This window comes from Oryzias latipes, chromosome 17 (genome assembly GCF_002234675.1).
Source record: "Oryzias latipes chromosome 17, ASM223467v1".
Taxonomy (NCBI): domain Eukaryota; kingdom Metazoa; phylum Chordata; class Actinopteri; order Beloniformes; family Adrianichthyidae; genus Oryzias; species Oryzias latipes.
Window position 1 is genome coordinate 14,068,214 of NC_019875.2, and position 286,267 is coordinate 14,354,480.

Sequence of the window (286,267 nt, forward strand, 5' to 3'; positions counted from 1 at the left end):
TTTTGAAATAAAAAATTAAAGAGGATTGACTTTAACTGTCCACTTTTTTATTTAAAAAAGAACAATTTTGTGTTTTTGCGGTAGTTTACTCTGGCTATCCAAAAAGGTTTGGCTCAGAACGTGAAAGTATCTTGTGAAACAGGCCAGGTTTCACATAGGAAGAAGGAAACAGGTTTGTACATGGAGAAAAGGAACCAAATCTAGATTCACAGCTGTAAATTTATTCCTGCCTGGCCTTTTATTCCACAGAGATTTCATATATTTGAGGCAACATTCACAGGACAAGACTCAAACAGAATCCTAGTCCCTTTCACACTTTCCACACTTTCTCTGTTTTTGAAGTGATTTCCAAATTTGGGAGTTATAATTTGTAGAAATGCTAATTAAACTACAGTATTCTGTTATATTTTATTCTATTCTGTTATGCAAACTAAGGACATTTCATCCATCAACAGTTACATCAAAACCTGAGAGTGTACCTTAAAATCAGACATCAAAGCTCAATGCAAGCAGAGTCACTTGACTGTCATGTGACTGCCCTGACGCAGTTGCATCCCATAATACCCGGCTGAGAGGCGACCCCGAGGGAGCCGCTGGCCTGCAGAGTGCAGGCATAGGTCAGGATGTGGAGGAAGGAGCTGGTGTTACGTGGATGTGGGGAGACTTGTACACACAATGCCTGGGAGTGTCTAAAGTAACTCCTCTGCGGCTGCTTCACAGCAGCAGACACAAGGTGCTTTTTGTACAACCGGGCTCCACTGAGGGACATTTCTTTTTGGTCCTTTGTGTAAATTAGCTTTCATTCGATCGTACTTGTTTATATTGAAGCTCCACGACGGATGGAAAAGAAGGGAGTGAGAGCAGGTTGCACAAAAACCCTTATCTGTCTTTGACCAAAGAGCAGAAGCCAACCAAAGGGAGTAAATGACCTAGGGCAATGCATTATGGGTATGGAAAAAAACCCTCCAAATTACAAATCTGAAAATATTAGAAATACAAAAAATTATGTCTATGTTTTCCTCGTCTGAGCTGGTATCTGGCCCAAAACGGCTGGATAGCTCCAATATTGCACAGATAATGTGAGGTTTGTAGCAGGGACTAATGGGTCATCTGAAGTGGAGGAGGTCTTAGCCAATAGTCCCACCACAATTCAACGGCCAATTTCTAATGGCGCTCTGCAAAAACTTTGTCCAAGAAAACTGCATGATTTTTTTACATTTTTTATTTAGGCTAAAACAGCAAAATCACGATTAGAAAAACCACTGGGGACGCTTTCATAATAGATCAAAGGATGATCGGGGTGGGACATTACATTGTTGTAGCGACTTGCATCATGAAATTGTTGTTGTGTTCTGGGATTCTGTTGAGGTTTGTGGTTCACTTCTGTGCAGCTGCTGTTTCTGGCGTGGTTGTGGCCCACAGCAACCTTCAGAGACTTAAGAGTTAAAAAGTACAAAGCACAAACGGCCATCTCCAACTCCAATCACATCCATCAGAACTTAGCAACACGTTAATTTTAATAAAAAGGTTTTTTTTTTGTTCACTTCTAAGGGTTTGAACCACACTAGGGGTTGTTTGTGCTATCCATTCTGTATTGGAGCTTTGCTCTAAAATCAAAGCTCCTAAAGGCGACGGTTCTCGGTCTTGCAGATAAACTGGTAAGGTTTAAGGAGAATCCTTTTCAGAAAAAAATATTTCACCAGTGGCAACGCTCCATGGACTGTCCTGCAATTCAACAAACGGAAGCTAATCATATAAGTAAATATCAGATGTGTATTACAAATAAAAAGAAAACCCTACGACTCTTGATAAATGTGAATCACAAGAAAAGTAGGAAAATGTCTTTTGTAAGTCCCTTTCCAATCACCTATTGATCTGTTTTCAAAGCGTTTCTTGTGTTGTTTTCTAGGACATAGTTTCTGCAGAGGAGAAGGAGTTCTATAGAAATTCATTGCTTGATTTTTTGGCGTGACCATTGCCGCACAGCAACCTCGCCCCCCCTCCTATTCCCGTTGTGGAGCGGAGTAAGGAGCCCAGTTTATTTTCCCTGTCCAAGCTTGTTTAGGGAAACAACTACCACTTCAAAGAACACTGTGTGTAAAACGGAAACCAAATCAGGTGAAAATGAAAATGATAAGTGTTCCTCGTCCTCGTCCTCTACATACGTGAAAGGAAACGCTGCATTCCAGAGCAGCAACAGAAATGGTTTGACTAAAACTTCATTCAACGACAAACCAGCTTCAACTTCTTTAGTCGAGAGATCTGCAGGATTCAAGCACAAAAAGGCATCCCAACGGCTAAAATGTGGACACAAAACGTTATCAATAGGAGTTTCTAAGATGGCGGCTAGCAGCTCTTGGATTGTGGTGTTACTTTTGTGTTTTTTGTCCTCCTCTGCACATGTAATTATTGGTTACTTGCATATATTTTGATTTAAATTTATATTTTCACCACTCCAAGGCTGCTACAATTTCTTTCTAATATGTACAATGACAATAAAGGCTTCTGATTCTGGTTTTACCTTTTGAAACAGAGGTGGGAGCATTTTTTTTAAAATCTCTAACTGGATAATTTCTTGTAGAGCATCTGTGAAACCAAAGAGAAAAAAAAGGGAAAGATTGTTAATATTCAGTGCATCTCAAAGCTGCAGTCACAACACGTTCTGCTCTAAAACCCCTGCGCTTTTACCACACATCTACCTTTTTGATAAGTCACGTAAACGTGCTGCACACCAAACCATACTTTACATCACTACCAAAACCATATTAGCTTGGATTCTAGAAGTTTTTTCAGTTTCATTTTCTTCTACTTTTTCGGCTGTTCGGTGAGCAGACGTCAGACACACAGTCCCTCTTTCCCCCACTTTCAAAGCCGGTGCATGAAAGGTGCACAGAAAGGCCAGCACCTGCAGCTGGAAGAACACGTCCTGACCTTGCGTTCCCGAAAAGGCCGGAAAAAAATGAAAAGCAGCCGCCATTTGCTGCAGACGCTCACTGAGCCTTGTGGCTGTGGCTTTCTCCCCCACTGCACTGGGATCCCACTTATCAGCAGAACTCGGTGAGAAGTCTTGCAAAAAAAACTCAACCTGTTCCGTCGATAAAGGTTTCCAGCAAATTTTTTAGGTTTGTGGACAGAGGAAAGAACAGCTGAGTGGAAAGAAGAATCGTGGAGATTGTGAACTTTTGGGTAGAAAAATGTTGCATTGTTTGGTTTAAGGTTTATTGTCAGCTAACTTTTATATTTCCAGAATATAAAAGAGGCTAAAGAACAAAATAGCTTGAAATGTGCAAAAGGCAGGCAGGGAGGAGGACAACACTGCTGTTCTGAGGCACCAGCATGCGCATCTACACAAGATGCACTTTTGTGAAACCTGCAGAGAAACTGAACTGGAAACCACTGAGGTGATGATGAGGTGTCATCAGCAGGAAGTCATTAAAATAGATTCAAACCGACATGTTTCTCATTCCACATCAATGTCTAACAACAGGAAGCCATTCCTCCGCTTGAAAGAAATTGTGGACACTTTTTTTAAAACAAAGAATTTTTTTTTCTTTCAAATTTAGCCGCTTAGTGCCAGATCTCACAATTGAGGCAGACTGTAGAGCTGTGGCTGCACCCCAGTGTAGTGGTTTGCACTCTTGCATTGCAGCAAGAAGACTCAAATCCTGGTTGGGACCTTCCTGTGTGAAGTCTCTGCTTGTGCATGTGCGGTGATTGACAGGTTGATTTGTTGCCTCTAGGTTTGCATGTGAGTGTTTGGCTGCGTCAGCTCCAGCAACCCTGTGACCGTGAAAGAGGTTCAGTGGGTTTTTAAAAAGGATGGATGGGTAAAGAGCGTTAGAAATCCAAATTTTAAGCTTCTGGGGTCTTGGGTTTTTATTCTTTCTTGATGTTGATCTTTAGCCACCTTTGACGTTCATACGTCGCTCCATGATGGCCAACCTGCCTTTAACGGCCGACTCTCCTCCCGACCGCCATCTTCCACATCCACTCTATTCAGATGAGGTTTGTGCATCAAATGAGGTGAGGACAGACAGTTGTTTGCTTCCTGCAGCTGCACAAAAAATGTTTTCAATCAGTGACAAACACCCAAGTTTCAAGTCATCCTTCCTGCAGCTGCAATCCACCCACTCCACTATATGAAACCTGTAACTGAGAAGCAGTGCTACTAAAAAAAAAAAAAAAAAGAACAACCGGCAGGTAACATCCGGTTGTTGTCGCACAGCGTCTACAGACATTTTGCACATATTGCATGGATGAAAATTGGTCATAAGTGAATACATGTTGAAAACGTGAGAAAAGTTGTGGCCTTTGCATGAACTTTTCAAAGATGTATCACAAATGAACCTCGTTATAACCGCAGAAGAAGTACAACTTAACCACGCAAAGAACACGTATATCAACGTAGAACATGAACCAGGCCTCAAATACATAATTTACACGTGATATATTAGCAAAATAAAAGTTACACATCAGTGGTACATGCATGAAAATAGGAACAGCCGTGGAAAGCCACAAATTTTCCCATGCATATCACAATTATCAATTTGAATTTGCATAAGATTTACCTAATGTGTAAATGATGTAAAATACGCATAAAGTCTGTAATTCTCACCAGCTCAAAAACTCAAAACCCAAATTCACGTCAAGAGCCGTCAGCCAAAACCCTCGACGCACATCTGCCTACATGGATGAATATTGAACGCAAGAAACACTTATTATATCACGCATGTATCACGAAAGACTAAAGTTTCCTATATAGAAATCACGCAAAATGTACATAGTGTCTGTGTGGCACTCGAGCTCATATTTAGGCTAACCCTCCAAACACATAGTCACATCTAACCACTGTGGTAATAGAACCCCAAATGCGATGTCCGGTCCTAAGAAATTAATGTGTATTATTTTTTTAAAAATTCAAAATGTTTTGACAGCTTTATCAGTATCCGGCAGGGGTTTCACTGATTACAAAATTGTCATGCAAGTGGAAAATATTCAAAGTTGTTTTGTAATACTGAAACCAACCAAAGTGGTAAAATAAAATAAAAATTAGAGAGAAAGTGTCACTTTACCAGACCACATTAGCCTTAACCCTTGTGCTATCCTAGGCACTTTGACATTGGGAGTAGGGTCATCTAGACCCACTAGACAATGCTCTGAACCTTTTTTCTTCAATGATTTGTGATCTTCACTGGTGTCCATGGATTACATGAAATCTTTCCACCTTTATCCTCCTTTGTCATGGTAGGGAGAAAACGTCAATGTAAGGGTGGGGTCATCTAAGATAGCACAAGGGTTAAAGAACCTCAACACAACTTGGTACACAACCACTGTCATATCACAAGACGCATCTGCAAAGCCGCAAAACCTTCTACTTTATTATTATCATTATTATTGTTTTTGCTAAGTTTCTAGTTTAAACACTCAAAGCTTCAGAATGCATACAATCTCTGCATACAGTTTTTGAGCTGGGAGAAGCTATCGGAGCAGATGGTGAATGCAGATAGCATTTAAAAGGCTCCAAGATGTGGCGATGTCTCACAGGGGGAACATCGTTTGCAGCGAGACCAACACACATCCGGAAAACTGAACGTTTGCTCTGCCTTTAACCAACATTAAGGTCTTGCTTAATGTTCACCCTGTGGTGCTAAATTCAAAATTTTTAGAATGTACAACACGTGTTCACAGTACTTCTCTTATTTTAAGCACGTGGTCTTTGTTAGAACTTGCAGGGCATGATGTAATTCTGTAAAAGTTATTACTTGTCCATTGTCTTGGAAAGACTATATGCAGCTACTCAAACCCACAACTTTACCCTCAAACCAGTTATTTTCAAAGTCCAAAAATATTTTTTTCTTAAATAAAAACCATATGAACCATGTTTAAAGAGACAAATGTTAAACTTTTGTTCAATTTTAATAATGTCTTCTAGGCATAAAGCTTTGATGTTTCGGTAATGAAACCGGCATCCTTTTATGTCTGATCCATTTGTGTGATTTTTGTTTGTAAATAAAACTAAAAATCTTTTCATATTCTATGCTTTAGAAATTTTAAGGAAATTTCCCAACTTTTTAGATTTGTATAATTTATTGTGACTCCAAAGAGATTATTGCTAACTGTAGCTTCTCCAGTGCTTTCAAATATATAATGTGAAAAAGTTCAAAAGATGAACGGGGAAACAAAAAAATGCAAAAAAAAAATTTGCAGAAACAATAAAGTGTGATGATGATGCAGCAGCATGACAGGGTCACATCTCTCTGATCGATCAGGTCGCTAAACTAGAATCTATTGCTGGGAGGTTCTGCAGAACTTTGACCCGCTTAGCCGATGCTAAGTAGCCGCTGTGCAGCTGCAGTGCTTCACTCATTCTTATCAGAGACCCCTAAAAAAAAACATTGCAATCCGCGTTTTTATATATTGCTGGCAGCAACATGGCTTAGAGTTTCGGTTTGGTATCCATCCAAAGTAAAAACTAAGTAGTTCATGTCTTATAACAACTAAAAAAGCTGCCTCTGGCTGAGGTCTTCCTGTTCTTTTGTGTGGTGTAGAGCTGATCAAAGAGGCTCTGCGTGCTCTGCTGCCAACTAGTGGTCGGAGAGTGAAGTGGTAAAACAACAGTCCGAAGCAGTAGGACGCTGATAAATAATTAAACAGATATCGCTCTGACAGCATTTTGAATCGATAGAAGTATCGCCAAAAGAACTATCACGATATTTTGCAGAATCGAGTTCTTCCAACACCGCTACTCTAAACTGGAAAAAGGTCCTTCTTAAAACAAGTTTAAAAATAAAAAACACAAGATGTTTGGGCTTGTTAAAAGTGAAAAAATCTGCCAATGGAATAAATTTGTCTTGGTAATATTTTCCTTAAAACAAAAAGGGATATCTTGTTTTTCTAGGACTAAATTTAATCTTGAAATTAAACATTTTTTTCCTTCACAATTCTGCCTTCTTATTGCATGAGTTTGACCCCACCACATACTAAAAATAAATTGACCACCCTCCCCCCCCCCACAAAAAAAACAACCAAACGAAAAAAAAAAAAAACAGTTCAAAAAACGTGGGGGAAAAAAACTTTTGTTTGGCCAATCTTAAAATGGCACACATGCCACCAGGTTAAGTTTACAACCAGTCCAAAGTTTTGTTGACCTTTGACCTGGGGAAGAGGCTGTCATCTTGAACGAAATTTTTTTTTTTTTACCTTTTTTTCCTTCAAAATTTTTTTGCTCCTCCTTGGGATTTCAATCTATCACTTTTTACCTCCTTGAGCATTTTGGGAAGCTACTTAAAGAAAAATTTTGGAACTACAAGTTGTAGATTTTGAACAGCATTAGCGTGGCGTGCTCATAAAAGTTGCATTCCCCTGTTGCCTGTACATTTTTTACTGGAATAATGTGAAAATGTTATGTCAGAATCATTGGCTCAAGCTGAATGAAACATTATAACTTATAATATGACTATATAAAAAATGTTGGTGTGATGAACAAAAAAACCTTTGCTGCCAAGGAAATTCAAAATTTTACTTTTGACAATTCTAAAAATTACATAGACCTGTTCGTCACCTCCAAAGATTAAATAGTTGCTATGGAGATAAAAACCAACAGAAAAGCTGCCATTTTGAAAACAATTTTTTTTTTTTTGGAAGTGTTTTTAAAACTTTGCTCATCAAGTTGCTGCCTATGTTGTTCCAGAACATGAATTACACGAACCGATTCATTTTTTTTTTCTTAGCTGAAACTTTACTCACTTTACAAAGAGTGGACAGTTTTAAAGCCGTGGGCTAAAAAAAAAATATCCAGAGACGAGAACAGTAGTCACAAAAATATGAAAGCTGAAAACGGTGTCGGCTCACCTTATCCTACACAGATGCAAGCAACCTCGCCCTACCAGGAGGGGAATGGAAGTCGGACCTGAACACACAACATAAAGCTGCAAAAAGACGTGTCTATCAAACAATAAGTGCTTCTGCTGAAAGAGACATCCTCAACTCGCTTTCCATCCAAACGGGAACTTTTCCATTTAATAAATATAAAGATTTCTGAGGGTTTCTACAGGGTGAAGGAAAGGGCGTGGCAAAAACAGCTTTGCATAAGTTAATATTTACATAGAGAACAGAGGCATTATTGGCCCTTGGTACTGTAAGGCTGAGCCTTCCGATCCTATAACTTCTCAGCTGTTTAAAGCTCAGGGGGACGATCTCACTGACTGATAAAGAAACGGAGAGGTTGAACAAATACAATTGCAAGCAAAGCTCCATCCAAATGAATAACTTAGAAGAAAAGTCAGTTGATGAGGAAACCAACAACATTTTCCATCCAAACTTTAGCTTCTTTAGCTTGATGGCTTCTTCCTGAGAATTGGTAATTGATGAACTAAAGGGGAGAGAGCATGATGGAGTTCTATCAAAGTGTTTCACGCAGGAGTCATGATGAATCCCAGCCGTCGTTTTTCAAATGAGCAGCCTGAGAGGCCCTGGAAGAACAGGAGCTGCTTCCCGAGGAGTCTGCAGAAAACAAGCCCTGGAGCTCTTTGGAGCTGCTGGAGGAGTTGGCGGATGGGGATGACTTGAGGTTTTTTTTTTTATTCCATGATGGCTCTGTAGACGACAGGCTCGATGTAGTCCTCTCTGTATTTGGAGTTGATGACCCGCTGCCTCTTGGCGTTCTGCTTGACCTCCTTCTGGTTGAAGAGCTCAAAGCGCATGTCCGACGCCACCGACTGAAGACAAAACACAACAGAGTTCACGCTTTGCCAGAGCAACACCTCAGGCGTTCAGAAAAAGGAGAGTTCAACCTGTACACTTTAGAAACCAGTTGTGCCAGGTGTTTCAGCTTTCCACTCAAAAACAGGCTTTTATTTTGAAGGGATAACCTCAGAGGTTCTAAATCTCCAACATGTTTATGTGCATTAAGCGAGGTCACACAGTACTCCACACATCAACAAGTTACAACAACAGACAACTATTTTCGGATCAGTTCACAAACTGAACAAATGTATTACTAATTGTACCCGTAATACAAATATCAGCATGTAGTACCTTTTGCACCCGTACGGGGTGTTGACCCCCCCCTGTGGAGGCTCATGTACAGGAGTTTGAGGCCTCCGTGTTCAAAACTCTTGTGTTCACACGTTTTTAAGTAAGTTTTTGGGCTCTCTGTAGGTGGAGGACATGTGATGGTAAACAGTACTGCTTGTCCAGAGTGAACGCCATTAACGCCTAAATGTGTGTTCAAAAACGCCCCATCAGCACTTTCCTGAATGTGCATCCAATGCCCAGTGTGAACGTAGCGTGAGTTTTGCACTGCCACCTCAAGGGATGCCATGAAAATGGGATGTACCATTGTCATCAATCAATCAAACTTTATTTATAAAGCACTTTTCATATAAAAATATATAACACAAAGTGCTTTACACATTAAAACAAAACAAAATAATATAAAAACAAGCATGAAATTTAAATAAACAAGCACAAAAATAAATACATAAAAATAAAAACAGGGCCCCCCTCCCCGTACCTACACAACCCCCCAGTTCTTTCACATCTCCCACCCCCTAACTAATGGGGAAAGACGATGAGTAATAAGAAATAGGCTGAGCACGAAAACAGGATGTTGGAAACGCTAATAATTGGAACCTCCCTCTCTGTGAACAGCTGCATAACCAGCCAAATGCAGCATCACAGGCGGGGACCGCTCCACCACAGCTAAGAAGTGATGCAGGTTCCCATCTAGAGCCGCAGTGGCTGAACAGCAGCCGACCCAGAGGGAGAGGTCCCAACTGAGGAAGCACCGGAAAATAAATAAAAAATGAAAAAGAGAATGAAAAAATAAAACTTATTGATAAAAGCAACAAACAATGAAACACTGAAATAAGGTAAATTAAAATAACACATTAAAATCTAGTGTAAGTAAATAAAACAAATAAATAAATAGTGGTAGTAAACATTAGCTCAAAGCCAGGTTAAAAAGATGGGTCTTTAGCCTTTTCTTAAAAACTGCAATGCTCTCTGCGGCTCTCAGGTCCTCTGGCAGACTGTTCCATAAACAGGGGCCATAGTGTTGAAAAGAGGCTTCTCCGTAGGTTTTGGTTTTTACAGTTGGAATGGTTAACAGACCAGTACCAGAGGATCTCAGGGTCTGCGAGGGTTCATACCTTACTAAAAGATTGGATGAATAAGATGGCGCAAGACCGTTTAGACATTTAAAAACTGTTAAAGAAACTTAAAATCAATCCTGGAGCATCTGGGGAGCCAATGCAGGGATTTTAAAATTGGGGTGATGTGAGCCCGCCTCCTGGTCTTGGTGAGAACTCAAGCAGCAGAATTTTGGAGAAGCTGAAGGTTCCTAATGTTGGTTTTTGGAAGACCAGCAAGCAGGGCGTTACAGTAATCTATTTTACTCATGATAAAAGCATGCATTAGCATCTCCATATTAGCAAGAGAGAGTAGTGGGCAGACCTAACCAGATTTCTAAGATGATAAAAACCAGTTTTAACCACCTGTTTAATATGTGGGATAAAAGTCAGCTTAGAGTCGAAGATAACACCCAGGTTTCTGACTGTTTCTGAATGGCTTAATGAAAGTTCTTTTAACTCCAGAAACTGTTTTCTCTCTCTAAGCTTCAGGACCGATAACTAAAATTTCAGTTTTTCCTTTGTTGAGCTTCAGTAAATTATTTGCCATCCATAAGTTCACATCTAAAATACAGTTAAAAAGTGTTTCTATTGGTCTCGTGTCATCAGGAGACATACCTATGTGTAGCTGGGTATCATCAGCATAGCTATGAAAGCTGATGTTGTGGCTTCTGATGACATTCCTCAGAGGAAGCATGTAAATGTTAAAAAGCAAGGGGCCAAGGATGGAACCTTGAGGCACACCACAATTTATTTCATGGACCCCAGAAAAGCTTACCATAAAGCTTCTCTCCATGAGATAAGATTCGAACCACTTGAGAACAGTCCCTGAAAGGCCAAGACTTTTAAGTCTGTTTACAAGGATCAGGTGATCAACAGTATCAAAAGCTGCACTTAGATCTAACAGAACTAGTACTGAGATCTGACCTGAATCCAAGGCACACCTGACATCATTAATGATTTTCAACAAGGCTGTCTCTGTACTGTGGTTCGTTCTAAAGCCAGACTGGTTTATCTCAAAAATGTTGTTTTGTAAGAGAAACTCATTCAGCTGAATAAAAACAAGTTTTTCTAAAACCTTACTTAAAAATGGCAAGTTGGACACAGGTCTGTAGTTATTAAAAACTGAAGGGTCTAAATTAGTTTTCTTGAGTAACGGTTTCACCACTGCCGTTTTAAAGGCATCAGGAAAAATACCTGTCTGTTGAGGAGTTCACAATATTTTAAATCTCACTCTCAAAAGACCCGTAAAATGATATAAAAAGTGATGTAGGGATGGGATCTAAAAAACAGGTCGTTGGATTAACTTGGGAGAAAACTCAACCAAGTGTTGCAGCTTCAACCAGGTCAAAACTGTCCAGTGCTTCCTCAGGTAAGATCAAGCCATCATTTCCCAAAGAAATTTTTTTCTATTCATTTACGATGTTAGGTCTGACAGAATGGATCTTGCTCCTGAAGTGGTCTGCAAAGTCCTCACACAATGAGGCGGAGGCTGGCATTGTGTTTTTATTCACATTAGAGTTGATTAAAGATTCAATTGTGGTGAAGAGGACTCGGGTTATTTTTATTTTCAGAAATGATGTTTGCAAAGTAGGAATTTCTGGTCTGTTTTACTGTTTGACTATATAGTTTTAGTTGGTTCTGGTATAGTTGATAGTTTATTTCAAGTTTGTGTTTTCTCCAAAGTCTTTCGGCAGATCTACAACGTCTCTTCAATTGTTTCATTTCCTCAGTTCTCCAAGGGGGTGTAGGTTTAATTTTTATCTTTTTAGATTTTAGTGGAGGGAAGTGTATCGTGAAGTATTTGCAAAGATAATGAAAGTTACACATCCTGATGAATGGGTGATGGTGTCATACGATGCCCTTATGCCAAACTCTAGTTGTCAATAAGGTGCCCGTACTGGCTCCTTACTGACGGACGCCCAAAGGCTGCGTGCGCCCGCGGTGTACAGGTGAGACGCACCTAAGTAAGTCTCTAAGCACCTGTAAGATGTGTACATAAACCACACTCCGATTGTCTAATGTCCTCATTTTTAAAAGTCAGGCGGCACACAAGCGACGCCTTAGGGGTGAACAGCACAAATGGGGTGTCTGGTTCGGGGGGGAGGGGTTTAAAAAAGGAAAAAGAATCTGCATGACACGCCTGTGTCTCATCTACTTCACCCATACTTACCATTATGTGTTGTATAAGTGCTCGCTACGACCCGCCGTCTGCAGCAGGCTCGTAGAAAAAGACGTCAACGAACATTGTCTCTGTATGGGCTCACTGAGCGGCCTAGGATCTTAAAAACCCTGTGCGAGCCCCGTACAGGTCAGCCCATTTAACACCTGCAGAGAGCCCGTATCCACCTGTAGGGGCTGCTGTGACGAAGGCCTTTGCTTTCTATGTTTTCATGCTGATGTTGTTAAGGGACGTTGATGGCATTTCTCAGTTATCTATGTTGAGTTTCATGTCTCAACATCAAGGTAAAAAAAGGGAACTACATTAAAAATAAAAATGAAACAAAAAGATAAAAAACTGACCAGATAACTATAGGCTTCAAGTCACCTTGTCAAGAGAGAGCACCGCACCGGTAGATTAGTCATTCGATCTTTTTTTAATGACTAATCTCATCCCTTTTCTCCATTTTTAGGCCCAACAGTTTTGCAATAGTCAAAGTGAAAATTTTGTTTTACTTTGAAAAGCTAATTTTCGAAAAAGATAAATCAAAGAATTGCTAATCTACATTACATTTTTACAATTAAGTTTATGAAGAAAATAACCCAAGTTCTATATGTTTTCCAGACATATATGTGAAGAACATTCAAACCTAGAGGCCATAAACCATCCATCAGAAACTCTTTTCATACAAACCACTCCCATCACACCACAGCAGGAACATGTCTGAGCAGTTTTCTAACCGTTTAACAGTCTCTGCATGTTTTCAGTTTCATGTTTTATTGTTTTATGCTTGTAGTTTTTAAAGATAAGAGAGGCCGGGCTTCAGCTCACATTTTCCCCCCATCAAAAAAAAAAACCAAACAAAAAACGGCTGCGTGGTTTTATCGTTTGGTTTGATCAAAGGAGAATGCTCACCATGCGGGACTTGACTCTTTTGGGTAAATTCTCGTCTAGACTGTAGATGTCTTCTCTCTTCACTGTGATTTGGGATCCGTCCTCAAACTCCACCTGAGGGAAAACAGTCAGTGTTGAATCTCACACTGACGTCTGCAGACTCCTGCTAAAAGAGGCGAGTGGGGAGGAGGGGCGTTACCAGGTACATGGGGATGGAGTGTGACGCGACGAACTTGGCTCCGTAGATGAGTCCGTCGGTCCAGCGCACCTGGACGGCCTCGCCCTTATGAGGTGGGCCGAGGCGGATGCAGTCGCGGTTCTGTGGGCAAACAGAGACCTCAGCTGTGGTGAAAAACCGGAGCTCCTTCCGTTATCATTTTACAAGGATAAGTCGCAAGTGGGGCGCCGCGCGGCAGCCCTAATGACCTCGATGTCCTCGGGGAACAGGTTGTTGCTGTACGAGCCGTCGTCGAACACCACCTCGTAGAAGGTGGCCGTCGTCAGCTCCACCACGTCGCTGTGGTAGTAGCGGCCGTTTTTGTGCTTGCAGATCACCTTCTGGCCCGCGGTGACCTCCTTCAAGGAGGTTTTGTCACGCTGAGGGAAACAGAGAGTATTTTTCAAACTTTATCAAATCCACAGAGCAGGCCTCTGGGGAGATAACAGCATTGGGGGGAGGGGGGGACTGTGCTTCTGCACACGTGCAGGAGCATGCACAGACTTGACTATGACGGCGAGGCCTTCAGCATATGTGCAGCTGCTCTGATGTCATTGACATGTGGCTGCGCCGGCTCAGCACATGTGTTCCTCAACTGTTAAGTGGTGAAACTGGTGCTACAGGCTCACATGTCCACCAAATCTGAACTAAATCCAGGAGCAGTCTGGGCTCACAAAACACAGCTGTCAAGAAATAGGAACAAAAGGACTAATCTCTACGAGGGCCACAAAACCAGATAACAGCGGTTTACACCATTCTCTCTGAGATCGGACTGTTTGGACTGCAGCCCATCAAAAATGTGGGAGGAAGAGATCAGGAGCAAAGTTTACAACCGCTGTTTCCTTACTTCCATGACCCTATTCTAAAGAATTAATTATAAACAAATTTTGCTTTGGGTCAATACTGCAAGCAGTCATTTCAAAAAGTGACTATTCTCACCATAAAGTTGTGAAAATTAGCTAAACTTTTCGCCAAAAGTGTTTTTGAGACTTTTGAAATGAGCAGGAAAATCCCTTCTACTGCCTCTAATGGATAGAGGATGTACTACAGAGCAGAAAATATTCATACTTTAGTGATATTTCATTACATATTACTACCAGTACTGTCACTATTTTTTTCAGTGTTTGATGGCACCCGAAGTTTAATAAAAAAAACAAAAAAAAACACAAGAGAGTTGTGGCTATGTAGTGAAATAAATATTGTGTCATTTATTTAGTATAATGTTGAGTTGAAAATTCTCTAACCAGCTTTTCAGATGACTCTAAAGAGTTTGTTGGTCATGGAAATAAGGCGTCAGAATTCAAGTATATTCTAAGTACATTTGGCACGTTCCTCATCTTTAATAAGGTTTATGTGGGGCTTGAACGTTTTCAGGCTAAGCTAGTCACATGGCATTGCCTTATTCAGGAATATGGCTGCAGATCAAGCCATGCTCTGATTATTTAACAGGAAGACTCGATTCAAAGCTGAAATCCAGGTGATCACATGGAAGTCTTCGCTTGTTACTTCGATGTGAAATGTCTGGGGTGGCGGGGGGTGTACCTCGGGCATGACGGGCGCTCTGTGTCGGTGACAGGTGATGAAGACGACGAAGGGCCAGTCGTCCGGGTGCATGAGGACGCCGGCCGCCTGAGCGCAGGTAGGGTGGAAGGCTGTGGAGCATCGGCCGTGGGAGCACTGGACGCAGCAGCCCTTCACCTCCCTCCTCATCCGCTTCCTGCAGTATGCGCACTTCTGTGGAGAGGCGCCAATCAGGGGTCAAAAGGGTTTTAAAGGGGGGAAAAAATGGAGAAAGGAAAAAGAGGAGGGCCCAGATTTAAGGAAGAAAGAGTGTTATCACAGGATTTGACAGCACTTCCTGTCTCTTTGGAGAGAAAAATATATATTTGGAGAGAAAAATTAAAGAAATGAAAACGGCTGAAGACTGCAAGAAGTTTCCTTCACAGTGTTCTAAAAAGAACCTGCGATGGATGAAAACCACCAAATAGTAAACTTAATTTTTTCAATTATAGATCAATTATTTAGGGTGTAAAGCCCCTCACCACACTTTTTATCCACTTTTCTCAGGCAGACATGAACTTTGTCCCACTTTTTTCTCTTGTTTAAACTCTTAAAGTTCAAACCTTTGTAGAAATAGAAGTCAAGTATTACAGATTACAAAACAAAGATCTGATGAGGATTGAAGATTTCTGTCAACGTGGGAGGCTGAACCCGTCATGTCCAGGACACACGCCACTGGAGAAGGACAGCAGCCATTCAGGACGAGAAACACAATACGCAAAAAAAAAAAAAAAAAAAAAAAAAATAAGTATGCATCATTGCACACAAACAAAATAAATTGGCAAAAACGCAAGACTGAGAGAGGTGAACCGAGAAACCATGTCACAACCGACTCCTAGTCCCTGATTGGTCAAAGTTCCACCTGGTTTAACTACATAGAGCCCAAGAGCATAGACCGTAAAAATTTGCGTGGATTCACGTGAACGCGAGTTTTCAATGTTGAAGCTGGAAAACATGCGTTTACACAGACTTTTCATCTAAGTGGCCCAGGGCGGCGTGTTTGTAGCATAGCAAGGATGACCACATGACCATTCTAGCTCAGCAAAGTGCCAGAACCGCACAGTCTTACCAGCCTGAAGCGGGGCAGCGGGATGGCAGAGAGGTCGATGGGGGTTCGCCGGGTGATGTTGACAAAGCGAGCTTCCAGCACGGTGATGGCACACAGCACATGAACCCACCTGTGGGAAAGGCAAACACGGGGAGGATTCAGGGAAAGTGCAGAATGGTCAGAGTGCCATGCTTCTATTGATTTTTTGTTGAATTATTTAGCTTAAAACAAACCGATTTCTTGGAATCGGTTTGATGTTTGTATATATGTTTTTTTTTTATAAATGGACTGAATTGAATTAAAAGTGAGAACTTTATCAAAATGTATTCCGCCAAATGCTCAGCTGTAAATGTTTAGCCCTTTTAGCCCCACCCAGATTCAGGATGTTCTATTCTTAACCTTTGTATCAATGCCACTTTTAGAAATATATTCGTCCTGTGAGCAAAAGTGGCTGATTGCATAAGAGAGCTTAACTTTTAGAAACCCACCATATACGTAAGAGGGGAAAACCTGACCAACTTCAAGTGAAACCTACTTTCCTCACACTTCCTCCTTGTTGAACCACAGGAAGTTCAGCAAACCCACATGAATATGGGACTCCACAGAATCAATTTCAAGAATTGAAATGCATTTATGTCAAAAATGAGCGTTCTCATGTTAACTGCAGCCCCACTATAAAAAAAATTTGTGTCCTTCTTTATAAAAACGAAAAAAGAAACTCCAGGAACCCGAAGAGGCCTTCACTTCCTTTGCTGCAAACACTTACTTGTCGTTGTTCGCCCTCTGCAGAGCTCCGCCTCTCAGAGAACACAGGCAGCAGTCCTACAGAACAAAAATAATTGAAGGTCATCCTGACTTGAAAATGTGACGCTCTTTTTTTGTTTAAACTTTCACTAAACAACGAGCGCGTGCAGCTGCAGGCAGCGCCAATTCGTTGGTTTCAGGCCGTTCCAAACTCTGTGATATTACAGATAATAGAAAAACAATAGCGGCGCAGATTTTGTTGTTTTGTTTCCATGCACTGACCTGCCGCCCCCTATCAATTTGTGCTGCGGGTAATTGCCCGTGAGGCCTGTGCCTAAAACCGCTACTGTCTGTAGGTACTGTATGTCCTTTGACTTAAAAAGACATTTTGATGGACAGAGTCGTTCCGTGATCAAATACTCTTGTTGCTGCAGTAAATTCAGGCTATATTAATGGCGTTACATGGCTGCCATTAATCGAACGAGCGCAAAGACAACTGAGCGAGTGTATACAGGAACTGAGTGAGCGAACCTCACAACTGCGCAAGCGCAATTCTGACCGAGTGACCCCGTATTTTACAAGGGTACGGTTGTGAACTGAGCAACGCTCCTGGGTTTGCGCGCAGTGTTATGGGGATGTTTTTGCATCTTGTGGCCGGTAACCTTTCTGTTTGATCTGATTGGCCGAAATTTGCAAAATAAAGACACCTAATAAAGACACCAGCTGTAAAACGCGGTATTCCTCGGTTAGAATTGCGCTTGGCCAGTTGTAAGGTTCGCTCACTCAGTTCCTGAATACATTCTTTAAGTTGTCTTTGCGCTCGTTCGATTAACGCCATCTTAATTACCCAATTTGCACTAAAGGTCGTCAAATTCCAGTTGCTGGTGATGGCACCAGCAGACGTCCCATTCTGCAGCCACAGGGGAGATTCCACTCCAATGGCTGTGCGAAGCGAGCGATTTAAAAAACGCTGACAGGCATATAGACCGTTAGACTTTGTGAGAGATTTTCCAAAATAATAATATTTAGGATGCCAAATGATATGCAGAAATATTATTTCTAAATGAAAGAAGAACAAACGGACAGGAAGCAGAACAAGTAGAAAGCCTTCGACAGAGTGAAGGTTATTTGAGGTAAAGAGGAACTCCACTTCCTTGTGGTCAAAGGGGAATCTTTTTTATATACACTGTAAAAACCATAAAAGAAAAGAAAATGAAATTCTAAAGTAAACCAAAATAAAGGAAGAGAGTGTTCAAAAGGAAGAGCCAGAGTGGGGGTTGGGTTTTCCTCTACAACCTTTGTACTCGTTTATTCTATGTGCATTAAAAAAGTTCTCACTGATCACTTTTTTCAAGAACCTTTTCAATATTTTGTGTAAATCGGAGTTAAACGTATAGCCAAACAACCAAAGGTTCCACGTTCTGATGGATGTACAATCTAACTTATAAAGAAATTGCAGTACCTCGAGTGACCACTGGAGGCTGGTTTCAAAAGTAGCCATTTCCTTTTGACTCTCATGTTAACTTTATAACAATGTATTAATCATATTACTGACATTATTGCTTTATTCTTTACGAGGACACTCAACTCAACAAAACGTTCTTTTCTTTGTTCAGAATTCTCTGAACCCAAAACAATCGTCATTGATGTAACTCTTGATGCGCGTCCTGATAATGTGGTCCTCACAAACTGTACTATTCAAAACCAAATCCATGGAAGATGGCAGAAAAAAGGAAAGATTTTTGACACAATCCTTTTGAAACCTTTTTCCACATGTACACAGTGAGTATAATCTAGGCGGCCTCTGTATGCAATTTGTCAACCAAAGTGAAATAATGCAGACTCATGGACAATGTGGATTAGTAATAGTCACCAATTGTACTTCAGGAGCCTCTCCAGGGTTGGATTTAGAAAACAATCCCAGATTTTTAACAGCTTTTTTTTTCATCTTTAGAGTTTGTTCCACATCCCTTCTTTGACCTAAAACCACTGACTGTGTAAGAAAACTGGACTGACACGTTCTAATTAGGAAGAACCCACCGGTTCCAAGAAGCCAAAATCCAATAAACGTCTATAGAGATATAAACAGCTATTAATCAGTCCTTCTATTTGTTAGAATAACCAATCTTGCTCTGATACCTTATTTTAACATGTTTCTGTTAATCCTTTTTTTAAATTATACTTTCTCTCTATTGCATGTTATTCGAGTTATAAACTGACTAATCACATGTCTGGGGTGTCTGCTGGCCCCACGTTGAGCGTTAGAAACCCCTTGTGTAGCTTTTCAAGTGGTAGGGGTGTGGACTAAATCCCAACAAGCTCACTCCTGAAAGTGGTTGCTATAGAAATGACGACGCATACCGTTTTACACGAATCAAGACTTAACTGACATCGTCTGGCTCCAACATGCCGCCAAAAAATGAATTGACTTCATTTGGTTGGAGCTGCAAGTTAGTCTTTTTCTGTGAGTGACGTCACACTCCCTCGGTCCAGTTCCCAGATACAGTCAATTCAATTCAGACTATTTTCAAACTGCGCATCCTCGGTTGTCAAACATTATTTTCACTAATTTTCTTTTCTGACAACACCTGTGCCGGAGTCAAACACACTCGCCACCAGCTCCAAAATTTCCAGGACTTATCTGAAAACTAAAGTCTAAGAAAAAAGAAGAATTCATCTCTGAAAAAGCGTCACTTCTGCATCATTTTTAAAACTCAAACAAGAGCAAACAAACGCCTTTCAGACCAGTCACAGTCAGCTAAACATGTGAGTAAAATGACTTGTAGAAAAACCAGGAAGTCACAGTTTCATTAAGGAACCCAGTAAACATGACTGATAAAGTCAAAATAAACAGCTGTTACCTGATCTGTAAATGAGTCACTCCTGTGCTCATTATTATACCGAATAATCTTTATTACATGAGAAAGAACTGCATTTGAGCAAATCAGCTTCTATTATCATTAGAGCAGCTCTGCCACCAAACATGTGAGTTCATTGGCTGCAATAATGACGTGAAGCAGGCCGCTGATAGTGTCCTGAACTGACCTCAGTGAGGGCGTTGGCCTCACAGCGAGCACAGCGCCAATCATCCAAGTCCTCTTCATCAGCAGATACACCATAGCAACCTAAATGGAGACACAAACCCACGTCACATCTCCTGTCCGGCTAACAGCGCCGTTTAACCCCATCGAATTTTTTTATTAAAGCGTGGTCAACATTGATTGAGACAACATCCTGTTTAGACAAACATAAAAATGTATGCGCCAAAAGATGAACTGAATGTGCTTTTTGGCAGTGTTGTCTTGTGTTTTCAGAAAGTTCCTTGTGATTTTTTTTTTGTTTCATTCTAATTGCGGATTTCCTATTGCAGTGAATTTTTTAAACTAACTTTCTTTTGAGCACTTATGGGGACTTTGCCATGTCCCTAGCTCAGTGGTCTCCAACCTTTTCAAGGCCACAGACGGGTGTTTTTAAGGACCGAGGCCAAAGTTCACCTTTCAACTTTTTAACTTCCGGTTTCTAAAAAAAAAAAAAAAGATTTTTCAAATTAAAATGCCCGTCCATGAAATTCAGTTTCAGTATTAAATGTTTGCAGATGTTTTACAGATGATGAAGATTTGATGAGTTGTCAATGATTTATAGATATTCAATAAAAGAAACCTTACAGTTTTTTTCCCCTTTCTCATAAATGAACATTACAAAACTCAGAATTCAATTCAAGCTCAGGTTATCTTTCAGAAAAAGAAAAAAAATTATATTTTGTTTTTAAATAAATCTTGATTTATTCACACAGAAGTATTGTTGGTGCTAAAGTTTCTCACAGATGGATCCCAAATTTAGCCTTGCTGTAGGAAAATTCTTAAGGCCCTTTTACAAGTTCACACAAATCGAAAACAACTTCCACAAATCTAGACCTTTATTTTATTGAATCTTCGCTCTCTGTGAAATATTTGCAGCTGGTTTAAACTTGTGTGGGACTCCTTAAAATTTGATGTTTTAGCCTTAAATGTTAAAGTGGAGGCTAACAACAGGATGCTAACATCGCTGAAGAAACCTCCTAAAGAAGCTTGTTTTTGTTACCTTTGTTATCTTGGGGTTATTAATCTAGCAATTGGAGCAGCCGCTTTGAAAAGGTGAAAAGCGAATGTATTTAAGACACGTGAGTAAACAAGAGAGAGTAAAAGACGGATGTGGTGGACAGAATCCAGTAAACTTCTTTAGAAAGTAAACAAAACAGAAATATAGTGATCCCTCACTTTAACGCGGTTTACTTTTCACAGTTTCGCTACTTCACGGATTTACATCGTTGCATTGTGTTCTGCATTCTGATTGGCTAAAAAGTCACTCAACTTCTTCTCTACCTGTGCGTCAGTAACGGTGCAGTTTAATATGTACACGTACGTAAATCAGCTTGCCAAATTTACAACACGTACGTTCAAATTCTCTTGCAATTTCGGGTTTCTCTAGAACCCACAGAAAAAGAGCGACAACAACTGCCAATCACTATGTTCTTCTCCTGAACAAACACAGCTGCACCGCGGGCTTCAAAAGAAGAAAACACTGCAGAACGGAGTCGATGCAGCGGCTCAGTCTGAAGAGCAGTGAAATACACCTGGGTCACTATTTGTCCGACCACCAGTGTGTGAATGTGTGAGTGAATGTGTGTGTGACTGGGTCAGTGACTGTAAAGCGCTTTGTCCTTGTAGGAAGAAAGGCGCTATATATGTATACGCCATTTACCATTTTACTTTGTATTTTTTTCATAATAATTTCGAATTTTCTCCTGTTGAATCCAATTACTTGGGTCGCGGTGGGCGGGGCTAATCTCCGCAATTTGAAGCCTTCTGTTCACATTGATGATTAAAATTATTATTTGACAGTACAGTACAGAAGTTATTTGTTGAAAAAAACATTTTATAAAGTACTTTTATTTGTGAAACAAAGCTTGAGCCTGTAAAATGGTTTGCTCTTTCTTTTCAATGTATAATAGAGTATTTAATTTTATAATAATTATAAAAAAAAAAAAAAGGTTTCTACTTCATGGATTTTGCCTATCACGGGTTCTTTTTGGAAAGTAACCCCCGCGAAAAACAAGGGTTTACTGTAATCCAAATTACTGGGGGGTTTTTGGTCTATAGTTTGAGATGCTCCCCTCCCTTTTACAGTCTTTCCACTTACTTGTGTGCACGCGGACGCAGCACTGAGCACAGCTGACCAGCCGGCTGGTTCCATCCTCCTCTACGTTGGGGTTGGACAGCTGTCCCTGCCCGCCATCGCTGCATTTGTTGGAATGGGTGTTGAAGCACATCTCAGGAATAAGCGGCTTGGACCACTGACGCCCCCTTGACCGCTTCACAAGGACCGCACCGTTACCGGACTCCGACTTTGGAGAAGCAACATTCAAGACGATTAAGTTCCATTTAACTCATTTAGGGCTTGAAACATTAAAAATACAGCCATCAGATTCAGCTTCGACCCAAATGTAAAATAAATTTAAAAAATTAAACAATGTTAACTTTTCTGTTTTTTTTAAATATGTACAATCATGATTTTAAAAGATTATACAATCACAGCATGAGAAGACATCAACATGCGGCCTGTTATGCTACGTGCTTTTAGCACATTCTGCCTATGGTGTTCACACTGGACTATCGCTACCTCATACTAGCGCATGTACCTGCAGGTGGAAGAGATTTGGTGTGAAAGGTTAAGGCGGTGCAAATCTTAATCCAGGCTGTTCCTTTAACAGCTTTATTCCATTATATGAAAGATTCGGTGTCATAATTGCAGTCGGGCACAAACCCAGATGACTAATTTCTCCTTCATGAACTATTTACAGACGATTGAAACGATTGAAATCCAAGTTCCTGATTGGTCAAAGTTCAACTAGTGTACACTAGTTTTGTGTACACACCAAACAGCTGCGTACAGCCCATAAATGGTCGTAAAAATGGGTGTGGCTACACGTGAACGCAAGAGTTTTGAATGCAGAACCCTGAAAGTCGCAAATATGTGTCGATTAACCCTTGTGCTATCGTAGGCACTTAAACATTGGGAGTTGGGTCATCTAGACCCACTAAACAGTGCTGTGAACCTTTTTTCTGCAATGATTTGTGATCTTCACTGGTGTCCATGGATTACATGAAATCTTTCCACCTTTATCCTCCTTTGTCATGGTAGGGAGGACACGTCATTGTAAGGGTGGGGTCATCTAAGATAGCACAAGGGTTAACAGAGACATGAGTTGCCATGGCCGGAGTGAACGTAGTTTTGGCGGGACTCCAGCTTTAAGGAGAGAACACAACAGAAATGAGTTAAAAAACTTTTTAAAAAGTGCAACCCCCAGCATGAACTCCATATAGATTTCAAACTACAAAGCATAGAAATGTTTTACTCTCTTCCTTATTGAGTTCTGTTGCTGCATCATATTAATAGTTAACAATAATACTGTTCTTTAAAATGAAAATTCATGGTAGAACAAGGGAGCCCCCTTGTGTCAGGGTTTCTGAACTGCCGGTTTGGGGAGATTTTTATTTTTTACTTATCAATTTGAAAGTAAAATGTTGGAATAATAACTGTGTAGAGGGGGTGTTGGGTCTTACCTGATGGTATGTGTGAAACAGCAGGCAGATGGAACAGTACGGAGCCTGCAGACCGACTTGTTTGTTGTACTCCTTTTCTGCCTGGGGATTAAATAGTCGGCTTTGCCACAGCTGAACGAGAGGCTTGGCCCACTCCTCCTTCTCTTCTGGTTCAGCCACTAGATCCACATCCACTTCTGAGAGACGATAACCGAATTTAGCGCAACTGTGACCTTTTTTCTTTTTTGGTTGACTGACAGTGATAAATACAGTACTTTTCTAGTGATCTTCAAGAAATCTAAGAGTTTGCTGGACCAATAAAGAACATCGTGATGAACCAACAGGTGAGCTATAGTCGTACAGACCTTCATCGATGTCCTCTCTGAACAGAGGATGGTGCCGCGGCAGCTTACAGAGCAGAGTCCCCTCCTGCTGCTTCTTTGCCATGGACTTGCAGTAAGTCTGTTCCTCTGACACCTGCTGGAGAAGTAGGAGTACAGTACAGCATGAAAACGTCAACCAGTTCCATCTAACACGCAGATATGTCCACATTTCTATAGTTAAGTGCATTCTGGGACAGTCATACTCCATGCGCACATGAATACATGATGTACTTGACTGTTCTTGCGCTGCATTCATGTGCACATTTCCCACATCCCCACGGCACACGTGCAAACAGCAGATATACCTTTTTTAACTTTGATGTAATTCAGATTATTTACATCTAAATCCATTGTATGTCTCAATTAGTTCATTCAATTTTAACAATATTTTTGTACTCAAATTAAATAGTGAATTACTTATTTAATTGTTGCATATTCAATTTTTCGTTTAATTCAATATTATGTATTTACTTTCTTATAGAGCCAGTAGATAGTATTTTATTTGGAAGGTGCTTGTTTTGTTATTTATCTATTTTTTATACATTTTTGTCCCATTACCTGTCTTTAACAATGTCTACAGTCTTTCTTTACTGCTCATAATTATATAATATTTTGTATTTTCTAACAAAATGTGAATACTTTCCCATTTGCAACATTCCCTTTTTGTGCTATGTGTACTTATGTTTTTAAAAATGACCAAATGGGTGGGATTATGATCAGATTTTTTTTTTGAATTCTGTTTTGTGATGCTTTTATTTTGTAAAAAAAACTTTGCATTTAAACGTTCTGTATAACTTGCAAACATTATTGACTAGTTTTTTCTAAGACAGTAACAAAAATCTAAATGAATCAATGAATGTTTTGAGAAATTGCAAACAGGAATCTGTTGGTTGTGTTTCACCTGTTGTGAAGCCTCTGACTCAGGTGTGTTGGAGCCAAGACAGAGATTTCTGCTGTAATTCACTTGCTGCTGATGACAGGCCTGTTTCTCCAACATTGGCCTGATTCTAACAAGTGTCGCACAATTGTTTTCTGACCATTGACTGTTTATGAGAACTGGACTAAGCAACCCCCCCCCGGCTCCAAGAAGCCAAACTCCAATAATCTTCTACTAAGAAATAAACAGTTATTATCAGTCATTCTATTTGTCAGAATAACCATTTTTGCTATAATACCTTATTTTAACAAGTTCCTGCAAGACTTTTTTTAAATAATTTTTTTAAAGTAATTCAAGTTATAAACTGGCCACTCAGAGGCCTTAATCAAAGTATGTGGTTGAACGTTTGACATACTTCGGGAAGCCTTTTTGTGTCTGCTGATGTCACCCTCGCTCGGTCCAGTTCTTCTATACAGTCAATGTTTCTCGTTCAGTTTGACCAAAACTTCTTGCTTGTGCAAAAACAAAAAAAATAAAGGGGCCTTTTTGTGTCGGTGCAAGCTCTTTGAGACAAGGTGAGATCAAATGAATCCTTTTTAGCAAACTAGGTCTGCTGGAGACTGGGTTTTGGAATTCCAGTGATCTTCAAAGCCTCATTACTGTTTTTGAAAGTGAGTCATCAAAACCACTGACCTGCTGATTGTAAGCTTTGCAGACGGGTATTTTAGTAAGTTGTGTCTGCGTGGTTGGGGGTTCAGGTTTGCATGGGAGCTCAGCTGCAGGTATGTCCTCTTCAGCTGCTTCGCTCCATTTCTGCACCAAAGGACTCGGTGTCTCCGATTCATGTTGAGCTGCGGCTGCCGGCATCCTGGTGGCTTCTGGCTGCGCCTCCATCGCCTCAGCGCTGGGGGCTGCAGATACTTGCTGGACCTGTGCTTGTGTGCAGGCTTTATGCTGGAAGTGGCGCGGCTGGTGCTCCCTGGCGTAGCTGTGGACCTGCAGCTGCGTGGGAGGCCGTCGCTGGCCCTCCAAAGTGTAGCTGTGCACTTGAAGCGTGTCTTTTGGACTTAGTGTCCTGTGAAAGAGCAAGCTGGCCACGCCCATTTTCCGGACGGCTGGGGCGGCGCCGGTTGTCCTAGTTGGAGCCACTGAAACCGCCAAATGTCCGTTTCTGGAGTTTGACTGGCCCAATATTGTGGGCGCGCGGGTCTTGGAGTAATGGGGAGCACAGCAGCCCTCACAGGTACTCTGCGTTAAGGTTCTGTGAAACGGATCCATTAAAGTGAGCTTGGTCGGCGTGACGACCAACTTTGGCGGGCCTGAAAAAGCAAATGACAAATAACATTTCTATTGAATCTCAGAGGCTCACAATCCAAAGTGGCTACCAGGAAACCAGGAACACGGCAGAGCGCATGCCACACCTTTATTCTTCTTGCCGTCGTGAATGGCAGGTCGGGGGGGTATGAGGCTGAGCCGTGGCCGCTTTCCATACTGCTCAGGATCATCTTCATCCTTCAGAGCAACCTCACTGGGCACCTCCAGACACACCCGGTGTCGCTTCGTCTCGATCCTGTGAGTGCTGAGAAAAACGTTCCAAAAGCATAAGGAGGCTGTCCTATTAAAAATAAGACAACCTGACATTTACAGACATTGAAGCCACAAAAGCCAACTTCACGTTATCAGAGGCAAACTCCAATCACCTCATAACAAATGCGATTCATCAACAAAACAAAATAACTTCTGGTTATTTCGGTGTGGTTTCTGCTGGTTTAATTGATCTAGAGAACTGAAAAGATAAGAACAGCAGGCTGTATGCGATCTTCCTAAAAATAAATAAAGTAAAGAAGTGAAACTAAAACATCTGCAGCTGCAGCATCCGTCCATGTTTCAACCAGAAAGGCAGGAGCTGAAATGAGGAGTGAGGGGCTTCCTGACCTGATAAACAAGATTTGATATCTAACAAAGATGGAGTCAGAAGTCAGTCTGCGTCCTGACCCAGTAAAGAACAATTTACTCCAAAAAATAAAATAATCTGAATACCAGGGCACCCTCTGAGGACATACCTTCGCTTCTCTCCGTCCTCCCCATATCTGTTGCTGGAGCTACAGCTGCGGCTTTGACTGACGTCACAAAAAGACTCGCCCAGAAACTCCTGTGCCTCCGGCGTGGGCTGCGAGTGGTCGATCGAAGTCACATCTCGCCCTGCCAGCCACTGCTCATAGCGATCTGGCTGGAACTTCTTAACAAACACGTCCATGGAGATCTTCACCATGTCCTTACGGCAGGAGCACTGACGGATGAGAGGCTTTTAAATCAGACGGAGATTCTTCTGAATAATCAAACTTTTTCTTTTCACAGTTGCTCCTCACCAACACCGCCTGCTTGCCGTACTCAATCCATCTCTCTGTGGCGAAGTTGGTGGACTCGGCACAGTTGAAGCCATGGTTGAAGCCAGCGTGATAGGCATACGGGAAGGTGATCATGAACTCCCCGGCCTCCTGGGTAATCTGAAGGAGCAGCACCAGAATTACAAATGCCTCCATAAAAGCCCCACAGTTCACTTAAAAAAAAACAAAAAAACATTTCTTTTACCTTCTCAAATGGTATTCCATATTTCTTTAGTATTGAAGGGGAGATGAGAGTCATCTTATGCCGTAAGAAGGCCTCACAGTTCTGGGAGCTACCGGGGAAAAAACCTGAGATCACAGATGAAAACACCGTAAGGTGCGTGAATGCAATCAAACTCCAATGGAGTAAAAAACAAAAACAAATCAGAACATTCATTCTAAAATCATCAAAATATCCATCTGTTGACATAGTCTTCTGTTCTTTACCTTTAGCCAGGCGTTCTAATCTTTTGCCGTGTTCTGGAGAAACACAATACCTGCAAAAGTCAAGAGAAAAGCGAGTTCAGCAACGATATATCTGTTAGTTTTCTTTAGGATAACTTCTGAGGCCAAGACAGATGACAGAAATGCAAAACACTTTCAATTGATTTGTCTATACCAGGAGTCGGCAACCTGCGGCTCTTTCATCTCTATGGCTTTGTAAAGTAACTATTAATTTAAGATTGTCGTGGGGCCTTTAACACCGTCGGGATGTGCGAGAAAGCAGCACGAACGCGCGGCGGGGGCGTGTCTGCGGGTGTGAACGTGGACCAGAGTCTGTTTTGGGATGGAAATTCTTCTAAAATGACAGTACATGTTGAATGAGGTTGAATGAGAAGTGAATAAAAGCCTCTTCATGGAGAACCTCTCCAGGTCGTCTGTTGACCAGCTGTTGTATTTTTGTGAGCAGGTCTGAACCAGGAGCGGGTCGGAACCAGGCGAGCTGCTCATCCCTGGAGCGGCTCCGCTGTGCTGACGAATACGGCCAGCAAGCAGTAAACAGGAAAGGCTCTTAAAAATAAATAAATAACGGGTTGAGTATTAGGTTTAAAAAAAATCTAAATGTAGGCATTTTCTATGTTACTATCGACCTGCGTCACCGCCATGACTCCCGCCGGCGTGTAAACCCAACAATGTTCTGACCCAGGTAGGACAACGACGGAGAATTTTGAGAAAACAGTATGTTTAATGGGCAGATTTGTTTGCTTATTACAACTTTACCAGTATGATTCATATGTAATGAAGAATTAGCAAAGTCTCAAATGTGGCGAGACATTCCAGAAATAACACGCAGCTTTTGCCCAAAAAACATCCTGAGAAAAAAGTTGTTTCTTGACAAAAACCTATCAGAGAAGCGGATTAACTGCTAGTTAATTACAACATATTTGCTAGTTTTGTGGTCTTTCGGGATATAGTTCTCATCGGAACCCATTAAATGACAGGGGATACAAAAAAATGAACCTCTCTTACTTGGTTAAACTTGGTTTAACCCCTTCTCTGTTTCTAATTTAGATAACTGATCTGCATTTGCTATGTTGATTTCTAAAATAGTTGTTTCTATTTTTCCATAATAAGTAATTCATCTTGGTCGTGTGAATTATGATACTTCAGGATTCTTAATTCTGTCTGATAGAAGCTAGGAACCGGATAATGACAGATCATGTAATGAAAATGGTTACAGTATAACAGAGTGGGATTATAAAAGTTGGCTTCCTTTCACTCCCTTTCAAGCAGTCTTTGATTTATTGTCTAATTATCCTAAGTTTGATACATCTTTGTATGAATGAATAACTGCTGATTGTAATGTTTTGTGCATTTTTTTTTTGATTGCTTAAAATAAACTATTTCAAATCAAATTCACAACAAACCATTTACTCCACTTAATATGGCAACACTGATTTTTTTATATAATTGGAAATAAATGTAGGCATAAAGGGGTTAAATACAAGATTTGATTTTTTTTTTTTCATTAATTCCAGAGGACTTCAAAGGAGTTTAAGAGGTTTTAGTTCTCTTATCTTTTTAAGTTGGAAGAATTTGCACAATTGGAGGGTGACTAAATACTTTTTTGCCCCACTGCAAAGCATGAGGCAGAACCCGAGCTTTGTATTAATATCCTTACCATGACTTTGGCTCTCCAAAATGCAAGTAATTGATGCTGTAAAGGTCCATGTCCTCAGTGTGCCATGCAAAAGTGGTCTTCCACATCCCAAAATACAAATAGGGGGTATTGACACCCTCAATGGTGATGCCGCTCTCATGTTCTACAGTATCCAAGATGGTGCCCAAATGGCAAATATTCCATTCTTTGATATTCTGTAACAGAATAGAAAGAAAGATTGACAAAAAGGTTGGAAACGGCAAACCAAAGGTTGTCACAGGAACGACGCCATGGGCGGTCAACTCACAGGATCATATAGCGATCCATTCACATCCGCTCCGTATATGGGAGGGTTGAATGTAACATTCTTCCAGTATTTTCTTTCCAGTTCGTCAAAGTCATCGTAACGAGGACTGCAAAACCTGTGGAGGACATCGGTTAACGCCACGTTTCCATAAATAAATACATATATAAAAAGCAAAACTGTCTTAAATGTCCCGATTTCTGTCTCACTTGTCACTGTTGGCGATTTTTCGAAACTCTCGAACGGTCATGGACCTCTTCTGTATGTTGTATTGGGTGAAAAGACCCGATTGGCCTGTCACCACCTGCTGGATTGGTGCTGGGATCACCAGATCGTCAATGTCGTCATACGACCTGCGAGGCCTCCACTCCTTGGGTGGAACAATCTTGTTGGAAGGCAAAGATATTTTTTTTTAGGAAACGTTATGTATGAAAGCAGTTTATGGAAGTTTAAGTAGCAAATGGAAACAACTTGGTCTAAATTTGGAAAAAAAGGTTTAATTTAATGATTATTTCTTCAATAAGATTGATTTTATTTGTGCTTCATTTCTGGAAGAAATTCAATTCCCTTAAAAATAAAATACTAAAGGAGATCCTCATACTTACTTTGGCCAATCCTGCTTTGTGAGCTCCCTTGGACTCTATATAGGCAATGTAACGGTTGAAGTTCTTGAACTCCTCAGCAGTGGGGTAAAAAGTCATGATGCCCTTGGAACCATGGTTTGGAGAAACCACGTCGGACGCCATTCTTAAGCTGAGTGGGAGTTCCTGCACATTAAAGGAATATTGTGAGCTATGATATGCTTATAGAGTGGAAGAAATGTAGATGTATGCACAACATCAAACTAAAATCGTAAAATAACTGAAAATGGTAATAATTTATAGCTCCTTCTTTAACCTTGGTTGGCGTTTAAAAAAAGGTTCTGGGGCACTTTTTGAAAGGTAAAAAAATATATATAAAGATTTTTTTGTACATTTTTACGAACCAAAACATAAAATGGGTCCTGAGAGTTAATTATTACCCCCAGATTGTTAAATCCTCTTAAATTTAGCTTCAAAAGGTAACAATTTGATTCAATTCAGTTGTGACTCTTTTTCCAAAAACGATTAATAAATAAAAATTTCCAGCACTTTCACAAACAAATTAAATGTATTCAATCCTTTTTTGCACAAAACATTTAATAAAGGTCTTTTTTAAGACCTAAATTTTAAAAATCGACACTAATTAAATAAAACTAATTTGCCAATTTAATGAATTATCATTGCTTCTTGAAAGTAAAGAACAATTTCTATTGATACAATTTCCTTTTAAACACAGCCTTACTTTTACTGACTTAAGAATATCATTTAGAGACAAATGTTGCCAATCCACCAAAACCTCAAAGAACTAATGATCAGCAGTTATTAAAGTATGAATAACAATATTGAAGTTTTCTTGTGAAAGGTTCGTTTCCCAGGGGGGGTGGGGAGGTGGCGGGGGCAATGAGCTTCATCCAGTGTGGGCCCTTAGGCAAGACCCTTCGCACTTCTGCTAAACTATGCAGCCAGGAGGGGGCTCAAGTCTGGGTCCCCCTGTAGCAGTGTAAAAAAATCTCTGCCAAACCACCTGTGCCAATCAGTTCAAGGTGATTGACTGTGGCCACCCCAGAAGGGATACACCGAAAGGTGAAAAGCAACAGCTTGTGAAAGCATTCAGACATGTTTTAAGCATTGACTCTATATGAGAAAGAATATTTAATATAGGAAGTACCTGTTGGCTCCAAGAAGCCAAAATCCTATGGACTTCTATTGAGAAACAAACAGCTATTGCTTAGTTATTATATTTGTCAGAATCACTATTCTTGCTCAGTGACCTTTTTTTTTACGTGTTTTTGCTAATTCTATTTTTTCCTGATATTTGTTTCTGTAGTTTAAGTTATTTAAGTTATAAACTGACCAATGAGAAGACGGTGTCGCGAAAAAATGGCGACTGAATTGACTTTGTTTGGTTGGAGCCAGAAGCAAGTCATTTTCTATGGGTGATGTCACACTTGCTCAGTCCAGTTGTCATTGGCGTCAGTGGCGTTAACATGAAGTCACGAGTGAAAGACACCTGTGACCGACAACACTGCAACTAAAGCAGCACATCTAAAAGAATCCCAAGACTTTTGGACTTATGATTTGTGCACGGAGCAAAGTGGAGAATCGTTTTCGCTTTCTTCTCAGTGGTGCAAACAACCGCAACACCCTGAAAACCACAGACCAGAAACAAAGTCCAGACCGTCAGCCTAACAACTAAAATGTGGAAAGGCTGTTTATTTACAAGAAACATGCAAACTAACAAGAAACAGTGTCTTCACTGCCAGAACTAAACAGTTTTTGTTCAATTTTGGTTTAAGCTCCTTCTACCCCGTGCACACAATCCCTGCTACAGAGATCAGAAGGTATCAATAAATGTTCGTCAATAAAATGAATTCCACCAAACAAGAATTAATTGGCATAAAAAAGATGATCACAGAAAGAAAAATAAACACTTAGCTCCGAGTTAGTGACAGAAGAAGCTACCAACTTAGTCTGCTTGCTGGCTAACTTGTTAGCTAGAAAGGTCCCATGAAAAGTTAATTTACTAGCTAATTTGTCAAATAAAACGACCTTTTTATTTTTGCAATAAGACCATTAATAAGATTATTGGCGAGGGCAAGATTTGGGGAATTGAAGAGAAAGGCCAAAAAAATGCTTTGCGCTCAGGTGTACTTCTATGATGTAATTTCCGGTTTACAAACAACCGGCAATAAGTGAACGTCCCTGATTGGTTAATCCCGGTCTCTTTAAAATCTGCCCTCACGTGTACTTATTTTATATGCTAACCCCAAATTGACTAAACGACTGGTGGCAATTTGCTAAAGATACATAGTTCATTCTGAAACCAGACTCTCTGCGGAGCAGAATGTTAGCTAACCAGTTAGCATCGCTAGAGGTTTTGCTCCCATTAGCAGCTCTCGTTCTACACGACAATAAAATCAAATGCAGGCGGTTTGAGTCGACTCTGTCGAAACATTACACAATTCTGAGAAATGCTACTGAAAAAAATCGGTTCAATACGGCTTAACACTTGCACTGACTGTGGTGGGATACGTCTACACTCTAGAGCAGACTCCGGTACACTCATGCTAAGTAAATCCCGTTCAGCTCGTAGTGAACAAGGATTAGCATTCTTACCGTACAGGCACACAAATAAAATAAAATAAAATAAAACGCACGTCCTCCTACAGTATTCCTCGTGTTAACAGAGTCAACCGTTTTCAACGAAACTAATACATACCAGGAAATAGACTGTACCCAAACTGTAACATAACTAGCGTCAGCGCGGATCTTCCTGGTTATCGTACAACCTCTCGGGGTTAGCATTGCGAGTTCATGAGTTTCGATTCTCTGCTGCGTCAACACGAAGCTACTCACCACTTGCTCTCGATCGAACCGGAGTCCGTGGCCTGCGATACAAACAATCTACGATCAATCAAAACTACCGGATGGCAAATAACGGGGAAAAGGCTGCCTGCTAGCTAAGACTCGAGATAGTTTCTCGAGATCCTCCATTACAACCGCTATGCGCGCGCACGCACGCAGCTCATTATGTTTACCAAAACACTCACGGGGCACGCTCAGCCAATCACAGGCCGTTTGGGCTGTCCCGTGACCTTTTTTTTTCTATGTTCAGACCCAAATTAATTATATAATGAAAAATATACTTATGATATGTTTTAAAACATGTGTTTAAAAACGAACTTGATTTATTATTTATTACTGCTTATTTATTTTATTACTGCTATTATTATTTCATAATTTAGTACTCTGCCCCCCTTAAATCTTAGGTTTCTTCCAAACCTTTTCTTAACCAATAAAAACCTATTTTCACTTTATTATTATTATTATTATTATTATATAATATTAGCAATAAACAACAACAAAAAATCTAAAATTTCCTTTTTTACCATTGCCAAAAAGTGAGTAATAGGGGTGTAACAATTCAGTGACTTAATTCTATTTCTACGATCCAACGACATTGATCTGTCAAAGGTAAGTTGTTAATCAAATCGACAACATTATAAAATCTTTTCAAAAATGATATAAATTCAAACATATCAATATTGGAAAATATCATTTGGATTGAGACTCTGTATGGTTATTTTTTTATAACCTCAAAACAACCAAGTACATCACAGCAGACAACACACATGTGATGCAGCAAGAACTGAACAGTCCATCATTCCAGTCCAATGTGTGGAAACAGACATGTACATGCATACATACAGTGTGGTTGAATGTTCTAATAAGGTTCCCTTTGGATTATTTTGATGTGGAAAAACAACAGTGGGCTGAACTTTAGGAAACTAAAATGTGAAAGAATTTGCCATTAATTCTTGTTTACTTGTTTGTTTGTACACATATTTAATTTACACTTGATTCTCTTGCAAGAAATACAAAACATCTGGAAAACCTCACCTGCACTGTTCAGTACCAGGTATTTATCTCTGAGTCACACTGGTTGAGGTTTTGGCTAAAGATGTCCTGAATCGATGTTAGGTCAATGAATCAGAGCGATTAAAATGAATACTCACTATGAATCAACCACAAATTATGATATGAAATGAATCGTTACACCCATAGTGAGTAAAAATGACTAAAAACACTTCAGTTGGCTCATACTAAGCCTTGTGTAACATAATAAAATAATACATAATAAATCCTTCATTAATTTAGTTGGACAAATTTGACGTAAACATACTGTTATGTGGTAGGGACGCAGGATTCAGTACATAGGTGTAACATACGGTTCGGTTTTAAACCTAGAATTGTGGACTCCCTTTTGGCTTTGCTCTTTTCATGTTGCAGGAATTATTGTAAAATGTATTTTGGTTTCTGACAACAACATTTCTTAAAGAACAAAATAAAAGGAGAATAGTTTCAACGATTTTATATAGTTTAGAACCAAGATGCTCATTTGGACGTTTTAATAATATCAAATAATCAGAGATTAAAGTCAAAGTTGTTGAAGAAAGAAAAATACTTTTTTTTAAAGAATACATATCCAAAGAATATAAAAGATGTCATGGTAATAACTAATGGTATAATAAAATGGTTTTTTAACACCAAATAGTGTATTTCATAAAAATGTATGTGTAGTCTCATTTATAATGTGTAAATATGGGCCAAGCAGGGTTAGATAATGTCTATTTTTTATATATTTTTCACTACCCCAATATTAAAGTCCCATGTCCTCTGGACAATTGGGGAGAATTACTAGAAATAGACAAACATGGAAACAAGTCTCAGTGGTGAACATCTGCTTTATTTCAAGTCACTGATTGTTTTTACAGGTTAAATAATTTTATTTTATATGCATCTACATTCAGGCAGAGCATATATATTGTGATTCACATGAACAACTGTCACATCAAGACAATTTTTTAACCACAAAAAAAAGATTCGCCACTCACGACAATTTGTATATGCACACTTTTAGCATAAGAGGAAGTATGTGCACCCTGTAGTCCACACAGACTGACTCACCTTTTACACCAAAGGGTACATCAGCAGCACTTGTTGGTTGTCAAAAAGTCCTCAGAGAAAAATAAGATTTGGAGGGGCTCAACCAAGTCTTTAATTCCTTTCAGGTAAGTTCCAGTTGAGTAAAGTCCATTTTGCATCCATGTTCAAATAAATGCATATACAGACGACCATATATTTATATATAAATATATAGACGACCACCAATTAAATACACAAACTTTAGTCCGTATCCAATCTCCCACTAACCTATTTATGCGCTTTGCTCGATGAGCAGAGAGCGCAGCCTTGACTGTGCATTTGTTCAAACCACGCTGTCTCACTGTGAGACAAATCAGCATCCACAGATGAATTTCTTTCACCGAGAAAACCCCCTTCAGCCTGACACAAAGACTGATAGACACAGTGGACAAGAAGAGAAGAGGAGCACACCGTTGCTTTGTAGTTACACAGCAGAGACCCTTCTGGAAGTGCTTGTCAATTCCGGGTGGAACAAACAGAATAATACTTACAGACACGTAAAGAGGAACAGTCAGTTGATTAAAGCAGAAATCTTTGACACCAGTCCAGCTGTCTGCAACAACCACCATATATGTGTGTATTCTGAACTCATGCAGGGCCTTAGTACTGTTAGTATCCTTTAATAATAATCATCATCATCAAATATAATCAATATTTTTAATGTTGGTTTGTACGATTTTTTGCGGTGCATCCAGTCTTAGGAATGTTTTATGAATGCTCCATCATTTTCATGCAGCAATGATCTGAGTAATTTGTGCTTAACGCTGAAACATGGCTTATTTTAGATATGAAATTGAAGGGTTATAGATATAATAATTTTGGTTAACAGGAAAAGTACTTTGCAGTTTTTGTGAGTTGGTGTTAGTGTACTACACTGCAGGATTCAAGCTTGATTCTGCCTGAATCCTAAAAATTGTTTAGCGATATCTTCTATTCGAGTTGTGATTTTTTCCCCCATCTTTTAGCAGCATTCTTAATGTCTGATCAATTTCCTACAACCGCCCTGACTGATGAGTCATCTGGCGAACCTACTTATGAGCCGCACTTGACCACCTGAGCAAAACGCATCTTAAAGAATTCAGCACATTTGACATGGATCTACTGAGGACATCATCTGAAGAAGAGCCTGTATTTTGCATTATGTAGTAGTTCATCACAGACACAAGAGGGCAGTTTCTGAGCCCCAGGTGCTTCTGCAGCAACATGGAGCACAGACTGGTATTCAAATATGTAGCAGGAACTCAGCCTGCCACTGTTTCTCCTATCGCAGGTTTCCTCCTGTTTATAATCTTTCAGAAGCAGCGGTCATCTGTATCCTTAAGATGCGACCAAGCTCATCATCGCTCTTGACAACGCACGCCAAGCTGCTGAAAAAAGGCCTTCTGCCTGGTTCAGCCACCACAAAAAAAAAGAGCATCTTTGGAGGTTATTTGTCCACAGACTTGTGGTGCTTCAGTGTGGTCAGGGTCTCACAGGCGGAAACTGTCTTCTCCACGTCTGCCTTGCAGCTGCTCTTTTTGGACATGTCCGGCTCCCACAGAAAGAACTCGTGGAGGAGCGTGTTGACCGTGTCTGGACACTCCATCATGACCATGTGACTTCCTTCCTCTATGACTTTGAGGAATGCAAACAGAAGGATCTAGAAAAAGGACAAGAAAAAGAAAAGCAACATGTTTTCAGATTAAAAAAACAGACTAAACTGAAGCTAGACTAAAATGAAAGATGAAAATCCTGTTTTTTGGTGTTTTTATATATATATATATATATATATATATATATATATATATATATATGCTGTGCTGTTGCTGCGGTGCCCAGTCTTGCTGGTAATGACCCCTGTGCTCCGGATGGGCTTTGGAATGAATGGATCCCCATGATATCGTTTCCTCACAGCAGTCCCAAGCCAGACCTTCTTTAAGCTGCAGTTCTTTGTTTCTGTTCAGGGTTCTACAGGGGGAACTGGGTGGGGCGGGGGTGAAGGAGGGGTCCCATCTTTGTGTGATTGTCCTTTGTTTTCTGTTTTTAACAATTTTCATTTTTTATGACTGTTTTATCTGCTTTTATGTTAAGCGCTTTGTGTTTTTAACTGAAATGAAAGGCGTTATATAAATAAATAAAGTTTGAGTTTGAGTTTATATATATATATATGTGTGTGTGTGTGTATGTACACACGTATATATCAACAAACGCGAGAAACACGTATGATATTACGGATATTGTATCGCACATGTATCACCAAAGACCGAAATTTCATACATGGAAAATGGGCAAAATGTACGTAGTGGCTGTGCGACACGGGCGTTACATCCCTGCTCAAATAAAGTCGGTTTATTTCAGTTTCAAGAAGATTTATCTAAAATACTTGAAAAAGACGTCAAAATGGGACAAACGTGTGACATTACAAGAGGAAATGACACTTTCACCTGTAAACATGTAAGTCTGTCCATTTTTTTATTTTTTGAAGATCAGGCAGCATGATAAATTCTCACTGACTAATTTAGTGGCAGACTGGCATGTAGCAGCTGTCGCATAAAGAAATGAACAAAATGACGGTTTTCATTTAGAAACAAAAAGAAAAGGAAATGTTATGCAAACCGGCCTGAATCTATAACTGGGAGTGAATGGAGAGGATGACTGCTGTTTATGCAGGTAACATGCCCCATGAAGGCGTGTCCACCATAAACCCATGAAACAGCCGCATTATTCTTTGCCTACAAGAACGTTTATCAAAGAATTATTTATGTCAATCAGAAGGAGGTTTTTCAAGATCCAAGTCGTAAATATTGCTTGTTTTGATGATTAAGACACCATAAACTTTCATATCTGAAAAATCAAGATATTTTTTGGTTGCAGCGGCAGTGAAGTCTCCTCACAACATCAGAATTCGCAGATTCTTGGACAGCATTGAAACGCAGGGATTTTTGTGACAGCTGAGCTTTTAAGTTGTTTGTTTGGTGTCTATGTCCATCTCATCGTGTCGTCTAGCGCTTATGTTTCATCTGAGGTGTAATGTCTCGTCAAATTCCTGTCCGTCACTTGTGTTGTCTCGTGTGACACTTCCTGTTTTATTTTGAAGGTTTAACCCACCTCTCGTTTCAGACCTTCCTCTCCCTGCCCTTGTCTGTTTCCCCACAGCTGAGCCTGCCTCATCATCCCTGATCGTGTCCACCTGTGCTTCCCCTCCTCATGTATTTATAGCCTGAGTTTCCCTGTGTCCTGTGCCTGTTTGTCTTGTGACTTCCCTTGACAAATCTAAGCCTAACATTCTTGAATCTAAGAATTAAAACGACCTTAAACGCTGCATCTGAGTCCAGTCCTGTGTTCTGCCGTGTCATGAGGTGTGTGCGCAGACGGACCAGTACCTCAGCCATGCGCTGGTCCTCGTCCACAGGCACAAACTTGTCACACATGCCGTGAACCAGCAGGATGGGCGTCGTGAGCTCAGCGTGGTACACTTCATCCCCCTCTGGCCAGTACTGACCGCTCATCATGGCTCGCAGGACAAACGGTGACACGTTGAAGGCATTGCCCTGCTTCAGCAGCTGCTTCTCTTTGGCTCCTTGGCGAGCGAATCCAGCCCTGAAAGTAGGAAAGAGTGAGGGAGGCATAATGAAGGAAAAGTCAGGTCTGGAACTGAAAAGAATCCCCTATTTTTTGGAGGATTTAAAGCTTTTATTTTTTCCTACAAACTAGCATTATGTATTTTATTACTTCAACTAAAAATGTATGGAATTACTGTAAATTTGACTTTTCTTGTAAGTAAAGCAGTTTTTCTGAACCAAGTCAAAGTAAAACAGGAAAGTATCAAGACACATTTATGAACTATGTAGAACAAAGCATAAATAAGAAATGTCTAGATATTATATAGTAAATTATAAATCCTGTAATTATTACAAGAATGGTTTTCCTCTAAAATATATTTAAGACTATATTTTTTGTCAAAAATGTATATAAAAAATGGACAAGAGTAATACAGATTATTGTAGTGTCAAAATGAACATGTTCTTTCCTTCTATGTACATTAAGACAATAAAACTGCTTCACTATTTAAAAAAAATTCAAAAAATTTTTTTTGACTACATTTAAGGTCAATTTAAGGAAGGTTTATGGTGAGATTTGATGTAATAATTAGCACTTCGGAGAATATGCTGAACTGCGAATTTGGAAATACCAGCTGATCAGTAAGGAAAGTTAAACTTAAATGTCTTAAAAGAAAGCAAACGGCCATTTTTTGTGAACTATGTGCTGTAATGGCAGCTGATGGAGAGAGAAAAAAACTCAAATCCCAAAAAAAGGATCAAAGTTTGTAAAGAGTTGTGTAGACATTAGCATGCTCAAAGGGGTTTGTGTCTCACTGGACCACAACAATGTGCATCTAGTTGGAGACGCAAAAATGCAAGAAAATACACAAATGAACGTTCTTCAGTTTTCTTACTCTTGAGCTTGCAAGATATCACGTTCCCAGGGATTTTTTAAAGTACAGTTGTCCCTCGCTTTATTGTGGTTCACCTTTTGAGGTCTCGTTGCGTCACAAATTTTCTTCAGTAAGATTTTTCATGGTTTTTTGATGGAAGACTTGAGAAAACTTCCACAGGAGGACTATTGAACATCTCTGACTCTACTGCGGTTCACATATATGCTATACTACAATCACCCTGCATGTGGTGTTAACATACTTTTGTCAAAGTAAAAGAAACTTTTGAGTTTCAGTATTTGATGTTTTAGACTAAGTTAGTATAAGTATAGTGGTGTACATTTCTGTTGGCTCGTCTGTGGATCCTGCCTCCGCAGACAGTAACACCACGTTACTAATAAGTTACGTGATGTCTTCCTTATTTACTGTCTGTCACCTTTAGGCAGAACTTACTTTAGGAAACTCCAGGCCAGGCACGGAGACAAGCAGTGCAGGACGCAGGAAGGTAGCTGGAAAATGGAACAGAGGCTGGGCTCCAGAGCTGTGGGCCCCCCTCCGTTAATCATCACCACCTTGTGGACTAGGTCAGGATACTCGTGGGCCAGGAACGTGCAAAATGACACTCTGGAAAACAACATAAGGAATGTTTGTGCTTGGATTCTTTCTGATCACGGGTTGAACTTCTTCCGGTCCTCACCCATATGAGTGGCCGATGAGGATGTTGCGTTTCCGGGCGTATCTCTTAAAAATGGCCCGCAGGTCTTCAGCCAGAGCGTAAAAGGTGTAGGCAGCTGCAATCTGTGGAGCGGTGCTGGCTCCATGTCCTGCCAGGTCCGGTGCGATGACCTCATAGCCCAGGCGAGAGAAGAAGTCCAGCTGGCTGCTCCAGATGTCTAGAGAGCCTCCAACACCATGCACAAAGAACAGTGCCACGTCTGAATGTGTTCCTTTGCAGCTTGAGATCACCCTCTTTGAGTCGATTAGCACTGTGCGCTTGGGCTTGCGGCGACGGCGGCGGGGAGGTGGAGCCGGTTTCTGTTCCCCTGTATGTACCGGACCCGGAAGTGGAACAGGGTTAGGGTCGGGAGAGGAGGCTATTTCTCTGTAGTCAGCCAGCTCCACCTCCACGGTGCTGCAGGGCTCCAAGTCTCCATCCTGGCACTGCAAGATCTCAGAGTGCAAAACGTCCCCGAGATTTTCAATCACCAGCTGGCCGTCACGGTAAACGCTGATCTTCCTTTTGCAGTGGACGCTGGTACCGACGTCGGAGTCTTTGTTAGGTTCCTCGGTGGGGTCATTGTCGTTGTCATTGCAGTCCACATCTGTCCTCTGCTTGCCTGGAGCTTGCTTCTCTAGGGGCTGACGTTCAGGGACGATGTGCCGCACTCGCAGGACCCTCCCCGGCTTAACCTCCACAAATTCAAATCCATCCGAGGGCTTGGACGACTCCAGAGGCAAAACTAGATTGTCTGTCTTCCCCGTGAGGCAACACAGAATCCCATCGGTGATGCTGGTCAACATGGTTCCTCCCTGCATCAATAACACACACACACACATACATGCACTTTTCTAAAATGCTTCTGCTTTATTTTTTCTGACATCTTAAAAATCCAGCTCCGTTCAACTTTTCTTCCATAAAAGCGTTCCTAGTGGTCTTTTCATTGAGTCCAAAATCCTGTGTTGTTTTCTAGGACATAGCTTCTGCAGAACGGCATTAGTTAATTAGAAATTTGCCTCTGAGTTGCACAACTCAGAGGCAAACTTTCCGTCACGCATCTGTTTACACTCTCTCTCACTAGCTTACACACACACAACCTAACACTACCGGTTCAACAACAATGAGCTGGAGCTATCCAGTTGTACAGTTTTGAGCTAGATGCCAGCTCGGACAAGGAAAAGGAAGATGCACGATCTAGTCATCTACAAGCAGATGACTCGGAATCGAGCAGAGCGGGAAGCTTGTGGTTTGCCGATTGTAGCTTCTACGTCACGAATTCGCTCTTTTTCAAATAGCATTGTTTTACATCTGCTCTTGATTTTCGACTCGAACAAAGAAATACTCAGAAATACAATTTTAAGCTTAAAAGTTTTTATAAATGACCTCCACCATGAGAAAAATGCTACTAGAAATGTTAAGAACACCAAAAACACAATTTTCAGCAACGTGGGTCTTTGAGATTCCTCAAGTATTTTTAAAGGATGTGTAGCTGTGCTTACAATCTGCTCCACTGAAAGAAATCAGGCCAAACTCGAGCTGTTTCCTAGCAACAGAGTTACAATGAATGTGGTTTATGCATCACGTTTGGAGTCAAATATTCATGGTCAGGGAACTGAGAACGGCCCGAGAGCACAAACACTGAAAATCCTGAGAACGACGCTCACCTGGGAGGAGAAGCAGCTAGATGCGCAAAACATCCCACGGCCATCAACATACACTCAACAAAGCCTATCCTTCTGCCAATCAGGACTGACCAATATTTACCATCAGTAACCCTTCCATGTGACACGGTCAGAACCAATGCATAAGAAATATTCTACAGCAGTGGATGTCTCTTGACTGACTGACAGCAGCGTTTCAATTTCCGTTTCCATGGGAGATAAGGCAGAAGTGCAACAGTTGTTGTTTCCTGTGAGATTTGACTAGGATTTCACAGCTGAGGGAAGAAGACATGTTCAGGCATCCTTCTTTCTGCACAACCCCAGGCTGCCTATTATCTGGAAACAGCATGGAAAGAGACACCTAAGCACATGCTGAGGCTTACAGCTCTCTTGTCAGACAACCTGTGAAACGGCGCCAAGGAAGAACATAGCTGCACATCTCTGCTGATCACGTGATGAGTCAGTCACTTCAGACTCCATCACTGCATCACTCACTCTAGGTGCAATAGACCAGGTATTTTATCAGTCGTGTACAGCACACTATAATGCTTTCTATCTCTCTCGCTATATTTTATGTCAGAGTGACCTTGTCTTTGGCATTTTTTATGGTTCATGCTTTTAGTTTGTGATTTTTTTGTTTGTTTTAACACTAGCACGTTTGTTGGTCGTCTTCTTTTTTGGTTTCCGAAATAAGGGCACAATGCATCAGACTGAAATACAGAAAATAACTAAAGGAATAAATCAAATAAACCTCTTAACCCATAAAAATCGCATTATTGTGCTGGAGTTTGGCAGATATCACAATTTTGGATTTTGTTCATCCATTGAAAAGGTCTCAGGTCAGTAACTTCAGATGCCTTAGGTGTGAGCTGACCATCATCCTCTTCTTCAGACTTATTTTAGAAATTTGTAAGAAACAGAAGATCCGCGTGTTGCAAAAACAACCTGCTGGAAAAGACTACATTTCACTGAACATGTGGTACAAAAGCAAGAAGCTAAACAAACCCATTTGAGGAGCAGAGAACATTAAAAACATGCATTTAAGAGATGTTTTTGTTTTAATTATTTTCTTTCTTTTTTATTATTATTTTCCAGAAATTTTTGTTCAAGGTTTATGACTTTGTCAAAGTCCAAGGTAAGAGCTCGGATTGTCAATTTTCAAGAGATTCCAGGACTATGATGCAGCCATCACATATACTATATTTCTGAATTGTATGAAGACTGAGAAGTACAAAGATCCTCTTCCTTTTCAAAGATCTGAAGAAGGTTTTCAGTCATTTTGGTTAAAAAACACACACACAACATTCAGCTTCTTAGATAAAGTTTTTTTGTTGTTGTCAACTGTTGTCAAGCTGTCAACTGTCACACGTGTATGTTTCTCAGGATTTTTCTTTCTGTTTGGTCAGAATAAATGATTAAAAAAAAAGGTTTCAGCCTTTCTGATGATGACCCCTGAGTTATCACTTTCTGCTACAGATTTCAGCTATTTTAAGAGGCAATAGTGCAGCTCAGCACCCCAACCCAAACATTTCGCAACTCCTTGCTAGTTATACAACTTTGAGATTTACCATTTCTATGCCATAATGTGACATCGTGTGATCAAATCCAACGTTTTTCCAACAGCAATCCAAAGCTCTCTGATGAGGAGAGGAGAGAAATGAGTAACTCTGTTGCATTTCCTTTAGTTTTAGGGAAAATTCTAGTCTTGAGACTAGTTTGAAGCATCAACTTCATTGTATTTTTGTAATTTTAAGAGTAGATTTTTAATAATAATACTCTTTGCAACAATGAGATTTCTTTTGTCTTGATCCTTGTTTTGTTTTTGGCACATCTGTGGTAAGAATGAATAATCACATAATCGGCACATTTATCCGAGAGGACCAGAGGACCCGAGTCCAGTCATATCGCTAAAAAAAAAATAAACATCTTTATTTTGACTGGCAACCTAAACAGTTACGATTTTTTTTCCCCTTTTTAAGCTTTGATTTATTATGTCAGACACCACCTCTTCTAAAGCCAGGTTCCTTCCTAATTATTAGCAGATACTTGCATAAAAATGTAAATTTAAGCATCTAATTGCTCAGCTTCCACTATCCAACACTATCAAGATGTAACAAGCTTTAACCTGTAAGGAATGGGAAGATATTTTGACATCTCAGAGGAAGCCAGACTTGATTTCTGTGATGCTTTTTAATGCAGAAAGTGATTCAACAATGCTTATTTAACCCCATAAACAGATAACTGTAACCAAAATATGAGATTTACAGATTTATTTTCTTTCAAGAAAAAGAAATTAGGGTTATGGGGATGGCCAAACATCCCAATTTTTAATATTGGGAAATATCTGATAGAAAGAAAATCTAATTTATTAAATAAGTCAAAGAAAAATTTGTTGCCACTAAATAAGAGAGGTGTTCAGTTTTATTCGGGTAATATAAACTGCACTTTGATGTCAGAATTTGCACAATCATCTACATTTATAGTTTGCCTGATTCCATCCTCTTCTAAATCAGACACATTCAAGCAGGGATTCCCTTTTTTTTAATTTACTTGAATAATAGTACTCAAATACAATTTCGGGTTGTCCCACCCACGGCTCTTGATGACCACAGACCCTCAGACCAGACGATCTGCACTGCAGAGTGGACAGACTAACACATTTGGCTGCATCTCCATCACACTGCGGCGCAGAGCTCGTCCGCACGTGCACCGAGCGTAACCTATTTCTTTTTTTCTGTGCAAAAAAGGCCCTATTGTAACCTACTTTCTGATGAAGACGGCGCGCATCAGCTGTGGCGCAGCAGGTTCCAAACACTGAGTCACATGCCGCATCCTGCAGAAAATGTGCATAAATCCTACTGCCTCCCCCTCCCCGAAAAATATATTTAAAATAATCAAAGGCGTTTAACAAACTCATGCAGCTAAAATGGCAGTCAATACAATCTGCAATTTTGCTCATAAATAAGGCAACAAACATCGAATCCTTACCTGCAGAAATACGATGATGATTAAGGTGAGAAGCGCACTGCATTTGCCGCAACCATCATGTCTCTAAAAATGATGCCAGCGGAGAGCTTTTGGAGCGTTTCATCCATGCAAGAGTGTTGACTGCATGTCTGTCAGTGAGATGCCCTTCCCGCGCCCTCCCTCCTCAGCATCCACTGCGTATCTGGGCCGAACCCTGCCCAGCCTCGCTGTCCTTGACTCCGCAGCAGCCACAGCAATCTTCGCGCATTTTCGCTGCCGGATAGACAGCGCGGGTGGGGGGGACGCGAATGGAGCCGAGCAGAGAGAAGGAGGCCAATGGGAAAGGCTGCTTTTTCCTGTTGCTAAGGCTGGCTGGATAACGGGGCGCGCGTACCCGCGTTCACGCTGATGGTCAAGGTGTTGTTTTTTTATCTGAAGAGGAAGGAGCAGGATCATGCGTGTAATAAGCATGACTTTACGCTGCATTCATGCGTCATGACCACAGCCGCGCATCACTCCATCTCATCTCATTACAACACTTCTGAATTGATATTAGAATAACAGTTCATTTCTAGTTCAAATAATACCAGAATGGTCGATGTGTTAGAGTCCACACTTGGAATATTTACTGCTCAGCCTTTGCAATTCATCCTGGGGGGTAATTCAGAGGCCACATTTTCAAGTCCTCTGTAAAGTCTCACTCCAATCATCATTTGATCTATGTTAAAAGCGTTCCCAATGGTCTTTTTTGTAATAATTGGACTAAATCAAGAAACTGTGTGGTTTTCTAGGACATAGTTTATGCAAAGCGGCCAGAATTCATTAGATATTCATCTCTGAGTTGTGGGCTGGACTGTTGGTTTGTAGAGCAACCCCGCCGCTCTTCCCCTCTCCATTGCTGAGAACCTATGTCATTTATAAAGCTCACCGAACTATGAGGCCCATTAAGCAAGACAAAAGAGTCAGAGATCAGTCAGTCAGACTTTATTCACAGTAAATCTGAAACATGTTTGTAACACGCTACACAATAGCCACGTTGTTCACAATTCCTGTAACTCCAAACCATGTTTGCACCATGGGCAAACAAACTCGTACTGCTAAAAATAATGTTACCATGACTACGCCGACCCCCAACCTTGTTAGTATTCCGTAAAAAAAAGGACAGTCTGACACCGCTGCATGTTAGCGTACTGAGGGGCCCCCAGGGCTGCGGGGTGGATACAGGGTGGATGAAGGCTCCACCCTTAACAGTTTGCTAGTCCATCACAACATCACCCGGCCTTGTTTGTAACTCGTAAAAAAAAGAAAAAGGAAAATAACTGACATTTTGACAGAATGATGTCAACGTCTCAAAATTGGTTTCACATCAGTTAACACAACCAAAAATGTATCCATATATAATCAAGATTTACATCATCACTGAATTTATGGCAAAGCAGGCATTGAAATGGGGTGTGGAGATAGAAACTCCGTTAGGAAGAACAGAAGTTAGTTAGGACGGTTATTAGGAGGCGTATTATGGAAGACTGGCTGAAACAATGGGAGAGGGAGAGGAAAGGATGACATCTATTCAGTATACAAGACAAAGTAGGGAAAGATACGCATCTTAGATCAAACACCAGAGATCAAATCATAATATCACGATTGAGGATGGGCTTCAAATAATACACTACACTTACTGGGAAACATCCCACTGGTCTGTGTGATTGCGGGAAAGGGGAAGAATCAGTTTTTGTCACTGAATCGTATGTGGAAGAAAGACTGCAGCTGGAGGACAAAGTACGATTGGCAGAGGGAGAGCGGTTGAGTTTGAGGAGGTTTCTGGGAGGGGAGCAGAACCTCAACAGAGTTTTTATTGTTTTTTGAAGAGAAATGGACTGTTGAGGAGATTATAGTTCTTTCTTAGTTTTTTCAGACAAGCCTCCCACTCCGGTGCACTCTCCAACACAGTAGGTGGCGGTATTGCACCATGTCATTGCTCCTCCGGCCATTTAAACTACAAGAAGAAGAAGAAGACTGGACCAATCAGTGTTGGTCACATGGGAAGGTCGGCAGTGCTTTGACATTCAGCTATCGTCTGTCGATAAAAACGTATAAAGTTCTTCAAAATGAGCTTTTTAGCGTCTCATTTTTCCCGTCTAAGAGGAATAATCTCTCGGCCCAGGTAAGAAATATGATAAATATGAAACAATTACCTGGAGATCTTTGTATTGGGTGTCGTTCCTGGATTTCGGAGCTAGCTTGGCTGCATGTTTTCTCCCAGGAGGCTGACTTTGAGATGCCTGTTTAAAAATACAACCAGTCGCGTCTTCTACTGATTATCTGCATCTCTTAATATGGTGGGAAATCCCACACGAGCTGTTGATAAAATGCATTTTTATTCGATGGAAATATCACATTCGTATGAATCCATACGTAAAAGGTAGTGGACGAAGACGGTTGGAATAGTCAAAGAGACATGCGTTATGATGGTTTGGTAAATTTGCTTTTAATTTATTGGTGGGGAAAAATGTTAACGACACGTGAAGGTTTTAATGTGGATTCAAAATGATCAATAGTAGCAAATTAAATCGGGCCAAATTTATCCTTCAGAGGAGAAAGATCTTTTAAAATGTACCTTTAGATTTGTTAAAGTTCTGACTTGTGTAAGTCATTAAAAAGGCTTTATTGTTGTTTTATTTATCTTAACAAAGTGCAATCTGAGTTCAGGCAGAACCCTACACAGAGACGCCCAAACACAGTTTTGAATTTGTGGGAAATCAAAGGGATGTTGAACTGAATTAGACAAACAAAGGCTCATTAAGAAAATTCTCCTTTGTGTTTGGAATTAATGCATACAGAGTACAGAAATGTTTTTTTTTTTTGTAACATTGCCACATTTTCGTTCCTTAGATGTGTTTGGGTCATGCTGGGAAATCCAGCTACGTTTCATCTCTCTTACTCTCACTGATGGAAGGAGGAATTTGGCCCCAAATCTCACCAAACACAGTGGGATTCATCCTTTCAATACAGATCAGTTATCTTGTTGTAGAAAAGCAGTCCCAAAACTAAAATCAGACTAATCCAGAATTGTTTCGAGTATTTCTGTCCTGTAATATGTTTTACTCGAGACCTGATCTTACTACCACCAGCAGCTTCAGAAGAAGCTGCAGAGCAGAACTAGTGGGAAAAGAAGCAGAACATCACGTGAGGCTATCGTAGGTTTGGCATTTCTGCCCTGATTCTCATAGATTCTAAACTGGTTTATGTGGGAGTTTCAGTGAACGCAGAAGCGACGTGGACAAACATAAGCCGCCGTGTTGTGAAAACCTTTTAAATAGCCTATAGATCTACTAGTTTGAGATGCTGAAAGTGGTTGGGCTGCAGGGATGACAGCTTTTCTGTGGGCGAGAAGCAGAACATGTAGTGGTGGGAGCAGCTGAGGGAAGCTGATGCCGGCCTTCAGCCTGGTGGTTTTCTCACAACACTCCTTTGTGCATCTGATAACCCCTCGAAAGTGGCAAATATATGGAAAGTCAGAACAAGTGTATCTATTTTTGAACAATAGCAATAAATGGCATGAGACATTTTTTAATGTTTTGCCAACAACACATCTTGAAAATTGAGCTCTATAAAAAAAAAATCATATTATTTGGTTGATTAACAAATATTTCTTAATTGATAGGTCCCTTTTTTTTTCTTAGAGATCAGATATAAAGTTAAGCGAAGGTTGACCAACCAATAAAAATGTCTCTAAATAGTTCAACTTGTTTAGAACTAGATTTCTCTGAAATTTACATTTTTCACATTGTGGTCCCTTTTTTTATTTTTATTTTCTTTTTTAGAAAAATGGTTAGAAATCAGGGCAGAAAGAATCCCTAATGATGCGTTCACAGACCTAATACTGCAGTGAAATTCTCGCACAAGTTCAAACGAACTGAGAAGAACAGAATTTGGAAAGAAGGAACGTGAGCTGCTTCTGCTTCCTCTGGACCACAACGACATAGAAGTGGAGTTAGAAGATTCTTAAAGTGCTCATTTAGTTTTTAATTAAAAACAATGTTTTGAAGCCTGTTTATTTTCTGTCACGTTGGCAGAAAAGATGGTTATTGTGCCTAAATATTTAGACACCCTTGTCCCAAGAAACTACCAAAGTACGTGTTTCCAATAAATTTTGATGTTAAATATTTTTAGTTCATGAAAAAAAAAAGAGTATTTTCAAATATAAATGATCTTAATGTAAAGTTTGGACAGATGTGGTCGGTCCCTTCTCCTTTGAAACAGTTTCAAATGGCAGAAGGGGTTAAAAACCAGTTAACCATGTCAAAGTATGGGAATAATAAGTTGCTAATCGGCCTTTATCTGTGTTCTCTTTGCAGCATTACTGCAGTAACTGGTTTATCCTACCTGAGACCGTTCAGCAGCTGGATCGGGTCGACCTCCCCACCTTCCAGACTTTCGGGGCCGCTCACTTCCAGAGCAGAGGGTTCAGAAGTGCTTCAACGGTTCCCCTGGCAGTACCAGCAGATCCGGACCCGGAAAAGAGGCACCGAATATCAGCCCAAGAACATCAAGCGTAAACGGACCCACGGCTGGATCAAGAGGGTCAGCTCGCAGGGAGGCATCGAGGTGATCCTCCGGCGCATGCTGAAGGGACGGAAGTCCCTCACGCACTGAGGCTGCCCGAGCCCCAAGACTCTGAGGGACAGGTGGAGCTCAGGGTCCCACAAAGAACTGAACAAAAGATGGTCTGTCAGACCCAAAGTATTGAACTCAACTCGACTTCTGTCAAATCATTTTGTCTCAAAGTAGAACAGATCTAATAAAATATCCTTTTTATAAAGTTCCCTTTGCTGTCCTTTGATTCAAACTGTCTTCTGCAACATCCTGTCTTCTCCCCCAAAACATCATTTTTTCCACTTAGATGAACTTGTTTAATTTCAGATGAACTGATAGTTTTCTTCTAATATTTCATTTTGTAAATACTCTTTTTCTGTTTGGGAAATTGATAAATATAAGAAAAAAAATTATAATTCAGTCATCAGTGTCACCAAAATATGTCATAACAATTTGAAAAGTTGACTTCAACATTTGAATTGGTTTTTATTTTATATTTTTCTGGACTGAATGTTGATGTTCTGGCTTATTTTATAATGAAAACTAAACTTATATAAAAAAATATGCATAATCGTTGTTTTTGGTGATGTAATATTTCATTTGGAGTCTAGATTGGCTCACGTTTCTATCAAAGCTTCATGATAGCTTCCTGTCAGGGGCGGAGACGTCCCCGTCCATCCATCCATCAATCTATCCAAAGAGCATTGACTACTAAACCAATGAAAACAGCCACGACTAACCACCCCATCCTCCAGCATTCAAATATCCAAATGATCAATAATGGGTCACAAAATGAAATATAAATGAAAATGAGATTTCAAAGAAAAAATAGAATAAAATAAAAGAACTGTAGATAATACATAGATAAATACAACCAATAATAAATTCCTCCAGTAAAAAATTAAAAGTCCCTAAAGTGTACAGATATGTTTTTAAATAGCAAAAAGGGTTAATTTCTTTTTTTTCCATTTTAAATCTGCTAAATCCATTATTAATTTATTTATTTACTTCTTCTACAGTTTGTTTTGGGACAGTAACATTTTAGATTATACAGGAAATGAGTGACAGATTTGTTTGTTACTTCTGCCTGCAGTGAAATTTATTGTTTATAGATTGACAATAAAGGTTTTTGTAAAACCTTTTGAAAAAGTAGAATGTTAATAATATTTGTTCTGTCACATAGGATCATCTAAAGACCCTTAGATGTTAGCAGTGATTTAAAACAAATTATTTTACGGTTTGTGGTGCATCTCAGCCAGAAATGTGGAAATCAAACAAGCTGAACTAAGGGACCCTTACTGTTTTTTTTATAAACCATAAGACACACTAAAAATCCTTAAATTCATTAAAAAATATAGAAAATCTGCCCTAATTCTAGTTGTACTTAGTGACCCTATACTTATTTTCTGTGGTACATGGTGCACAAAAACCTGTTTGAATGTTTAGTTGGGATACGGACAAGTGTTTTAGAATGAGTTGAATAAAGTCTGAGTTCGTTTTCTTTAATTTCGTTACTTTTGAAAATGAAAACCTTTTCATTTTTCTTTCTCTAGAGAGCCACGGTGGAGGGGTAAAAGAGCCGTCCTGCAGGTTTCTGACCCCTGGTCTGAACTTATTAGGAAAAGGCCTCCTTGGTCTGAACAGAACAGAGCAGCACAGCTAAAGTGGGCAAACCTTTTATTAAGACAGTAAAACCAAATCAGATGAGACCAAACACAATATCAGCGTTTCCACTGGGAAGCACGGTGGTGGAGGGTTGATCATTTGAGAGAGCCCCTCAGTCGACTCAGAAATCCTCTGTTTTGCAGAATAATTTAGCAGCAAACTTGATCAATCTGTTTTCTTCGCTGTTGAGCGATTGTTGAAAGCACTGCTTCTGCATTTTGTCTCCAGGTGGTTTTTGTTTATCTCAGATTTACTAATTTCAGAAACTATAAATGAGATTTTTTAGTTTTTATTTTTGGTGGTAAAACCTCATAAACATCAGGGTGTTCCTTCTTTTTCACTATTTATTTATTTTTTCAAAGAGTAAACTGCTTTGAGGATTCCCAAAGGAAATGAGCTAAGTTGGACTTTATTTGACATGATACATCCAGAAGACTAAGAAAGCGAGCAGTTTGGTGTCTCATGTAGCATGTTTACTCATCTTGTGCATACCGGTGCATATATATATATATTTTTATACAGTTCAAGTGAGATTTATTAGTATTCTCTAGAGTGACAAACACTAGTAAAATAATGAATAAAAAAACCAAATTTAGGAAAAATAGAATCTTTTTCCAGGGTCACAGTGAATATTTCGGACCTATTGCAGGAGGAGACAGTGGCTCTAGAAGACTGCAAGCTCAGTAGGACGTGTGCATGCTCAAGAGGACATGCATTCAACACTAACATCAACAAGAGGAACGCCGGAAACCCGTGACAAAGTGTAGAAGACAGGTGGAGCTGTTTGTTTCAACCAGGTGGCCATGTAGCATTACAAACCGCGTGTTTCCCAAAGCCCCATTGGTGCCCTTGTCTTTACATGGAAGTTAGGTGCTAGTTTTGGCGAGAACAAAGTTGCATCAGTTCATTCTATTCCGTTTGATCCTTTTTTAGGAAGTTTTTGCATTTTCTGAATCTTTGTCGGAATCGTTGGAGGGAAGTTCATCTGGTGTTGTGTTGGGTTGAGGGTTAGATGCCTGGGTTGGTTGCTGTGTCCCATTTGCACACACCACAGAGCCCTCTGATTTGCTAAAGCTGAACAGTTTTCCAGGGCTGAATGTCCTGTTGGGGGACTGTGACCTCTCCTGGCTGCTTGCAGGAACTGCGGGCGTCGCCGTGGATGCCGGAGTTGTTCCACAAGCTGTTGCCGGCTCCTTTTTCCCCTCCGGAGATTTCAGGAACTTCAGAAATCCGGGGAGCTTTGCTTCACCTCCGGTTGGAGACTGGGCCGGCGATCGGGAGGCACCGCAGGAGAACTTCCCCTGCAGAGGGATGATCTGCTTCAGCTTCATTACATTGTTGTTTCCTAGAAGAGAGCTGGGTCTCTTGGGCTTGTCCCCCGGTTTGCTCCCCGCTTTGTCATGGTGGTGCTGGTGGGCGTCTGCTTTGTGGAATCCGCCGTCCTGACGGGCTTCAGCCTGCAGCTCAGCTTGACGATGGAGCTCCTCTTCTTCCCGCCGGCGTCTGAGCTGCTGTTGGAAGTGCTGCTGGGCCTGCAGCTCATGCTTCTGAAGGGAGACACATTTAAAACCAGAATGCAGAAAAGCACAGGGGAGAAAGACCAGAAGACCAGAAAACTATTTAAAAAGGAAGAAAGCTCAAAATTCAAGTCTGAGCAGCTCAAACTCACAGTAACAAGAGAGATAAACATTTATAAAAAAAAAACTTTTTGCTGCTGTGTAAAAGCAAATAAATTACCAAAACCTATTTAGAATCTTAGAAACCCCATTTTCCCTCAAGTTTTTTTTCACTCTTTCGAATATTTTACCTGTACTTAAACTGATAAGGACCCATTGAGATCAGGATCTCTTTTTCAGGGGTGATCTGGTCTTTTGTCTGATGATAGATTCGGGTTTGTTTTCTGTCCGCTCAGACCCCAAACTAACCTGTTGAGGTTTCCTCCTCTTCATCCATTCATAGGCGGTTGTTTCTCTCACCCAATCACGTGTACTGAGAATGTCAAGGAACTTTACCCACTTTAATGTGTCCTTTCTTTAAGCCAATTTTACACCTTAAAGTCCATTTTGGCCTCTTTGGACAATCTGGAACTTTAAAAATCACGAATAATCTTTGGAGATTGGATAGTGACATGTTAACGTTATGATTCTCATTTTTACTTTTAGTGGTTGTTTGAATTTTTCTTTTGTACAGATTTCAGTGAATCAACACTTTTCCTTTTTCGACTTTAATTTTTTAATGATACTAATGACGATGGAGTCATTACAGCACAGCCTTACAAATATTCCGTTGTGTTCTTCAAAGTACTTCAAAGTATTTTATGAAAACAGTTCCACTGGTGTCCAATTTATCATTATATGTAATGCGACTTGTGAAAAACCTGAGTCAAAAGTTCTTGTCTTGGTTAAAATCTTAAATATCCTGCTAGAAATCCCGGTTTTCTGTTTAGAGCTGCAGTAAAACCTAATAAACTCAGAGCTTCAAGAACAGAAAAAACCCACAAAGACTTCCTGTGAAATTTCCTGTTTTATAAATTTTGATAAAATTATTTAACTTTTCTAAACAAGAGCCTTGCAAAAACTTCCAAGACAAAAGAGTTGATTTAGGAAAGTTGACTTGGTTTTAAAAAGAAAATCAAATACTAGCACAAATGCAAAAGTAAGATTTTGAGCCTTCTAAAACAAAAAAGGCAATTATATTAAATATCTTTTTACTACTTTCACCTACAGTAATTTAGGTTTAAACCTAAATTGACTCCTTAAATATATGTTTGTTATTCATGTCTGTCCGAAATGATCAGATAATCATGGATACTGCTTGATTTTAACCCTTGTGCTATCTTATATGACCCCACCCTTACATTGACGTGTTCTCCCTACCATGAGAAAGGAGGATAAAGGTGGAAAGATTTCATGTAATCCATGGACACCAGTGAGGATCACAAATCATTGAAGAAAAAAGGTTCAGAGCACTGTCTAGTGGGTCTAGATGACCCAACTCGCAATGTTAAAGTGCCTAGGATAGCACAAGGAAAACATACAGCATCCAGTTGGACTTAAAATTTTTTGCTTTAAAAACATTTTTGGCTTCATAAAGACCATTAAAGACCCACTCTGATCATTTTTTCATCTATTATAAAAGTTGTCTTTTAATTATGAATATGCCGTTTTTAGCCAAAATGACAAAAATCTGTCTCGTTTTCTAAGATATAGTTTTTTGCAGATCAGCAGGAGTTCATTAGAAATTCACTGCTGAGTTGTGGATGCGGGACCATAGGTGTGGAGCGTCCATGCGTCTGTTTGTCTGAAAGTGGATGCATCAGAATGACGTGGAGCAGGGAGCTTGTGGCCCGCCCAGTGTATTTTCTGCGTCACAAATAGGATATTTTTAAAACGTTATGTTTTTATATATTCCTGTTTCACAAAAATTTGAATAAAGAAATACTCAGAAATGCAATTTTTAGCTAATTTTCTTTAAACATTACGTCCACCGTAAGCAAACTACCCAAAAAAACATGTTAAAAACACAGTTTTTATCGGAGTAAGTCTTTAAATGTGGGTTTTTACAACTTTTGTTTCCATTCTTGTTAAAATCGTTCTATTTTTTTTATTTACACAGCAGCAAAACCTTACCATAACAGGATGTTGTAGCAGACCATTAAAAACAACAGTATGTCCCTTAAATGTTGGCTGAGGACACAAAGAGCAGCAACGTGACTACACAAAAATCAGCCAACCACATGCCTCGCGTTGGCAGAAGGTCTTTCAAGCTATGAACCAGTTATACCTTGAAAGCTTCCCTTCGTCGGTACTCTAGCTTGGCCATCTCGTCTGCTACCCAGCCAGGGATATCAGGGATGGCAACATGGATGATGTACTTTAGCAGGATTGCAAAGTGCTGAAAACCATCGACCACAGAGGGACAAACTCAACACTCACATTACAAAGCACAAAACTCTACATTGTAGTCCACATTAAACTCGTTTGATAAAAGATCCTAGATATCATTCATGCACACAAACGAACGACTTGATTGGATCATACAAAATGGGAAGCTTGAACGTTAGTGTACCTCAAGTAAGACGATGGAAACGATGGTCATTTCAGGGCTCAACCAGGGGAAAAGACGCTGAAGCTGACCGCACTGACCAATCAGATAGCAGTTTACAATGATTGCTATCAGGCCCATGGCTTCCATTGCAGTCTGGTCGACAGGGAAGAGGGACAACAGACAAGGGGAGGATAACTAAATATCGTGCTGGCCCGAAAGGGCGTTTGGCAAAAAAGGCACCCACCTGCCACTGCCCAATGTTTTCCACCCTCTGTCCAAACGGCCTCTGCAGGCCGGTGCAGAGCTTCAGGCCGTCGCTGCGGATCTCCACGATGTTGTTGATGAGGGCGCACATGGCTGCCAGGGGGAACGCAGAGGAGAAGAGGATCACATAGCCGAACTGAATGAACATCTCCTGGTAGTCCTGAAGGGTTCCCTGTTCGGGTCAGACATCATGAAACTAGACTCATGTTCTTCGTAAAGCAGGGTTAGATAAATCAAGGAGGAGCAATACCTCATATGTTTGCATGCAGCTCTCAATCTCCGCCTGGGTCAGGCCCACTTTCTTAGGTTCTTCTGGTGGATCAATCCATGACTTCTTGTCATCTTTCGCCTCACTGTTCCTCCTTCTGTGACAGACTGAGTCAGTTTCTTTGGGAGGGGGTCTGCTGGGATTATCTCTGCTCTCCTGTGGTAAAAACTGAGACATCTCAAACTCTGTTGGTAGTGTTTTTTTAAACGTGGGAAAATATGTTTAACAGCAGGATCTAAAGAAACGATCAGAACCTACATGAGCCAACAGTTCACAATCACTGTCCTCATCACAGCTGTCAAAGATGCTGGACGGATCCATCCCTTCATCTACCATCGTGGGACTGTCCTCCAGGGAGCTCTCATCAGCTGGTCGTGCTGTGGCGGTCACATCCTGGTAGTGCACCTTCTCCGTGAAGCTGACCTTCCTGTGCTTCATGGCACTATCGCTCATGTCCCACTCCTCCTCCGTCAGCCTAAAACCTGCTTTCAGGTCTCCTCTTCTCCTCAGCTCTGGGTTGCCGTTGGCGGCGGCGTTGACAGAGAGTCTGGTCCCCAAAAAGGAGTAGGACGTCATTGATGCTTGGGCCTTCCCCAAAGCCAGACGGCCATACTTGAGCATGATGGCCTGGAGCAGTTCCCACAGCACCTTCGGCGTGAAAACCCCCAGCTTGTTTTGCTCATAGAGATACGGCTGGAGGACTTCTTTGATGTTCTGGAGGAACTGGCGGAAAATCAGTAAAGTAGCTAGCATCTGTGAGGAGAGGATACAGATAGATTTAGAGACATTACTTTATAAAATGCTTTTCAACAAGTTTTCATTTGCAACGAGAGAAACCCAAATTCCAGATGGTTAAAACAAACCCCCAAATTCTACATCCCCCCATTTCTTTCTTCGTTCTTTTAAAAGTGTGTTGGTTGAATCAAATGACATCAATTTGTAGGGGTGTAAAGATTATTCGATGACTCCATTTATATTCCTACGATCAAACCAGTTTGATCCGTCTGAGGCAATTTGGTAATCAAATAGATTTATACCATTATAAAATTGTGTAAAATGACATTTTGGTTGTCCAGTGGTATGAGAACGCTTCCTCCCACCGTCCAAAAACATGCTTCATAAGTTAATTGGTTAATCTAAATTATCCCTTAAGGCCCGTGCACACCGGGACGAATATTCGCCAGGCGTTATTCGCCAGCGTTTTTCGCCACGTTTTTTGTGTTCACACCCAGGCGATTTTTGCTGACGATGAGCCAAGCGAACATGCAATTTCATTCCCTGACATTAGATGGCGCTTAATGTAAAACAGAAATACTCCTGTACACAAGGTGGCGCTGCGCAACTTTACGCTTCTTAAAGTCGCTTTTCGCTCAGAAGAAGAGAGTAAGTATTTACGCGCTTGTCAGAATAATACAAAGAAAACATGAATATTTCAAGCACCAGTAGCTCCAACTGGTGATTGGTTCGGGGATATTTTAGAATGTCCGTCATTATTGCTTCGCGGCTGTGTAGACGCTACTTGGCGTCTATCTTCTTCGCTGGTATGTGTGCTCAGCAAGGCAGTTTTGTGTTTGAGCGCCCCCAAGTTGTGTTTTACTGCAACTTCAGAAGCTCCAGACACGTGTGCAAAAGCGGCATTCTCATTGGTTGAATAGATTTCGACGCAACGCGTCGAAAAAAAGAACCGAACCCGAGGCGTTTGTTTTTTTTGACGCTTTGACGCGTGGCGTTTTTTCGCGTCGGTGTGCACACTCTCATTGGTGCCCTTTGTTTAGTCACTAGGCGTTAAACGTCGGCGAAAATCGCCGGCGAAATTCGTCCCGGTGTGAACAGGCCTTAAGTGTGAATGTGATTGTGAATGGGTGAGTGGTTGCAGCCCTGCAACAGCCTGGCAAACTGTCCAGGGTGTCCCCTGCCTTCGCTCATAAACAGCCAGGATAGGCTCTGTTTATCTCTGAAAGGGATAAACGGAAGAAGATGAATAAATGATGATCTGAACAACCAATGATTAATGAAGAAAAATCTTGAAAATTTATCAGGGGTGCCCAAGCGTTCTCATACCAGTGTAAATGTGGCAGGCAGAGGGCCACTTCATTAATATCATCTGTGTGAACCAGCTTCTTTACCTGCAGAGGGCTGGTAAAAGCCCTTCCCCCTCTGTCAAAACTAAGATCAGCCTAAGATCTACTGCCTCCAGGGTTTAATGTGCAGCAGGTGTGCAGCATTGGACGATGTTTGGCTGCGTTTTTGCCCTAACAATAACCCGGACCACAGGCGTTTTTTTTGTTTTTTGTTTGCTGCTCATGTGACTTTGGTTGGTTGTCTTCTGTTTTGTTGCTTCACTGTTTCGCCCCGTTTCACTGATTTCTCGGTGCACCACTGTTGGGGCATCGCCACTGCAGAGACTCCGAGGGGATGAGTGTGGCTCCTGTTGTGGATTCAGCTGACTGCACGCCGGAGTGGCATGACGGGGTTGGATAAAGAGCCATCTATTCGGATCTCCCCTCTTGGCTCCCTGGCGCACCGGACACCGCCGAAACTCAGTGTCCCCACATCAGATTGGTGTCAGTAGCTGTGCTGGTTGAATTGGGCATGACATTTGGACTTCTGGGTCAGATGAAGCACCAGTTGATCCAGACAGACTTTGTGTGGGCTTTGGCGTGACCACAAATGTGGTGTTTTTGTTTTTTTGTTTTGTACTTTAGTTTTTTTTTTTGAGTTTCAGGAGCAGATCGCTTTACTGCTAACCCTTGGGTGCAGCTTGCAGGTAACCCTCTTTTCCTCTGCTGTCTTCGTGTCAATGGGTGCATTTTAGATTGGTAGAGGATATAGTTCAGGCACAGCTGTTGTGGCAAGAAGGGTAAGTATCTGTCTCCTTGTCCATTTTCCATTTTAACGTCTGCCTTTTACAGTTTTATTTTATATGAATAGACTTGTAGATGTTCTCAAAATACTGTTTCAGTTTCCTATGTGGAAGAGTCCTGCACTTATCTGTTTTTAGTTTTCTGGTGGGTTCACTTTGCAGCAAACTGGGGAAACCATAATGCAACATAAAGATGCCCTGGATCAATTTTAGGTGAGTGAATTGGATCGCTTAAAATAAACCAACATTGACTATGAATCTTTTCGTCAACCACAAATGATGATATGGATCGAATTGCTGTTCATATGTATCGCTACACCTCTGTTGTTTTGTAAAATACCTCCTTTAGCCGTTCCATATCCTTGAGGTAGAATCCAATGTAGAAAAGGCTAAGGTAAGAATTGATGAACTCAAACTGTAAAACAACCACAGGACATGGCAGGAGCTCAAAGACTTTGTCACGCTGAAGGAAAATCCAACACCAAGACGGAGAACGTGACTCACAAAGACCATCTTGATGATAAGATTGTTCTCGTAGGCACTCTGAAGCCTGTAGTTCTCTGCACAAAAAAGAAAATAAAAGCCCATCATGACCACAAATCTCTCACAGAGAAGATATATATACTGTATATAGGTCGATCTTTTGGACAATGTCTTCTAAAAGTAGCTCACATACCAAAAAAGCGTGGACATCCCTGCTCTAGAGTGAATAAAACATCAGTTTGAGTATTTCAAGGATTCAGTTATAGATTTCTTACCCATATTATTGAGCCAGTAAGCAATTTTCTTGTACACTTCATCACAGATGGTTACGGTAACAGCCAGAAGTATCTTAGGGATGAACCTTGTAATACCAGGCAGCTCTGGAATCTCCATCACCACTTCCTGCAAGAATCGTGCTTCATTTTTAAAAGTCACTGTGTCATTTTTAAGACCTACTATGGAATTTTAAATTACAGGAGGTATAGTTAAGCTGAAGTAAATTGCACCCTGCTGTCTGAAAACCTTTTAGAGATGGGTTAGGAGCTGTACTAAAATCACTTTTTGGGTTTGTCAATTTCAAAAATTATTCATGCAATTGGAGGAAATTACTGAAATATTGAAAGCTGATTATCCCTTCTGCATGGGATGTTCCACCCTTCTGCGCCTGACCCCCATCCTTCACATCTTCTCTCAAACTTGACCACATTTAAAGTAAAAAACACCTTTTTTTCAGACAAACTTGCTAATTTGTTGCAACAAGCTGTGATTGGAGGGAATCCAAAACTGTACTTTCAATTAAACCTGCTCAAATAATAAAAAGTTGCTTCTTTTTGGATAAAAGTGCTCATTTCCACTGCATGATATCCACATTTTTACTAACAGACATACCTGCAGTTCCAGACAGAGGAGCATAGCAAGGAAGACGAAACAAAGACAGAGGACGCAGACAGGCAGGCTGACCAACCACCTGAACACAGCTCTCTTCCAGGGAGGATAGTAAAACTCCTCACAGCCGGTGATGGGACTGCAGCGCTTTACTCCCTGCAAAGACAAGAAAAAGGAAAAACAAGTTGGACAATAGGTGGATTGGAATTGCCAATTCCTGCTTTCCTAATTTCCTAATAAACTAATTATCCCTAATTAACTACTTATTCTTAATTAGAATATAACTGCATATATTCTATCCAGGGTTACAATGCTTGAAATCATTTTATAAACCTGTCTATATTTTTGTTGATTTTTACAGATTCAAAATTCATCAATAAACACAATGGTAGTCTTTAATTTGGCCCACATTGGTAGATTTCAGGAAAAAGAACTGTATTTGGGGAAGTTTTTCCTGAAACTACATTTCACTTTTGACGGAGAGGAAAAAAAGTTCCGCCCAATTTCGCACTCGTAACCCCCAGGAGAGGTGCAAAAGAAAGTAGCGCCCAACGTGGGGCTCGAACCCACGACCCTGAGATTAAGAGTCTCATGCTCTACCGACTGAGCTAGCCGGGCTGATATACAACTAAAACAACTTCATCATATGTTTTCTCTTTTCTTTTTGTTGGTGTCTTTTCGAGTTTGTATTACTTTTCTGTCTTGAGTTTTCGTTTAAGCGTTACATCGCAAGTTTTCGAATAGACGCACACTGTTTATAGTAGTCAGCATTGCATCTATATACTGTTGAATCCGACGTTAACAAAGAAACATTACGAAAATTCTTAACTAAAAATACAAACCCAGTCCACACCGTAAAACGATTTATAAATTTTTCGTTTTTTTGTTTTTCTTTTTTGCAGTTGCACTCAGGGGGATACAATTACGGCAAATAAACCTTTCTGAATTAAAAAACAAAACTAAAGCTCTGCAAGAAGAATCAGAGCAGCGGTATTTTTTTTTCAGTACGCGAGTATGGTGATTGATTTAATTTGAAATAATTGTAATATTTTTATCTTTTTGACTTCGTTTTTAATATTGCTAAATTTAACTTTTCACAAAGGACAAAAGAGTAAAGAAAAAAATCTGCCACACATGGGGCTCGAACCCACAACTCGAGGAATAAACAGTTACGAACTACCAGTTACATGATACCTGACAGAAATTATATGATGGCCAAAGGAAATGAAATACAGACCACAGATGTTAAGACACGAAAGCTCCTTAGCATACATGTGGTATTCCATCCCAAATCCAGCACCCTGAGACTGTATTCTAGCTGCATGGAAGGAGGCTGATTACTAGTGAGCATGGAAGCCACTATCCAGGATGAAAACATCCAAGATGCATGAATACATAAAACTCAAGGGCCCAACTGACTGTGTGAATGAATGTCTCAGGCAATGGAGAGCAGAGGATGCAGTGCTGGAGGACAGATCCTCATGCGAGGACAAACCCCTGCATGGGATGTACCACCGGACCATAACTGAACTGGCTGATATGAAGAAGTCCTACCAATGGATAGAAAGGGCTGGCCTACAGGACAGCACTGAAACACTCATCCTGGAAGCTCAGGAACAAGCCCTGAGCACCAGAGCAATACAGGCTCAGATCTACCACACCAGACAAGACCCAAGGTGTAGGCTGTGTAGAGGCGCCTGAAACAATCCAGCACATGACTGCAGGATGTAAGATGCTGGCAGGGAAAGCATACATGGAGCGCCACAATCAAGTGGCTGGAATAATATACAGAAACATGTGTGCAGAATATGAACTGATTATGGGAAACACCTCCAAAGGTGGTAGAGAATGAGAGGGCAAAGATCCTGTGGGACTTCCAGATCCAGACTGGATGGTAATGGCAAACCAACCAGACATTGTAGTGGTGGATAAAGAACAGAGGAAAGCCGTTGTGGTGGATGTGGCAGTACCAAGCGATGGGAACATCAGGAAGAAGGAACATGAGAAACTGGAGAAATACCATGGACTCAGAGAAGAACTGGACAAAAAAGGAAAGTGAAGGTGACAGTGGTGCCTGTGGTAATTGGAGCACTCGTGGCAGTAACCCCCAAGCTGGAGGAGTGGCTACAACAGATACCTGGAAAGACCTCAGACCTCTCAGTCCAGAAAAGCGCAGTGCTAGGAACAGCTAAGATACTGCGCAGGACCCTCAAGCTCCCAGGCCTCTGGTAGAGGACCTGAGCTTGGAGGAGAAACCACCCGCGGAGGGTGAGAGGGGCATTTTAATTTTTTTTGTAGTTATAACTGTAAAACTAAATCTCCGTGAGGAGATAGCTTTGTCATGTGTAGTAATATTTCTTTTAGTAGTAGTACATAATCAGAACAGATATGGCTTTTTATTATGCAACCAGAATTTAGAGGATATTCGTTTGGCAGTTCTGCACGTCAGTTAAGTGACGTAATTCACGACGTGGGTGATAATTTGCTGACTGATTTTTTTTTGAAAACATATTTTTACTTTTTGATTTTTTTTTTAGCTTTGATGGCCCGTGTTCCACGGTCACATCCTTCACGATCGACTGGTCGATCGCAACCAATGGAATGAGCCCCCCCTCCGGATTAGAGTATCCAAAGCTTCACCCATGCTGAAGATCCCTACTTTAAATATATTACAGTTATCTAAAGGGGCATTTACTTTTATGTTTTTGTTTTATGTTTATGTTAAATCTTTTTTTTTCTCCTTTTAATGCAAATTTTCAGTCAAAAAGATTCATGATGAGTTTAAGTCAAGATAGAATTACTTCTCTTTTTTTAAAAACTTCTTTTTAGTTATATAAAAATTTCTAAAAAACTGAAATTTTCTGAAACAATCTCGTCTCTCTATTGTATGGCATTCATTACCAGCTATTTTGCATTATGGCATTGCAGCATTTAACTGTGTTACACTTGTGCACCTTTTGATTGGGGAGGAACCAAAGACCACACCAGGGCTCTTGTCGCCTTCAGCAGCATCTTGCAGTAAAAAGTGATCTCCTGTTTCATAAGGAATTGTCGCGATGGTTTGGAACCACAAAGATAGAAAACCCCAAATATTATTTTGGAATGACCTTGCAATGGACTGCTGACCTGTCCTGGGTGCCTTCACCCAACAGTAGCCGGGATAGGCTCCAGCAATCCTATGACCCCAAAAGGGATTAAGCGGGTTTGGAAAATGGATGGGGACCATAGAAATATTTATTTTAACCCGGTGGGAACACCTGACAAGTGTACACTCCTGGGTACTGCCTGCCGATCGTTAATTGATCTTAAACATGGCAACTCACCCTAAACTGAGGTCTGGGCTCCTCCAGGGACTCTGCAGGAGTGTCCAGAGTGCCCCACCTGAAAGCCAACTCAGCCTCCCGCCTCTTCCACCTCTCCAGGAACAAAGTTGCCCACACCACATTGAAGAGGGCAAAAACAACACAGCAGACATCCTGACTGGTCTGTGCAAACAAAAAAACACCAGACAATCATAGCTTCAGAGTCAAACATATAACCACTTTATAGAAGGGAATCAAAGGTTTCTGATACCTGGTCGGCCTCTGCTAGTATCCAGAGCAGAAAGCCAATGACAGCAGGATAAAGCATGGAGTTTGTGTAAAAACCCAACCAGGCAAAATACATGCCAATCTTCACCCCGAAGTAGTCACAAATATCATCTGCAAAAGAGGAATTTTAATAGATCTTGTAACCCTCTTTTGTATCTCCTTTGTAGATCCACATTTCCTACCAAGGGGCTGCTTCTCACATACAGCCTGAACCCAGGATGTCATCAGGTGGTTGAGTATCCTCTGCTCATGCAGGGGAAACATCTGTTGAATCACTCCACGAGCCACCAGCTCTGGAACTGCAGAAGATACAGCATCAGACATTCACACCTTTGCAGCTTATGACTTCTACGCTGAATGAACGACAGCATACTGATAGGCTGCCCCTCAAGGAAGTGGATGTTGTGAAGCACCTCCCCATGTTTGGCTCGCAGGTTGTCCAACCAATACTTAATGATACTCTGACGCTCCTAAACTCAGACGCATCGCCAGAAAAAAAAGAAGAAAATCGCGTTTATAGAGTACAGTTCCCAAAATGTCCTCAAGCAACAGAAAGCTCAAAGTTCTGACCTGTGAGGTGAAAAAGCAGAGCTCGCTTTCTATGTTTTCATAGATGTTGTCCTCCTCGCAGGAAAAGCGCTGCATCCCTCCACCAAACTGAGCTTTAACGGCCTTGTGCATTCCCATCTGCTCAGCTCCTCGCAGCAGGCTGTCAGAGAGAGGAAAGGGCAAGCCAACAGCATGGTCATACCAACCAGTGTCTGTCCAAAGCGTGGGTTCACAATTGAACTCAGTGCCTAGGACTGGTAAGGTAAACCTCTAACCCTTGTGCAATCATAGGCACTTTGACATTGGGAGTGAGGTCATTTAGACTCCACAAAACAGTGCGCTGAACTTTTTTCTTCAATGATTTGTGATCTTCACTGGTTTCCATGGCTTACATCACATGCTCTTCACCTTTAACCACCTTTGTCATGGTAGGGAGAACACGTCGATGGTCATCTCGACGCCGTAGGATAGCACAAGGGTTAAACAGATTCCAACAGATTTTAACATGTTCTTGTATTTCTGATGGTGGAGGATATTTATATAAAAAAAATTGCTTAGAATTGCATTTCTGAGTATTTCATTCTTCAAATTGTTGTGAATCAGGAGCAGATGGAAAAAATATGTTTGATAAAGAGCTTTTTAGTGAAGTAAAAAATATGCTGAGCATGCCACAAGCTCCTTGCTCCTCCATTCTATAGCATCCACTTGTGGACAAATAGATCCGTGTACGTCTTTGTTCTCCTTGTCTAAGCTGGTATCTGACTCAAAACTGTACGGAATAAGAATTGAGTGTTGTATTTGACAGAAATAAGCGAAACAAACGAAACAAACATGGCTATTCAGATGTGAGATTTGAATGAGCTTCTTTAAAGGTGCATTTGAATGTTGGAATAAATAGAACTTCCTTTCTAAAAGGGACTGTATAAGTTGTAAAATATTGCAAAAGAAATCTATGGCGTTTCATCTCTGCCATAAAGTGAACAGGGGTGTGTTTGTCACTTGGGGGCAGTAACCATTCTGGTCGATCTGATTGGCCAAAATTTTCATGTGTAATTTGGCGAGGCAGTGGGGGGGGGGGGGGGGGGGGGGGGGACTTTCAAATTTCAGCCAATCATATCAACCAGAAACACGTTAGGATCGCTCCGTACATTTTGGAGAAAATGTAAGACTTTTCTGTTCGCCTTATGGTTGTGAAAGTACTGTATATAGAAAATATGATAAAAGGCAGAGAGCCGCAGGCAGCTCAAGAGTTGCCCCCCCCGCTCTGAAAAATGAAAGTCCCGCCAATCAGATCAACCAGAACAGTTACTGCCCCCAAGTGACAAAAACACCCCTGAATAACGCCCCCCAAGTGACAAGAACACCCCCTTAACACTGAGCGTAAATCCTGGTGAGGGCGCAAAGGAGAATTGACCACGCAAGATCACAGCTCAGTTAGGATTGCAGGCCTGCAGTTGTAAAATGCGGGGTCGTTCGGTCAGAATTGCGCCTGCGCAGTTGTAAGGGTCGCTCTCTCAGTTCCTGAATACGCCTGCTCAGTTGTCTTTACGCCCTTTCACTTTATGGCAGCAATGAAACGCCATAAAAATCATTGTAGTTTGAAGCAAAAGTTAAAATAAAAGTAAAGTTCTGTAGTTTTAGGTTGAATTTGCCTGCTGGGAGCTTTCTGTGTGGAGTTGCATGTTCTCATCATGCATGGGTTCCTCCAACAGTCCAAAAAGGGGCTTCATAGATTAACTGATTACTCTCAATTGTCCCTAAGTGCGACTGTGAGTGTGCATGGTTGTGCGAATGTGTGGCTATGTCCAGGGCGTACCCCACCTTCACCCAACAGTAGCCAGGTTAGACTCTGGTAGCCCCGTGACTCCGAAAAGGGAGATAGAGGGTTAAGAAAATGGATGGATGGAGATTACATTTGTATCTGAAATGAAAAGTTAAATAAAAGCAAAACGAAATTGTACAAAAAATAAAGTGCCTTACTTCTCAAATGTAGTTGTGATGAAGAAGGCTTGTGCCTGGGTGTGTCCCAGCTGCCGAACCTGGATGCTGACTTGTGGGATTCCAACACGCACCTGATTCAGAAGCCACAGCAGAGTGTGGTCATCTATGGTTTCTAAGAGAAGCAACAAGACAAAACAACTAAAGCATCGATGGCATTTTGCACTCCCGTAACACCAAAAATGTCTCCATCTTTTTTAGTTCTGTAATTATCAACAAGTGTCAAAATTTTGACTTATCTGAGCATGAAAAAGCTTCCCGCCTTAAAACTGTTCATTTTATTAGTCTGGGCACACAAAACGCACAGACCATGGTCAATAATGGCTTCCTTTTAGCAGGACTGACCTTTATTGGACATCTGCAGATGACAGTGATTGAATTTACCAGTGTTTCATTGTAAAAATAAAAGAAATTGTCACGCAATGGCCACAAGAGTTCGGCCATATTTGGTCTTGTGCCAAACGATCAAACATCTTTTCCATATCTATTTATCTTTTGAAAAGGTTCTGCATGGTCTGTGAAAAAAAAGTTTGTAAAAAAAATGGTGATAACTCCGGGAAGGGTTTCTATTCTCTAAATTTGTTTCATTTATTTAAATAAACGCTCCTTGTCCACATGGTTTGCACAGTTCTAAAAACAGGTTAACAGGTAACATCGCCAGATGCCATTTTATGAAGTGGTTTGACGAATAAGCACCTGGCTAGCAAACAAAGATATGTTTAATGTGCAGTCCCCTCAGCAGAAAAGTCTTTCTCTGATTTTGGTGTTTTTAACATAATGGGAGACATCTATAAAGAAAGTTAATCTTAAAATTGCATTTCTGAATGTTTCCAATGAATTTCTGCAGCCATATGTCGACACAAGGTGTTTTTTATTTTGGCAAAAATGGCATAATCATAATGAAGAGACCACTGGGAACAATTTTACAAAAGAAATAAAGATAATGGGAATGGGGCTTTAACTCGAATAAGCATGAAGGAAACAGTACCAGGAAAAGTCATGAGGATGTCACAGTTTTCAGTGGGAACCATCTTTAACCAGGACTTGCGAGACATGATGTAGTGGCGTGCCAGCAGAAGCCGTTTCCCAAACAGTTTATCTGCAGACGAGAGAGGAAGCATAGACAAAGAAACAAGACTACAGAATAAACAGTGTGTGTGTCTTTGTCAAACAGCAAAGCACAGATGGTGATATTTACTCATCATGATGATTTTGATCACAACTAAAGATTAACTGCCTCTTCATAGCAACACTCCACAATGGTGTTAATTTATCACATTAAAAGTCTAGTTTTAGATTTCTCACTTAAAGACCCATTCCTATGAAAATTGTGTTTTTGACGCATTCTGGTAACATTTTTCTCATGATGGAGGACATATACTGACATAAAGGAGTTTAAGATTAAAACTCTGTTTCTGAGTATTTCTTTATTCAAATCGGAACAGATAAAAATAATTTAATAAATTTTAATAAAAGCAATATTTATTAATATGTCTAATTATCCTAAGTTTGATTAGTTACTGTTAATTGCTTGAAATAAACTTAATTCTTTCTGTCTGATAAAAGAACGCACTGTTTGAAAAAGCTCAAATTTTTGACGTAGCAAGTGAAATGGACGGGCCAATGTCTACCTTCTCCCGTCCATTCTGATTCATCCACTCACAGACAAGAAGATTCATGCTTCTGTGCTGGAATCTGGCTAAAAACTGTACGGTTGGATAGCTCCAATGTTGCTCATCATATTTTAAGGGCAGAGTATAAGGGCAGGGTTGCCCAGTTCAGTGTAGTCTGTTTAGTTTAGTTTAGTTTAGTTTAGTTTAGTTTAGTTTAGTTTAGTTTAGTTTAGTTTAGTTTAGTTTAGTTTAGTTTAGTTTAGTTTAGTTTAGTTTAGTTTAGTTTAGTTTAGTTTATTGCACAATTATCGGCATGAAGCCCATTGAGATGACTATTGTTGTAAATACTATTGAATTGAACTGAAATGTCCCGCCCTCAACTTTGAGGCAAATTTTTTTATGAGCCCCTGCTGCTCTGGAAAAAATATGTCTTAAAAAACAAACAAACAAAGTTTTGGCTAAAAACGGCATATTCGTAATTAAAAGACCCTGGGAACGATTTTGAAATAGATGAAAAATTCAGTTAGAGTGGGACTTCAAACAAAATGATGACTGATCAGGCAGCGTGAAAAGCTCTGCTTGCAGTGCTCGTATGACTGAGCAAATATGACCTGCAAACAGAAAGATATGCAAACAAGCAGACGCACAGTCACCAAGAAACTGCTCTGTCAAGTCCGACCAAAAAATTTTAAAAACGACAGACAGCAAAGCAGCAGATCTGAGTTCTGCTAACAGTCCTAGAGTCACTTTGTTAGCCCTGCCGTTTTCCCTGCTTTACTTTTCAGCATTCAACTGCTCCTGGTTTAAGTGACACTTACAGGAAAACACATTAAAACAAAGTTTGTTGCATATTAAAATATTCAGTTCAAAGCAAAACCTATCATAAATCTAACAAGGAATCAAGATAGAATCAGAGATCTGGTGGAGAAAAAACATTTTTTTTTGTTTTTTTTAATAACTACAACAATGACTAAAGTGAGATCAGAACTTTCCATTTTCTAACAATGTGTCAAAGCCAGTGAGGATTTTTAGAGCATGGTCCACTAATATAAATCTGGCGGATTCACTAAATATGCCAGGACCAGTTTATTAAAGCAGGTCTGTTATTCAACACTCTGTGTCTCCTGTAAACTGCCCAGAAATTAAATTAAAATAAACATTAATGTGCTCTACAAGATCCATCTAGCAGTACATTTATATTTTTTTAGCTATATGTGAAACAGACTATTTTTTTATGAATTGGAATTTCTCCTTCCGTTAAATAGTGGGTGGTAAACCGAAAAAAATAATGCCTCTGCCACCTACTGTTTGGGGTGTATAATCAGTGTCACTGACACTGGAGAAATTGAACAAGAAAATAGACAATCTGGCTTTATAAAGTTTGCCAAGTGTGAGAATGAAACCCTAAGAAACATTGATCCATTGCTATTTTTGTTTTCTGGATTTTTATTTCCAAACTACAAATGTCTTTTATTTGACATTATTATTTTGTTTTATTGTTAAAATTATGCTAATCTTTTTTTGGGGGAGCCGAGGTGCAGAGATGGAGCGGTTGACACTTGAATAGAATATCACAGGTTCAGTTCCCAACCTGCCCGTCCATGTGTCAAAGTGTCTTTGGGTAAGAAAGGGAACCCCACATTGCTCCTGGTGGTTAAAGAGGTTGGCACCAGTGTTCAGCAGCGGGGCCGCCATCAGCGTGTGTGCTGGGATGGGACTATGACTGTAAAGCTACATTCACATCGCACATGCAATCGGCCACTGCCAGTGAAAAGTCTATGTAAACACATGTAATGTGCATTTTGGGCTACCACGTTAAAAAAATCTCATGTTTAGCTATTCAGATGTCTGCAACCATTTTAGGGCTCTACAACCAAAACGCATGGCCATTGAACACGCGTTGAAAGTTAAACCAGTTCAACTTTGACCAAACAGGGACTAGAATTTGGAAGTGACGTGTGTCTGGTGTCCCTTTGAATTCAATTAATTACCAACAATTTGAACATTGGTCATGTTAATTTCCTCTACCTGGGAAAGTTGACACAAGGTGGTAATCACCTTTTTGTTTTAATAAGTCTAAGAATCACTTGAGGAGTCCGGGTGTCCACATAAACCTGATAATGACACTTGTGATATTTTGTAGAAGCTATTTCCTAATCATTTTTGGTATTCTGTCCTGTTTAGCAGCCAGGTTTTTTCCCCCCTTAAAGCTTTGAAACAATAATCAGTGCCTCCACATGTTTTTGAATGATTTATGAAGCTGAGGACACCCCCTCGGGTGTCCTGCAGGCACCTGTGGACCATAACAGCTGGCCTGTCCTGACTGCACACACACACTGGATGCCACAGAACATTTCAAATCCCAAATGATCGCCTTCAGTGTAATCACTGACGTCCTCCAGCCTGCCACACTGTGGCCTGTAATCTCCATCCTTCCATCCTCCAGATCATTTGTGTGGTTTTTTTTTTCATTTTAGATATTAGACAGAATTCAGATTAGACTCACCGAGCACCCCTGAAGATGTCTGCTTCTGCGGATGCTGCAGCAGCTGCTGCTGCTTGGTGCCGTCCTGCGTCCCTTCTATCCTCTCCCCGCCGTGCGCGCTGCTGCTGCTGCTGCTGCCGTCTGCAGCGTCGTCGGCAGCGCCCGCGGAGATGCCCGCCGCCTGCATGGCGGTGCTAGAACGCACCAGGTGAGGGAGGAAGACCGATCTTCCGTGACTGCATGGCCGCGCGGGTGGAGGAGGAATCCCGACGGAGTGAGGAGGCTGGGAGGAGCGGGGGGAGGTTCAGGCGCGATCATGGCATCTCCACGCATCTACGCGCACCAGTCGTGACTGCGTGACGACACCACACGAAGGAGGAACACGCGCGCGCTGCAGGTCTGTAAACAAACCTGCACGTGTGATTCAGGTAGACGCACGTGCTGCTCCTCACACAACAGCTCCACTGTAAAGAGTTTGCTGAGAAGCAGTAAAACAGTTTAGCATGACTTTGTCATGAACAGGGGCGCACTTGGTTATTTTAGGGGCTCGGGGGGGGGGGGGGGGCATGGGCTACTTTCAGCTTTTCCATGCTGCCTGGGACGCATCTTTGTTGCACCTCCTGCATGTTTGTCATATTTTCTTGCATCTCTGATCAAGACACCAAATAGGTGTTACTGAAAAAGTCTTAAATGGAATGGCATACCATCTAATGGTACATTCACACCAGGCATGTGAACCTTTCAAAACTGTGCTAAACGCACAATCTGGAATGGGCATTTAGCCTATGGTGTTGACACTAGACTGTCACTACCTGATTTAGTACTTCCCCCTTATCTGCAGGGGTTAGGGACCAGAGACACCTGCAAATCTGCAAATATGGAGAACCACCCCCCACCCACGGCTGAAGAATATCCATTACCCACCCTTACTCAGCAAAAACCCTTCTGGAACATTTCCGATGCTTTGTAAAACATTTATTAAAGAACATCAGATTATTGCTCAACATAAAGAGTATTTTTTTATTATTTACTTGGGGCAATAAACCAGTGACGAACGGTCAGGTGAGGCAAGTGAGGCAGAGCCTCACCTGTCATAATCGTGATAAAATAGAAAAAGGTAAATTAAGTAAATATAATTTTCCACTGATCTGTGTTAAATATACATTTTCAGTCAACTCAACACATTTTCCACAGTTTCTGAGGTTAAAATCGCAGAATTTGAGTGTTGCGTGATCCCAGATGGAGCCGAATCTCCGAGTGAGGCTCTTAAGTGCTGTGCCTCATGTCTGACGGCAGCGCTCAATGTTAACAGAGACGTGCGCTGAAAACACTGCTGTAGGCCCGCAGAAAAGGCTTCAGGTGAGGCATGCCTCACCAGCAGGGGGCAGACGTGAGCTGACAAACTGCTTTGTAGCTACACTGCTGCCGTAGAAACAGACTAAGGACGTCTTTCTCCATTGAGAGGGAGAAACTCATATAAACTAAAGGAAAATAAGGAAGACTTTGAAACCGATCATTGAGCTTTTTGTGGAGAAGGATTGGCGCATGGACTCAAAAAGTAAGGCAAAAACGTGTTTTTCAATGTTTGTTTTTTTTAATTAAATGGGAGTAAGTGGAAAAAAAGTGAGTAAAAACATTAATTTTATTTTTATGATCATGTCCACAGACAACATTTGATAACTGACTAAAGCACCAGAAATTGAAGTTGGAAAAATACCAGGAATAGTTACTGAGGGTCAAATGTGTGCTGAACACATCTGTATACTTTAATTTGTTTATAGTACATACTTTATACAGCAGAAGAGTGTTCTATCCATGTCGATAAGAAATATTCTCTGTTGAACAAATACTTTCTTGTGTGTATTTTATAAGCTGTTAGCTGCTGTTGGATGAAGGTGAAATATTTAGTTCTTTCATTGTAAATCTGACTCCAGAGGATTCAGTGCCTCACCAGCCATCAACCTCATCGCACGTCACTGCAATAAACGGTACTGTAGCGTCCTTTATAACACATTAAGAGTGTCACTCTGTTTCTCTGTGTCTTAAACCCAGGAGCCCATACGTTCTCCTTCATCAGCTAAGTGCAAGAGGGCATATTCTTACAGAAGATGGGGGATCCCATATTCTTCTGATTTTCAACAATTTCAATGAAGAAATACTCAGAAATGCAATTTTTTGCTTAATTTTCTTCGTCTATGTTCTGCATCATCAGAGAAATGCCATAAAAACATTTCAAAAATACCAAAAAATCAATTAGCTGCATAGGGTGGACAGACTACAGAGCTCCTATAATTCATAAGGATAATTTGAATTAATTTAATTACGGTAATGCTATTTTAAATATTATATAATTCATTAACATTTTTGGAGTGAAGTTTTGCGTTGATGTGCTACTGACCTCTCTATGAAATAGAGTTTAAAATAGATTGATATTTTTCTTTTCCAGCTTATTCGTGAGAAGTACATATTTCTATGATTTTAATTAAATGATATATCTGTTTGGCATAGAATTGGTCATAGCTTGTGGTTTAGGAACTGAGATGCAGGAGAGGTTTGTGGGAGAAACTAAATTAATAAATGAACTTAAACACAGATGAACTAAGAAAACAACAAGGGGGACAAAACAAATGATCTTACCAGGATAAACTAAAACCGTGAAAACATTGAGGATAATGAACTAAACAAAGACGGCTGTGGACGATTATGAACAGGTAACTGAGGAAGTGGACAAACACAAAACCTGGAAACAGGAACTAGGAGAAGAACTAAAATACCAAACTAAAGGGCACAATCCTCACTAACTTGACTTTCCTCTTTTTGCAAAAACCCAAAAAGCTTATTAAAACGACTAACATTTGTCTATTTTCAAAATCCTCCAATTCAGTCCCCCCCCCCCCTCTTTGTTAAAGTATATCCAACATCCTGCTGCTATTTTAATATTCCTAGCAAATGTGCTCTTCATCCTTAGCGCCATGACAAAATGACAATTTTAGTTGGAATCTGCTCTTTGATAAAAAGCCTGTGGTTGTAAAACATGAGAAGTAACTGGAGGAGTAACTGCATAGAAGAAAAAAATAGATAGACATTTCTAAATAAATGTAAACATGGAAATGCTTTCATGGTTAATTTTAAAACACAGAAAATGACTCTGAAATTAACAATTCCTTACATTAAACAGGGCTAACTAACTATAGCCTTTTAATTAAATCTTTGCTACATTTGTGTGAAGTGTATAAAAATGATTAAATTAAAGACTAGATAAAATTGAATTAGAATATTAAAAACTGTATTTCATTTTTTTAACTTACATGTTTGTATTTATTTGAACTTTTGGAAAAATGTGATGTCTGACAACTTGAAAAATTTTGAATATAAAAAAAATAAAGGCTTTTATTGATATCTACTCACATGTATTTACATGCATGTATTAGTAGAATTAGCATTTGTTTCATTTTTTTATTTAATCATTTGATATATTGTTCTACATGTGTTCAGGCTGCTGGATGTTTGCATGTAGTACCATACTGATCTAATTGAACTTTTTTCCATGTTGCTGTTGAAAGTTTTACAACTTAAGTTAGTCCCTAAACAACACAATCTTAGTAATTTCAGTGTGATAGCATCCCACGCTTTCACCCCATCGAGGCAGTAACCTCTTGCACCACACCCTACATGTCATGTCTCACTTTACATGGTGCACACACCTTTAGCTGTTTTTCTTTTCAAATATAACACATTCAAAAACACACTTTTGTTTGGTTTGAATATACCAGATATAACACATATTTTAAGCATTATTTCACTGTATTTCTATTAATTTAATGTTGTGTTTTCTTGAGTTAACAGTGTTGAGGGGACCATTGTTGTTGTTGCTGCTGCTGGAATAACCAAGTTAGGCTCTGGCACAAGAAAGCCTGCCAGTCAGCAGAAGCCTTATATTCAGCAGGCAGCTAATTGGACTGAACCATCGACCGGGGGAAAAGAAACTCTTTATGTGTTTCTACTTTAGTTTCTATTTGATGTTCATTAGCTTAATTCTTTTGTTAATTAATGTTAATTTACCATAAGATGTACATTAATTTGCTGTATTTTGTAGCTTGTCTGGGTCTTTTTCCGTTCCCCCTTCTGTATCTAGTTGGTCTGAACAGCCAATAAATAAGTTCCCTTGTGTTTCCAATTTGTGAGATTAGTTAAGGTAAGTTTGTTTGTCAGTATGTTCAGTTGGTAAAGTTGTCCTCCTCTGTTAAATTTAAAGCTTCAGATATTGTTGTTACTTTAAGCATCTAGATGTTTTTTAAAATTAAAGCTTCAGATATTTTTGATATCATTTTTGTTAATAGTGCTCAGTCCACCACATTCAGAAAGCTTCTTCAATCCTAAAACCCCATCTTGCACACTAGATGGAAGCAGTGAACAGACACGATGAGGCTACTGCACTGTTCAGGTGTGAATGGTGGAGGTTAAAACGCTGGGAAGCTGCACACACATGGTTTTTACATACTGTTTCCGTCATGGTCAAAATAGAAAAATAAAAAACAGTCCCAAATGTCTTCTTGCAACATGCATATATTTAGTTTTTACTCTTCGAACACTTGATTAAGATAAATGACAGAATATTGAAGCATAGAAAATGGTGAAGAGCTTTCAGTTAGACATTTATGGGATTCAGTTTGAAAAAGAGGAACAATTATTTTGACAGACTAATGCTGAAATATTACAAAAAAACAAGTCTGATCAATGTTGCCCACATTTAATTTGTTTTTAAAAACTCAAAGAAAAGACTATCTAGATTTTTCATTGGTGGGATTCAGGAGATAAAACCTTGTCAAAATGTTTTCTTTACATATTGTAATAGTACTACATCATTGTAATATTCCTATTGTCATCGGTTCTATTTTTGAGTCTTTTTGCTGTGGTAAGTGCATTTTCTTCTATGCCTTTCTTTAAAAAAAAACAACTTTCCCATTAAATTTTATGATTTTATTTTTGTTTCATTTTTGCAATCAGAATTTACCTTTTAAGTTTAGATCAGTTGGTGTTCCCCACAGCTGTTTGATTGTAGTTTTAGTTTGTCCTGTTCAGATAATCTACTCTAAACATTAATATTTAAGTCTCCCGAGTTTAATTTATTTAATTTAATTTATCACTTAGGTGTTTTGCAGATGAATAATTTAATGGATTTTTAGTTTCTGTCCACCAGTCTTTATGCTTCTGCATCTTAACTAAAAGCATTTATGACTGCATGCAGCTGGATTTGCACATAAAGCTTTTACTGACCAGGAATCTTTTTATGGATAAAAAGAAACACGTCGTCGGAGTAATGAATGCTAAATAAATAAACGTAAACATGATCAAACTGTAAAACAAAGGAAAAATTAAAAAGTGTGACAAAGCAGAGGACCTGAAAAGAAACTGAATAGCAGACACTTAAACACATAGAGAAAGATTAGTTTAAATTAGGAAAGCTATGGATTATTAACAACTTGAACCTGAAGTGACTGTGTCAAAATATACACTAAACCTTAAAACAGATTATGACAAAAAGAGCTCAAATTAAAGCAAAGGGGTCCTGTTGTCACACAAAGGTAAAGTGTGTTTCACATTTATGTTTGAGACAAGCAGTTCAGTAACATAGAGCATACATTTATTTTTCATTTAATTAAAATAATATTGCATCTGATAAAATACATAAATTGCAAAAAGGTTGCTATTTCTCATCTAGCAAATAGTAGCAAAATTCCCCAGTTATCCTAGCTTTGGATGTTTTTGTTGATTCATTTGTTTGGTTGATTCAGTGCAGCCATAAAAACAAGGAAGTATTTTTTACTTATCTGACATTTATTAGGCACACCTGTCCAACAGCTCCTTAAATGCTTTGTTGATGCCAGAGGTCAGAGGAAAAGAGCCAGACTGGTTCCAGCTGATAGAAAGACAACATTATCTTAAATAACCACTAGTTCCAACCACCTCTGTATGCACAAGATGTCCAACCTTGAGGCAGATGGGCTACAGCAGCTGCAGACCTCACCCTGTCAGCTAAGAACAGGAAACTAAGGCAACAATTCACACAGGCTCACCAAAACTGGAAAAATTGGTGCAATCGCAGCATCGAAGGGATCGAAAAGTCAGAAAATAGGGCCAAACACACAGAGATAAATCAGATATCCATACATCAAGGGTCATGAGTTGCTGGAGCCTATCCAAACTACTGTTGGGGAAGGTGGGATACACCTTGGACAATATTCCAGTCTGTCACAGCGCCAGACAGAGACAAACAACCACACACTCACATTCCCACCTAAGGAACAACTTAGTCATCAGTCAACCTATATAACATGTTTTTGGACTGTGGGAGGAAGCTGGAGTGGGTGGAGAAAACCCACACATGCACAAGGAGAGCATGCAAAGAAAGAACTCATCTGGATTTAAACCAGACTCTGGTTGTTATGAATCAGCCTCACAGATAAGCTGCATGGCTTTCACCAACATTGTACTTTGATTCATTTGTGCTCTCAGTTGTGTTAAAAGCATTTTACATCTCACTAAACTCATATTTACAACAAATCTTCTGTGCTACAAGTGTGTTTGTGAACCTTTGGCGCTGTATCTGGACCCCTTTAATCCACTTGAAGCAATTAAAACGATCCGTGTTTTGCCTCTGACAAACATTTCCCCCAGCAGGGGTCAAGGTGGAGGCAAGGGGTCAAGCCCCTCCTAGAAAGCTTAGTGTTAAATGTGCCGCTAAAGAAAGCCAGGAAGACAGGAAACACAATTAGAGGTTACACTTAAGGGGGAACATTAGCCGCCACCGGCCACACAGGCGACAGTCCTTTAGCCCCAGATGAGGAAGGAGGTCGTAACCATAACTACCTGCTTCCTGCTCACAGAAGAAGAGGGAAGCAGCCACGCAGACGGCAGCACAATGGCTACAACTCTTCATCGTCACAGTGCCGAGGGTCAAGATCCACCACTGTCATAAGGAAGTCACCCACCCTCCCTCTTACTGTAAAGGCTTTTTTTCCAAACTGGCACTGTCAAGAATGTGTCCATGACCCCCGGATATTAAGAATGCAATTTTTTCAAAATAAAAGTTTGACAAAAAGGCTCTACTTTTCTTCTTCCTGGCCACATTTACATTTTCTTTCAGAATAGTAGTTTTCATGAACATGTTCATTCATTTTCTTCTAATGTTTCTTTTTAACCTCTCTGTGCTTTTTCCTGTGTCTGGGCTGTCGCTAAATGCCTGTGTGTCGACACAAAAACAAAGATGCCCAAAGTTGAACCAAAAGATACACAAATGAATAACAGCACTGTTTTTTCTTTTCTTAACATGTTCCCACTGCTGCTTCCCTATTTGTTGTTTGGCCATTTTTTCTGTTTATATGTGATATATTTTATCTAAGCTCCTGCAATAAGATCTTCAGAGGCAGAAATGGCTGACAGGAGTCTGCGATCATAATTTCCCTGGCCAGCCTAGAGACGTAGTCTCTCCAGCGTGTCCTGGGTCTTCCCTGGGGCCTCCGTCCAGTGGGACATGCCTGGACCACCTCCCCAGGGAGGTGTCCAGGAGGCATCTGGAATTGATGCCAGAGCCACCTCAACTGGCTACTCTCAATGTGGAGGAGAAGCGATTCAACTCCGAGCTCTCTGCAGTTGACCGAGCTTCTCACCCTATCTCCAAGGGAGCACCCAGCCACCCTACAGAGGAAGCTCATTTCAGCCGCTTGTATTCAGGACCTCGTTCTTTCGGTCATGACCCAGATCTCATGACCATAGGTGAGTCTTGGAACAAAGATCAACCACTAAATTGAGAGCTTTTCTTAGCTCTCTCTTCACCACATTGGACCGGTACAGCGACAGTGAAGAGAAAACTTTATTTATATTAATTATATTTGTATACATTTCTTGTTGGACCGGATGGAAAGAAGGAGCGATGGGGATGTTAGAGATGGGGGAAAGGGCACCATTGACAGGGTAAAAAAAAGGGGGCTTAAGGAGATGGCAGGATGATTAAGAAGTGGGAGGGGGGTAGAATCACAAAGCAACACGTATCTGGAGGTTTACCATCATTACCGTCAAGTATAGATGTTAGTCAAAAGAGGTTGGGCCTGTCCACAAGACTGAACTTGCAGGTGAAAGGGCGTGACCGGAAAACCAACCAACTGGCAGGTTTACTTTTTTTTCTTTCACTTTGTTCTTTTGGTTAAGAGCTTCTTGTTGTTCGCCTTTCAGCATATCCGTTCAGGTGTCGCCACAGCAACCAGCTTTCACTGATTTGCACAGGTAGTTTAGAAGAAATTTATATTCAGGATGTTTTTATTTCTCAATCTTTGTTTTCCTCAGTCACCATCACACCAGCCTAAGTTGGTAATCCCTACAACAAAATGTTACACATTAACATCATATTTGTTGATTTAAAACTGCAAATGAAAAACAATGACTGACTTTATTGAATGGATGTCAAACATAAGCTGTGCCGCTGTTACGACTTGTTCCAGCAGCGCGGAGACGTTAAAATACATGAGAAGTTATAAAATTAGAGGAAAAAAATAGGATACACACTTTGAACGACTTAAAAAAAATGCAATAAAAGAAGCATCAGAACCAGTTCAGTGGCCTTGTGGAAGAGTGTCCCCTCGGAGACTAGAAAGTTATGAGTTTGAATCCGTGGTTGAGTCGTACCAAAGCCTCTAAAAATGGGTCCCAGTGCCTCTCTGCATTAAGGGGTTGGATAGGGGGGGTTGAACCACCAAATGGTTCCCGAGCGTGGCTGTGTCTGCAGCTCATCACTTCAACAGGGGATGGGTCAAATGCAAAGAAACACATTTCACACCCCTAGATGTTTGTCCAAACAAATGGGACTTTATTTTTTGACTTTAACCTCGACTGTGATTAACTAAGAACATTGATGTCTGGAATCAGAAAAGCGTGAATGCCAAAATAAGAGTATTGATTAAGGATTTGTGCCAATGAACTACGTTTAAATGCTTATAGACTGATGGCCTTTAATATTCCTGTGTAGTTTTCAATGAAAAATACAAAAGAGTTTTGGGTCTACAAAAAAAAAAGTAATATTACAAGATTAAAGTTGTACATTTACAAAAACTTGTAAAGAAAAACTTGTAAATTAACTATTTTTTTCTCATAAATTTCGGAGATTAGTTTGGTGGCAAATTGCAGGATCTGAAATGTTCAAACAGGACTAACAGGAGCCGAGCGGACATGTGCAACAAGGAAGCACCTTTGAGATTCCACAGAGGGACAGTCCTAATGCTCTTTCATCTTGTAAAGAAATGACAAGACTATGCCAGCCTGTGGCCTTTTTTACATCCAGCAACTGTGCTGCACATCCCCAACGTGGAAAAACACTTCATGTCAAACAAAGGAAATACTTTGGACAGGAAAGAGACGTCCTGCCACTGGAGAGCTGTATTTACTAATTGGCACCAATACAAATGTGCTTTTGCGTGGCTTCGATTGATTTTGTGTTGTTGTCGCTTTGCAGTGAAATTAGCAGGATGTTTGTCCGTTCCCATGCAATGTCCTGCTCTGTCCCACTGCAGGGTGTGCAAATGAAATGTGATCACAAACATCAGTAATAACACAGCCGTGATACTGTAAGAACAGTCCATTTAGACAATAAAAGGGGGGAGTGGGCTATACAAACAACCCCCTGTTCCTTATGGGCTCGACAGAAAAAACAAGTCATTCTCAAACATTTTATTTGGACTTTTGTGAAGCACATTTACGCTGTTTTTTTGCATGAACCCTTATCCTCCATCTGCCTCAACTCATCCAGCAGGTTGACAGGAACAATTAAAAAAACAGATACAAGGAGAGCCAGTAAATGCTCTCATGGGGGGCTGGGGAGTCATTTGAAGACAATTAGCCAACACAATAGGTGACGCACGCAGAGACAAACACTAACTTCCAGGTCTGAGTGGGGTAATATTTTAAATAGCTTTGTTTATGATGAACCAGTGGGGGGGAGGAGAACAATAGGCTGACTTTAAGGCAAGTTTTACTTTCACGTGTTTACAGTCTCAAAAAAACCTGTTTGCCTCTTTAGGATAGCATATTAAAATGCAAACATTGCATGTTACAAATAAAAGTGCAAAATGATAACTTTCATACATGCATGTGGATGCAATAGCAGTTTACTGTAGAATGCAGCTTTAATAACCATAAATGACAAGAAAATATGATTGCTTACAATGGCATAAAAGTTACATAAAGACTGTTATGGATGTAAAGTCTGACGTTTTTCTTTGCTTATCTTGTGTGAAAAGAGGGATCAACCCAGGATTCTTGAAAGATCCTGTTTCTCTCTGCAAGAAACAAGAATAAAAGTCAATTTGCAGCAACAAAAAAGACTTCAGCTTTTCAAAATGAATGTGAAAACAGTGTTAAGTAGCAGAAGGCACTTGGACTGTGGGTAAAGTCTAAATACTTTCAACTAGAACACAGAATAATAAAATACAGAATTCAGAAGCTCTACAATTTCTCCTAAATAACAAAATGTGTTCATATGCTCCGGTATGAGGGGCCGTATAAGACATTATTTATTCTGAACCATTCACATTCATACATTCTTGCTCTCACAGTCATATATACGGCCCCTCATACTCCGGTTTTTGCTGTTTGACATGTTTTGAATGTTTAATTGCACTTGAACATGTGTTTTACATTCAAATCATCTCTAACTTTGATTGGAGAAGACAAAAAAGAGGAAAAGACCAAGTCTGAGGTGACCAATGACAAGGTGACTGAAAACAGTATAATAAAAAAAAACATGATTTTTAATAATAATAATATAAGCAGTTTATTCCAAACTATAAATATACATAGCTAAACTTCCAAACAAGCAATTACCTTAAAAAATACAGTATTTTTTGGAGTATAAGGCGTGTTTTTTGGGGTGCAACTTATACTCCAGAGTGACTTCTATAGAAGTCTAAAGTCTAAAGAATATAGCAAAGCTGAAAAAATATGAAGTCAACATCCTAATGATTGATGAAAAGGAGTAATTTAAAAATGAAGCATTGGGTTCTTATTAAATCTGAAATAAAATTGGATCAAAGTATTTTTTAGAAAGCTATTTATATAAAGCTGTTATTTCTGATGGGTGGCAGATGATTTGAATCTTACCGGTTATTACAGATTATTTATTTGTTTGCGTACTTGTGTACTTTGATTAAACAATAAGTGTGGCTGCTGCTGACACTTGTTCATTTAACCCTTGTGCTATCTTAGATGAATCCACCCTTACATTGACGTGTTCTCCCTACCATGACAAAGGTGGATAAAGGTGGAAAGATTTCATGGAATCCATGGACACCAGTGAGGTTCACAAATCATTGAAGAAAAAAGGTTCAGCGCACTGCCTAATGGGTCTAGATGACCCAACTCCCAATGTCAAAGTGCCTGGGATAGCACAAGGGTTACATCTGTTTTTTTTCTTTTTTTTCAAATCAAACTGGGTCTCTGAAGGGATTTATGGAGTTTAATAAAGTTTTGCTGAAGTCTGTGCTTGATGCAAACAGTAAATGCAGCTCCATTTTATAACGTTTGTTTAAAATGCATAAAAAAGAACAATTAAAGAAAAGCGTACGACTCAATCGCTGCACTTTTATCACACTAATAATATCACAGATGTCATACTCACTCAGGACCAGGGGGGTTGATCAGGCGCTGTAGATCTTTAATGTGCTGGGCAAAACTACCTGCAAGTAGACGTGGGAAAACACAGATGTTTCAGTGTTCTATAAGATTTTCAGATTTTTAAGAAAATCCAAATTTAAGATTTTCACAATCAGATGTCAGTCATACTTTGCCCTCCTCCTCCCAGTGCAGTTGTCCTTCCTTGACCAGGTGGAGATCCACTTCTATCAAAGATGCTTCCGCCCGACGTTCTTCCTGGTTCGCTGTTACTCTGGCCTAGTTGAGAGCCACTGCTGGTAAACCAAGGTGGAAGAGCCGGCATCGATCCACCTTTAGGGTCTCTCGGTCCAGATCCAAAACTGTTGGAGATTCTGTCGTTTGTCGCTGGCTTTTTTGCGTCTAACCCAAACTTTGGAAATGTGTCTAATGGTTTAAACATTGACGAGGGGTCCCTTTGATTAATATCTGGCTTCTTTGGGCCTATTCCACCTGTGTTCAACATTGTATTTGTTCCAACAGAACCAGGACCTAACCCTACCCCCTCAGTTTTTGCATTGTCAAAACCAATAGGCCGGTTCCAAACAGGTGGATTTGGTGGGATGGGTCTTGGGGGCAACATAGGCAGTCCAACCTGGAAAAACAAACAAAAAAAGGCCATTTGTATTACTATGTCTTTACAAAACTAAAATTTTAAAATAAATGAATATAAATCACAGCTTTTGAATTTGCACAAGCCATCATGGTGAATCTGATGTCAAATCTTTGCTCTGTAGCTCCTCATTTATATTAATCTTGCATAAGATGTTGAAAAATTCAAATATTCAGAAATCTATTTTGCCAAAAACCACTGAAAACAAAAGAAGCAACACTGCTCCAACTCAAAGGCGCCACCCCACCCTGCTGTGAACGTTCCTGTCACATCCCCTCCCACTCCCGGTCCCTGAGGGCCGCTGTCTTATGGGATTGGACTCCCAGGATGCTCCTGCCCCTTCTCCGTGCTGTTACCACAACATTTTTCTAGATTAATCAGCATATTTCTCATACATAACTTGTCGTTTTGTCAGTTCAACCCACAGCGATTTTATTTTGTTCTCATTTGACTTTAAAATGTAGTTTCGTTTACCTTTGGCAGGCACGTCAAATTCATCCGCCGCAGTTGCTCTTCAACGTGATCGATTCTCGCAGTTTTATATCTGACGGTGTGTTTTAAGACCTCCATATCTCCATCTAGCTTCATCTTCTCCAGCAGGAGTCTCTCCTTGTCCTTATCCCACTTCTGCTGCTGCTCCTCCTGGCGCTGCCGGTGCTGCTCGATCAGGCCGGAGCGATTCTGGCTGCACCAGCGGTAGTCATCGTACAGCAGGCTGTTCTCCGACTTTAAGCGGTTGTTCTCCATCTGGATGTTGAACAGCTGCTGCGCGACGCCGTTCAGGTAATTCTGCAGCTTGCCCTCCACTTCTCGGGACAGGCTGGTGCAATTATTGTGAATCTGCTCAAGGTGTTCCTGCTGTTTTATACAGCTGAGCTGGAAAGCGACGTGTTTAGGAAAGACGGAGTCGATCTTGTCAAGTAGTGCACGGGTGACCTTAGAGACGGAACCCAGGTTGATGGAAATGTCCTCTTTTGATTGCTGCTGACAGTTCTGAAGCTCCTTCTCTTTAGCAGATTTGTCTTTGCGCAGACGAATTGCTTCCAGGTTGAGATTGTCCCTCTCCTTTGCAGTCTGGTCCATGTCCATCCTCATCTTACGTGTCTCTGAAGTGAAGTTGGACCCCAGGAGCTCTAGTTTGGCCTTGAGTTGCTCGGTTATTGTTCCACAGTTGCACGGGACTCCGGGCATTGCTTTAAAAAATATAAAAAGAGGAGAAAGGTATAAAATACTTTCAATGCCATTTTTTAAAGCCACTATCAAAATTTTGATGGACTGGAATTTTTTTAAGGGAAAAATACAAACTAAAAGCAAAAAAGACATAATTTTCTAAGACATTTTGCATCTTTGTTCCCAAAAATTTTAAGAATTCAGATAGGAAAAACTGGCTTAATAAGTTGTGCAACATTATTATCTATGAAAAAAGTCCTTCAGGAGTGAAGATGGGCAGAGACTACAAAGTTCCTCAACAATAAATTTCAAAGATTCTGCAAATCTCAACATTTGCAGCAGAAAGCATCAGCGAATGCTTCAGGGAAAAACTTTATGGATGTTTGTGCAGAAACTTGATCACTCCTGTGATTCTAATGAAAAGGGTCCAGGAATACTTTTGACCTCAGGGGCGGCTGTGGTAGAGTGGTCAACCCCCGATTGGAGGATTGCAGGTTTGGTTTCCTCCTTGCCTGCCCATGAGTCAAGGTGTCCCATAGAACCCCACATTGCTGGTAACAGTTTGGCGCCATCAGTGTGTGAATGTGTGTGTGTGTGTGTGCATGGATGAATGCAACGGTGACTGTAAAGGACTTTAAGGGTTAATTAACGTAAAAAAGAGTGATATAAATGTAAGCCACTTACCATTTATCACTACCACCAATACACATATTACACCTGCAGGTGACAACTTAAGCTCTATCAAACCCTATCTGAACATGACACTGAGAGGGATGGGCAACTACAGGCTTTGAGGGAACGCATTTCTGCATGTTTCCCAACATACCTTGCTCTGGCACGTTCTACTTGGCTGGACACACCTCAACCCGGTAATGAGTCACGTGTAGGGCTTGGACATCTGGAAATCATGCAGACACACCGGCCCTTAAGGCTTGGAGTTGCTTATTCCTGCACTAAAGTGACATCCATAAGGATATTGTTCAAACCCTGTCACTTTTGGCTTCTCCCATCAAAGGTTGAACAACAGTGAAACAACCCTTCCACGAGGATGAATTGCATGGTAAACTTGGCAATGTTTTGCGTGGATGCCCTTCCTGATGTAGCCCTCTCAATCCAACTGGGCTTGGGACCGGCACAGCAGAAGAGAAGGTAGCAGCCTGGATTCAAACCCTTGTTTCATGGACGGAAGGCGCTGCAAACCAGCACAAGCTAAACCGGCCCCCTATATTGTTTGAACCCCCTCCAGGTAAAAGAGGAGGAAGACCTTTCAGCATCTCAGCCCTTCCATGGCACATATGCTGTATACCATGGTTGGATGAGATGCTGAAAACAGAATTTTTCTACTATCCTTTAAGGCCCTAAAGTCATTTACAGTCACAGTCCCATAAATCCATGCATACACACACACACACACACTCACACACACATACGGTAGCTCTGCTGCCATACATGGTGCCAACCTATAACCACCAGGAGCAATGTGGGGCTCAGGCTGGAACATCTGCACCACAGCCGTCCCAACAACAGCAAATACCAGCACGGTGCGACACACACGCTCTCCTCCAGATGTTTTTCTGCATCACAATGCCCGGTCGCATCATTAAAACTTACTTGGCCTCTCAAAAAACTCTTTAACAACTGGAAACCCTCACCAGGTATGATGTAATGGGAGCAGACAGCAGAATTTTAGAAACTCTAAACTTTGTTTAAAGGAAGACGAAATTCCATCTCAGCTGAGTTCCTTTAATAGCGCATGAGTGTTGACGGGGCCATCTTGTGTGAAATACTCACGTTGGCTGATCACTCTTAACTTGCTGGCCTGCAGCTCCATGTTACACTGTTGCTGTTTGCAATAATCAAAGAGAAAAAAGTGAGTTTTACTAAATCCTACTTGAACTGACTTTTGTTTGGTCTGGAAAAGAGATAAAAAAAAATCTCACCAATTTCTTTTCGTAGTCCAACATGATCCCAATGGATTTGTTACAGTGGAGGCGCAGGTGCTGCAGATCAAGCTCACAGCGAACCTTGTGGGTGGTTGTGGCGTTCAGCATGTTGGTGAGGTCCTTGCGCTGCTGCTGGAGGGCCGCGTTCTCGATGGACAAGCGGCTGAAGCTCTCCTCCAGGTCCAGGGCGCGGGCTGTGCACGCGGTGTCCGGAGACTTCCCGTAGAGCAGAAAGAGCACCAGGCTGACAATGATCAGAGACTGGATGAGCGAGGAGAAGAAGAAGACGATGCGCATGTAGTAGCCGCAGCTCTTGTTCTTGGAGCGGTACTGCATCTTTTTCTTCGCCTGCTGGCTCTGCTTGCTGACCTGAGAGTAGCCACTGCTGTACATGGCCGCAGATGGAGAGCTGAAACTTGAAGTTATATAAAGGATTTGCTCATTTAAGCTCTCTGTCCTACGATCAGATCAACAACGTTAGAAACTATGCCTTGCATTCAAACTAACAGGGTTTGATTTCTCCAAAATCTTCAGCTACTTCCTCAGCCCCCCTGCAGATGCAGGCCAGATGTTTCCTTGCTGCGGCACTGATAACCCCAGAATTGATTATAGATTATGAGTAAACACGGGCAGGACTTTATAAACTCCTCTGGCCCCACGTTTCCTTTTTGGGAAGTGGGACGTGGTCTCCGTCTGCTCACCCCACCCCCGTTCCTGCATGTGTGCCAACATAAATGCCATCACGTAAAACACACAATCTTTCTCATCCTGCTTCTACACAAATTTGCCACTAAAAAACAAATTCAGCCAAAAAACTTAAAACTGATTGATGTGATAGAAAAAAATCGCATAAATGATTCACTGTAGCAAAAAAAAACAAAATAAAAGTTGCAGGATTTGTTAACTGACCTTCACTTTAAAAAATATTTTTACCATTTAAATGCTTCTATTTGTTTTTATTATTTGTCTTTAATTAGACATTACAATTTAAATGAATTCTTACCAAATATAACAGCAGAGTTTTATTCAAAACTTTTTTTGCGAAAAAAAAGAGCCTTTTAAAGCACACAATAAAAAATTGAATATAGTTTTGTAAAATACTTTTTTTATTAGAATTACTTTAAGAAAAAGTCAAAAATTTTTAATGCAGTTTTTCTAAATATCAAATGTATAGAGCCTTTCACCTCTGCACCTCTTGTTTTTCAACTTCAAGCACTGGATTCCACATTTGTACTGTCTCCATAAAGCTGTCAGACTCAGATTTAATGGGATCATGAAGGACAATCGCTGCTTTCATTTTTTTCTGCAATCCTTATCTCAAGGATCTTTGATGCTCCCATTCTTTCCTCAATACGATGACGTCAGCACGCTTTCCTATGGCATTCTCCAGACATGTGCAAACAGCCTGAACCCACTGCAACCGACTGACACCACGAGATCAACCCCCTTCTTCCTGTTGTGCATTTATGAAACAGTAGAAAAAACAACTTTAGGAAGAAATCCCGTAATCTTCTGCCACTTTCTCTGCAACTTTGAAGAAAAAAATGAAAGGAGTTAAACTCAACCACTCTGCGGAAAATGTGTTTTTTTGGACATCACTGTCAGCAATCAAGAGATGTCCTCACCGTGCCACACCTGACAAGTTTAACTACAGCTTTTATTACACACATCCCTTACCTCACCACACTATACACTCAAATGCACACAAACACATGTTACACAAGGAAGGTAGGCCCACTCAACTTCTGTTCTCCACCCCATACCGGTGGTAGCCGTGTCCCTTGGGTGCTGGCTTCCTGGCCCCGACCGCCCTCTCTCCACGCAGGGAGAGGGATCCCTGAATTCTCAGGCCAGGCCATGAGCCGGGGATCAAATCCCATCTGAGCCGTGTCCCTGTGGTGCTGGTTCTGATCCTTGCCCTAGTGGTCGGGTCTCTCCAAAATTCTAACAGTGTTCACCACGCTTGTGGGGGACCCACACTCCTGGACGTCCTCCTCTTGGGCAGGGGGGAATGGCACCCGCCTTGGTCTCTACTGGACTTCCCGTTGAGCGAGTGGGTGGCTGTTGGAGCATAAAGCAGGTCTTCCTTGGGGGGCCCTGAGTCATTCCTGGGGTTTGGGCGGGGGAGATGCTCAGATCTCTCAGGTGGTGGTGGGCTGCTCCTCTGGGGCGGCGGGGGGGGGGGGGGGGGTCTCTGGGAAAAGGGCCCCTCTGCTCAGCCCCCAGGCGTGGTGGGAGAATTTCTTCTGGCTGTGGTAGAGCTTGCCGTGCTCCTGTGCCCCCTGCCCTCTGGTGTTGGGGACCCCTGTGGCGGTTCTTCCAGCCTTGTTCTGGTTGGCCGAGGTGGGTTGACCAGTGAGTGGATTTCCTCGATCTACTATTCCGCAACTCTGGAACTCCCTTCCCTCTGATCTACTAAATATGGACTCACTTTCTCAGTTTTCCAAACATCTCAAAACTTACCTTTTTCATCATGCATTCAGCACATAATATTTAAACTACTTTTTTAATGTATTTGTGTTGTTGTGGATTTATTGTTGCTATTGTTATTGTGTACGTGTTGACATGCTTGTGTTGGAAGATCTTGAGTGTGTCTTTGGACAGGCCCCGGCTCTTTTGACGGACATCTACACCTGACAGAAATGATGATAATCCTCCAGCATCTTGCTTCTTTGTCTTTCTAACCCCCACACTTCTTTATTCATCCTCCAACTTCTTTAACCCCTCCTCTCCGGTCCAACAAGATGTGTATACAAACATAATGAATGTAAATAAGGTTAGCCTCAAATAAAAAAGCTTTTTATACAAGTATAGACCTCGTGTGTCCGAAGCTTCATAACCCCCTATTCTAACAGTAAAATTTGTCTAACACAAGAAAGACAAAAGTTCAAAAAACAAGAATAAACAAAGGAACATTGTTCACGAGTTGTAACCATCATATCTAAAGCTCTTTACATCGAGTCCAAAGTCAAGTCCCCGCATGTGAGGCTTTTGTATAACCAAAGTCCAAGTCTCGAATCCAGATGAGGATGTCTACAAAGAGGTCAAAGAATTGAACTCTTTGTTTTCCTGAGTAAACCTTGTGTTTGTCTCCACTGCCTTGATGCAGCAAGTGATTTTTTTTTCACTATCAGGGTTTTGTTTAGACCACCTAATTACAGTTGTTCTGCTGTCAGACATTTTAGTCTCTATAATTCTTTGGTAGGAAACAACCACAGCACCCAGAACTTTGTTGTCAAACTGCAAAACATCAAGATGACACCGTATTTTCTTTAAAAAAATGAAAGAATCAAGACTAAAACTTTGATTCTTCTGAACTGCTGTCAGCAGTTTGGATGTGAGAACGAGGCAGACTCCTCAATAACCCCCATAAACACCCCAAGCTGGGGTTATGGGTTGAAAGGAGTGTGGTGTTTACAGTTTGTCACAGATCATAACTAATGAGGGAAAAGATCCTGCATTGTGCTGTCAGTGGCGAGGATATCCAATGTTCTGTTAGACACAAAGCAAACTCAAGTGTTTACAGGGAGGTCTTCCTGTGCGCTCATGTCTCTTTTGTTGATCGTGAACTTTATGTCCCCTGGCATAGCCAACGCAATCTAAGCCCACCATCCAACCAGGTCATCCCACCATTTCTATTTTCAGATGCAGATGATACTATCTAAGCGTCTTTTATGCTGACTGTCACTGAATCCAAGTAAAACTGAGGATTTCACTAAGAAATTTGTTAAAAATGTAAAATTACTTTAAATTAATTTTCAAATGGGGTTGGAAGCGGCATTGGAGAACATAAAAACTTTTGTTACGTACAAATCTGATCTAACAACAACAGTCATCCTCTCCATTCACTCTTTGGACTGCAGGGCACTGCTTTCAGAGCCAGAATGTTACTTATGATTTATCAGAGGAAAAAAGGTGTTCTCTGGACCACAAGGCTGTTTACCTGCTCCTTTGAAGACCTGCTCCAATGCAGTGGCACCTCCAGAAATGTTTCATGGGGGTGGCCAGTAGGGGGCCACTTTAAATCTTGGGGTGGCACACAAAAAGCATGAGCTATATTTATAAAATTCATTCTACTACACATGGTAAAACAGCCTTTAGAAAACTAACAGAAAGATAAATGTCTACTGATATATTTTGATTTATTGTGTTTATATTTAATGCTTAGATGTGTCTGCTTGGGATGTTCGGCTCTTGACTGGGAGATATCTTCAACCCTTGTGCTATCTTAGATGACCCCACCCTTACATTGACGTGTTCTCCCTACCATGACAAAGGTGGATAAAGGTGGAAAGATTTCATGGAATCCATGGACACCAGTGAAGATCACAAATCATTGAAGAAAAAAGGTTCAGAGCACTGTCTAGTGCAGGGGTGTCCAATTCCAGGCCTCAAGGGCCGGTGTCCTATATGTTTTCCAATTAACCTGCCGTTGAAGCTCCTTATGTGCTCCATTGGCTAAACACGCCTGATCCAGGTAATCAACAGCAGATGAGGCAAGGTTTCTGGAAAACCAGCAGGTTGCCGGCCCTTGAGGCCTGGGTTTGGACACCCCTGGTCTAGTGGGTCTAGATGACCCAACTCCCAATGTTAAAGTGCCTAGGATAGCACAAAGGATAATGAACAAAAAGTTAGTTGTTCTGAAATAATAATTGTAATATCCTTCCATGGTAATTATTAATTATATCTGTAGAAATTTCTATTCAGACTAATAATCCTGAAACAGTTTCATTATTAAGCCAACATCATTCTAACTTCACCTGTTGGTCCAGGAACAGGTCGAGCCCCTTTTGCTGAGTTCTGCCTTGTTTCTCTGACCGATGATGCTGACTGTCCCTCGTCTGATGCTGTCTCATGTTTGTCTTCCTCATTATCTTCTGTCATTAATTCTGGCTGTGGATCATGCTGCTCTGTCTCATCTTTCTCCTTCTCACTACTCCTCTATTGCACCATCTCTTTCGCTCCTTCTGCTGTACTTTACTTGTTAAACTAAATTAAAATAAGAATATATGTAAACTTTTCTTCATTCTCTGAAAATTGACATACAAGCATCAACTAATGACTTTAGGTAACTCTGTGGAAACAGGTAAAACACACATCAAAAAGCTGCAGTAACACAACACACCAGTCCTCAAATTGTGCCATGAACTGCAATGTGTGTGTTATGGGGGACATCCTTTTTTCAGTACTAATAAAATGTCATTGCACATCCACCACCGCTGGTGATGTGGTGGTACAATTGTATTTGCGCACAGTACAGATCAGGTGATCTAAAGTGCAGTAAACAGATTGTTAAATGACACCACAGAAAGTATTTAACATGTGTGAAAAGAAATGAAGTGTTTTGGGATGTGTGTCTGCTTGTGTGTGTGTGCGTGCGCACTGAAACCAGTGCTCGCGCTCCTTCACGCGATACAGGAAGAGAGGGGGGATAGTGCGTGTGAGGAGCTCATACACACGCGCTCAGTTGCCGTTTTGGAGTTGAGGAAAAAGTAATAAAAAAAAGTTCCTCTTGAAGAACTGAGACTTGTTCTTTGGTTTAACCCGCTCTGGAGGCTCTGAGGGTTCGAACGCGCAAGTAAACCCAGAAGGAACATCCGCCTCACTGTCTTATTCTGTTCTGCATCCAGCAGCTAGTCTTTAGCTTTAGATGTCTGCGCACGCAAAGGCATTAGGGAGGGGAGGGGAGGGGGTGTAGGCCGCTATGGATGCTCAGAGCGACTTACCGCCTGCAGGCTGTACATTCGGGATGAAATGAATAACTGATGCTACCACAGTTTATTGTGGCTTGTGGGGTGGCCACTGGGGTGGCCAGGTGTCGGCCAAGGGTGGCCACGGACACCCCCTGGTGGCGCCACTGCTCCAGTGAAAATCATGTTTTTGGTGTTTTCAACATGATATATATTATTCTTCATTCTTAAATAAATGCACATTTCTTTGAGTTAAAATATGCATTTATTTAAGAATGAGGAATCAGAAATAATAAAATTAAAACGAAAGTGTGCAATGCTGGGGGGAGGTTACCGCCATTTTTGTTTGTGGACGTGACAGGGTATGCTGCCATCACACCCACCGATGTGTCGAAGTGTCATTGGGCAAGACACTGAACCCCACCTTGCCTCTGGTGGGAGGTTGGCGCCAGTGTTTGGCAGCGGAGCCACCACCAGTGTGTGAATGTATGTGTGAATGTGTGTGTGACTGGGTGAATGGGTCTGCGACTGTAAAGTGTTTTCGGCCTTCAAGGAAAGTAGCCCTATAAAGGTATACGCTATTTACTATTTAATCACTTCTGCATAAATAAAGATTTAAAATAAGTTCACGAGCCCGTGAGGTTTTCAGGAAAAGCTGTACGAAAATCGACATATTCCAAAAGAAAACATTCCAATAAATTATTTATATAAATAAAACAGGTTGTAATAAGATTAAGATGCAATACATTCAATCAAAATCTGTAAAGTGAGTGGTGTTATCATGATAGGGGCTTGCCTTACTGGATGCAAGAAGAGACCAAGTCAAACACTAACCCAGTTTGTTCCACTGGACCAAACCATTAAATAAAGTCCTCCTTTTTGGTGTGAACAAAGCAGAAATAGTGGAAAGGACTCCTTAAAAAATCTAATTGTACATTACACTTTTTTTGAAGATAAAAATATGTTTCTGATAATTTAAGCCTGAAAGGTAAAACTTTTGAGCGGTAGAAAAACACCTGAAGAAGTATTCTTTTTCTCATGTGAATTCAGAGAGGGAGAGTGGTGTGACTGTTACGGCATAACTGAAGACACCAGCTCATGTGCAAGAACTGACAGGGGGAACACTACCACCTAGTGGAGAGGCATCTTCCCTGCAGCCTCTAACCTGTTTAATCAAAGCCCACAATTGTTCTAGAAATTCTCAGAAACATCCAAAGAAACTATAGAAGCACACGACAGACAAATGTTTCCAAAAATATCACTGTGTTGGTGGAGTATCATAAGTAAAGTAAAATTAGTGACCAGTTTTTCTTCTGAATTTTGATTTGAATTGGCTAATTCTTGCAGCCATCAGCACAATATGAACTATGTGTGTACTCTTTACTAATACTAGGGGTGTTTTGATTGATTGATCGACCTAATCAATGGATCGATTTATATTCTTACGATCCAAACAGATCAATCTGTCCGAGGCAACATATTAATCAAATCGACCGACATCAAAATAATCTAGATAAATATTGGTCTTGGAAAATACCATTTGGATTTAGGTACGGTAGGTTTATTTTACTATAATTTAATAACAACCAAGTGCATCACTTCAGAAAACATATGTGGAAACATGATCATACCATTATTACAGTCTAATCTGTGGAAACATTTTGCAAAGACATGTGACCATACAGTGTGGTTAAATGTTCTATTAATGTTTCATCTGGATTTTTTTGATGTGGAAAAAAACAGTGGGCTGAACTTTATCAAACTAAAATGTGAATGGATTTGCCATGAATTCTTGTTTTGTTTGTTTGTACACATATTTAATTTGACTATCTTGTAAGAAATCCAAGGAATCTGGAAAATCTGGAAAACTTCCCCTGCACTGTTCAGTACCAGATATTTATCTCACTGGTTGAATTTCTGCCAGAAGTTGTCCTGGATAGATTTTTGGTCAATGAATCGGATCAAAATAAACAAATATAAATTATGAATCGTATCAGCGACTGCCAATTACGATATGAATCGTTAAAAGGAATTGTAACGCCCCTACAATTCCTTTTAACGAAAGAAGAAGGAAGAGCAACATATCCACCAAGCCCTCCGAACCTGTGGATATCCCAAGTGGGCATTCACCAGATCCCAACATACAGGAAAACAAGACAAGAAGGAACAAGAGCCGAAACGTATATCTCAGGCCTGTCTGAAAAACTTAAAAGGATTTTCAAACAACATAACATCCCAGTTCATCTCAAACCAGTCAATACCCTCAGACAAAAACTGGTTCATCCAAAGGACAAAATTCCCAGCTACAAACAGAGTAATGTTGTGTACTCTATCCACTGCAAAGAGAACTGCAATGAACAGTATATAGGAGAAACCAAACAACCTCTACACAAGCGGCTTTACCAACATCGCAGAGCCAACCTAAGTGGACCTGAGTCTGCAGTGCATCTCCACCTGAAGGCCACAAACCACTCATTCGAGGACAGTGAAGTTCGAAATCTAGCCAGAAAGAAAGGATGGTTTGAGCGAGGAGTGAAAGAAGCCATCTTTGTCAAGAAGGATAAACCTTCTCTTAATAAGAATGGTGGTCTCAGGTTTATTCTTCCATCCATCTACGGCAGTGTCGTGAAACCTAAACAAACCAATCCAGTTCCACCTGAGTCGTTAACCGCTGAAAGAGAGGACCAATGTGGAGAGCGAGTCACTGGCTCTCCAACCCCCAGCTGAGGACAAAGGACTATTAACGACCCGAGACCATGTAGGATAAGTGGACAATACCTCCAGTTTCAGGTCTGACTCCTCCCCCATGAGCGCATATATATACCAGCTCTTAGACCAGCTAATTCAGAATTGACAAAGACTCTTGGATAAGAGGCGAAACGTCTTCTAACTTTAATAACCAAGTCCAGATGACATCCCCTAAACCTACTACAATGGAACCAACCTGGATGAATGAGAGTCTTCATAGACAACGCGCCTACTGACTTACAATATAGTCACTGACAGTTCAAACATGACGTAAAGATCTTTATCTAAACTGCTGTAGGTGACAGGGTTTGTGTGACACTAACATACAAAGTCCTTTATAATTCGAGTGTCGAAACGGTTAGTGCGTGTGTGTGTAGGCGGGTGCAGATTAGCTATTGTATTGACTAAAATCACGTCCAGGAGTTTGTGCCAGTTGCCATGACAACAGCTCAGCCTGTACACATCCTAAACTATCCTATAATGACAAATGGCAACTTCCCATTTTATTAGACACCTGTCCCCAATAATGAGATCATGTTTTTTTTTTATTATAAGTGTTTTTTAATATTTCATGAATTATTGCTCCAGGCAGTGGTTGGATGACGGGAAATGAAACTCCAACACGACTTTTGACGGGGAAGCCTTGCCTTGATTGTTTTCTCTGAAGGATCTGGTTGTCTTCAGGTGCAGGATCAGATGGCTTCCCTGAAGAAAAGAGTGGTTCACAGCAGACAATTCAAAGCAGTAAACCCCTTAATCAAACACCAACCTGAGCAAAGAAAAGCAAAAAGGTGCGAAATAATCAGTTTTGAGAGTTCAAAACATTTTCATCTGTTTTTTAAAATATTTTAGAAATAATCTTCCCTTCTGAACGAAGATCCACCAGAAGTAAGCAAATTCAAAATTAAGGCGTTCTGTGTGTTCCCATCAGACTATTTGAAATGCTAAATAGAGCACATGATGAACGCCTGAGAGATAATCCCTGGCTTCTCTGTCTTCAGCCCAGCAGATGTTTTCCCTTTGCCCCACACAAAAGGCCTCTGTTTTTGTTAGTGGGCTTGTCCATTCCTCAGAGGTCACAGGTCAGGGTGGTCTCAGGGCGGCGCTGTCACTGCGAGTCTCAACATCAGAGGGCCGATGGAGCGCAACGACAACACCAGAAGAGCCCGCAGATGTCTGCCTCATCAGCAGCCCTGCTCTCTGCGTGCTGAGAGCTCAGGGTTTCAGGCGTTGACCCAATGTTACCCATTTCAAAGGAACTTCCTGTGTGATTCATGTCTGGGCTGGCTCAGAAATTCCTGTAGCTGCTGCTGACCTTCAGGCAAAATTAAAGCAAGCTTTATCATCTCAAGCAGGGACTCAGAAACACATAAACATGAGCTTTTTGAGCAACTAAAATATATCAAGTTTAAAATATTAATTCACAGATCCTTAATACAACCAGTTCGTAATTGCAAAAACAAGGTTCTTAGGCATAATTATTTCATAATGAAAATAATTAAAGCTGCAAGCAGCGTTGGATGCCCTGCAGGCGCTACCCGCCCTTCCCACCCCCCATTTAGCCCTTTTTTACCCACCCTTACTGGCTGAGCGGCCGCTAAAGAGCCCTTCACTCTGTCCCTCTACCACCGTGGTCAGAGCTGGTTGTGACAAAATCATGAAAAAAGCCAGCTTTTCTGTTTGTTTAATCTCAATAGCAACCATTTTACTTTTAGGTCACTTGGGGTTGACAAACAGGTCTCTGTCATTTTTAGAAGAATCTGCAAAAGTACATTTTTGGATTTCCTTGGCAATGGAGATTTTTTTCTCGCCATCCCCAATATTCCTAATGTGTTCTTATTGTATGTCATGTTGTTTCGTTCAGCTAGAGCCAAGGATTCATGTATTAATTTTCAGAATATTCCGGTACAAATTGTCCGAGCAACAGGGGAACGTCACTTCGTGACCTCACCACGCTAATGCCGGAAAAAGTAAAATCCATCATTTTTTCCCAGGTAGCTTAGGTCACTCAAAGGCGCAGTAAGAAAGAAGAAATGTGAAAACAATCTGGTGCTTTCAGTCCATGTCTGTTTATTCACGGTCTGTCTAAAAATCAGAAGAAAAATATTTAAAAAGTATACATTTTTTTACACCCTGAAAGATTCCTAATGCAAGTATTCCAACATTTGCAAATGTTAATTTTTTTCCCGTCTTATATTCTTGAACAATTTGAACAGTCTAAAAGATTACTCTCACACATTTTACATTATTGATCCTTGAGCCATCATCATGTTACTTTTAGTTGTATATTTTTATTAACGAGGGCTCATTTGAATGAAACTTCTCCTAATTGGCTCTTTCCCAGTTACTTAATTCCTCTGAAATGAAACCGCTTTAAAGGACAGTGTACACCCCAGGATGTCCAAACAGGGCTGTTAATCAATAGTTTTTATTGTCTCTGGCTATCATGTTGTCTCTCTTGTCTAGATCAATGTCAGCCTGGGAAGCCTTTACTCTGTCCTGTGTTTAAAGGTCCATACACAGCACTGAGAAAATAGATTGATGTCTGTCAAGAAGCACGTGAATTAAAATGAGTACAATGCAGTCTTGAAATGATTCTACATGTATTTAATAAACAGGTGAAGCCTGAGATTCTGATCAAAACTGATTTCAAAAGGCACAAAAACTCAACTCAAAATTGATTAAAAATTGGCGTAAAATTAGACAAAGCTATTTTTTTCTGAAAAATGTCATGACAAATGTAGAACACCGTGGTAATAGGTTGATAATTAGTAGCTTGAGAGTAAAAATTAGCCATGAAATCAAAGATCCAAACATATGTCCGGCTTTTCATGCCTGATGTTGAGAAGACAATCAGTCCGTTTCTTTATATTACAAGTTTGGACAAATCTTTTGCAGAGATCAACTAAATTGATTTAAAAAATGTAGATTTAATTTATTTTTTAGGACACATTTTATGTGACTTTAAAGGGAATTTGCATGCGTCTCAGTTTTAGTTGTGGGTTTTTTAAACAACAAAAGCTTTAGAAGATCATCCTCTTAGAAATGCAAAAAAGTGTCACAATTTATTTTAAATATCTAATGTTTTCTGTTTTGCTTAACTTTATCTATATAAATAAAGTTTTTTAAAGCACTACTTAATTTATTTCTGAGCTTAAAATTCTGCTTCATCTGAGTTAATATAAGCAGAGAAGTTCAATGTATTTCAGCAAATGTCCAAAACGGGACTTGTGTGTGGTCTTTCTATCCTTAATGGCTTCATGACTGTATGCAAATGTTGTAAAAAGACTGTCGAGGGTCTTCAGACTAAAAATATCTCAAGCTGCTTGACTGCAGAACACCATCTTTAGAGACCATTTCACAAATCACAGGGTTTTTAAGGTACATGCTCCAGGTTGTGACTTTATTTTTGTGACGTTAATATATGTGGTAAGTCAAAGTACATCAATGTTTTTAATTTACTTGGGATAAAGCTTTTTAAGTTGAAGAAAATGTTTACATTTCCTTACTTTGTCCAAAATAAAATTCTCAAAAGTCTTACAAACCTGCTTTTTTTACCCTAGCAAACCCCTGATCTTTCCTTTTTCAAATGCATGACTCATCAAAATGTACCTGTTCATTACTTAAAGGGCGTCACCATGGTGACCTCATAAAAGAAAAAAAGCTACGAAGAAACTCGTATCATCCAATAAACACAAAACCACTTGCAGTTGATCTGCGTCATCGCCTCAACACATCCAGGCTATTGAAATGTCACCATGGCAACAATGCAGTCACGGCCAGTGTAAAAACATGGAAAAAATGCACTTTCACACACCTAAGCACAAATATCCTTGCACAGATTCAGAGACCCCACATATATATAAGTAATTATATGACCAAATCTCAAAACAATTATATTATGTTGGATTGACACCACAGAAGTTCCATTAAAAGTTGAATTTAAACTTAAAAAATTTGAAATTCTGGAAGCATTCAATTATACCGGGCCTTCCTTTGTTGGTGATTGATCAATTCCCGATTTGGATTGCTTTTTTCACAAAAAGCCGACTATTTGTTACGTGATGTGGCGCGATGCCCCAACTGTTGCTCCTTTGCATGCAGCCTGGCTGTTAGAAATGAGGAAATGAGACAACCAGAGCGTTGCATCCCACAGGCTTTTACATATCACCTGCACCCTTTGCACTCAATCAGAAAGGCAATAGTAAACGCACCTAGAGTGCAGTGTAAAGGCACCGTATGAAAGCATCATCCGTACGTCAAAAGAATGCGTTGTTGTTGTTCACCTTTCGGCATATCCTGTCAGGGGTCACCACAGCGAATCAGCTTTCACTGAGTTGCACATGAGGTTTGCCAGAGATTTTTATGCTGGATACCCTGTGATTTATCCGGGCTGGGGACCAGCACAGGGAGACCCAGACTTGGGCCCGTTGTTCCTGGGTCTTGACTTAGGACCCACACTGGATAAAGCTGATTGTGCCTCCTGGGAACAAAACCTTGGTTTCCCATTCACCAGTTCTATGTGCAGCCAACTGAGTCATCCAGCCAGCCCAGCTTTGTCATAAGAGTGCTTATATTATCCTTACAAATACAATACGCTTATCACATGTACATTGGACACTTCATCCCTTGAGGCGGCTGCACAAGACATCTATGCTCCCCTGAAGATGCGGCCGTACCTGTCTACGACCTTCCATGGGGGAGGAACTTTCCAAAAACCTGCTGCACCCAGATGTGTCCGCCCCTCGTGTGGGTACATGTGACTAAGGCCTTAGGTCAGGGGTCGGCAACCCAAAATGTTGAAAGAGCCATTTTGGACCAAAAAAACATGTCTGGAGCCGCAAAATATTAAAAGCCCTTTTTAAGCCTTAAAATGAAGGCAACGCATGCGATATGTATCTATATTAGCTATATTAGCCTATTATCAAAATGAGTAAGTTGCTACAAATACATTATTAGCATTCATGATTAAATGTTTATTTGCCCTGCAGTGCATTCTGCAGTGAAAGACGCGTCACGTGACTGCTCTGTTGTGCAAGTTTAACTTCATTACAATATTAATGAATTATGTTTCATTGCTTTCATAAAATTAAAGAAATGCAATAAAGAAATCCGATTTTTTACATAATTTTTATTTTGAGGATTCGGACAAAAAACAACTACAAAATGGGATGCATGACGTGCCCCTTCTCTGGGAACTACAGAGTTCAATGAAACGCAGCCTGCGTTTATAAAAAATAAAACAACAGCCTTGTGAAAGGGTAAAGTGTATAAAATCAAATTAATACAGTTGAGTTTGATTTCTGTGCAAATGCCAAGCAAGTCAGTGCAAGGGTAAAACTCAGCAGCATCCTCTTCTCTTCTTCGCTGTACATCTCTGGCAAAGACAGTCAGCTTGCGCTCGAATGACAGAACAGCTTCAAGCATTTGCGGCGCAGTGTTTTCCCGCCCCTGGAGACTTTCATTCAGCTCGTTTAGGTGGCTTGTCATATCCACCAAAATGTGCAGCTTTTCCAGCCACTCAGTTGCTGGTAGTTCAGGTCTTTGCTTTTTAGGAATGTTTTCACGTGTTCTAAACAGACGACAAGGCGACCTAAAACCTCACCCCTGGACAGCCATCTGACTTTTTTGTGTGGCAGGAGAACGGAATATTTGCTTTCAACTTTATCAAGCAATGCACAGAACTGACGGTGGTTCGATTTACATCAGCCACCTGCCTAGCGGTCCGCTGCCCTGCTGGTAGAAACGTGTGTCGCAGGCTACAACGCAAATCTTCGTTGAAAGAAATGTTGAAATTTAATATTTATTCTACACATTCTTACAGCATTGGAAAACCTTAAGAATGTTTGTGTCTTGTTTTTCCTCCTACAGAAACCATATTAAAACATAAAAGATATTTCTCTCCCCCATCTTTTTACATTTTCAAACATTTTTGAAAATGCTCCAGGAAACCACTACGGCAGCGCTAAAGAGCCGCATGCGGCTCCTGAACCGCGGGTTGCCGACCCCCGCCTTAGGTTAACAGAACCTACCATCCATGATGGGAACAAACTCCACTGGGAGTCAAATTAGACTTTAAGCTGCTCCTAGAATTTGTTGTGATAATTAACTTCTGCACCATCTATTGTTTGAGTGAAAGATTTGGACTGCTCTCAGGCCAAATGAAAAACATTGTGACTATCACAACTCTGCCTCTGTGCCATCTTCAAACCTTTGGCTCATAAAACTGGCATCTGAAGATAACACAGGGGATTGTTTTTACCAACAGATTAGTGGAAGAGTTCCTCGACAAATTTTGTAATGTTATTGGTAGAGAGGAGTGATGCAAAACCACCTAAAAGCCCCAAGGTAATTCCAAAGCAGAACTTTGTCCCTGACGCACAGAGATTTCTCCAGCCTCCCATCTGGCAGATGATAACGTTTACAGTTTTTAAGATTTTAAAGCTGCATGATTTTAAAGTTTATATTTTTACACAGTCTTTCACATAGTTTGAAAGTTAGCCATCTTTACTTCATTACTTGCCTCTCAACACCTTTTTTAAGGCAAATTAAATATCAGTCAACCTAATAATTTGAAAAATGTAAAAAAAAAAAATCTACAACCATAATGAAAATGCACACATTTAGTTGTGGATTTCTGAATAAACATATGAAATTGTGGTTTCTCTTCTCAAGTCAAACTTTTAATATGTTGTTCTTTGTCTACAAGCAGAATATGTGATTGATTGATTGATTTTTTTTTTATTGATTGGTTGATTAATTGGGTTTATTTTAAGCATTAATTGTAGGCAAGACAAAAAAAATTACACAGATTTATCAAACTCGTTACAGAAATAACGAAATGCAAAAACAAAAAACAAAGACACACTTAAGTTTAATTTGATTCATCAAATATAGTTATTAGTAACTAAAGGTAAGTAGAGCTTGATTTATTGCTTGAAAAGGCGTGGGAAGAAATGAATTTATGTAATCCAACCCCAACTGAGACATTGTATGTTAAAGTTTTGCATGATTAGCAAAAAACATCCCTTTGCTTTTATTTAGGTTCAAGGATAGTTTGTGTGTAATCCATCCATGATTTTATTTTGTTTAACTCTGTCTTCATCGCATTGATAAGTTACCTATGGTTGTCTGTAGATAGAATATATTTGTGTCATCAGCAAATAATATGAGTTTTAAAAGTTTTGAAACATTGAATATATCATTTATGTAAATATTGAACAGCAGTAGGCCCATAATTGATCCTTGTGGGACACCACAACTTATCTCCTTGGGGTTTTGATGTAAATTTATCAATTTTGACAAATTATTTTCTTCCCATTTAAAAAAATTTTGACCCAATTTAGCGCTAGTCCTCTTTTCCCATTCATTTCAAGTTTGTCAAGTAGGATGTAATGATTGACATGATTGTCCAGAGCATTTGGGATTTCCTCTACAGCATCAATGATAGCCCTTGGAAATGGGAAAAATGTGGGAATATGTTCAAAAGATGATGATAAGAGATAATGAGTAGTGCTTACAATTCTAAAAACAGCAGCTTAAAGGGAGTGTAAAAAATAAAAATAAAAAACAGCCTTTTTTGGCTGTCTTGGATTTCTGGATTCCTTACAGCATGAAGGACCTCTCAACTTTTAAGTTCATAGGTCATGTCATCTCTGACCCTTGTAGTCATAAAACTGACACAAACATGCATGCATGGAAGTAATAAATGACTGACAGGTGGGAATTTCAGAGGGTTGCATACCTCTCTCCTGAGCATTTGGCCTTTAGAGAAAAGTTACAATAAAATCAGCTGTAGAAAAAGTAATGCAGCCTTACAATTAAGTTGTAAATTGAAAAACTAAAGTATGAACACTTTTAGAGTAATATGAGCTCAACCCAAATGTAGATGATTTATTAGCCCCCAGACTCAAAACGAGGGATTAACAGCCCCATCTTCTCAGACACAAGCAGTCTTTTACGAGCAGCCTTTATTTGACAAGCCTAATCTTCCTGAACACAAGCGGTGACAATGAGCCCGGACAAAGAACTAATTAAAGGGACTTTCCTTCAAATTAACACAAACATTCTCACATACAACCCTCTGATGACCCATTAGCTGCACAAAAGGCAGGGACAGGGCTTCTCATTCACGCAGGCATGGATGTGCCTTGCGCTCTCCAGGGGGTGAGAAGCGTAGTTTAGATTTAGGAATGCCATAAAGCTGCATGTGGGCCTGTCTGCTCTTTAGATTAAAGGCCCACTCCGATGAAAATGGTGTTTTTAACATCTTCTTGAGGCATTTTTCTGATGATAGAGAACATATATGAAGAAAATTAAACTTAAAATTGCATTTTGGAGTATTTTCTATTCAAATTGTTGTTAAAAAATGATGTTTGATGAAGATGGATCTAGTTGTCCACATCCATGTGAGTCTTCAGCTTCCTCATCTGAGCTAGCATCTGGCTCAAAACGATACAGCTGGATAGTTCCAATAGTACTCGCCATTTTTGTTGCATTGATAAAGTTAAGACCGAAATTTCATACATGGACAATGTGTAGTTGTATTTAGTAGCTGTGAGACACGGCCTCTAGGTTGGGGGTGTGAAGCATTCTAAACTTGCATGTAAACATAGAGCTCTCAGCAACGGGAAGGGGGACGGGATTGCTCCAGTCGACAGTCCCACCCACGTAGAAACTATGTCCTAGAAAACAACACAGGTTTTTAGAATTAGCCATAAAACAACGTAACCATAATTAAAAGACCACTGGGAAAGCTATTGAAATAGATCAAAAATGATCAAAGGTTTAAGAAGAAATGCATTATGGAAAGCAGGCACGCTTTGATCTGTCTGTATCTGGGTCTGCACACCCGGCGACCCCCTCTTCACAAGAAGGCTGCACTTTTACAAGCAGATTTCTCCCTTATCTCCCAAAGCTCTTATCTTGAGTAGCGTCTTCTCCTCCCTTTTCTTTTTTTTATTATCTGCATTTGACCCTGGGCTTCTAAGCGTGACTGCGGTACAAAAGTCGGTTTGACCTCTCGGTTTAACCTCCAGCACCAATCAACATGTGCTCAACGAATGACCATGAACAATAACCAAAACAATGCAATCTGTTTTTTTTTTTTTTTTGTAAATTGAATTAAATTGCTCTTTTTGCAGCTGAAGATGCATCATCGTGCCAGGAAGTAACCGCTGCTTTGCTCCTAATGAGATTGCCGAGAAGTAAAACAACCCAGATGCAGAATTGAATTAATTTTTTTTCACCAGACAAAAAAAAAAAAAGGGACAAACAGACGTTCTCTTGTCTTGGTTGCAAAGGTTTCTTTCTTTTTTAGGCCTGGGGGGTCATGCTCTCTACATCTCTGAGGAGACATCCTCCACATTCTTCCTGAGTGTGTGTCTGTTTGTGTTCTCACTGCCCCACAAAGCTTTGCTCTTTGACTCCAATCGCCATATAAGGCAGGCGGCTCCATGGTAACCACAGGGCTTGAATAGCGGTGTCAAATCCCTTGGAGCACGCGCGCACACACGCACACACAAACACGCAGACTGCCCCCTCCCCCTTTACATACAGCCCTGCTCCCTCTCTGAAACACCGACAAGAAGAAGGGAGCAAAAAAAGAAGAGAAAAAACTATCTTTCTCTGCGTTTTCTGTCTGATTTGTGGACTGTGAAGCCGCATCGACACGGGCGCAAAAAAAGAGAAAAAGGGGGAAGCAGATAGTCCACCTTCCCCATCCCTCCTCCTGCAGGGAACGGCCTCATTATAAACATTAGAAAGGCTGCGCCGCGACTCATTAGTTCTTGGTGGGCAAACACCGACAAAAGACCGGGGGAGGAGAGGGCCCGCGTGAGCACCCGGGGGGGGGACCTATAGCCGGCCGCAGGGACGCTAGCAAGGAGGAAGGGAGCCGCGCGGGGGAACACACAAGGCCGGATCTACTTGTATGTTTTGGACGGGCTACTCCGCCGTTGTGAAAAAAAAGACACACGGTCACAGGGAAAAAAGCGGCAGTTCGTCCTCCTTGCTTTGTTTCATGTGGAATATCTTCAGCATGCTTCAGCTGCGAGGACTGTCCGCCCGAATGGAAGGAGCACGTCAGGCGAGAGCGGCTTATTTTTCTCCGGCGGGGGAAGCCATAACCGCGGGGCTTCGTTGTTTGGTCTGAGGTAAGCTCGATTCACGTTAGCACTCGTGAACAATGACCTCCGAGATCAGAAACGCTAGCGCGGGAGGCGCTAGATGTGGGTGCTTCGTCTTGTCCCGGCAAATGCGAAGGCAGGCGAGCTCCGCCGAGGTGCATTGATTCAGCCATTACTGTTCCTACAGAGACATCTATGCGCTAATGATGTCATTTTCTGTGAATGTGCTCCGTCTCATGTCTAAACCCCATGCTTTCTTTTTAGGGGACCTCTTTTTGGCCAAATCCACGCATGCCCATTTGGAACCACCGCACGCGCTGGGTTTAGGACACGACACGCGGAGGTGGCGAGAATGAAGGCAACTCCAACAGTAAAATCGACGCCAAAGTAAAAAAGTTTCCACGTTGAGACTGTTTCCAGGTCACAGTGGAGTGGGAGGAGACTGAACCGCACTTTTTAAATGTTTATTTGTTTTCCTTTATTACCGAACCGCCCCCCTCTAAATATTATTGTCCCCTAACTAAGTCTACAAACGACGTTAGTTTTGTGGCTCCTATGCTCCCTTGACAGCAGCCACACGTTTTGGCCTGCGTGTCTTTTCTTCCGCGGGGGTTCCGTGACCAAGCGATGGCCATGGTGAGTGGGGGCTGGGGAGATCCAAACGGGGGCACCAACGGGTTAGGGGACAAGGGATACCTCAAGGGGGAGGAAGAAGACGGCTCTCCACAGGCCGGGGGCAGTGACATGGAGGCCGGGGACGACGACAAGGCCTGCGTGGTGGACTGCGTGGTGTGCGGGGACAAGTCCAGCGGGAAACACTACGGCGTGTTCACGTGCGAGGGCTGCAAGAGCTTCTTCAAGAGGAGCGTCCGGCGAAACCTCAGCTACACTTGCAGGTGAGTTGACAGTTTAAGGTTCTTTTCTTTTAACATAAATAGGATTTTTTTTCTATCTATTTAACAATATGTATTAGTTAGTGTTTCAGTAGATGTTCAATTAACCAGCTTTCTTTGGAACATGGTCGCTGCCACGTAATACGGAACGCTTTTTGACTTGGGTTTGTCCGAATCACCCCCCCCCCCCTTTTTTTTTGGTTCCATCCCCTTAAAAAATGAAATGACCCTGCCCATTGAATGTCATGTAGTGGACATAATGCATTATGGGTAGTAATGTTTTGCTGTGTTCTGGTAGTTGAGTGGTGTGTCAGTCTTGATTGTTGTTGTGATATTTATTTGTTGTGATCATTTCCACCGTGAGTGAGTTGGGTCCTCACAGAATTTACGCTGTACTGCCAGCAGCGTATGTAGTGTTTCTGTTAAAGGTGCAGCAGATATTTTGCATTGAGGATTTAGGTGTTTTGACATTTTGTTTCATCTGGTGTTTCAAATGGGTTAAATAAATAGGAAACATAAAAAAACTTATAAATGTTCTGCTTTCTTTATAATCTCATTCCAAAAAAAAGTCATGGAAAACATCGGATACTTTCAAGTCAAGTGGCGCGGCCACCTATCAAAAAGACATCCGGTACTTTCTTAAGGCGAAAGCACCAACCGCTAAATTCAAACCTGCAAGCTTGCAAAGTAAAAAGACAAAAGAAAGTTTCTTTACAGAAAAGAGCCTTTGAAGTCTTTATGCCTAATATGAATGTGTTGTTCCAACACACCATAATAGTAATGCATAAAATTCAACAACCGACTGGAGGTTGCTGCAATTAAAGTTCACTTAACGCTTTACATTACAGCCTCGTACAGGCCGGTATGTTTGACATCAAACCGGTCCGTCGTCTCTGAAAGGTTAGGGAGCACTGGTTTAACCCTTGTGCTATCCTTGGCACCTTAACATGGTGCAAAGCCATGGAAAGAAACAATTCAGAATGTGAACAAGCAGAGCTTCTGTAACCCTTGTGCTATCCTGGGCACTTTAACATTGGGAGTTGGGTCATCTAGACCCACTAGACAGTGCTCTGAACCTTTTTTCTTCAACGATTTGTGATCTTCACTGGTGTCCATGGATTACATGAAATCTTTCCACCTTTATCCACCTTTGTCATGGTAGGGAGAACACGTCAATGCAAGGGTGGGGTCATCAAAGATAGCACAAGGGTTAAGAGACGCATCAGGGTCAAATCCTTCCTTTAGTACTTTTTTGGCAGCAGTCATGCAGAGGAATCCCCGGATGGGGAGATTATCCAGTCCCAAAATTCTCTGCTCATGGCGTTTAATGAGCAGAGCAATGACTGCACCTTTACTAAAGAATCAGCAAAGTCACACCAACTTATTTCTAAGTTGCTTTGTGTTTAGTAAATGCAATGTGTTTTCTGACCATCTGTGTTTTATGTGTTCATTCATGCTATGAAAGTGTTGATTAAAAAAAAAAGGTTTATGCTTAAATATTTACATGTGATGCAGCCTTCAAGTGTTTTTCTCGTCTTCCATTTTTGTATGTTGATCTGTATGGATATAGTGAAATCATATCTGTTTCTTCATGCATTATTTACACTGCTGCAGGACAGATCCACAGATCTTTTTCTATGTAATTGTCCTGATGTTTCCAATTACGTACGAGGGACCAATATAGACTCTTCCTGCAGAAAGACTGCCAGGGCTCTGAGTTTAGAATGTGTGACCAGATTTAAAGATATAAGATTTCAGAGGTCGGACTTTCTTTAAAAGCTCAATAGAAAGTGTGGTGTAGACAGTCGCTCTTCTTAACACTAATAATATCACTTCTAGGGTTTCTTTACAGTCTGTTTGTTTTTTCAGGTCAAACCGAGAATGTCAGATTGACCAGCACCACAGAAACCAGTGCCAGTACTGCCGCCTGAAGAAGTGTTTCCGTGTCGGCATGCGCAAAGAAGGTATCTGTTCGTTCAGCAATGATGCATTCAGAAACGGACAAAGGATTTGACAAAATGTATAAATCAGAAGCGGAAACTCTATTTGGTTAATGCTACAGCCGCATTACCATCTCTGTTCTTTCAAGCTAAGTGTGTATCTACTCAATGCCACATTCTAAGTGGTTTAATAGAGTTCTGCCTCAGAGTGACTGAGAAGAAAAACCATTGACACTTCGTCCAAATGCTTTAAGCCAGGCCTTGAAGCTACAGGAACCCACAGATTAGTCAGTTCGATCAGGAAGAATCCACTGTGACGGTTTGGTGTTACGCAGTTAAAATGTCAGCCATTATCATGTGCCTGAAAATCTCCATCAGAAAAAGGATATAAACAAACAGATCTACTGTTGTTTTCTCCTGATCTCATGGGGGTATTCAAGAAAGCATGATTAAACTACCTTGACTTTAATCCAGAACTCTGGCTGAAATCCGCCTGAACTTGCTTACTCTGGGTATGTCGGTTCCAAAAGACCAGATATGAGTTAGAATAATTACGCTCGACTTGGTAACCCTGGGTTAATGCACATCCACAGCAAGTACATACAGACATTCTCAATGGATCGCTGATTTCCGGAGTCACCATGGAAACGCGTGGAGAAAAAAAGAGCGCTATACTGGTCTGGGATTTTAATGACGGCGTATGAAGATTAAACGTCCATCAAAAAAGGAATACGGCGGTATCAGCAAAAAGAGTTTCTGCTTGGAGAAAAAGAACGGACAAAGCAAACGCAGGAGTTTCTGATCTTATTTTCATTGTGACGCATATATATTCAGAGATATATATATATTTATATAAACTAAATGTAATATTACTCCAATTCAATTAAATGTTTTTTCTTCTCAATATATTATAATTCTTGAACTCTCATATGTCTAAGTTTAAGCCTGCAGATATTCTCATTTTATAACAATAAAATGAATGAAAGAAAACGGATTTGAATTATGAAACCATATCTCTGAATTTATCTTGACTCAACCACGTAGTAGAGGTGCTATATAAACTCATCATCCTCCCCTTCCCTCTCACTCACGGTGCAGAAAGAATTAAACATGGTAGGACAAATAACTCGGCAAAACACAGTAAAACAGCGACAACTAAACACATTTGGTCAAAAATCCAGACTTAAACCCAAATCCGTCCAGACAGCCAAAGGGAATGGTATCCCACAATCCCTTGCGGTGCCGATCTAACAGCAGCAGCAAAGTTTCACCTACTTAATTGAATTCATTTAAATGAAAGTAATATAAATGTCTGATAACAATGTGTTATTTTTAAGCTGACTTAACAAAAAAGAATTGATTTATCTTAACTCGTCTCGTTGCAAATAATTAAGTTAGATCAACAATGTAAAGTTTTTTTCCCAACATCCATACGTGGTCTTATCACCCTCTCACGGTGGAAAAAGTATTATCTGAGCTTCTTTATCCACTAAATCATCTTCAAATGGACACGTCATGCTGCTTCCCCTCTCTGTAAACAAACTAACCTTCAACTAAACCTGCTCCAGACCAGGTTATGTTCAGAGCATGAGTTGCCATGGCAACTTGACCTACCCTGAAACATACCTCCATTTCTGGAACCGAAAGCTGAGGTTATCAACTTCCTTAGCCTCAAACTTACCGTGGGAGCTAGCATAACCTGCTTTCTTGAATACTCCCCTGATCAGTGTGCTAATGATCACTGTTGCCAAACCAGCTACCCAATGAGGTCAGAGGTCATTTATACAGGAGCATGTATCCAATGTTGATTCAATGTTTCGCCTTGTGTCAATTGGTATTTTTGTATTCAAGCTCAATGCTCCACATTTATTTGCTTTGAAAATAGTTTTCTACAAGATCAGATATGAACTCATGAATACACAAGTTTAGAGGCCGTACTGTGTTCATCACCAGCTCTAAGGTCAGAACACCAAATCCTGTAGGCCTCCTTCCCATCAGTCGTCCACGATTCTGTTATTTGTACTCATTCAGTTGTATTGTTTTTTAATGCAATTCTCTCGATTATAAATTCTCTGGGTTACTCAGGGAGACAAAAGACTAAAGTTAAACCTTTTTTTCCCCTCTTACTAATAAAAAATACCTCTGAAGTCAGTTTCAGATTTACCCCCTCAAAAAAAGTAAAACATGGAGGATGTTATGCTCTGAAAATGCTAAAGATAATCCAACATGAAGCTTAAATTGTTTAGATTTATTCAATAAAAAAACAATGGTAAATAACATTTAGGACTGTCAACCAAATAACTTTTATTTTACCTCACCTTTGTACTACATCCAATCCATTCATCAATACAGTTCATGTAAATATCTTGTTTCAGCACTGCACTGGCATTGACCCTTTAACACTGGAGGTGTCGCACCACCATTCTTTGATCGTTTACAGGAATCTGCTGATTCTGACGTGGAGATGACCAGCTTTTCATTTCTGCCTTCTCCTCAACAAAATCAGCTGATTTCCGTCGATTGTGTCATCACTTTGCCGCTGTAAAGTGTTGCATGTCTGCGCAAGGCCGCTGGAATCGTGTCGATTACGTAAACGGTTGCCGTTATGCTACGTTTATACTGGCCATGTGACGCGTGTTTAAGAACGCGCTAAATGCACGTTTATCCCACGGTGTCTAAACTGGACCGTCGCTGCCCGATACAAGCGCATGGACTACCAGCTGCAAGAGGCTCGGTGCGAAATGTTGCAGCGGTTCAAATCTTGTGATTCTTGCGGCAGGTTTCATCTTTCACAGCTTTATTCTAATAAATGAAAGATTTGCTGTCATACAAAAGCGGACACAAAATGGAATTATTCATATCTCCTTTATGATCAATTTTCAAACAGTTGGCGCTTCCGTGAATGCAAAAGAACGCCACCCAATCATCACTACCAAACCCTGATTGGTCAAAGGTCGACGTGGTTTAACTGTCGACACACGTTCAATAGACCAACATTTTGCGCTTGTAGAAACTTGCCCCACATGAACACGGAATTTTAAATGTGACTTCTTTTTTAAGTGGTCTCTTAAATGCATGTTGTCGAGGTCGGTGTGAAACCTTTACGGTAGTTAAAAGAATGTCGACACTAAAGCTGAAGCTTTGCTGTTAAAGGCTTAAGACATGCTGACTTTCATCCACACCCTTTTGGTCTCAGGATTGCTTTCCGCAGTGTGCAGCCAAAGAGAACATGTATGCATTTAAAGCGTGTTCATAATCAGGTGTAGGTGCTGGTTGCACACAGAAATGGCAATGGTTTCAAAACAAGGATCTGACTAAATGGTGGTTTAAGGAAAACGACTCGGCAAACAGAGTTTTTAGTTTTCACAATCAGTTTGTTTCGTCTGAATTTTCTGTTTCTTTTTCCCCTCAGAACAACTTCCCTATTTTCTGATCCTTGTTTCTTTTTCCAGGAACTGACTTCCCCACATTTTCTGCTCTCACTGCGATGTGTTGACATACAATTTTACTCTGGATGCCGTCATATTTTATATTTAAAACAGTCCTTTCAGTTTTTTATCCACATTAGTTCTCCAGAGTTGAAATGAAACCAGGTCAAATTCCTTTAGTCCTAATCTGCAGAACTCCTGGTTTGATCTGTTTCTCCCTCTCTTCTCTCACTCCCCTCCTCTCCCATTTACCCCCTCTCTGTCCCCCAACCCAACTTACAGCAGTTCAGCGCGGTCGCATTCCACCCCAGCCGAGTCTCAGCCCCTCCATCACACCCATAGGTGGCACTAGCAGCCTGGCAGGTGGAGAGTTCTACAATAGCAACAACAATGGAGGAAATGGCGGAGGCCAGCCAGTGTCGGAGCTCATCTCTCAGTTGCTGCGGGCTGAGCCGTACCCCAACAGCCGGTTCGGACACCAGTACAACCAGCAGACCGGGCCCGATAATGCAATGGGCATCGACAATATCTGTGAGCTGGCCGCCCGTCTGCTCTTCAGCACGGTGGAGTGGGCCAGGAACATCCCGTATTTCCCGGAGCTGCCCGTGTCCGACCAGGTTGGACCTGATAATGTCTGTTCTTAAGACCCAAAAAGATGCGGTACCCACTGACTTTTCTCATCAACAGGTGGCTCTGTTGAGGCTGAGTTGGAGTGAGCTTTTTATCCTAAATGCAGCCCAGTCCTCTTTGCCGCTGCACATGGCGCCGCTGTTGGCGGCCGCTGGCTTCCACTCGTCACCCATGTCCGCGGAGCGCGTGGTGTCCTTCATGGACCAGGTGAGGATGTTCCAGGACCAGGTGGACAAGCTGACCCGGCTGCAGGTGGACTCTGCAGAGTACAGCTGCCTCAAGGCCATTGCTCTCTTCTCACCAGGTGATTCTTGGCTCCTGAGCGCCCTCTGGTGTTGGTTTATGGCACTGACAGCTTCACTCCGAATGTTGTTGTTACGACACTTAAGGAAATGCAACAGAATCATAGAAATAATTAGTATTCTTTTTAAATTAAAAGAAACTTTTTTTTGGGGTAATTCTACAAACTAAGATTTTCCTATTATTTCTTAAATTATTTTTTTTCTGCCATTTTCTGTAAGTCATTATTTTGGAAGTCTTTTGTTTTGAGTTTTATTCTTTTTATTACAACATCCATGTATGGAACTATCTGGTGTTTTATCTAGTTTTATATTTGAATGCATTTATTTAGATTAATATTACAGTTTTTAATGACACTCCAGTCCAATCCAGTCCAGGGTTTAACCCTGAATGCAGAAAGGGCATTTGCTAGTCATTTGTGGTCCTGTAATTGATCTAAACAGTGTAAATGATCATTAGGCATGTACAGAGTCAGAAGTTGTATTTAAATGTGTCCTTTGGTTTTGTCCTATTTGCTGTGGTTTTGATTTCCTTTCATCACGACTCTTTATGTAACCTGCCCACACGATGAAGTAACCTCCTCCTCCTCCCTCTCAGACGCCTGCGGTCTGACAGACCCGGTTCACGTGGAGTCTCTGCAGGAGAAGGCTCAGGTGGCTCTGACGGAGTACGAGAGGATGCAGTACCCCAGTCAGCCTCAGCGCTTCGGCCGCCTGCTCCTGCGGCTGCCTGCCCTGCGCGCCGTCCCCGCCAACCTCATCTCCCAGCTCTTCTTCATGCGGCTTGTCGGGAAGACACCCATCGAGACGCTGATCCGGGATATGCAGCTCTCCGGAAGCTCCATCAGCTGGCCGTATGTCCCGGGACAGTAGCTCTGTGGCGGCCGACAAGCCCTGCCTGGGATTAGTGACTAAAAAAGGGACCGAGATGAAACCTCCGGAGTTCTCATGATCCATCTGTGGTTCTCCAACGGCAGTGCCAGCTGATCCTCGCATGCTCTGTACTGAACGCGCTCAGTTACCCCTCCGCGTGGGCCTCCAGAGGAGAGGGCAGCTGGCGCCAGGGCAGGGGGCCCAGCCCGGTCCTACCGGTGCCAGGCGTCCGGCCGGAGTCCAGCTCATCCCGCTGGGCAGCGATATGGCCTCCAGAGCCCGGCATGCCATCACCCACACGCCACGCTCAACAGCAGAAACTGCATTCAAACTTGCAGAACCCGTGCTGTCCCGGCAGTTTCCATCTTCCATTCGTGTTTGAGTGTACCGGATCACGGCAGCAAACTAAAGGCTCCGGATTCAACTTTGAAAAACCCGGCGTCTGCCGAACCCGCAGAGAAAGAACTGAGGAAATGTCACCAAAGCCGACCTCAGAAACTGATGCTCCCCATCAGAAAGACGTCCGACCTTTGTCGCTGGTGTGGTCAAAGAACACAAAACGTTTCCATGACAACAGATGAATACCTCACTAGACATCAGAATGCTTTAGTGCAACATTTCCTAAACCTCTGTAAGATTTCTTCACCAGAATTCGCCTTTTTAATGGCCGCCCTCGGGGGGCGGGGCATCTGTGGATCATGAGTCTTAAACGCATCACATGCATTTGTGCTGTATCTTTTTTATGAATGCCTTTTTACTTTCTAACGGAGTCTAATTCGGATCAAACCACATGAGCTGATCAGATTTTTTTAAGCAGTTAAACCTTTTTCTCCTATTATTTACACTCAGCTGGTATTTATATAACTTTTTGCATGTTGGAATGGAGGTTTCCCTCTCCCTTTACTTTCTGTAATTAAACTGCATATAAATATTAAAGTATTCCTTTCACAGCTGGCTCTGGCTAGCTCCTAAATGTTTCTTTTCCTGTCTGTAAAAACATGGAACGCCTCTGAAGATGTGTGGTTATCCGCCGCGGTGAATGATGTTCTAACTGGATGTGGATCCGGTGGAGAGAACTTTTCATGCCATAACATTTCATGCATGTGATGAGTGTTGCAAATGAGGAAAAAAAAAAAAGCTGCACATGCTCCAAAACGTGAAAGCATTTAATAAAAAAGAAAAAACATTTGCCTTTTACATCCTTGTCTCACTCATTTAAGGTCGCACAGCTATTGCAGAGGAAAACGTCGAGAAATATTAGTGAGTTACTGGAAATTTGATGCTGAAAACATTTTGTTTTAAGGAATGCTGAATAAACATTTAGGTAAAAATATGAAAATAGATTTGCAGTAGGCCTGCACAATATACCGCAAATTTATCGTTATCGCAATATCCAGCTCTGCAATAGGCATATCGCAAAAGACTGCGAATATCGCAATAAATCGTCAACCCAAAATGTGTTGAAACAGTCTTATGGCAGCTTGACGCTTTTAACGAATCAAATAAATCCCTTTATGCTTTGACCAATCAGATGGACTCCTTCCCATTGTTTACCAGATGGAGGCCTATTATGTTAGATGTTTGTCACCTATGTCGATGAGGGTCATTTGGAGTGTAATTTTAAACTGTTTCTAATGAAATGGGAATGGTGTTTTTGGCATTTTTCTATTTTTTTATATACCGCAAATTATATCGTTATCGCAATATTAATCTCTAATATCGCATATCGCAAGTTTTCTTAATATCGTGCAGCCCTAATTTGCAGGGAAGTCCCAGTGATCATTCATACACACTTTGATTTCACAGACCTTAAATGTGTACAAAAGCTGATGGTCTAAATGACAGAAAAAAGAGTTTCAACTTCACTTGTTTGACTCTTTAAAGCCAAATAGAAACATTAAATGGTTAAATTTAACATGATCAAACTCTTTGAAGAGGAAAAGCTCCAATCCAACATACCTCATACATGCATAGGATGGTAGTTTTCATTACATTTCAGGAAAGGAAGCATTTTTATCGTTTCCATTTTCCCTCCAGCCTAAAGGTCGTCTTGTGTGACCCGGGGGCCATGCCTGGAATCATGCTGCAGTAGGCTTAGATGGCTGGCGCTCATTAGCTGCGTTTTCATCACCTGTGCAGAACTTTCTAGAAATGTCCAAAAACCACTTCAGCAATTACTCTGTTTTCATCAAATCATATTTATGTCAAACACAAACCAACTAAGTCCTCCAAAAACATGGCGACTGATGTGAACAATGATTTACAGCAGATCCATTCTAATCTGCATCTATCAAAGGAGGCGTTATTCAGGCCATGGAGCGGCGAGCTCCTTACATCTGGGAGTGGCTACGGATGAAGCCATTTTAGAATATTTTACAGATGGGCTGTGGATCCAAAAACTGCATGACACGCTCAACTTTGGGTGAGCTGAGTGATGATGCTGGAAATCTTGTGGCGCCCGCTTTGCAGTGCCGAAGATTGTTGGTCACATACTCATTTAATTTGGAATATTTGGATTTGGATATTTGGAAAGAAATCTTAAAAACCAAAAGTTCCAGGTTTTTTTTTAATCTCCTGTCATCTTTGACCTTCAACTCTCACGTCAGATGGCTGTCTCTGAAAAAAAGTGACGGCGTCATAATCGTTGATCTTTTTCCAAAGATCTGTAATCTAGCTCCTTATTTTACACCAAACTGCTTCTATTACCGACAATATAATAAAGCAAACTATCTCTGGATTGCATCAACTGTCGCTGTAAGGTTTTTTCGGCAGCATGAAGGAAGTCAAAGCTAAAGTAAATGTTTTTGTCTTCTTTAAAAGCTGAGTTGTTTACTCATAATGCAACACACAGACAGCAATGGCTTTGTCTTGAGATTTCAGCAAGTGTGTTTGTGAAATTTGTACGTCATTTTTCAGGAACAGAGTTTCTCTGAATGTCCCAAACGCAAGATGAGCAGCATGAAGAAAACAGAACCAGAACATTGAAGCATTTTCCCGCTCCACCAGAACATCTGGCCCATCCAGGTTCAGCTACTCAGACTGACAGTAGAAAGGAAAACATGCTGCTTAACCCTTGTGCTATCTTAGATGACCCCACCCTTACATTGACGTGTTCTCCCTACCATGACAAAGGTGGATAAAGGTGGAAAGATTTCATGTAATCCATGGACAGCAGTGAAGATCACAGATCATTGAAGAAAAAAGGTTCAGAACACTGTCTAGTGGGTCTAGATGACCCAACTCCCAATGTTAAAGTGTCCAGGATAGCACAAGGGATATCAAATCCCAGCTGAGTTGTAACAAAAAAAAAGTCACATTTATTTCAGTATTTGCTGTATGTGGTTAAGAGGTTAAAGTCATGAAATAGAAACGTTTTCTGCTTATAAGTACCTTTACTATAACTCATTTACTTTTTTTTTACTCTGTCAAACACAGACAAGTAATCTATTTGCTACTCACAGAAGTAAATAGTAACTTGCCTGACATTGTGTCAGTCGGTATTAAATGTTCTTCCTCTTGATGCTGCGTTTCTACGTTTCTCAGGAGCCAAACTTTTGTTGTTTCAGGTAAGATTTGACACAAAACCACATTCAGGAGTTGGATTTGAAAGTAAAAGGCTGGAGGAACACAAGACGCAGACAGCTGGGCACTGCAAATGTCTCAAACAGCACAAGTACTGTAATACAATAGTACGCAGTACTGTAAACTAGCAGTATGAGTACCACAAGCTAACAGTATGAGTACTTTAAACTATTATTACGAGAACCTTAAGCGAGCAGTATGAATACCGTGAATGAGCAGTATGAGACTGTAGGAGTAATATTGTAAAATAGTAGTATGTGTACTGTAAGCTGGGAGTACAAATATTTACATTAACAAAATGCGTACTGTAAGCTGGCAGTATGATTATTGTTAATTAACAATGAGTACTGTAGCCTAGCAGTATGAGTACTACAAACTATTAGTAGGAGTACTTTAAGTGAGCAGTATGATTATTGTAGGAGTATAAGTACTTTAAACTGACAGTAGAATCACAAGCAACTGTAAGTTAATAGGATTACTGTAAACTGACAGTATGAGTATTGTAAGCAAACAGTATGAGTATGCTAGAGTGAGTTAGCAGTGTGAATACTATAAACTAGCAAAATCCCTGGTCATACAGTTTCACCAGACTCTTGATGTGGGAAAGCTTCTTCTGAAGGTCTTTGCTTTGTTTCTTCTTTGCTTGATAATCTGCAGACTTAGGAGAAAAAGGGAAAAAAATCAATGTTTGACAGTTTGTTTAAAGTCTGTTTTTTTCTAAGCAGATACCAGTTTTGAGCTTAGATGGTCCTTAAAACACCAAGAGCTGCAGGGGCTAAAAGCACTTTTATTGAAATTTAATCTTGAAACCCCTTACTGACATGTTTTTCAAAGATTTGACAGCATGCCAGAAGCAGAAGTTTACTCCAATTAGAGAGCCTCTTGAAAACACTGCAGCAAATCTACCTCCTGATGTCTCAGGATGTTTGCATGTCTTTCACATCCGGGCTTTTTCCTTCGCAGCTCTATTCTGATAAATGAAAGACTTGGGCAATATCTGAATTTTCCACCCTGACCCCTAACTACTAAAAACTATATAGTGTGGCACTATGTAGTGTCCTGAATTTTCAAAGCAATTCGGACCCCATGCTCACTACTTTCTTGTTTTAAACGGCGGATGTGACGTCATCGATTTCACAAAGTTAAAATCTAATTAATAGGAGCGTTTTGCGATGTCTTCTGAACAATAAAATGTTGTTTTAGTAAAAAAAACATTTAATTACATTTTTTTGGCAAAAAATGTTCCAATGCTATGCATTATGGTCTCTATTCGCCGAGCATCGATGTGCACTGGTTTTTCACAGAGACTTCTGGGAAATTTCCAGGGCACTCGATTTGGGAATTGTAGATTCGGACAGCACTACAAAATGGCAAACGCACTATATAGTGAGTAGGGAAGGAATTCGGACACACGTTTGGAGTAATAGCATTCCGGTCGAGCACAAACGGCAATTATTAATTTCTCCTCCGTGATCAATTTCCAACTGGTTGGCACTTCCGCGAGTTAGACGGGACGCCAAATCTGAGTCCCTGATTGGTCAAAGTTCCACCTGGTTTACCTTTCAATGGTTTAACTTTCAAATTTGTACCAGCGCATTTTGTACGTAGAGCTTGAAAAGGGTCGTAAAAACGCGCATAGCTCCGCATGACCGTGAGAGTTTTGAACACGGGAGCCTGAAACGCTCACGCGTGTTAACATGGGCTTTTCATTTAAAGTGGTCGCTTGAACGTGTGTTGGCGAGGGAGATGTGAACAAAGCTTCAAACATATTTCACTTACCTTTTTTAATTCCTTTAGTCGATTATACTCATCTGCTACACTCTGAAAATTAAAAATAAAATAATTAAATAAAGTTCTACTGACAAAGCTAGCAGTATAGGAAAATCCTGGTTCAATCCTGAAAAAGTCCCAAAACGGAGATATAATTAACTAAAAGTAACATTTTATTTGCATGCTTCAACTATAATCCTGACACACACAAAAATGTTCACATTTTTTTTTTTTTTGTTCTCTACCTGATACTTTAGTGATTCCTCATCCAAAAGGTCCAGCTCTCGACTCAGCTTGTGCATGCGGTCCCCGATGTCATCCAGTGTGGAGCAGAGTCTCTTGTAGTGGGCTAAGTCTGAGTCAAACTCCTCCTTGTACTTGCGGCGCTGCTCATCTGAAGTTATTGCTGGGTACAGCCTTGAGGGTGATACAAATACAAGATGGCAGTATGATTAAAAATGCATTTATTTAAAGCCAGATTTACAATGAACTTTTATGTAACTGCCAAGAGGATAGATAGGCTTTGTCTGGTAAAAGTAGAAGAATATTGTACTGTAAACGGGAGTGGAAGTTGTGGAGGGTTTGAAGTACATATAAGTATGATATTAATTACAGTTTTCTAAGAAATATGGAATATGTATTGATTTAATTGAAGTCTAGTTGATGGGTATATTTTAAAGCATCCACACTTAAAAATACTGATATAGAGCAAAGAATCAAAGTATGTACAGGAGTTACTCGAAGGGCCTATATCGTGCTTTTCTTAAGCCTTTCAGAGTAAACTATATCCATATAAATAATAATAAATTATCTTTGGCACACTAAAGAACAATTCTTAAGAATGAAATGCTAGTTATTTTTGCAGCTCATTTTCCTAGCCAGACGTAAATCGACGTGATCTCCGAGCTTACACAAGCTCAGACACCACAAGCCTTTCGGTCATTTCATGACGTCAACCTCAAGTCGGCCATGGCAGCTTCTCCGCGTCTCTCTCATGAAAACAAACAACATCTAAACTTTTGCAAAGATGGATATACATATTGTGCATATAAAAGAATAGAGTTTTTGCTTCTAGCTCCATGGAGAAAGTGGGTGTGTGTGTTATCCTGGGGGCGGAGCTGGCAGCGCTGACTCTTCCTGGAAGGGGCGGTTCCTCACTGATCTAGATCACAATGTGAGAACTGGGGCTGGGTTGATAATATCAATTACCGTAAATTCCGGACTATAAAGCGCACCCGATTACAAGCCGCACCCGCCCATTTTCACGTGTTTAACCACTTTTGTACATACACAAGCCGCATCGTAATAAAAGCCGCATGTGGTAAACGTCCCGACTCTCAGCATGGGTAAGGTTCACTACCACACTGTGGGAGGAGTCAGCTTTGCCTCAGGCTCATGCATGCAAATACGCCCACATCTGCCAAACAGCATGGACCTCTATTCTGTTCACAAGTTCCTCAGTTATGGTTTATTTATTTATTATTATTTTTTTAAGTTTTTTTTACTTATTGACAATCTAGGTATCACACATAAAATTACAAACAGTAACCATATAATCAACATTACATCCCTCAGTTATGATGAGGAAATTTACATCCGCGATCCCCCATTTCCCATGAGTCTTAGGGGCTAAAGGCGGGGCCAACGCCCGGCTCGTCACACTGTTGTACGTGTTTAAAAATGAGCAAGTAGCAGCAGTGGATGGAGGGGTGAAAAGGAACAGCTCTCCTTCCGCTTGTGTCGCGGCAGCATTATGGTACTAACAGGGCTGGTTAAAAAAAAAAAAAAAAAAGTAAAATAAAGCAGCGGCGACTGAAAAGCGCGCGCCTCGGCGCGCGCGTGCGTCAGAAGTTCCGCGGACGCCTCTGAGCTCCGCGCTCGCCCCGCGCGCTCCCCTTCCTATCTTCTCACCTTTGGCCAGGGCGGCTACAGGGAGGAGGAAATCGTGTCTGTGCAGAGCAATCAGACTTAAAACTGTACGTTTTGTGGATGAGGGGCGGATGCGTTGTTACGTGTGGGAGCCATCAGACTGCCACTGGCCCCGCAGCTCTATGTGAACGAGCAGCAGCCAGGAGAACATGTCTCCAGCTCACACGGAGGCTGTGAGCTTTTCAATGCAAAATTCCGGTGAGTCCTCAGAAACCGTTAAAACGACCACGTGGATTTGTGTTTCCAGTCGTGTCCCGACAAAATAAAGGCTGATGTTATTCCCACATGCGCTGTTCTCTCCGTCACGCAGCTGATCGGCTTTTCCAATCCCGTTGGTGATGGTGGATTTTTTCACGCTGCTTTTAACTTGAAAGCTGCATCATATTGTAGCGGCGATCACGTGCACGTTGGGTCTAACGGCACCAAAGGATTCTGGGATGCGGCCGGGCATGCGTGTTTCGTTTTTTGAACCATGACTGAAGTGTCTAAGACCTGAAGTGACATCCATGCTGGCTGCTTAGTTTGTTGAAAAACAAATGACTTGTGGTTGCTGTTAGATAAAGAATTCAAACCATTCACTGAGTCTGAAAGTCCGTACATGGCGGCCACCAAGAAAATCCATAAATTAGCCGCGTCACTGAATAAGCCGCAGGGCTGTGAGCGCAGGAAAAAAGTAGCGGCTTATAGTCCGAGAATTAAAGTAATCGATCTGAATTGATTCGAGCTTAAAAAACCAATAATCGATCCAAACAAGGAATAGAATTTCCCATAGGACGGCTAATGCTAAAGCTCATTCGACCTAAACCTACATTGCTGACTAAATAAACAGCTTTATATTCTCAGGCATGAATTTTCCAACTTCTTTAAGGAAACATCTTTTTGAAGTAACTATTTGTGGTCTAAAACACAGTATTTCTTGCTCAAATCTTCTGGAATGCAGTGTAATGCTGTAGTGAGAGCTCTACCTGGTGGCCAAGCTGGAACACCTCTAGGGGAGGCAGATCATAAGGATCACACTTTATTTTTGGCACTTCTGCTTTTGAGAAACCATGTAACAATGTATGTATGGTGTTAACAATCTCATCGGTTTATTATTTCACTGATAAATCTTACAGTATGCTAACTGTATCCGATTAATATGAATATATTCAAAACATATATAGATTATTAATGTATTTCTATAAAAAAACACGTTTAAATGTTTTAACCGGGGAAATTCAAAATTGAATCAAATCAAATTGATTCTGTAAATTATGGGTGATACCAGTCGTAGCGAGAACCCGCTCGCTTTTTGAATTGGGAGGGGCTGGTGCTCAGAGAGCAGGTTTTTAGAGGAATACTCAGAAATGCATGAATGGATCAAAACACCACTTTGGGGTTGTTTTTTTTGTGAGGAGTGAACATTATAACACACCTAAAAGCTCAAAAAGTGGATTTAGCACGATACAGACCCTTTAATTCTGCTACTAGTAAAAAAACGTGATTTTAGTTTATTTTTAAAGTAAGTATTCCTAACAGAAACAGCTAAACATAAAAGGCAAGAAAAATGTGCAAAAAATAAAGCAAAAATTAAACATTCTGATTGTTACAGTTCAATTTATTCCAAATAGTACTAGATTGTTATAATCCAATTCAGTCCAAATCATTTCAACAAGGCAACATTACCTAAACTGTTTGGTTTGATACTACATACAGGACATGGAACAAAGGGACTGTGGGACCAGATTTAGTAAGCGCGACCGGCTGTTGTTGCCAGTTGGGTCCAAATACAGATTTGAAAACATTTTCGGCCATGATGGTACTTTCCTAAACACGAAGTTGCAGCTGCAGAGCGTAGACCTACCGGTAAAGGTCATGAGTGTGGTCTCGGTCGAGCTCATTGTCAGTCTCTCCTGTTTCGTACTCGGACTCGACCATAACTTGGGGTGCAAACATGGATTCTCCATCCTTCCTCTTTTTTCTGTTTCCATGATACGGAGGAGGCTTCCTGAAGTTGTCCTCCTCCTCGGAGCTGCTGGAACGAATCGCAGCCTTGCTGCTGTGATGCTGACTTTCCGCACCAGAGCTCGTTTTGATGTCTGCAAAGACACTACCAAGAAAAAGTAATTACTGCAGGATCCAGAAGAATTCCACTGGCAGTTCAAGTTTTAATCTTGTGCCTTTCACTCCAGGAAGTCTCCCAAGAGACTTATAGTGCACGAGGCTCTCAAATTACCTGTTGCTTTTAGAACATTCCTCATTGTGGACACCAAGGGTTCCTTTTCCAGAGGAAAACCCACTGTCCTCTGCCTTCAGACCAGATGCTGCTCTCTCTGATATAACTACAGTGGGTGCCCGCTGGGTGCTGTGCACCTCACCAACGTGGTTCATCTGAAACATCGTTAGAGAAAACACATCATGCTTGGCTTATGGGACATTTTGGTGCAGAAAATGGTGAAGAAAATGCCCCGAATTCTGCAGAAATCCCTACTGTGCTGCATTTGCTGTAATTCGGAAATTTGTTAGGACTTAAGTTTTGATGTAACGACAGAAAGCGTGAACATTAGGGGGTGTGCATCTTTCTGTCTCACATGATTCAAAACACATATTGACGCATGGTCCACGAATCCATACATAAAAGATTCAACTAACTTTGTGGTCATTAAATAAAGTCCAATTTTTTTTACCTAAATGGAAAAGAATAGATATTAATGTTCATTTGGCATTTATAAAAATATAAATAAATGCATTAAAATAAGTGCATGCCTTTTAAGGGTCTATATCATGCAAAATCAACTTTTTTTTAGCTTTTAAGGGTACTATAATGTTCATTCCTCACAATGAACAAACCCAAAGCAGATCCATTCACACATTTCTGAGAATTCCTCTAAAATTCTACTCTCTGAGCACCTGCCCCCTCCCAATCCACGAAAACGAGTGGGTTCTCACATTGTGATGTAGATAAGTGAAGAACATCCCCTTCCAGGAGGAGTCTGTGCTGCCAGCACCGCCCCCAGGTTAACATACACACACTCACTTTGCAAATCCATCTTTTCAAAAGTTCGGATGTTGTTCGTATTCGTGGATGAAATGCAGACAAGGTGCCGAAGCCGGCTCTAAATTGACGCCATGAAATGGGGGGCACCCACAAGGAGCGAAAGGCGGTCATCGAGTCGTCTTACTTCTGGGTAGGAAAATTAGCTGCCAAAATAACTCATATTTTATTTTAAAAATCATTCTTTAGTGTGGGAAAGGTAATATATTATCACATACTGTGTATGGATATAGTTTACACTCAAAGGATTAAGAAAATCATAATATAGGCCCTTTAATAAATGATTGTTTCTTTTTTTTTTAAGGTCATCAACCTAACTACCCTATTCACGAAATAAAGAAAGTGAACCAGTTGATTCCATATCCTCAAGCAAATCTCATTCACCTTCAGCAATTCTAATTGACCCAACCTGGTAGTGATTGGTAGTGAGACACGACAGGAATAGAAACGGAATAAGTTAGCCAGAAATTGATCATTTATTTCCCGATTGATTTTGTACCTTTTTATCCATCATGTTTATATCTGTGGTTTTCACCCGATGTTACTGTTACTCTCACTAGCCGTGCTAACTGGTGTTCAAGCGACCACTTTCAATGAAAAGTCTATGTAAATGCCAGTAAACCTGCGTGTCGGGCTTTTGTATTCAAAACTCTTGAATCAACGTGTTGCTTTGCAATTTTTTAAAGTCTGTATGTACAAGCTGGGCTTTCAACCAGTTCAACTCGAACTTTCAACTGCCTGAAAGCTAAACAGTTCAACTTTGACCAATCAGAGACTCTGATTTGGTTGTAACATGTGGGTAGTGTTCAATTATTTTATATATCGGAATAGAGCTGTTAAAGAAAAAGCCTGCAGCAAGATTTATGAGATTTGCACCGCTTTGACATTTCTCACCAAGACTCTTCCAACTGTAGGTGGCAGACACGCGCTAGTAAACAGTAGAAAAACAAACAAAGAAGAAGCTCCTGTCGGGTGTGAAAACCGTATGCTAAAAGCACGTTTATGAAACCACATATAGCGGAATCTTGAACATAGCTAGATCGATTATTTTTCCATACATATCTACATCCTTTACATCTCTAGTAAAAATACAAACCTGAAATAGTGAAACCAGAAGACTGCATGTGGTTATGGATAAAAACAGAAAAAAATCCTATTTCAGTAAATAGAAGACAGTTTTGATTAGGTGGGTTTTGAGTCTGGAATTGAAAGTCTAGAGTGTTAGTGTTCCTAGTGTTGAGGGAATTCCTTCATTCTGAGCTGAGCAGAGAACACATTCATGAAATGGGTTGCAGGGATCAGGCTGAGATGGTGATGTGGAGAAGGTTGGATCGAAATAGGTTTCATATGACTGAAGAAAAACAGAAGGAATTTCTGAATTCAAATGAAAGCCAATAGAGCCGCTGTAGGATGGGGGTCATATAAAGGACAGAGGGGCTCTGGTGATGATACAAGCAACGATTTATGGGCTGGTTGAAGATTGTATAGGGTCAAAAGGTAAAGAGTTATATTGGATCATGAGGTGTCTTTAACATGCTTAAAATAGAAACCACAGTCAAAACAAATTTCGCCTGCTTCCTCTTGACATATATTTTATATATAAAAACCTTGAACTAATTCTGTCATGAATGATTTCTTCAGAGTCCCTTGGTTAGAAAAAGATGTGTGATTGTCAGCATTATTAATGCAGACAGACAGACTCAATGACAAGCGCAGATCAAACACAAACATGCAAACACACACAAACATGCGTCACTCTGACTGGGGACTATTTGACAGCTCCACAAACAGCCGATGAGCTGAAGTCTTTTCCTCCAGGATCATTACGGATTCACCTCCAACCATTTCAATAGGCAGCACCTCCATTCCACTTTATAGGACTTTTCCTGCTTTGGCTTAGATCAATCTTATCAACCAGTCTAGGTTTCAAACAAAAGGAGATGGCTTCATTCAAATATCGAAGGCTTTATTCCCCAGGACACACATAAAACAAATGGATTTAGCTTTAGCGGCAAAAAGTTTGAGTAACAGTTATGGATTTTTGAGGGGTTTGTATCAATATCTTTAATATCATAATGTTTGAACAAAGTATTTCAATTAAGTGTGGTATTGAACCAGAACCAAATAAATCAATAAATTTAAAATTTAAATTTAAAAATGCCAAATGCTTTTGAATGAATGTGCCACATTTGAAAATGCCAAATTCAAAAACATTTGAAGATGTTTCATGACTTTATGATACTGACTGCAGATTACAATACGTCACTTGAAAGAAAACGTTGAGTGTTCTGGATAGGTATAGTACTGGTTTCTATCATATTTGGAAAAAAGAGATGACTGTGTGTTTTTGAGTTACCAGAAATGAGACAAAATTACATGTGGAATTCCACAAGGCTCTAGTTTGGGTTCTCTTGTGCTTTTCTTTTTGTTTTTGATACAGGAAGCAAAATGGAAATGTCTTGGCAGAGAGAAAACAACATTTTTTTTTCAAAAATGTGTTAGTTGGTTAAAATATGATTCAGCTTCTGAAATGAGCTGCAATGGATAAACAGACCAAAATGTTTCACTGCACTTAAAAAGGATTTTTTTTTTTGTAAAAGTTAGTCAGCTTTGAAAAACAGGACAGAACACTTTTGCTGGGCTCCTCTAAAACTAAAAATTGGTTGACGACAGTCTAGTCCTCAGGTCTTTTGAGGGATTTGCTTATTAGTGAAGCAATTAACGACAGAAGTCCATAGACTTTTGTTGGACTGTAAATCACCTAAACCTCTCTGAACTTAAACTTAATTGAAATAGGTGCATGTCCCCCAGTGTTCCAAAAAATATTGTTTACCAAGAAAATTCTGTCTTAAAATGTACTGTAAAAATGTTCATATAAATGTTGTTTTAATACAATTATAAATTAAATTTAAATTAAATTTTTTTTTGCCTGTTTTTGGCAATTATAAAATACCAAGTCCCATGCATTCATTTGGGCCTGCCCCTCTTATGAATCATACTGTAACAGGGTAGACGGCCTGATCCCCTCATGTGGTCACTGATGAAATTGACAACAACTGCCAACTGCAGGATCACTGAATTGCAGCCGCCTGCGCAGCGGCAGCCGGGCAGTAATCAATTATAAATTGATAGCTTCTTCTGGTGTTTGACTTTTTCTCTGACAAACTGCTTTGTATTGTTGTGGATTGTAAAAAAAAAAAAGAAGTGTTGTAGCGGATTGAGTCGGGCTGGGTGGCTGTTTGGGTTTTGCTAATGTCTGGAGTTCAGTGAGCGCACCAGGCAAAAACACTCGTCGGCCCTGGGCTCTGTCATTCAACCATAGACCTTCAACCTGTTGTCAGGGGTTTTAGGGAAATAAATGAAGTGGAGGTGGGGCATGAGTCAGAATTAAGGTGTTTGAGAAGCATGGCTCCACTAAAAATAAAAACAAAATAGACTAAAAAACAATGTTTGGGGAGCGCTTCTGTTGCTGATGCTGAGAGTTTTTGGTGTGAGATGTAAGGTGTTGGTTACAGCCAATAAAGAGACTTAAAACAGATAAAGTTTCTGCGTCTCAATGCGAGAAAGGGAGAGAGGATACAGTATATTCTTCATTATCTCGTTAGTACATAACAGACAATCAATGTCTTTATCACGAGATAACGGTAAAAAAGTTTATAAACTAGGGTAGGCTGTTTTCAGCCTCCGTACTATCTTGTCTCTACCTTCTATTTTTAGTTTTTAAATTGTGTGTTGCTTTGTATTTTAATTGGTAACCCTGCTAGCCTTCTCTAATAACCTAAAACAACATATCCAAAGTAAATCAGAACATTCATCATGAGGCAGGATTTTTAAAGCAGTAGTTTTCTTTGAGTCCTATGTTAAAAAGTAGCCAGATTCTAAACTTCCAGCAACTTGTTGCTTTATATTTTAGGATTTGAACCCCCTTCCCTTCTATAATTACCCTCCTATCCCCCCCTCTCTAACATCCCTCTCTCTTCTTACCTCATTTTCTTTTCCGTCCGGTCCAACAAAAAAACTGTTACAAATATTATTAATATAGATAAATTTAGTCTAAATTACAAAAGGGAGTTTATATAAATATACATCTGGTGTGTCAGAAAATTCATAACCCCTGTTGTAAAAGTAAATATATGTCAAACACAAGAAGCCTTCAGCTGTAGTCTGTTTGCTCAGGACAAGTAAAAAAAAAAAAAGAAAAGCCAGATTTAATCCCGAAAATGAAACAATTTCCATCCAGATCTGTTTCTGTGTACGTTGCTTTACTTTCTATTTATGGAAATCATGTTTAATAGGAGATGTCAACTTTTATATTAAGAGGTGGCAGACTGGGTTTGGTGCTGACGACAAACCATCCTCTCTGCTGACATTTTGCGCTAACGTTTGAGTGCTGGGATCCTTCTTCAAAGGGAAGAACAGTGAGGGAATATTTCCAAATCCAGTCACTCTTGATTTTAGTAAAGCTTTGTGTAATGTTAGCCTCTGTTATTTTTAACAAAGTAATCTGTTTTCTTACAGAAATAAATATTTTCCGCAATATTTTTTTTCCCAAGGAAAATTGCATTTCTTGAAAAAACAAGGCTCTGGAGGGGTTTGCTCAAAGTGTCACTTAAGCTACAATCATCAGCTACCACTAAAGCTTGTCTAATAAGTTTTAAAATTTTGTCAGAACAACAGTTCACCATTTCCCGTTTGTCAAATTTGAACTGAGGCTCACAGTCCTTCCTTAAGTCACTTCAAGGAGAAAAAAATCAGCAAATTCTTCCTAGAATATCAAAGACCGCAAGGGTTCTGTGCCTCATAAGATCTAGATTCTTTGGAATGCATCATTAATGACTCCATGTGTTTGCCCTATTTCTGTATCACAGTATAGAGCCACTGCAGATGTGTGTGTGTGCGTGCATGTAGAAAAAGCAGAGGGAGTGACACGGATCTAATAGCGGTGCTGCAGGACTGCTCTGTAGAATCTGACATGTCGGTTTACACAAACATGACAGTGATACATTTCTGTGTCTAAGACCAGTTGAATTCCATGTTAAAATATAACAATGTATTTTTTTAAGGAGGCAACAATGATTATGTCACCTACTGATATGTTTTGCAGTTTAAAACTAAAAAAAAAAAAAAAACTACCAAAGGAGAGCAACATGCAGTTATTCTGGTCAAAACAGTTTTCCCCTCTATTTTTCTCCTTTTGCCTTATTAAGTTATGGCACAAAAAAACACAAGGAAATGACTTTTTTCCCCCCATACTGTAATGTGTGGAAACCCTTTCAGACCCTGAATCATTTAGTGCTGCCTCGCTCAGTGAGGATTCACACATCTACTCAGAGACAACCCAACCCTTTTTTATACATTATACATGCCACATAAATTATATATGCCGCCCTGCGAGGCAGGCATCTTCCCTGACATCAGAATAGGGCCCACACTTGCTGAACAATGGGTGGAATGTAGGTCAAGACCTTGACGGTTAAATTGAGTATGTTTCCTTTGTTCTCCGTCCATCACTCAGCGATGTGGCGATTAGGCCTGACGGGATAATCACTGCCCAACGCTACATTCGCCTAACCGCTGTGCTGGGCAAATAGCGGAGAAGTCTGCAGCAGCACGACTACCTGTTCCATGCTGAGGCGCTCCAACAGTGGGAAGAGGTGGAGCCTTTAAAGTTGCAGGAAACCTTTAATGCTGCCTTCACAACGGGCTCAAACTCTGTAAAATTGAAGTCTTATTTTGTGTTTAACAGTTAAAAGTGTTAACTGATCTGTGCTCATAAGGACGTTTCAATCTGAAAAAACAGAAAACTGAAATTCAGTACTGCTTTATTTACTTATTTATTATTTGTTTATGTAATTGTTGACTGATTGAGTTTTATTTGTCATTTTGTACAGAAAACAATAATACAGTACTGTTAATAGTATAGTGTAATAGTGTAGGACATGTTCCATACAAATTTACTACAGAGGAAGGAATGTACTTGAGGAAGTTATACTCTACTTGTTTATACCAGGGTCCTTGATCATCTTATTTTGTGTAATAAAATAAAATTTTAAAAATTCAGATAGAAATTTTTTATTTTTTATTTCTGACTCAAAATGGGATTGGCTACCAGACACCTACAATTTGCACGTGCGTGCACATGTGCACGTGCACTGAGGTTGCGGCCCAACCTCAGCCAGACTCTGTCTTCAGTGGTAAATTGAGTTGGAAACCCCTAAATGATCACTGCTATACCACAAAAAGAACAAAAGTAACAATTATAAGCATTTTTTTCTAGGAATCAATCAATAAAAATTACACTTTTTTTTATTTGTTTTTTGACAAAAACATTAAAGATAAAAAAAAGTCACAAAAACAGGCCTCAAGGCAGGATTGTGCATGTTTTTGTAGAAAGAATTTGTGATAAATTGACAGTTGCTTGACTCATAATACAAACTAGCACGATATTTATTCAAAAACACTCACTGTAATTGTTTCACAATAAAAGATTAAAGCTATGTAATTGAATAGAATAATTTGTTTTTTTAAGCAATCCTAGAAACAGGTAGATCATCAGTGAACTATAATGGGACTGAAAGTAAGAATTCAACCTAAAAGGGTTGATCGGAATTGTCAGCAGACCAGCAAATACAAAACTTTGTGCCAACAGAACAATATGTAAACTTTGAACCTGAGCTGTTTCCTGACATATAACACAGTCTTCTCTTATCTTTAGCCTGGTTAATCATCTGCCAGAGTGAAACTTGGGAGTGCCAACCGCTTCTCTCAATCAACTCAGCTTCTTAGTACGTTAAACCCTCCATCAGGACCTAATATTTCCATAAAAATGAGCCTCCTGTATTTACTCATTGAAACATGCGTACTGACCCAGACGTTTTGACCATCAGCTGGCCTGACTCCCGGCTCGTCCCAGACAATGTTGCATTTTCCATGGCGCCAAATCTTGCTTCGGGTCTTGTAGGCGTAGTAGGCGGAGAAGGACAAGGCCAAAACCACCATCAGACCTAACGCAAATGCCACCGCCTGTGCAAACAATAGTGCAAAGTTATTAGAGCTACAATCGGCCAATTGATCAAACTAAAAGTTTTCTTTACACTAACTAAATAACGTGAAATGTCTCATTAGTTTTGTTTGGCTTCAAAGCAATGAATCCATTAGCATGTCGCAAACTGCTTTTTTTGATTGAGATGACTGTTGGAAGGAGGAAAAAATCTATTGAAAGCAGATGTTACGTTTTTGTGATGAGTCTCATTCTGCTGCCTTTTTCTTCGTTTTCATCGGTTCTTAGGGAGTTGCTCCTCTTCTCAGTTGTCCAATTGCACTCTCAGCAAAGAAATTGCACTGAAAGTCCTCTAATTTAACCTGTCGGCCATTTATGATAATTAATATTTGTAAAGTTAAAGTAGTTTTGCCTAACTGGAATGAACTGGACTCATTAAGAAAGTAACAAACTTGAATTTTTCAGACTCAATTGAATTATGACTACCATAACTAATTTCAATTTCGCTTTGTTTTATGTTTTTCTTGTCATTTTTTAGATGAACTGAACAAAGCTGGATTCAACTGAACATGATTACCCAGGAAAAGGGAGTTTAGGGTTATTGCTGGTGCAGAGAAACTATAGGTAGAAACAATAGGGCAAAGAAAGAGGGGCGGAGTCGTGTGGCAATTTGAATGGGAACTAATGATTCAAGTTTCCATTAATAAGAAACAACACTTTTTGAAAATATCAAAATCCCTAAAACATAATAAAGTTTGATGCTTTTGTAAAAAAAATATAATAGATTTTGCCATTATCAATTTAAGGTCAATATTCTACTATAAAAGCAAAGGGATCTTCTTGACTTTATAAAATTATGCCAATAAGTTCATCTTAACTATAAGCCATGAAAGAATGTAAAAATTGATACACTTAGCTCATTTAATTGGGATAACTGCTCTTTTTTTTTACTAACAGCCTAGTGGATGGTGGAGGGATTGCAGGTCCATCCATTTTCTAAACACGCCCTATCCCTTTTGGGCTCACAGGGTTGCTGGAGCCTATCCTGGTTACTGTTGGGTGAAGGCAGGGTATATCCTAGACAGTTTGTCACAGGGCACACAATCACTCCCACACACACCTCCACACCTAGGGGACACTTTAGAGTATCTAATTCGCCTATAAAGCATGTCCCTGGACTGTGGGAGGTAGCTGGAGTGCCTGGAGAAAACCCACGCATGCACGAGAACGTGCAAGCACTGAGGCGAGAGTGCTAATCACTGCGCCACCGTTCAGGTGTTTGACCTAAATCTGAAAGCAGTGCAGTTAAATATAAGAAAATATGGCAAAGCTGAAGACTTATCGTGACCTCTTCAGGGTCCATATAGCAGTAGTGGTGCAGAAATTGATTGTACATGGGGAACCCTCCTGGAAAACCGGCCCCCACGCTCCCGCTGAGGCTGGGGCTGCCCTGGATGTTCTGACACATCATCAGCATGGGGTTGTACAGCATGCTCTGGGAGCTCTGGGACATCGGGTTCACGCCGATCACAAATATGATATCAATGATGCCCTAGGAACATCAACAAAAACAAGTGAATCCATTCTCTGTCATCTTCAATGAAGCTCACCTGAACAGCTGGTCTGAGCTCAGTTTTATCTTGCTCCTCTTCTATCCCATGTTTCTTTGACTGATGTTGTTTTTGTGTAATGGCTGACCATGGCATGACATCGATAGAGAACTTTAAGAATGAATTTTCAAATAAAATCTTCATATTATCCTTATATCACTATTGATCAAGCAGAAAACCTTTCTTTTCCACTTTCTTTTTTAAGAGGATAGAGGAAAGGCAAGAGAAAACCTGATAACATGCTCACTCCTGATTGGAATGAGTGGTTGTCATAGAAATGTAGAGTCAGACTGACACGGACCAATCATGGCTTACTGAGGATGTCTGATTCCAACATGGCGACGGACATATAAAACAAAAACTGGCAACTGAATCGACTTCATTTGGTTGGAACCAGAAGCACGGCATTTTCTAACGCTGACGTCACATTCGCTCAGTCCTGTTCTCATATACAGTCAATGGTCTGCATGTGGTATGTAGGTGCCAAGACAAACTAATCTCTGATTGTCTCATTTCCGAATTTCAAACAGCAAGGCTGCACATAAGAGACACACGGAGCATACATCTTCCACATGAATAACACTAAAACCAACTAACCCTAAGCCCTTAACCCTATGACCTTCCAGCTACACACTGAGTTAGTTTCCAACTTTTGGGGAATTTGCACTATTTCTGACTCACACTGTGGGCTGTTTGTTTGCCTACAATCTGCAGAACTTTTGGTTTACTTTAGCTTCTTGGTTAGCAGAAAGCCTGTGTGCAGTCAAACTGAAGTGAACTGCAAACAAGTTCGTTTGCAAGTGAACGGAGATCCGTTCATTTAACCGTTGAAAACAACAGCTTTGGCTCCAGTCTTGACATTCTTTCGTCTACCGTAAGTCTTCAACCGTTTACGCAATTAACGTAATTCCAGCTGATTCTAAAGCAGAGAAAAGCAACACTTTACAGTGGTGAAGTACTAAGGCGATCAACATATATCAGGTGATCCGGTAAACGGTTGAAGAGTTACAGGATGTCAAAGAGCTTGCGTTATTTAGAGGTCGCCGGTGACATCTTCGGTGTTAAAAGGTTAAAGGAACCAGATCTTTCCTGATGTGCCCCTATGCCAAGGTTTAGCTGAGTACACACTTGCCAAATAAGGCAGACAATCCAAGAAAACCCTGGCACAGACCAAAAAAAAAAGGCCAAGCATGCCTAGTTGTGTAGAAACTAATGATCAACACTTCTTTCTTCATGTTTTGACAAGCGACACTCACCTGAAGGACAGCCAGGATGATATCACAAATAAAGATGATGAGGTAAAACCTGCATCCTCGCATGATCCGGGATCGCGAGAAACTCCCCACCAGGAACCCCAATGAAACCAGGAAGTTGATGGCAGCCACCGAGATCATGGCCGACTTAGCCGACAGTGGTGTCATGTAGGATCCGCCGTAGCCGTAGCTGCCTCCATAATAACCTGAACCCACTCCTGTAACAGAGCCTGATGTGCTCCCAACCCCGAAGCCCCCATACCCAAACCCATTTGTGTCCCACACCAAGGTCGAAGCCACACAGGCGAAGATTATGAAACACATGAGCGCCGTGGCTCCTTGGAAAATTTTGACAAAACCAGGAGGCGAGAAGTAGTGGTAGAAGTGTTGAGGCCTCCCCTCTGCGCAGTACGAGTTAGGAGGGAGATCATAGCGGTAAGGGGCGTGCTGACTCTGGAGAGAATGGACACTTCTTGGAGGATAGAAACTGTGGGACGTGGCGCTGTAAGGCGGGCTGTACAAAGGGGGGCTGTCGTAATACCGAGGCTCATACATGGTCCAACTGAAACGTACGAACGTACCTGGAAAACAGGGAAAAAAACATGAATCAAGTTTGTGTTTCTTGCGTCGGAATATCAAAATAATCGATGCCTGTTTTACACTGATCCATCTGCGGTGTGTCTCCATTGCATTGACACAAAAAAGAAATGTTCACTGTTCAAACAGAATGGTTGCATTGTCTTCGTCTTGTCTGCGTCTGACGTCCGTCCCTCCGCAACGCAAGAGTTCTATTTCTAGTCCATCGACATATTAGTTTGCGGCAAAAATGACAGAGAAACGGGAAACAGGTCCGGATTTCAAAATAAAAACTTTAGCTGTACTTTCAAAACCAAAATGTATAAAATTCAATTTTAATATTTAAGGTGACATCCACACACGATAACGCACATGAACACTGCAGATAACACAGTTGGCCATTCCGAAAATGGTTGTCAAAGTTGAATTTAGGAAGTTTAAAAACAGAATATCATTTATGACACAAAACATGCATTTACAAGGACTGAGTGAGGAAGGAGAACGCATGGGGCCTGATTGACAACGTTTTGGATGTTGAAAACACACAGCTTTGCAAACAGTCTTTAGGAGAAAAGGTTGAACCGTTAACGAAGCACCCATGAGCATAGAAGACCACGAGCGAAGAGAACTGAACAAACCACTCTTCCAGAAGCCAAGGGGGATGGGGGCGGACCGGAGTCGCAACAGAAACAATGTGAACTTACTGATAATCGTGAGACGGATTCCCCATGCAACACAAGAGAGAAGCACCGGAGAAGGACCAGTGCCAATCAGGCATAACTAAGATGGCTACAGAAAAAGGAAAAATAGGTATATTCAGACAGTAATTTTTAGGGAACACCTCCCTTGCCAAACTTTTCTCCTCCCTCTCTCTCCGGTATCGATGACCTGCACTTCATCACTTCAGAGGAACTCAACCTGACATGATCAATTATTCAGACATGAGGCAAGCCGGGGCAGCCAAGCGTATTGTTTACTGCAGGGAAGAACACAACTACGCCGGGGCCCTGCTGAGTGTCAGCCCTCCGGGGGAAAGTGGGGAGCTCGCAAATCAACCCAGTCAGGTGTGACATAACTGTGTGGGGCTTTTGATCAATAGTGTATCAGTGTATACATTTTGAAAACTGGTGTCACAGAACAAAGAAAAAGAAAAACAAAACAACTGCAAAAAAAAAACAACCCTAAAGGCTCTTAGATAAATCATATCTGCTCTGAGGCCTTCCAAAGCAGGGGTTCCCCAGTTTTTCAGTGACGACCTAATATGGCAAAAAGCTATTCCATCACACCAATATTTTTGTTAATACTAACTTAAAACCACACTTAAAGTCCCACTCAGATCATCTTTTGAGCTATTTTGAAAGGGTTCCTAGTAGGGGTGTGCCAAAAAATCGATATGGCGATATATCGCGATATTTAGTCCCGCGATAGATTCTCGAGACATCTTCGTCAAGTATCGACCTTTTATTTACGTTTAAAGACGATTTAAAACTTTATATTAATCATCCTTTGGGAAGACAATTCTTCGGAGGGTCGATAGGGGCAATCGTTGCGAGATTGGCTGTTGTGGGCGGACGAAGAAGAATACACATTCAAACAAAGATGGCGGCGGGAAAAACAATGAGAAACGAAAGAAGCAACTTAAAAGACGCGCTGGCAGCATGGAAGCTGCATCAACGGAGTTGTGAGAGAAAGCCGTGGCTGTTGCTGACCTGAAGCCAACACAACCCGGGGCGGATACTTTTTTTCCAGACGAAGCTATCGCCGTCTTCTGCGAGACAGAGCAGCGGCAATACAAACGGAAAACGGCCCCTGCAGCGAGGTGGAGATCGAGGAATTTCATTTTTTATTGAATGCATTAGAGCCACGCTTTGACATTCCCTCTCGGAAATACTGAAAAAAGGATCCCTGCACTGTACGCCCAGACCAGAGCTATGTTTGAAATGGAAACAGCAGAAAGAATGGTATTCCTGCCCATAGACCCCCCTTCTCCTCAAAGCGGCGGTAGACGAGCGGCGACTTGACGCTAAAAAGCCTGTGGTTCTCCAGAAAAACATGAACATTTAAACATACATCGCATACCGCTTTTCACCAAACGTTTTGTTCAAAGATGTTTACTTTTAGATGCACTTTAAGTTCTTCATGTATTTTATCCCTGGTCATTAATTTTGAAAGCAGTTTAAGTCTCAATAACTTAAAGGAAAGTTCCTAGCTACTTGATTTTATTTTTCTGGGAGAATTTTATTTTTGTTTACACAACATTTGCACTAAATGGTGTCATTTATTTTTAACAAAGACACTATGATTTGTACACAGAATTAATATCTGATTTACAGCTATTTTTTTAAATTAAGCAATGGCTATGGTTTTGTTTTTCAAAGGCTAATACCAATGTGTCTGGCAGCTTCTTGACTTATTCATTTTTTATCCTTTTTTTGTACTACATAATGGCACTGCTGTTAATGTTCACTATTGTTTAAACCAAATTTTACAGATACTTCCAAATGAAAATTGTCATTGTCAAAGACAGAGTATTACTGATTTCAGCAATGTTACACAGAAGTCTGTTATTCATTACACCAAATAGGACACAAGCTGTTTATTATCATGGTGTTTAAAAAATAAATGGGGAAATATTTTCCCAAAAAGTTTTTCAAGTTCTTCTTTTTTTTTTAAAGTTTGATATATCGTGCGTTGTTAGAGACCAGATTATCACAATATCGCCATATTGTGATAGTATCGTTATCGTGAGCAATGTATCGCAAATCGTATCGTATCGTGAGGTACCCAGTGATTCCCAGCCCTAGTTCCTAGTAGTCTTTTAATTAATCTAACTGTATGTTCAACCTTATAGGCCGCACCAGATTATAAGGCTATGCTAGGAATGGTTTATTTTAAAACTTTTGTCATATTCAAGACGCATCGAACTATACGGCGAGACAAAAGAGTCAGAGATAAGTCCATCAGTCAGACTTCACTGCATTCACAGCAGCTTTAGAACTTGATCGCCATGCTACTGGGCAATACAAAAAAGAAAAAAAAGAACTGGGATTTTGAAAGAGTGCTGTGTACCTCTCAAAATCACTTTAACATCAGTAACCACAACCAAAATTTTAATTTTTGATAGAATATAAACTTCCAGATGGGTCAATTTATGAAATAAACATTTATTTATTTGTTTGAAGTATAAAAAAGCTGCTAGACTAAAATGTGTTAAAAAGTCTTAAAAGCAAGGGGGGCTGTTGCCGATCCGGTAGCGACAGAAGCAAATGGGTGTGTGGCCCCAGAATGTTAAAGTCCGCCCCTGCGGACCTGACTGAAGCCCAAACACACCAGACGTAAAACAGCCTGTCGGTTCCAACTTAGGAGTTTATGTGATAAATGGGAGCCTTTTTCAGGTTTTTAAATTGTGCACCTCCTGTTTGGATCATTTAGTTCTCATAGAAAATTACATAAAGGAATCGAATAAAACGGAGAGAGTCGACTTTACCGGCCGAGGATCATGGACTTCTTCGACTTTTGCTCTTACGCCTCCTCATGTCTGACATGATATCTTCTGCTTCATTCCTCTTTTGATTCCTCATGAAGTTTCTCTTGCTGTTGTCATGCCCTGTAAGCGTATAAACTCGCGTGAAAACTCCCCGGTGAAACGTCCACGACAAATGCCGCCTCCAGCCCCGGTCCTATTACACGCGCGGACAGGTGTGAAGGGCCATAACAGTATGGCAAGCAAAAAAGATCATAAATCGCCAGGAAACCCACCGTGATAAAAAAAAAAAAAAAAAACTAATCGAAACGAGCACGTGAGATTTTGTGTTTATTTAAAACAAATGTTGTATTTGTTTAAACTGAAAGGAAAATATACCAAGCACATAATTAATTTAATGATATTTTGGCAGCCTGGGGGTTAGCCCCTCTTGCTCCCCCTCTGCAAATGACATACCAACTGGGTCGTTACAATGTAAGAATGTCTTTTTAAGCAAGAATTTTTTTTTTCAAAAACTCCTTTTTTAAAATGTCATTTGAGACCCTGGGCTATTTCTGTTAACTTTGCAACATGTCTTCTTTTCTGTCATATTCTTACACACATGTGAGTTTATGTCTAAGAAAACAACGTTGATTTTATTACATTGCACTTAATGTGATCAAAGGTCAAAAAAGCAGAAGCCTTTACTGGATTCACTTTGACAATTGGCATAAAAAATTTGGATTAGAATTACAAGTACAAAGCCCAAAACTATATGTAGCAGACCGACATTTGTAAAGAGATAATTTCTCCTTCACTTTTTACAGAATAGAAAATATTTGGGTTGAATGTAGCGTTCAGCCGACCAGTCACTGAATCACAATCAAAAAGTTCATTACAAGTCTTGAGTGTACTTGGACACTCTTTCTCCTTTGGCTTTTTCCCATTAGGGGAGCAGTCTGGATTTGAACCCTGGTTTCACGGAAGGAAGGCGCCGCAAACCAGCACAAGCTAAACTGGCTCCCCTAGTGTACTTTAAAAGTTTAGCCCAAGGTTTTAAATATTTTTCCTTTTCCTTTGCGTTCCAAATTGTTTTTAGACATTTAGAGTTACAAAACAATAAATGAAGAAAATAAACTATTCAGTCACCTTCATTTTTTCAAAAGCTTCAAAATGTTTTAATTCTTTCCGAAGGAGAGTTTCAGCATAAATTTACATAAGCAGAACACAAACACCATACACTGATTTAGCCTTTTTTAATTTATTAAAATATAAATTACAAATTTAGATCCACCAGTACAATATCAAATACAAAAATACAAAATAAAATCAGAATAAATTCTCATGTTGTAAGAGTTGAATTTTGTTCTATTACCTAGTTATTGCTGGGCTAATCCATAACAAATTTTAACCCTAAATTTAGTAATTCAACATTGCTAGTCCTTGATTAAAATATTTTAAACTTTAGTTTTCTCCCAAATTTACACATTCATTTTCAAATCTGTTATAAACTCATCAGGAGACATCCCAGTGACACCAGTACTGAATCAAACAGACTCCTAGTGCTCATGGCTGAAAGGAAGTGCAAATAACAGAATAAAAATCATTGTCATCTTCAGAAAACACGCTTTGCTTTTTTCACATCAGAGACTGATGGTCAGTATTTAATATGGAAATAAAAACTAAAATACAGCACTTCAAATGTACATAAATACAAAAACCTACTGTAAGAAATCATTTATTTTGTTGTCCTAGAATGTTTTAAGTCTGTGTTAACTGCAGTTTCCTTGTCAAAAGTCTGGATCCGGGTTTTAATGTGGCTTAATTTAGCTTTTAGATAGTAGCAGCGCTCCTTTTTCTCAAGAAAAGTAGGGTCCTGTGCACAAAAACACACAAAGTCATTCAGCTGTGACACAAAGCCAATGAAGAGAAGAACATAGGTCACTTAAAAGACATTAAATATCACTTTTTTTTCCCCAAACGTTTGTGTACATCGCAGAAGCATTTCAAAATATTGGCTCTTCGCCTCTTTAATTTTTTTTTTCTTTTTTTAAAAGTAAAGAAGTAAAAGTCCAAATGAGGTATGTTTCTGATCTCTTTACAATTAAGTCTCACTGCCACATGATGTTAATAAAATATTTTTCCAATACAAAAAAAAACATTTATTGAAACAAATAATAATGTCATTTTACTTTTCAAAAGCATACTCTCACAAATTAGGCTTTTTTAAATGTTTTTTTAAGCAATTGAAGAGGTTGATGATGTTAGACAAATGCTGATTAAAATAAATAGGCCATAATGGGCAGAGCTTATTCAAAATTTACAGGTATTTTTTGTTAAATAAACTAAAACAAATCTTGCTTCTTGCATTATAGATTTTCTAAACCCTTGTATCTCTTAAAAAATCCTGAGTTTCTAGTACTGGTAAGTTAAAAGGCAGAAGTTGACTAGAATAGTTGCTCTAATTTGAGTCTTTGTGAGACATTTTCTTTGATTGATGTTTCGGCAAATTGTTCAATTTCGAAGTGAGCAAAGAAAACACCACAACCCCCGGTACTCACATTCTTTTTCTCATGATATTTCTTTAAGATGCTTTCAATTCGTTCTTGATCCTGTAGAAACATGTATGATAATGTAAACCTCTGTGTCTCATGAAAAGCTGAAAATTTAACAAGAAGGATTTGTTAAAATTCAAACTCACCATCAGGTTTTTCCGTTGTTTGGGGAGTCGCTCCATAATGGCGTCCAGCTCCCTGAACTTGTTGAGCGTGGCGGTGATATCACAGTGAAGCTCCTTGTACTCCTGGTACTGATCATTGAACACTGCTCTGTACTCGTCTCTTTCTTCCACACATCGGATCACCGGATACTTTCTGCAAAATTATTATAGAAACTTTTATACATTTTTTCTGCCCTTTTTGAAAGATTCAGAAATAATTTGATGCTTTTAACTTCAAACTGCTTGTATAATTTGATGTTACTTACAGGATGTAGTCTGCTATGACATGCACTCTGGGTTCGTGAGTGGATTTGGCCGTTCTGCTCCAACTGACTGAGTTCTTCTGGACCTCAGAGGAGGGTTCGCTTGGAAAACTGTTCTGTTTATTCAGAGCTTCATCTGGTTCGTCGGTAAATGAAATGTGTTTCGTTTGAGTGGTGAGTGGGATGGAATGCTGGAAATCCCCCTGGAGTTTAGAGCCAAAAAAGAAAGCTTCTCTTTAACAAAAATGAGTATCTATCTGGATCAGGTGAGTTCAGTCAACCACAAACAGAGCTCAGTCAATTCAGTTAATATACAGCTACAAAACCATTACCCATAATTCACGAGGAACAGTGTTGGAGACAGCTGGCAGGGGTATGGGGGGAAACTACTTACATAGCTTCTCAGAAAAGAGGCTATAACATATTTTTATATACATATACATTTATAAGACTAGCCCCACCTATATTTCTGTTACTCACAAAACAATGTTGCAGTTCCTCAATTACAAATTGTTGTATTTTTCATATATGCATCCAAAATTAGCCCGTTAGGGACGTAGGCTATGTCCGAACTCCCACCCCACTCCCTAATTACTACAAAACTACATAGTGTGGGGTTATGTATTGCCCTGGATTTTAAACGCAACTTAGAAACCATGCCCCCTACTCCTTTTTTTTTTTTTTAAACGGCAAATATGATTGACAACCTTGATGGTTTATTAAAAAAATACATTTAAATACATTTTTTTGCAAAAACATTTCAAACTTAACGCATTGTGGTCCATATCTGTCCATCCAGCGAGAATCGATGCACACTGGTTTCTCACACAGAATTTGTAGGGCACTCAGTTTTGGAATTTGCAGATTTGGACAGCACTACAAAAATGGTGAACGCAGATAGATGGACCCAGTTGAGTTGTTTCAATGTTGTGTTGGGCGAAGCACACTCAGATCGTTTTAGGCTTCAACGTTAAAGATTCTACCCTGTGTATGTCTATCCAAAAAAACTCACACCTCAAGATGTTTTTAGCTCTTAGGCCTGACATACTTCCCATTTTGGCTTTTCTAGACATCAGTACTAACCTTTACTCCCCGTCAGTGTGAGATTTTACAGATTATCCCACTCTATACCACTATATTTACACAAGTTTATACTAAAGATTAAAGATTTATATCTACAGATATGTAGGTCTCATGTAAATTGTAAACCCAAATGTGCTATTAGCCAATAAGCACCATCCAATCATCACCCCCTCTTGGGGGTGGGGGGGGGGTGGTCTATACTTCCAAGTCAGTTCCAATAACAACAAGATTCCTTCCCTTGGAAAGGACCAACAGATGCCGGGGGCACTTTAGATTAAAAGGGCTCTGTTCATCATAATTATATTCTGTTTAGTTGTTTATCGTTTTTATTTGAATCTATCAGAGTCCAATGCCATGTCAATTATTATTAGAAAATAAAACTGAATTGCAACAACCAAATCTTCTCCAACGTTTCCATGTAGGTTTTTTAATTAATAAATGTTAGTATTTTTTTTTTCTATATGCCTTTAAGTGAACCTGGTAACAGCTATAGGAACTGGCTGGTATATAACCAAGAAGAATATTTTTGAAAACAAACCACAAGAATGTGCAATTAGTTAGAATTAACGCTGAAAGATCAGTTGTGTTGCTGTCCAAAATATTAGAAAACCTATGAGATAATATTCAAAATGCTGGTAAATCTGAGGTCATTCTGAAGATCTCACAGCACTTAGTGCCACACGCCTACCTTCGTATCTGAGCGCTTCCTCTCCTTACGAGTAGCTTCGTGCCTCCACATCTTCAGGCACACCAAGAAGCTGCCAAGATACATAGTCATGTTGATGAAGATGAAAGCAGTTCCCGCCATTTGGCCCCCTTCAACTCGGCACAGTTTGGACATGATGGGGTTGACCCCTATTGTCATGTAGCACAAGCCTCCTCGGTTCAGGTCGTTCAGGTAAACGATGCCTGCAGCCATGTATAAGAGGAAGAGCGCTATGTTCAGGAAGGCTTCTGTCAAAGGCCACCAGGAGGAGTCGAGGAGGATGGTGCGATAGTACATTGTGATTCCTACCACCAAGAGGCACAGGGTGAGAATCCAAGATAATCCGGCCACGGCGAGAATGAATGGAGTCATCGGGCCTCCGTAGCTGTAAGCAGATGGACCGAAGCCATTGTTGATCACGCCGTTGTACTGCCCGTAGGTGTTGGACCACTCACTGTCTTTCTGAATGTAGGCAATGACACAGGCGAAGACCATTCCCCCAAACAAGAGCTGAAGCCCTCCCAGAAGCCTGAGCAACCCCGGCCATGATTTCAAATATGAGTATTTCATGTTGTACACTTCCAGCTTCTCTGCATAGTACTCTGCAGGGTGAATGCTGGTCAGCAGAGAATCCTCTTGTAGACTAAGGAAAAATGGATCTTCAAGCAGGCTTTCTTTCAACAGAGGCTTTCGTGAGCTCTGACTGGAGGATGCCAATGATTCATCCAAGTTCCTAGGCTTCAGCAAGGGGCTCACAGGAGGACTTACTCTGGTCCCATTAGGAAGATCCTGGATCACGGTTTTGCTTCTTTCGGGGTGACTTTGCTTTTCTGATTTCCGACTCAAGACGCCCCAAGAATGAGGAACGAAGGATTTCAGTCTCCTTGTCATACCCCCCATTTTGCTGCTTTTCTTTTTATCACAAGGCGAAACGCTCTGAGTTTGGGATGTTGAGTTAGAATCACCATCACTCGGATCTGTCAGATTATCTGGTGTTGGAGCATGAGTAACCCACACAGGCACTGCTGGATCACTAAAAGACGTCCTCCTGGGAGAAGAAGACCTGATTTCACTCCCATCTTCCTGTCTGTTGAATTTGGTATTCTTGGAGCTCATACTGCTGACATCTGACTGAAAAATGATTAAAAAAATGTGTTGTTTAATTAGTGGGCATGAGTTTACATCCTCAAAAACATCTCCAGTGAGTCACCGATATTATTACCTCTTACTTTACTAATAATCTAACAACAACAAACCTTGAAAGTGGCATTTTCAACGATGGCTTTAATTTTAGGTTCAGCTTGTAATTAATTGTCTGGCCTGCTGTTGTTTCTAAGCTACATTCACACCGGCAATGTGACACACGTTCAAGAATGAGCTAAAAAAAAATCATTATTGAACGCTCATTTAGCCCATGGTGTCCACACTGGACAAGCAGAAAGGAGATTCTCTTTCTTTTAACTACTGTGTACTAGCGCGGTTGGAAAAGGCTCAGTGCAAAATGTCAAAGCGGTGCAAATCTCGGAAATTTTGCTCCTGGCTGTTTCTTTCACAGCTCTATTCTGATATATAAAAGACTTGGTTTTATATAATTGCGGTCAGCAATTATCAATTTCTCCTCCACAATCAATTTTCAAGCGGTTGGTGCTTACGGGAATTAAAAGGGACGCCATCCATGCGTCACTACCCATGGCCTGTCCCTGATTGGTCAAAGTTTGACCAATTTTGGGAGGGATACAGTGAGGAGTGTGCAGTCTAGGTTGATTTTTTAGTGATGCTTTTGGTCATGTTTGGTTTTGAGTTGTTCCCTGTCAGTCCCTGCAGGTTCATGTAAATATTCGTCCACAGCTGTTTTCATTTCTGTCATCCTCAGCAAATTGGTGTCTGGTTTTCAGTTCATCATTGTTAGGTCATTTTTTTAGTCACTTTTTGGTTTCCCATGGATTTTTCATGCTATAGTTTAGTTATTAAACAAATTTTCTGCAACCATGCCTGGTCTCCTGCACATTGGGTCCTACACCACCAGTTCCTGACAAAACCAAACACCAAATAAGAAGGCCTGATACTTTAATGAAATTACTGTATGAACATGAAATCCTGACAGGAACAGATTTCAATTTACATCTACAAATGCAGCTTAAAGCAAAGTGAAATAACACCATCCAGAAAATAAAGTTATTCAATTTCAACCAAAGTCTATTTTAAATGACTTGGACCAAATAGAAGCACTAAAGTTACTCAAATCCACATAAAAAAGCCACATTTGGAAACCTTAAATAATGTCTTATCTGAAAAAAAAAGAAGAAGAAAGATCAAAACTGAAGTATGGAACAATCACCAGGCAAATGTGGAAAATGTGAATAGGTTTTTGTAGCAACACCTGCTTCCATCTTTCTATCTAGGCCTGTTTTTTCAGATAAAATGCAGCCTTCACCAATCAACAACTTTCTTTTTATTCAGATCAATTTTTAGATAAAAAAACCTCTTTTACTTTACATGAACTAAAAGTTTTTTTTTGTTTTCATAAGGTAATCTTGTGTTTTCTGAAGTCAAATCCACTAAAAATTATTTTAAGAAAATTACCTAAATTAAATTTTTACTGCTGTATGTGTTGAATCGATTTTTATCTAGTTTTTAATAACTGCAGCTACCTCCATTAGTGTGTAGTTGTCATATAAACACAAGTCATTGGAAATTGGTTTTCACATTTTGTGAAACAGGAATATTGTGGAACTCTGGCTGGTTCATAACAGGGAGGTTTGCCTTTATGAAGACTCAGCAAAAACCGAGTCAATGTGCCAGAACATTCCAAACATGGACTCTGATTATGCACTCTAATCTGTAATCCTTCTTCAGACAATCGGAATGTACGAGCTCTGGGCCTACCTCGCCTGTCCTGCCGGCTGTCTCAGGCTGTAGTAATGAAGACGTTAAATTGGTACAGGCCTTTGGGTTCCCTTCAGAAGGAAGAAGCTTTCTTTATTGAGTAAAATGGCTCCCTCTTTGCAGTTCACCGTCTCTCAGGTGACTCGCTGATAGAGCTGGACACTCAGATCCATGGTGGCACTGACCAATCCCTCTGCATGTGTGAAAAACAGAGGGGTGGGGTAAAGCTTAATCATTAAACCACTGCTGTGTCGCAGCTGACCAGCATTGCTGAGAAAATCACAGAGGAGGGAAGAGGAAAATCCCAGACGGTGTGAATGTCATTTCAAGCATTTAGGAGATGAATTATTATGATCTTATTGATATGGAAAAGTAAAAATCTGCTTTAGGAACAGCTGGGAAAAAAAAATTAAAAAATAAATGAGAGAAGTTCCAATAAGTCATTGTGGAGCACACAGCAACTTAAACAGGAAAAAGCAGTGAATGTCACCACTTCTCATTTTTTTTCTGTCAAATGCATTTTTGCCAATAAATATGTATTAAAAGTATTCATTATTTCAGACGCATTTGAAGAGGAGATAGCTGTCGGGCACTAGAGGGCAGCAGGTTCTTATGCTTCTTGGAGCAAAAGCCTCACTGCTTATAACCAGATCGTTTGTCTTCCCGTTCAGTTCCATGCATTTTCTTTGATAATAAAGAAAACTAGAAAAATAATTTGCAATAATAATTAAGGAGAATTAACTGCAACCCCTGATACCATAAGACTTGAAAAAAAAAACACTCACTGGGGTCTGAGTGCTTCCTCTCTTTACGTCCAGTTGCACGTCAGAAAAATCACTCCTCCTGCTGAACTGAGGCCTCATGATGTCAGAGAAACTGAGTGTGTTTTCACGAGCAGATAGCTGTGGGCAAGGACACTCGCCTTATCTCCCACTCCACGAAGACATCAGGGTTAAAGCAAAAAAAAAAAAAAAAGAAATTTAAAAAAAAGAAACTGAAAGTGTTTTTTCATGTACCGGTACATAGATTAGATTTTTGTCAGACAAATAGAAGCAAAAAATATGTTTACCTTGACATATTTCAACCACCTTGCTTGCAGACTTCCCTTTTCTCTACATTACTACAAGAGTAACCAAGTAAGTCCTGCAATTTACTCTTTAGTAAATCCCATCAGTTGCCATAAACGGACTCATCTGCTCAAATGCATGTGCAGTGCTGCAGGCACAGAGCTCTGCTCTGCAGCCAATGCAGGACAGTGCAGAGACAGTCAAAGAGGAGTCATAAAAACAAGCATTTTGTGAGCACAAATGAGTATTTTCTTTGCACAAGTTAGTGTTTTGTGCACCCAAGATACTAATGTATGCACAAAAACATTTTACACAGACAAATCAGAATTGTGTAGCTACAAATTGATATTTTTCTGGCATTTTTTGCGCAAAAGCTAGCAATTTGTGGCCACAAATTAGCATTTTATTAGCATTTTAAGCGTAAAAATTAGTATTTTGTGTGCACGACTTAGCATTTTGTGAGAACAAGTTAGCATTTTGTGCACACAAGATGGCAGGGGGCATCCTTGACAGGTCGCCAAGTCTGTCGCAGGGTAGTGTCCACAATCACACACCCATGCACTCTCACATTCACACCTGGGGACAATTTAGATTAACCAATTAACCTATTTAGCGTGTTTTTGGATGGTGGAAGCAAGCCGGAGTCCCCAGAGAAAACCCACGCATGCACGGGGAGAACATGCAAACTCCACACAGAAAGGTCCCCCATTGATGTTTCCATTGGAGCCCTTCTTGCTGTGAGGCAAGAGCGCTAACCACTGCGCCACCGTGCATCCCTAAAAAAATATACCTTTATTTAAACATACCAGGAGTGCAGAAATGGCTCATTTCCAACTTATTTTCACATTTACAGTAGAGTTTCAACCATGTGAAACACTGAAGCCCTCAGCTGGCTTCCCTGTAAAAACATGAGTCTATGCATTTGCATATAGAGTGCAGATGGTCCGAACCACATGATCGTTAATCTACCAGATATAACCGTACAAGACACCAGCCTCCTCCCACTGACAAAACACTGCATGTAGTGTTGATGGATGAAATCGTCTGTAGGTGTGTGTGTAATTGTGAACAGATATTTATCTCATTTGTCTCTGGGCGGTCTTGTGATGGACTGATGACTTCTGTGGGATGAGTCCTGCCTTTGGCTGGATGACAGAACTCCTCTTCGGCTTGAAAGCATCCCAGGCTTCCAATATCAATGTAGGCGCCAGTAATTCAATTATGGTACATTATTAACAGTTTTTTTTTAAAAGAAGCATCTAAATTAACGTGAGGGAGAAACAAAACTAGTGTTTGAGAGTCAGTTATGTGATGAGTTCATTTATTGTGATTTCACTAAGCTGGAATGACTGAGTGAATAAAACTTAATAATAAAACTTTTTTGCAAGTATTAAAAGGAACTTTTGTTTGTTTCTGGTTGACATAACTGTTAACATACAAAATAAACAAATAAATATATAAAAAGAACTGTTAACATACATTCCTAGTCAAATGTTTCTCTTGTGGCTGCCACAGGCTGTCCCTGAAGGGCTTTTTACACACAAAAAAATCCCCAACACCCATTAAGCTGATTCCTCCTGTTCACTCAAAGTCTTCTTGTGCTCTTTTTTTGTCAAGCTTCCCTGCTTCCCTGGGATGAACTTACCTTTTACCCTGCAAAAATTCCAACTCCAACTAAGTACATTTATCTAATTTTGAGTTGAACTACCTTATAGCACTTGATGTTTGAATCAGTGACTTAAAAAAGGACATTTAATTGAAACAAAATGATTGTTTCCAGAAAAACCTGGCTTTTTAACTTGCAATTAGGTAAAAAAGTCTTAAAGACCATAAAATGTTTTTCACATAGTAAATAAATCTAACCAAGCAAGGTAAAAAGTTGCTCCTGTTGTAGATAAATACACTCTGTGTAAAAGTTTTAAGAGTGTGGAGATATCACTGGTTGTTCAAGACTTTTCTTTTTCGTTTGAATAAAATAATGTGCGAGGGATGTGCAAAGTTAAAAATAACTTTCACAGTAGTATATTATGAGGTATTAATAATACATATTGTATAGTATTTTACAGAAAAAGTGTGGTAGCATTTTAGCATTATGTATTCTAAATCATTGGTAGCATTAGGTTTGGCACTACTTGCAGGCTTTCTGGCAGGACCACCGATAATTTTTTTTTTCTTGGAGGATGACCTTAGTATTTGTATGCGTGTTTCACCTAGATCAGACTTTAGGCAGTTTACTGGTACTGAGCGGAGAAAAATAAACTAATCAGAATTCCCTCAGTAGTGGTGAGCAAAGAGGCCCGTCCTAAATCCCTGTCTGGCGGGTGGACGAGGGACAAGTGGCGTACAGAAGACCGCCTGCACGAAGTAGCCTGGGTGCGTGAAGCCTTTCTGATAAAGGCTGGGTGGGATCCACTTGTGGGACCCCGCCACCAGGCCTTGCCCGTCTGCAGTAGGAACGGGTTACCCCGCTTCTGCCATGACAATTGACTGGGGCGCACTAGGAACAGTGGTGTTCAACAGTCTCGCCATCGCTCTCACAGGATCAGAAGCATTGCTAGCTCCGTTAGCTGTAGCTGCGTTAGACTTAGCTCTGGGTTTGATTTGTTATCCAGTAATAATCTTGCAAGAGTGTTGTTCCAACTCGTTCACTCGTTTCTCCAATATATTAATCCTGTTGTCCCATTGTTCAGTCTGGGCTCTAAGCCTTAAACTAGCTCCAAAATTGGGACTAGCTCAGCTTTCATGACTGTATCACACACACATTGAGGTTTGTTGATGATGTACAGCGGGAGACCACGTCAATGGTCATCTTGACCCCATAGGATAACACAAGGGGTTAAAACTCGATTAATGCCAGAATGACTTCAAAAAAGAGAGCTGACCATGGACCCAAAGAAAAAACAATTCACGAGTGACAACAAATACAGCGGGGAATATAAGTATTGAACACGTCAACATTTCTCTCAAAAAACACATTTCTAATCGAGCTATTGACACGAAATTTTCACCAGATGTCGGCATCAACCCAAGTGATGCACACATAGAAAGAAATCCAAACATTTATGTCCATAAATGAAGTTATGTGTAATAAAGTGAAATGGCACAGGGAATAAGTATTGAACACATGAAGAAAAGGAGGGGTAAAAAGGTCTGGCAAGCCAAGAAAGCAGCTGGAGTTTGTCAGTATTCAGAAGGTTAACCTGCCCCCTATTAGTACAAAGTAATATCAGCTGGTATAGTCCTGATTGATGCCTTTTAAAAAGGTTTCTCACCAGCAAGGTGTTAGACAAGAAGCATTGCATGATGGGTAAAAGCAAAGAGCTGTCCAAAGACCTTTGCAACCTTATTGTTGCAAAACACACTGAAGGCTTTGGTTACAGGCGCATTTCTAAACTTCTTAAAGTTCCAGTGAGTACCATTGGGGCCATCATCCGGAAGTGGAAAGAACACGGCATTACCATAAACCTGCCACGGCCAGGTGCTCCTCGCAAGATTTCAGACAGAGGAGTCAGAAAAATCCTCAGAAGGGTTCTCCAACAGCCCAGGACCACTCGTGGAGAGCTTCAGAAAGACCTGGAATCAGCAGGTACCGTTGTTTCAAAGACAACAATAAGTAATGCACTCAACCGCCATGGCCTACATGCACGCACACCACGCAAGACTCCATTTTTGAAGAAGAAGCATGTTGAAGCTCGTTTGGAGTTTGCGACACAACATTTGGATAAACCCATGACATTCTGGGAGAAGATACTCTGGTCAAATGAGACCAAAATTGAACTGTTCGGATGTCATAAGACACAACATGTTTGGAGGAAAAATGGCACCGCACATTACCCCCAAAACACCATACCAACAGTCAAGTTTGGAGGTGGGAGCATCATGGCGTGGGGCTGTATTTCAGCATGTGGTACTGGTAGACTTCATATCATTGAAGGAATAATGACTGGAGAAAAGTATCGAGACATTCTTGATCAGAATCTGCTGTCATCTGCCAGGCTGCTGAAGATGAAAAGAGGGTGGATCTTTCAGCAAGACAACGATCCCAAGCACACAGCCAAGGTAACACTCAACTGGTTGAAGAAAAAGAAAATAAAGCTGCTACAATGGCCCAGTCAATCACAGACTTGAATCCAATTGAAAATATTTGGAAAGAACTGAAGATCCGGGTTCACAGAAGAGACCCCCGGAACCTTGAAGATTTGAAGGCAGTTTGTGTGGATGAATGGGACAAAATCACACCTGAGCAATGTATTCGACTGGTTTCTCCATACAGGAGGCGTCTTGAGGCTGTAATCACCAACAAAGGTTTTTGCACTAAGTATTAAATAAATTTCAGTAAGCATGTTCAATACTTATTCCCTGTGCCATTTCACTTTATTACACATAACTTCATTTATGGATATAAATGTTTGGATTTCTTTCTATGTGTGCATCACTTGGGTTGATGCCGACATCTGGTGAAAATTTCATGTCAATAGCTTGATCACAAATATGTTTTTTGAGAGAAATGTTGACGTGTTCAATAATAATAATGGACTAGATTTATCTGCGCTTATCCAGACGCTCAAAGCGCTTACATTGTGGCCATTATTCATTCTCTCCTCATTCATACTTGGTGATGGTAAGCTATGGTTGTAGCCACAGCTGCCCTGGGGCAGACTGACAGAGGCGTGGCTGCCATTTCACACCTACAGCCCCTCTGACCATCACCGGGACATTCATGCACATTCACACACCAGTGGAGCCACACTGGAGGCAAGGAGGGTGAAGTGTCTTGCCCAAGGACACAACGACATTTGGATGGTGGGAGCGGGGAATTGAACCGCCAACCCTTTGATCATTGGACAACCCGCTCAACCACCTGAGCCACTGTCGCCCCAAACAATACTTATTTTCCCCGCTGTATTTGTTGTCACTCGTGACCTGTTTTTTCTTTGGGTCCATGGTCAGCTCTCTTTTTTGAAGTCATTCTGGCATTGATCGAGTTTTAACCCTTGTGTTATCCTATGGGGTCAAGGTGACCATTGACGTGTTCTCCCTACCATGACAAAGGTGGATAAAGGTGGAAAGATTTCATGTAATCCATGGACACCAGTGAAGATCACAAATCATTGAAGAAAAAAGGTTCATAGCACTGTCTAGTGGGTCTAGATGACCCAACTCCCAATGTTAAAGTGCCTAGGTTATCACAAGAGTTAAGACAGCTTAGGACGGGGCTAACTGCAGAGAGCTGCCGGCCTGTGTCTGCCATTGTTGACCCGGAACCGGAAATGATAAGCTATGAATAGACACTATGTGAGATGAACTGACTGATTCATGTATGCATAAACACACTCAAAACACATACATTTTCCCAGCACTAACCGCCCTAAAAACTCGAATATGGGAGGCAAGGGACTGTTAAGCTGTTTGCCTCCATCATAGGTCTTTGGGGTTGTGTAGGAACAACTACAGGGTGACTGACTGTGTGCTCTTGCGGGATGTCGGTCTGCTGCCAAATCCCCACTGAAGTGGCTTTAATTAACCAGGCTGAGCCTTATTGGTGCATGTGGACAGAAATAGTAGCTTGCTATTTGAACATCAGCAGCTCTGCCTGAATGTGTGTGTTGCGCAAAACACGTGGTGCACCTTGGAGCAGGGCCTCAACAACCATGCTTCCTCTGCAGCTGTTTGTGTGGAGCTTTATTTTTTTCCTGGGAGAGTTTCTTCGGGGGCTTCATCCATTCTTTTCAACCAAAGAGAACATTTCCATCCACACTATCAAGTAGGATCGTTGACATTCAATTGCTGCCATGACCCTTCTTATTTAGAGGGCTCTCGAATATAATGTCAGACTTGATAACATTGATTTAAGTGAAGTACAACATTGAAATGATAAAACTCTTGTCAACAGCAGAGAAAAAATAGCATATTGGTCTTAACCGAAGTCTGTAATGTCTTTGTGTCTCTTCCTGTTTGGACCAAAGTTTACCTGCAAAGTGAACGAAGAATAAAGAGTGCAGAGAAAAGATGTTTAACCCAATGAACATCCAGTAGAACAAAAAAAAAAAAAACGGAAACTGTACATAATTGTTTTATTTGGCAGTGTACACACAACAATGAGTGTATATTTTGAGTATAGATTTGAGGAAAGATTGAGTATGTATTTTTCCAGGAGAAGTTTATGAAGAAATCCTACTTTTCTGGATTAGTAAGGATTTTTTTTTGCTTGAACAAATCAACCATCGTTATCTTTTTTATTTTTTCAAAAAACACTCTTGTTATAAAAAAAACCCATATCCTTCTTTAAGGGGAAAGTAAGTCTGCAGTTGTTAATTTTTTAAGGGAAACTGAGAAAAAACATAGTCAGGGGTGTAAACAACAATCTACCTTAGGCAATGTTTGATTTTCATCGGTTGACTTGGGGTAAATTTTCATTTTTTTTAATAACTTCAGCTAGTCTTACCTTATGTTAGTAACCATAATGTTTGTTTTTTGTTAGTAACGGAGGCAATTAGTCATATGACGCTCCATCTCAAGGATGAGAGGGTTGTGCCAAGTATATGGGAGGGGGCGTTTCCACAGCGTGGTTATTAAGGCTTGCTTCATTTGGGAGAGGAGCTTAAAATGATGACATCCACAGCATCGTTGCCTGGCTGTACCCATTGAAGGGTCACACAGTCCAGCTTTATTTGTATAATAGAACTGGACTGTGTGACTCCTCCCCCCTCAGGTTCCAAATAGGAAGGACCCGCTAGTCCCAGAAAGCCAAAATTCCATAGACTTCAGTTAAAAAATAAACAAGTATTACTCAGTCATTTGAAAGAATAGCCATTCTTGCTCAGCTACATCTTTTTGATATGTTCTTGCTAATCCTAATTTTCATTATATTTTTGCAAGTTATACAAGTTGTAAACTGACCAATCAGATGCCTCAATAAAAGTAGTGGCCCTCGCGTTGAACGTTCAAAGCATTTGATTGACAGATTCTGCTGACAGGTAAACTAGACAGACCCTGGACATCCCTGCCCTCAGACCGTCCTCCCATATTTGACGAATTGGGGCGAGAATGGGTTGTACTTGACAAAGCACCACTCATTGCCACGGTGCCTTACAGACACAGCTGCTGGTAAGTCCATCCTACCATCCACAGACTCCAACTTGAAACTTAATTGGAATCCATACTGGAAAACAGACAGTGTTCCACTGTTAAACTATTCGATGGCCAAATGTCTCTACGTTCTTGTTATCCCTTCTCAGTGTGGTAGTGCATGAGGCAGGTATATTGATCAGTCTGAATATGTTGCTCTATAGCCTTTCAACATCATCCAAGTTGCTTACACTGTATGCCAGGGGTGACCAACTCCAGACCACGAGGGCCGGTCTTTCTGCTGGATTTCCAGAAGTCCTGCCTCATCTGCTGTTGATTACATGGATCAGGTGCGTTTAGCCAATAAGAAGCTTAAATGGCAGGTTGGTTGGGAAACACTTTGAACACTGGTCCTCAATGCCTGGATTCTGACACCCCCGCTGTATGCCCTCCCATACCACCTGAGGTGCACTTATAAAATGCTACAAGATATCCCTCTTCTTCTGTTTCTTCTATGGGACATCAAGTTTGAATGAGCTCATTTTTGTGCACACAACTCTATTGTCAAACAGTTCTGTTGTGTTTACTCTGTTGTCAAAAACATTTATGCCTTGTGCAATTGTCCTTTTAGAAAAATGTCAGTCGATCCAATTTTGTATGTAACTGTTTAAAGGCCCACTCCGATGACAATGGTATTTTTGGTGTTTTTAACATGTTCTTGTTGCATTTTTGTCATGATGGAGGACATATATAAAAAACATTAATGTTGTATTCACACTAGACACAATTGGTTCGCTTAAAGTTAACCAGAGTTAATTTACCCCGATCCGGAACAAATTTTCAGTCTAGATACCACCAAGAGGACCCTGGTCAGGGACCAGAAACCACTATCGAATTCATCTTACGAGGTGCTCTTAGTTAGTTTCCATTTGGATTGAGCTCCGGTTTTCTCTGATTTTTACTCTGTCTGAGTAGGCTCCGTACTCTGAGTTGAACAACTGAACCAAAACAGCCACCGTAGTCGGTCATCACGTGATGCAAACAGAATAGAAACATAGCAACCATGACGATGAGACACAGCAACTCATTGAAATGTGGTTGGATGAATGCAGGCTCATTAAAACAAGATTTAACGGAATACACATTTCTTCTCAAACTGTTTTTCCGACAATCTATATGTCATAAAAACTTATCCTCCTACCTTCTTAGACAACGTCTCCTTAGTAACCCCCTTGCAGCATGCCTACACCATACCAAAGCAGCAAGTAAAAAGTGTTGTACCTGATATTGATACAGACGTTCAAACTTGATCAGTGAAATGTAAAGTTTGAATAAGTGTACCCTCCCGACAAGGACTGCAAAGCGTAGAACTTTAATTATTCTTTCTCTCGTTGTCTTGCCCCGCCCTCGCAGTTCCTGGCCAATGACTGAAAGGATCTTTAGTCAAGTGGTTTTGTTTACAAGCTTTGGTTCGAATCAGGAAAGTCTGCTAGACGGCAATCTGAATACAAGGATCAGGACTCGATCCGGACCAAATTAAGCGGATTCGGTCTGGAACAACAGACTTTTCCAGTCTGAATAACACCTTTATATGGATCAAAATATGATCGAAGTGAGACTCTAAATTTAAAAAAAGCATGGCTGAGTCTCTGTGGAAATTATTGAGTATCCGCTCATCCCATGAATCAACACGAAGAGAATTGCTATTTCATGACAAGAAAACCAAATCATGTCACGTCCTTTAGTTGATTTATTTATGAAATCATTGTGAATCAGACAGAAGGCTTTATTCAGTGTATGATTTGTACCCTTATAAAGTGTTACCAGCTTTTCTTTTGTACTTGGGGAAAAGATCAATTCAGTTACTATTGGTTTCTTTAGCACTTTTATTAGTATCCTCTCAGGATTCTTTTTTATTATTTTCCTCATATTGCAAACAGTGTTTGCATCACAGAATTACATCCTGCAACTCTTAATGCTCTGAAATTGTGAAGATTTTGGATATTCTAAAAAATCAAAAGAAAATTTCTAGAAATTTGGTGAAATAAGGAGGATGGAAAAAAAGCAACAATACAAACCAAAGTAAAACAAAATTTTAATCCTCCGTTGTTGTTTTCGAGCAGACACATGCAAAAAAAAGGAGAAAAAAAAGAGAAATGTGTGTTTAATTCAGTGGTTAGACATTAGTGAGAAAAGTTTTCCATAATTCACTGCTTTATGCCTGGTCACTTCTGCTAGCTCTCTTAACTTCTCATTTCTCTGTGTTTGTAGAAATGACAAGAGAGAGGCTTCTTTCAAAACATTTGGAGTTGCAGTGTAATGAAGGCAATGTTATGCATTACATTAAGACATTTTCTTTACATTTTTGCAGAGGAATGTATCTGAAAAAGGAATGCAATGCCGTATTCAGACTGGTAACATCGTAAAAAAGCTCTGAAATTAGTAATTAAATAACCCTCTACTTATTATACATTCAGGCACTGAAAAATCACGTTAATATGTAACTAAAAAAGATAGTCACTCTCCTTTCTTTGTTCTTGGTATGAACAAGGAAGCTTTCACCTCGAAGTTGGCAAATGTGTATATTTTCTTTCCTACCTAGTAGTAATGCCATGTGCATCCTCTTTTGCTAGTTTTGTCTGACAGTTTCTCCGACTTAAGTGCATTTCAGAACTGACGCCAACTTCTAAAGCCTTTGCCCCTAAGCGATAGGAAGAAATCCACGACTCTGGTCTCTTTAGAAGGAAGTCAGGTGGTCTCCTCTCCTGACGAACAGATAAACGGACAGACGGGTGGACAGGTGAGCCGAGGCCCTCAGCTCCGCAGACTGACTTCCCCCATATGGTTAAGGACTCTCCGGTGTGATAGCCAGCTTTCACCCCAGCGATCCTGAACTCAGTCTTTTTTTTTAAACTATACAAGGGCTTTTACAAAAAAGCTAACTTGAACAGCCACACAATGGCTAAAACATAAACCATATCTCTACTGTATCTTGGTTTTTCTTGATTTTTTTTACTGTTTTTCTTGGATGCATTTGTGTTTTTTCATCTTCTCATTTTTGTTCTGTTGAGTAGCTCTAATCCAGACCTCTGCTGGGAGGTCAGTCACAGAGGATCTGCTTTCAGGAATATTTTGGTTGAGCGGACGGGCCGTGGGGGGGTCAATCGAGTCATGGGTTCCAGATATGGGTTCAGTTTAAGTCCAGACTCACACGTGGATGTTGGCTTTGGATGGGACTGGTGATGCATTAGTTTTGATAAAGGCAATAGCTGTAAAATGGTAATCTTGCAGAAGTTCTGTCAAAGTTATCCGCTGTCGGAGGAAGTGTGTGGTGCTGTTGACGGAGAGCGCCTCCTACGGGTGGTGGAAGTCCAGGATCGCTCAGAGCGTTCGGAGCGCTCCGATGCTAGGGAAGCAGGCCGGAAACGGTGAACAAAGCCGTCCAGGAAGTCCTGCTGCTGCTGGGATATGGCTTGGGAGATGAGGCAGGGCAGTGCCTGCAAGCTGCCCGTTACCGAGTCTAGCTTGTCCTCCAACGTGCCGATGCGCTTGTCTAGCTCTTCACTGCGCTCCTGCAGCTCTGACACCAGGTCATACATCACATTCTGTGTCTGTAGAAGGAGAGAATGGGCGTTATTAGCAAGAAATTTAAGCAGAAAGACATACAAAGGCATTAAAGAGGCTATTTTCCATTAAAACGTGAAACATCACAAAATCTACTTGCTTTCAGCTTTACTTCCTCTGGTGATAAAATGTTTTACTTATTTTGGAAATTCCTTTTATTTTTACTCACTTTTGTATATTGATAAACTAAACTGTTTTATGCTCATTTAAAATAAAGTCCCACTCCAGCCATGTTTTGATCGATTTTAAAAGCATTCCCAGTGGTCTTTTAATCATCATTAATCATCATGCCTATTTATGCTATATAATAAAAAAAACCTGTAATTTTCCCATTCCCCATTAACCCTTTGTTTACATTCTCTTACTCTATCTTACGGCGCCTCACAACCTAACATTACCAGGGCAACAAAAATGTTGAGCAATATTTGAGCTATCCAGCTGTACAGTCTGGAGCCAGATTCCAGCTCAGACGAGGCAAACTAAGACAAATATGGATTTAGTCGATGGATCAGAATGGAGATGAGCAGGGAGCTTATGGCCCGCTAACTGTAGTTTGTCTGTAACAACTAAAAGCTTTTTCAAATTGCATTTCTTGTCTGCACCTGATTTACCCAAATTTGAATAAAGAAATACTCAGAAATGCAAATGTAATCTTAATTTTCTTTACACACGTCCTTCATCATGAGAAAACTGCTAAAAGAGCATGTTAAAAACACCCAAAACACAGTTTTCATTGGAGTGAGTCTTTAATTACTTTAGGCCTTAGTCATTACTGCCTCTTATGCAGAGGCATCTTATGCCCCTACTGCCTCTGCCTGAAGATGCAGCCGCTTGTGTTTACAATCCTCCATGGGCCGGACAACCCCAAAATCTGCTCCACCAGTCTTCGTCGACCCCGGTACAGATGCATGTGACTAGGGCTTTACTTTAGAGCTAATAACTGTAGCATACTTTCAGCTATGGTCATTATAATGTTTTCCTAAAAAATCAGCAGGCATTGATTTCCTGTTTTTGTACGTAACATATGCTTTTTGTATAACCACTGTAGTACTTTTATGAAGATTTACAACTTTTTCAGAGTTTAGAATGAGCTTCTATAGGTAAAATGTTGAGACATTTAGAGCTGACGGCATCAAACAGGTGGTTTCAGTAGAACATTGGATGGTCATTTCCACCTTTTACTTGCTTCTGCCAATTTTCCTATCTTTGCCTTTTTCAGAGGGGGGCAACACATACTCAGGGACACATCACACCCAGGACACACTCTGTTTGAACTGTTACCTTCAGGACGGCGGTACAGAGAAATCAGAACACGAACAAACAGGTTAAAAAGCAGTTTCTATCCCACAACCATCAACACACTCAACAAACATTATACACACAAGAAGGGCTGCTGAAACAGACTAGCTGTGCAAGAAGAGAACTGATTTCTGCAATAAGCTGACAATTTTTGTGCAATAAGCAGACTAATCTGTGGAACAAATGGCCAAATTTGTGCAATAACTGGACTAATATGAGAGATGTATTTTCTATTTTATTCTTCTTTCTGTGTTTGTGTTTTAAAACTTTCCTTAAATGGTACTTTAATATTGAGTTGTTTTCTTTTTCTAAACATGCAACTGTAAAGACACTTCTTTTTTCTTTTCTTTTAATTGTCCTTTCCAACAGCTGAGTAAACAGATACGAGCTGAAAGCCTCTTGGGTTGGACATATTTAACTTTTACAACAGGGGTTATGAATCTTCTAACACACTAGGTGTGTATTTGAATAAACCCCTTTTGTAATTTATACTAAACTTTATCCATATTACTTATATTTGTAACAGTTTTAGTTGGACCGGACGGAAAAGAAAAGGAGGGAAGATGAGAGAGGGATGTTAAATTGGGGGATATTGGGGGTGATTATAGAAAGGTGGGGTACACTTATAAACTATCATAAAGCAACAAGTTGCTGGATGTTAATAATCATTACTGTCAGGTTTAGGTGTCGAACAAATCTAAAAGGGGCGGGGCCTGTCCACACACACAGTCAGATGTTACAAACAGACCTGTTGGCTCCAATAATGTTCATATACACGATGTAAAAATGGACATAAAACAACTATCTTTCACACATGCATACTTGTGCATTCAGACTAACACGTGAAACATTTCATTCAGTCACACAAACTATTTGTGCAATTGTGATATAGCACCTGTGCTCGTGTGAGTGTTTATGTTCTTCTGAGATGGATGATGGACTGTAAAAAGAAGGAGGGAGGGTCATCACCACACCAAGACCCCCGCTGTAAGGACACTTCTGAAATTTTGTTGTGCAAGTAACATGTCAAAATGACAATGAGGCCTATTCTATTCTACTCTATTCTTCACTTCATTTATATTTTTAGCTGATTCAACATGCTTTTTTTAGCTTGTTATTTTTTCTGCTGGTTATTTTTAGGCTTTCTTTTGTATTTGATGTTGTCTGAAACTTTCATCAAGCAGTATTTATACATTCAAAAATATTTTAGAAATTTTTTTAACATTTAGTGTTGTGTCACCATCTTCAATGAACACTTCAGCTTTTAGTATTAACTCTTACATTATTGCTAATAATGCAGTTTTTTTTTCAAAGTTTACACTTTAATCCATAAATACACAGTTGGGCTCTACTTACTCAGTAAAAAAAACAAGGAAATACTGCCAGCAAATAGTAAAAAAGAGGACTTTCATTTTTTCAGCAAGTCAGCATAGATTTTATCTCCCCTTAGATTTAACAAGCAACCTCTTCCTTCCATTTATAGCATGACAGAGCTTTTTGCTTTATGTTTTCCCCCTCACCCGTTCGTTTATGTAATTAAACGCTTCTCCATTAAGCAGACACTTATTGTTCTCCCTTGGTTTCAGCAGCCAGACTTTCAGAAAGTGACATTTGCAAGTTTTTCATGAGAAATAAAAGAGTTTTCTACATTGAGCTCTTTTATAATTCTCCAAATGTTTGTCTCCACAAAAGGAGATTGAGCTTCTCTTGAGGAATGCATGCAGATAGATGTAAGAACAAAACACAGTTTAAATGCCTTTAACATCAATGGAAGCAGCGGTCATGTACCTTCATTTGACCCCCCTTCTTCCCTGATGGGCCTGCAAGAACAGATCGACCAGGGTATGACTAAGCCTGTCCTTTGTTATTGATTTTCATTGTGTTAAAGGTTCTTAATTAAAGCAAAAATTTGTAAACTATTGCTTCTACTTAGTGCCACCTGAAAAAGTTTGTTCCCCACAATAATCTGGAACTAATCAGAGAAATGCAAATTGATTGTAGAAAGTTTTTCAAAAATCCTGGTTATAACTGCATATGAAGCATTTTAAGATAAGTTATTAAATTTTTTTGCAAGACATTTACATTTTTATAAAATTTGCAAAAGCTACTTAATTCTGTCGTAAGGATATTTATTGTTTGCTGTGCATATTTAAATCAGCAAATATTTTCACATTTGTTCAGGAAAACTTTATTAAGCAATTTGTGTGGCCTTCCAACACCTGATTGATGACAGTGGTTGCTATTTGATGACCAAGACTGACTTGGACCAATCACTGCTTACTGACAATTTTTTATTTCAACATGGCGAAAAAATGGTGACTAAATTGGTTTTATTTTGGTGGAACTATGGATAACATCACACTCACTCAGTCAACTTTAGTCAATGGTTGTCTTCTTTGGTTTGTCAATTTTATTTCCTTGGTTTTTGTCGTTGCAGGTTTTTACAACCAGCATTCTGCATCTTGCAATGTCACGACACCAATAGCTTTCCTTGTAACACTGTTCAAGTCCCGCTCTGGCACATCTAGTCTATATATTTCTGAGCGGTACGCTGTGGTCATAAAGTAATTTTTGTGAGAAGAGTCGTCTGGGCCGCTGCTCTTCATGTTCCCTGTCGCTGGCGAGAGTGGTCATGGCTGCTTCTCTTCCTGCCTGTTCCTGAGGAGGGGGTTTCCATGTTTACCACACATAGTTGTACTACAAGGACTTTAAGTACGGTATTTTTGGGTTTTGCTTTTGTTCAAACCGTCCTCCAGGCCCCGTGCTTTTATTTGCTTTAGTGATCCAGAGGGTTATTGTAAGGGTTGTAATCTTTGGTTTGTCAATTTTATTTCCTTGGTTCTTGTCTTGTTTTGTTATGAGTTCTCCACCTGTCACAGTCACAAAAGGTTAGGTTACCTATCTGCAACTAATTTCATTTGTCCTAACTATCTTCAGTATATACAGCTTGGTATTGGCTGGAGGGCTCAGTTGTGTTTAGGACTGGCACATGGGAAATCAAAGTTTAAATCTCAGGTAGTGCAATGAGCTTCAAACTGTGTGAGTCCTTGGGCTCCACCCAAGGAAGCCCCTAGCCTGGGTTTCCCTGTGCCTGTCCCCAGCCTGGATAAAATACAGGGTTGTGTGTGTGTACCACCTGTGCTACTCAGGTAAGTCAAAATTGATTCACTGTGGCAAAACCGTAACCCTTGTGCTATCCTAGGCACTTTAACATTAGGAGTTGGGTCATCTAGACCAGTGTTTTTCAACCTTTTTTGAGCCACGGCACACTTTAACCTTGACAAAAATCCCGCGGCACACCATATCCAAAAACATATATAAATAAAAAAAAAAGAAAAAGCTCAGTCTGTATTGATCTACAGCCGCTCTGCAATCTCACATGCATTTTTGTGATAATTGTTGCAGAAAACGCTGGAAGCTGAAGCTGTTTTTTCTAAAAGATGTATTAAAAATTCAGTCAAAAGATTCAAAAACTGTTTGATGTGTGTTCGTTGTTTTAAGACGTTAAGAGGAGAGACTCATTGTGCGCTAAGACAGTCACTTTACTGCATCATGGGAGATGTAGTGCCCGTAATCCGCCGACCGCAGAAAGACCAGCGTCTTTGAGCTTCATGGTTTTGTTCACTTGTTCCAGTCTGATACCAGATTCTGTGGAAAGCTACACCGCTAAAGACGAGCTTTAGCTGGTATTTTTGTTAGAACAGAGAGACTTTTTTGCGCTAAATCGAAACAAGGAAGTGAATACTTTAACCACTTCTGATTGGTCAGACTGATGACATGTGATTAAGCCTTCAAGAATGATTGGTGGAGACAGTTAAAGGGGCGGGACTTTTCCTTACACAGTTATAGCTGCAGCTAAATCGCGGTATCCCGTTATTCTTATCAAAATGTCTTTAATAGAATCATATAAACACAAAGAAAAAATAATTTTATGATATTTCATATTCTTAACTTCTCAGTGTTTTTTCAGGGCCTGTTTGGATGAACAAAGAGCTGATTTCCTGGAGATGGTAATTGCTTTTAGATCAGTTAATGAGGGCAATTTCTCACGGCACACTTGACCATCTCCCGCGGCACACTAACACTGGTTGAAAAACACTTATCTAGACCCACTAGACAGTGCTCTGAACCTTTTTTCTTCAATGATTTGTGATATTCACTGGTGTCCATGGATTACATGAAATCTTTCCACCTTTGTCCACCTTTGTCATGGTAGAGAGAACACGTTAATGGAAGGGGGAGGGGGTCATCTAAGATAGCACAAGGGTTTTAAGGGATATGCTGAAAGATGAACAACAGATGTCTGCTTTTCTTTTCCTCTTTGTTGGGTCTTCTGGTTAGTGACCATTCATTAAATTTAAGCATGTTTAATTTTATTTATTAAACCTCTGAGTACCAGGCTGGTCTCCTGCATTTTGGTCCTACACCAGCAGTTTCTGGCACTGAAATACACTGACATAAATTATTACAAACACAGATACAACACGCGCTGACTTACCAGCATTTTGGTAGGGTCCAGGCCAAAACGGCTCCTTGACATCAGTTACAGCTTTGGTGCATATTTAGCTTAATGCAATATTTTGTTTTTTAATATGTGCATATCAAGTAGCACTAACATGCCAAACCTCCAGTCCATTTTTTGGAATAAATAAACTGCATCCACTGCTGCCAAGTTAAAATAGTATTTAGGAATAAGAAACTGAATTTTTTTATGCCACTCAAAACCCACCTTTGAGTAACTTGATAAACTCATAAGCTATGAAAAAAAAGACTTTTTTAAGCAACACAGCAGTAACACTTTGAGCTGTACATGTTGTACATCTTCTTTGTTTTCTAAATCGTTCCAGTCCAAAGTTGTTATGAAATAGTTTTCTTCTAAATTGTTTCACAACCAATATTGTTCCTTCTTAGCATTAACACCAATTGTTTAGCCTACTTGGTGTTTGTTCACTTCAACAAATACTAGGTAATCACATGCAACTATTCTGCATGTGATTGCAAATGTACTCAAATAATTTTAAGATATCTCTTACATCTGGAGTAACCTTACATGAAAATAACTGCACAATACACTGAAGATTCAAAATACACTGAAGAAGTGTGACAGCCTATGTGCAGACATTGTTTGTGTAAAAAGATGACTTGCCTTTGCCAGGTCCACCAAGGTGTTGGCCTGATCATTCAGTTTCCTCTGCTCCATCTTCACACTGCGCAGTCTGATTTAGGGCAAGGGGAGGGACAAGCAGGAAAAAGAGAAACAGGAAGAGGAGAGAAAAGAGAAAGAAAACAGCAAGAGAAAGGGGAGATAAGCAGTTGGCAGAAGGGGAGCAGTGAGACAGGTAGTTTGGGGTCAGAGGGGAGTAAGGAGGCCAACAGAGAAGGAAGAAGGGGGGAGGAACAACACATGTTTTATCTCTCTTTTTATCTCTCATTGACAGCATTGAAAAGAAAAACATGCCTCGCAACCAAATTTTACAAATCTGTGCATACATATACTGTATATATTTACATATACAGTATAGAAAGATGTGCATATAAGCAAGCATTCCTGGTCCTGATAAATATAGAACCAACAAAACCATGCAGAATTACAGAAGCATAGTACACTCAGTTTGAGAAATGAAACACTGCATCTTTTTTGGTGTAACAAGATCAGTTTCTCATAAACACCACAGCAATTCTAAAAAGCAGAAGCTGAAATGAAGATTTATTTTTGCATTTTTAAGGTTTTTGATGATCTTGTTACGAGTAGGGGTGGGCGATGTGACTTTTTTTTCCCCCACTGATGAGTGAAAAAGCATCCCATTCAAAGAAAGCAAAACTTTGGGAACAGAAATGAATAATCATTATCTGAAGTCTGTAATTCAACACCACCCAAGTTTCCCTTTTTTTGGTAAGTTTTATGAAATAGTATTTCTTCTTTTAATCCGTTTAAACTCTCATTTTGAAGGTATTTTGTCCCGCACCCTTGATTTGGGAATCTGGAAAAAAATCTTTATTTGATTTAGTTTGCTTTCAAATACCCACAGGACTGAACCAAAGACCGAAGCGGATCAAACTTAAATGTCGCACAGTGGCATCGGCTATTCACTGGAGGGCAGTAATGTCTCTGTGACCATGAAACTCACAAAGAAGAAATCAGCTAGTTCTCCTTCACACAGGTAATTTCATCTCCTTAACAAAGAGACCATTTTTGAACCAGATTCTTTGTGATCAGTGTTTTTTTTTTTAAATCTCCTTCTATTTTGTAGAGCTCATGTTAATTCCTCCTTAGGAAAGTTTGTCTGCATTCACATTGTAGACACGAGTTCATTTGTAGGTGAGCCAAAGTATCACTTTCAGGCGGGCCAGGGTTTGCTTGTTTGGCCTGACAAAGTGAAGTGGACTTTCCACGGAAACAAGCTCTGGTGCTGAACAAATGTGCCAGGGTAAGTGCACCCACACCCCCCGTTTTTGCATGTTACAACATGTTTTTATAAAACGTGTTAATTTAAAACATGTTATTTACCTAGATAAACATAATAGTATTTGTGGTCTAAGTTCTTCAATTGTTCAGACTAATATTTATTGCTCTTTCCCTTAAATCTAGACCTTTTAGACAAGGTCTGTTACTTTCAATTACTCAACAATTCAGATGGAAATGTAAATTTGTAGATGCATTTACCTTTTATTTGCCTTGTGAAAATTGAAATAAACGTTTAGGCTAGCATTTCACTGCACTGTGACAGCTTGTAACAAGCCTTCTATGGGCAACCATAATCTATTAGATCAACTATGAGTGGTTTTATGTTTATATGTATGTTTTTATATGATCCAAATACCAGCAGAATAAGTTTAAGCTGCTATATCTGTAGAAACAATTTGAGGAGGTCTGTTTCCGAAAATGTGGGAATCCTGACCCAGATTGCTGTTTAGTTTGTTGTGAGTTGCAGGGACATAAGACCCTCAAGCCTAGGCCTCACCAAACAAAAAAGCAAATAAGATTGACTGTTTGATTCCATTTCAGCACAACTAAACCTACTTTACTCAGACAACAATATGTGTCTCAACCAACATGAATAAACTTAGTCACAACAACCTTTAAACAATTAGAATTTGTCTCTTTATCTTTTTTAAAATAATTCTGCAACTAGAGAGTAGTTATGCTAAGTCAGTTTGGAATTCAAACTGTTTGAAAGTGTAAGTAATGTTTTTTGTTTGACAAAAGCAGTTTGGAAGCAGCTCAGTTGGGGCTTTTCTTTAGGAAGCTTGTGGGAGGCTCAGAGTGGTCGTAGGGACAACTTCAGCTGACCACAAGGGTTGCTATCTTTAAGCTACATCATTTTCAAGCAGCAATGCATCAGCTCAGGGGTGCCGCCCAGTCTTTTTGTGCCAAAATGTACCGTCATTTCTGCACTATAAGGTGCACCTGGATCATGAAGCACACCGTCAATAATTGGTCTATTTTTTAACTATAAGGTGCATTAAGCGAGACAAAAGAGTCTGTCAGGGAGTAATTACTATGCGTTCATAGTAATTCTATAACTTTTTTGTGACCTGCATTACTGTTTTTGAACTACAAAAAAGGTCAGGCCACAGTTGAAAATAAGAAATATTCTTAATCTGTCTTGCCTGAATAAATTAAGGTTAAATAAATAAAAACTGCATAGCAGAATGATAAAATTTGCCATAAAATTGACCCAACTTAATAGATCTGTTAGTCACGTCCACCAGGGGAAAAGAATTCAAACAGGTCAGCATTATTCACTAATTCACAAACTCAAACCCTCAAGTTCTTGTTAGTTCTGTGGTCCAAGTCCCCACCTCATCTCAGCTTTGTGTCCTCTCTGCATCTGCTCCACTTTAATGTTCAGGGCTTTGGTTTTATAGATTTTTTTGTATTTAGCCTATAAAATCACCAGGAAGATTTATACTTAAGCCTATCTATAGAAGATGACGCAGAAGAAAAACGCATTGATTTTATCTTTATTGTATAGTTTAAGTGTAATGAGTGGATGATTCGACTGTAGCATTGCTGGAAATAGAAAACATATCATTAACGGAATCGTATCTCCATGTTTGTGAGCGTAACTGATAAGAACTTTGTATACCAACAGAGAAAGTCTGCATGAACTAAGAAATAGTCCCTAGAAGACGATGACTCGTTGAAAAAAATAACACCAACCTTAACTCAAATGTAGGTCAATGTAGGTTCGTAGAAACATTTTTCATTCATAAAGTGGATTTTATTCAAATCAAAGGAAATGCAGCCTTTTAGCCAAATCACCCACCTCTAGTTTTACTCCAAAAAAGACTAACATATTAAAAAGATTTCATTGAGTGAAAATACAGCTCAATATGACTGATAATTGTTTTCCAGCATGAATGCAATATGCTTCCATACAAACCCTAAGTACTATTTGAAAATAAACCCAACATTCCCTTTAGTTTCTGCCCCCAAAACATAAAACATAAAACAAAGATGGCATGCCCCTTGTCAGTGCTACAAACACCTCAGTGATAGGACTTCATATACCCACACTGGACATTCAGTAAGCGTGCAGTGGCTATGACCAACTTTGTGCACAATGAAACGTGAGTAGAGCTGTTTGCCATTGCTTGATCATGTATTTGTGAATATTCTCAAAGGGCTGACATGTGTGAAAGGATGCCACAGATAAAAGATGACACTTTCCAGAAACAAAAACTGTTGGCTGGCACTGTCGAACATACGGACAGAGACACTCTGAGTCAAACTTGCACACCCCGACGGGTTTTGGCAAAGTAATTTGCTGATCGAATCCAACCGAATGGCAAATGCGTGCTTATAAAAATGGCAAGGCTTCACACAGTCATCTTCTAAAGAGGAGGAGAGTTTCCCTGTGCAGCACATACTAAAAAAAGGATGACGCTCATGTGCAAATCGGTGTATCAGAGCATGCTCACTTATGACTCTTATCTCTGTGGGGAACTGGTTCAGCTGTCTGTTTTTTGTTTTTTTTTAGCTTCTTTGTCCCATATGTATGTTGAAGCATGGGGGGACCAAAAGCTGAAGCTAATAGAATGAAACATTTACCTTTTTTTTCTTTCTAAACCTGTTATTTTTTGACAGATTTTGTGTTAAGCACTTTCTAGTAGACTATATACATTATAAAACCGTAAGACTCGAGGTGGAAGTCAATGTAGCTGCAACTATTTTAAATATTACTGAGGTTATATACCACATCGTAGAGGAGGATAACTTGTTGGTCGGGCCAGCAAAAGCCTGAGCGTGTTCTGTGCAAGGAGCTTTTGTTTCCCACACACTCTCCAGACAACCCCACACTGCTGACATCGATGGCATAATGTTGATGCTTTTTTTTTCATTCCATTCAAAGGAGAATGGGAGGGAAGAAAAAGGTAAATGGAACACTGAAGTAAAGAAAAGGAAAAACAAATCGGCATCCAGCAATTTTTTTTCATGCATGTGTCAAACGCAGACATGAAGAGAGGAGGAAGGAAGGAGGATGTGGAGGAGAAAATGGGAGAAGGATACATAGAAGACTCAACTTACTTCTGAGCTCTGCAGTGATAGAGCAAAACAAGGACAGAACACAGTACAAAGTTTTAACCCCACAACATTCACGAAACAAGTGAAACCATTACACTTCTCGCTGTTAAAGCGCAGAGTCAAAGGGGGCTGAGGGGGAGGGGAACGGGCAGGGAAACAGGAAACACCATTACAATACTTCAAAGACTGTGTGTGTATGGGTGTTAACATCTGTTAGAGCTCAGATATGGGGGAAGTATAATTAACTAGTTTCTAGGGGCAGAATCAAATGTATGGTGACACTGCACACCATCCGATTATTAGTTAAAAAAGCAGACTCAGTGTTCAGAAGTTGAAGTGTGGACTGGACTCTATAGATCAATGCTGAAGAGCCTTTAAGGTCAAATGAGATGACAGAACTTACTGGTGAATGGCTTGGAGAAACTTGCGCTGGTGTTTCCGGACCTTGGCGTGGTCTATTTTCTTGACCAGCTTGGTGTGTTTGTAAATGAGCCATGTTTCCCTGAGTACATTGGCAGCTGTGTTCTTCACCTGTAACATAGGGTTTAAAGCAGACCATATCATGACCGACTGACAAGTTATGTGCATCAAATAATGTGTTGCTGGATCGCGGTTCATGTTTCGCAGTCTCGCTGTTTTACAGATTCTTTTTCAGTGCAGGTTGCAATGCCACTTTTTTCTCTCTCTCTCATTGGCTCATTGACTGTATTGCGGATGCTGTCATGTTAGCGGCAGTTGACAATGATTGATCTAAGTCAAAGTTTCTATGGCAACAACTGTTGCCAATCATGAGTACGCTTGTTCATAGACCCCCTCTATTGAAAGCGGCTTGGGAGAATCTGTCAAGCAAATATTCAAGGTGGGGCCAAGGGCACCATATGCTTTTACTGAGGCATCTGATTGGTCAGTTTATAAATTGAAAATCTTACTATAAAGAAAATGTAGCAAGATGGGTTAGTCTGTCAAATACAATGACAGAACATTAGCTGTTTTATTTCTTAGTAGAAGTCTACGGGATTTTGGCTTCTTGGAGCCAGCAGGTACTTCCTGTTTGGAACGCTAGGGGGGTCATTGCTCTCTCTATAGCGCACTGTGCTTTGTGCCCTGATTGATTCTTGACCTCATCAATCAATCTCCTCTGTGCCGTGTCTGCTGCAGTGTTGCCAGATTGACCAGTTTTCCTGCCCAATTGGCCGTTCCTGATTTCAAATTTGTAAGCAAAAATATACAGGTGGACACACATTGGGCAGCTTTGTGGTCAGTTTGGCCCTCTTTTGTCAGGTTAGCTCTTTCGGTTTTTGTGGGCTATAGTGGTTTTTACATACCTTTTGGGCTGAAAACCGTGACTCTATGTAACAAAACACCAACATCCTGTACAGAATATGTTCAGCTTGCCAGAGTTGCATTAATCTTCTATTTCAAGCAGATTTTTGTTTTCATTCTTATTTTTGTACAAAGGATTGAACTTTTGAGAGTTTAAACAAGAGAGAAAAGTGTGAAAATGTTCATGTCTGTCTGAAATAATTGTATAAAGTGTGTAGTGAGGAGTTTTACAGACTAAAGCATCTATAATCCTACTTCATGAATTACAAATATTGCGGGATATTTATGGAATGTATCCCCTGCGATAAACAAAGGACCACTCTACTAAACATCTAAATGGTTTCCAATTGAAAAATTAAGGATGGGCTGAGAGACGTAAGTGTTCAGGATATCAAAAGCTATAGGATTCTATCTCATAGGTTTCTGTTGTCTGACAACAATGCATTGGAACCAGCGACATATGTACATATTGGTGTTTTTCTTCTATTTTGCTAACCAGAAAAAATAGTCCCTGCATATGGTGCAAGAGGTAAAACGTGTTTTCCATCTTCTCACACTAAATTGGTGATGCATTTTGGGTGTAACAAGCAATTATCACAATTGTGTTACATCTCCTTTATGTGTAAGTGTGAAATCTGTAAGCCTTAGCTCTTAGTAGATAAAAACAGACTTGTCGGGTTTGATGTCAGTGAAGTTTTACACGTAAGGTGAAGGTGTGCTCAATGATCATGTAATGAAGTAACATCTAATCAGTTGTTCCACAGGGTTTTATATTTTGACACATGTCCGATGGCAGTTCTCAAAATTTTTAAGTATGATTGTGAAGTCACTGATTTTTTATCACTTCACAACCCAGTGGGTTGGCATTTGTTGGTTTACTCATTGGCTGTAAAAGAGATCTGTACTGAAAAAATAGGAAGTACCCTCCGACTCCATTCATTCATCTTCTGCCCTTTAATCCCATTCGGGGTCACGGGGCTGCCAGAGCCTATCCCGGCCACTTGTGGGTGAAGGCAGGGGACCCCCCCTTGACAGTTCGCCAGTCTGTCGCAGGGCCGCAATCACACACCCATCCACACTCACATTCACACCTAGGGACAATTGACCTATGATGCATGATTTTGGACGGTGGGCGGAAGCCAGAGACCCCGAGGAAAACCTTCGCATGAGAACATGCAAACTCCACACACAAAGGTCCCATTGATATTTAGTTTCAGGTCCCCCAGCCGGGACTTGGACCGGGGGCCTTCATGCTGTGAGGCAAGAGCGCTAACCACTACGCCATCGTGCAGCCCCCACCGACTCCAAGAAGCCAAAATTCCAGAGACTTCTTTTGAGAAATAAACAGCTATAATATAATATATTATCTGTAGTGCAAGTTATTTAAATTATAAACCCTCCAGTCAGATGCTTCAACAAAAGAATGGTCTTGCGTTGAAAATTTGAAGCATTTGATTGACTAAAGTGGTAGATCCTCCTAAAATGGGAGGGCTGTCGACTTCCAGCATGCTCACTCCTGATTGGCAAGACTGGTTTGTTGACTAAGACAGATGGGGACCACTGCTAACTGACATTGTCTGGCTCAAAAAAGACAGCGTCCATATCGTGTAAAAATGATGATTGAATTGACTTTGTTTTGTTGGAACATAAAGTAAGTCGTTTTCTATGGGCGATGTCATACTTGCTCAGTTCAGTTTTCTTATACAGTCCATGGGTTTACTATGAGCCACTTTAATAAAGAAGGGCTTGCGATGGCTTCCATAACTGGATTATATGACTTTTTTTTGTTTATAAAATGACATTTATTGCCTATTGCCGTCTACCTTTAAAAGACTTTTGTCTGTCTTGTAAAACACCCTGCAATTTACTGTAAGTTTACTTGGGTTTATCTAGTAAGATATGTTACAACTTGGAGAACTGGATTAGTTTGATCTACTAAAGCAGCACTGATGATGGGTGTTTTTGTTCTACTTTTCATTTCTACAGTTTTTATTCTTCCTTTTATTCGCTTCCCTTCTTGGTTTACTCTCATCAGTTACACCTGCTTCTAATTACCTCTCTCCTCTGTGTGTAAAGTCTGCGCTGTCTCCTGCTGATGACAGCTTGCTTTGTTGTCATTCATAAGCAGTCAGACATTATTGCGGTGCGAGCCTCCCCGAGTTTTTGATTCTCAAGAGGGCCTTTTTCTTTTTTGACTCTTTGTTGGCGCTGTCTGATTTGACCACAACATAGCCTGGATATATAATTTCTGACAGCAGCTTCCACTTTGGTGTTCACATAATTCGGTTCTATATTTGTCAGGAACACAACCCAACATGGATTCCCCTGAATTCCAGTCTTTTCTCCCTATCGTTTTAATTTAGTAAAACCAATCCAACACCAGAATCGACTTCACCATACAGGAAAAACAATTGGAAGGCAGGAACCCACAATTGCAGCTCTTTTGTCTCATCAAAGACTGAAGGTTTGAGTGAACAGAGATCTAAATTAAGCTCTTCATCTTTTATTTCACACCTTTTATCATTTAGAGCAACATCTATTTTGAGCTGCAAGTCTCTCCCTTTCCATTTGTGGCCTTTGTGATTTCCTTCTAATATTAATGCATGTCACATCTCCAGGAAGATTTAATAGTAGAAGGAGGTAAAAAAAAAACCTCTCTTGTATTCTTATTCCAGGAAAAACTAGTTTGGATTGTACCATCAAGTTCTGACAAGTGTTTGCTGATAGAGTTTAGAATAAAGAACTTTAGTTTGAGGCTTTTAAAAAAGGTTGGGAAATCCTGTTATTGTTGGGAAATTATGACAGAATAGCGTTTGTCATTGTCCTGGTCATAAAAATTGACTATGAGATAGAAATTCTAAGCATGTTTAAAGTGTGATCAAGTTTTTCAACAGCTCTGATGGAAGCTGGATTCTTTTGGCTTACATTGGTTTCAACCATCTGTGATATTGCGCATGGAGAGAACACTTCATGGCATCATGTTAGAAAAAAGGTTAGACTCATCAATCAAGGAGATGGCACTGAAAAGCACAGGAAGGAATTTAAAATCCCACATGCAACAGGACACCCTTACACAACCTTCTTTTCTTGTGTCCCTTAGGCATTTTGGCATCCATTTTTAGAACATTTCCGCAGCTGAAGTGCTAAGACTACAGGTCAATCCCCATGGGATAAATCTCTCAATGCTAGTTCTCAAGGTTCATTAAACTCAACCTTTTTCCTTTAGACATCCTATGTGCTGAAGCGTTTGTCTGTTGGATAGATCTATCGTCTCTGGAATTCCTTTCGACGTATCTCATCTAAGGTGTCTTCTGGACATCATTAAATCTCCCTCCTAATTTCTTCATCTGCAACCTTGAACAGGTCCTGCCACTGATTGTTCTAAGAAAAGACTGTACTGGCTCTTGAATGAGGAGTAATATGCGTCTTCTGAAGACTATCATCCCTTCCAATTTTCGTTATTGTCGCCTTTGAGAAGACATTCAATGTTGGTATTTAAAGCAATTTACGTAATTATTGTGTATGAACTACGTAAAATACGAAAAAAATGCTTAATTCTCAACCGACCAAAAAATTTTAAGGACTCACAACAGAATTCACGCAAAGACCCATCAGTGGAGACCTTCGACGGATATCTATGCACATTGACCAAGGATAAACGCAAGAAACACTTATGAATTACGTATATCACGCATGTATCAAAAAAGAAAGACATTTCATACTTGGAAAATCTGCAAAATGTACGTAATGAGTGCGTGAACCTGCCCATAGGGAGAAACCAAAGGGTTTGGAAAGCTAGTCAGATCCGTCTGTTGACTCACTCGTTTGCAGAGTTGTGTGTCCATCATGAAGTTGTGGACATGCTTCTCAGCCTTGGTCAGCTCCAGCTTCCTGGCCACCACTGCGACGACCAGTGCAGTGCAACCAGCACCCTGTTGTACAAGCACAGTGACCAACACACAGCAACGTTTGGGTTCTCACCTTAAACAGAGCAGTGTTCAAACTACAGCATGAAAATAACATCAAAATGACGGCAAGGGAAAGGGAAACAGAAGACATCCCTTTAAGAATGAGACTGAGGGAACCCTACCATGATCCCTGTCAGCAGACAAACGCCTTTCCCACAGTACGTGTGTGGCACCATGTCCCCATACCCAATGGAGAGGAAGGTAATTGAGATGAGCCACATGGCTCCCAGGAAGTTACTGGTCACTTCCTGTTTGTCGTGATACCTGAAATGATAAAGATAAGCAGAGGTAGGAGGCACACTAAGAAAAGAAGAGACATTTTCTGGGACGTGTGCATGCTGATGAGTTTAGGTTGGTGTTGGTGGGAACCAAACAAGGGTGGTAGGTGGAGAAAATAAAAGATTATTGATTTCTTAAGAAGAAATCGTCAAGGTATAACCCATCTATTCTTAGATTTTCAGTCATTTCTATCTAAAAGGTTGTTTTGCTTTGGTCTTATTATGAATTTTATGAAATGACTTAATGGAAACTGGAAAATTTGATGTTTAGGAAAATAACTGGTGATGTGAATAGTGACTGGGATCATTCAAGTAATGGGTCTGAGGCACAATCAACAATATCTAGATGGAAATTGCAAATAGAATTAAAAAATATATTTAAAAAGTCAAAGAATCAGGTCATGTTTCTGCACATGACTGAATAAAGGGTCTGTGGGTCAAACGTGTTCTACATATTCCAACCCAACAGAAACAAAGCCCAACTGATACATTTCAATCAAAATACCGCCGATGCTTATTGCAGAGTTTATGCTGCTCCTTAAAAAAAAGTTTCGCAATAACAAGTCACCATTTCAAACAAGTTGCTTGCTGGAAACAGCTGACAACCATGCTTAAAATGTGAAGCCAAAGGCCGACAGACTGCATGGAGTAGCCTGAATTATACCAAAGCAAAGCCGGATGGAGGATGGCATCCTTTTGCACAAAGGCAAAAGTCCATTTGCAGAAGCAACTCTGCCTCGTCCACCCCCCAATTCCATCCCCCAACCAATGAGCTGTCTAGGAAGAGACATGAAGATGTACTTTGGATTTAAAGAACAAAGGTGCATTGAAAACATCTTGGTAGCATCAAGGGTGTCCAGCTCGATCCTTGGGGGCCAGCAACTCGTTTCATTTTCTAACGCTCTTTCTGCAACTTCAGGTGGACCAAGAATAAGAAGGTTGGCAGCCCTGAAGAACTAGAGGTGGACACCTTTGCAATTCATGTTCAGCTTAGCAGATCTGTTTTAGGGGAATCATCACTTTTAAGTGACTTTGAACAATCAAATCATCGTCAACAAGCATCATATCAGCCTCCATGAAAAACAAAAAAGCATACAAACTCCATGACGGAGGACTTTCAAATGGGAAAAGCCGACCTGGTGTGCTGGGAATGCTCTCTCCACTTTCTCCTCCAGGACAGTTCATGTTTTTTTTATTTTTTTCAAATCTTAATAAATAAGGAGTAGCACATTCATGCCTGAAACATTTCTTGAAACTCCTGATCGTGAAACTCATGTTCATGCCAATAATTCAATTATTAAAAAAATTACAACTCAGATTCTGACCAAAGTGTGGGGCGCTGTGTAAAAACAAATCCGGATAAAGTGGTCCTAAAGTTTAGAAAGCATAACCTTATAAAACATGGAAGACATGTCAGATGTTAAAAATAAGACAACTTAATTTTATTAAAAAATAATCTTTAAAATAAAGGTTAAATTATTCTTTTAAATGGTAAACTGAAATTCAGCTGTTCTTTTGGATGTGTTCAAACTATTTTACAAGAGGATTAGAGCCCTTCAACAGGTATACTTCTCAAATTTTCTCTGGACTAAAAGCAGGATTCTGATGGCACTGGAAAAAAACCCGCTGCATACTATCGTACCAAATGGAGGCCAACGGTTTTGAAAACCGAAATACAACAACTTAAAAGTAAAAGCTGAAAAACTGGTGTTAAACTAAAGACAAATTTAAAAAAAAAATAAAAAAAATAAAAACTTGTGCTTCTGTATGTCAAATATTACCTTTTATTTTTTTACAGCTTCAGATTTTCTTTATTTAGGTTTCAAACCTCAGATTTTAACTTTACATTTTTTTTTTTTAACTTTACATTTTTTTCTTTTTTCAGTTTCAAATCTGAAATTGTTTGGCCCCCTTCTGGAGGGCAGGGCTTAGATGAAGAACTAATCAGAATGGTGAGGGTGGGAGCTTCACACACAATGCATTCACTGAGCGGAAACTTGGACAATTACCGTACTACCAGAAACTTAAAACACTTACTATTTGATGGCGTCGGAGGGTCTGCCGAAAAACAGATGATGACTTTTTTGGGAAGAACAGCATACTGTTCACACGAAATGCCGCATTCAAATGTTTGATGGTTGAGGCAGGTTATTCAAAGATTTGGGCAGTTACGATTTCAAAATACAGTTTGAATTAGTTTTGAATGATGAATATGTGTCTATTGTGGCCACTTTTTTCACGACGACCACTTGAATAGTTTTTGTTTTAGTAGTAATCATCCAAATTTCCAATGTTGTGAATGCCTCAAGCCTAAAGCTCCCAACCTCATCATTCCTGTTAGTCCTTCATCTAAGCATCTAAAAGTGAAAATAACGATTTGAAAGGGGAAATTTGAGGTTTGAAACTTAAAAACAGAACATCTTAAACTGAAAAAATTTACATTTACTTTTTCAAAGTCTGTTTTTTGCTTTTTATTTATCTTACATTTAAAACCAGTTTTTCAGCTTTCCCTTTTTTTTCGGTTTTCAAAACTTTTTGTCCCGATTTGACACCATAATATACAAAGCAGGGACGGCTGTCAAACTTTTTGTGTTTTTTTTCCAAATGAAAGTTTCCGATGTACCACCAGAGATTCAAGCTGTTCGTTTAAGAACGAACTTCAAGCTGGTCGGATTCTGGTCTTCAGTTCAGAGGACGAAGATTCCTATCTAAACTTTCATATTTAGATTCCTCTGATCTTAGGTCAGGGTTCCTACAATGCTTCATTACAGATATAGCAGCATTGCTTGAGAGTCACTTAGCTTCTTCTCTACTTTAGGGGATTTTAAGCTTCATTTGTGAACTGAGTTCCCACATACATTTTGCGCATTTTCCACCTATATTTCAGTCTTTCATTATACATGCGTGATATACCTAATTCATAAGTGGAATTTGCGTTCGTCATTCATCATTATGCGTGATTTTTGCATGCATAAGCAAATTTGTGGCTTTTCCCATATGCCTAGTGGACTTTTCACACATGTACCACCGATGTATAACTTTTATATCGCACATAGAGCGCGCATATCACGCACATTAAAATTATGTAATCGACGCACAAATCACTACAGAATTGCACATAAATAGTGCAATAATCACGCACAGTTCTACGTTGTTCTACGTTGTTCTATGTTGATTAACGTGTTCTTTGGGTGGTTGATTCATGCTTCTTGCGTGGTTTTAACATGGTTCAGCTGTGATACATCTGTAAAATTGTCATGTGAAGACCACAACTTTCTCCCTTTTTCCACGTATATTCACATATGACCAATTTTCCCCCATGCAATATGCACAAAATGTACGTGGTGGCTGTGTAACATGGCATTTAGCCAACAGTGATTGAACCCCAGGATCAAGGATATCCAGTTAACGTTGGAAACCTCAAACTGGTAAAAAAAAAAAAAAAAAAACTGTTCATGAATCAAACTGGTCAAAAAAACTGTTCATGCATTAGTAAACTGTCTCATTTTTAATATTTGAGGTTTCCATGTTTTTTGTAGACAAAATTGATCTATACAGGAGGTTTATTTTGTTTTTAGTTGTACACAGACTCCCAACATGTCAGAACTGGAGTTGTAATTTGAGCATTTTGGTCTCACAGGAAGTTAGAAGTGTGTGATCGGTTGGCTTGAAGCTTTGTAAATGACATGCAGAGAAGCAGTCTGTGCAATCCCATGCAGGAATAAAAATATGTCTGCATCCTGCATGCTTCAGAGCCAGTATATTGAGAGCAAGGGTACGATGCTACAACCCAGTGTCCATTTATACGGAGAAGAATCAACACGGTGTCGCTAGGCAGAATGTGTGGGGACTGGACAGCTAAAAAGACAAATCTTTGTGTGCTTGACACTTTTTGACACCTCAGCACTGTTGCCTGACAGCTAACTAAATATCATCAAGAGACTTGTGTGTTGATTTTATGAATGCTTTTCTCAACAAGTGGATACATATGATAAAGGGAAAAACCTTTTCTGTGTCCTAAGACTGATTTTTCCTTCTTTGCCATTGGGTTTTATGCATTTCTGCGCCTTAACCATTTCACAGATATGTAAGAGAGTGGAAAACAACAGTAGAAGGAATTGCTCTCAATATACTGTGTTCAGTTTGGGAATAGCATGAAGAAGAGCTGGCACCACTTTCTCTCTATTCCAGGTCTGGATGTGTACAACGACAGGAGCTCCTTTTTCTTCCCCCGGTTACAGATGCAGAACATGTGGATCACTGCCTTTTTAATCCAATTATTTTATATTTGTTTTGTATGAAATAAAGTAACAATAAGAATACCTTTGAAGATTATCACAGAGTTGACTCTTCATTGAGCTGATCCAAAAAATGTGTGTTTCTAACAACCAGTGAACACTGAGCTTGGGATACAACCGACAGTCGTAAATATGAAGCAGCCACAGATTTTCTTTGGCGCATCCACACAACTTTATAAACTCTTACAAACTGTTATTATAAAGACAACAATCATCTATACCAAAACAAAAGTCCTGTAAAGAGTTGAAATCTTGATAAAGCGTTATGCCATAACTGATGAATAACGGTTAAAAATGCAAAAAATCTAATCAAAGGTCAGTGATACGTGAATTATTGGTTTGGGATATGACTAAAATGTAAATACGATTTATTAAAACTTGACCAAACTCTTCCTGTATCTCTTTTTTAAATAATGTATTTTTAGTACAAAAGGATGGTAGCTGAAGAAATTAAATTGAATATTTGTTTTGATGCCAAACTGGAATACGATTTTCAGATTTCTGTGGGTTTAGGTATGGGAGGAAAAAAAGTTAGAAAAATCGCAGCAGAACAGCTCTTCACTGTCCCATCATTGCCCCTACAACAAAAATGGGCATTAAAAAAAGGAAATCAAAGCTCTTTGTTGAATCTTTCCATTTTTGAAGTTCCTGGTCTATCAGCTGGTCTAACGTCTCATAGCAAGTGGAGATTGAAGTGGAGCTGCTAGACCCTAATGTTTGAAAATTACAAATCCGCATTTCTACTAAAACATCTCAAGCTCATTGTTTTACATGGAGGTCGAAGTGGAGCGACAAATATACTGTAGAAACTGTACTGAATGTGTTCCAAATGCACCAGTGGTCATTACCCAGAGGGGTAAGTAAGGGTGAAGTAGGTGAGACAAAGTACGGCGTATGGATTTTTCTTTTTTTTTCTTAACCACCCAGAATCCTGCACTCTAGCCTGTTACTGCCGTTCAAGTGAAAGTGCGCGCTCTCAGAGAGTCAAAGTAAAAACACGTTTTAAATTATTGATATTTGTCAAGTTTGGGGCTAACTCAGTGCATTTGTGTGTAGAAGTACCCTGCAATTAATTGTGTATGAATATTGATAAAATAATCCAGTATCAGACTAATTTCTTTCTTTACTCATCAGACTTCTTTTGTATTTTGGCTCTTCTCTTTGAAGATCATCTGTCTCCATCTCCTATCTTCACAATCCTCCTGGCTCACATCAGCCCCCTTGATCCTCCTCTCGACCTCTGTCCTGGTAGCTTCAACCTCAGTCTTTTTAGCTCTCAATCTGCTCCCTGCTTTCGTCTCCAAAACATCTAATATGATCTTTTCCTCTGATGGATTCATTCCTGATTTTACCCATCCTCGTCACTTGCTTTGCCTCCGGTCCCTTTCTCAGAGCCACACCTCTAAACCAACATGGCCGCCTCCACCACAGTCTTTACCCATTATGCAATCACAGTACATTTGAATGACTTAGTAAATCTTGCCCCTCACGCGTCTCATACATAAATTACTTTGGTGAATCCAAATGTGTAATAGAAAAAAAAATGAGGAAAGAAAAACTAATAAAGCTCAGCATGTGTTTTTCTTCTTAAACAGCAGCTGCTTTGCTTTCTATGTAAAGAAACTAAACAATCTGTGAACCAAGGCAACAGTGTTAACAGATTTAGCATCAATGTGCAGCTCCTTTGGTATGAGGTATGAAGTTTTCTGTCATGACGGTGTGTTTGCATTCACTGCATCAGAGTTTAGGGTTCCAGGATGCAGAAGAAACAACCTGACAAAGGCAGTGGGTGACCTTTTCTCTTAGAAACCCATCCACTCGTGCAGATTTTTTTTTTCACATAACAGCGATCTTAACATTGTTGTAGCACATTAGACCATACATGTGTCTGTCAGCTGGATAATTCTCCTTATAGTGGAGCCGGTTATTAAAATGATAAAATACACAACAAAATATCAACCTAACCGGCTCCTCTATTGGCACAAAGTATATAGATGCTTCTGTAGTATGGTATTTGTTAACCCTTGTGCTATCCTAGGCACGTTAACATTGGGAGTGGGATCATCTGGACCCCACACGACAGTGCGTTTACCCTTTTTCTTCAATGATTTGTGATCTTCACTGGTGTCTATGGATTACATGAAATCCTCTCCACCTTTATCCACCTTTGTTATGGTAGGGAGAACACGTCAATGGTCATTTTGACCCCATAGGATAGCACAAGAGTTAAAAGGGCCACAAAGGGTAGTTTGAGGCGATGATTTGACCTCTAAATTCCCCAAGTCAAATAAACAAATAAGTCAGACTAAGGGAAGTTCTGTCTCAAATCTTCAACTATAGGACCTGTTGAGAATGTTTTGGCAAGTGTTTGGGACCTCCAGCTGGAAGGTCTCTGGTTCAAGTCCTAGATGGATTAAACTTGGGTGGGAAATTAGTCTCAGCAGTGTTTGCCTTACCCTCGTTACTCCACCCTTGTGTGCAAGGCCCTTGATCCCAGTTGCTCCAGTGCTCTGGCTCACAGGGTCTATGGCCGTCATGGGCAACCCCCCCCGGCCCCAGGTAAAAATGCGAACAGAGCATCAGTGTTAAATTGAGTTTGCTCTCAAAACATTTCTCCACGGTATAAATGCATAAAAACAACAGTTCACGGCTGGATTGTGGTGATAAAGACATGCCTGATGGGTGTTAATATGTCTTCAGGTGTTATTTTTCAGTTGTTTTCCCTCTTAGAAATGATTTCCACATGTAAAAAACCACTGGAACATGTTTTAGGCTCATCAAATCTCTTTCCAAGTACTTAAAATAAACCAATGCTGCAAGTGCAGCAAAGGAAGACACATGCACGTCTCTTGAATCTGTAATTTGAAAATGATTAAAAAAAAGAAAACACACCAAATTGTTAATTTTATAGGGAAAAAATCTACATATTGCAGACTACAGAGCTGCTCTCTGAAGGAATGCACTAAACAAAGTTTACCATAAAACCACTGCTGATTAAGAACTCAGAGGTTTTTATTAAAAAAATCTGCTTCCATCTTTAGCTTTTATGGTTGTGCTCTAGTTTAGTAAACTTTGAGTGCTGAGGGGTCTCACAGAGACCCTTTATTTAAAATCAAAAATGGGGAGGGGTGGTCATTAAGGGTGTTTTGCAGCAGTTCTAATGCTGACTGGGTTTTTAAATAGATTCTCAACAGGATTTGCACAAATCTGCCTGTGACACTTTAGAGATTTAAAAAAACCCAAAAACTTTGACATGAAACATTTGACTGTCAGTGCACATGTAGCTAGAGATGCTACAGAAAAAACTTTGCCACTTTTCTCTACATGTGGCACATCTAACCTTTAAAATGCACCTTTAGAAAAAAAAACAGAAAAACAATCCCACTCCACCTCCACTTATACTCCACTCCATCCTTTCCTATTTTTTGTTTGTTTTTGGTTTGTGCCCACGGCACCAAAGCTGTGCTTTTTATCTCAACTTTCCTACATTTTAGGCTTTTACAAATGTCTTTTCATATTTTCTACTTTTTTAAGTCCAGTCAGTTCTTGCACTGTATTTGCAACTGTAAAACATTTATGATAATCCCTTCTGTCATTTTGAGGGATTTACTGCCTAAATAATGTAATGTGTGGAGTGTGGAGAAACGTGTGTTTTTTAAAACTCAACACTCAGCGCTGCTGTCTCAGGTACACCATAAAAACAGAAAATGATCTGCTTTATGTGAAGCTACTTAATTTCAGCAATCCACATATTGATGGTATTTGAATGTACACTCACCAGCCACTTTTATTAGGCACGCTTGCCCAAATGCAAATTTTTGATCAGCCAATCACATGGCAGCAACTCAATGCATGCATAGTCAAGACGACCTGCTGAAATTCAAACCGAGCATCAAAATAGGGAATAAAGGTGATTGAAGTGACTTTGATTGTGATTGTTGGTGCCAGACGAGCTGGTCTGAGTTTTCAGAAATTGCTGATCTACTGGGACTTTCACCCACAACCTCTCTAGGGTTAACAGAGAATGGTCCAAAAAGAGAAAATATCCAGTGAGCGGCAGAAATGGCTTCTTGATGCCAGGTCAGAGGAGAACAACCAGACTGGTTTCAGCAGAAATGCAACAGTAGTACAAATAACCACTGGTTACAACCAAGGTCTGCAGAAGAGCATCTCTGAACAAACAACATCTCCAACCTTGAGGCAGAAGACCAAACACCGGGTGTCACTCATGTTAGCTTAAAATAGGAAACTGAAGCAACAATTCACACAAGTTCACCAAAATTGGACTTTAGAAGATTGGAAAAACATTGTCTGGTCTGATGAGTCTCCATTTCTGCTGCCATATTCTTATAGTAGGGTAAGAATTTGGCATCAACAACATGAAAGCATGGATCCATCCTACCTTGTATCAATGGTTCAGGCTGCTGTTGGTAATGTCATGGTGTAGGGGATATTTTCTTGGCACACTTTGGGTTCATTAGTACCAGTTGAGCATGATTACAATGCCACAGCCTACTTGGGTCTTGTTGCTGACCATGTCCATCCCTCTATGACCATAGTGTACCAATCTTCTGATGCCTACTTGTCAAAAAGCTGGAATCATCTCAGACTGGTTTCTTGAACATGACAATGAGTTCACTGGACTCAAATGGCTTCCACAGTCACCCAATAGAACACCTTTGAGATGTGGTGAAACAGGAGATTGGCAACATGGATGTGCAGCCGACAAATCTGCATTAACAGCGTGATGCTATCATGACAATGTGAACTAAACTATGACGAAACTTTCCAGCACCTTGTTGAATCGATGCCACCAGGGAGTAAGGCAGTTCTGAAGGCAAAAGGGTTCAAACCTGGCACTAGCAAGGTGTACTGTTTAAAGTGGCCAGTGAGTGTATACTTTATGTGTATGCGGTTGCACATTTTGCGAGGAGCCATGGATTCTGAAAGCTATAAAAAGGTTTTAGAGCAAAATTAACTTCCTTTCTAGATGGGATCTATTTTAGGCAAGACCTGAATATTAAAACATCATGGCTTTAAACAGTTTAGTGTACTAACTTAGAATGCCATTCAGTTAATTCACCTTTACCCTGCTAAGCTTCCCAAATCAGGCATGGCCAAAGCCACCCAATTTTTTGAAAATCGTTGGCATGGTCTTGAATGTAGATGGTAGGAGGCAGTCAGTCAGGCGGGGATGACTGACTGACTTGTAATGAAATTTCCAATTTTTTTTCCCAACACGTACAAAATCAGGCGACAGCTGGGTGGCCACAGGGCAGCGGCAGCTGGATAAATGTCTCCGGACAGGGCCATCCATATCAAGTGCGGCCATCAGTTGACAGCACTTGGGGTATATAAAAAGCGGGCCATTATGCACCAGTGGTCATTAGCAACTCAGATTTTGAGTACACATTATAAACTTGTCAATTTAGAAATTTTTAGACAAAATGCCTGCCAAGAACCCCAGCAAGGGCAAGCCCCGCACCCAATAACACAAAGGTCCAAGCGGTCCAATCACAGCAGGAGTCTTCATCAAATGAAGAGTCTGAGCAGGCCTCGTGGCAGATGCAAGGGACGTGCATTCTTCACATGGTGAAGAGGAGCCTGATTTTGGGTACAAGATGGTCTTCTTCTTTGAAGATAGGCCCCATTTCTACAACCTTACCCACGCATGATTCCAGAACAAGTGGCCAGGATGGCCAGATTAAGGTCAGGTCATCACTGGGCCTCTGGCCCATCTCAACAGCCCACACTGCTGCCTTAAGATTTTTAACAATCGGACGGTGGCAGTGGGATGGCAGCACGGGGGCAAGGAGGTGGCTGGAGGGTGGCAGTCTGAAATTATCATCAGACGATTTTGGGGACTTTGGAGAACCTCCTATAAGCCAATAATGGTGCTGCTGGCTTATTGCCAACCCCTGTCACTGGACTGCCACCACATGACCTTCAAATGTGCCCAGGCGGCCACTGACCGGTGTCAAAAAATCATCCGTACGCCGTCAAATTCTAACTTCTTAAATCCTCTGGGGCCGCCATGGCCGTGTAAAAAAATGCAACTGCCACCTCCTGATTAAAAATGCTTCCACGCAGCCACCGGCCAAATTTGCTGAAAAACTTCCATTTAAGTTGCAGCACGGTGGCATTTTGAGATTTGTGGCCGTAGTCTTAGCAGTATCAGTCTGTTTTGTTTAGCATGTTGCAACCAAAGTTGGGAGTTGCAGGTATTTGGAATGCTCTGATGTGGCTAACGTGGCTAATATGACTAAACAAGTTTTGACTTACTATGAACACAGTTAATAAGGTCGTAATGACGGACTTATCTCGGTCTCTTTTGTCTTGCTTATTGCGGCTTATAAATTGTTGCGCCTTAAATAGACAAAAGTTCGAAAATAGACCATTTATCAATGGTACGACTTATAATCCTATAGTGCAGAAAATACGGCATTTGAAAATGCTACTCTTCACTTGTGAGGAATGCAGCACTTTTAAATAAACTTTGTATCCCCACTTTTTAATAAAAACTATGCACCAAGAAGTTGTCAGGACTGTTGTCAGGTTCAGGACTGAACCTCAAAGTGTACCATGAAGGCATCACAACAGTCTCAAACAATAGATTCTGAGACAAATTGTTGCACACAGCATTTTTTGGCTGTCAAGCTAAAGTTGAAGCTGCACTGGTGTGTGCTCCTCCGGTGAACATTACCAGCTGTGCAGATGTCAGAACCACACAGCGTTGACGTCTAATGAAAATTTAAGTGAAGACCAAACCCCCCACCCCATGAAAACCTTCTGTGTGATAAAAAAAAAAGAATTTTCTGTGGCAAAGACTTCCAAATCTGTTTTCGTGCTAAAATGAGATTAGCTGTTGTGTCGCTTCTTCTAAAAATGTGAGTTTTTTAAAAAATAAATAAATAACAGGCCAGAATAGCCAAAAATTTAAATAGCTGTTCGGTTATGAGAATGAGGATCCAGAAAGGCAGGCGAGCCATGCATGCACATTTTGTAACTACGCTTGTGCTATCTGCACATAAGAAAAAAAAAAGCAAAGGATGGGAAAAAGGAGGGAGATGATAAAGTGCAGAGCGTGTCATGTCATATGGGTGCAGCAGGAAATCTGCAAAGCATCAGTCAGGAGTTAAACAGAAAGAAGATGGAGCTTTTTGGGAATACAGGCAAAAAAAAGGCCTAGTTAATGAGCTTAGCTGAGGTAGGTTAGCTCTTATGATGAAAAGGGAGAGGAGGGGAGGACCATTAAGTCTCATCTCCATGCTTCTTCAAGCTCCAGTCTCTCTCTGCTCGACAGTACAAACACCTTTCAACCCCCCCATTCAGGCTTTTTCCAGGTGGGCTCCGTGCTGGTCCAATCTCACACTGTACCGCTCTCAGATTCAGTCAGGAGCGCGCTCAGTGTGACAAACTGCACTTCAGGAAACAAGCACCTCTATTTTTAATTTTTTCTTCAAAAGATGGAATTGAAGAGTAAACATGAAAACTTAAATGTTGTTTTGATGTTTACTAAAAGTGCTGTAGAGGTGTTCGGAGGGGGCAGCATGGATGAAACAAAGATGCGTGATTTAACAGTATGACATATACAAGTCCTGTGCTACAAAAGTCTTTTTAAAACAATGATTTTATCCACCTTTATCCAGAAAAAGCAGAAAACATGTCTGTACCATGACACCATCCACTCTGACCTGAGTGACCACCACCACTCACAAGATGATGCACCATTTCTCAGTTTTTCAGCAGAAATCAAAATCCTTTTGAGCACCAAAACGTCGTTCATTTGCAAAGGGGAGACACGTAATGAGATGTGCTAACACGAAGAGCAGAAAGCCTGTCGCTCCTCATCTGCAGCTAAGAGAACACATGGATCTATCATAATTACATAAAGAGGGTAGAATGAGAGAAAACAAGAACGGATTTGTCCTCTGACACATGAAGGAGACTTGAAGGAGTTTCTGTCTGCCTCCTCCACCGTGTCCTCCTGTCGGACACACAGCAGTCAGCGACGAGGCGCTTGCTTCAAAGTGCCGCTCGCACGACTCGCCTCTCTAAGCTACTTAAAATCTGTTTCCTGAGCACACGAAGGGTGCTGCTGTCTCGCCAAATGAAGCCATTACCTGATTCTGCTTCAGCTTACAGAGTTTGGAAAGGATTATCAGGTCATTTGCTAACCCCCCCCCCCAACACACACACCCCTTACCACCCAGCCACCCTCCTATCCCACTCAGTGCAGCAGTGGCGCCAGCTCAGTGAAAAAAAAAAGATTAGTTGGTTTTTTCCACGGCTGGAGAACGAGGACTCACATGGTATCCCTATGGAGCAGCATAGTGGGGAAATAGAAAGTACAACAAAACATTATACAAACACACACACACACATGCACACACACTCACTCACAGGCCCACATGTGCATGCTGGCATCCATTCGTAGTAACCCAAAGACTTTACACAGTTCTGCCCGTTGCAGAGTGAATTAACAAATAGCATGCATCGCTCACTGAAAGTGTGTGTCAGAACCTGCAATAGTGTGTTTGTGTGTAGTCAAACCCCTCTCTACTGTGTTATACTCAACTGACATTTAAATCTTCCACTAATGTCTGCATTTCTGAACTGAACTTACAACCAAGGTGCAGGGTTACACATGGAGAGCAGAATTAGGCTGAAAATGTATAGAAAAATTAATATTAAATATTGGAAGGGATGTTTTGTGTTTGCGGGGGGTTTACACCAGTGCTCAGGATATTTCTTTCATTTTTAGTTATTAGGGGAGTTAAGAAAGGTTTTAACACATTTATAGATGGAGCCACAGGGAATAAAGTTTTGATCATTTTAAGAAAAAACAATTATAAAGTTGATTAAGGTAATGCTGTTTTGGGAAATGTACATGGCCTTGAAGCAAATAGGTTTATGCAAACCAGGTCCCACCAAATGTGAAAGCAGACAAATGCATTATAGGAAGGATCATGTGTGGTCCCATAGTAAGGGTCTCTAAAGTTGAGCACAGCTCGACCTACTTTTTTAGATATCGCATGAGCGTCGAAAAAATGTAAACAGGAAACATGGCCAGAACAACCTCTCGCATTGAATTTGTGTCTTTTTTCTTTAAGGGTGGGTAAGTAAGTGAATTTTTTGTTTTTTAATAAATTTCTGAAAGGTATATAAATTGGCTTTTTTAGGCTATTTTTTTCTGTAGGAGTGTTACAGTTTAATGTCTTAACAATTTTAATATTTAAAAACTTTAACATGCCCATTTCTAGTATTTTGCATTTTCAATAGATTCTATTGGAAATGAATGAGCTCAGTTGGAATAAATAAATAAATACTAAATTAAAAAACAAATTACTATATTTCAAATACATAAATATGAGTTGAGTAAAATAAATATATGATTTTGATCAATGACATTTTTTTTATATGTATAAAATATAAATACATAAAAAATATAAAGAAATAAATAAGCTTGGAGGATGCTCCTCTTCACAGCTAGTGGGGCCACTCCAACTGTTTACAATGGTTTTGAATGGAATGGCATCTTGTTCAGGGTCAGTTCCTGCACTCCAGTGTTTACATGAAGTAGAACTTAACACTAAATGTCATCGCACCATCACGACACAGAGTAAGAAGTGCCGCAAACCGAGGTTATACCGATATTCCTAATTTTTTGTTTTTCTACTTTGTAACTTTTAAAGCTTTTGCCAGGATGATGAAAATAATGGGGCTGATCAGATTAGCTCCAGGTCAGTAGAAATCAATGTAAATCTATCCTTGGTGTGTTGAGATAGGTTGTGTGAAAAGCACAATAAAAATGTAAGAAAGGAAATAGTTTTGCCCAGTCATATAAACGCAACTGGAACACAGATAAACTATTTGTTTTTAGATTAGACTGATAGATAATATGAGATTTAAACCTAATTATTCTATGACTGAGTAGAGATATTGTTCATAACTTATTATGCCAAGGTTAACAGTAAAAAAGTGAAACTAAATAATTTTACATCTTTTTTCTTTACATTATTTAATATGCAAAAAATAGTCCAGCTTATTTTTTTAATTGATATTTTGCAAAGTTATTAAAGTCATTAAAATAATGCTTACATTGCAAAAACAGCCCCCCTATAAAAAATACAAAAGTCTTACCTAATTGGCAGATTTTCTTTAAATAAGCAAAAATATCTGCCAATGTGGCGAGAAAAATGGTCTCACTGAGAATTCTTATTTGAAGAAAAAAATTACAAGTCACAAGGAAATGTTCCTAAACTGGGATACATTTTGCTATAGAAAAACTTTCTTGATAAGATTAGTTTTCTTGTTAGAAAGAAAACAGAACTTTTTTTTTAAGCAATGGTCTTTGCAGTGTATTTAACATTTTCAGCCAAATTGTTGCTCCGTATTTACTTCTTCTTCCACTTTCGGCTTCTCCCATCAGGGGTCGCCACAGCGAACAAGTCGCATGGTAAATTTGGCAATGTTTTACGCCGGATGCCCTTCCTGACGCAACCTTCTCAAACCGGATTTACTGGCACTTTAAAATTTAAAGGTCTGCCAAAATGGTGAGCTGTGTACTATTTTGACTCAGGGATGACACATCTGTCAACCTCTCTGAGGTCAGGAAGATGGGGGGAACCCCTGTAGGTGAGCTGGCATGCTAAAAAATATTTGCCAGCTAAACTAAATTATTCTCTATGATGAGATTAGACTTGGAGAAGTGGTTTTAAGTGTTTTTTTTCAAAAACAATCTTTAGGGAGGTACGATCAAACATCAACCCGAAGCATAAGTCAAGCAGTGGCAAATAAAAATGCACAAATGCTTACTAGCAGGATGCTAATCCTTGCGTACCAAAGATATAAATTTAGGCTATATCTACATTTGAGCATGTTACAAACAAGTTCTAGAGCTACTGTGAACGCAGTTGATAAAGTCTGACTGACTGACTCATCTCTGACTCCTTTACTCCCTTAATGCACCTCATATATGACATAAGTTTGAAATTAAACCATTCATTAACGGTGCGTCATATAACCTGGAGCACCCTATAGAAAATACAATGTATGAGAGGATCTTTAAATAATGATTTAACTAAAAAACAATGTTGCTCCTACTTTTAGATACTTGTCCATTGGAAAACCACTAAATCAAAAGCTTATTTGTATGGTATTGATTTCACTTAATTCAAAAAGACTTTGGAAAGGGAACATCTTGGCACTAAAAGGAAAACTGCTCAGCGTTTCTTTGCCCCACATCTCAGACCACATTTAGCCTGAAAATAGCATCAGACCGGGCGGCAGCAGCTCCTTTCTTAAACACAAATCCTAAGAAAAAATGAATAAATTAGCAACATAGTTGACTTGGAATCACCCCTAATTAGTGTTACACTGATGCTCAGTGAAATTAGGGCTATGATTGCATTCAAATGGATGTTACTTGGATGAATGACAGGAGTGGAAGATGTTTATGTGTTCAAACGTTTGCAGTTTTGTTGTTGTTGTTAGTCTGTGATTTAAGCTGTAATGTTTTTTCTACACCAGTCCAGTTGATTTATGGAAGTTTGCATCAGAGCCTCTTTCACTCTGAAATCCCCTCAACAGTTTTCATAAAGTTCAGAGGAGCCCAATGCAGCCTCAAATTCAACCCTGATTCTAATAAACAGGTGTAAGGTAGGGCTATTAACAGACTGAAAATAAAGGAAATGTTCTTTTTTGTGTTTATCTACTTCCTGTTGAGTCAACTATGTAGTAAAACAATCAGTGGCTCACTGTGGGACTCAACTCATTTACTATTGTTTGTTGAAACACGCTGGATGTTACTTTTCCTTCATTTACCTTCTAAAAACAAGTTTATCTGTAAAACTACATAAATGATGTAACTGTGAGCTCAAATGTTGTCAGATTTTTCTTGTATCTCCTAATTCATGAAGAATCAAATAAAGAATATTTTCAAACATTGAAAATGAGCATGTGGATATTTGGGGGGAAAATATCCTCATTTAGTACAACTGGCTCAAAATTCCAATAAAGCACCACAACTACTGCATGAAAATAAAGAAATACCTGCAAACATAAAAAATATATATTCCTTTGTGTTTTAGCTTTACCAGGCCAGTGAGCTAAAATTTACAAATAGGTTCTGATTAGATGCAGCATGTAGGTATGCAACTTATGTTAGATGCTCCACTAATTATTACCACTTAAATGTAGTATTTTTCCTTTTTTTTAAAAGTCTTCTCCAATAGTTACTGTCATATATTAATGGTTTTTTTTTCCAGATCAGCAAATAGACTAAATGGGCACCCTTAAGACTTTATATTCATCAGCAGGGAGTGACTTTGTGGCAGTTTGTTTTTTTAAATAAGCATAGAGTCCAATTGGCTCAGACTTTAGTGCTGATGTGTGCAGCAGAGGGGAGGGAAAGTTATGGGGGCAGCTCTCACAGGTCAGAACTCTGTCTCCGCCTCTAGTCATCAGCGGGAATCATCTCCAGATTTCTGAACACACTATATCTCCACGCAACCACAGCGCTCAGTTTTTGGATGCCACACACCTGACTCTCATGTGCACTCACTCACAGTGTTTAAGCACTGCATTGAGCCTCACTCAGAGCGAAGTATTGTTTGTGTTTGTCTCTGCCTTCATTACCAAGCATTATTTCTGGACCGAATCTTCTGATTTTCTGACCCTGCTTTGTCTCTCAGTTTGGTTGCCGCCTGCCCCAAATCTCGCCTGAATCCTGACTGCCCGTGTCTCTTTTCTGATGCTCCCATGCTTGTTATTGACTCCTGCCTGCCTGACCCTGATTTAGCTTTGTGGACTTGTAGCTGAGCTAATAAACCTGCTGCATTTGGAACCAGCCTTCTGCCTGTTTTGTGAAAGCAACATTTCTGAATGGGCTTTATTTGCTGTCAACAGCAATTACATGCAAGGCTTCAATGGAGAAAAATGTTCTCTTATGTACCAGCACCGTAATAAAATAAACTCCAAATTTAAAGTCTTAAGGCCAGTTAAGAAGATGCAAGAGTTTGCTGGTTCTAAACAACGTTCTAAATGGAGCTTCAAAATGTAAAAAGAAGAGCAACAGGACAATTTTTCATCAAAAATAGCAACATTTTGAATTGCAAACTGTCAAAATTACATTGAATGGTATTTTCTGATAAGTAATCGTGTTGTTATGGTCACTTGATGGCAAAGGCCTTAAAAGGTCTATTTTTTTGAATGTGTCAGGATTCTTGAGCAGTTTTAGCAATGGCCTTTCACTGCTGAGGTTGGAAGCAGTAATACTGTAGTTTTGCATTTTTTAAAAGATCCTAATGCTACGTTCACACCACCGTTGGCACCCCACGTTCAAGCGGCCACCTCCAATGAAAAGTCTATGTAAATGCTCAAAACTAGCACTCACGCGTCACTGTGAAAGTTTCAAAGTCAGTTTTAGGCTTTACGTAAAACATGTGGGGCCATTGAACGACTGTTGAAATCTTAAACCAGTAAACTTTGAGCAATCAGGGACTTGCATTTGTCATTTTTGTTTGGGTAGCACCCTTTTTAATTCATTAAAGTACAAACCGTTTGTATAATTTAACAAATAATTTGTGCTATGGTCCTAAACTTTTGATTACCTAATGTATTAATTCAACTGTCTGCCCAAAATGTTTGGACTTTTGTTTCCATTTCTTATTTTTACCATTTGAAGCTCTTCCTAAAACCTTGTAAAAATGTAGCCGTTCCAAATACAAATTCGGGCAATTTCTTAACTGGTCGTAGGATTTTGATCAGGCGTGTATATGTCTATGTCTTATGTGTTAAGCAAAATAATGAGTATTGGAACTGGTATATTGTTCATTGTTTGTGTCAAATGTTTACTTTTTTCTACATCTTAGTCTAATTTTGATCCCCCCATTACCAGTAAGTCCGGACAGATCCACCAAAGCATTAACGTTGATCTTTTTTATATTTATATGTGCACATTTGCTTGGTTTGTGGTTCTTGATGTAACTGAAGCTTCCTATTGATTTGTTTACTTTGATAAAGGCCATGTCACAGACCACTATGTGCATTTTATGAGTTTTCAACCAATGAAATTTTAGTCTTTTATGATTCATGCGTGATTTACGTAATTCGCAAGTGTTTCTGCATTTGTCATTTATCAGTGTGAGCAGATGTCCGTCGAGGGTTTAGGCAGATTGGTTTTTACGTAAATTCGGTTTTGAGCTGTTAAAAGTTTTGGTTAGTTGAGAACTATGCAATTTATGTGAATTTGACTTGGTTTATACACAAATTATTAATAAATCTTAAGCAATTAGTTCATGTTGATTTACATGTTCTTTGTGTGGTTCATTTGTACTTCATTTTTTCATTTCTGATACATCTGAAATTTTTAAGTAAAGGCCACAACTTTACTCACTTTTTTCACATACGTATGTATGTATGTATGTATGTATGTATGTATGTATGTATGTATGTATGTATGTATGTATGTATGTATGTATGTATGTATGTATGTATGTATGTATGTATGTATGTATGTATGTATGTATGTATGTATGTATGTATGTATGTATGTATGTATGTATGTATGTATGTATGTATGTATGTATGTATGTATGTATGTATGTATGTATGTATGTATGTATGTATGTATGTATGACCAATTTTCATCCATGCAATATGCACCACACGTACGTAGTGGCTGTGTGAAATGCCCTTTACATTATCATTGTTTGTATCAGTGTATAATCACTGTAAATTGAGAATTGCCATTACTAGTTATTTTGTGTTACAACCCAAATTTTTGTATTCGGACAACTGAAGGGCTCCTTTTTTTTCTTTCTAATTCGATTCAATGAAGGTCTTTTTCCTTTTTCACAGAGATTTTTTTCATTTTCTATTAATCTTATAATCTTTTGCACTGAAGACAATGAAATTAGCAAATCTTGTCTACTTGAAAATTGAAGATCATTGTTGTATTTGAGTATTGCACAATCTTTTCATGCACTCTCACAGATTGGAGAGTCCTCGCCCATCTTTACATTTGAAAGATTCTCACTTTTACAGCTAATTATGTTGTAGACTCGACATTAAATACCTCAATTAGCTCATAGATCATTTCATGGCCACATTTTTTTCAATTTTTTGGTTTTGATTGCTATTTATTGCCTCAATGTCAACTATTTTAAAACCTGCAGACTCCAAATGAAATAAAAATAGGTAATTTAACCAAAAAAAGTGTGGCATTTCTCAGTTTATTGTAAAGTTTATGTATTTTGCTGTAACTAAAAACGTGATAAATTGTGTGATTTTTGATGGTTGTTTTATTTTCTAAAAGCCAAAAGCAAAATGTTTTCAACTTTTCCTGATGTCAGCTTGCGTCTGGAGCTGAGGCAGTGGACACGGGACTCTAACCCTCACGTCCAAAAGGTAGCAAAAGCTTAAATAGTGGAAGACTGACACCTTAACAAGCTGTCTGCTGGTAAAAAGTCTATATTGGTGAGTGGTGGTGATTGATTATAGATTAATGCTGCTTTTAAGTGGTGTCTGAACTGCGTTACGATATAAGGCCGGGGTTTAAGAGAGCGGACGGCGTTAACACAGTGCTGCTGAATGAATCTGTACAGAGCAGCTGCAAATGTGCTTTGAGCTACTGCAGTGGAAGAGAAATGATCCACTGTGGTCTGCATCCACAGCTAAATAAATGCTTAGATTAATGTACCTACAGTACATTTGTGGGAACATTGTTTTGATTCTGTTTTCTAAAAAAGAAATGCAAACTGTTTGAGTCTAAAATGAAAATGTCCTGAAAGGGTTGAGGTTTCTGAACGTTAGAAGGGATGCTAGAGGAGGGAAAGGTGCAGAAAGCTTTCCTCTAAGCTGATATTTGTGCAAAGCAGCACGTGTTTGCCAGGATTGGTCTGACAAATTCTGCTGCATACATCATCCACCCTCCACCAACCCCACTCAACCAAGCAAGAGGACGTTAAAACATCAGAGCTGGCATTAACGCCTCATTTCCCTTTGCAAATCCAAAACAAAAGAGAGAGAGTGGGAATCTTTGCCTTTGCTCCCTGCCTCTTTCACTTTCTGGGAGAATTCCCGCCGTCCCCCTGAGAACAACCCCAATGTGTCGTTGTTTTTGAGGGGGGGGGGCCTTCGGGGGTCCTGGGGGGCTGCTCTGCATTACCAAAACAAACCATTCAGCAAACAAACAATTATACACTCATGAATTATGGACAAGTCGTCTAAAACAGCAATAAAAACATGGAACGGGGGGACCCAGGGGTGGGTGCCGTGCTAATGAAATGCGCATCGAGCTGTTTTTACGCACGCAGGTCGCAGTTCAGTCAGTCGACTAATCGGCTAACGACTCCACACGTTTCTGTGGTCAGCTGAATGTAAGTGACAGAAAGAAGCAACACTGAAAAGCGTGGGACATGACAGCAACAGGGGTGCCAGAAGAAAATGTGTCAACAGCAAAGCAACACAATCGTGGTCAACCATTCTGTTTTTCATCTTCAGTGTGTGCCAAAAAAAAAAACATTCACCATAACCCCACAACCTGGTGTTTACCTCTCACAGACACGCACAGTCCATGCAGCAATGATCCAGGAGGATATACTGAACACCAGCAACACAGTTCCCGGACAGATGGTCATGAGTGTCTTCATGACGAAGCGCGTGTTGAAGTTGATCTTATTCAGGGCGCCTATGCTGCGGGACGAAGCGTCCGTGAACAGCTTGCTGTGGAGAAGCATGACCCTGCCGATCAGGTAGAGTCTCAGGAACATGGGGATGGAGAGGATGATGTCCACATCCGCGTCCGCCACGGACGGCGTGTAGGTGAAGGCCAGCCGCGCCGTCCACGTGAAGACGTATTGGCCAGGTATGGGGTGGATGGCACACACCAGGAGCTCCAGCACGATAAAGAAGATCCGCTCGTACGTCATGGCTATCCTCCAGTCGTCCGCACCGTTGTCGACCATGAAGAGCTGAAGGGTAAACAGGCGGAGGAGATTTGAAGAGCGGTGCATTTCATGTCATTCATAGCTAAACTGCCATTTTATCGTGCTGTCTGCCAATGGTGAAGCTAGAACATTTTATTCGGAGGGCCGAAAGGATCCAAAATAAGTTTTTAAAAAAAGTAATTAGAGGAGCTCAAGATTTCAATGGAAAATATTGTTTTTGTTATTTTTGCAACGCTTAAATAAGCTTGTGTTGATGATTTCTTAATCTTTGTCAACAATGATACTAGTAGTGATTAAAAATGTGGCTGCCCTCAGCCCCCCCTGTGGCTTCGTCCCTGCTCTCTTGTGTTGTTAACTAAAAATAAGTTAACAAGTCTTTCCCTTTTAGCTTTATTTAGTCCTTACATATTTACCTAAAGCCCATGTCACACAGCCACTACATACATTTTGGGGATATTGCACTGGTGAAAATCGGTCATACGTGAATAGATGTGGAAAAAGTGAGAAAAGTTGTGGTCTCTACGTGATGTATCACACATGTAAGACATTAAAACCATGAAAGAAGTACAAATAACCAGGCAAAAAACAACAACACATAAATCAATGTAAAAGCCAAATCTCTCCCAAAATTCATGCGTCTATTACGTAATTTGAATGTGATATGTGCTACGAATACATGATATGAAAGTTTTACATCAGTGATACATGCGTGAAAAGTCAGTCAGACGTACGTGGAAAACTCGTGGAAAACCGCATATGCGTCTTGCAAAAATCACGCACGATTGCATAAGATTTTGAGATTGAGCATAAACTACGTAAAATTCCCCCCAACTGCGTGATTTTTAACCGAAAAACTGAGAATCTCAACCTGTCGATTTATCACGTTAATCATGATTTATTAATTACAGACAAATTATCATGTTTTTTTCTTCATCGTGTTGATCTAATAATTGTCATGTGAAACTTAATTTGAACTTAGTTGAAATTGCATCTTACAGTGTCTCAAGTAAGCAGCGCCTGCCTGTCGTTGATGTGGTGCCATCAATGTGCAACTTTCTAGTTCTTGAATGAATTAACCCAAATCAATGCCTTAACGCCACGACTATGATCTATTATGTAAGGGATAAAGCCAGAAGAGGAGTTCATTATCATAAATTAATGGGGTACGCGGAGGGCTTATTGCATTGGTCGGTAAACCTTATCTCTGCTGACATTTTGCTCTTACGGTTGAGTGCTGGAATACTTCCTTAAAGGGAAGGACAGCTGTGGAAAAAAGTATGTCAACATATGTATTATGGTATTAATAGGAAGTTTGTGGTTAATAAATTTGATGTGTTAAAATAGAGCATTCAGAACCTGATGATTTGTTTTAGTTTTTCTTTAATGTTAGACATTGAAAAAAATACCCCTTGTTAGTGCAAAAGTAAAGGTTGGAAGTCTTTTATATTAGCAAAGACACTTTTTTAGTAGTATTTTGATCTTTTACTGCACCACAATATCACAAATTTAAGTGAAAAAAACTCAAAATGATGATTTTCACAGTAATTATAAGGTTAGATCAAACATAGATTAATTAGATAAATTAATTATAGGCATTGATTAATTTATTTGAACATAAAATCAACTATATGACAGCATTGTAATAATTATTCAGTGGTAGATTTAGGCAAACAATAACTTAAAGACACAACAGTTGGAAAAAAAATACTCAAAAACCAGAAGACAGTGAGACATAAGCAAACCCCAAATTTTCCTGGAATTTATGGAATCCAATGTTAATAGATGGGGCGGGAACAATGATTTACCAGCAATTTTACATTTATAGTGGAAAAGGTAGCAAGTTCAAAACCTCTTTGGCTCAATATTAGCTTTTGAATTTACTTTGTCTTTACAAAAAAAAGAAAATGTTTACGTTTTATTGCAAACAAACTAAGAATTGACATTGCATTTCAAGATGGCAGTCTTATATACATTATATAAATATATAAAAAATATATATATATATATAAAAATAATGTTTACAAGAAAAAAATATGTTTTCTCCCTTCAGCCTAAAGTTTTCACTATCTTTTTTCTCTCCCATTTATTTTGAACTTACCTGGATTTCCCGGGCGTGGTACATTATTATAAGACCAAGCAGTATAACAGTGGAAAGGCTGATGAGGCATTTCAGTGCAAATGAGTATGAAGATTCCTGTAATGAGAAAAAAACAACATGAAAAAAATAAATTACCAGAGTCAAAGCTTCATCCTGTATCAAACAGGCCTAATGTAAATAATCAATTTCCAGTCACTATGTGGCTTCTTCAAGTAATTCCAATTTCATTTGCAGCAACCATAACAATCCTGATCGCTCCTGGTTTGATTATTTTCTTCTTTTTTTTTTTTTTTTTGGTATTCCTCAATATTTTGAGTTTTAAACCTACAAAGGAAAAAAAACATACAGAGATACAAAAACACATCTCAAATCAAAAACATACACATGCTCAGACACGGTACTGTACAGGAAACTGTGTCTGGCTCTCAGGATGTGGCTAAACAAAGCTGCTGCAGATGTAGGTGCAGCCTGATATTATCTGGACGTTGTTCTAAACTACCAATTAATCAAAGCTGCACAGAAAAAAGGGGGACCTTCCACTCTGTGGTGGTTTTGCATTAGCAGCCGTGTACCACAGTGGTGATGAATAGTCTGGCTAGAAGTAAGGGCTGCAAAGCTGTTTAAGAGGACATGGGGAGCATAGATCTTGGAAATGAGAACCTTTACTTCTCAATAGTCCCTTATACGTTGGTAAAATGCCAGCTAATAAATCTTTGAACTGGCGTGGTGCAAAGAGGCTGCTCTGCAGCCGGGTAATGATGATGGGGTTGTTAATATAATAATAACAACACGAGCAACAAATGATAAAAGCGATAAGTGGAAGTGGTTTGCATAATCGTGGCCTTGATGGCAGTCGGAGCTTTCCAATATTACTCTGTCCTTCGGTGGTCCACATTTCAGAAGGTATTTTTAGCTGTCAACTAGATTGCTTTGCTCTTGCATCCAGAGACACGTTCCAAAGACATTCAAAGATTGTTTTGAGAAGTCCCAGCTGAAATAACATTCAGTAAACCAATTAATTCACCTGCCAGAGGTTCAAGGAGGTTTGTGTCCCAGTGCTTTCGAGCTCTTTGTGTTTCCCTCTTTAAGGGTGCAGGAAAAGCACACCGAGCTCAGTGACACGTCAGGGAACAGAATGTACGTGGAACATGCAACGTGTTCTTTGAGGTAAGGTGTTTAGAGCAGGTTGTTTTTCAACAGAGGTCATGCCTGGATTTTTCGGATGGTTTTTTGGACATATTTAACAATTCAAAAGTGTACTTTGGTGGTTTCTGTCTTTGTTCACACGCTACGGTCACACCTAGCCTCAGAAGCGCATGTTCCAACTCTTCTTCAATGAAAAATCTACCTAAACACACGTATGCGCTTTACAGACTACCGCGTTCAAAACTCTTTGTTCATGAGTCACTACGCAAGTTTTAATGGGTGTATTCAGACTGGGAAAAACGTTTGTTCCGGACCCATTCCGCTTGATTTGGTCCAGATCGAGCTCTGAACCATGTGTTTGGTCTGTAATCAGACTGCCGTCGAGCAGCCTTTCCTGATTCAATCAAAGCTAGCAAACAAGACCACGTGAATAAAAATCTCTTCACTCATTGGTCAGGAATTACGAGGGTGGAGCAAAGCAACTAGAGACAAAGAGAATAGAATAGAATAGAAACTTGACCTCTGCACTACTCACGGTAGTTCATTCAAACATTATACTTTGCTGACCAATTTTGAACGTCTGTATCAACGTCATGTTCAACACTTGAAGCGTTTTCAGCTGTGTTAAAATAAACAACTAAACAGTTTGACAACACAACAATCGTTGTCAATCATATGTCCACAGGTCTTCTGTTACTACATTCTGACTGTGACTTAGGTTCTTTTAATATCAAACACGGTTGTGGTTTTTTTTCCACATACCAGACATGTCATGACGACGAAGACATCCGTCGAAACATGTCAGGTATGTGGGAAAAAACACAACCGTGTCTGATAATAGAAGAACCTAAGAAGTCAGTTAATAATACAGACACAATGAACTTTATTGAACATTCTGACTGTGTTTAGAACACGTGACCACTGGCTTTGGCAGTGTTTTTCAACCAGTGTGCCGCGGCACACTAGTGTGCCGTGGGAGATGGTCAAGTGTGCCGTGGAAAATTGCCCTCATTAACTGATCTAAAAACATTAACCATCTCCAGGAAATCAGCTCTTTGTTCATCCAAACAGGTCCTGATAAAACACTGAGTAGTTAGGAATATAAACGATCATAAAATACTTTTTTCGTTGTGTTTATTTGATTCTATTAAAGACATTTTGATAAGAATGACGGTAACGCGAAATAGCTGCAGCTATAACTGTGTAAGGAAAAGTCCCGCAGCTTTTACTGTCTCCACGACTCCACCAATCATTCTTGAAGGCTTAATCACATGTCATCAGTCTGACCAATCAGAAGTGGTTAAAGTCTCCACTTCCTTGTTCCAATTTAGCTCATAACTCAGTCAGTTCCGACAAAAACACCAGCTAAAGCTCGTCTTTAGCGGTGTAACTTTCCACAGAATCCAGTGTCAGACCGTGGAACAAGTGAAATAAACCATGAAGCTCAGAGACGCGAGTCTTTCTGCCGTTTTCTCGCAGTTTTCACACTACATCTCCCATGATGCATTGGCTTAAAGGGACAGCGTCTTGAAAACACAACGAACATACAGTTTGTATGTAACTTAACTTTTATTACATCTTTTAGAAAAACATCTGCAACTTCCTGCTTTTTCTGCCACAATTATCACAAAAATGCACGTCAGATTGCCGGGGGGGGGGGGGGGGGGGGGCTGTAGATCAAAACAGACTATGAGTTTCTGCTTTTTTTTTTTTTTTTGGGATGCTGGTGTGCCGCGGGATTTTTGTCAAGGTTAAAGTGTGCCGTGGCTCAAAAAAGGTTGAAAAACACTGGGCTATGGTAGCTGTTTTGATCCATTTTTTCGACTCACAGGATGGATTGTATTCAGACTGAGGAATCTCAGAGTGAAGCTCAGTCCAATTGGAAAACGAACCGAGACCACCTCAAAAGATGGGTCAGAAAGCTGTTCCTGGTCCCGGACCAGAGGTCACTTTGGTATATTCAGACTGAAACTTTACTCTGGATTATCGGGGCAAACAAACTCTGGGTCACTTTAAGCAACTCAAATGTGTCCAATCTCAACAAACCCAATGTTATTTTTTTAGGCTCTACGTACAAAATACACGGTTATTGAGCACGTGCCAAAAGTGAAACCAGTTGAACCTTGACCAGTCAGGGACTCTGATTTGGTAGTCTTTCTCAAAACACAGAAGTGCCAACCAGTTGAAAATAAGGAGAAATTAATATTTGATAACTTTTATCAGCTGGAGTTATTTTACCCCAGTCTTTCATATATTGAAAAAGAGCTGTGTAAGAAAAAATCCGCAGCAAGATTTTCTAAATTTGCACCATTTCAACATTACATGAGTACATGCTCTAGAGTCGGGCGGTGACAGACCAATATGACCACTATATGCTAAAAGCCACACATGTCCGATGTGAACATAGCATGACAGTTTTTACATAATTTGTTGTAGCTGGAGCAGCAGTGGTATATAATAGTTTCAAATCACTAATGTATGTCAGCTATTTATCTTTTTTCCATTCATAATCTTTCCATCCATTTCTTTAACTTGCCTCATCCCTTTCCATTCCCTCGTCACTTTCCATTTTGGTTTGAGCTTTTTTGAGAAAATTGATACAAAAATAAATTTGTGTGTTTGCTATATCCAAATTGCTTTATATTTATCTATGTGTTTTACACTGATTTTTCATGTAGTTGTTGTTCGTGTTTTAATTCATACAATGTTTTTGTGACTCACAAATAAACTTTAAATTTTCTTTGGGATAATAAAAACCCCAACCCACCAATCTCCCTTATTTAATCCCCATGACACAAAGATCGTTAGTTCCTTGGCTAACATCCTAAGTAGCCATGGGGTCAATAACACATTGATACGATCAGTTGTCTGCAGGAACATCCTGATCACCTGAATGATTAGGATGTCCTAATCCCACAAGACCCTTAGACCTCTCCCGATGAACCCACAACCGAAGAAAAACAAAGAGCGGTCGAGGACACATTGATCTACTCAACTATCACATTCACTTACCTTAGTGTAAACCCCCCACGAAAGTTCTGTCTCTGTCACCATGACAACAATCCCAAACATCCCGAAGATGAGTGCGTAATCACTCAGCCGCTTCCTCTTCTCAAACAGCGCCCTCCGATGACCAAGTTTGTAGCCAATGTCCCTGTTTTTCTTCTGTGGAGCCCTCCCCCCACCTCGCCCGCTGCCCTCCCTGACTAAGCTCTCGTTGGAAGCCTTGCTGGGGTCTTCACCACTGTTGCCCTTGGAAACCACCACCTCTAGGCCAGAGCTGTGCAGCGTCTGTAAGGGTTGTGTCTCCGAGTCAAGCTCTGCGAGGTTGCGGCGCGACGAGGACGCCAGGCTGCCCACTAATGGTCTCACCACTCCGCCATTGTACTTGCAGGTGTTCATGGCTATCTGAGGGAGTCGGCCACTGCTCTCAGAGAGAGAGGGCTTTGATCCAGCATGGCTCAGCTTCCTCTGCTCAGTGGTGGCCTGTGGACACAACAGATGGGTAAAAATGAGACACAGTCCACACATCTTTAGATCTTAAACGGAGAGTTTTGTAAAGTGGCCCTGAAGTACAGGTCATGCTTGCAAATGCAAAGACCTATTAAAGGGCCTATATCACGCAAAATTAACTTTTTGAGCTTTTTAGTTTCTTTTAAGGTAAATCCACATGAAAAACAATCCCAAAGCAGTATTTTGATCCGTTTACACATTCTTAGTATTCCTCTGAAAACCTGTGCTCTGAGCAGCAGCCCCTCCCAATCCACGAAAACGAGCGGTTCTCACCAGCTAACGTAGACCAGTGAGGAACCGCCCCTTACAGGAAGAGTCGGCGCTGCCCCAGGCTAACACACACTCCCACTTTCCACATTCACCCACAAACGTCATTTACTTTTGATTTTTGTAAGGTTTCATTTTTTTTGGAACTGTGTTTTGGTTTCTGGTTTATGTGATAATCTTTGATAGTTTTGGCATTGAGTAATTTGTTGATGTGATTTGCACTGTAGTTTTGTCTTTAACATGAAAAAATAAAATAATATTATATTTAAATTGCAAATTATACAATGATGAAATAAAGTTGCTAAACTTTTTTATAGTCTCAAGCACTAAGGAAACTTTCTTTGGCAACATCAATTTTTGAAATTTGAACATAGAGAAAGTTTTCCATTAAAATGTACCAAAATAGATGTTTGTTTGTTTGTCTGGGAGGAAGTTTCATATAACAGCTTTCCCATGCAACAGAGTGGCATCAAAACTGGAACTCTAAAAAACAAGTAAATAATAAATGCGCTTAGATGTATAAATAAAACCATATAACTCATAGTGGACCCTACAAAGTGCAGAAAATTGAATCTTTGCACAGCACAAAATCAAACCTAAATGATTAATGCTCACTGTGACCCTATTTTCCATTAACATGAACACATTTCTTCCAGAGATAAGAAGCAAGATGTCCAAAAAAAGAGATTAAAATACCTTTGCAATGATAGAGAACCAGGATAAAATGCACTTGATGTGAATAAAGTCTAATTTCAGTGTAAGAGGAATTTGCTGTGCTCTGAGAATGCCGCACCACACACCTTGGAGTTCTTATGAACTGCGAGTTTCTGATACGCTAACACAGACATGCGATGTCCCTTTGCAGAGGCTGCAGCGCAGTCATCCCAGCTGCATCCATCTGCCTCTCTACTCTTCATAGACTTGAGCAGATTATCATAATGGCTTATGAAAACTTCACATGGAACGGTGCCTTTTCCAAAACAAGTCGAGGTGTGTGATAACACCGCCGGTCCTTTCTATTAGTCCTGACAAAGCACGCTTAATGCCTTTAAATGTGCTGGTGGGAATACAGAAGGGCATCCCTAATGGAAATTTACTAACTCTGTTCCTGTGATGCTATCTTCTTTGGCATATTGTTGCGCATGAGAACACGACTAAAGGTTAAGGATTAGTGCAGACCATAGGGTTTCTAATCCCTTTTCGGTATTAAATTGCTTTTTAATCTGTGCCATTAGAACCCCCCTTTTATACTTTTGATTTGCTTGAACTTTGAGTCTGAATGACAGGAAAGATTTGAGAAAGGGGCGCTGACACGGCAAAATGCTGTGATCGTGCTAAAGCCAGCTAATTTGATTTAGATTCTGATAAACAGGGGTTTCCCACATTTCTGGAGAATCACTGGGGTTTTTTTATTCATAACTGTTCAACACATATGTTTGAAACATTCCGGTTTAACTAGCATGGCGATAATTTGTGAATCAGGAACAAAAAGGCTACATTTATGCTGAAAGCACTGTACCAGGGTATGTTGGGATTTTGGCTAAAATTATGGTTTTCTAGACTTTCCTGACATGAAAATGAAATCAGGGATCAATTTAGGTCATATAATGGATACAAGTAAAAAGAAAAAGAAATAGGAATACGAAATTCTGTATTTGTCCCTCAATGGGGAAATGTACTTGTTGAAACAACTACTACATACAAACAGTAAAGTTTTTTCACTCATCTGTAAAGGTAAACAAAAATGTACTGTTTGTATGTACAATTCAAAAAGATTAGGGAAAGAATTTTGGGGATTGTTTGGGTTTGAGAACAAAAAAGTTCAGTGCTGAAAACATCAAATCTAATTTAAAATCTCATATTTATTGTATTTTCTGCGCTGTAAGGCGCGCAAAAAGCCTTAATCAATAAAAAAAAAAGAAAAAAAAGAAAGTGCACCTCATAATCAGAAGCACCTTAAAGATCAATTTAGCTGCAAACAAGTTTTGGGTAGACTGTGCTTTTTACTGACAAGGTTGGGAGTTGGCATAGTCACAGTTCGTTTGGTTTAACTGTATCGATCTGTTTTTTATTTGTTGCTAAAAAGGTTTTCACAAGTATTGTGACAATGAAAATGCAGCTAATGCTTCTTACATGGCTAATGTATAATAATGTGTTACTAAACAAGTTCTACAGTTACTGTGAACACAATCAAAAGTCAGACTGACTGACTTCTATCTGACTCTTTCGTCTTGCGTAATGCACCTAATACCATTGTCCGGGTGAATACTTGATTCTGATTGGCCGCTGGGTGTGGATTAAAAAGTGATAATGTACACCTAAAAGAGAAGATCCGCTCACATAGCTTAAATGTATCACTGCGCTGGCTTCGTTGAAACAAACTTTTGCTTTATCATATGGACAAAAACAAGCGGTAAAAGGTGAACTTTCGCTCTAAACTGATGCTTTGTTTAACCCATCGTGACGATCCGCATATATATATATATATATATATCGCTTTCCTTTGCCAGTGTCCACTCAGCCATTACCATGACAATTTGCTGCGTCACATTATTTAAAGTCCTCTTTCTGTAAAAAAATGATTTGAACAGATAAATAATGTATTTCTTTTGCAAGTGAGCATGGTATAAGCCAGATAATGGCCTTCAAAGTGTCAAGGTGGACTTCAAGACTTTGCTAAAGCAACCGTCCTGGGCTTCACATCATCTGTTAATTTTTGATGATGGACACCTCATCAGACAATTTTCCTATAGCTCGGTGCGCCTTATATGACATAAATTCCCAAAATAGATCATTCGTTGTCCTGGTGCCCATTAATTTGGTGCGCCCTATAGTATGTAAAATAAAGAACTTAGGTTTTCTTTAATGTCCCCGCATTTGTTGGTTCTTTTGAAATTCTTAAAGATTTCTATCATAAGCATTTCTAGCATTTTTCTTGCACGCAATATTTCACATCTTCAGGCCTCAAGTCTTTTTTTCTTAAGGATAGTCTGATCTTTGTTCTGATTTTATTATTACCTTAAGCAGGACAACGTGACGCCTCAGTTTCAGAAAAGTTTTCTATTGTTGCTGAGGAGGTAAATTCTCTCTGAAGTCTTTCTCTCTGAGTTTGGAGTATTTTTAGACTCAGTCACACTGTTTGAGTTATTTGATGTGTAAATATGGATTGTAGTTCCTAAATCTGGGACAACACTCACACGAGGCCTGCTTTGTCAAGAAGGGCTTATAAGAATTGCAGAAGTGAAATCAAGTTTGTCCTTCTCAATTTAATTCATTTCTGTACTATCATTCATACTGCGATTTGATTCTCAATCTTCTACTTGACCAATTTGTGATTAAAAACACTTAAGTTTACACTCTGTCCCGCTAGCTTACAGTCCATAACACCCCCGCCTTACATTACCAGTGTAACAAAAATGGAGAGCAATGTTGGAGCTATCCAGCTGTACAGTTTTGAGCGAGATACCAATCGAAGAAAACAAAGATGTACATGGATTTATTCATCTACAAGTGGATGCCTCACATTGGAGTGGAGCAGGAAGCCTGTGGTCCATCAAACTGCATTTTGTCATCTGCTCCTGATTCACAACAAGATCAACAAACAGATACACATTCATCTTAATTAGCTGTTTTTAAAACACAACAAAGCAAGAAATAGTCAAGCAGATCAAAACAAACATTGTGACTTCTAGTGCCCAGTTGGCACAGAGCCACGCTTAAACAACCAGCTGATCACCTCATAAATCCCCCGTTCTCGCATCTTACCGGCTTCCTCTCAAGTCCTTTTAATATGCTCTTGGTTCAAGGATCCCTGAATTTCTACCTTTTCTGTCAGATCTGTGCTCACCTGGTGTGCCGCACCCAAATCATGTATGGACAGGTATGCACACTGTTTAAACGTAACCCTTATTATTCTATCTACCTTACTTTTTGATGTTGTTGTATTATTTACTTGCCCATTTTAATGCTTTTTTTTTCCTATTTACATTTTCTTTTTAAGCTTTATTTACTGAAACCATTTTTTTAAACATAGATTTTACATGATCCTTAACTTGTGTTACTGATCTGCTTGTTAAAAGTAAAAATGTGCTAAATTTAAGCTGTTCTTATTTTGTGACGTGGTTAGATTTAGAGATTTTGCTGTGTCATCCTTTTCTTTCCATTCATTTACTAAACTAGTTTTGTCCCTTTCGGAGTCACGGGGCTGCCTGAGTCGATCCCGGCTGCTGGTGGGTGAAGGCAGGAGACATCCTGGAGAGGTCGCCTGTCTACCGCAGGGCCACAATCACACACCCATACACACTCACACCTAGGGACAATTTGGAGTAACCAATTACCCTATGAAGCATGTTTTTAGATGGTGGGAAGAAGCTGGAGTCCCCAAAGAAAACTCACACATGCACGGGGAGAACATGCCAACTCCACACAGAAAGGTGGTGTTCTGTTTCAGGTCCACCAGCCAGGACTTGAACCGGGGCCTTCTTGCTGCGCCACCGAGCAGCACCGTGCGGGGTCATCCTGTTTCTCTAAAATACAACCAATAAACTGAACATAATTTTGTGATTTTCAGATCCTATTCAACACACAATTTGAAAAAAAACATGTTCACTAGCTGCCTATAGCTCACTGAGTATTGGATTAATAATGGTGACTACTGCAATTCAGCAGGACACAGCTCTTGGGCTTAGGACATTTTTTTGCCAGTTATCTGTTGCAAGTTTTATCCCTGCATTTCACCGCTAAATTACTCATTCTACCTATATTTTTGTTCAAAAATTTCTACAGTTAATAGAGTGAAAAGATTTTCATGTGTCAACAAATAATAAACTGTCTGCCACCCAAGCAGCTCGGCTTTATTTCATCACCTTAACAACCAGACTGGTTTGTAGCAGGGGGGGAATGGTGGACGACTCGTAGACGGCTTCAAAAGGCCCTGCCATGCTCAAACCTAATGTGGCGTCAGACCCCAACTTGGTTTTGTTCTCAGCATTATCCATGTGCCATGCAAAGGTTGGCACCTCATGATTAGAACCAAAAGCCTCATTACTGAACAGCTTAAAGGAAGAAACCATTCTTCTTGCCAAACTCCCTCTTCAGGCAGCTCAAATCTGAGTCCAAAGAATACTAAGTGTTTAGTGCTGTGAGGGACAATGTGCAGCAGTTTTAAATGTTTATGAACTTTTAAAGACCCACTACAATGAAATAGATCCATGTACGTCTTTGTTTTCCTCGTCTGAGCAGGCATCTGGCTCAAAACTGTATGGTTGGATAATATTGCTCGCCTTCTTTTTTTACACCCGTAATAGGTTGGGGTTGTGGGGAGCTGTAAGCTAGCAAGAGCGGATGTAAACAAGGGGATGAGGGGAAATGAAGGCAGATTTACTCCGCACCAACAGTCCCTCCCAAACTCGAATTTGTAATTTCTAATGAACTACTGCTGCTCTGCAGAAACTATGACTTAGAAAACAGTAACGTTTTTTTTGTGGCTAAAAACAGCATCATCATAATAAATAAAAAACCCTGGGAACACTTTTAAAATAGATCAAAAGATGATTGGAGTAGGACTTTAACGTTTATGAACCTTTACGACATCTCTGCATCATACTAGACTGGTTCTGACAAAGATGACATGAAAGGAAGATCCTGGAAGACAAAGAAGGAAAAATAACAAATAACGTTAAGATCAAGGACTGGAGGAAACATGAAGAAGGAAGAGATAAATGAAAGAAAGGTAAAGACTGCTTCCTGTAGGCGTCTCTGCCAGCCACAGAGTGATTGAGAGCTGCAGGCTACACTCTTTGGTTTGTCCCTGCACCCCAGACACTGTCACATTTCTATGACAGGCCAGCAGGCACCGGGGCTCCTCCGTCCATCCCTGACCAGCATGTGGATCATAACTCAGTGCTGGCGAAGACAGAGCAAAAGCAGCAGCTGCAGCCACACATGCACAGGAAGGTACTCCATCACAGCTGTCTGCTTAGGTTCTCCACAAAGGGATTCATTTAGGCTGGAATATTGTTAAAGCTTTGAATGCCAAATATAGCAATGACATTTTTCTGAGAGCAAAAGAAGAAAAAGCATCCTAATTTTTTAAATAGTTATTCCCTCACATTTTGAAAAAAAATAGCCATTTGAGTTGTCTATAACTCTGCAGAAAGAGTTTTTTATTTGATAAGCTAATAAATATAAAAATGAAGCAACATGCAGAGAGGAAAATATATATTTTACTACACCTCATTTTCTAAGAGACCAGACCTAAAACAATAAAGGGGTTAAGTTGCATGGGTGAGTAAACATGTTAAATATCATCTCCATCTGTTGGTCAGGCACTTCTGCTGCACTAATTCAGGAAGAATCACCTGTTCCACACAGCCCACCCTATGGCCTTTTAACCCTTGTGTTATCTTAGATGACCCCACCCTTACATTGACGTGTTCTCCCTACCATGACAAAGGAGGATAAAGGTGGAAAGATTTCATGTAATCCATGGACACCAGTGAAGATCACAAATCATTGGAAAAAAAAGGTTCAGAGTACTGTCTAGTGGGTCTAGATGACCCAACTCCCAATGTTAAAGTGCCTAGGATAGCACAAGGGTTAACAGCAAGCACTGCTTTCAGAAATCACCAAAATTTAGGAAAACACCAAACTTTTAGGAATCACCAAACATTTAGAAATCACCAAGCTTTCAGAAATCAACAAGCTTTTACAAATCACCAGAATTTCAGAAATCACCAAACATTCCAAAATCACAGAGGTTTGGGAAATTACCAAGCTTTCAGAGATCTGGCCATGTTTTCCTTTTTATAAATTGTTTTATCAGAAGTCGTTGGATGCTGTGCTGAGTCATCTAAGATTTCACACACATGATACTGTATGTGAGTTTGCATTTCCTGAATGCGTGTTTAAGGTAACAGACTGATGCATTTTTCTTTTCCAAAATCTGTGATCAGTCGAGTTTTTATATACTATCTATATAGTATAAACTTAAAATGTTTGAATTTAGTCTGAAGTATTTAGTTACTGTACCTATACTCAAGTATACCTAATAAAATAAACTTTAAGTGAACTACTTCAAGGTTAGAGCACCAGTGGTCCTAAAGTGTAAATCACACCAACAAACAAGTTCAAGTAAAAATATATTAAAGATCATCGCAACAATTAAAACAAGAAATTAAAATTAAAATAAACATTCAGGGGCGGAGCTGCAGGGAGGCAAGGGGGGGGGGGGGGGGGGGGGCAAGTGCCCCCCAGCAAAAAACGCTGCTTCCATTGTTTCAATTTTTTGTTTTGATTTCTGAAATGTAATGTGGTTTTTCCTTTTTAATTGTCGGGATTTTAAAATGCTTTTGCACTGAATGATTTGTTTTTGTGATTTGCACTATCACAGACTTTTAGTCCAGGTTTTCCAAAATAATCTCAAAATTCATCTCAAAATCATTTTGGTATCATATTCCATATTTTTTTGACTTGGATCTAATTTTATGGAAAAACTCTCAAAATCTCTATTTTTAATGAAATGATGTCACACCTATAGACTTAACAGATCATATTTTGTTGAACTTCTTTTTAGAAGTTCCCTCTCAAATGAAAAAAAAATGTAATCTTCAAACAAATCCAGCTAAAGAACACAAGAAAGTCTCCTAAAGATTTCACTTCTTAAAACTCATTCCATCTTGTTTTTATTTTTCCTGTTCCATCATTATGTCCTAAATCAAATTTAAAGAAGCTAATTTGATTACAAATTTGATGAATATCCATATTAAGATTTTTAGTTTTTGCAATACCAAAAAAGCTTCTGTTCTAATATAAGAAACAGCTTAATTAAATATTAAATTTCAATAAATGTGAATAGATGTTTCAGGAAATGTAATATTCTGAAGAACCCTTTTTTATAGGTAGTTTGATGCCTAATTAATGTAAATATCAGATAAAATCAAACCATGTACAAATCAAAATTAAAAAGACATTTAGAAAAGTAGAAAAAGGAAAAATAAGTCCAAAAGTGAGACAGGAGGGAAGAAACAGACGTGTCATTTTTCTCTTTGACAGGTAAATGGAAGGATAAAGATGTAGTTTACCTTTAAATGTTTTAAAAGCTGGCCTTCCTTAGAAGGTTTGGTGCCTGTCAGCTATTTGGGAAGGTAAACTACATCTTTATCCTTCCATTTATCTGTCAAAAAGAAAAACAGCCCATTTATGTAGATGGAAGACAAAGAGAATGTCATTTCCCAGCATTTTAGAAAGAGGACAAACAGCAAGAAGTACTAAAATTAACAGCAGCCGTGAGATTAGTAATAAAACAGAGGTAAGTCACTGGTCTGAGGGGAGACAAGATAAAGATCTAATATAGTCCAAAAAGATCCCTAATGTTTTAGCACTATTAAGTTTTCATGATCACATATCTGGTATTTTCCATCTCAAGAATATACATAATAATGACTGAGTGAACTCAAGCTGGAATTTAATCTAAACAAATGCTCAACAGTGAACAAAGGTAGAGATCAAACAGCTTTAGGACATAATATATTATAGAACATTTTCTAGTTTCTATTTTAGGGTGATGTATGGTCCTTTGGTAACTTAACACATATACACATCTTCAACAGATGCATATACAGTATATGATAATATTTAACCTTTGGCACACTAAAGAACCACTTTTTGATGAAATCTGAGTTTTTTTCGCAGCCCATTTTCCTACTTGGAAGTAAGACGACCCCTTCTGTCTGAGTCAATGGCTTTCGCTTCATGTGGGTGCCGCCCATTTTATGACATCATCCTAGAGCTGGCCTCGGCATCGTGTCAGCGTGTCTCCCACGAAAACAAACAACATCCAAACTTTTGCAAAGATGGATGTGCATATTGTGCATAAGAAATAAAAGAGTTTTTGCCAAACACCGCTAGCTCCAGGAAGTGGGTGTTTGTGTTAGCCTGGGGGCGGTGCTGACAGCACAGACTCTTTCTGGAAGACATACCGGTACTCAGAGATTTCTCTAATATTTATGAAGAATCATAATACACTTAAAAGATCAAAAAAGTTGTTTTTGCATAACATAGGCCCTTAATCAATATAATACAAGGTATCAGAAAGTACATTTTGCACAGAAATACCTGAATTTAAAGACCCACTCAGTTAAATTATGTTTTTGGTGTTTTTAACATGTTATTTTAGCATTTTTCTCATGATGGAGGACATATATAAAGAAAATTAAGATGAAAATGGCCTTTTTAAGTATTTCTTTATCCAATTTGGTAATCACGATGAGACAAAAAAAACGTATTGAAAACCATTGCATTACATACGTAGAAAATGCGCAGGGTGGGCCACAGCTCTCTGCTCCAAGCTCTTAGCAACAGGGAAGAGAAGAGGGAGCTGGGTTTCCCCACACCAACAGAGTTCCACAACTCAGAGTTAATTTTCTCATGAACTATTGCCACCCCGCAGAAACTATGTCCTAGAAGGTTTTTTGATTTTGACCAAAAATGATTCAAATTAAAAGACCAATGGGAACAAATAGATCAAAAGATGATTGGGGTGTGAATTTAAGGTAATCTTAAATTAAGGTAATCTGTTTTTGGCTTTTGAATAAAACAAATATAGAATAAACATTAAAGCCTGATAGGGACCAGTTTACAAACACTTTTACAATGCATGAAGTGAATCATCTGTTTATATCAGTGAATAGTTGGAATTACGTCAACATAGTTACACTCAAGAAAAGGGTATGAAAGAGAATTAGACAATTTAAAGGCTTTAGAAATATTAACACTGGAGGTTAGTCCTCTAAAAATTCTCAAATGTTAACATCTAAATTAAGAATAGACTTTTAGACTTTGTTCTAACTATTTTTTCAAAACTGACCTCTGTCTTCCACTCATACTTTTCTCTTGATTATAAGGGGAAAAGAAAAGCCAACTTACTCTTTATGCTAGTTTTTTACATTGAAAAAGAGATCTCATTTTACAGGTAAACAATGCATTAAAAAAAAAGCCCCTAATTTCATTGATATGCAGATTATCAAAGGGAAAATACCCAATTGGAACATGTGTCACAATCACTCGGCATGAACGCTGCAGTTTAGACATCAGAAAACCCTAACAGAAGCTAGAAACGGTTTCATTCCCCAGCTCTCCCCATTGCCTCTTGTTCTTTCAGTCTCCATTTAGATATCAAAGAATAATTTGCCAAAAACAAGGGTAGACCTTCATTAAAAGGAGGCAGGTACATGCCTGTGGGACCAGGTTTCATTAGGACAAATAACATGCTGTTCAACAGAGACACAGTTCTTTCGTAATTAGGACCCAACAAGGTTATTGCATGTGTGCATGCGTGTGTGTCTTATAAATTAGGTCCTGGGGAGATTGGGGTTAGAACTGATGAGGAAGGGGGGTTACCTTCCCTGTGGGACATGCATTGCCTGATTAGGAACAATTTTAATTTCCAGCAAATTAAAGGACAGGGTTGTTGGGAAACTGATTTGTGGAATTGGGCCATAGATGATGGGCTGGTTCTGAGAGGACTGCAAACCAGCTTAACCTTTCAGCGTTAGCAGTCCTTCAGAGTGGTCTCATAACAACAGCAGTAACATCTAGAGGCGTCAGGAAGTTTGGCACCACTTTGTCTTCTGCTTTTGGCAAATAATGGCTCTTATTTTGTGAAAAACTCCTTTAATCATAAAGTGTAATGAAGTAGACTTTCCTGAAATTAAGTAACCGTGACCTCAGATTTATCCCAATGGGTCACGTCATGATATAACCGTATTTTATGGACTATGAGTCACTTAGGAGTAGGCCTAGAAGTTGCAGCAGCCAAAAAGTGCATAATAAAGAAGACTAAAAGTCATAAAAAAGTTGTGCTTTTAAAAGAAACTTATTTAACAAAATAGGGGAACAAGGTTGAACATTTTATCTTGAAAAGCAAATCATAATAACAGAATAGATAATAATAGACTGAGTATATGATGATTTACTACAATAAACAGGGTTTTTTAAACAATAAAGCTTCATGAAACACAGGAGGAATCTAGTAAGTAAGTGCAACATATGAACAATTATTCAGCATTAAAAATGTGCTGACAAGTTAACTAAACTCTTTATATAAAGGTCATATCACACAGCCACTACGTACATTTGCACATTTTCTACATACAGTACAGACCAAAAGTTTGGACATACCTTCTCAATCAAAGAGTTTTCTTTATTTTCACGACTATGAAAATTGTCACACTGAAGGCATCAAAACTATGAATTAACACATGTCGTGTTATATACATAACAAAAAAGTGTGAAACAACTGAAAATATGTCATATTCTAGGTTCTTCATAGTAGCCACCTTTTGCATTGATTACTGCTTTGCACACTCTTGGCATTCTCTTGATGAGCTTCAAGAAGTAGTCACCTGAAATGTTTTTTACTTCACAGGTGTGCTCAGTCAGGTTTAATTGGTGTGATTTGTTGCCTTATAAATGGGTTTGGGACCATCAGTTGTGTTGTGCTGAAGTCAGGTGGATACACAGCTGATAGAGCTACTGAATAGAATGTTAGAATTTGTATTATGGCAAGAAAAAGCAGCTAAGTACAGAAAAACGAGCGACCATCATTACTTTAAGAAATGAAGGTCAGTCAGTCCGAAAAATTGGGAAAACTTTGAAAGTGTCCTCAAGTGCAGTCACAAAAACCATCAAGCACTGCAACAAAACTGGCTCACATGCGGACCGCCCCAGGAAAGGAAGACCAAGAGTCACCTCTGCTGCAGAGGATGAGTTCATCCGAGTCACCAGCCTCAGAAATGGCAGGTTAACAGCAGCTCAGATTATAGGGCAGGTCAATGACACACAGAGTTCTAGCAGCAGACACATCTGTACAACAACTGTTAAAAGGAGACTGTGTGAATCAGGCCTTCATGGTAGAATATCTGCTAGGAAACCACTGCTAAAGAAAGGCAACAAGCAGAAGAGACTTGTTTGGGCTAAAGAACACAAAGAATGGACATTGGACCAGTGGAAATCTGTGCTTTGGTCTGATGAGTCCAAATTGGAGATTTTTGGTTCCAATCACCGTGTCTTTGTGCGACGCAGAAAAGGTGAACGGATGGACTCTACATGCCTGGTTCCCACAGTGAAGCATAGAGGAGGAGGTGTGATGGTGTGGGGGTGCTTTGCTGGTGACACTGTTGGGAGTTTATTCCAAATTGAAGGCATACTGAACCAGCATGGCTATCACAGCATCTGTTCCATCCGGTTTTCGTTTAGTTGGACCATCATTTATTTTTCAACAGGACAATGACCCCAAACACACCTCCAGGCTGTGTGAGGGCTATTTGACCAAGAAGGAGAGTGATGGGGTGCTGCGCCAGATGACCTGGTCTCCTTAGTCACGGACCTGAACCCAATGGAGATGGTTTGGGGTGAGCTGGACCACAGAGTGAAGGCAAAAGGGCCAACAAGTGCTAAGCATCTCTGGGAACTCCTTCAAGACTGTTGGAAGACCGTTTCAGGTGACTACCTCTTGAAGCTCTTCAAGAGAATGTCAAGAGTGTGCAAAGCAGTAATCAAAGCAAAAGGTGGCTAATATGAAGAACCTAGAATATGACATATTTACAGTTGTTTCACACTTTTTTGTAATGTATATAATCCCACATGTTACTGATTACTCTTCTGAGACAGACATGAACATTTCCACACGTTTCTCTCTTGCTTAAACTCTTAAAGTTAAAACCTTTCCAAATTCCAATCTGACAGAATCTGCAAAATCTGCCTGCAATTGAATATTTATGTAATTTCGATAATTGCATTCTGTACAGAAGACACGGTAAAGGGGAGATTAATTGCCAAAGAACAACAGCCAATCAGGACGCAGAAGAAACAGCCAGACCACAAAAGATGAAAAGCGATAATATAGTGAAGATTACAAATCATTGAAGAAAAAAGGTGAATGACCCCATTCCCAATGTTAAAGTGCCTAGGATAGCACAAGGGTTAAAAGGTGGTTGTTCCTTTTTTGCATCCATCTATCCATCCATCCACATCTACACCTGCTTTGTCCTAAATGGGAATGGAGGGTAGGGTTGCTAAAGACTATCCCTGGTGTCTTTGGGAAAAGGGAGGGTAAAACCAGGATGGGTCGCAAGTCCATCCCAGAACTTGTATATTAAAAGATTTTATATATATATATATATATATATATATATATATATATATATATATATGAATCCAAAGATCTCCAAATGGGATATTTGTCCAATGCATAAGGCCAACTTTGGCAACAAACATTGCTACCTAAGTTGGGAAAAAGACATAGCAAAAAATGTATTGCTGAATTTATTGCTCTGCTTCTGTTGTTTATAGCAGTATCTGCTTTAAATGAAGGCGATAAAACACACGAGCGCGGAGGCAACAATTTATGTAACGCCTTGATTAATGGCTGACATGTCGTTGTTTCCATGTAAAACACCAATCAGTGATAGACGGCAGCACAGGTTCTTCTGTATGTGGCAAACGTAGAGAACGTATTTATCTTCTCCTGACGGAGACCGCTGTCGCTAAGGAATTAATTAAATCAAATTCAGTTAAGCTACATTACATAGCAACAAAAAAGCTAACAAAATCAGAGATCATTTTAGAATGTTTCAAAATAAAAGATTTTGATTTTAAAAAATATTTAACATTTCCAGTAAAGATTTTGTGTGTTTTTATCTTTGCTAACGGCATTAACTATTAAAACAACAATATTAAGGTAAGGAGAACACTAAAATAATACTCTATCTTGCTAATGCTTTATTATCATTATAATCAGAAATTACTAAATATGAAAAAAAAATTGATAAAGAAGTTTTTTTTTACATGAGGTTAGACAAAAGATGCTTTTCAAATTCAAATGAATTGAAATTGGCTCTACCAGCACAGCTCTTGTTTAGCATAAAATCAAAACTTTTTTTCTTTACTTTTACATATCTGTTTAACGGTTTAATACCATTCAATTTGTCTGTATGGTCTAAGACATGGTCAAATATGTCAAATATTATTTTGTGTTTTTATTCTTTTCAGGTAAGGCTAAGTTAAGTGAAGTTCATATTTTAGTGGTAGGTTACAAAAGCTATAAATGGCATGAAGGGGTTAAATCTAGAGAAACACTCAACGCCTGTCTCCAGGTTTTTGTATCTCTGTTTCATAAAATCACACCATCTCTGGTTTAACACTTTGCATTCTTGGTGTCCTCCTATTGTCCTGTCAAACCAAAGCAGGTCCAGTTCCGTGGTTCTGGTTCTGCTGGATATATTTTTCTGTTTCCTCTAAACTGTCGCTATGCCACTCTGTCAGAATCTGTCGGTTACTTATCTAGACGATGTTTGGTTTTATGTCATTGCATTCACAACAACAGCCAACTGAACTGGAATTAACTGGATTAAAATGAATTCTAATATAACTGGATTATGTAAATGGATTATAATTTGTTTGAATTGGATTATACTGAGTGTGATTGGACTAAACTGGACTCTAATGGGCTTTTTTGCGCTTTCTGCAGAGAGCACAGAGCTGACTTACTTAGGACTAAGGCTCAAAAGAAGAAGTTAACCTAAATTTAATTAAAAAAACTGTGAAACTGATCAGTGTGATAGAAAAAATAAATAGCTTTGTTTTTATTTAAGCAACTGTCAACAAGTTAAAATAGTCAACAAAATCAGAATTTTCAGATGATCAGCTGTGATATACTAAATGCTCATCTGCACATTAAAAATACAGACATTTTACTACGGACTAAAAATTTGGCAACAAAAGGCTTATAAAGAAAAGTTGTTGTTGTTAAATAAAAACCTACAGTAGTATTTGAGGAGATAAATTTCCGCATATGTTTCAACAGACAATTTTGGATGTAAAACAGATTCCAAAACAAAAATGTAAAAATGAAGCTAAAGAAGGCAAACAAAATGTTCCTTTTAAAGTTAAAGGTTGTCACAAATCTTATCCCCTGGGGGAGCAGTGAGCTGCACACACTGCGCTCAGGAACCATTTGGTGGTCTTACCCCTCATTCCAATCCCTTTATGCTGAGTCAGGCTGGGGGGGGGCTGAGTCTTTGGTATGACTCAACCATAAATTTGAACTCAAAACCCTATACGTTCTAATTCTATGTTCACATCGGGCATGTGACAGGTGTTTGATAAATTCTCTTCAAAGATCAATTTTCAAACCGTTGGCACTGTCACGGTGGTGGGGCTCGAGAGCCGGTAGGACCCAGAATGCAGAGGCAGGGGCACGTGGTTCAAGGGCAAGGGGTATAATTATAACAAAAAACGCTGCCGAGCAGGATGACAAAACCAAAAACTCACTGTGACGTGACGTGGCATGAGACAAAGAACAAGGAACATGGCATGACAAGACATGAACACCAGAACAGGAATAATGGACCAACCCAGGAGGAAGGCAGAGACAAGACTTATATACAGACAGGGCAGACAAGACACAGGTGGACACGATCAGGGCTGAATGGGAACCAAAGGAAGTAAAACTCAAGAAACCAGACAAGACAGGAGACTTTCAAAATAAAACAGGAAACAGAAACAAGACAGAACAAGGACCAAAAACAAGACAACAAAATCAAATCATGACAGGCACTTCAGTGATTTAAAAAGGACGCCATCCATACATCCCGCATGCAGCATAAGGAACATATTTCAAAAAGATCAAGAGAATCTGGAGAAATCACTGTGCGCCAGGGATAAGTTCTATTGCAGCTCTGCAACAGTAAAATACAGACATGATTCTGGAATGACATCACAGATTTTACTGCTGATAGAGCACCAGGAGTATTTGCGTAAAATTCATATGTGTTAGCAAACATGGCAAATAGCAGGAGAACCTCCTGCCAAGATTTGAAAATGTTGTTCTTCACTAACATGTTTGCTTCACGAACAGCACTCCAAATCATAATTAAAACAAGATTCTGCTTGGCAACTTTTAAGAAGCCTTTATGGGATCTGTTATGTTTTACCTTTCTGTGGTAGTAGAAGAGTCTCTGACCCAAACCCCATTTTACTTTAAACCTGTGCCCTGTATGATGGGTGACTATAAGCAAGAGAGTGACCGCAGAATTTAAAGTCCAGAAAACATCACCCAAGCATTGAAACAAATTGAACATGTACTAACACTCAAAAGCTTAAAATATTTTAGTTTTAAACATCTAAAAGCGAAAAAAACTCTTTAATAAAGAATTCTTCTGGTGGTTGTTGGACGTCTAATGTGCTCCTCAGTCCTGACAGACCTCCTCTGTCACCTTGCTCTCCTCAAAACCTTATTCTCCACATTGAGATCAAAGTCCCACCTGGCAGTTACTCTTTTTACTGTCCAGTGATTTTAAGTCATTTCAAAACGAGCCTGGTGTAAATTCAGCCTGAGACACTTTTCTCCTTTGAGGCAAAGACATCAATAGTGGAGAGAAGCCAGGACAACCGAAACCGCGGGACGGATCAATAGTGCAACAAACTCTGTAAAGATAAACTGGAGAGTTGCCTGGAAACATCCAACTACAGATTTATAAGGGGATGGCAAGGGGGGGGGGGCACTTTGTAAAGCAACAGGGGCAAGAGCAACAGGCGGTAGGGAGGAAAACAGTTATGAAGGCTGGAAAGATTTCACAATTTTTACATTATAAAAATGAAAATACACATTGTGAGTTTAGTTTAGCAATAACAAGAATAAATTTCCTCTCCTTAGTACGGCAGGTTTGAACGCTCACCTGGTGCAGATCAAACAGCTGGTTCTAATGGAAGTGAACTCCGCTGGAGGTCAGAGTGTGACTGCAAACTGTCCCAAAGACCAAAAAGGCATGAACTCCGTCAGGGTTGACATAAATGCTCTTCATTATGAGTGATTGGGAGTGACATCCTGGACTAGTGAGTATTCTGTCACAGGGCAACACAACATTGGAGTACCTGGATAAAACCCAAGAATGCAAACATGTGATCATTGGCATTCCAACCAGTGCCTTCTCGCTGGGAGAATGCTAACCACCACACCCCAGTGCAGCCTAAAATTATAAATTAATCATTAAAATCGCTTTCAAACAAGGTTACAAGAGTAAAATACTGCCAAAAAAGTTTCATTTTAATTTTATTGAGTTTAAAATAGTTGATTATAGTCTGGACTTGAATATTGTCATACTAATAGATGTTCCCGTGTCAGGGGCATCCAGTTTTAATGTTAAGTCAATGTACGGATGCAATCGGAGATCCTGCTGCGAGTTTGGAGTACTTTTTGAGAACTGCTGTGCATCTAGAGTTCCAATATCTTAACTTTGGGCAACCAATCAGGGACGCAAGGACTGTGACATGTTGATAATGTGGAGTCCACCCTCTGATCATTCTCCTTCTGAACTTTTTGATATTTGTCTTTGTTTGTATAAAGAGAATCATAACAGGTCCTCTGATTTTTGTGACTGCATGTCATCAAACTGAGCCACAGAGACATGGAAGTATCGATGAATGTCATTCAGATGCAGCTTCTGCAGTAGAATGTAAAGCGAAACATGGGGACGTGATTACAGATGCTTTAGTAGAGCTCTTTAAAATAAATCAACCTGATCTCTCAACATCAACCGTGTCTTCCATGCACTGACTTTATATGAGATACATAAACATATAGAAGCTTCCATGTAGTGAAAGCTAAAAACAATTAACAGTAGCTCCTCCCAGACATATTTATGAACACGCTTTCGGACAAGTGTTGAGCAGAAAATTTGATTTACATCAAAAGAGAGGGAACAGATTCCGAATTTAAAACGCAAATCGCATTTGGTTTAAATGTAAAATACAGGAGATTTCATGGCAGAAGTTATCAAACACCTTCAAAATTTCCCAGACTGCAGTGAGAGGTTAACTCGATGAGTGGGGCAAAAAAGTATTTCATCTGCCACCATTTGTGCAAGTTCTCCCACTTAAAAAGCGGAGACAGGCCTGTAATTGTTTACCTCAAGTACGAGAGACAAAGTAAGAAAAAATAATCCAGAAAATCACAGTGACTGATTTTTAAAGAATTTATTTATTCATTATGGTGGAAAATACGTATTTGGTTAATAACAAAAAGGAATAACTCAATGCTCTGTTTTAAACCCTTTGCTGATGTTAAAAACACCAATGAATGATTTTCGTGCAAGTGAGTCTTTAGGCAGAGTCAAGGATTGGTCGGCTCAACATTTTAAAATTCTGAATGGGTAGATCTCAACTGTACAGTTTAATCACAACACTTTCCTGATGGACTCAGTCCTCAGACATCATGTGTGATCTACAGTTATCACCTTTGATGTCTCTAACTGTAGATTTTAAACTTGACAAGGAGATAAAAAGGTCTCTTTCTATTATCTTTGGCTTTCATCCTGTTCAACTTTTGATCAAGTAACGAATGGCTTCTTTCATCTATAGGCTGCTGTAACCTTTTGTATCAGCGAGTAGGTCAAAATGCCCTTTAATGTTTATGGTTGATGCAGAATGCTCCTATTTGGCAGTGAACCAGAAAACATGAACATGTGACAGCAATTCTTGTTCCCCTTAAGATTTTACTGTTTGCTGTCAAAACATTTCATGAACTGGCTCCCCAGTATGTCTCTGACCTTCGTTTAATACAGAGACTGACGCGATCATTGAAGTCAGAGGGGCGGCTCTGAGCTAGGAGGGGTTTTGAAACCAGCAGAGGGCTTCTTCGTAACCCTCGTAACCCTTGTGCTATCCTAGGCACTTTAACATTGGGAGTTGGGTCATCTAGACCCACTAAACAGTGCTCTGAACTTTTTTTCTTCAATGATTTGTGATCTTCACTGGTGTCCATGGATTACATGAAATCCTCTTCACCTTTATCCACTTTTGTCATGGTAGGGATAACCCGTCAATGTAAGGGTGGGGTCATGGGATAGCACTTAAAGTTCCACTCTGATCATCATTTGATCCATTGTAAAGAGTTCCCAGCTGTCTTCTAATCATGACTGTGGCGTTTGTAGCCAGAATTTTACAAACTGTGTTGCTTCCTATGGATAGTTTCTGCAGAACAGCTGGAGTTCATTAGAAAATCCCCTCTGAGTTGTGAATTGTTAGAGAAAGCCCGCCCTCACTTCCCATTTCACGCTCTGCTGCTGTCTTATAGCTTACAAACCCAACCTAACATTATCGGTGCAAAAAATATGGCAGGCAATATTGGAGCTATCTGGTCGTGCAGTTATAATCCAGATGCCAGCTCAATGGATTCATCAGAATGGAGCAGAGCAGGGAGCTTGCCGTTGTAGCTTCTACGTCACACATACAAGCTTTTTTTTTGGCAGCTCCTGATTCACAACAATTTGAATGGAAAAATACTCAGAAATGCCATATTAATCCTAATTGTCTTTATAAATGTCCTCCATCATCAGAGAAAGGTCTCAAGAACATGTTAAAAACACCAAAACACAATTTTCACAGGAGTGGTCTTGTTTCCCTTTTTCTTAACTTTTAAAACGAAGTTGTTGTTAAGCTGGCTTTTAATTGCACGTGGCCGGATCTCCAACTTTACCAGACAAACTGGATCATTTAGAAAAGCTAAAACACTGATTTCTCAACTTTTTAAATACAATTTTAGAAATTCAAATGTGCTCCATGTGACAAACGTTGCTAATTCTTGCAGATCTTTGTGTGCACTAAATCATTTTTATCATTAGCTTCTTAAGGTTGGTACTAAAGCCAATGTCACACAACCACTATGTTTGTTTTGGTCATACGTGAATATACAAGGAAAAAGTGAGAAAAGTTGTTTTCTTTTCGTGACATTTTCACAGAAGTATCACAAATGTGAGCGGCCATTGTGCAGTGGTAGTGCGGTCGACCTCTGATCGGAAGATCGCAGGTTCTATTCCCGCCTTTCCCGCCCATTTGTCGAAGTGTCCATGGGAAAGAAACTAAACCCCACCCTGCCTCTGGTTGAAGGTTGGCGCCAGTGTGCCTCAGCGGAGCCGCCATCAGTGTGTGAATGTGTGTGTGCATGGGACTGTAACTGTAAAGCGCTTTGGGCCTTCAAAGATGGTAGAAAGTATGTAAGTATGCGCCATTTACCATGTACCATGTTAAAACCACAGAAGAAGTACAAATAAACCACACAAAGAACACGTATACCAGAATAGAAAATGAACCGTGCATAATTATTTCACTTTTAATATGCAAATCACTAGTAATTCATGCGTCAATTACATAATTAAAAATACCCATTAGCCAAAGCCTTGAATAGAGATCTGCGCAAAACAACAAATGACGAAAGCAAGGCACATTTACAATTACATGTATCACACATGTATCACAAAAGACCGAAATTTCATACGTGCAAAATGTACGTAGTGGCTGTGTGACATGACTATTACATAATAAGACACAGTTCTATGTTGTAGCTTCAGCCCACATTAATCTTCTCTTTTGTTTGCCAGCCAGTAAAACACACCTTTTCATGTGACCTCACTCCCATAAAATCGTATTAGGTCCACTTCAATTCTGTCTCTGTGCTTTAACACACATCTCAAGCCCCGACTGTGTGCTTTACCTGGTAGCAGTAAGTTTTCAGGGGTGCATTGGTATTCTTTAAATTCACTAAGGCTTCTTTTCTAATGATGAGCTGCCCCTTTCTTCAGAAATAAAGCAGAGGCCTATTTAAAAAGCAGCACAGTTGCACACCGTTAGTCTTGCAAACACAACGAAGAATAAAACACACACAAACACAATAATTCTTAAGTGTCATTGAATAAAAGCCAAGGATGAGCAAAAGGCAACTGGCTAAAACGGACTTTTCAAAGAGCAAATTTAAGGGGTATTTTTGTTTGTAAAAAGGTTTTAACCCTAAAACTGTTGTTACAAAAGGAGAACTGTGCAGTCCACTCAAGCACTAAGGGGTTAACAGTCAGACAAAGGCCAAGGATGGAGGCAGAAGCAGCTGTATGGGAACTGCGGCTCGCACAGTGCCAAACACCATAGAAACCACTACCACAAACCTGGGAGAAGAAGCAGAGTGTGGGTGAGGACGGAAAACAGGCGCCGCATTTATTCAGCACGCCAGCATCTTGTGAACAACTTCAAAAACAAATCTGACAGATTAAAATGCAGGAAAATGTTTTCATGTATTGTCTGAAAATGTTTTTACACATTAGGCTCAAAAGGAAATCTGTTGAAACACATGTTTTCTGTAGAGGGCTACAGCTGTGGCGAGCGCGCTTCCCGCTTGCAGTGGTAAGACACAAACAGAGAGCATTTGAGAAGCACACAAGACGCAAACACCACCTCTGATAGGAGTCTGCAAAACCCCTCATCCCCTTTCCATCATTATTTAAACTCTATCAGGTGACTTAAGGGAAAGAGGCGGCTTCATTTAGCCTCTGCCTGACTTTGTGAGGCTAAGGACTGAAAGGCACTAAACAAACTCAGAGCTTCTTTTGATGCCCATTAATGGTGTGTTCAAAATGCTACAGAGAAGAGCCATGACAATGCCACTGCAATTCATCAACAGTTTCATCAAACTACTTTTACTTAACCCTCAAAATGTCAAATATCAAAGCCATTCTGATCATGTGACAAAGTTCTAAAAATATGTTTAAAAAGTATGCAAAGCCTTTCCAAATTTCACAGTTAAAGAGATTGTCTGTGGATCAGAGGAAAACCGGTTGCTGGTTCAAGTCTTACCTGTCCAAGTCACATGTTGATGTTTCCTCAGAATTGTAAGTTACCCCTTTGGGTTAAGAATAGCAGCATATCCTCTCCCTATCCATGTATGGAAATGAGAATGTTTGAGTAAATAGATGAGCATTTGTGGGTTTGGGGTTTATACAAATCTACTCTCTAGTTCAGGGGTCGGGAACCTATGGCTCGCGAGCCATATATGGCTCTTTTGATGGTCACATGTGGCTCGCAGACAAATCTTTAATTTTACTTTTTTTCATTAGACCAGTCCTTTTCGGGCGCGATGCGATGCCAGAGGCGCGCAGTAGTAGCGGTGCTTGGAGAAAAAACTATCAGTTTACTATTATCTATTTCACAGAGTTTGTACCACCCGGAAACCTGTGAATTGCCGTGCCTAAAACTGCGCGCTCTCGTCTCTGAGAAAGAGCGCGCAGTTGCGGGGATGGGAGTGTGAGGAAGAAAGCAGAGGGTGGGGGTGAGGGGTTGTGGGGACAGGCTGCAGGTGAATCGCGCAGGGTTTGTAAAAACGTAAAACCCCGCTGCCCGTCACTCACTGCAGCGTGTGAGTGTGAGTTTGGCTCCGCGTCTGCATGTGAGCAGTCTGTCTCACATCTACACTGTCAGAAAAAAGGGTACGGTTGGGGTACGTTTGTGAACACTTAGGGTACAAATGGTGAATTTGTACCCTAAGTGAGTCATAATTACACCTTAGGGTACTCATATGTACCATTAAAGGATAAAAAAGGTACAAATATGTTTCCAACAATCAGAGGGCCCATATTTGGACCCTTTATTCCACAAACAAAGGTACAATCACTTGTGTGACAAAAGTAGTAATTCAAAGTGTATGAAACGTCACCCAAAATCATTTAATACGTTGTTGGTTATTTGGAAAAGATGCACAAAATAACCAAATATATTTAAGAGACCACACATCTTTTATGACTAGTTCTGAACAGTACACAAGCACATTATATTTTATTGATTGTGCAGAGCATCAAGATAATAACTTTTAAACATGTATTAGTGTGAGCCTGTTTTTTTTTTTTTACTTATATAAGAGCTGTTTTAAGTTTTGCCTTTAATGTAGAGCAAAAGCACAATGTAGACAAAATTATTTGATGTTTTTAACCTTATATGGTGTACTTTAATTTGGCCTAAGTTCAATTTAAATTTCTAGTCTTTGAGCTGTTAATTTAAGTTATTTTTTTTCTAATCATACATTCTCATGAAAAAGTAAATTTCTCTGTTACTACGTTACATTAAGTGTACATATTAGTACCTTTTAGCTTTTGTACCTACACAGGAAAAATGAGAGAGTACTTTTTTCGGAGTTACCATCAGTAATTTTTATTTAAGTAGGTGTAAAAACGTAGTGGAAATATGTTGGAGTAAACCAGCGAGACCACGCCCACTCTACTTTCTTAAGTTTCGTTTCTTCCGCCATTTTGTTATCCCGCAGCGGCCGGAGGAAGATAGAGGCTGTGACTGAGGTAAGTCTGCTAATTGCTCAAAAATAAGTTGGAAACTTGTTTTAAGCGGGTTCGGTTATTTTATCTGTAAGGAATAACTTTTGTGTAGTGGAATGCTGCCATTCCACCGTGTATGTGCCTGTGAGGAGATTGCAAACTACGAGCAGGAGTTTGCTAACGGTTAGCCTCAGCCGTTTGAAGTTCAGCTAAATGCAGCCATTAAATAAATTAAGCTGTTGTTTTTATTGGTGTTGTACCGCGTTCCGTTAAATACATTGAAATATATACATTTTATCACTAGATAATTCTGTCGCCGTTTTACCGATGTACGCTGGCGTTGATGCACCGGTTGTTGTTGCCTACCCCCCCCCCCCTTTTTTTTTTTCTTTCTGTCTTTCTTAGTAAGGAAGCCAGCTACTTTTGAAACGACCAGCTCCATAATTCCTACTGATATTTATCAGGTCCGTCGAATTCAATGCGTTAATCATTTTAATCTGTAATGTGTAGGAGTCCAATAACTTTATTTTTATTTTTTTTACACCGCAGTATGGCAGTCCTTCCCATTTATATGTCAGCTTGCCGTAGCTGCTGTGCGCGCGCAGCCACCATTTGTCGAATGCAAGACAGTGACAGAGACTGTTTAAGTTGTCATGATCGTTCATTGTTGGTCAAGCGAAGTTTACACTGTGTTGTTGATTTTGATCATTCTCCTGCAGAGATTATTTTTTTTAAATGGAGGTCCGTGATTCCAGATACTCGTCACGATTTCCCATACCAAAAACTCATCTATAAACCAGGAAACAATATTTTTTTTAAATGAACTTCCAAGAAATAAATCTGTAGGCCCTTAGAAGCGAGTGCATTGTCGTCAGTGTTTTTTTTTTTAGCAGTTCTGCAAATTCTGCAACATTGCTGTGGCAGCTAGTGTAAACTATATATTTCCCATTACTATTTTAAAATGTATTAATTTATTTGGAACATGGCTTAGATCTGAATAAATGCTGTGTTGGTACCTTTTGGTGTTGTAATGTTTTTTGTTTTTTGTAGTATATATATTTTTGTCCCCACCAGGAAAGATGCAAGCTGTGCGTGAACATGTCAAACGCCAAAAAAAAAAAACGATTTGAAGGTCAGCTGACCTTCAAATCGTTTTGGGAATGCGGTGAGTGGAAACATCCCAATTTCCAGCATTTTCCTTTACAGGAATCAGTCAACTTTGTGGATAAACTGTCAGCTGTGATGCAAACAGATTTTTTTAATTTAAAGATAATTTCTGTGCTGTATTCTAACATAATTTTGCTGTGTTCACAGCTGCCAAATAGTTCAACATCCCAACATTGGACTTGAAAGTGTTTGATGACTCAAAGACAGAAGTTGATGAGCAGGTTTTTGATCTCCTGTTGAAAAACCCAAACCTTGGTGTGTTGGAAATTTGTCTGGCCGAAGATACAAATCCAGAAGGTGAAGTTTTTCTTTTAAATTGTAATTTATCTATTTTGTTTTGAATGGTTTTGGGTAAATTCCCCTTTGATGCCTGAATTTATTTCCAAGGGAAATAATCTGTGTTTTTGCTTTCAAGTACATGCTAAATTAAGAACATTTTTGAGCTGAAGAGTTTTGATTGTATATTTGCATCAATAGGAGTCTAAGGGTTAATGATTTATTTGACAGGATAGTGTGGAGAACAAAACACGGGCAAATAAGTGAGTTTTATACCCTATTGCTGACTTAGACAAGATAATAAATCTGCTAAACTGTTAAGTTGGTCAGTATTTAAAAATCTTTGTTTTTACTTTTTTTGTTTTTGCTATCATACTAATTTAAATATTACAGTAACTGAAAGCTTTAATACTTTGACAGATCAGCCGAGTTGTCCTGCAAAGAGCTGCAATACCAGTTCAAGTGGAGATACTGAAGTGGACTCAGATGACACAATAATATTACAACACAGTCCTACAACAAGACGAAGAGTTGAAGACACCTCTCTTGCCAAAGTAAGTAAATAATCTTTTCACAAAGTCATTGCAAACATTCAAAGTCAGGCTGTCTTTCCAATTCAGTTTAGTTGTCAAACAGTGCAGTAAGGCAGATCATCCAAACTAGTTTAAAGTTTTCTAGGGAAACAGCAGATTGCACCGAGTGAGTCACAACACATTGAATACATTCTGGAATACTGTCCTCATCATACAAACATATAATTCTTCTGTATTTCCTTCAACAAAGCTCTGCATAATTAACAAGATATTGACTATACGGGCGACAGTGGCTCAGGTGGTTGAGCGGGTCGTCCAATGACCGAAGGGTTGGCGGTTCGATCCCCGTTACCACCAGCCAAAAAAATGTCGTTGTGTCCTTGGGCAAGACACTTCACCCTCCTTGCCTCCAGTGTGCCTCCACTGGTGTGTGAATGTGCATGAATGATCCCGGTGATGGTCAGAGGGGCCGTAGGCGTGAAATGGCAGCCACGCCTCTGTCAGTCTGCCCCAGGGCAGCTGTGGCTACAATAGTAGCTACCATCACCAAGTATGAATGAGGAGTGAATGAATAATGGACACAATGTAAGCGCTTTGAGTGACTTGAAAAGCGCAGATAAATCCGATCCATTATTATTATTATACTAAGACAGGCATTGATTATGCAGTTTTTGAGGGGGAAAAATGTTTTCTGGGACATGGTTTCTGCAGTTCAATTGGAATTCACCTTCAAGTTCTTGACAGGACTGTTTTGCAGAGTTAACCGGCCTTAATTTCCCATCATGCCATTGTTTACGCTCCTGTTACCTTACAGTCCCTCACAACCCCCAAGCAACAGAATTGGCGTGCAATATTGGAGCTATCCAGCCTTATAGATGTGAGCCAGATGCCAACTCAGACGAGGAGAATGAAGACAAGCGGAGCAGGGAGCTTGTGGCCTGCCAAATGTAGCTTGTACGTAACAACTACAAGCTTTCTCAAATGACATCTTTTCATCTGCTCCTGATTCATCCCAATTTGAGAAAATAAATATTCAGAAACACAGTTTTATTCTTAAATCTTATAACAAAATGTCATCATAAAAATGCTACATTTTAAAAAATAACTTTCATTGGAGTGGGTCCCCCATTTTTAACATGTCGCAGTATTTTTCTCATGATGGGCACGTTTAAAACTGCACATCTGAGTATTCACTCAAATTGGGATGAATCAGGAACAGACAAAATAAATGCAGTTTGAGGAAGGTCTCTATTGTGACGCACCACATGAAATGAAGTGGGTCTGAGTCCCTCTGCTCTGCTCTATTCTGATGCGTCCACTTGCAGACAAACAGATCCATTAACATCTTCATCATACTTGCCTGAGCTTGATCTACACTATGGCTGGAAAGCTTCAATATTGCTCACCATTTTGGTTTCACCACTAATGTTAGTTTTAGGTTGGAAGGACTGTAAGCTAGCGGGAGAGGGCGTAAACAAAGGGATGATCGGACATCAGCAGAAGGTAACTACTGTGTCAATAGCCCCGCCTACAACTCAGAAGTTAAATTCTGATCAACTCCAAACCACTCTGCACAAACTGTCTTTAAACATCATCTCAAAGTGCTTTAACCCCAGTAATCAGTGCTTGCAGTTGTATTTTTTATTATTAATATGGACTTTTAAATTTGATCCAATAGGTGGTTGCTGTCATTGGTGAGGATGCATCATCCGTTGAAGGTCATGTGAATGTCCTGCATATCCAGTACAGCAAGGTGCGAGAGGATATACTAAAGAAGTACCCTTTCTTGAAGACAACTTCAGGGGTCAGTGACATTTTAAATCAGTTCTCAGCTTAAAATGCATTTTGAATGTCAATATAAGCTGAGACATCTGCTAAAATGACCATTAACAGCTTTAACTCAATTGTAAAAACATTGTAATTTTCTAAACCCATATATAAATAGTCATTCAAGCCAAGTAATATTTATACAATGAGATCACTAAAGGGAAATGGCAATGAAAGAGGCAACAAAGAATATTAGAATGTTTTATGTCTTTGTTTGTTTTAGTTAAAGTGAATGATTAATTTTTTCAATTTTCAGTTGTTTGATGATGTTGACCAAGTGCATCCATCACCTGTCAGTTTAAGCCAGAGCTTCAAGGACGGCGTTTACCAGTGTTGTGCCAAAGGTGCTATAGCTTGTTCAAAGAAAAGCTCCATTAGCCAAAGTCTCCAAAGAAGCAAGAGAAGAGATGCTTGCAGAGGATCTACTAGGTATTGACATAAAACGTAATCTTTAGTGTGTTTTATAGTTCTTCTTTTTAGAATTCGTATCAATATTATCTTATCACATTTATGCATTTTATTATTTAAATTATGCATTTAAACTTGGTTATAAGTTTACTTTTTTATTATCTATTTTTAGAAAATGTAGAATGCAGTAAAAAGATGTGCTTAAAATGAGGTCTAGTGCTTCTTTTGTTAATGTCACAAGTTTTATTTCATGGTTTAAAAATGGTAACTGAAGTGCTATGTGCTGTTTACAATTGATCAAATGTTAAGGTTATAGTTACAATGAATGCAATGTCAACTGAAGGAAAAATATAGATTTTTCATTATTGTAAAATTGCTAATAATTGTAAATATATGCATCCTGTTGTGACACTGTAAAGCTTAAAACATTCATACTGTAAAATGTCAGAATTGTAATTGTTTTGAATGTTTAATAAATGTGATAAACAGTATACTGGTCTTTTAATGTGCTGTATCTGGTACAAATTTGCCATCAAAGGGTACAAACGGCTTGTCACTGGGGCAGTACCCTTAAAAGAACAAAGTTGTACCTTTTTTTAAAGGTACATTATGGTACCATAGCACTATAAGGTACAATTTAGTCCACAGAGGTACATATTTGCCTTTGAAAGGTACATACTGAAAGGGTACAGATACGCACCTATATGAAAGGGTACAACATTTGTACCCTTGAGGGTACTGCCCCAGTGACAAGCCATTGTACCTCTAAAGGTACAAATTTTGCACATTTTTTCTGACAGTGTACAGAACATTCAGACCTAAGATCCCGTTTAAAGTCTCAACGCCTGCATGAAGCAGAAACTCACCACGGATCAACCAGACTAGACCATCAACAAAACTACCACGAGAAATACTCATCATTTATTAGCAACAGCATAACAATGTTATTAAAAAGGATCCACAGACTTATCGTACTTTAAAAATGTTGAAATTACATCAAATGCACACATTCATTTGTATATTTAGTTTTAAAAATATTGTCGCGGACTGAGTTTAACTTGGCTGTCGGGCCGCGTTAAAAATTCTGGGGTTCATTGAAGGCATCAAGCAGAGATCTGATTGGCTCTCAGTTCTGTCGCTCAGCCTGTTGTTAGGTAATTTGGACCAATGGGGTTCAGCTATGGGCCGAATAAGGAAAATGGGAGGGGCTGGAGCGGGAGGGGGGAATATAAAGTTGGGAGAAACGCTCTCTCTCGTCTCGGCAGGAGAGATTCAGGAGTTGATGAATTAGTTGTACGGCGTTTGTTGCGGTCTACAGTAACCAGAATAAAGAACTTTAAAAGAGGTTAAGTCTCCGTGCATCAGTGTGGGAAAGAGACACAACATTATTGTATGGCTCTTTCGAAATTACATTTAAAAATATTTGGCGTTTATGGCTCTCTCGGCCAAAAAGGTTCCCGACCCCTGCTCTAGTTTCTTGAAGCTATATAACCTCTTTTTGTGATAGTAAAACCTGTCCAACACAAAAAGCCTTCAGCTCTAATCTGTTTGCTAAGCTGTTGGACAGAACAAGTTAAAAAAAATAAAAATAAAAAAATAAAAAAAAGATGAGCATTTGAATTAATTTGGCTAAACTAACAGATGAAGAGAAAAGAACATGCAGACTGGTTAAAGGGCATCTGGGAAATTAACAATAACTTGTCTTTTCCTACTTAAGAATATATATTAGGGCTCTACTGTTTGCACCTAAGCCATCACCTCCCATTCTCCAATTGGAAGCAAAATGTTGCAGTTTCTCAAATGGCCACTAGAGGCTGGTTTCAAAAGGGACCAATTTTAACAACTCCTTGTTAAAGGGCCAATTTCATGCAAAATCAACTTTTTAGAGCTTTTAAATGTATTATAATGTTAATTCTTCACAGAAAACAACCTCAGAGCGGTATCCTGCTCCATCCATGCAGGTCTGAGCATTCTTCTAAAGACCTGTGCTCTGAGCACCAGCCCCTCCCAATCGGCAAAAACGAGCGGGTTCTCAGATTGTGACGTATAAGTAAAACAACAGCCCCCTCCAGGAAGACTCTAGGCTACCAGCAAGCTCCCTAGGCTAACACATACACCCACTTTCTCCTTGGAGCTAGATCGGCTAAACCCTCTCATTTTATATGCACAATATGTACATCCATCTTTGGAAAAGTTCAGATGTTGTTTGTTTTTGTGGGCGAAACGCTGACGCGCTGCTGAGGCTCTAAGTTGTTGTCGTCATGAAACGGGCTCTGGTACCTCAGAGATCGAGTCATCGTACTTCTTGGAAGCAAAATGAACTGTGAAAACAACTCACATTTCATTAAAAAAATCTTTTTTTAGTGTGCCAAAGGTAATTGATGATCAGATATATGGATATAGTTTACTCTGAAAGGCTCAAGAAAAGCAAAGGATATGTTATTTATGTGTCGCCGGCGACATCGCCTGTGTTAAAGGGTTAATAAGAAAAATCCTACAGTAAAGCACATAAATCTTCTGCAGGAAGTTATGTTACGTCGGTGTATGAACGCCAAGCATCTTTTTCAAAGACCAGTCTTGTTTTCAAGTTGCATCAGTAAGCATTAAACTTCTGCAAAATCCCTGTGAATTACTTCACCGTGGAGATTTCAGTACTTAGCGGTCAAGAAACAAAAACGGCTAAGGAAAATGTCAGGGTGGAGTGATCACAGCCATTAAAGCTGTTCTAACGTTGATGATTTAATACTGCCCCCTAAAAGACTACATTTAAAAAAAGGCTGATGTTTTTTGCTTTTACGTTAAGGGAAATTCATGGCTAAAATGCACATTGCTGCAGTGCCCACACGTATTTTAACCCTAACCGTATCCCCGCCCTAATTATGTGCGAATAGTCACTTTCTTTCTTTACAAAACATGAAATAAAATGAAGTTTGAGTGCCAAAACAATACAATCTTACTTATTTTACAGTGTAACCTAGTGGTTACTTGGTGAACTGACATGGTTCCAGTTAAAACTGTGCGTGATTTTTGCGAGATGCGTATACAAATTTGTGGCTTCCACGACCATTTCCCGTATGTCCACATATGTCTAAGAGACTTTTCACTCATGTACCACTGATTTTTAACTTTTATCTCATGTATATGGTGAACATATCACATTAAAATGATGTCATTGATGCACGAATCACTAATGAATTGCATGTAAACGGTGCAATAGTCACACATGGTTCGTGTTGATTTATGTGTTCTTTGCGTGGTTTATTCGCACTTCTTCTGTGGTTTTAACATCGGTCATTTGTGGGACATTGTGGTGATTGAATGGTCAGCGGTTCAATCCCGGCTCCCCCCAGTTAACTGTTGTTGTGTCCTTGGGCAAGACCCTCCCTGCCGATGATGGTCCAGGTGATGGTCTGAGGGACCGTAAGCGAGTACTGGCAGCCACACCCCTGTCGGTCTGCCCCAGGGCAGCTGTGGCTACATCAGAAACTTACCATCACCAAGTATCATTGAAGAGTGAATGAATAATGAACACACTGTAAGGGCTTTGAGCATCTGAAAAAAGTGCAGATTGATCCAACCCTTATTATTATTATTATTATTATTATTATTATTATTATTATTATTATTATTATTATTATTATTATTATCATTATTATTATTATCTGTGAACATTTTACGTAAAGACCACAACTTTTCCCACTTTTTACGTATATTCACGTACGACCAATTTTCATCTGTGCAATATTTGTGACATTGCCTTAAGACATATGGACAATTTATCTTTTTCCTCTTGTTCTTAAGCAGAGGACCTTAAAATTCTCCACAACACTTTCCAACCCAAAATCTTCAAGCCAACAGCTTCAGTGATGAGCAAAGAATGATGAAATCCCTCATAAGAGCATTCCTGCCAACAGAGTCCCATCGGTGACACGCCTGCGCACTGGAGAAATGACTATAGGTCTCTGTCCAGCACCGTGACGAATGGCCAGAACCTGTTTGCAGCTTCATAACTCATTCACCCGCACTCTTTACGTTATGAGCATGCTCTAATGCAGGAGCAGCCCCAGATCAATAACCTAATTATCCATATAGCTTATGCATTGCAGTGATGCATCGTATGCCTCTCCTACTACTGTCTCATAAGAATTATCATACAAATGAGCGGTGATCATTTATTAAGCAAAGAGCTGCTGTGACCACTTGGCATGCTGCAGGGACATAAAGTATAAAATTGTTTTTTAAAACCCACATTAAAAAAGAAAAACAGCACAAAAAGGTCAAGCAGTCGGATCATAAATTTCATGCACTGCTGATGCTGGAAAGTATGAGATCAGGGAGGCAAAACACAGTTTTCAACGATCTAGGGGGTAAATCAGCACACCTCTGCTCGTACGTGCAATGCCGAAATGACACTTTATGACTTTCTAAACTCCACTTTCAGTAAAAGAAGTTTTTCTGAGGGCTTGAAGCAGCTAATGGTACACTCACAGCCGGCTCAGAAACGCACATTCAAGTGGACACCTCCAATTACCTTATGTTTACACCAGCTTCGGCAACTGGCGTTCGAGCAACCGGGTTCAATGAAAAGTCTGCGTAAAAACGCTCGTAAACCAATGTTTCGTGCTTCCGCATTCGGAACTCTCGCTTCTACATACAAACCGGCCATTTATTGAAAGTTCAACCAGTTAAACGTTCGACTGCTTGAACCCAAACAGCTGAACTATTACAAATCAGGAAGTCTGATTTGGAAGTGACATATGAGTAGCGTTCTATTAAAAAAAATGGAAGTGCCGACCATTTGAAAATTGATCATGGAGTAAAAATCAATAATTGCTGTTTCTGCACTGCCGGAATTATGTGACACCAAGTCTTTCATCGGAATAGAACTGTGAAAGAAAAAGCCTGAAGCAAAACCTGTGAGATTTGCACTGATTCAACATTTCCCACCAAGACTCTTCCAACTGTTAGTGGTGGGCATTCACTAGTATCAAGTATAAAATCAAAAGAAGAAGACGCCAATCCCCACCATTCCCTGCTTTGTCCAGTGTGAAAATATGAAGTGCATTCATGAAACCATGTAACGTGCAACACATGCCTGGTGTGTACGTAGCATGAAAAGTCCATGTAAAAGCACGTTTCGGGCTTCCTCGGTCAGAACTCTCAGGTTTATTAAATATGTTAGCAGTTCCATTAACATTTAGCAACTCAGTGGCTTGTGGTGGAGTGTCTGCCCTTATGCTATATTCACACCGGACTCAGGGACATTTGTTCATAAAACTTTGTGTTAAAGTGTAAATGCGTGTTTCAAGCTTCTGTGTTCAAAAATCTCGCAGAAGCCTACCTTTTTTGAGTTCCATTTTGGGTTCTATGTACAAAACGCATGGCCATTGAACGCATCAAACTTTGACCAATCAGGGACATGATTTTGGTAAAGACACAATGTTAGCGTCCTTTTTAATTCATGGAAGTTCATGCCGTTTGAACATTGATCATGGAGGGGAAGTGCCCGGTTGGAATTTTGTGACACCAAGTCTTTCATGTATCGGAATTGAGCTGTGAAAGAAAAAGCCTGGAGCAAGTTTTGCGAGATCTTCACCGATTCGATATTTTACACTAAGTGTCTTCCAATTGTGAGTACATGCGGTAGTATTGGGTGGCAACAGTTCCGTGTGAACACCGTATACTGAAAGCGTTTCTAAAGAATGCCACTCTTGATCGCGCATCACATGTGTGCATGTACCAAAAGGCTGTTGAGATCCATGAGACACGGCACTTTAACAAATCTCGACCGAGCTGAACTCTCCATAGCAACACACACAAAAGACACAAATCTATTTCCGAGCACTTTAGGCAGAGGATTAAAAGGAGAATAAAAACCAACAACCATCAATTATTTAAAAAAAACTTTGTGTTCATACTTACTGGCTGTGCGCGGTGCCAGCTGCAGCTGAAACTAAGAGGCTCCCACACCTTCCCACTCAGTACAGCTGTTATCAGACACCTACAGCAGTGCCACTCCTTCGTCATACACAGGGAGCCACAATCTGCCCCTATGCTGACATTTAATTGTTCAGCCAACAATTAATTGTTTACTTTAAAGGTGGTGCCTCTAGAATACGGAGGCCTAATGTGAGACCAAAAAAATTGAAGGTCTGGCAACAAAAGCAGATAGATGACCGATAGAAAATCCAAACCAGCACAAAGTTCCTCTTGGCACAAATCCTCCAGGAAACTACCACTGTAAGAGCAAATCTGTTTGCATCAATTGTTCTTCATTCTTCGTTCCAGAGAGCCAATGCAAACAAACAGCTGAGGAGACGATGAATGAATCCAAATTCACCCTGTAGTCACACTCTTTGCATTTGAAAAGAAGGACATCCATTCAAGAGTTAGAACGCCTCTGAAGCAAGTCTGTCTTCAGATTACGGATGGTGTTTCTGGTAAATCTGGGTGAATTGAGATTGTCACCAGAGTCACATGAATGCACACAAGGTAATTCATGCTGTGCCCGATTTCTCTATTCCCACGTTGGGGAAGGATGGAGTGAGCCAGAGCTTCTTGGGAACTCAGGTTTGGCTCAGCATACCACTTGGCAAAGAGTAGTCTATTTAAGTGTACTACAAGTATGCTTAGTCTATGCTAAAAGTGAGGTAGAATACTTGAAGTTTACTTTTTATATAGCCTACAATCTATGTATTGTAAACTTAAAATGTTCCAAATTTAGTCTAAAGACGTATTCAGTTAGTTAACTCCTTAAACTACACATACATGGTCTATAGTATACTCGCTATACTTTTTTTTATAAGATATCAAGCTCTTCTTCCTATTTTTTTTGGTAAATGGCAAACCTACAAAAAGGGTCCAGACTGCCACCTACCGTCTAGGGTGTACCAAATATTAAATAGTCAATATTACCTCTCTACACCTGGTAAGTACTCCATTTGTGCAATATTTATATGAACTATATGATGGCAGATATTTTTAATAATTTTAATAAACGTTTTAATGTTTTTTTTTTTCTCCAGAATATAAGTCGCAGAAGCAAAAAACTGCAAAATAAAGAAGAAAAAAACATAAATAAGTTGCTACGGAGTATAAATCGCACTTTTGAGAGAAAAACGCTTCTGAAGGAATTTGCCAAAATGCTGCATTCATGCTGAACACACATCAAATTCACGTCCACTGACACGAGTCAAATTCAATGTTCAATACCTGCCAAAAAATGTGTTCATGAACTTTATGCTTACGTCAAAAGCGAGAGGAGATACTGTCAAGTTTTTAGCCTCATAGAAGCATTGATTGTATATCTCATTTACAACGCATGGAAGACCCAGATGATGTTGAGAGATCGGGTTTATATATTTTGAGAAGCTCTACAAAAGCCTTAATAAGCTTGTTTCCATGTCTGGGATCTTGAGATAATTCAGACTTTTTTTCCGTGAGGTTTACCATCTATTGCAGCCAGGAGCTGCGTCTGAATGACAGCAGCGTCAGCATTACTTCTGTGTCTACATAACCATGACTTCCTGTCCCCGCATTAGTCGAGGAAGGAAAAAAAAAATGTTTATATGCAACTAAGAAAAATATCATAAAGTTCATGAGGTGAACAATCAGATTCTCCTCTATGCCTGTTTTGGATGGTGCTTCTTCTTCTGCATTGCTGTAAGTAGCAAATACTGACACTCACACCTACAGTGCCCTCTAGTTGTTTATTAACCGCTGAAGTGCAATAATTGACAATATAATATATAACTGGACGAATCGCCTGGAGGTGACCCATAGGAAATGCCTTACTGCTACAGCCGGTTTTTAGTTAAATAATGACAAATATAAGAGACAAAATTTACTTTTTTTAAATAAAAGAAATATGGTAGTGCTTTTTTGATGAAGTGGAGGAACTGAACTTTTATGTAACATTGGGTTCTGAGCTCAGACCCAAATTGTCGTGGACAATACTGCAGCACTGCCCCCGAAGAAATGACAAAAATGAAACAGGCTAACGATCTTGTTTAACCGCGGATCGGTACAGGTAGTCTGGTGTGAGTATGTCCTTAAGTCCTCTTGAAATTTTTTTTGTTTTTACTATAATGAAATATTTGTACATATACTGTACATGTGCAAGACTAAACACAAAATAAACATTGCCTTTTGTTGCCTCTAGAATAGATCAATATCAATAAAAAAAAAAAAGGAAAATGCTTCTCACATTTCCCGTCTTTTGAACTTCATCTAAAACATGACAGAAGGGACATTTTTAAAATGTGGAATCCCTAGAACTCCTGTACTGAAAACCAGCACTTTATTTTTGTAATGTTCCCCACTTCACACAACCAAGATGAACATTCTTTGTATCTAAAACAGCAAAAAAGAGTTTTTATTCCTCTCCAAAGCCAAACAATTCCCCATCTAAACACTCTACCCCCACTAAATCGTAACACTTCCTCCTCCAGACATCGTCAAGTGGACACTAAGTTGCATGCAAGTGCTGCTTTGATATACGTCGTGTTGACCTTTTTCCTGATTGTATAGGGTGATTATTTGTATGTTGGCGTGCCTATTTGGCCGGAGCTGCACGGAAGCCTTTACTTTAATAGCTTTCTTCGTCTTTGGAGCCATTTGTCCTCCGTTTGAAAGTTAGGCTGGCGCGTGTTTCACACATGAGTGGGTGCATTTAAAGGCTGGTTGCAGCCCAATATGGTGATGAGACGGCGTATTTGCTCTTCTGGCCCTCCGAGCCCCCAAGGAGTCCTAAAATGGTTACAATGTGAAATGTGAACAATCAGCTTCTTAATCGATCTTCAAAAATCTACTTTCCTGAGCAGAACCAAGCAATGTTGGTAAACTTAATTTGTTACTGTGGCGATATCAGCACAGCAGTAAGCGGAGGGCATTACAGTGCTTACACAGCTCAGCACAATAGAAGAAACACACCTTTGAAAACTTAGTGTAACCGAGGCGGGTCATGGTACGGTACCACCTGCCTTCTCTTCTGTGGTGAAAGGTATTGGGTTTCAGCGGCACTGTAACCCAACACGCTGCATCAGACGTGTTCTGCCACAAGTGTTTTGTTTAAGGGATTGCAGATGGGAGGGGAGTGGAGGAGCTGATGTAACCATGATCCCACAAATGTCTGCGGACAGAAAAGAGTGCCTCGCTCGATCGCCGTGCTTGTGGTGGGAACCAACTAAATAAATGAATAAATTAAAGAGAAAAAAACAGTGGGATGATCAGCATGAATCCAGATAAGATTGATCCCCTTCCAGATTTTTCCAGATAATTCTTATGTAATTCTTTTCTGACATGGCAACACTTCATTCACGATGCCAGTCGAGTGTTGGGGAGTTGCACAATGCGGAGGATGATTATATTTAAAAACTGTCATCCTGTTATCCTGTTAGGACTTTCTCCCACGTGCCCGACGCTGACAAGAGTGGACGAAAAATATTGATGCAGCCATACATCATCATCCCTATTTTTGTAGAAACAGCATTGATGCTCTAATACCAATTTATGGATGTTTCATATGATTGTTTAAGACTACGAACCTTTGTAGTCTTAAACAAGCAAATCAAGAAGATTTGGTTTGAATAATACTCTAAAAACTATAAAAACACATATTTTTTCTACTTTCTGATCAGGTGGAGAGGGTCCTGGCTGCAGGCAAGATGGTGTCTGACATCATCAGCTGGAAGCAGAAATTATAAGTTTATAACTATAAGTTACTCTAACCCAAAAGTGCTGAGAATTGGGCAAAAATTATTAAATAAAGCTGTAACCCTTGTGCTATCCTAGGCACGTTAACATTGGGAGTTGGGTCATCTAGACCCACTAGACAGTGTTCTGAACCTTTTTGCTTCAATGATTTGTGATCTTCACTGGTGTCCATGGATTACATGAAATCTTTCCACATTTATCCACCTTTGTCATGGTAGGGAGGACACGTCAATGCAAGGGTGGGGTCATCTAAGATAACACAAGGGTTAAAGTGGAAAAACCTTAACTGTTAGAGTTGCCAGTTAACATAACGTTTATTTTAAAAGCAATATGGAGAGACTGCCGGTTTGGGTCAAGCTCTAGACATTCATGTCTGCAGTCATTGTCCTCATGACTTGACTAGTTATACAAGAAGACCAAACAGGCAACAATTCACTGAGCTAAAACCTCTAAAATAAAGAGTTATTCACTTGGTCACACTGCAAAAACTTAAATTTGTAAATCAACATTTTTAAATTAAGCAAAATTATGCAGTCAATGGAGTAAGACCCCAAGAATTGTTATTGTAAGAAGAAAATGTAATCATTCAGACATGTTTTGTTAAACTAAGATTATTTTGCAATCGGAAAACCTTCTTGATAAGATTATTTTTACCTGCAAGACAGAAAATAAGTTTTTGCAGTGTATTTGTAGATTATTTTCCATATTTTAAGGGAACGTTGAGCTACGTTGGGGAAAAAATTGACAAAATGTTTGATTTAGATACTCCAGCAACTTCTTAGAAGTTGCAAAATACCTGTGTGTAACAGCATGAGGTTCTTCAGAATTATGATTCAAAGATAGCTGGATCTGCTGAGCGAGCGTTAAACAAAGGCGTCCACGATTAAGAAATTCAGAACAAACAACTTTACATGGAGGATAAATCTTTTCTTTTGCAGCATAATTTCTAAAGATCACTTATTCACAAAATGACAATTCAAGCTCACCAAGACTAAAATTCTACAATACAATTTGTTCAATGTGTTTTTTTAAACCATATTGAAATTGTAATTGCTATGGCACTGCAAAGTCCCTGTGCAGCGTTAATCCCACCCTATTTTTTGAACGTTCACTTACTTTTGGGGGGATTTTTTAGATCTTAAACTCCTCACTGTCTCAGCTCTCAGAGTGATTGACTTTAGAACAGATGAAAAATTGACAAAACATAAGAGTTTATTTAAGGCTGTTTACAAGCAAAAGTTTCACTTCTGTTTGTCTATCTAAATATTTGTGTGACTTTTAGTCAAATTAAGTGATTCCTTTTAATATAAGATAAAATTTCTTCATGTGAATTTTTTTTCCAGAAAATATGTTAGAAATTATGCTGTTTTGTCTTGTTTTGCTGTCCAAAAAATGCAAATAAAATCTTTAGGTAAATTGTCCAAAATAGCTAATGTTAATTTAGTATGAAGTTGTTACATAGACATTTGTCAATAACATTTAGCTGTAAAAAGCTCCAAGATTCAATTTACCTCTTTTTTTTTTTTAATCCGGCTAGATGCTCTTCTGCTGACGCTCCAAAATGAGTTGAGTTGAGTTCAGAACAGTCATGTCAAGGTTCTCAAAGAACCCCCCCCACCCCCACCCCCGTCACTGCTGGAGCCTGCTCAGCCCTTGATTGCAGCAGTGGCCCGCTACAGTCGAGAGCTGTTCTTATTTAAATGCAGCAACCTCTTTTGTTGTTTCCCTTCCTGCTTGTGGGACAAAAACTTCACCTTGACACCGTGGGGAAAAATAAAGTAAAAAATAAAGCATAAACATAAAGCGAAAGTTGTTGAATAAGTTGGAAATTGAACTTATATCTAATTTTTATATTACTTTTAAATCATTTTTTAGCAGAAGTCAAATATTTTTCATCCATAAGGTTTTTCATTTTTGGCTTCTGACTTATTTATTTTCACTTGAAATTCAAATGTTTTTTAAATCGAATCTGTTAACTTCATATTTTTCCAATTATTTGTTTTTGAATGAATCTTATTCATTTGTGTTTTTCGTCATGTTTGGGGTCAGATTTGGCAACCTTGAGGTTTTCTTATATTTACTGTGGCAGTCATCTTTATTACAACCCATCCTTCCCCGAGTCAGTAAAGAGCAGCAGCCTGAGCTCGTGGTGTGTCAGGTGTGGGCCTGCTGATGCTGAAGCTATAAGCTCAGCTGCCTTTGTTTGTGATTTCCGCAGCGTAATGAAGCGGGTTCCTAAAAAAAAAGAAAGAAACACCGCAACATGGAACAGGTGTGTGCGCGTCACTGCGCCCTCCGCGCGAATGCCATGTTGAGCGCTGGCGCACAAGTATTGCATGAAAGAACGATGCATTCTAACCCCCCCCCCCCCCTCCCACCACCACCACCACCACCCCTGTCTTTCCTTACATGCGCGTCCTGCACGGATCCGCCACATCAAAATCATGTTAACAGGCGTGGTCACTTTGTTGTTGTTTTTATTCTTTTTTTCTATTATTATTAATATTATTATTCATTTTATTTTTTGTCAGCGCTGAGTGGAGACGCACCTTATGGAGGTCGATGCAGATTCTCTCCTCTCCTTTATGCGGGCTCTCTGGCCACAGGTGATAGCTGGAGCCGTAGTTGGGGCTGCCTCTGCTGCTGCTGCTGCTGCTGCTCCTGCTGCTGCAGTCCGAATTCTCCGCGTGTGGCTGCGGTGTGACCGGCTGAGTTACGCGGCTGTGCGGCTGCGCCTGGCCGCCGTGCGCGGCGATCTTCGCGCACTTATTGCGATCTTGTTCACAGTGTTGCTGCGGACGCCGGGCACAGATTCCCAGCGCACCTTGCTGCTGCTGCTGTTGCTGCTGCTGCTGTTGTTGTTGTTGTTGTTGCTGTCGCAGCAGTGGTGCCTGCTGAGTCTTACATAGCTCTCCTGAGCCGTTGGCGCAGTAGTTGACAGGCAAGCTGCTTCCCACCAGCAGCTGTTGCTGCGCGCGTAATTGAGGGATCTGTTGCTGCTGCTGCTGCTGCTGCTGCTGCTGCTGCTGCTGCTGCTGCTGCAGCTCCTGAGACTGACTCCCAAATGCTCTCCCAGACTCTGTGGCCTCGCACACATTTACAGTTTCCGAGTTTGCACGGCTTCCTTCAGGGGAGGGGTCCCTCTGTTGGAGTCTGAAATGACAGCGCTGCTGCTGCTGCTGCAACAACTGCCTGTGGTCTCGGTGCCCTCCTCCTCCTCCTCCCCTGCAGCGTTCCACGATGCTCCCCTCCTTGCAATTGTTTCCGCTCCTTCGGAAACGATCCCCTTCTCTTGATCCCTGGGAAAGAAGCAGAGAGGAGGATGACGGCGGCGGCGGTGGTGGTATGGCTATGGGTGCCGGGAAAAGTGAGGAGGGCTGCGGAGGAAGAGGGTCATGCTTGTTTTGTAGAACGATCGCCTCCTGCTCTGAAAAGCTGCAGTGGCAGCCTGGAAAAAAAGGCTCCCCCTCCGACTGCAGCGGCGGCGGCGGCGGCGGCTGCTGCTGATAGCCGGACGGGGCCCAGGGATCCTGCTGCAGGTGCGCCGGCTCCCCGCTGCTGGCTGCGGTTCCTCGCTGCGCCGGTGGGTGGGTGGTGTAGCTCGCCGGAGGGAGCGCGTCTCCGCTGTGGACGGGTTTCCGTGGGGGCTGGATCAGACACGGGAGCTCCTGGAGACTCTGGCGGTGCGCGGCGGCGGTGGTGCGCTCTCGGGAGGAGGGCGGGGGTGGCAGGCAGAAAACGGGCGCGACTTGCTCTCGGTGCTGCTCGGTCTTTCTGGCGGGGATCTGGTGCTGATGGACAGCTCCCGCGTACCGATGCCGCATCCCCCTGATCGCCGCGTCTTGCTGTGGATGCTCCTTTGCTGCGCAGAGCAACGACACCCATTCATTGCGACCAGTCCCAGCAGAGTAGGACCGACTTTTACCATTGGTAGGTTTGACCAGGACCTGCCTTAAAACGTCACTGTACAGCCAGAACGCCGCCTTCGACTCAGCACCGGTCCATTGCTTACCATGCGCACAGGTTGCAGGGGATCGAACCTTTCCTCAGATGTTCCCAACATTTTCAAATCTCATGATGAATCATTTTCATACAGAAGAGCTGTTGGTTTCTCAGCTAAAATATTTCTTTTTTTTAAACCTGACTCATCTTTAATGTGATCAAACAGAAATGAATTACCTTCCATCTTAAGCCAGGGAGCAATATTGAATAGTTTTCTGCGCAGCTTCCACTTGTTGGACAGCATCGAATCAGAACATCTGATTACATCATGTCCAAGAGCCTTCCCTTGCAGCGTGTCTTACAATGAAGAGCCGTTTTTTTGTGTAATTAGCAGGCAGATGTAAGGATGGGGGCTGCGTGGATGCTTGCATGCGTGCAGCTGCTGCTGCAGAGAGCTGACAGTCTATACTGCTGCATGCATGCAGCCTCTTCCTGCAACATGCCGGTGAATAGACGCAGAGAGGAACAGAAGGAGGGAAAAAGCAGCGGCATTTTGAGTAGAGAACTGTCAAACACACGTGGAGCCTGGTTTTTGTACATTTTCCTCGGATCATCACCCTGACATTACACAATGGAGGAATGAAGGAGGCTTCCATTTAAATAAAACTTACATGACCACAACTGTCCAGAGCCATCCAAAGACTGGAGAATGAGACACATGGAGATGTTCTTGAGGTTATCATCAAGTGGATTTCTCATGAAGAATCTCAGATTTTTTAGATTCTTCATGAGAAATCATGTTAAGTTGTAGCATGGGGGTGAGAGGATCTTGTATTTTTTCATGTTGTAGTCAAGTTAATTTTAAATTGGTATAATTCAACTAAAAGCAATGATTTAATAAATATTATATTGAGAGAAAAACTGTGCTGTTGAAAAAAGTCATTTTTTTAAGATCCACCCATTAGTCCTCAAAACCTGCTGAATCCATTTTGGGGTCACAGGGTTGCTGGAGCCAACCCTGTTGGGTGAAGGTGGGGTACACCCTGAACAGGTTAAGGGTCTGTTGCAGGGCCACACAAACACATGCACACCTATAGGGGCATGTTTGAGGCACCAATTAACCAGTGAAGCATCCATTTGGACCCTAGGAGGAAACAGAAAACCCACACACACATGGGGAGGACATGCTAACTCCACACAGAGGGGTCCCAGCATTTGAGCCAGGGCCTTCTTGGTGTGAGGTGGGGGCGCTAACCACAACGCCACAGTGCAGCCCCACTTTTAAAGTGACATCTTGTTTAGTTTAGTTAAGAACTAAACCCCAAAAGGCAAATGTAATAAAATAATGTGTTTCATATCTTTGAGTAGCTACATGGGTTATCACAGCTATGTGCCAAAAGCTATGAAGCTAAAGGTTGCGGGTGTCAAAATGTTTTAAAAAGCTGCTGTGGTACAGAAGTCAACCTCTGTTCTGAAGATTGGAGGCTTGGTTCCGGTCCTGCCTGCCGACGTGTCAAAGTTTGGGCAAGGCACTAAATCCTGCATTATAGGTTTGCACCAGTGTTAAGCTATATTTACACTACCCTCGGCAATGCACGTTCAAGCAGCTGATAAAAAGTCTATGTAAACAGGAAAAAATGCGTGTCTCAGGCTTCCACGTTCTAAACTTTCTACGACCATTTTCGACTTCTATGCAAAACACACTTCCACTGAAGGCTCATTGAAAGCTGTAACAGGTCAATACCTGACCCCTGCAGGGACTCAGATATGGTAGTGACGGATGAATTGTGTCCATTATGATTCCCAGAAGTACCAACAGTTTGAAAACTGATCATGGAGGAGAAATTAATAATTGTGGTTTGTGCCCAGCTGGAATTCTATGACACCAAGTCTGTCATGTATCGGAATACAGCTATGAATGAAAAAGCCTGGAGCAAGATTCATAAGCTTTACATTGCTTCAACATTTTAGACCAAGCCTCTTTCAACTGCAGGATACATGCTGGTATCGGGTAGCAACAGTCCAGTGTGAACACCATGAGTTGAACACTCATCACAAGCCCGGTGTGCACGTCGCTCCAGGCAGCGGAGATGTGTCAATGTGTGTTTGCATTGATGAATGGGACTGTGACTGGAAAGCGCTTTTGGGCCTTCTGAGAGGGTAGTAGAGCGCTAGATAAGTTCAGAGCCTTTTACAAAAAAACAAGAAATGAGGGTTAAGTTTAAACTCCATCATCAGTAAGGACTTCTTAACCGTCTAAAGCAGGAATCACAACTGACTGAAAAAAAAGAGTGATCACTTCCCCAATGAGTGTTTTTAAATACAAAGAAAACAGTACAGAAACAGAAAACAGTAAAGAATACATAAAAGAACACTTGAACAAAGAGTCTCAGCACAGGATCCTTACCAATAATTGTATGCTGTGAGTGGACAGTTCCAACTACCACCATGGAGCACCAAGAGGAGGTCAAAATATTAGATTTATTACTGGAACAAATGTTACTTTGCAGAAAAAAGGTCAAAATCCATAGAGAACCATTAAGTTCATTTAAATTTCAATTAACTAAAGCCTATACACATTTTGTTCGAGGATCTGTTATTGTCCGTAGTCATAAATAGAATAGAATAGAATAGAAGAGATTAGATCCCACAAATGGGATATTACCTTGTTACTATAGCTCAATTAAAAACTTCAGATAGATAATATATAACAGTAAAAATACATAAAAAGTCCCTTTAGCGGCAGTCCAAATCTTCAAAACATTTAAAAAAGGCTAAAAGTGTGGAAAAATTGAACCTTCTCTCTGCAACTTCAATATAGATCTTAGCTTACATTTTTTAGGAATAGGGACAAATGGTTGCATTGGCTGCTGCACATGGCAGCGATTTATCCCTGATATCCTTAAACATTTTTACTTGTAACATGCAACCGTCCAAAGAGCTTGCAGGCTCACATCTTTTCTTGGAGACGCGTGTGGACCTCACAGGTCAGATGTCAAAACCACTTTACTGAGAGGAGACTAAACTGGTCAAGTCAACATACTGTTTCAGTATCAAACACCTTTTTTTTTCCAAACATCACACCGTATGTAACAGCAGCATCACACGCTAATCGACTGACTCAAGCATCCTCACGTTAGCAACCTGCCCGTGGAGGGTGGAGCTGCTTTTTTATCTGCTCTCACCTGTCGCTGTGAAGTCAGCTGACGCTGCTTTAAATTATTATGCTGCACCTGAGGGAAATTAGGAAACACACACACGTATGGCACACAGTGAGACGCAGCATTTTTATCATCAGGCAGAGGAGATCAGGCTGAACCGAGAAGGCAGGAGGGGACGTGAAGAGAAGCCAACTTCATATCATACATTAGCCAATCTTAATAAGTAATAATCCTCTCATTTCAGCTGTTTCAGCTGTCTGAAGTTTTGAAGAGTCCTAAGGCTGGAGCAGTGGCTCGTTTGGCTCGGCCGTTGGAAAGGAGGGAAGGATACATCCTGTTTTACAGCTGCAGGAATGCAAAGAGCAGAAACCTGATCATTTTCATTAAGTAATTGGTCACTCTGACCTGTGTGAGTCTGCTGCCAAGATGGAGTTTCCTTTCCTTGTTTGGGAAGCAAACTTGCTCTGCACAGATGAATAATTCAATCAACTACAACTTCTGTTCTCAACACAGACATTCGATGACCACAGGATCGTTCGTGCACGCTTCAAGTCGCTTTATAGACCCACTCTAATGAAAAATAGTGTTTTTGACAAGTTTTTAAGTCATTTTTCTCTTGATAGAGGACATGTATAAATAAAATTAAGATTAAAACTGCGTTTCTGAGGGTTTTTTTTTATTCAAATCCTGCTGTTTGAAAAAGTTTGTGCAGCTGGATTGCTCCAATATTGCTCGCCATTTTTGTTGCACTGCTATGTTGGAGTTGTGAGGGGCTGTAAGCTAGCGGGAGAAAGTGCAAACAGATGGGTGATGGTAACTTAAGGCAGGCTTGCAGGCTTGAATCAACTCAGAAAGTCAACAAAATCATCGTAGAGAAAGATAAGAGAGCTTTAATCACACAAAAGGGAGATTTACGGGGGAGGAATGTCTGTGTAATAAAAATAAAAACCATGCCGAACTGATACGTTTGTGTCTGAGTGGAGCAGGACAGCCAGGTGAGTCCAAAATGAGCAGGTGTCCGTTCAGAGAGCGGATCAAAAGAGCTCATCTGAAAAGAGACGGAGAAGAGTACTGTGACATTGCCCAAAATAAATAAATAAGACACACACACACACAGGTACCAAGATTTTGCCTCTTATCTGCTCACATGATCATCTACACGGAAGATAAATCATATCAGCGTGAGCGCTTTTATCTTCACAGGATTTAGAGAATACAATAAACTAGTATGACTTTGCTTCCTGGCATGAGAGTATGTCCTGTTGATGTTGTTTTGATACCTTGTGTTCAGAAAGTACAAAACAATTTGTATCTGAAAGTATAAAACTTGCTGTCCATTTCTCCTTCTCAAGAGTTTGAGAAACAGTTCATGTTTTCCCATTTAAAGACCCTCTCCGATCATCTTTTGAGCTATTCTAAAAGTGTCGTTTTCTAGGCCATTTCTGCAGAGCGGCAGGAGTTCATTAGAAATTCACCTCGGAGTTGCAGGCGGGACTGCTGACACAGAGTCAACCTGCCTCCTCTTCCCATCAACCATCTCTTTACATGCTCTCCCTCTAGCAGCATTGGAGCCATCTAGCTGTACGAACTCGGACGAGGAAACAAAGATGGATCTATTTGTCTGCAATTGGATACATCAGAATGTAGTGGAGTAGGGAGCTTGTGCGAAGAAAATTTGTTCCGCACCGCACCAGCGCAGAGTTCCTGGATGCTGCACACCTGACTTTCATTTGCAATCACTCACAGTACACTTAAGGACTACACTGAGCCTCACTCTGCCTACATTGCCGAGTGTTACCTCCGGACCTGATCTTCTGATTTCCTGACCCTGTTTTGTCTCTGACTCCGTTTGACTGCTGCCTGCCCCGACTCTCGTCTGGATCCTGACTATTTTCATTGTTTCTTTGAAGCTCCCATGCTCGATATTGACCCCGTACTGCCTGACCCTGATTTCGCTTTGTGGACTTTTAGGTCAGCTAATAAACCTGCTGCATTCGGAACCAGCCGTCTGCCTGTTTTGTGACAGAAAAGTTTCAGAGAGGTTAATTCAGCATCAAGGCTCATTTAGGATTAAATCAGAAGGATGTTAGCACTGGCATCTGGTTTTAAATGGTCCAGTTAATATACAGGCCCTTTCAACAACAAAAAAAAATACTTTATTTGGTGGACATGTTGTTCTTAACACGCTCTCCAAGCATTCAGGGTTCCTCTCAAAAGAAAAAAGTTAAAGAGGCTGATCTGGCTGGTAAATATTTCTGCAGATTTTGAACCCCAAAATTTACAAAATTGGCAAAAAAGAGACATATACTGAAAGTTACTTTGAGCAGAAAAGAACCAATGAGGAAACAGAAGACTTCAAAGAAGGAGAAAACTGAAAATACAAGGGGTTCTTTTTTTGCCTTCAGTTTCTTGTGCATGCCCTGTTCCATGCATCCTGCGTTTTTTAACTGCACACATGACCTGTGTGCACAGAAAGTAATTCTGTGACGCGGTCCGTGCCGCTCAGCATCATGACAGACCAGAAAGAAATTTAACTTTACAAAGTTAAATCTCAGGCAAATTGGCCTTTAGTATGAATCAAAAAAAGACCAAAAACAAAGATCTTTTGCAGTTCTTTTATCCAGAAATATTTAAAATTTCCTCAACATTCCTGCCAACTTGCTTCAACGGAAAGCATCTTGATTAAGTCTGTCAAGTAACGTCATTGCTTTGGATGTCCCTTCCTGTTGGAAAAATGCCCCGAGGACTGAAGGACTGTTGCACCAGAGACAACAGCAGGCCTTCAAGCTGTGATATCAGCAGTGAACAAGGTGACAAATATGGATTTCACAGGCTGGTCTGTGTGGCTCTTAATATGGTCCGCACATGATGAAGTCCTTATGATGGCAGCAATTGGAGTCGTGACTTTCGTAGCTTTGTTTTTTTTTCTTCTCAGAGGGAGCAGCCAGATGACAGAACAGCTGGTCTTGAGCCAGTCGCTCTGTCTGGGTCTCACAGACAGCGCGACTGGGAGGCTGAAGCTATTTTCTGACCTACGAGATCACTGGCTACATTTCCTCTTAAATTCAAATCACTAAACGTTTTTTTTTCCCCACCACTTGAGATGAATCTTGTGCAAAAGGCTTTTTCCAATGATAAGTCTATGTAATTGCCCATATATGCACGTTTTTAAGTCCATTTTTGTGCTCTACATTTAAGACGTGTGGCCTTGATTGGGCTTTTAAAGTTAAAACACTTTGACCAGTCAGGAACTCGAATTTAGTAGTGATGCACATATGACGTCCTTTTTCTTTCACAGAAGTGCCAACCGTTTGAAACTTGATAACAAAGAAGAAATTAATACTTGCTGTTTGTCTACAGACGCAATTCCATGACACCAAACCTTTCATATATTGGAAAAAAGCGGTGGAAGAAAAAGCCCAGAGCAAGACTGTGCAAGATTTGCACCACTTCGACATTTCGCACCTCTTTCAACTGTGGACGCATGCGATAGTATCGGGTAGCAACACCCCAGTGTGAACACCATATGCTAAATGCGTGTTTAAGAAGCCGTCTTCAGTATGTTCTTGCACACACATTACATGCCTCGTGAGTGTGTAGCGTCAGACATTCAGGTTTTTTGCTGAATGATGGAGATCTAGGATTACCCTTTTCCACCATCTAAGACAAAGCGTACATCTTTACCATCTTCTTTTACGTAATGGAATCCATCCGTTTCTGAGTCTTATAGCAGATTATCTCTATTGAGTGAACATTTAGAGCTAATCCATGTTTGAAGTGCTGGACCAGGGCTGCAGAAGGAGGACCAGTAACTCTGCCTGACACAGATGGGGCGTACTGTATTACTCCAAAAATAAAAACACAAACAGTCCTAAATTTCTACATCATGGCTCTCTCCTTCATATTTTCAACATATCTATTCAATATATCAACAAAGTGCATTAATCTTAAGACTCTTCATTCTTCGTATACTTTTCTTTTGGACACTTATGACAGTTAATGTCTCATAACCCTGGTTTTGCTCTACTATATACTTTTGTCGCAGAGAAAGCAACCTTGCATAGCTTTCAAGATCCAACTCTGAGTGGATTATTTGTTGTAACCAGTACCTTTCTTTCTCCTTTGGTGTTTGTCTTGTTTTAGTATCAGACAATAAAAAAGAAAACCAATAAAAAGTGAGTTTCAAAAAAGAAAAAAATGTAAACAGTCGCGAGTCGTGATCTAACTGTCATGTCATGCCTGCAAACCAGATGAATCTTTGAAAAATTCTTGTTTATTAAAGTGCTACCAAACAACTCTTCAGCAGAACCAGGGCAGCACCACTGCTGTTCAGTCCTGCATTAATGGTGATTAAAGGAAGAAGGAATGACTACTATAGTACTAAACTAAAACAGCAAATCAATACCTTTTAATGCAATAAAGTGACAAAGTTGTCTAAAAATTGTCTCCTTTGTGGTCCTAAAATTATTTGTTTCATAAAAACTTTTAGATATTTTTATGACTTGTTTTACTGGCTTATTCATTTGCTTATTTTTTTTTATTTTCCTTTATTCATTGGGGGAATTTCCCTCTCATTTGTCTTGTTGTTCCTTCAGGTGTTATTTCTTTATCTGACCATAAACTGGACAAATTTATTTTCTTATGCTGAACTGGTGACTTGGATCTCTACTCTCCCTTTGTTCTATGGAAAATGGGATAAGCTCCAGCAACTCCTGTAACCAACACAGGATGAAGTAAGTTCACATTGGTGGAAAAAACGAAGCTGTGAATCAGAATCAGAAATACTTTATGGATCCCACACATAAGAAATTTGTGAATGAAACAACTTTGATTTCATATATTACTACCAGTCTGCCTTTAACTGTGACCCTCAGACAATGGTGAGACTTTCACTGTTTTATCAAGTAACTTTTTGTGCAAGACATAATTTTGTGCAAATAAGGTAATAAAGTGAAAGATTCAGACAGCAGTAGCACCTTTCAGGGAAAACTAAGATCTGTGGAGATGAGCTCAGCGTGACCTGGAGAATGGAGCGTCCCCCCACACCTCCAGGGATAAACGGGAAGGTTCATTAAATATTTACCTTGGTTTTAATCACAACACTTAGAACACACAGAGGACACCCTGCCTTTTTTTCCCCTCACTCACTTCAGTGAAAGCTGTCGGTCTGATGCCAATACATCCCCACTACACAGAAAAAACTGAATACCTCGTTTCCCCCAAATAGGTCCCCTTTTTTCTTGTTGCAAACAAAAGTTTCATCGAAATATTTTTTGCAAAGTGAAAACATTTTTGGTAAAAAATATGACTATACTTTTACTAATATTATGTAGGATTTAACTAGTAGCAAGCTTTACTTACATTTTAGTTTGTGTTCCACCAACAGCAGATGACTGATACTTATTTTGGTAAAATAGCATAACATTTTCTTGGCATTTAAACATGTTTGATTCATTTTCAGTGTTTGAATGAGCTATCATTTTCCAGCATCCCTATTCCATCAGGTGTAATGACTCCTACAACAGCAGGTTTGTTTCTGTACAAGAAAAATATCAAATTAATCTTCACTCAAAGGCTTAACCTGTGTATTAAAGATCTCGGCGCTCCTGCTTCTCATCATGGTGCTGCAGCCTTAACTCAGCACAACACATGCGTGAGGGGCTTTTGTTTAAGACTCATTCTGCATGACGTCTGCCTGTTTCACAACAACAAACGCCTGCCATGGTCCTCCTGTTGTGGCCTTAAAGAGCCACTGGACCATAATCTGTCCTCAAAGTCGCTGAAATGGAGCAGGTCATGATGAGGAGAGCAAAGATAGAAGACTTTCCATCCATAACTCAGTCCGGGGTGAATCTGCGTGAACCCCTGCATGCACTTTCAGGTGTAAAAATACTGGATTTTTCAGCACATATGCCACAGTGTTTGTGCACACTCGTGAACACACGTAAGCACTGATTCACTACGGCGTGGGCGGACGGGACCTGCATCTGACAAGAGAGGCTCAGTTTGTCCACTTGTGAAATATGGTGATGAGAGCTGGAGAGGAGAGAGCTCATCATCGATGCAAAGGTTCAAAGACTTGGTCCCTGTCTCATCATCAGAGCTGCAACCAACACAAAGGAGATGACCAACTGACCCTCCCTCGCATTCAGCGTAAGCCGCCGGAGATGGGCTGTGTGCACTTCTCTGGAAAACACTCCAAAAAAAAATAATTTCGAGAAGGGCACGCCTACATGCCTTTCCAACTCATCCTGATCACCCATCAAGAACACAGGAATGCCCTTCCACTCTGCACACCACTGACACAGAAAGTCCTTTTCTGCTCTCTGAGTCTGAATTTTTTAAAGCCGGAAGCTGCAGACGCCAAAATCTGAATTCTAAATTTGATGCCCTCATAACCCTCCATCTGAAGTGAAGCAACAAAGTGAGAGAAGCAGCAAAGCTAAAGGACGTACCTTTAATCTTACGGAGGTTGCAGAATCCTGCTGCTCGCAGAAGACACATCAAGATAATGAGAAATGACAGCAACAAAATCAATAGTCTCCTACTAATAGCAGGGGTTCTCCCAGTCATTGCGGTCTCCTGTCGCCTGTAGCGTGGAATAACAGAAGACTGGGATTTTCGCGAGCACACGCTCACTTTATTGTTGCAGCTATTGGCTGCTCTCTCTTCTCTCCCCACGGTTTTCTCCTCCAAACGCCTGTGCAAAGATTTTGGGCTTTAAAAGTGGCTTTTTTTTAAATGAGTTACTTTCAAATGATCTTCTCCTCCAGTGACAGTTAAGTTTTATCGGGGTGGGTGGTGTCTGGTGTGATTTTGTTTACGGGGGGGGGGGGGATCGATGTAATTGTGTCCATTCAAGAGTGATGGGATAAAACCTGACAAGGTTTGGGTCATGTTTGAAAAACGCAGATGGGAGCTGTGATAAATGGAGAAGAAAAAAAATCCCTAAGGGGTGGGTGTGGAGGGGGGGGGGGGGTCTTATGACCTTGTAAGAGCTGACGTTCTCCGCAACCCCCCCAGCTCTCTATCTGAACTGATGCGGGGATTCCTGGTGCTATTTTTAGCCTCTCAGTCGTGGAGAACCATGCGTGGGTGGGGGAGAGAGAGGAGAGAGAAGAAGCATGAGAGGAATGAAGAGGAGGAGATGGGATGAAGAAGGGGGGGGGTGGATCGGGCTGGTGGGGGCTCCCATGCGGACTTGAGCTGCAGCACAACACAAAGCTTTGAATCGTGACCAGACAGGCAAGAAAAACAGAGAAAGGGAGCGCCGTGTCACTCTCTGCACATGCAGGACGGTACCACCTTCTTTGATTTTGCATGATTTTTGTAATGACACTTTTAAATCCCACAGGCCTTTGGAAAGATCTGATAATCCATGACTGACTAGCTATATGATAAATGTAAAAAAAAAAAAGAAGAATGCTAAAAAAGGCAAGAACAAAAAAGGGTTATGTGTTTGGAGCCATTCATTTGAATTGTCTCAAATATTATGTCAAAAAATGATTTAATTTTAGATTTCAAAATAAAAATCCTAATTTTATTACAGGATATTTTATCAGCATATTTATTACATGTGGTTTTCTTTTATTTATTTATTTTTTTTTTGGGGGGGGGGGGTAATTCCACATTAACAACACCGCAAAAAGGAAGTGTGTTTAGAACATCTACCTATCTTTAACATAAAAATGTGTGTATCCTTCACAATATATGCCTCTTGTTGTACAATAAGCTGAACAGGCTGGACTAAGCAAGGCTTTCATTTTTCATTATTTATCGCGTCTGCTCTATTTTTAGCCTCTTGCACATCAAGGGTGTCCAGGCACATGGATGGCAGGTTTCCCCATCACCTGCAGGTCACACAGCAGGGAGAAGGGGAGGGGTTGGGCTGGCACCCCAGCATCCCACACTGCAGGGGGAATAAAAAAATAGAAAAAAACCTCAGGCGTCACAGAGAGGACTCCTCCGGCTGCTGGTGTTATTCACTCAGGCACTTAATCAGAGGTGTGTAATTACAGACAGAAATGGGAGCATGGAAAATTGCCGCATAGGGCACTCACAGTAGCCTACAGCTTATGCTTTCAGGAAAGGCAAAATCATAAATCATGGAATTTATCACCTGGGTTTACCACAGAAACTGGATTATGTTGCTTCTGTGCCAAATGTTAACTACTCTCATGTCATTTTACCACATCTCTACATATGTTTTAATTATTAGCTGTTGGCTTTCCTTGTAGACGTGTACCCATCCTGGTGTAACAGGGAGGATTTAAGGTGCATCCTGATAAATACAGCAACACAGAAAACACAGTAAACTCCTAAGGTTGAAACAAATTTTCACATTTTTACAGAAAAACGAAATGCTTTTTAATCAAATTAGACCAATTTTGTCTTCACAAAAAGCACACACAACATAAAAACATAAAAACTGAGCAACTTTTCAAGTATACCCACTAATTTAGCTCTTTTAGTTTTAAATTGAAGGACATCAGCAGGAGAACATTTGAAGTTTGTGACACACCAAGACATGATATCTTAGAAATAAAGATTGGCTGAGGTTCACATGATGTAAAAATGCACATAAAAGATAGCGGAATAGCTAAAAAAACGTTGATGCTCTTCTTTGTGAAATTGAGAAGGCTTTGTGATCTAACAATCTGCAGTACAATCTCTATGCATAAGGACCAAAGCCAATGACCGTTCCTGGACTGGTCTTTGGGCCCCTTGGTGTTTTGGCGCTATTCCAGTCACCTTTATCTAACAGGGCTGCAACAATCTCTCCCTGCAAATTTTGAATAACATCAACGTGACCTGCTTTTGCTGTTACATGTCTTTCCTGTGCAAGAGAAGAGTACGTGTATGAATGACTCATCTGAGGTTTTCCTCATCCCCAGTTTCCTTAGACTTCTTCCTCAAAATGTGAATATTAAATGGGATTGATCAAAAAAGAATGCTTAAGCACAAATATCAGGGTTCTGAAGCCACAGGGGCAGAACTACAGGGGCGCGGCAATATTATCATAATTGAGAAACATTAGGAAATCATCAATAAAAGCTTTTTGTAAGCATTTTCATAACAGCAAAGCAGCATTTTTGAATGTTTTTAAAGAATTTAGAAATATGTTTATTTGATGCTTTCATTTGTAATGGCCTTCCACTTTGATGTTTTGCCACACTTCCAAAGCCTTCTGCCCCCACCCCTATATAAAATATTTTAGCTCCCCCCATGAAGCCATGGTAATTTGTATCCACCTCCTTTTGTTTGGATTATTGCATCAATGCATGGTGGCATGGAGGACATCAGGCTGTCACTACTGTGTAGGTCTAATGGAAGCTCAGGTTGTCTTCGAGGCTGTTGCATTTTTGGGTTCGGTGTCCTTCATCTTTTTCTTGACAAAAGTCCAAAGATTTTTAATCAGGTTAGGTGAGTTTTCTGGCTGATCAAGTTCAGTAACAACTGGGATGCTGTTAGCGCTCATAACAGAACTAGTATTTGGAAAGAACACATGGCCTCAATGGCCATTTAGTACTGATCAAAAGTTGTGTGATTACTTGTATTTGCTGTGTTTTTTTCAATAAGTAAAATAAAGTTAATATCCAGAAGTTATACATGTTAGAAGCTTTATGAAAGGTCTCACTTGTAGAAGTAAATCACAGCAAAATTGCACTTTTTGAATTGTCGTGAATTTTTGTGGTGTAACATCCTGTTCCAGACTTTTATTTTGTGATACTTCCTGCTTCCCTCAGTTTGCAATGTTTATTTTTAGCAGTTAGACTTTTTAAGATGTTTATTTTGTGCATTAAAATTCCTGCTTCGCTCTAATTCCCATGAGCTTTTATCCTTTCCTAAAATACCTGCTAGCCAGTCAAAGTCATGCTCTACCAAGACTTTGTTTTGACATCTATTTCTGGGAATTGAAAAAGGTTTCCCTTAACTTGACCTTAGGAGCTTTTTTCTTGCATAGGGTTACAAATGTTTGCTGTTTCAAAGGTGCGCCGGCGCAGGTCATCTAAGGCGCTCGGCTGCATTGACCTCAGTAACCTCTCGAGATCATCGAGATGTACTGGAACTGAGTTTCTCCTTGTTGGGATTAATAAAGTTTTCATTCATTCATTTTGAATGACATGGTATCTGACCCTTGCAGTTTGTAGCTACATTTTGAGAAGCAATTTTACAACTGTTTGAATGTTTAAATTTAGCCATTGCTTTCTATGTATCCTTGAAATTTCACATAGATGGGAAAACAACTACCATAACATTGGCTCATGTTTCACCCCAAACTGTTTTTGTAGCGGCTGCTTAGAGTTCAACACTTATAGCTGTTTTTTCCTATCAGTGTCCAAATTCTCCTAATTTTACTCAACCTCTATTAAGTTTAAAATGTGTTTATCTTCCCCTTTAGGGATGTTCACTGAAAACAAAAGCCAGACAAACAACTTCTAAACACCACGTCTTTTATTTTTTCAATCTTTCTTCCTTTCATGAGATAAAATAACACATTCTTATACTGGTGATCCTATTTATGTGGGGATCCAATCTGTGCCTCCCTATTCTTCCTCCAAACGGAGAAATTCCTTAATTAAATGCAATTGCTATCATTAAGTTTTTTTTCTTATCAGCCCTAGTAAGGCATGTCCAATTTTGTCTTGAGGAAGTCAACGTTTGTGGCTCATGTCTGATGTAGTGGCCCTTGATGCTCCAACCACAGCCTCAGTCCACTCCCACTGAGGCTCCCCCAAACCCTTGAAGGGATTTTGCATGACTAGTCTTCTAAGGCTACAGTTATCCCTGTTGCTGATGGACGTTTACCACACTCCATCCACTCGGTTTATGCGAGTGGACACAACACTCTGTGAACAACCTGCCTTTATAGTTATCACCTTTTTTTGTTTGGCCTTCTTGTGAAGGGTGTCGATGACTGACTTCTTAAAATGTGTCATGTTTGCTGTGTTCCCAATGACTGCATTCTGATCCAGACTGAAAGATATGGGGGATACCTCACTTTTAAGATTGGAACTGATTACTTTTTGCATAAAATATTCTGTACCAATTACCAATGCTGAATATGGGTCATTTGTAATTTTTTTTCTTAAACATGTTATTTGTTAAAATAAATACTATAATAAACTGGCCAGGTAACAACTTTAATGTGCAGGGTTAAAATACATAACTTGGCCGTGGTGCAGCGGTAGGGCGGTCGACCCATGATCGTAAGATTGCAGGTTCGATTCCCGCCTTGCACACCCATGAGTAAAAGTGTCCTTGGGCAAGACACTGAACCCCACCTTGCCTCTGGTGGTAGGCGGGCGCCTGTGTTTGGCAGCGGAACCGCCACCAGTGTGTGAATGTGTGAGTGAATGTAAAGCGCTTTGTCCTTGTAGGAAGAAAGGCGCTATATAAGTATATACCGTTTACCATAACCGTATTCGAAGTCAACTATATTCTATCCAAAATCACCTACTTATACCGTGCTGTGTTGTTGCCAAGGGTACCAACAGTCGGCTAACGCTACTCCAAGCTCTCCACCTTCCGCAGCGGGGAGTTCTAATCAGCCCACCACCTTATGGACCCAAGAGAACTTTCGTCTAAAACCCGAGCCATTCCAAGGTGACGTAAATTCATGCGGTGGTTTCCTCTTACAGTGCCAATTATTCTTCCAGCAGGCGCCACGGTATTACCACGCTGACCACTGAAAGATTACTCTAGTAGTGAATTCCCTCAGAGGTTAAGCACTTCAATGGGCTCAGGCTTATTTAACAGCTAATCCTATTTTTCAAGTTCCCTTTGAACGTTTCATCGGGGAATTTCGACTGGTTTTTGACCAATCCCGCAAAACAGAGGAGACTACCTGCCGCCTTCTGGGATTACGACAACGCAGCCGATTCGTAAGCGAACACTTAATTGACTTTCGCATCCTAACGGTGGAGGCTGGATGGCCTCAAAGGGGTTTTCTATCAGTCACTAAACTATCAGATCAAAGACCATCTTTGCTCACAGCCAGAAGCTCGAACGTTCGAAAAGCTCATCACTGCGACCCTACGTTCCGACGTTCAGCTCCGGGAACATTAGGTAGAACGATCACGTCCTGAAAAAAGAACTGCTACTAACTTTGTCTCTCAACTCCCCACATCAGAACCATCCCCCTCCAGCCGCTCCTTTGAGGAACCGATGCAGATCGGACATTCTAAGCTCACTCCGGAGGAACGTCGCAGACGCAAAGAAGAAGGTACCTGCTTCTATTGTGGACAATCGGGTCATCATGTTCAACAATGCACTTTACGTTTAAACTCCAGAGCCCCCCGCTAGAGGACAGGCCGCGGGAGGGTCCCCCTACTGTTTTCCAGGAAAAGAATTTCCTTTATGTTCCTGTCAAACTGTGTCACCAGTCTCAAAGTAATTCATGTCAGGCCCTCATTGACTCCGCAGCCGAGCAGAGCTTCATTGACAGTCACCTGGTCTCCAAACTCAGTCTCCCCACAGAACCGCTGGACCATCCTGTCAAGGCAGCTGGCCTGGGCGGTCAGCTGCTCACACGTATCACCCTTCGCACTAAGCCTGTTCAACTTATCACCTCCGGTAACTACCACGAAGTCATACAATTCTACATCACTCAAACTCTTCAGTCTCCTGTCATTCTAGGGTTCCCTTGGCTCCACAGCCACAATCCCCAGTTCGATTTGGCTAACCACCACATTACCAACTGGAGCACCCACTGTCTAGCCAATTGCCTCCGCCCCGCCATTCCTGCGGTATCTCCCGATCTCGATCCTGTTCCGGAGGAGATCGACCTCTCCAAGGTACCCCCTTGTTATCATGATCTTAAAGACGTTTTCAGCAAAAATAAGGCCGGTGCCTTGCCTCCCCACAGACCCTATGATTGCTCCATCAAGCTACTAAGCGGTGCCACCCTTCCCAAGGGAAGTTTATTTAATTTGTCTGGCCCTGAAAAGATTGCCATGGAGAAATATATTCATGAATCCCTTTCCTCGGGTCACATTCGCCCCTCTTCTTCCCCCGTCGGTGCTGGCTTCTTCTTCGTCCAGAAGAAAGATAAAACCCTACGGCCTTGCATTGACTATGGAAAACTAAACCAGATCACGGTTAAGAATAAATACTCCTTGCCACTCATCAGTTCCGCTTTAGACTCCTTTCAGGAAGTGCATGTATTTTCCAAATTTAATCTCCGTAACACGTATCATCTCGTCTGCATGAGGGAGGGGGACGAATGGAAGACTGCTTTTAACACTCCCCTCGGGCATTTTGAATACCTAGTGATGACTTTTGGGCTCACCAATGCACCTGCAATTTTTCAAAATCTTGTTAACGATGTCCTGCGTGATTTTTTCAATCGATTTGTCCTCGTCTATCTTGACGAAATTCTTATTTATTCACCCAACTAGGAACTCCACACTCTCCATGTTCGTCAGGTCCTGGAACGCCTCTTCGAAAATCAGCTATTCGTTAAAGCCGAGAAGTGCGAATTTCACGTGCCCTCAGTCTCCTTTCTCGGTTTTATTATTGAAGCTGGCAACATCCGCCCTGACCCTGCCAAAGTTTCCGCTGTGTCTAACTGGGAACCTCCCGATTCACGTGAGCAATTAAAACGCTTTCAAGGGTTCGCCAACTTTAATCGTTGATTCAACTACAGTAGCCACGCCGCTCCTCTTACCTGTCTCACGTCTATTAATAAGCCATTTATTTTGGGTCCTGAGGCTCAAGCCGCTTTTCATTTCAGCTCCCATTCAACGTCAGTTTATTGTTGAAGTCGACGCCTCTGATACTGGGATCGGAGCCGTTTTATCTCAACGTGAGGAATCCACTGGGAAACTCAAGCCATGCGCGTTCTTCTCTCGTTAACTGTCACCTGCAGAACAAAATTACGATGTCGGCTATCGGGAACTTCTAGCCATCAAACTCGCGCTAAACGTCTTAACTCCCGTCAGGCCCGTTGGTGCCTCTTTTTTGACCGGTTTTCTTTCACCACCACGTACAGACCCGGTAGTAGAAACGTCAAGCCTGATGCGCGTTCTCATTTATTCAGTTCCCACAACCAGCAGGAGGTCGCTCCCATTATTCCACCCACCTGTGTTATCGGTAATCTTACCTGGGATATTGAGACACATGTCCTTAAGGCTCAAGATGAGGAACTCGATTATCCTCCTCCCCCCGGCAACTCATTATATGTGCCCTCCTCTCTTCGCTATGACGTCCTGGTTTGGGGCCACCCTCCCCTTGTATCCTGCCATGGGGGTGCCATTAGGACACTCAACCTTATCAAACGCAGGTTTTTCTGGCCTACTATGGAGCAGGATGTCAGGGACTTTGTCGCTGCCTGTACTGTCTGTGCTAGGTCCAAGTCCTCCAATTCACCTCCGGCCGGACTCCTCCACCCTCTGCCCATCGCCGAGCGCCCTTGGTCCCCACCTTGCCATAGACTTTGTTACGGGGTTACCCCAGTCTGAAGGTAACACTGTCATACTAACCATTGTTTACCATTTTTCAAAGGCTGCTCAGTTCATCCCCCTGTCCAAACTCCCCACGGCAGCTGAAATGGCCGACATTTTGGTCCACCAAGTTTTCAGGCATCATGGGATATCCAAGGACATTGTTTCGGACAGGGTCCCCAGTTTGTATCTCAGGTCTGGAAATCCTCGGGATATCACCCCCAGTCGAATGGCCAAGCCGAACGAGCCAATCAGGAGTTGGAAGCTGCCCTTCGTTGCCTGGCCACTAAGAATCCCTCCAGTTGGTCCAAATTCCTGGTGTGGATCGAGTACGCCCATAAAACCATCCATCCTCTGCGACCGGTATGTCACCTTTTGAGGCTTCGCTCGGTTATTCACCCCCTCTGTTCCCCTCTCATGAACTAGATCTGGCGGTTCCCTCTGTGCAACATCACCTCCAACGCATCCAGCGCGTTTGGCGTCAGGCTAAGGCCGCTCTCCTACGCACCCCGGAGAGTAACTGCTGGATGGCCAACCGTCGCAGGAGAGCGGGTCCAGACTATCAACCTGGTCAGAAGGTTATGCTTTCCTCCTGAAATATACCTCTCCAAGTCGCCTCTCGTAAGCTGGCGCCCCGCTACATAGGTCCCTACGTCATTGGGAGTGTCATAAAACCGACCTGTGTTAGGTTGCGGCTCCCGGCGACGTTAAAGATACATCCCTCCTTTTCACCTCAAGCTGGTTTCGTTGTCCTCAGCGCCCACGCCTCGCTCCCCCTGGCTCCATGGTCCGACGCGTCCTCGCGTCGCCTCCCACTGGCTCCGCTATCCTCAGCGACTCACTCCGTCCTCGCCTTCATCAGCTCAAAGGACATCAGGATCATTCCACGGAGGAAAAAACTTCCACGTTCTCCCAGAAACTTTATTTACTATTGATAAAATAAACCATTCCAAGTACTTCCTTTTCGTGAGTTACTTCCGGGTTTCAGCATCTGGGTCTGCTACGTCTACGGCGTCATGACAGTCGGGGAACTTTTGCAGGTGTTTTGTTGATTAAAGCATAGCCCAATGAGCAGTGGCGGTTCTACACTAACTTACTCCCTGGGCGAGTAACCCCACCAGCGCCCCCCCCCCCCGCACACATACAAAATTTGACAACATCCTGCTGTGTTCCCTATCTTCTATTTAGCCATTTTACACAAAAAAAATGCATGAATTTTCTAGACTCATATTACAGGGGGGTCAAACTCAGTCACACAGGGGCCTAAGTTAAAAACACGCTTAAGGTTTTGGGCCGAAGAAGATAAATGTTTACTGAACACACTAAAGCTAAACTTTTAAACCTTTTAAACTGAACTTTTTGAACATAAATATGAATAAAAACAGGAACACAAGTTAAACCTTAAATAACTTGTAATATTTTGTTCTCCATATAAATATGTTCTGTCAAAATTATACAAATATGAACATGCTGCAGGACAAAAAACAAAGAAAGCCTGGAAATATTAATAAGAAATTATATATCAAATAATTCCATTTTTTTGCTCTTTCATCATTTTTTAGAGCATTTTTTTTTAGAGCTGGACTCCTGCTTCATTTTTAGCAATAATTTCTTAATGTGTGACGTCCTGTGTGTCTTTGTGAAACATATCAGAGGGATTAGATCTAAAAAATAAAACTTATTGTGATTAATATGTTTAGGTCTTATAAAACATTAAAGACTAAATCTTAGAACTCATCGGTGGGATTACTCCAAAAATATTTGGCATTTCCCTAAATTTGTGCAAAACCAACAGCAGATATCCTCCAAAAAAACTCAATCCTAAAAAAAAGGTCTGATCTCATCCCCCCTCCCCCCTCCCCTTCCCTCTGACACACGCGGCTCCGTCTCTATGACGGGAGGCGCAGCTGCGGCCCAGAGTTGATTGTCAGATAGATAAAGACTCCCAATCACCTGTTAGTGTGATTCAGCCACCGGCGAGTTGCGCTCCCCTCTCGAGTTTTTTGACTTATGTTCCAAAGACTACCGCAAAGAGGTGTGGCCGCAAGCGTCTTGCAGCAGAGGGCGGTGGTCACGTGCGCATCGGGTATGCTGTGTCGGAGCAAAGAATTGTGGGAAATAATCTCCATTGCCTGCTTTTTTCGAAATTGGGTTGAGCACGGGTGTTTGTTCTGCCTAATTCCTTTTCATGTGCCTGTTTTACGTTGTTTCACTCTGAGGTATTCTTTTTTTTTTTTTTTTTTTTTTTGCACCATAAGTGTGAAGAGCAAATAGGAGGAGGACATACTTAAGAGTCTGATGTGTCAAACTAAAAGCACTAAGTGTCGGCTGCTGAAGCAATTTCAAATTAAAAGCTCCAAGCTTCCTCTTTGATTATATTCTGTAGCACATTATGTGTAACGCCTCAGGCAAGGCAAATGCCGCCCCCTATAAAGTGCCGCCCTGGGCGACCGCCCACATCGCCCATATCAACAACCGCCACTGCCAATGAGTTCCCAGAGTAAAATTCTTTCATAATCAAACTTTATCAGTTACTGATTCTTATCATATACATTATAAGTTACTGACAAACAAATATTCAACCTTTTCACAATAATGTCAAATTCTATTGGTGACTGTAATGTCTGAGTGGTTTCTTAGGTATCAGCAGTCATATTTCTTCTCTGTTCTGGTGAGAATTATAATAGCTCATGTTTTTTAAAAACTTTTTCATTTCATTTAAAGAAATTGGCAAACCTTTTAAGAATTTGAATTGCATTATGTTTTGAATAGTTTAGAGGATGAGAATAAACGTATTCAAAACATTTATTTTGTAGACTTTACTGGTTGTTTCCTCTTTAGTTTGTTAAGCCATCCAAAATGCAAAAACCTGTAAAAGTAAAAGAAATATATACACCAGGAGTGTCATGAAAGGCATTTAATTGGCTTTTACTGACCTTTGCTCATATTTGAAACTCAAACCCCCATTGCTGACATGGATGAAAATAACAGAGAATGTATTTCTTTGAAATATCATATTATTTTATTGGAAATTCTTATACAAATGTCGGTAGCACGCTTAAATTCCCATGAAATTAAATTCCAAAACTTGTCTTTACCGAAAAATGTGCAGCTATCTTTAATGGAAACTGGTTTTCTGGAGTGGAATGAACAGTCATCTGATTTAGCTGCAGCAGATCATGACGTCATGGCCGCACAAAGCTGTATTGTCCACCAAATAAATTAAACCGACAAAGCAGACAGGCTAAACAAAAGGTAACAATGGACTACCTGCGGGGTAATGAGCCTTGTTATGTGGAGTGGAGAGACGGATGGGGGTCTAGCCAAAGCAACAGTCTTCATTTATTAATGGGCACCATTTAACTCTTACATTTTTTGAGTTACTGCCCTGTGTAACTGTCACTATTTGGAATGTCCATGATATTGGAAATTACATCTGACTTTTCCCATCTGTTTCAGGAAGATTCACATCATTCAGGATGGGATTCAAGTCTAACTCAAGCAGTAACTCAAATATTACTGCATTATACCTTTAGCCCTTTAACCCTTGTGCTATCCTATCCTTTAACATTGGGAATTGGGTCATCTAGACCCACTAGACAGTGCTCTGAACCTTTTTTCTTCAATGATTTGTGATCTTCACTGGTGTCCATGGATTACATGAAATCTTTCCACCTTTATCCACCTTTGTCATGGTAGGGAGAACACGCCAATGCGAGGGCTGGGTCATCTAAGATAGCACAAGGGTTAATAAGAACACTGTCTTTTACGACAGTTTTGTGATCCAGGTGTGAGCAGTTGGAGCTCACTCAGATGCATCTTGGGCTGTTAGCGCTCATAACACAACTAATATTTGGAAATGGCCATTCAGTATTGATCAGAAGTTGTGGGCTTACTTGCATTTGCTGTGTTTTTTTTCTTTAAGTAAAATAAAGTTAATGTGCAGAAGTTAAAAACGTTCGAAGTTTTGTAAACTGTCTCACTTGTAGAAGTTAATCACAGGGCAGTTTTTATCCTTTCCTAAAATACCTGCCAGCCATTCAAATTCATGCCCTACCAAGACTTTGTTTTGACCTCTTTTTCTGGGAATTGAAAAAGGTTTCCCGTAACTTGACCTTAAGAGCTTTTTTCTTGCATAGGGTTACAAATGTTTGCTGTTTTGAATGACATGGTATCTGACCTTTGCAGTTTCTAGCTACATTTTGAGAAGCAATTTTGCAACTGTTTGAATGTTCAATTTTAGCCACTGCTTTCAATGTTTCCTTGAAATTTCACATAGATGGGAAAACAACTACCATAACATTGGCTCATATTTCCCCCCAAACTGTTTTTGCAGCGGCTGCTTAGAGTTCAACAGACTTATAGCTGTTTTTTTCCCATCAGTGTCCAAATTCTCCTAATTTTACTCAACCTCTATTAAGTTTAAAATGTATTTATTTTATGTTCATTGAAAACAAAAGCCAGACAAACAATTTCTAAACACCACGTCTTTTATTTTTCAGTCTTTCTTCCTTTCATTAGATGAAATAACACATTCTTACACTGCTGATCATATTTATGTGGGGATCCAATTAAAAAAAATGTTTTTTTTGCATGAAAAAAGGCTTTCTTACTTGATATCTGTGCTTAAATATTAGCTGGCCTCAAAAAATGTATATGTATTTTTTCAAATTATTATAGGTTTTACCTCAATTTCATAGTCAAAGTTTTGTATCCATTTATTTAATTAAAATTTTTTAAACGATTTAAATGTTACACTGTTATTTAAAGTTCTACTGTAATCATCTTTTGATTGACAGTAAAAGCGTTCTTAATGGTATTTTAATTAGGATGATGCAATTTTTAGGCAAAATCAAGAAAACCTGTTGTTTTCTAGGATCCAGTTTCTGCAGAGCAGCAGGAGTATGTTAGAAATTCACCTCTGAATTGTGAGCGTGACCAGTGGTGCAAAAGTAAGCCCCCACTGATATCCCATCATCCCACTCTCTCCTGCTCACTTACAGCCCCTCACAACCTAACCTAACATTATCGGTGCAACAAAAATGGCGAGCAGTATTGAAGCTATCCAGCCATACAGTTTTGAGCCAGATGGCGGCTCGGACGAAAAAAAAAGGAAGACGTACATTATTTGTCTGCAAATGGAGTGGAGCAGGGAAACCTTTGCCCACCCATTTTACTTGCTGCGTCACAAAAGAGAGCTTTTTTTAAACACTGTTTTTGTCTGCTTATGATTCATCTCAATTTGAATGAAGAAATACTCAGAAATGCAGTTTAATTCTTTTACATTTGTTCTCCATCATGGGGAAAAATGCTACTAGAATATGTTATTTTCATTGGAGTGGGTCTTTAAATGTCACATTTTGTTGTGATTTATTTCATGAAACACCATTGTTTTTCTTTAGAGGTTTTTGGTGCAGCCTTACTTAAAATATTTACCAAAGTCAAAGCTTTTTACAGTCTTGATTAGCCATAGATGCTTGTTGTTTGTAGATTTAAAAAAAACAGCACGGAATCTAAAGTTTACAAAACCTTAACAACTCTTGGTTGTTTAAAGATTGAGGATTGCTTTTTGGCAATACACATCTGTCAGTTTGCAGGAATCAGCTAGAAAGCTTCATTATATCTGGTTACCATCTTTAAAAACAACATGGACGACGAGAGTTTCTGCAAACCAAAACTGTGGCAAAGGCTATTGTGTAAAGCAACCTGAAGATCTCCCATATCACCATGACAACGGAGAGGAAGGAAAGGATGGGGTGTCTGGCCCACATGACCTGAAGAGACAAAAGCCAGTGCGAAGACGAGGAGGTTTCCAGCCACAGCATCTGCGCTTAGAGGAAGAGAGCAGCATGTGTTTACATATTAATGTTCTATGAAATTTTAGTGTTACTTTGAAAAAGTGTTTGTTCCAGGAAGGCTGATTACACATCTGCTCACTCAATTTTTTTGTTGACTGTAATGAATTCTAGTGGAAGCAATAACTTTGACCCTGCGATACAGATTGATTGCATTTACTTAAACGAACAGTTATTTTTCTTATCATTTCCATGAACAATCACCCAAATTCTTATCATATTCAAAAAAGGGGAAGTTGTTTGAAGCTTTGGTTGGTGTGGGGTCGTATTTTACTTTTTCCAATAGAATCTACCTTAAAGTCTCACACGAGTCATCTTATGATCTATTTTGAAAGTGTTCCCAAAGTGTTAAGCCAAAATTCAAAAACCTGTGTAATTTTCCAGGACATTAGAAATTCACTTATGATCACATCTGAGCCTTGGGGTGTCCGAATCCCTGCGGTGTGGGTTCTGGTCCTTGCCCCTGAGCGCTGGGCCAAATTTCCAACTGTGGGCAAGCCTGGTCAGGCCATGTTTACAACACTTCTTGTGGACCCCCTCTTCTCCTAGATGCCCTTTTCCTGGGCGGGGGCGGCTGGCCCCTGCCTTGCTCCTTCCTGGACCAACTGTGGGCCGGGTGGGTGGCTGCCTGGCGCGGGGGGCGGGTCTCCCTTGGGGGGGTCCTGGCTCGTACCTGGGGTTGGGGTGGGGGGATGCCCAGAACTCCTGGGTGGTGATGAGATGCTAGTCTGGGGCTGTGGGCGCTCTTCTGGGGCGGGGCCCCGCGTTGGGCCCTCCCTGCGCGGTGGGGGCGCTGCTCTCCTGGTTGGACTGGAGCTGCACTCTCTGTTCCCCCATGCCCCCTGCTCTCTGGCTTTGGGGGCCCCCGTGGCGGTCCTGCTGGCCCTGGCCTGGGTGGCTGATGTGGTCACCCGGGGGGGCGGTTGCTCTCTGGCTGCCGCTGTGGTGGGGGTCTTGGTATGGGGATGGCTGGGCACTCTCCCTCTTTTTTTTTACATTCCATCATCCATTTTAGAAGAACATAAACACTCACATGAGCACAGGTGTTAGCTCACCTTTGCACAAATATTTTGCATGATTGAATGAAATGTTTCATACTAGTTGGTTTGAATGCATAGGTATGCGTGTGTGAACATTATCTGTATTGTGTACATGTTGACATGTGAACGTTTTTGGAGCCAACAGAGGTTTCTGGCATTTGGGTGTGTGTGTGGACAGGCCCCGCCCTTATAGACTTGTATTACATCTGAACCTCCCCGTGATGAGTATAACCATCCAGAAACTTGTTGCTTTATGCTGCTTCATGGTGTTACCCCCCCCTTCTATAATCACCCTCCTATCCGCCCCTCTCTAACATCCCTCTCTCTTCTTCCCTCCTTTCCTTTTCTGTCCGGTCAAACACAAAAGATTTTCAAACATGATTAAAATAAATAAAGTTTGGCATCGATTACAAAAGGGGTTTATTCAGACATACCTCTGGTTTGTCAGAAGATCCATAACCCCTGTTGTTAAAATAGAATATGACCAACACAAGAGGCCTTCAGCTCTCATCTGTTTGCCCAGCGTCTGGACAGGACAAATAAAAAAATAAAAATATAAAAAGAAATTCACTTCTGAGTTGGCAAAAAAGTAAGCCTCTGCTGATGTCCCATCATCCCTATATTTGCACGCTCTCCCGCTAGTTTACAGCGCCTCCCAAACACCAACCTAACATTAGCAGTGCAACAAAAATGGAGGACAATATTGGAGCTGTCCAGCTGTACAGTTTTGAGCCAGATACCAGCTCAGACAAGGAAAACAAAGATGTAGACGCCGCTACAAGTGGATGCATCAGTATAGAGCAGAGCAGGAAGCTTGTGGCCCGCTCAGTGTAATTTCTACATAAAAAGTATGATCTTTTTCAAATGACTTTTTTTTTAAATTGCTCCTGATTCACAACGATTTGATTAAAAAAAATACTGAAAAATGCACTTAAAGTAATTTACCTATGTCTTCCATCATAATTAATAAAATGCCACAAGCACATGTTAAAAACATCAAAAACACAATTTTCATCAGAGTAGGTCTTTGAGTCAAGTATCAGAACACTGAGAAAAATCTGAATTTCTAACAAAGATGAAAGGTCAGGAAAAGCATCAAAATGAATCAATGGCCACAAAAAAAATATGTTGCCACTTGTTTTGTAGAAAGAGAACAAAATAAGTTTGAGAAAGATAACATTTAGACATACCATATGGTAATAAGCAAAGTGTATTGAAAAAAAAGCAGAAATGACACCGTAATGAGCACAAATGACGTTTAGACATGGAGGCAGACGAGGGAGACAGACAACACAAAAATGATCGGGAGGAGCAATCATCAGACTGAAGGGGATGAAGGTAGTTGCAGATTTTTCAGATAACTGCGCTTTGTGTTCTGAGGGAAAAAAAAACAGAAATCCCTAGCTCTTTCTTGTCCCCCTTTTCACTCATTGTCCTCAAAGCTGCTGTCTCACTGAGCCTCAAATGAAATGAAATTTTATGTCTTTTCCAAAAGTCTCTTTGAGGTGTGAATTGGCAGCATGTCCATCCTTGATGTTTTTTCTTCTCCATCTACAGCTCATAGATTTTCACTACATGTCTATGGCTGGCCACACTGAAGTCCAGCAGGTGTATTAGTCACACTACAGGTGTTTTGTCCTTAACAGCTTCTCTCCATCTACATTTTAGCTCCCAGCTGTTTGTTGCTTGTTCCTCAGGTTTACAGGTTATTCTCCCATCTGCAGTGTGGCTGCTTTGCTGCCTCTTTGCTTCTGCAAAATCTCAGGAGAAAGCTGTCACCTACACGCAAAGGCCACACTTTTGTTGAGTTTTTAAATAAAATTGTACTTGGGTTGGAGTTTCAATAAGGATTTGGGGGAAAACATCGAATATTAGATGCATCGATTACAATCCGCGTAGACGATTCTGAATAATTTTTGTGAATTTCAAATAATCGATTATCAAAAAATGTATATGATTTAAAGTAAAAATAAGAAGCGGAACTAAACATTTTTCACACGGGCATGGCTGACTTTGCAGATTGCGTCATTTGATCGGCCCCAACTTAGCTTAAAGCGACCATTTTGGAAGCATTTTGGCTTTTATAATTTGACGGTCAATGGGTTTTGGATAAAATTCATGTATGTTTTGTTGTACTAAAATTAAATATGTAGAGAAAAAAAACAAAAGAAATTTAAATGGTAAAGTTCCATCTGGAGGAGGAGGGAAGAAGGCGTTCTGGTGCTACTGGCATGAGTGTGGCTTCATGAAGTTCAGCTGCAAGCACTTCCAATGGGTCAAAAGACTGAATTGAATATCCTAAATGTATTATTATTATTTTACGTTAAATAACTACTGTTTATAGTCAACAAAAATTTGTTTATGTTATTTGATGTCAGAAATATGTCCTTAATAATTGACGGGCATAAGTATCATTTTATTTGTGGGGGAGGAAAGCACTATTTGTTTTTTTACCAACCCAACCCTCTAAAATATGTTTAGTAGGAGGAAGATAACTATTCATTATGTTTTAACATGAATTTAGGATGGTTCTGTTAAAGCTGGTCTAATGATAAAAAATAACATTATTATCTTATTTAATGTTGTTGAGTTCAGGGAACATTTTCTTTCCTTTTGGTCATGTGAACATTTTTCATTACCAAATGAAATATTTTTCGTGTTGGCCTTTTTATGTTCTTAGTAAAACTTAAACAAGATTATTGATCTTGTCTTTACTTCAAAATGCACTTTGGTGAAAAAAAGTAATACTGGTCTTGTGGTAAAGAGCAAACATTTAAAAAAAAAAAAAAAAGCAGATTCAGGATGCATTGATAATCGTTTTATCATCGAACATTGGCCTCCTGAATCATAAGATTGTCTCAAGATTCCCCCTCTTAGTTTTTATTGCTGTCTTTGTGGATACATATTGCAGGGGCATCACAATAAATTAATGTAATATCACAAAGTCGATTTCCAAACATACATCTTGATCATTTGTTTCCCAAGAAAACCCATGCACAGGGAGAACATGCTAACTCCACAAAGTGTTCTGTTTCAGGTCCCTAAGTCAGGACTTGAATCGGTGGCCTTCTTGCTGTAAGGCAGGAGCCCTTACCCCTGTGCCACAGTGCAGTTATTTCTTTTAATGTTGATGACTAGAACTTGCAACCAAACAGATCCAAAACCTTCTCCTTCACTCTGTCCTGGCTTGTCTCCTCGTTAATTTCAGCAATGAGAAGGCACAACTATCTGACATTTTCTTCAAAAGAACGGCGGTTCCAACCATTTTTGTCCAGCGGTCAAAAAACTATAGTTTTTCTTTAGCTTTCCTCCTGTGAAACCTGAAGGGTGATGGAATCCTTTCCATCACCGTGACTAAAATTTTGTTTCTCCATGAAGCACGCTTTTATGTCTAATTTGAGTGTTGTCCTCTGATATTAATTCTGTTAAATGCAGATTTGTGCGATATGGGAAATCTCCAGACAAATTTTGACTCATATGAGCTAAAAATGGTCAGAGAACTATCTTGTTCTTGCAAGATTTGTCATGTTTCTTTCTTTCTATGAGTTATGGGCTAAATTCCTCTCTTTAAACATTCACGAAAGCTCTCAAAAATGTTCACAAAGATGCATTCTGGTGAAAAAAAAAATGTTTAAAGTGAATGACTCCACCTCCCAAAGTGGTGACATCACAGCAAAGCCAGACATCTCGCATTATTAACTCTTTTGCCAAATCTATAGCCCCAGAGTTGACTTTCTTTCGACTACGTAACTCTAACCATTTCCGCAATTTCCAGCGGATTCTGAAGCAGAGAATAGCGGCTTTGCACTGATTTGCAACATTTTACATCAGTGAAGTGTTTATGCAATCAACATAAAGCAGAGGATTCTGTCACAGAGATAGAAAGCCGTTTTTTCTCCGCTTCAAAATCAGCTGATTAACGTTGATCGTGCAAAGGGTCAAAGAGTAACGGTAGGTCAAAGAGCATTCGTTATTTTGGTGTCACAGATGACATCTCTGGGAGCCAGTTTAGCTCGTGCTGGTTTGCGGCGCCTTCGGTCCGTGAAACCAGGGTTCAAATCCAGGCTGCTCCCTGTTCCCTTCTCTGCTGCTGTGCCGGTCCCAAGCCCGGATAAATTGAGAGGGTTGCGTCAAGAAGGGCATCCGGCATAAAACATTACCAAGTTAACCATCCTCGAAAGAGAGGTTGTTTCGCTGTGGCGACCCCTGATGGGGAAAAAGCTGAAAGAGAAAAAGAAGAAGACAGATGACATCTCCACGGTTGAAGGGTTAAACCATTATGAGAGGCCTCTGAACTCTTTTGCTGATTTAATATGTAAAACCAAAATACGCATGTCTTTCACAAAAAGAAGTAATTATAATAATGACTGTTGTGACGATTACTTTTGGCTTTGATTTAGGGCGCCATTTGGTTTAAAAACAAAAAATAAACACCTCCATTTTTTTTCTAGAGGCAAAACTGGTAGAACTGCCCCTTTATGAAATGAGCTGACAATTATGACGTGAGCCTGTTTTTTTGTTCTTGTTTTTAAAAGGAAGGATAAAAAATATATGTCAGTGTAATAGGCTTGCTATTTTAAATATTTGTCATTTTTGTTGCTTATAAAATTGGCAGCTTTTTATGCCGCTGCTTTTTTTTATACCTCTTTGAAATGTGTCACTTTCCTGTTCTGATTTTTCCAGTCTCCCGGGAGCAGAAAGTGATTTCACAGAACATTAAGTGGATGAGATCTTAGGGAATACCGCAGGAGCAGGGGATGATGGGAGCAGTGGAAAGTGTTGGTGATGTGGCCTAATTAGGCCCTCTCAACCCCACCCGGCATTCAGTACCCCCCCTGGCCCCTCTGACTTTCACTGTGGTCTGTGAAGGGCAAAACGCTGTCATTTCGGACATCAGGGTAGAGATGGGTTCTCCTTATCGATTTTGGTGGGCGGTTACTGATGAAGCAGTTGATCATAATAATGCAGATCCTTTATAAAGCAACCCTTTATGTTCTGTCCTCTCTTTAAACATTCACAAAAACTCTCAAAAATGTTCACAAAGTTGCATTTATCTTGTGTCCGTTTACACTGGATTGTTGTTACCTGATCCTAGTGCATATTTGCCACCTATACAGTTGAAAGCACCCCTCCCATGGACTGTTCTCCCTCATGCCATCTGGGAAGAAGTTCAGGAGAATCAGCTGCAGATCGAGCAGGATGTTAAAAAAACTTCTTTCCACAAGCTGTAAGACTGTAAATGGACTGTCCTCCTCATGCATACAGACTCTCACAACCAACCCCCTCATAAAAGACTGCTGCTAAATGCATATGGTCACTTCAATGACTGAAAGCTGTTTGTTTTTTTTGTTTAACACTGAATGCTGGTCTCTATTTTATTGCTACTTCATTCTGCTTTTATTCTTTTTTATTGCTTTCCTTTCATAGCACTGTCATACTAGTGAGGAACAACATCTTGTCTCACCTGTGTATTTCTCCGCAAATACTATGAATGACATGACAAATGAACAAATCTTGAATCGTGAACCTTGAAAAACCCCTTGGTGTAAAATGCAAAAGTGGTGCAAATTTCATGAGTTTTGCTCCAGACTTTTTCTTTCATGGTGCTATTCTGATGTATGAAAGACTTGGTGTCATGTTGTTCTGTCCGAGCACAAACCGCGACTATTAATTTTTCCTTCGTGATCAATTGTCAAACAGTTGTCACTTCCGTGAACTGTAAAGGACACTACCCAAGCGTCACCATACCAAATTCAAGATCAATTCAATTCACCATACCAAATTCAAGATTGAACTTCAAAGTTGAAGTTTTAACTTTAACTGTGCATTCTATGGCCTGAAAATGGACTTAAAAACTTGAGTAGAGAACATGTATCCGTGAGTCTCAAACACACAAGCCCCAAACATGCATATATGCGCATTTTACACAGAGTTTCCATTGGAAGCGGTTGCTTGAACGCGTGTTGACGAGTTCTGTGTGAACATAGCTTCAGTGATCTCATGCCTTAAGGCACGCTCCAGTTCATTGAACAAGAGGTTTTTATAAGTGCTCAGTCTAACACAAAGAAGTGCCAGATAGCTCTAAACAAACCCTGTTCTCCTTTTGTCTAAAAATATTGTATGGTTACAACTTACCCACAATGACCAATCAAAAACAAATCCAAACACACATCAATGATTCCAAAGCAGAAAGCAGCTTGTGATGCTCTTGCACATGCCTCACAAGCACAACGCTGGAGCAAGCACAGGGTGATTGATGGAAGTGCCAAGACAACATCTCGTCTGGGACCAAGTGCACAAGGGTATCGCGCTGAGCAGTGATGGACGAGCCTGTGGATCCTACATAAAAATCGAACCTGGCACTGCAAATCACACAAGCCATTGTACCAACAGTTAGTACCTAGATTAAAAAAGAAAAAGAAAATACATAAAAATAAGGGACAACCCATTTTGATAAAAAACCTAGAAGACACTTTGAGTGACAGTCTGATCGAAAAAGACATCGTAGATGTGTAGGGCCTCACAATGATGGTCTGGTCTGGTCTGGTCTGGTCTGAGTTTTCAGAAATGCTGATCAACTGGGATTTACCCACAACCATCTCTACGGTTCACAGAGAATGGTCAGAAAAAGAGAAAAAATCCACTGAGAGGAAGCTCTGTGGGCAGAAATGCATTGCTGATGGCAGAAGCAGAATTTGGCATCAACAACATTAAATAAAAGATCCATCCTGCCCAGTATCAACGGTTCATGCTGGTGGTGGTGTAATGGTGGCAAACTTTGGGCTCTTTAGTAGCAATTGCAACGCTACAGCCCACATGAGTCTTGCTCTGATCATGTCCATCCCTTTATGACAACAGTGTACCATCTTCTGATGGCTACTTCCAGCAGAATAAAGACACCATGTCATAAAGCTGGAATCATCTCAGACTGGTTTCTTGAACATGATAATGCATGTGGACTCAAATTGCCTCACAGTCACCAGATCTCAACCCAATAGAGCACCTTTGGGATGTGGTGGAACAGCAGTTTCTTCTGTATTGTTTCATGAAACTAAATACATTTTAGCATGACTTTATACATTAACTGTAAAAGAATCATTTAGGATTTTGTAAACAAATGTCATTATAATATATAATCAATGATTGTTAAGATCATTTTTTTCCAGAAAATAAAAAATAAAACAAAATCAACGAGCTCACTCTTTTTTAGTAAATTGGCTCTGGAAATCACCTAGAGCCAGGTGAGGACAGAAACAAGTAATTCGTTTTGACAAAGGGCACGGCCGTCAGGATTTAACAAAATAAACTGGAAGTTACATGGAATAGGATATGCACAAAAAGCTCACAGAATCTACTTTGTCAACCTTAACAACACTGAACAGAGAGGAACATCATGTCACTCTGCAGCACATGAGTGTACTTGAAGCACACAGTGAGGAAGGTGTCACCGCAATACCTGACATCTCACATGCTCTACAAAAAAAGTCCACAAATGACTCCTAGCTTGTGGTTTTTCATGTAAAAAAATCATATGTGAAGTAACAGGAACTAGATCATTAGATTATTCAGATAGTACTAAAATAGATATTTTTCCTGATAAATATGTAATAAAATACTCGATTTAGATTTAGTAGTAGTTTTGAGTAAATGTGGTCATGAAGTTGTCACATGGCAATAACCGCTGCTTGCACCCCCCCATGCATCTACCATTAACGCATTCTGAAGTCACACAACACCGACCATCCCGGTGCATTGTTAGCTGATCACATTGACTTGTCATCACAAATCTCCCAGTAGCTGATGAATATTAGATGTGAGCAGATATGACTTCAACGGAGGAGCCCCCCACCCCCCGCCAAGGCAGGAGAGGCTGCATGCTCAGCAGCAAAGCATTGCCCACTGAGACCAAATACAGGCTGCAGAAGGTTGGCTTACAATGGTGTTCATGTGGCAGTATAACTGTGGGCGTTTTTCATGTAACTCTAAGAGTGAAAAGGAATGTGTGTGCGTCAGTAATGTTGCTTCTGAGTGCCAGAGAGAAAGAAAGAGGTTGATGTTGGGAGGTGTTTTTCTCGATCTGCTGCATCTCAGTAACCCTCCAACTGGATTTTAGAGCAGTTGGATCACGAACTGCAATGGAGTGTGTCATAAAATACAAACAAATAGGCAAAAGCTTGTTGTTCAGAGTAAATATGAACAACTACTGGATAGTCGAGGGAAATTAGTGTGTTTGTGAAATCTGTGTATTTTGGACTCAGCTGAGAATGTTAGAGAGTATTTGCAAATTTCACCCATGTGGGGCAATCTTATTACAAGCATGCAGAAATGGATCTTCGTTCAGGTTTATTTACGAAAAATAGAAAAAATGTCTATATTTACGTCCGTTTTTCCATCTATATTTACATTACACCCTTTTTCTTAACCTGCTATATGCCTTTCATGGGGTTGTGCAGGGGCCTGTCCTGGCTGCTGTTGGGCTGGGGCAGGATACACACTGGACAGGTCACTAGTCTGTCACAGGGCACACACCCTGTGACAGACTGAGTAACTAACTAACTTATAAAGCATTTTTTTGGGGGCTTTGTGATGAGACTAGATTTTCACTATCATTGAGACTTTCAGGGGGAGAATTGTATTGAGTTCCACAAAACAAGGAAACAAGTTATACGATTAATACTATGTCCAACACACCAAACCCATAAATCTAACAAGAAACAAGCATGGAGGGGCCACGAAGGGTACCAATTCCCCCTTTGTTCTCTCAAATGGCTAACTACACCCACAGACATCCCCCTGTAAGTATCAGCTGCCAATGTGTTCAAACCTGTGAATACAGGCTCTGACTATAATTGGTTAAACAGATGTACTGCAGTTGTGTGCCTGCAATAGATGCAGAGAAGCATTAGGAAGGGGTCAAAAAATGAACATCTTTGTTCACATAGATTTAGAAAACTTAGATAAAACATACTGTAAATTCTATAACTACGGTCAACGTTGATTAAGGTCCCAGCTAAAAAAGCACAAATCTAAACAGCATAAAACAAATTTTGGGAAGAAAAAAATTGACCGAGGTCTTGGGTTATAGCTGCCTTGGAGGTGCCACAAGGGTCATCTCTTGGTTGTAAATAGGACAAAAACTCAACATCTTTCAGTGTCTGAATGGTATGAAGGTTGGGATATTTGCCTACAAACACGTATCATCAGAAAAAATGAACAATGAATCAAAGCTGTCATTGTGAATTTGGCCTTAGATGCCACAAAAAGAACTGGTTTCTGTAACCTTAAGCCTTGCTTCCACTGTCGGGTGTGGACCGGATGCATTGCTTTGCATCATAGTAATGGGACTACAGCAAAAGCGATGCCATCAACAACAATGGCAATCCTTTTGATTTGATTTGATTTGATTTGAAATGGTTTATTTCAAGCAGTCAAAGCAAGAATAATGCACAAAACAATACAATCAGCTGTTATACATTAATTCAAAGATGTACAGTACAGACCAAAAGTTTTGACACACCTTCTCATTCAAATGAATGGGAAGATGTGTCCAAACTTTTGGTCTGTACTGTATCAAACCTAGGATAATTTGACATCAAATCAAAGATTGCTTGAAAGGGAGTGGATGGAAGCAAATTTATATAATCCCACCCCTAGTTCTACTGTACCATTTTCATCACAGGATTTATCATTATCTGGTTCATAACTGTTATCTGACAGAATTAAGAATCCTTTAGTATCAATAAATCACATGACAAAGATGATTTACTTAATAATTAGGTAAAAATAGACATAACTCTATTTTAGAAATCAACATAGCACATGGAGATCAGTTATGTAAAATAAGTGCAGATTATTTTCATTACAAAAATCATGACTATGATTAAAAATAAAAGTATATCAGAAAAAATAGACATAATACTGTTTCAGAAATCTTAATAGCATATGCAGATCAAGTATCATAAATATGTGCAAATTACTTTTTTCATTAGAGCAATCATGAATATAATCAGACATAACACTTTATTTCCAAAATCATCATAGCATATGCAGATGAAGTATCAAAAGTTAAAAATACGTGCAAATTATTTTTCATTAGAAAAAAATCATGAATCAATTTTTGGAGTAAGTGAAGTGATATAATTAGAAATCAATCACTTTAACCATCTTCAATAATTGATTAATCAATTTTACTATTATAATTATAAGGTAATGCTGTGATATAAAAGAGTCCATATTTCTGACCATTGTCCAAGGTTGGTATTCCATCTTCCATCTTGGCAGCCGTCCTTTTTTTTAACAGAGTTTATAAGTTCTCTTTGCTGTAATGTCTGCAGACTTTGTTTAAGGTCCTTGTTCTTCTGCGGCTGTTATCAGCGCAGCTGAAAGTTAAGGTCAAGTTGTCTGCAGGTCAGAACTCTCTGCTAAAAATCAGGTGTTTACCTTCAGAGATAGCACAGATCCCAGGCGCCATGCGGTCGGTATTTCTTGAAATTTGTCTTTTTGATTTATTATAGAATTTGTTAGCTCAGACGGCCGTGATCAAACACATCTGGAGCTGCATCTCCTAATAGTGTCAGGATTATGTGAGGGTACTCAGAAGATCAGGCTCATTGTAACAGCACGAGGCCTGAAAACTTTGCATGTGAAGTTCCAATTAGTCAGTGTTGTGGTATCAATGCGCCACCTACTGGCAAAGAGGCTGTGTCAGCTTTGATGGTTTTCTGAAATACACAAAAACAGATTGACAGTGCTAATCTGGAGGTCAGAGTTTAAAACATTACAGGTTTGAGGATATCAAACTTAAGCAAAACTTGAAATTATATCAGAGAAAAGCTAACAGATGATAACATGATAACTATTTTTTTTGCATAAAAGTGAATTAAATCACTGAGAACATTTTAGTTTGATTTTATCAATAAAAAATACTAAATTAGAATGTTGTTGTTTTTTGTCTTCTCCCTATGTTTAACCCTGTAAAGCCCATTACATCTAATATTTGAAAGAAAGTTCACATGTTTTGGAAAGGGGATTTTTAAACCACCATTTAAAAAAAAATGTTTGTAATATATAGATTTTAGTTATGATATGTTGGTTATTTGGTTTTTGCTCACAATAATGTTAATCTAAGATTAAAAAATATTGACTTGTGTTTCAAGAAAAAAACTCTTTATTTTCCCATTGTCTCGAATTTGACACAAACAATTTTTAACATGGCCCAACTGCAATTGAAAGAATTAATAGTCAATAAATCTTGAATTCTTTTAATACAGCAATTAGACATTTAAAAAAATGAATAATAATAGATGAGTTATTTTCACCATACAGTTCTGAAAATTATCAAAACTTTTTCCTGCCAAAAATGATTTCATGGAGACATTTTGAAATGAGCAGGAAAAGCCCTTTTACTGTTATTAGTGGATTAATGATCAACTACAAGGCAGAAACCATGAATCAAGTTATGTAAAATGTGATTTTAAGAAAAGTTTTGATCATGCTAATGAGATCATGGTCTCAGAAATGCACGTATCCAACATGATACAAAGGGTTATATAGGGTTAAATAAGCAGTTGGGGTTAGAGTTATAAGCAAATTGGGCATAGATGGGGACCTTAAAAAAACAAGGTGTCGGTATAGAAAACAGGAAGTACTGATTTTTTTTTTGTTTTTTTGTTTGCATATTGGCCCTTTAACACCAAAGTTTGGGATGGCAGAAAAGAAAATGAGTCTTAAAAAAATTGCAACTTAATAGCTCCAGGTGAAAATTGTGGAAAAATGTTACTAATTTCAAAAGGTTCTGTCTTCAGGAGGCCTGGAAGTTTAGATGATCTCTTAATAAATGAAAAAGACGTGAAACTGAAAGGGAGAAGAAAGTCTGATACCTTAGTCTCATTAACATGTACAGTTACATGGTCCTGGTCAGGATCCAGACACGAGCAGACTGGCTGATGAGGCTCTTGTATTGATGAATGTCCCCGGATAGGATGACACGGGGAAACAGGAGAGCCCACTCAGGAGGAGGTGAGGGTACTGTCATGGTGGCAGCTGAGGGGGTGTGATTTTGCACTTTAATCACTTTACAAGGTTGGTACATCGCCGTGAAAGTACGATGGTTAAGTAATTGATATTGGAAAAACGCTAGTTGTCGGTTCAAAGGTGAGACAAGCAGGGGCGGAGCTACAGAGAGGCAAGGGGTAGCAGCCCCCCTCCATGTATTTTTGTACTGGCATCCCACTTTGCTGTTCTTATTTGCTCCCCTTCCAAAGTCTTCTGCCCCCCTTCCACCCCCCATATAAAATACTTTAGCTCCACCCCTGGGGATAGGTGAGTTTACTGATGCAGTAAATAGAAAAATTGAAGTCTTACTTTATATTATACAAGCAAAATAAAACATGTTTTCCCTAAATACTTTCCAAAAAAGGTGTTGCTTTTTATTTAATCACATACTTCACTATTACTAAGATTTTAAAATTCTAGTAACACATTTCTGAGTAAAGTTAAAATCTGTATTTCTTTAAAACTTCAATTTTTGGAGATTTATTCAAATTGGACTGGACTTTTGTTATGCTCATGGAGTCAGTTACAGGAGGCATGGGTGTATTTTTATATACCAGAAGCCCTGCAGCTTGTCTTGACCTATTGATATTTTGACATTTAGATTGTAAATTATTGCAAATGTAAAGAAATGACAGCAAAATATTAGCCTCTTTAAAGAAAAAAAAACAATAAGTTCTATTGAAAAAAACAATTGATGCATTCAAATAAATCATTCAACTTGTCAAAAAAATATATATTTACAATTTTACAAAATCTCTGTTAGTGTGTGATTTGGAACCAAAGAGATTTTTCGTTCAAAGAGCACTGCACAAAATGTCTTGTAAGAAAAATAATTTTATCAAGTAAATTATTTAATAGCAAAAAAAATCGTAGTTTAAGAAAACGTTTCCTAGTGACTATAATCTTTTCTTAAAATAAGAATGTTTGACCTTTTTTTTCACCCCTTGCTTATTTAAATTTTAAGAATTTTCAACTTATTTCCTGGCTGCCCGTTTTTATAGTGCGCTGTGCCTTTTGCATGTTCTCCTGGTGCATGCGTGGGTTTTCTCAGAGCTTCCTCACAAAGACATACTTAATACTGGGTTGATGGGTGACTCATAATTGTCCTTAGGAGTGAGTGAGTGAGTGAGTGAGTGAGTGAGTGAGTGAGTGAGTGAGTGAGTGAGTGAGTGAGTGAGTGAGTGAGTGAGTGAGTGAGTGAGTGAGTGAGTGAGTGAGTGAGTGAGTGAGTGAGTGAGTGTGAATATGTAGCTGCGATAAACTGGTGACCTCTCCAGGGCGCATCTTGCCTCTGTCGTAAAGGAACTGGGCAAGGCTCCAGCATCGTGACCCTCCACAGGACTGAGTCAGAAAAGAGGATGGATGGATGAATGGGTGAAAAACGAAGACATTATTGAGGGACAGGAAAAAAAACATTTCCAAAAAAATCTTCCCCAACATACTGATAAACTGGTGGTGTTTTTGGTATTTTTTACATGTTCTTGTATCATTATCCTCATGATGGAGGACATAAGAAAATTAAGCTCAATCTCTTTATCCAAATCATTGTGATTTGGAGCAGAAGAAAAAAATGCCATTTATGAAACTATATATATAAAAAAAGACAGGTTTATTGATTTTGCCTAAAAACAGCATAATCATAATGTAAGACCACTGGGAACGCTTTTACAAAAGATCAAAAGATGACCAGATTGGGACTTTAAATGAATGGGTGAGTCTCTCATGCACACACATGATCAAGTCCACCAAACTCAGAGTCTGAGACCAAATTTAAACAAGCTGATTAACTACGATGAGGTGCACTGAACAGCTCTCGTGTCTTAAGAACTGTATCCCATCACTGTAACCTTAATGCATCAGTCAGAACTAACAAACAGGCTTCTGACAGTTTTTGCCTTGGAAGAGGAACCAGAAAGGGTTGCCCGCTCTTCCCCTCTCTTTTTGCCAAATTTATTGAGCCTCTAGACCAGTGTTTTTCAACCAGTGTGCCGCGGCACACTAGTGTGCCGTGGGAGATGGTCAAGTGTGCCGTGGGAAATTGCCCTCATTAACTGATCTAAAAACATTTTTCATCTCCAGGAAATCAGCTCTTTGTTCATCCAAACAGGCCCTGATAAAACACTGAGTAGTTAGGAATATAAAAGATCTTAAAATTACTTTTTCTTTGTGTTTATTTAATTCTATTAAAGACATTTTGATAAGAATGACTGTACCGCGATTTACCTGCAGCTATGACAGTTTGCGGAAAAGTCCCGCCCCTTTAACTGTCTCCGCCAATCATTCTTGAAGGCTTAATCACATGTCATCAGTCTTACCAATCAGAAGTGCTTAAAGTCTTCACTTCCTTGTTCTTAATTCTGCTGATAAAGTCGCTCAGTTCCAACAAAAATACAAGCTAAAGCTCGTCTTTAGCGGTGTAGCTTTCCACAGAGTCCGGTGTCAGACCGTGGAACAAGTGAACAAAACAATGAAGCTCAGAGACGCGAGTCTTTCTGCAATTTTTCGGCAGTTTTCACACTACATCTCCCATGATGCATTGGCTTAAAGGGCCAGTGTCCGAGCGCACAATGAGTTGTCCTTGTGAAACGTCTTGAAACCACAACAAACAAACAGTTTCTTAATTTTCTAATTTAACTTTCATTTCATCTCTAGAAAAAAAAACAGCCGCAACTTCCTGCTTTTCCGGCCACAATTATCACCAAAATGCACCTGAGATTGTGGGGGGGGGGGGGGGGGGTTGTCGATCAATACAGACCATGAATTTCTGCTTTTTTTTTCTTTTTTTGGATGCTGGTGTGCCGCGGGATTTTTGTCAAGGTTAAAGTGTGCCGTGGCTCAAAAAAGGTTGAAAAACACTGCTCTAGACATCCTTATAAATAAGAAAATTGTTACATTTCCCAGTTTGGCAAGAAGGGGGCGTAACACTGCTACAGCACCTAATTATTGATAGAAGATTCATAACTAGTTACCACTTTGATTCATTTTTCAATGAATGAAATTCTCTCCAAAATAAACAAACTTTTATGCAACCTAGATGATAACATTTTAATTCCAATGACAAAATGGGATGCAGACTTGACTTCTGGTCAGAAATTTGTGTAACCCTTGTTCTATCCTAGGCACTTTAACATTGGGAGTTGGGTCATCTAGACCCACTAGGCAGTGCGCTGAACCTTTTTTCTTTAATGATTTGTGATCAACACTGGTGTCAATGGATTACATGAAATCTTTCCACCTTTATCCACCTTTGTCATGGTAGGAAGAACACGTCAGTGTAAGGGTGGGGTCATCTGGACCCCAGAAAATGGCACAAGGGTTAAGCGAACCAAATGTGTCCAGTCTGATTGCATACTAAATTTGGCCATGTGACCCCCTTGATTTGGACTGGGATGGTTGTTCAGCTCTGCTGTGGTCGTCATGTTGGCACCATCAAACCTTTACATTTCTGAATATGTGCAAGTAGGCGGGGCAAAGACGTCTGTCACTTTTTATAGCCGAAGATAGACTTTGAAGGTCCAAAAATAAGCCTGATGTGGTCCCAAAGGGGGGGGGGCATGAACATAAGTTTTGTGGGTTCACCTATTGAGTTTACACAGAACTGGACTTAGTGACTCCTCCCCCCTTGCGTTCCAAACAGGAAGTACCTGCTGGCACCATGAAGCCAGCCAGAAATTCAGCTCTTATAGTGCAAAATTGAATAAAAATCAAACTATTTTAATAAATCCACCCTTCCTTATAGACTGTATAACATTGAGGACAAAGTCAAACCCCAATAGATTTTGTGAAGTTAGCCTCAGAATGTGTTTGAAAGCATCCTGCACTGCTGTCATCTCCAGTGGCGAAGAGCATTCTTTTACTTCTAATGCACTGTGGCTCTGAGCTGTGCAGCTGCACTGAACTGCTGCACTGCCCTCTACCAGCTCAACTCCATTAGTTTAGCTTCACCACCTCCTCAGTGGCCCCAAGGTTGTGCCAAAGTGGCAGTTAATGTCTTAGTGTGTTTGTTTGTGTGGGTGTGTGTGGCGTTTTTATGCCTCTGTTTTCCTGCTGAACAGATGAAGCAGATGTAATAAAAGACATATGAAAGACTTTAAGGGAGGCTATTAAAAAAAGCTGAGATTGTGCTGGGCTTCTGGGGGTTCGGGTGCAACAAACAAAAAGAGGGGAATTTCATGAGATTGCATAAAAATGGAAGCGTCCTACCAAAACCCTTTTAATTATTTGATCAAATACATTTGAAAAATAGAGCAAAAACAAGAATATGTATTTCCACAGACTTAACCTCCTTCTCGTCTGCACGGCAGTGGGAAACCAACACTGCTGCTACGAAGTGATAAGAACACAGGAAATCCTGACACTGCAGAGGAGCCGTGCAGCCCATAGACGGAGAAAGCAGCTTGATTTAGTGCATACTTAAAACTGATTTATCCCATGTGGTTTGTTCTGTTAGGGTCAATTCCAGTCATTATCAGGAGGGAGGAAGGGTACGACCACACACTCACTGCAAAAGGAAAATCTACTGCACACGTTTTTGAGAGTATCGGCATGGAATCTGCACAGCATAAAGGTGTCACTTTAAAATTCAGATTTTATGCACAACCATAGGTTTAAATGCACAGGTGTGTGTTTACCGTATGTGCAAGACACATCTTCTTGATCAACTGGGATGCATCATCAGTGATGCAGCCTTGGGTCACCAGGCGACCTACTAGAGGTCAACCAGACGCAGGCCTGGATTTAGCCAGCCCAAATATGGGGTGCAGGTAGAATATCAGGGGGGAGCTGAGATTTTTGGGTGCCATACCCATAAAGCATGGAAAACAATATCTTCTCCTTTGATCTATTTGATGTGTCTGATAAGTTTTATGTTGAAAGCTCTTCTTGACACTAAGCCCTATATTTAAAATAGGCTTGGGACAGGCACACTGTTTGTGCCTCGTTGAGGCTGTACTTATCTTTTTTTTTTTTTACTTTTTATTTCTATTTGTCCATCTGTCTTGTCCTTCCATCCCTGCGTTTTTTCTTTGTCTTTTATATATTTATCTTTATTGTTTTTTGGGGGCTTTTTATGTTTGTGTTTGGACTTTTGCAGGGGAGGGGGAATTATAATTTTCATTTCCCCAGTTAATTGTGGATTTTTGGGGGGCCATCACATTTTGTGTGTGTGTGTGGGGGGGGGGGGGGGGGTCATCAATCTCCAAAACCTCTCTTCAGTCCACTTCTCTCCACCAGTGAATAATCCCTCAACAGATCATGGCAGCAACTCACATTTGGCTTTATAATTTTACCAGTTTAATGTATAAAAAATCCCATCAGTATTTGCTCAGTCGCTTAATTCCTGTAATTTACAATTTTAATTATTTTCTTCTGTTTCTGTGTTACCACAGAGTTCCACATAGTTGTTTAAGCCTTAGACTATGTCCTGATTCCTTCATTACTCACTACATAGTGCACTATATAGTGTGCCTTTAGAATTTGGAGTGCTGTCTGAATCCACAATTCCAAAATCAAGTGTCCAAGAAATTTCTCAGAAATCTCTGTGAACAACCCATCTGCATCGATGCTCACTAGAAAGACCACAATGCAATGCATTTAAACATTTTTTCCTAAAAATAATGTGTTTGAAATCTTTAATTTTTCCTGTGGGAATACTTCCCTTGAATTCCTTCACTGTTACAAATTTTTGTTTTTATGTATTCATGTGTAGTTTGATTAATTTTTTAGGCAAGATATATGAAGAAAAGCATTTGTTCCACTGCACAGTAGGTCTTTCCACATTGATGTCCAAGGGTGACATCTGCTGGCATCCATGTTAGCAACAAACCCCCCCAGATCACAAATGGAAACTACCAGAGGCGTAGAAAGAGATGTTCACTCATGGAAAATACAGCAGGATGTCTGCTTTTAAATCTGAAGAGAAGCCCTAAAAACTCATGAAGGGACTGTGAGGGCAGGCGAAATCACACAGAAGGACCCAAACAATGAGTCAGCCATCCAAACAACAGCTTCTAGCTCGACCTGAACTGGTTTAGTGTTGTATTAGGCCATCACTTGGCCTCAGAAAAACACTTTTTCTACAAAGGCACAATAATGTAGATGTATAAGAAGCCTAGAGGTGGAGGTGAGGACAAAGAGAGACCTCATAAATCTCATGAAAAAGCAGACACTTTAAACTATAACACAGGACTCAATGAAAAACGTTAAAACCATGGAAGAAGTATGAATAAATTACAAATAAAAACACATTAAAAAATGTAGCTGTACGTGATTATTGAGCTATTTATGCGCAACAAATGAGTTATTTGTGTGTCAATTATATAATTTGAATGTGATATGTGTGCCTTAGAAATACAATAGAAAAGTTATACATCGGTGTAACATGTGTGAAAAGTCTATTAGACACGAAAAAGCATACGCAAATTTCCTTTTCCGCCGGGCCGCGGTAAAATCCCTAGGGGTTGACCAGTCCGCATCCACATAAAGGTTGGGGAACACTGTTGTAGGTGATCCAGGGTGGTTAGTGAAGCTGCTTGAGCATCGGGTGGGATATGATGGAAAGAGGGGGTCTGACTGATGATGCGGGTGGCAGAGGACTAAAGACAATTATTAAGAACACAAAACGAAAATTCAATTCTAATTTACATATTTGGGTCTGTGAAGCCAAACAGGGGGTCTACCTCAGTAACTTAAGATAATATGATCATTTATATGAAAATCTTCTCTGGTTGTGGGTGAAAATCCCAGTAGATCAGCAGTTTCTGAAATACTCTGATCAGCTCGTCTGTCACGACAACCATGCCACGTTAAAGGTCATTTTAATCAAAGATTTTCATTCCATCAAAAAACACAATCTACCAAATGTTTCAACTTCTTGATAAACTGCATGTTTGCATTAAAAAAATATAAGGAAACCTGGACGAGGTGTTATGAGAGAAGGAGAGGAAATATGTGTTATTCCACCTCACACCTGCAGCAGCCTACGCAGGTGGATCACCCCCCCCCCCCCCTCCCGTTCCCCAGGAGCAGGAGAAGACAGCTCCCTATACAGCTGTGAAACCAAACCTCTCTGTAACGCATCCATTACACCCAAAAGCTGTTGAACTTAGCGTTGGTGCTTTTGGAAAATAACCCTCATTATTTACCTGACTGGTGGTCTAACCTACAGCATCCTGTTTTAAAGCTGCAGCTGGATGAGCACAAACCCCTACAGCTTCATAACGTGTGTCAAACTCACACAAGCTTCTCTCCACATTTCATAAACATATAGGATGAGTTTGATAAAGATTCAACTTTAAATGTCTGGAAGTTAAAGTCTGTGACAACTTTAACCCTTGTGCTATCCTATGGGGTCCAGATGACCCGATCCTTACATTGACATGTTCTCCTTACCATGACAAAGGTGGATAAATTCGGAAAGATTTCATGTAATCCATGGACACCAGTAAAGATCACAAATCATTGAAGAAAAAAGGTTCAGAGCACTGTCTAGTGGGTCTAGATCAGTGTTTTTCAACCTTTTTTGAGCCACGGCACACTTTAACCTTGACAAAAATCCCGCGGCACACCAGCATCCAAAAAAAAAAAAAAAAACAGAAATTCATGGTCTGTATTGATCGACAGCCCCCCCCCCCCCCCCCCCCGCCCGCCCGCAATCTCACATGTATTTTTGTGATAATTGTGGCCTGAAAAGCAGGAAGTTGCGGCTGTTTTTTCTAAGAGATGAAATGAAAGTTAAATTAGAAAAATTCAGAAACTGTTTGTTTGTTGGGGTTTCAAGGCGTTTCGCAAGGACAACTCATTGTGCGCTGGGACACTGGCTCTTTAAGCCAATGCATCATGGGAGATGTAGTGTAAAAGTGCCGAAAACTTGCAGAAAGACTGGCGTCTCTGAGATTTATTGTATTGTCCACTTGTTTCACGGTCTGACACCGGACTCTGTGGAAAGCTACAACGCTAAAGAAGAGCTTTAGCCGGTATTTTTGTTAGAACTGAGCGACTTTATCAGCAGAATTAAGAACAAGGAAGTGAAGACTTTAAGCACTTCTGATTGGTCAGACTGATGACATGTGATTAAGCCTTCAAGAATGATTGGTGGAGACAGTTAAAGGGACGGGACTTTTCCGCAAACTGTCATAGCTGCAGGTAAATCGCGGTAACGTAATCCTTATCAAAATGTCTTTAATAGAATTAAATAAACACAAAGAAAAAGTAATTTTAAGATCTTTCATATTCCTAACTACTCAGTGTTTTATCAGGGCCTGTTTGGATGAACAAAGAGCTGATATCCTGGAGATGGGAAATGTTTTTAGATCAGTGAATGATTAATG

The 286,267-nt window shown here is 40.2% G+C and overlaps 9 protein-coding genes, 1 long non-coding RNA gene and 1 other non-coding gene across 22 annotated transcripts; 3 read left to right on the forward strand and 8 right to left on the reverse strand.

Annotated features, from left to right (window-relative positions):
- Nucleotides 1-7,609: 7,609 nt before the first annotated feature.
- LOC101162552 (lysine-specific demethylase 4A-like) lies at nt 7,610-32,996 on the reverse strand. Of its 2 annotated transcripts, none has more exons than XM_011486387.3 (22): nt 32,825-32,996; nt 29,993-30,154; nt 29,597-29,772; nt 29,391-29,505; nt 29,105-29,298; nt 27,430-27,479; nt 27,188-27,291; nt 26,965-27,102; nt 26,659-26,885; nt 26,017-26,174; nt 25,289-25,914; nt 23,701-23,812; nt 23,357-23,532; nt 21,933-22,137; nt 19,800-19,879; nt 16,777-16,832; nt 16,032-16,140; nt 14,945-15,136; nt 13,612-13,782; nt 13,385-13,504; nt 13,207-13,299; nt 7,610-8,717 (listed from the first exon to the last, which is right to left on the reverse strand). In XM_011486387.3, exons 2-22 carry the CDS (start codon nt 30,131-30,133, stop codon nt 8,580-8,582), a joined length of 3,381 nt encoding a protein of 1,126 aa, XP_011484689.1. In that variant the 5' UTR covers nt 30,134-30,154; nt 32,825-32,996; the 3' UTR covers nt 7,610-8,579. The 2 variants fall into 2 exon arrangements, with proteins under 2 accessions (XP_011484689.1, XP_011484687.1); XM_011486385.3 differs by having other exon boundaries at nt 23,701-23,815.
- Nucleotides 32,997-34,693: 1,697 nt separating this feature from the next.
- Nucleotides 34,694-45,128, reverse strand: LOC101162784 (protein ABHD8). The gene is made up of 5 exons (XM_004078946.4): nt 44,736-45,128; nt 40,066-40,898; nt 39,822-39,992; nt 38,317-38,533; nt 34,694-36,593 (listed from the first exon to the last, which is right to left on the reverse strand). The coding sequence occupies exons 2-5, from the start codon at nt 40,887-40,889 to the stop codon at nt 36,381-36,383; spliced, it is 1,425 nt and encodes a 474-aa protein (XP_004078994.1). The 5' UTR covers nt 40,890-40,898; nt 44,736-45,128; the 3' UTR covers nt 34,694-36,380.
- A 1,594-nt stretch (nt 45,129-46,722) lies between these two features.
- On the forward strand, nt 46,723-49,540 carry mrpl34 (mitochondrial ribosomal protein L34). The gene is made up of 2 exons (XM_004078898.4): nt 46,723-46,878; nt 49,073-49,540. The coding sequence occupies exons 1-2, from the start codon at nt 46,823-46,825 to the stop codon at nt 49,368-49,370; spliced, it is 354 nt and encodes a 117-aa protein (XP_004078946.1). The 5' UTR covers nt 46,723-46,822; the 3' UTR covers nt 49,371-49,540.
- Nucleotides 49,541-50,970: 1,430 nt separating this feature from the next.
- LOC101163031 (anoctamin-8) lies at nt 50,971-70,339 on the reverse strand. Of its 4 annotated transcripts, none has more exons than XM_004078947.4 (18): nt 70,042-70,339; nt 66,911-67,021; nt 65,905-66,037; nt 63,946-64,084; nt 63,749-63,845; nt 63,558-63,674; nt 63,359-63,486; nt 63,109-63,270; nt 59,789-59,941; nt 59,176-59,302; nt 58,922-58,977; nt 58,758-58,832; nt 55,813-56,307; nt 55,537-55,710; nt 55,267-55,458; nt 55,044-55,175; nt 54,759-54,869; nt 50,971-52,522 (listed from the first exon to the last, which is right to left on the reverse strand). In XM_004078947.4, exons 1-18 carry the CDS (start codon nt 70,205-70,207, stop codon nt 51,905-51,907), a joined length of 3,186 nt encoding a protein of 1,061 aa, XP_004078995.2. In that variant the 5' UTR covers nt 70,208-70,339; the 3' UTR covers nt 50,971-51,904. The 4 variants fall into 4 exon arrangements, with proteins under 4 accessions (XP_004078995.2, XP_011484690.2, XP_020566516.2 ...); XM_011486388.3 differs by having other exon boundaries at nt 55,537-55,722; XM_020710857.2 differs by lacking the exon at nt 54,759-54,869 and having other exon boundaries at nt 55,537-55,722.
- Nucleotides 60,331-60,403, reverse strand: trnak-cuu. The gene has a single exon. It is a non-coding gene; the product is annotated as a tRNA-Lys (tRNA).
- An 8,108-nt stretch (nt 70,340-78,447) lies between the features above and the next one.
- LOC101163275 (plasmalemma vesicle-associated protein) lies at nt 78,448-86,063 on the reverse strand. Its single transcript, XM_011486389.3, has 6 exons — nt 85,441-86,063; nt 85,292-85,343; nt 82,805-83,523; nt 81,850-82,312; nt 81,686-81,743; nt 78,448-80,348 (listed from the first exon to the last, which is right to left on the reverse strand). The coding sequence occupies exons 1-6, from the start codon at nt 85,834-85,836 to the stop codon at nt 80,315-80,317; spliced, it is 1,722 nt and encodes a 573-aa protein (XP_011484691.1). The 5' UTR covers nt 85,837-86,063; the 3' UTR covers nt 78,448-80,314.
- Nucleotides 86,064-103,400: 17,337 nt separating this feature from the next.
- LOC101167397 (nuclear receptor subfamily 2 group F member 6) lies at nt 103,401-113,257 on the forward strand. 3 transcript variants are annotated; one of them, XM_020710859.2, is made up of 6 exons: nt 103,401-104,035; nt 104,273-104,904; nt 106,771-106,865; nt 110,555-110,886; nt 110,957-111,203; nt 111,797-113,257. In XM_020710859.2, the coding sequence occupies exons 2-6, from the start codon at nt 104,636-104,638 to the stop codon at nt 112,069-112,071; spliced, it is 1,218 nt and encodes a 405-aa protein (XP_020566518.1). In that variant the 5' UTR covers nt 103,401-104,035; nt 104,273-104,635; the 3' UTR covers nt 112,072-113,257. The 3 variants fall into 3 exon arrangements, with proteins under 3 accessions (XP_020566518.1, XP_004078947.1, XP_011484692.1); XM_004078899.4 differs by having other exon boundaries at nt 103,406-104,035; nt 110,552-110,886; XM_011486390.2 differs by lacking the exon at nt 103,401-104,035 and adding an exon at nt 104,042-104,163 and having other exon boundaries at nt 110,552-110,886.
- Nucleotides 113,258-115,361: 2,104 nt separating this feature from the next.
- LOC101163521 (occludin) lies at nt 115,362-136,618 on the reverse strand. Its single transcript, XM_023964903.1, has 9 exons — nt 136,313-136,618; nt 132,253-132,830; nt 130,735-130,938; nt 129,254-129,409; nt 121,568-121,722; nt 121,196-121,441; nt 117,669-117,840; nt 117,433-117,474; nt 115,362-116,311 (listed from the first exon to the last, which is right to left on the reverse strand). Exons 2-9 carry the CDS (start codon nt 132,802-132,804, stop codon nt 116,210-116,212), a joined length of 1,629 nt encoding a protein of 542 aa, XP_023820671.1. The 5' UTR covers nt 132,805-132,830; nt 136,313-136,618; the 3' UTR covers nt 115,362-116,209.
- A 909-nt stretch (nt 136,619-137,527) lies between these two features.
- Nucleotides 137,528-144,143, reverse strand: LOC101163767 (MARVEL domain-containing protein 2). Its single transcript, XM_004078950.4, has 6 exons — nt 143,946-144,143; nt 141,042-142,190; nt 139,274-139,473; nt 138,990-139,161; nt 138,850-138,900; nt 137,528-138,164 (listed from the first exon to the last, which is right to left on the reverse strand). Exons 2-6 carry the CDS (start codon nt 142,173-142,175, stop codon nt 138,027-138,029), a joined length of 1,695 nt encoding a protein of 564 aa, XP_004078998.1. The 5' UTR covers nt 142,176-142,190; nt 143,946-144,143; the 3' UTR covers nt 137,528-138,026.
- A 9,669-nt stretch (nt 144,144-153,812) lies between these two features.
- LOC101164003 (small conductance calcium-activated potassium channel protein 2) lies at nt 153,813-242,294 on the reverse strand. Of its 4 annotated transcripts, XM_023964961.1 has the most exons (11): nt 239,994-242,293; nt 199,608-200,081; nt 195,450-195,545; nt 192,957-193,375; nt 184,709-184,717; nt 171,946-172,087; nt 171,677-171,787; nt 166,936-167,063; nt 166,536-166,544; nt 162,150-162,219; nt 153,813-155,691 (listed from the first exon to the last, which is right to left on the reverse strand). In XM_023964961.1, the coding sequence occupies exons 1-11, from the start codon at nt 241,266-241,268 to the stop codon at nt 155,386-155,388; spliced, it is 3,039 nt and encodes a 1,012-aa protein (XP_023820729.1). In that variant the 5' UTR covers nt 241,269-242,293; the 3' UTR covers nt 153,813-155,385. The 4 variants fall into 4 exon arrangements, with proteins under 4 accessions (XP_023820729.1, XP_023820730.1, XP_023820731.1 ...); XM_023964962.1 differs by lacking the exon at nt 184,709-184,717 and having other exon boundaries at nt 239,994-241,476; XM_023964963.1 differs by lacking the exon at nt 166,536-166,544 and having other exon boundaries at nt 155,386-155,691; nt 239,994-242,294.
- Nucleotides 223,102-227,849, forward strand: LOC111949042. Of its 3 annotated transcripts, XR_002875061.1 has the most exons (7): nt 223,102-223,543; nt 223,925-223,983; nt 224,594-224,684; nt 224,834-224,983; nt 225,383-225,516; nt 227,174-227,299; nt 227,579-227,849. It is a non-coding gene; the product is annotated as an uncharacterized LOC111949042 (long non-coding RNA). The 3 variants fall into 3 exon arrangements; XR_002875060.1 differs by lacking the exon at nt 223,925-223,983 and having other exon boundaries at nt 223,107-223,543; XR_002875062.1 differs by lacking the exons at nt 223,925-223,983; nt 224,594-224,684 and having other exon boundaries at nt 223,142-223,543.
- Nucleotides 242,295-286,267: the final 43,973 nt, after the last annotated feature.

Coding starts and splice junctions, on each gene's coding strand:
- LOC101163275 (XM_011486389.3), bottom strand. CDS start 85,836: ATGTACAGCAGTGGCTACTCTCAGGTCAGCAAGCAGAGCCAGCAGGCG. Junction 85,344..85,440: donor TGGACTACGAAAAGAAATTG/GTGAGATTTTTT, acceptor TATTGCAAACAG/CAACAGTGTAACATGGAGCT. Junction 80,349..81,685: donor ATCAACCCCCCTGGTCCTGA/GTGAGTATGACA, acceptor TGTTTCTTGCAG/AGAGAAACAGGATCTTTCAA.
- LOC101164003 (XM_023964961.1), bottom strand. CDS start 241,268: ATGCGGCATCGGTACGCGGGAGCTGTCCATCAGCACCAGATCCCCGCC. Junction 195,546..199,607: donor CGTGGGGGGTTTACACTAAG/GTAAGTGAATGT, acceptor TTCTCATTACAG/GAATCTTCATACTCATTTGC. Junction 155,692..162,149: donor CCTTGGTGGACCTGGCAAAG/GCAAGTCATCTT, acceptor CTCCTTCTACAG/ACACAGAATGTGATGTATGA.
- mrpl34 (XM_004078898.4), top strand. CDS start 46,823: ATGAGCTTTTTAGCGTCTCATTTTTCCCGTCTAAGAGGAATAATCTCT. Junction 46,879..49,072: donor GGAATAATCTCTCGGCCCAG/GTAAGAAATATG, acceptor TTCTCTTTGCAG/CATTACTGCAGTAACTGGTT.
- LOC101162552 (XM_011486385.3), bottom strand. CDS start 30,133: ATGGCGTCCGACGTGGTTTCTCCAAACCATGGTTCCAAGGGCATCATG. Junction 25,915..26,016: donor CGACGGCAAGAAGAATAAAG/GTGTGGCATGCG, acceptor TTGCTTTTTCAG/GCCCGCCAAAGTTGGTCGTC. Junction 13,300..13,384: donor ACTCCATCCCCATGTACCTG/GTAACGCCCCTC, acceptor GTTTTCCCTCAG/GTGGAGTTTGAGGACGGATC.
- LOC101163767 (XM_004078950.4), bottom strand. CDS start 142,175: ATGAGCTCCAAGAATACCAAATTCAACAGACAGGAAGATGGGAGTGAA. Junction 139,162..139,273: donor GTCATAGCAGACTACATCCT/GTAAGTAACATC, acceptor ATAATTTTGCAG/AAAGTATCCGGTGATCCGAT. Junction 138,165..138,849: donor AATATCATGAGAAAAAGAAT/GTGAGTACCGGG, acceptor TTTTGTGCACAG/GACCCTACTTTTCTTGAGAA.
- LOC101162784 (XM_004078946.4), bottom strand. CDS start 40,889: ATGTTGACCAGCATCACCGATGGGATTCTGTGTTGCCTCACGGGGAAG. Junction 39,993..40,065: donor CTCATCGGCCACTCATATGG/GTGAGGACCGGA, acceptor GTTGTTTTCCAG/AGTGTCATTTTGCACGTTCC. Junction 38,534..39,821: donor CTGGCCTGGAGTTTCCTAAA/GTAAGTTCTGCC, acceptor TCCTACTTTCAG/GGCTGGATTCGCTCGCCAAG.
- LOC101163521 (XM_023964903.1), bottom strand. CDS start 132,804: ATGTATGAGCCTCGGTATTACGACAGCCCCCCTTTGTACAGCCCGCCT. Junction 130,939..132,252: donor TCATCCTGGCTGTCCTTCAG/GTGAGTGTCGCT, acceptor TGATGTTCCTAG/GGCATCATTGATATCATATT. Junction 121,442..121,567: donor GAATGTTCTAAAAGCAACAG/GTAATTTGAGAG, acceptor TTTTCTTGGTAG/TGTCTTTGCAGACATCAAAA.
- LOC101163031 (XM_011486388.3), bottom strand. CDS start 70,207: ATGCAGGCGGCGGGCATCTCCGCGGGCGCTGCCGACGACGCTGCAGAC. Junction 67,022..70,041: donor GACATCTTCAGGGGTGCTCG/GTGAGTCTAATC, acceptor TCTCGTCTGCAG/ATAAACTGTTTGGGAAACGG. Junction 58,978..59,175: donor TTACTGGCTCAATAATATGG/GTAAGAAATCTA, acceptor TTTTTTGTGCAG/AGAACTACAGGCTTCAGAGT.
- LOC101167397 (XM_004078899.4), top strand. CDS start 104,636: ATGGCCATGGTGAGTGGGGGCTGGGGAGATCCAAACGGGGGCACCAAC. Junction 106,866..110,551: donor TGTCGGCATGCGCAAAGAAG/GTATCTGTTCGT, acceptor CCCAACTTACAG/CAGTTCAGCGCGGTCGCATT. Junction 110,887..110,956: donor AGCTGCCCGTGTCCGACCAG/GTTGGACCTGAT, acceptor TCTCATCAACAG/GTGGCTCTGTTGAGGCTGAG.